Source organism: Eulemur rufifrons, chromosome 2 (assembly GCF_041146395.1).
Source record: "Eulemur rufifrons isolate Redbay chromosome 2, OSU_ERuf_1, whole genome shotgun sequence".
NCBI lineage: Eukaryota > Metazoa > Chordata > Mammalia > Primates > Lemuridae > Eulemur > Eulemur rufifrons.
Genome location: NC_090984.1, coordinates 27716666 through 27930444, shown reverse-complemented (window position 1 = coordinate 27930444; position 213779 = coordinate 27716666). Strand labels below are relative to the sequence as shown.

At 40.1% G+C, this 213779-nt stretch overlaps 3 protein-coding genes and 1 non-coding gene across 5 annotated transcripts; 1 reads left to right on the top strand and 3 right to left on the bottom strand.

The window, feature by feature from the left end:
• Nucleotides 1-1642: 1642 nt before the first annotated feature.
• Nucleotides 1643-139273, top strand: PIAS1 (protein inhibitor of activated STAT 1). Its single transcript, XM_069458389.1, has 14 exons — nucleotides 1643-1669; nucleotides 31038-31482; nucleotides 89532-89616; nucleotides 89880-89927; nucleotides 93538-93628; nucleotides 94313-94447; nucleotides 100634-100739; nucleotides 110872-110945; nucleotides 124897-125057; nucleotides 126822-126952; nucleotides 127674-127854; nucleotides 131694-131836; nucleotides 133452-133489; nucleotides 137049-139273. Exons 1-14 carry the CDS (start codon nucleotides 1646-1648, stop codon nucleotides 137340-137342), a joined length of 1956 nt encoding a protein of 651 aa, XP_069314490.1. The 5' UTR covers nucleotides 1643-1645; the 3' UTR covers nucleotides 137343-139273.
• A 4248-nt stretch (nucleotides 139274-143521) lies between these two features.
• On the bottom strand, nucleotides 143522-155267 carry CALML4 (calmodulin like 4). 2 transcript variants are annotated; one of them, XM_069458364.1, is made up of 5 exons: nucleotides 154525-155267; nucleotides 154412-154442; nucleotides 149151-149291; nucleotides 147160-147348; nucleotides 143522-143776 (listed from the first exon to the last, which is right to left on the bottom strand). In XM_069458364.1, exons 1-5 carry the CDS (start codon nucleotides 154525-154527, stop codon nucleotides 143679-143681), a joined length of 462 nt encoding a protein of 153 aa, XP_069314465.1. In that variant the 5' UTR covers nucleotides 154528-155267; the 3' UTR covers nucleotides 143522-143678. The 2 variants fall into 2 exon arrangements, with proteins under 2 accessions (XP_069314465.1, XP_069314476.1); XM_069458375.1 differs by lacking the exons at nucleotides 149151-149291; nucleotides 154412-154442; nucleotides 154525-155267 and adding an exon at nucleotides 148308-148552.
• A 3655-nt stretch (nucleotides 155268-158922) lies between these two features.
• On the bottom strand, nucleotides 158923-174222 carry CLN6 (CLN6 transmembrane ER protein). The gene is made up of 7 exons (XM_069458349.1): nucleotides 174071-174222; nucleotides 168656-168770; nucleotides 165124-165222; nucleotides 163569-163757; nucleotides 163184-163239; nucleotides 161777-161899; nucleotides 158923-160493 (listed from the first exon to the last, which is right to left on the bottom strand). Exons 1-7 carry the CDS (start codon nucleotides 174154-174156, stop codon nucleotides 160223-160225), a joined length of 939 nt encoding a protein of 312 aa, XP_069314450.1. The 5' UTR covers nucleotides 174157-174222; the 3' UTR covers nucleotides 158923-160222.
• Nucleotides 174223-180129: 5907 nt separating this feature from the next.
• On the bottom strand, nucleotides 180130-180236 carry LOC138381080 (U6 spliceosomal RNA). Its single transcript, XR_011233024.1, has one exon. It is a non-coding gene; the product is annotated as a U6 spliceosomal RNA (small nuclear RNA).
• Between the last annotated feature and the right edge of the window lie 33543 nt (nucleotides 180237-213779).

Sequence of the window (213779 nt, the reverse complement as noted above, 5' to 3'; positions counted from 1 at the left end):
ATCAGGACAATGTGATGTGAGGGAAGTTGGGGGCGGGGGAAGTGTTTCAAGAGGAAGAAAGAATGTCAATTGTTTGAAATTCTGCTCCGAGGTCAATTTAGATATGAATAGAGAATTGACAATTGGTTTTGGAAACAAGATTATTAATAATCTTGATAATTGATTATGATGATGGAAGCCAAAGCTGGATCAGGGTAAGTTGAGAAGTGAATGCGAAGTGACTAAGTGGGAACAAGCACTGCAGAGAGATCATGAAAAGCCTCTCTCTGAGAATGTATGCGGAGAAGATAGCAGAGAAATTAGGACAGTTGCTGGAAGTGATTTTGGAGCTGAGGGAGGTTTATTTTAAATGGGAGGAATTTCAGTATGTTCATATGCTGATAAGAGTAATTCAATTGAGAGGGAAAAAACAAGATGCTGGACGGGGAGGTACTTGTATTAATAGCAGTAAAATCCTTAGAAATGTGAGAGTGAAAGGAATCCAGATCACCAGTGGAGGGACTGGCCTTCATAGGCACAGGGACATCTCATTCACAGTAACTCAAATGTTGCTATACAGGTAAAAGTAATTTTGATGGTGAGAAGATAAGGGAATTCATGCCTGATATCTTTAATTTTTCCATGAGCTCTGGAGGCAAAGTTGATCAGCAAAACGTGGGGTTTGGGGAGCAGGTATAGGAGGCTTTTAATAGATAGGAAAAGGAATGAAATAATCCTTCCATCAAGTCTACTTAACATGAATTTAGTGGAGAAAACCCCCCTAGGATTAAGTACATCTCTCAAACCCTTTTCCTCTCTCACCAGACCTTTTGCTCCTTTCTGATACCCATTACCATATTACTGTATCTTTTTTAGTTCACTTGTCTGTTCCCCCATTAGAGAATGACAGGAGGGCAGGGACCTTGTCTAATTTCCCAATTTATATCTAGCCCATACATAGTGCAGAGCCCGCACATAGTCACTAAATAAATACTTGTTGAAACAAAACTGTTAATAGATGTCTTCAGAATTTTGTCTTAGGCCACCCTGTTAAGTACTTGTTTGGGCAAGTTACTTTTCCCGTCTGAGATTTCATTTCTGAATCTATACCATGGGAATTATAGTCTCTCTCTTGCCTACCTCACTGCGTTATCGTGAGGAGTATCTGAGCCAATAAACCTAGAAATGCTTCATCAAGTGCTCCTTAAATGTAACGGGTTGTTATTTTTAGCCCGCCCGTAGCATCGCACGTAGCAGGTGCTGAAAAAGTTGCTGACTGGGGGAGGGGACATATTGTTCCTGAGACTGTAAGCACCGAAGCTCGGCAGAAGTGTTCCGAGGACCGCGGAGGGGCGGGGCTCGGGCCAGCATCCTTCTTGCTCCGGCCCTTCGCTGGAGGCGCTAGCCGGGCGAGAATGGGGGGCAGGGAAGCCAAGGGGGGAGTAACTGTCAAAACTCGCCGCTTGGCGCCATTATTTAAATGGTACGTGCTTGTCTCGCTGCTGTGCGTGCCCGGGGCGGGGCTCCGAGCGGCTGGAGCGGGGCGGAGGCCGGGGCGGGCCGGGAAGGTGGAGGGGCGGGGCGGGGCGGAGCCAGGCCGGCCAGAGGGGAGGGTCTAGCGGCGGCCCCCGGCAAGGTTCAGTGCGCTTGCGCTGACAGACGCAAGATGGCGGACAGTGCGGAACTAAAGGTAAAGCGCAGCTCGAATTCACTTCTAATATTCGGCCGCGGAGACGGCGCCACTGGTGCCGGGGGGGATGGGTCCGACTCTGGGGGGCCGCTCGGGTCTGACTGCACCCGGGCCTGGAGTTGTAGGGAGAGAGGCCCGGCTGGCCTCAGCATAGGGGGCCCGGCTGCGGCGGGCCGCGGGCCCCGGGTGCCTCGGGGGCGCTGACGGGTCGTCCCCGGCGTGTTATTGTTGTGGGCGCCTCTGGCGGGGGTGGCGGGGGAAGAGATAGGGAGTCGGGAGGTAGGGGCTGCGGCTGTCCCCGGGGCTCGGCTGCCTCACCTTCCAGTCAGCCTCCCCGCCCCCCATGGGGAGCTGGGGCTGGGGGCAGGGTGTTCTTGTAGGGGGGATTGGGAAAGCTCCCCGTCGCTGCTTCCTCTTCCTCCTTTGCAGTCCCGGGCTCCTGTCAGGCGCTCTCCTCAGACCCCCGGGAACTTGGCTCCGGCCGCCCCGCCCCTCCGTGGATCCTTACCGCCCCCGCCCCGGACTCGGCTTTCCCCGGTTGCCCGCCTGTCAGGAGGCGCCCGGGGTACCCCGCTTGTGGGAGGCGCGATCCTGGGGCGATGGGGTGGGGATGTGGGGGAAAAGCTCCGGTAAAGTTTAGCAAGCCCCAGGCCGGCGTCGGGGTTCGGCCGAGGGGTAGCGGGAGAGGCTGTCTAGGCGGGACGTTACTCTTCCTCTCAGATTCCGGGGAGCCAGGGGGAGAAACCCCCTCGAAGAGTGTGTATTTGGAAGCAGTGGTGGGTGGTGAGATGCAGCTACCTCTCTCCCTTCTCTTGCTTTGGCTGGTGTGGAGGGTGAGAGGAGCCTTTGGGGGTCTCTGCACACACCATGATGGCGATGCTATAGCTGATGGAGGTGAATGGTTCGTGTTTATATCCCCCTGTTGCCTTTTGTTTGTAGGGACATCTTGCTGGCCATGTTGATTTGAACGAAATTCTCCCCTCATCCTACTCCAACCCCCAATAAATAGAACGTTCCTCCGTTCCTCTCAACTGTACCAATTACTCACGCCTCGCGAAATTAGATGAAAGGGTGCCTCCTTTTCCCCGCTTTTTCTCCCACCCCAATCTTTACCTGATGATGGCTTCTTTACCGAAGCAGATATACCACTACACAAGCAGTCGGGGGAGGGGGGGTGGAACCCTTGTGATTGGATTGTGACAAATGGGGCTCCGCTTGAATAATTTTGGTTTAGTAGCAAGCAGTTCTTAACTAACGCGTATTATTTCGAGCCTCTGAACGCGATATTCCCTTCTCTGGCTTCCTCTGTGTGTGAACCAAGCAGCTGGTTATATCTCGACCCAGAGAACTGACATCTCTATCAGAGTGGAGATTGGGATATACAATTGTAAATCGTTTGTGACAGTCTTTTTATAATTAGTAAAAATTTAAATTTTTTCCCCCATTATAATGGAACCACAACTTCTAGCAACCAAGCGCCAGATTTGTTTCTGGAGAGTTTTTCCTATAGAAAAGCCTCACTGAAAGATCGTTTCTCCTAATAACTTCACAATGTTAACATTCCAAGATTTGTATGTTAAGGTATTGGTGTTGAGTGTTATTCTTTTTCGATTAACTTATAATTACAGATTTATTTAAGGGAAAGCAGATTTAGAATAGTGGTTTTTTTTTTTTTCCAGTTTCAAACTATTGACTGAAATGAGAAAGCCTCAGGAATATTTGAATATTTGGAGATAATTAGCCCTTGAAATAAAAAAGTACACAACTTTAAGATACATGTTTTCTATAATTTTTCTCTTAAAGTGTAGTCGCTATGTTGCTCTGATCTTTGCTTTTTAATATTTAATTTATCAGGAGTGCTTGTGAATGATAGCTAATCAGTTCTGTTATACATGCACCGTAGAGAGTAAAGCTGAAAAGCTTGTATGGACTATATTGTCACTCTTGATGCTGTCCGAAGAAACTAGTATGGAAAGCACATGCTGGGAGATTTCCTTCTTTGTTCTTTCCCATTTTAAGAAAATGCCTTTGGGGATAGATCAGATCCCTGGTGTGAGTCTTGTTGGATAAAGTTTCTCTTTACAAAAATGAGCAAATATCAGATAAACACCAAACACTAGGAAGAAATGTTATTTTTCTAAAATTGTTCTGCTTTTTTGCTTTTGCTAAAATCTACTTGACTTTTCCCAGAGGAGTTGTTTTCTACTTTTATGTTCCTGTTGTATAATTTTTCAAATTATAATAACTGTTTTGACATGTTGGTATGTCATGTGTGTGCCCGAGACTTTGAGGAGCTGTGATAAATTGCTTAGCTGGTGATAGCTGTGTTAAAAATTTTGTTAATACTTCATTGTGGTTAGATTTGCTGTTCTTTTTTGGGGGGTGGAGGAGGTGATTTCCGGAACGCCTACCATGGATATTTGAGAATGTGTATATATAATTTTCTATGCAGTAGGTTTGGAAGATTTTGGAAATGATGTTTTCTGAAGTTTTTTTTGTTTGTGATTTTTGGAGGTAAATATCATACATTCCTAATAAGATAGGAAAAATCAGAGTAAGAATTTAAAAAACCCTAGATTTCTTTGAAATTTTAAATGAAAATGTAATTCTTCCAACTATGAAGCTTTGAGTAAACAGTGACTTTTCCATTATCTTAGTTCACAGCCCACACTTCATTTTGCTGTGGATGGTATTCGTAGTTATTTTCCTCATAGCCCTTTTAGTGAGTCCTTTTAAATCTATAAGGAATCTACAAAGATCAGATGGGAAGAGCACATAGATCTGTATCCCCTCTAAGAATAGTGCAAACTGCAACACTTCAAGATATTGCCAATAAAAATTAGATTGTGAGTCATACATATCAAAATGAGTTCTCTGTGCATGTTTATGAAAAGTTTAATTTTTCATTAGAATACTCATAAATGATATTTTAAGAATGTGGAGAGAGAATATTTTATCATCTTTAGGAGCTTAAAAGCAGGAGGGTGTGATGGCCAGATGATCTTGGTAGTTAATAATCTGACAGCATCATGCAGCTCCTCTTAAAGTACTTTTTTTTTAAACAAATGTTTTTTGCATTAAAACTCAAACCAAGTTATATTGCCATTTTAACTTACTGGAGGAACAGTGGGAGGGAAGAAGTTCATCATCATTTTAGTGGAGTAAATAATGGAATTCAGTGGAAAGAGAAACTGTACTTTTAAAAGTATAAGTCTGTCAATAAATTCTGTTGTCATTTTCTGCTTATTTATTTTCAAGAAATAGTCACTCAATTTTGATCTTTGTGGTGTAATTTGCTTGCTATTATTTCAGATAAAGGCAAGTAAATCTGACAGTTTATTCATGGATTTGGTTTGAACTTGCTTTTGTCAAGTGCCACATTTAGATGGCTTTTGTTTTATGTCACCATTTTTATGAACAGTATTTAAAAACATTGTATAAAACACTACAGTATAGTTTTTAAGTATTTCATATAGTTGTTTTGAAATACTGCCTTCTTTTCTTCTGCTGTTTTCTCCTGGGTGATTTCATTGTCTTTCTCTTCAAAGAGTCTCTTGTAATCCCTGTTGATTGCAGTAGTGCTTAGTGGCTGGTCCGTAGCTGATTAACCTTGGGTTTCTCCTGTTGAACTCCATCAACATGCTGCTCCAGGGTTCTTGCTGAGGCTTTTGAGTTCTGTGTGATTTGTACTCTTTCTTGCTGGTAACTAGGGATAAGAAAACAAAATAGCTCATGGTTGTAGTGGGAACTGGGAAGAAGTATCTAAGTTTCAGAGAAACTGCTTATGATGAGATGTGGCCTTTAAAAACAACAAAACTGATTCATTACTTCATAGAATTGATTGTAGTGTTTTCTAAAGTATTTGGTTCTAGCATTAAGCGTCTTTTTTTTTTAAATGTTTAAGTAATAATATCTTACTGATATAGTACTTTGCAGTTCACAATGTATCACATTATCTCATTTCATCTTTTTAGTAGTTCTTTGATTTAGAAAAGGCAAGTAATAACTCCCTTTTATAGTTAGAGAAAGTGAGCCCCGAAAATGATAAGTGACTAGCTCAAGGTCATACAAATAAAAGTGGCAGGGCTTGAGTCTCCTTGAAGGTGCTATGACAGTTCTGGAGTCTTGTAGGGTACTCAGCTCACAAAAAATTCTAGTTATGTTGCTAATACTTTCCCTTTTGCTGTATGCCAGAGTATTTTTGGATATTCCTTGGGCATTTTGCAAGCTTCCTTACAAAAAGTTTGGAGTTTGTTAGTTGGAATTATACATGTTAATTTTTGCAAATAGCACTTTGCTTGGGAAATTTCAGAGAATACAGAAAAGTAAGCAGAAAAATAAACAGCACCTGTAATCTCAACACTCAGAAATATCATGGTTAACATCTGGGTATCTATCCATTTATACTTTCTCTTTGTGAGCATAAGTATATGTATATTCTTCACAAAAGAGATCATACTAGTTTTTTTTTGTTTATAATCTATTTTCATGGCTAGGTATCTTTCTAGGTTAGTAAATATAGGTTTGTATGACCATTTGAAAGGTTGCATTGTATTTTATTCAACTAATTCCTATCATTAGACAATTAGATTATTTCTGCCTCTTTGCTGTTTTAAACAATGCCGTGGCAAACAGCCTTATATAGAAGTTTATTTTATTTTAACTAAATATATTGATATGACAGACCTTTTTGGTGTTGTAGAGAGCACTGCAGATGGTTTTTTGATTAAACTGTTGCGAGTGAAAAAACTAATAGTTCTTGGTTTGTTCATTGTTACACCTTTATTGTTTCTGTTTCTATAAACATGTCAGATAAGATCATTAAATGATGGCAGATTGATTTTACAAAATGTAAGCAAACATTGCTTCTGAATCTGAGTGTTTGATACAGTATGAAATTGATTATGAAATAGTATGTATAATTTATTTCAAGAATGTTTAATTTTAGAAATTATATCACAATCAAATATTGCAAGTTTTTGTACTTATTTAGATGCTTATCAGTTTTTAACTGGCATTTTAAAACTCCTGAACATTAATATAGAGAGAGTAGAAATGAGAATTTGCTTTACTCATATTTTTAATCTTAAGGCAAAGTGTTGCTATAGTATTAAATTGATAGGCAACACTGTTTCGAGGAGCTGGTTATAGAAAGGTTACATAGGCAAAGAAAACAGTTTTCTATTTTAAGAAGGAAACTTTATGAGTTACATCAGTTAAATGTGTATGTGAATTAAGATAAGAATGCTTTGTGCAACATTTGAAAAGTACTGCACTGTAGAAGGAAAAGTTGATGAAATTAAGGGTATGAAATTGATCCTACTCTAAATTTGTCAGAATTTGGTCTTCACCTAAATCTACATTTATGTAGCAAATTTTATCATTAAGGTTTTTAAAAAAATAGGCAGTAGAGAAATTTTAAAGTATGTAGTTCTTGTTTATCAATTTCAGAAGTAGTGCTAATTGCCATTGTACTTTTTGCTGCTCTTACTGCTAGATGTTTGTGACTGTACCTCCTCTTACATGTTAAAAATTGTGGCACTCCCATTGCTTTGATTCCCTCTACTCTTGGTTTCAGTGGTGTCACATGAAAAGATAATTCCCCAGAATTGTCACCCCTTAGGACCCTCCCTTCAGAATTTTCTGATAAGCCTTCATTCTTTGCTGTAAACTTTTAAAGTTCATCACAACGAAGAAACCACCTTTTTCCCTCTTCTGCTTTTCCTCAGATCAAGCAAATAAAACAAACATAAACCCTTTGAACATTAACCAGCAACTGAAATATCAGTAACTCTCATAAGACTGTTGTAAACCTTCCTGTTATTGAAAACTTCATCTCTTTTACCTTTCCTGCTATTCTCTGCTTTCAATGCCCACCCCCTCTTTTGGTTACCAGGTTAGTTTCACCAAAACACTACTTTCATCCTGTCACTCCTGTCTATACAAACTTTGAACGGCTTTCCATCAAAAACTGGGTAAAGTTTTAGCTCTCAGTCTGGTATTCAAGATTTTCTATTGTCTGACCCATTCCGCTTTCTGTATGTGTTTTGTCTCCTTACTGTATAGCAAAAGTCCTTAACTTAAAGCTAGAGCTGTTAGTTTACTTTTTTTGCTGGCTAGTATTCTGTTTGTACACCACTCCATTCTCCTATGCCTACTCCTGTGGACACAGTAGGTGCTTTTAATATATATTTGTCAAATGAATAAATTATGTTCAAGATTTGTTTCTACAGGGATGGGGGCTGATGCTCTTGTCTATATGAGAGTCTAAATTGAAAATATTCTTAGGGTCATATCTTCACTCTTTTTTTCATGCTGGTTATTAAATGAACTTGAATAACATTAAATCCAGAAAAATTTATGAAGGACCGTTTTACATTTTACATTAAGTTACATAGATACTAAATGAATACATTTCTCATTGTAAGGATATGGCAGTAAATAGAGCAAAATTTGAAAGGCCTCAACATCTTCATTTTTCCCTAGAGTCAACTACGTTGGTAGGTATCTGTTCTTTTTTGGGTGGACAGGGGGAACATAACAGTTTTATTGAGATATAATTCATATACCCCATACAGTTCACCCATTTAAAGTGCACAATTAAATGGTTTTTGGTATATTCACAAAGTTGTGCAACCATTACCGTAATCAGTTCTAGAATTTTTTTTTTTTTTTACCTCAAAAAGAAACCTTGCATCCTTTAGCTATTACCGCCTCTCATAGCCCTAAGCAACCAATAATCTATTTTCTGTCCTGTAGATTTGCCTATTTTAGACATTTCGTATAAATGGAATCAAAATGTTAGGACATTAAATATGAAATGTCCAATTTCTAATCAAAAGTGTAGTTTATTACATCTTAAACAAGAAGCTGTACAGTTAATCAAATTATGTGCCTAAACTGTCAATATACTTTTGCCATCTTAATGGTGACTTGTTTATGCCAGCAGCAAAGAAGCCTGGAGAGTGAGTGATAATGAAATTGTAAAAGGCGTTTTCCACAGCTTGTTGAGAATTGAGTATTTTTCCTTGCAAGAAGTGGTCCAAAGCATGGAAGAAATGTAGTCAGTTGGTGCAAGGTCAGGTGAATACAGTGGATGACAGAGAGTTTCCAAGTCCAGCCTCTGTAGTTTGAGCTGTGTTTGTGTAACATGTGGTTGAGCATTGTCTTGCAAGAGGATTGGCCTGTCTCTGTTGACCAATCTTGGCTGCTTAATCGCGAACATCCTCATCATTTCGTACAGTTAGTTGCACTAAACATCCACTGTAATCAACTGACCAGGTTTCATGAAGCTGTAGTGAATAATACCAGTGCTGGACCACCAGATATCATTAGCTTTTTTTGATGAATATTCAGTTTTGGACTGTGCTTTGGCACTTCATCTTTATCTAACCATTGTGCTGAATGCTTGTGATTGTCAAAAAGAATCCATTTTTCATCGCATGTAACAATACAATGTAGAAATGGTTTGCCTTTATGTCATCATGACAACAAAGAAAGGCAAGCTTCGAGATGATTTCTCTTCTGATGCTTGTTTTTAATTCATGTGGTACCCATCTATCCAGTTTCTTTACCTTGCCGATTTGTTTCAAGTGGTCCAATATTGTTGGAATAGTAACATCAAACCTTGCTGCTAATTCACATGTAGGTTGAGATGGATTCGCTTCCACTACAGCTTTCAGCTCATCACTATCCGCCTCGGTCTCAGGTTACCCGTGTGGCTCATTTTCAAGTTAAAGTCACCAGAATGGAACTTCTCAAACCATCGACATACTGTGCATTCGTTAAACCACGTCCTTCCCAAACACTTCATTGATATTTCAAGCTGTCTGCGCTGCATTGTTTCCACAACAGAACTCACATTTGGAAATAACATGAATTTTTTACCTATCCATGGTTTCACAAAAATTGCTCTAAAAAAAATTTGAAAGATAATCACAAGCCAAACCATGCATTGAAAGAAGGAGCATGTACCTTCACAATAAAAATAAAACAAGAAGTGTCAAAGTTCTTCTTAGACATCAACTGTCAAACTTAGTACTTAAGGAAATCAACTGTCAAACTTAGTACTTAAGGAAATCAGAGGTTTCATACTTAATCACCTAATATGTAGCTTTTGGTGTCTGGCTTTCTATTCATTTTTTTTCAGCATGGGCATTTAAATATGTATGTCTGCATAATATTTGTAATTTATTGTGTGTATGTCTAGATTAGAACAAACCTAGGCACATAGAAGGAACTCAATAAATGCTAAGTTAATGTACATGTACATAAATATCTTTTCTAAAAACATAAATGGGATCATACTATACACATAATATCCTACAACTTGCTTTTTTTCAATTACAATATATATTGAAGATCTTTCCATGACATGTCCAAAAATGAGATGGTCTCATTCTTTTTAACAGTGCATAATATTTCATATGTATGTTTACAGAGATTTACCTTTTGAATTTCTCAGGGTATAGGTTAAAAGTTCTTAAGAACTTGTTTTGATGGTTTTGCTATTATATAGCACTTTTAAAAAAAAATTACCACATTTAATTTAACTTCTACAGTATTAATGTTGGAATTTCACTTAAAAATAGCCATGAAAAACATAACAGGGAGCCGGGCGTGGTGGCTTATGCCTGTAATCCTAGCACTCTTGGAGGCCGAGGCTGGAGGATCACTTCAATCCAGGAGTTTGAGACCAGTCTGAGCAAGAGTGAAACCCCATCTCTACTAAAAAAATAGAAACATTAGCCAAGCATGGTGGGGGTGCCTGTAGTCCTAGCTACTTGGGAGGCTGAGGCAGGAGGTTTGAGGTTACAGTGAGCTATGATAATGCTATTGCACTCTACCCAGGGCACACCACACTCTACCCAGGGCGACAGAGCAAGACTCTGTCTCGGGCGAAAAAAACAAAACAAAACACATAAACGTTGTTTGGCTTGAGGAGAAATGGAATGCAGGGTCTTTATGGGGTTCTGGCAGTGCACAGCCAAAGCAATTCATTTTGTATTTGGGTTTCTGAATGTGAGCAAGCCTGTTTTTTAAAAAGCTTCTTGGCATAGTGCTTAAAATAGAATTTAACATGCTATCTTGTGCTTTATGATGAATTTTAGGACTTTTTCTTGTAGTCATGCAAGTCTAATCTTAAAGATTGGAAGGATTTTAGAGTAAATATTTTTTCTCATATGTTAAAATCATTATTTTGGTCTATGGGCTTCTATAAGTTACCTAAGAAAGGGAATGTAGAGACACCTAGCTCGGTACCTGACTTATAGTAGGTACTTGGTAATTCAAAAATTATCTATCATTTCTGTCATTTATTATATGTTTGAGTGTCTATTGTGTGTGAAAAGTACCAGGCTATTGGTGGTTTTAGTATATTATCACTGTGTGTGTATTTATTTAAACACATATGTTATAATGGAATGTTTACAAAAAATCTGTTTTTTAATTGCACAAGTAATACGTCAGTTGTTACAGTGGTTCACCTCAAAGTCTGTTTCTCAGACCCCTGTTGGTTCCCTAGAATTTTTCTAGGGGTCCTCCAGGTCAAAACTATTTTCCTAATAATGGTAAGGCATTATTTGCTGTATTGACATTTGCAAAATCAATGGTGGCTAAAACTGCTGGCACTTTGGCACAAATTAAGGCAGTGACACTACAGTGTGCTAGTAGTTGTATTCTTCATTGCTATGCACTTAGAATTAAAAAATAACTGCCAGTTACACTTAATGTCCTTGACGAAGTAATACAACTTATTAATCTTATTATATCTCAATCCTTGAATACATTTTAAAATGTATTTTGTATGATGAAATTAAAAGTACCTGTAAAACACTTTTATTGACTGTCAAATCTGGTGGTTAATTAAGGGAATTGTTTGACTTGCAAGCTTTTTAGACAGAATACCACTTTTACTTGAAAAAGTGGTTGGCAAAGTATGGTTATACAGTCTTGGGTACTTGGCATACATTTTCACAAAAATAAACAAAGTGAGCCTGTCACACTGCAAGGAAAACAACTAACAATATTTGTTACTAATGATAAAATTTAAGCTTTCAAATGAAAATAGAATTTCGGAGACGTGTATTTGCCACTGTGAACTCGACAGTTTCCCAATACTTGACTTTTTTGATAAAATCAGTGTGATATTAATGTATGTACTATGTTGAAGTTGCATAGTGAAATGTGTCAGCATTTGGAAGAAGAACTGCATAACTCAGTGAACTAATATTTCCCAAGTAACCAATGCATGATGTTACATGATTATGCATGGGTAAAAAGATCCATTGGAAATGAAAGAGAGACCAGTGAATTTCAATATATGAGTAGGAAATACTCATTGATAGGGTTTCAGATTCTGTATTGCAGCAGCCTTTAAGAAATTGCCATTTGTTGAGTTTTGGTGAAGGAGCAAAGAATATCCAAAGTATTCTGAAAAGGCTAAATAGAGTATTTTAATAAAAATACTCCATCTGTTTCCAACTATATTTGATAGCTGTGTGAGGCTGGATTTTCTTTATATTCAACCAAAAGAACCTAATACAGCAGATTGAATGGGGAAGTGGATGTGAGAATCAGGCTGTCTTTATAAAGCTAGACATTAAAGAGATTTGCAAAAATGTAAAACAATGGCAGTCTCCTCACTACTTTTTTTGAAAATAGCTTTTTAAATAAAATGTGTGATTTATATTAGGTGATGGATTTATTATGATTTTTAAATGACAGTGAATCTTTTTAAAAAATTTTAAATTTCTAATACAGTAAATATTGATAGGTTTAATCAACATAAAGTTTTTTTATTGGTGGGGGAATCCTTCATTTTCAAGAGTATAAATAAGAGTCCTTAGAGCAAAAACTTTGAAAACTTGAACTTTGTTTTAATTTAAAATTCACAGTATAGGAGTTTATAATTTAAAATGGGAATATTCCTTTTACCTCTCACCCGTGGTATTCAGTTCGCTTATAGATATAGTGATTCGTTAACAAGGCAGGTTTGCTAAGCAGAAGCTGCTTGATTAAATCCTACATCTTTGTAGTAAATGCTAAGGAGTAATAGCTTGTATTGTACCAAATGAATGTGCTTGAGGTACTTTTAATCAGTAATGGTGTGGGAACTATATAGCTTTTTATTTTTTTAAGGCTATATGTTCACTTGATTGCTTTTTTTCTGTAGTGAGGGATGGGAATCACATGAATAAATGAAAAATCCATGCAGATGCCCCTTAACTTAATTTTAGCCAATAATTTCCTCTCCAGCAGAGCTTTGCTCTTACCAGATATCTATGATTGATTTGCATTCTACCTATTTTGTTTTCTTCCTTTCCCTCTTATGGCATAAACGTGAAACAGGACCTAGAGGTTATAAGACTGAATTGTTTTCAGTTTCTTTCCACATTTCTTTAGAGTGGTGTGTGGAAAATCTCCAGCCTCTCTATTCCTTAAGCTTTTTTCCCCAGGGTGTCAAAGTAAGACTGGAAAAGGAACATTTTTGTGCCAGAAGTTATTCTTATATGTGATTTCAAAATCAAGTAGCATCTTAAAGGTGAAAGATGTTCAAAAAATAGTATTTTATGTTTAATTAAATCATGATTAGGGAAAAGAACATGGATTTTAGGATGCCATTAATCTTCATTCCTGAATTTAGATAGTCCCAGCAAAATAGTTCAGATTAATGCTTTTCCAAGCATGAGTAGGTCTTGGGCTGTCCATTTTTCCAGAGAGAAATTCTCTAATCTCTAGTTGAGGGTGCTTACCTGGCTGCTAATGTTTGGGGAACAAGGCTGGATAAAGGTGTCCCACTTATGGGTATGGAGACTTTGCTTAATTTCCACGTTTAGATTTGTGCCTCACCCTTGACTGTAGCCTTGTACAGGGTTCCTAAGCCTGGAGTCTCTCTGGTTCAATTGTTCCTGTAAACCTCTGGCCTCTTGTGTTAGCAGAGGATAAAGGGCATGTGGTTAGGGAAGTTGTCCACTGGGTGTTTAGATAGAGGAGACCTGACGGTCTAACCACCCTGTATGCAGATTTTCAAACAGCCCTCTAATTTTCAGCCTGGCACATTGCCCCTTTCTTCTTTAGGGGTGAATTTGCTTGCCTTTCTTTAGTAGTCCCCTCTCTAGATATTTGTAGGTTATAGTTTCCTCTGCTGATTTAATTATCACTTCATTGTCTGTTTTTCATCTTCAAAAAGTTTGTTGAAAGTGCTAGTTGGTTATTTTCTTCTTTTTGTCCTTGTTGATTAATTTTTCTTCTTTTATTCTTTTACTATCATTTTGTTTCCCTTCATGGAGGGAATATGATAGATGTTTGTGTGTGATAAATTCGTATTTAATTGGAGGTCATTGTGAATTTTCTGAAGTTCATAATACAAACTAATATTAATATATGATAATCATTCCTAAATAGTTGCCAATGGTGAATTAAGATATTATATTTATATTGAGTAGTAATAGAAATTCTGTTATTTTCTCAGAGAAAGCTAGGTTGCTTTTTAAAAAAAAATTAAAAGTATATATAGAATAGTATGTATAACCTTATAGGAGAATGTATAGCTTACAGACAAGTATAAAGCAAGTGTCAATGATAGAGCGTTCTAAAATTTTACGGCCTTCTTGTGTGCACCCTCATCCTGTCTCTTCCCCACTTCTTCCTCGGTAACTTGTATCGATAGGTTATTTTTAAAATAAAAACTTGTGGTGAAATGGTAGTTTTGTATATTTCTTATTTATAAAGTTGTTTTTAAGCCATTTCTTCTAATTAACCATTTAATTATATCATAGTCTTGTAAATTTCCAAATTGACTCTAGCATTCTTTGAAGAGGATTCCATAGGTGCAGGTGGAGAGGAAAGTTTTGGAGACTTCATTTTGAAAACATGCATAACTGTGGCAAATATACATGCCCATAGAATCCAGTAATTATGTCTGATGATGTTTGGGGAAGACGAAGGGACTTAACTTAATTGCCACAGCGATCTACACTTAGTTAAGTCTTGAAAAGTACTCAGATTTATATTTATCTGTGCTGTAATCCGTGAAGAAGTTGAATCATCAGAGTTATGAGAATAGTCTAGCTTTTTGGCAGACGCATAAACTATTAAATAAATGTCTGTGTTACATTTTATGTATTTTTGTCCATTACTTTGCTACATTTAAAAAACTTTTAGTAAAGTAAAAATAATTATTTCTTTACTGGGCTATAATCTTGCAAACAAATAACCATTCTCCCCTTCCTTCTCTCCCCTTCTCTCACTTTTTCTCCCCTTTCCTCCCCTCTCTTCTCTTTCCTTTTGCCTGTTTGCAAATTTGGCCTTTCATACCACATTTGCTTAAAGCAAGGTTCTTATTCATTCATTCCATCAATAAAAATGAGTGCTGATTTATATGCCAGATACCATGTTAGATGCTCAGTGGTTGGGATGAAATACAGTCTTTGCCCTTGTGAAACTTACACTCTAGTACTCCTATAAGTATATGAAAAATAGCTTGGTTCTCTTGTACTTTTCCATATTTCAATTTTTATAAAGAACACTTATTTTTATAATTAGCAAAAACTTTGTTTTATTTTGGACAAGTTGTTTTTGAATATCAAATAACAATGTTAAATGCATCATTAAAGAAAGTTGAATAGTCATTTGTTTTATATATGCTTCCTAAAGGTAGTTTTTGGAGGAAGGAGATGTGGGAAGAGTGAGGAAAAGATATGAAATAGTTATTGTGGGAAGTTTGATTGCTGGTTCACTGGAAAATTTAGTCAGATGCTCATGCCCGTTGAGATTGGTGATTATGGACACCAGATAACATCTGTCCACCCGAGTGCATGCATTCTTTTCTCCTTCAAAGTGGGAGCCCATTGAATGTGCCAGGCTTAGAGGACCAAGGGAATTTTGCAAAGGAATGTTTAGTGCTGGACTTTGGAATCTTACTAAACTTAGACCTAAAGGGGGCTGATGGCTAGAGAATGATAGATAGCATGAATGAATTAGATCTTTATGAGGTTGAGTTATTACAGTGAAGCAGGTAAGAAAAAGAGGTTGTAGTTAGAAAATGGAGTATTTGAATTAGTGATTTTGAAGGTGTGCAGGTTCTGGAGGGGGGAAAGGTCTAGGATGTGGCCATAGGGCGTGGGTGGCTGAGTGGAGACCAATGACGAAAAGTTAAGTTGGAGCCTGGATGACCAAGGCGGGTGCTAAAACTTACTTCAGTGAATGACAGGAATGTTCTAGAGCTGCACTGTCCAGTAGTCATATGTGGCTAGTCCTAATTGAGATTTGTTGTAAGTGTAAAATATACACTAGATTTCGAAGACATAGTACAAAAGAAAGAATGGAAAGGATCTCGTTAATAATTATTTTATATTGATTACATGTTGAAATAATATTTTGGGTTTATTGCATTGAGTAAAATATATCATTGAAATTAACTTCACGTGTTTCTTTTTACTTTTTAAAATGTGGCTAGTGGAAAATTTAAAATTACATATTTGGCCCACATTTGCAGCTTACATTATATTTCCTTTGGACAGCACTTTTTCTAGAGATACTACTATCCATAAGTAGCATGGGGATTAGAAGGACAACAACATCTGTAGGGGTCTGTAGAACCCAGTATAAGAATCCTTTGGGAGAGGGAGTGGACATTTCTTAGACGATTTTCATTGAGTTCTCTGGTGCTTTCTCTTCTGCTGTTCTTTGTGCTTAGAATTAATTCTCTTCTCTTCAGCTTCTCCATACCTTTCTCTCTTCCCTCTGCCCTGTGGCTAACCTTAAGGGGTTTGCTTTGTTATTGTGGAGGAGAGAAATGTGTAAACAACTGTAATAGAAAGCAATAAAAAGAATAATCATGTAAATGGTTACCAATGTATTCTTAAGAGGAAGAGGTCACTTCTGGCTAAGCTTATTTCACACTGGGCCCTACTAAAGAGAAGACTTTTGAAAGTGATTATGGGGAGGTTCTTTCAAGCAGAGGGAACAGCATGAACAAAGGTATTGAAGAGAGAAAACACTGAGGTATGTTTATGGAACACCTATTAGATGCATGTTCAGAAATCTATGTAAGAGAATAATGAGAGTTCTGGGAAGTTGGGGCCAGATTGTAATCAGAACTTTCCACATTGAAACTATGAGAGTCTGAAACTATGCTAAGTGCTATAAAGGAAAAGAACAGAATTCTGTAATAACATTCATAAGGAAACCTAACTTTGTGTGCTTGAGGAAGTCTTCTGAACCATCTGAACTACAGACTTCCTCTACATCCGAGTCTTGTCACATCTTTATGCTTTCCTTTCCTTCTCAACCACCACCCTCACTATTTCAAACTCTCATAGTTTCATATTGGTATTAATGCAAGAACCTCTAAATTGATCTCATAAATCTTAATTTCCCTTTTTAATTTATTTACTCTTTAGTCAGATTGATTTTTTTGGTTATATGTCAGTCTCCTCCCCACCCTTCATTTCCTGCTATTGAAAATGTTTTTGTAACTTCTCATTCTTTGTAGGATTAAGTATAAACTTCTTTAATTTAGCCCTCCAAACTAAGAAAATTATTGTTTGGATACCAGTTACTGAGTTTGGATGCTAGTACGCCAAGTAAGCACTGGGCACGTTTACAGTATATAATGTCCTTATTTGTGGGAGGTAATATACATTATTTCTAATAAGTTTGCGCTACCAGTGTGGTTCATAATAATTGGGACAGATGCCAGCCCATTGTTACTCACACTTATTGATGATAAATAAGACAATCTCTATAGACAGAGCATATAATTTGGTAGAGAATGGGTAAGTAAACAGGACCTCTCCACATACAGCATAGGAGCTATATTCGGTTAAACAGGGGAGCACATAGGAAGGTTTACAAATCTTGGGGGTGGTGTAAGTCACATATTCCAAAGATGATGACATCTGTTTTGAGAATGGAATGAGTTGGGGTTAGCTAGAGAAAGATTGGGATGGAAGAAGGAGAAGAGTTTCTCCTTGAAAGAACAGCATGTATATATGAAAGTCCTGGAGAATAGAGAGTTGGTTAAGGGGTTGGTTGCAATGGCCGAGACTGGATCATGAAGTATATCTTAGGCCAGCCTAAGAGGTTTAGGCCTTTATCCTGAGCACAGTGAGTGATCATTGGAAAGTTTAAGCACAAGTGTGACATGAACTGACTTGTATTTTAGAAAAATCAGTGACAACAGTGAGAAGAATGACTTGGAGAGGAGAGTATTAGAGGCAGGGAGGAGAGTCTCTTGCAGACATGTAGGGAAGAGATCACGGTAGTCTGAATTAAAGTGGTAATAGGGACAGACTAACACATTTTAAGGTGTTAGAATTGATAGGACTTGGTAAATAGTTAGATGTGGGAGTGAAGGAGAAGGTGGTATAGAAACTTCTGGCTTGGACAGCTAGTGGTGGATGGGATGTTTGGAGAAAGTTGATATGTTAGGTTTGAACACGTTGAGTTGAGTACTTCTGGCACATAAAGGAGAGAGAACTGTTAAGCAGATATGGATTTAGAGTTTAGGAGATAATGGCTGGAAATAAAGATTTCAAAATTATTAACTTGGAGATGGCATTTTGAAGTCATGAGATGGATGAGGTCACCCAGGAAGACTGGGCCGAGTGAAAGTAGGGTCAAAAATTCTGAGGCACTCTTACAGATAAGGCCTGGAATGATATTTAAAAATATCTTTTAAAACTTTAAACATCTTCTTTTATGGGCTACTTTAGTTTTTTCAAGAGTTTTCCTTTTCTTACAACTAGATATAACAGACTATTTTTAATTAAGCAATTATAGTTTTTCTTCACTGTCTAAAGCTGTTTGGTTCATGAGTTCAAATAGTGAGAGTTCAGTAGTCCAATGTTTTGAAAATACATATACAAGTGCCAGTGGAGAATTCTTTCAGAAATTTGAGAAAAGGGATTGAGATTAATCATACACCTAACATTTTAACTGAATGCAGTAACATAGGCATGTTAACTTGATGTTTGGTAAAGGTAGTTCACACATTTGATAATATGTTTTTCACCCTTGTATTAATTCTAGGGTGATCATAATTGATTATCCAAACAGGAACACTTTTAAGAGTAGAAGGGGGTGCTTTAAATAATTTTGCTAGAATAACAGGCATAAAGTGGAACTCTTGGAAAACTTGAAGTTCTCATAATTTTTTCAAGAATTCTTCTGTGAAGTGCTAAGAAATGAGATGATAATAGATTAAACAATGATAATAATAATGAGTTTTGTGGCTAAATAGATTTAAATGATGTTGGATTAACATATTTCTTTCTACTGGATTTCTTGGGACCTTTAATGTATTAATATGATTTGAGAAGGGAAGACATGATTAGGAACTATAGATAAGTTTTATTTTGGGGTTGTTGTTGATGGTATCTAGGTAGCTAACTATTAAAGTAAGTAAATTTTGAAGTTTAAAAATATAACTGCAGTTACATTGTCTTGAAAAATACTGCAGTTTTGTTTCTAGGAGAATTTGAGGATTAAATATTAATTTATTGAGCAGAATTGGAAAAGGCTTACTAAGGATTATTTCTTTGAAGAAACATATGCCTCCATTTGTTTCTTCCTTTTTAATCATTAAAAATTTTCTTTTCCTTTTTAATCATTTTAGATTTAGGATTCAATGATAAGTATTGTTTTTCTTCTGTCACAGAGTTTCTTTCTTATGTTTTTGATCTTCAAATAGAAAATTATGCTTTCTAGATTATGAAATAAAGGAAGTTTTGAACTTTTAAGAACATTGGCTACATTGACTATTTGGAGAAATGCTCTGGAATTTGCTTAGTTGTATGTATGAGGAATGGCATTAAGAATGAGTTTCCACTAATTGTTCTTTTTGATTGACTATGATAAACTCATATTTTATTTCACTTTCTAATGACTACAAAAGATAAAAGGCTTTTTCTTTTCTTTTCTTTCTTTCTTTTTTTTTTTACCATAACTGTAGATCATTTCTTTCTTTTGTTGGATAGTTTATGAATTGTCCTTTAGACACAACAGTTAATCATTTCTTTTCCTATTTTTGTGTTTTACTTTTTTTTTAATTACTCTTTCCTTATCTGTAAATTTAACATTGCTTGGTTTTTTTTGCTTTTGGTTTTGGGTTTTTTTCCTTCTTTTTTTTGGTTAATTTTCTGGATGTGTTCAAATGGATGCTAAAAAGTATAGTCTGTTAGGGCTTTTGGCCTCAGAATGAGTAGCTTATCTTCCTTCTCTTCCATAAATTTTTGAGAAGAGTGTGTAATATGTTTTCATGATCCTCACCTTGAAATGTATTTTTATGTACATGAATGAAATTTCTGAAAAGAAAATATGAATATTTTCTTAAACTTGCTTTCACTACTTTCAGTAACTTTGCACGTAAATTTTAGTTGTAATAATCTGTTCTGAAGATAATCTGTAAGTTTTGCAGTCGGTTAGCAGTTTTACTTTATGTAGAATAAAGGATGTTTTTGTTGTGAAATTGTTTCTCGTACCTGTAACTAGTAGAATAACCAAATGAAAGTGTTCCATTCAGTGTAGAAAAGGAAGGGATATTATCATTAATAGGTTTCTGATGGGACTTAAAAAAATACATAGTCAAGTTGTCTAAAAAAATACTTGGGCAATGCCATCTCTAAGTTAATAATTCCCAAATCTTTAGGCGAACTGTCATTGTAAGATTTGAATAATTTTTCCTGTAGCCTATTTTGTTTTCTTTTTAATATTTTTCTGTCTAGTTTGTGAGGAATCATTCCTAGGGCCTTTAGGACATTTGAGTATATCTTTTTTAAAGCTTGCATTTCTCTAAAACTTAGAAATCAAGACTGAAATATGATAACCTTAATTATTTTTCTTGAGCACTGTGGGCGATGTTTATTGAATGATTCCCTTAAGATTGGTGAATCCTGGGGGAAAATAGTCATCTGAATCACAAGTAGTTGAATAATCTTATTTTTACCCTGAGGAGAATCTCTTGTGATATGCCACAGGGCTCTATAGAGTTGATCCTGTCATATCCCAAGTTCTAAAGGATAACCTGGGTGAATATTTAAGAGGCAAAATGCTCAGATTTTGTAGATGGCACAGACTGGGAAAAGTGTGTTAGATAACAGAATCAAGAGGAATTAGTTCATCATCACCATCATCTCTTGGGCACTTGCTCACTAGGTGTCATGAACTATACTTAGCATAGGGGATATGGAGATTAGTGCTTGTCCTTGAAAAGTTCAAAGTCTAGGGGAGAACATAAACTAGAAAATCAACAGTTTACCACACTGTGTGATAAGTGCACAATAGGTGTAGGGTACAATTTTTCAAAAGGATTTTGAAAGGCCAGAATGATGCACTGAAAAAAATGAAGTTTAATAGCACTAAATATTAAGTTCTCCTTTTAAATAAAAAAATATTGTATTAGAGGCTGAGGTGGCTTAACTTAATACTGTAGCAATTCATGTGAAGAAGATTGAATACAGGTTTTGGTTAACTTGAAGCTTAATATAAGCAACAGGATGATGTTGATGCAACCCCCCTCTGTGCTGAAACAAAAGAATAATACATACCATACACACACCCCTTTTGCCCAAATAAAACAATTCTACAAACCTAAAATGTGAATGCCTTATTAGGTTACATTGTTAGAAAATATCATGTTCATAATAAGAGGGATAGTAATGCTGTTGTATTTGAGACTAGTCAGACCATATCTGGATTATTTCATACACTCCTGAGTACTATGGAATGCAGAATGGTCAGAGAACGATGATCAGGAGTGGGAAGAGCCTACCAAGTTGAAGGAAAAGAGCCTTCTTAACACATTTTAAGAATAGACTAGGTGGGGCGCAGTGGCTGTTGTTTGTAATCAATCCTAGCACTTTGGGAAGCTGAGGCAGGAGGATTGCTTGAGGCTGGGAGTTCAAGATCAGCCTGAGCAACACAAACCCCTTCTCTACAAAAAATAAAAAATTAGCTTGGTATGCATCTGTTGTGTCAGCTACTTGGGGGGCTGAGTCAAGAGGATCACTCCTTGAGCCTAGGAGTGTTTGAGGTAGCAGTGAGCTATGATGAGGCCACTGTACTCTAGCCTGGGCAACAGAGCAAGACCCTGTCGGGGGGGGGGGGGGGAAGAATAGACTCTGGTATACTAAGAGGATGAAATTTTAGCACCATTGGGTGGAAGTTGAAGGAAAATTTCATTTCATAGAGCTTTTCAATAATGTGGGCTACTTTGAAAGTTTATGAACTCTTAAAAAGTGTTTTAGCAGAGGCTGAGAAATCATCAGCCAAGGTTACATTAAAATGTCATATATTAGGTGGAGGTTTGGACAAGAAGATCTTTAAAGTTCTATTTTATGTTATGATCCTATGTTGCTACTATATCCAAAAACATTATTTCAAATTACCTAATAGTATCTGTAGTTGTCAGTACTCTGCAACATTGTGTGGACTTTGGCATCTGACTTTTGGGTCTGAGCTCCACTACTTGCTACCTCTGTAACCTTGAGTAGGTTACACCTGTTACTTTGAAATATTTCTCTTGATACCATCTCTCTAGGACTTTACCTTAGTCTCTATTTTGGGACCGAGACCAAAAGCTATAGTTGAAAGCCTGTTTAGTTATAGAATGCATTCTTGTTCTCCCTTTTGTTTTGTTAATACTTGTCTCTTCCTCCTTTTAGGCTTTTCAACTTTCTCTCAGGGTATACTGTTTCTTTTGTTTCTTCTTTTCTGAAACTTAGATGAGATGATATCTCCAATTGCAAATGCAATGTTTAATTTGTTTTTGGTTGGCAGTAGTTAGGAAAGAATAGTCAATCTTTAAGAATTTGATAGGCTTAAAACCTCTTAAAATTTTGCTTGTTATTATTATGAGACAGGGGTCTTGGGGGGTCTTGCTATATTACCCAGGCTGGTTATGAACTCCTAGGCTCAAGCAATCCTCCCACCTCAGCCTTCTGAATAGCTGGGCAACAAGCATGTACCACCCACCCCACCGGCTAATTTTAAAAATTATTTTAGAGATGGGTCTCACTATGTTTCCTAGGCTGGTCTCAAACTCCTGGCCTCAGGCAATCCTCTTGTCTCAGCCACCTGAATAGCTGGGATTATAGGCACAAACCACCATGCTCAGCTTTATTATTTTTAAATTTTAGATTTTATTTGAAAATTGAATGATGGTTGTTCTCATGATGAGTACAGCACTAATTTTTAAAAGACCCACCTGTTCCTAGAATGTTGAACATGACCTGCAGTTTTTCTTTGCTATTTCTCATGGTCCTATCTCCTCTATTTCCACTGTCACAATTCTTTCTTACTTTACATGTAGATAAATAGTTCCTGTTTAATTGCTGTTTCTTGTCATGTCTTCTAGCTAGAAGTCTTATTTCTTAGCTTTTTTTTTGTTTCATCCATCCTGTTGGTAGTTACTTCAATAACTTCCTCAAGATTTTTGTCATATTTTTATTATCTCACAAATAGGCACTTATTTCACTGCCTGCTCACACTGTACAGTCTAAATTCCTTAACTGTCATTTAGTGTCCCCTGTTACCCATTTTCTACCTCTGTCTGAGTGTAACACACTCTCTGCCCTGGCTGAACTTTGTGATAAGACACTTATATTGGCTAGTAGTTATGAGCTCTGGAGTCAGGTCAGGTTTGCACCCTGCCCCCATCACTTATTTACTGTTTAACTTCAGCTTTAGCATCAGTTTTCTTATTTATACAGTAGGAATAATGATACTCTGTTTTATGGGTCCATGTGAGAGTTAAATAAGATAATCATATTAAGTATAATTAGTATGGAACTGGTACATTATAATCATTTAACATGTGTTAGGTTTTTATCATTTTTTACTCTTATCAACCCATATAAATGACACTTAAAATTATGATTGAAAAAAATGCTAATATAGAAAGATTTTACCAGCTATATTGAGTGTATTTCCTTAAGTATAGAAGAATGAGAAGAAAGATTTCATTTAATAGAGTTGTAGCATTATAGAATTTTGAAATTTTAAGGGGACCTCTAGTTAATCCCTCATTTTTTGAAGTGAGAAAACAGACCCTGTAAGATTGTAATTTGGGGCCGGGTGCGGTGGCTCACGCCTGTAATCCTAGCACTCTGGGAGGCCAAGGCGGGAGGATCGCAGGAGGTCAGGAGTTCAAGACCAGCCTGAGCAAGAGCAAGACCCCCGTCTCTACTAAAAATGGAAACAAATTATCTGGACAGCTAAAGATATATATTTAGAAAAAAAAAATTAGCTGGGCATGGTGGCACATGCCTGTAGTCCCAGCTACTCAGGAGGCTGAGGCAGAAGGATCGCTTGAGCCAGGGAGTTTGAGGTTGCTGTGAGCTAGGCTGATGCCACGGCACTCTAGCCTGGGCAACAGAGTGAGACTCTGTCTCAAAAAAAAAAAAAAAAAAGATTGTAATTTGGTAAATTAATGGCCAAGTCAGTACCAGAGTCAAAATTCTGTATATGCTGGTGCCATTATATTGCACATGTACCTAGCACGTAGTAGGTGTTCAGTAACTTTTGAAAATTGAGTTAGTATGATGATTATGTATGTCTCTGAAGACTAGCTTATCTCTATGTCATCATTGGTCCTATATTCTCTTGCTCTGTATACTCATTTAGGGCCTGTGCGTTGATCCAAAAAGCTTTTATTGAACATCTGTGTGCAGAGCAGCCTTTTACTTAAATAAGAGCCTGTTTTCTTGCCTCTGCATAAAAAGTTTGTCAATGTGTTAGAATTTTAAACTCCAAATTTTAAAATTAAACTAAACTTTTTCTTATTAGGAAAAATATTCAGATTTTAAAACATTCTAAATTGGATTTGTTATTTTTGGTATTCAAGTTATCATCTAGAAGGAGCTTTTTGAAGAACATACCTATATATTTCATGAAATGTGATAGCACATAAACGTGATGATGTTTAAATTATCTATCAAAAATTGAAGCATGGTACACCATTTCAACAGAATGTTAAGTTTATACTTTGTTTAAAGGAGAGTGGAATCTCCATTTATGTGTAATCGCAATATTTTGTCATTTTGTGGGAGCTCAGTGCAATCAATATAATGAAGTAGATAATCAGCAACAGGAGAAGTCAGTTTCCAGTTATCTTATATGTTGAGAAATAAAAGATGAGAAATTGGGTGGAACAAGATTATGGAGAAATATATAACCAACCTGATTTGCTGCTTTAAGTAGAAACTGTCTAACTAGGTTTTCTGGTTGAACTAGGTATTGCTGACAAATTGCTAGCAGCTGCTTATTAACTATTTCTAATGGGAAGGATTAGAAATTATCCAAAAGTCAGCCCTGTTGAATGAATCTGACTTCGAAAATAATGACTGAAATATTTTTGTTATACTGTGCAGGCTTTAATATATGCAACTATAGAGTTTTTTATTATTCATTTGCTTTTGTGGATAGGAAGCAAAAGTGTAATTGAAATACTATGACATTATTAAATGCCTATTTTATCTGTCTTCAGAATTCATTCTGGTTTACAATTGGTTATAAATCGATACCAGATAAAGACTCATAATTATATAGGGTAGGCTTTATGACTAATCCTGTAAACCACTGCAGTGGGATGTGTGAACAAGAGTAATTATGTTGTTCAACAGGAAGTACCTAATTCTTATCCACAATTTAGATATGACCTTTAATAATGTAAGGTCATGGCTAATGAGACAATAAAACTGGTGCTTTCTGTTTAATTGAAAAAAGCACTGTATGCTTACCGATGTTGCTTGAATATTGTCTGTATTTATCTTTCTCAGAATATGGTCCCTGCTTCTGTGTGATTGTGGTACTGTTCACATACATATATATGTATGTTTTTATAGAGTTTTACATATCTGAAAAGGAGATTGAGTGAAATGTCTTGTTACTGAATGGTGAGGACCTCCCCTTCCTCTCTCCCTATTCCCCCCTACTCTGCCTCGAAAATAGTGGAAGCCAACGTTATACCACCAAAGCAGATTGGAGTATTCCTCTCTGTCAAAAGTGATCTGATAAAAGGAAAAAAAGGGAATCCAAACAAAACAGCTAGGTTCCTGCCTGATCATTTGAGAATGAAGTACTCTGATCTATTCATTCATACAGATCTTCTAATTGTCTTTTTAATATCTTAAATATGAATGCGCAGCCAAGGATTCCCTCTGATTTAAGGAAAGCCTCAAGCATGAAAGGCAGAGACCAAAGCAAACAGCACAAAAGAACTCAGAGGTTAACAGAGACAATGAAGGGAGCGGAAGAAAACTTCACCACCCAGTTTATATTCTCAAAGAGAGAAGATACCGCATTCATGAAAAATAAGAGCAAAATGTAGGAGAAAGAGAAAAAAATATGCAGCAAATAGAAAAGAGCTCATGGAAATTAAATTTTTTAGTGGAAGAGTTAGAAGATAAAATTGAGGAAAATCACAGAAAATAGAGCTAAGAGACAAGAGATGTAAAAATGCAAGAAGAAAAAATAAAGGAAAATTAGGGAATCAGTCTGGAATGACCAGTATCTAAATAATAGGCATACAAGAAAGAACAGAAAGACATGACAGGAATATTATTGTAAGAAAACTAACTGTAGCTGAAGGATATGCATCTCTAAATTTAAAAGGCTCAGCAATTATCAGTTCATGTAATTAAAAACAAAGCAAAACAAAAAAAACCAAAAGACCATTCCCAAGGCACAACACTGTAAAATTTCAAAACACATAAAGAGAAGCTTCTGTAAGATTCCAGAAGGGTATATACATGTGGCTATGAATGATTAAGGGTCAGAATGATGCCAGGATTCTTAACACCAACACTGGAAGCCAGAAGACAATGAGGAATGACCTTCAAAGTCTTGACGTAACATGATTTCCTGCCTAGAATTCTATACTGAGCCAAACTCAGTAGTGTGGGTAAATGAAGATTTTAAAAGACAATGCAAGGAATAATAATAAAAAAAGTACCTTCTATATCTCCTTTCTCAGAAATCTACTGAAGGAAATACCCCACTAAAAAGAAAAAACCAAGAAAGAAGAAGTAGTAAGATAAGGAAACAGGGGATCCAATATAGAAGAGAGACAAGGGAATTCCCAGGATAAGTTAAAGGGAAATTCCATGACCATAATTGTGCACCATGTGTACGTAGAGAGCCTACAGTCCAAATTGGAACATGATGGACCACTACAGGAAGTATGTCCTTTAAGAAAGCAATTAAAGCAGATTTGCCTGATGTATTTGAATATATATCGAGAAGAAAATTAGACTTTTAGCAGAATTCACAGATGAGTTAGCAATAGGTACATAGAAAACGAAGCAAATGGAAAAATGGCACAGTTATTAACTATAAGGAAAGCAAAGTTATATATAAATAAAGAAGAGTAATCCTGATGTGCTTTTGGCTCAGCTATATTATTTACAGCCATAGTAATAATGTAAGTACTGACAATTGATTCACTAAAAATTATGATAGATGGGACAGAAGAGATATAACAGAGCTAAACCATTATCTTTTATAATGGGAAGTTAGTAGATTCCTAAAAGGAAAAAATAAGAAACAGCTGTATAGACCTACTATATGGAATATTGTGAAAAAAGCCAGAAGAAATAGCTAAAAAGACTTGAGGGTGATAAAAATTGGGTATGGACAAGGGACTGCTGTTTTTCTTGTAAAACTATTTGGCTTTTTAAATTGTGTGCATGTGTGTCAGATTAAAACATTAATTTTAAGAAGATGCCTTTCACAGAATGCTCTTTTATACAGAATATATACACTTCTCAGACATTCTAAATCCCCTAGGATTCTGAGAACTATGTCATTTGAGGTTGTAGAGTCAGCAGAATTGTATGAAAATATGCAGAAAGTAATGATTTCTGGTAGTAGTGGCTGATGTCATCCTTAGTTGTAAATATTAATTTTGTTTTAGTGCTAACAATTGGAGATTTTTAAACATACGACAGATTAAAATATATTTCATTTCACCATCAGTGTTTAGTTTTTGTTGATGTTGTCGGCACTTTTCATTGTGAATTGACTGCTCTATGTTTCTCTGCAGCTTTTCTGTTGATTGATGCTTCAGATGTTTCAGTGTTTCCCACCCCATTCTTACATTTCATTTTTTTAAATAATTGCATGCCTACTATGCAACAGCTGCTCCAATAATAGCAATAGATACCACCGGATCTTTCATTGTACCTGATTATGAGGTGCAATGGTTACTATGAATCTACATACATTCTTTTCTTATCTTAACCACCAGCTTTTTAAAAGCCAAAATGTTGAAGCTTGAAATAGATATCAGATGTTAAATACATTAATCTCCTAATAGATTTTTCTGTTTCCCAATTAAAAGGCATGTGGTTTGTTATTATACTGTGAAAGAAAGTACATTTGGAGTAGACATTCAACAAGTTTATTAACCTTACTAAGTTTGTTTCCCCATCCGAAAAATGAGGACAATATCTTCCTCCTATTTGTGGTAATTAATGATGAATCTTGTAAAAAAAAAAAAAAAACCAAAAAATTAAAAACTTTGGCTTGCTAATAGCAGCTACCATTTGAGTATCTACTATGTACCAAGTATTGTTATTGCTGCTGCTATTGCTTGTTTCAGAGACAGTCAAAAATATAATTGAGAGCTGTCAAATTTATTGTTGTGTCACTGACTTTCTTTGGACCATCAAACAAGATATTTTATTTTTTATGAATTGTCAATGTGTTCTTCCACAAAAATAGAATAATAATACATCTATGTTTTGTTTAAATCCTTGTACCTATAGAGTAAGGACAAAAGCTGTCATCGATGAAGAGTTATGGTAATCACTGAATTTTTATTGTTTTTGATTTAGGAGAATGGAGTTGAATTGAAATGGAAAAACAGTTTTCGCTAAAATTTATACTTGTTTTCTGTAAAATGAAGTATATTTGACCAATGCCAACTTAAATTTATTTTTAACCTCTAATGCTTGAAGTTTCATGTTATTTCTTTAAAAGTAGAATGTTTAAAGGGAACATTAAGAGTGCATTTCTATTTGAAGGCTCTGTTCGCTTTAAAATAAATAATAACCCTTAAAATTGTTTCGTACTCTTTAGGACATTTTGGTGAGTAGGGAGAAATTGACACCCTGCTGATATTATAGTTAGTAATTATTTACAATTTCTAATGACATCTAAAGGGAAACATTTACAGGATTTGGGATAGAATTTGTTTTTAACACATTGCCACAGTAGAAAATAAATTTTTCCTTGTTTTATTATGAAAATAGAATAAAAACATTGAAAACAAAAAATCCTTTCTAATTTAATGAAAAATTGTTTTTTATTGTTTTCTATGCGTGAGTAATATGCATATCCATAGAGCATAAGAGTTTGGGCATACATTTGGATAACATATCACTGTAGCTTTTACCTCCCATCCATTTTTCTGATATCCCTTTTTTTCATTCATTCATTCATTGTCCAGGCATTTGGTAAGTTTCTACTATTGTCAGGCCCTAGTCCTAGATGCTGAGGGTAACTTGGTTGTATGCCCTAGAGCAATGGTCTTCATCCTTTTTGGCACCAGGGGCTGGTTTCATAGAAGACAGTTTTTCTACAGATGGGGGGTAGGGTTTGGGGGTGGGTGGGAGAGAGTGTGTGTGTGTGTTGTAGCTCAGGCGGTGATGCGGGTGATGGGGAGGGGCTGTAAATACAGATGAAGATTTGCTTGCTCTCTGGCCTGCTGCTCACCTCCTATATGGCCTGGTTCCTAAGTTTCATGGAAGACAATTTTTCCACGGGGGAGGGAGGGGAGGAAAGGAGGGAGCGGAATGTGCAGTCTGGTTCCTAACATGTTGGGAACTGCAGCCCTAGAGAACCTCAGTCTAGTTATAGAATCACTTGTATAAATAGAAAATTATAATATAGTAGGATAAGTGCTACAATACAGATAAGAAAATGGCCAATAAAAATAGAGTAGAAATAGTTCTACCAGGTCTAATGGGCAAAGGCTCACAAAAGCTGGACTTTAAGGAAACAGAGAATTTTCCATGCCAGAGAAGTAGGGGAAAGGGCTCATATTTCTTTGATTAACCAGCTATATTGCTTATAAAGTTCTTCGTACATTTTTCTTCTCACTATTTTATTTTTTAGAAGAATATTTATTTAATTGTTTTGTTACCTGAAAAGAACTTCTAGAGGATTAGCTAGGGAAGGTAGCATAGATTTTGTGTATTGGTATTTGGTATGAGGTGAGGGAATCTGTTGAGGAAATAGAGAGCAAATGGTAAGCTTATACATGGGAAGACACGTCTTTCCATTGTAACATTACTCTGTCAGTGGTGGTGAAGTTGTTTAGGATTCTGCTGTTAATAGCTGTGTGATCTTGGGTAAGTCATTTCTTTGTATTCCATTTTCCGCCACTTTAAAATGAGAGTATTGGTATAGATGGGCATTTCCTGTTGGTAGCCTCTTAGTAGATGAGGGGAAAAGGAGAAACAGTGACCAGATAAGTTTGTGAACACAAGATTAAACAAAGTTAAATGCATTTCTTTACTGCAGCCTCACACAGTATGGCATGTGGATTGAATTCCTGGACTTTTAGCCTGCCTTGCAAGTGAACTGAGAGTAAGGAATATGTGTCCAGCTCTGTCTTTTTCCTCATGGTTTAGTGGATAGAGAATGGGCTTTAGAATCAGACATATCTGGGTTTGAATTCTGACTGTTATTTAGTAGCTATATGGCTTTAGGTAAGTTATTTGACCTTTCTGATCTCATTTCCTCATGTAAATCAGGAAGAATAACATTTTGTGAGTTGTAAAGATTCTGACAACCCATCAAAAAACATCAAATACAGTATCTGGTATATACTGGGTCAAAAAAGGTATAGTTTAAGTTCTACAAATTCCAGAGTTAATATAGAATGTAATACTTGATAATAGGTTATTGATATCCTGTCTACATCTGATGTTTGAGGTGGACTGGTTATTTGTTTCACATACACTTATAATTTTTCCCCAAGAAAACAATGTTCTTGAGGGCACAGTATTATCTTTTGCTATCCACATAGCACTTGGTAGCTCTTCTAGAGTCTCAGTAAGTGCTTGATAAATACCTGACAGCAGTTTCATCAAAACAGTGGAATAAAGTGAGATGTGGTTCTACCTGGTGTATACTTTATTGTGTATGTTTCATAACCCTGGGTAGAAGTCAATTAATTTATGAATACTACTTTTAAGTTTCTTTGGTTACTTAAATTTTAAGTTTGAAATAATTAGGATTGTAAATGAGCTGGCCTTTATTTAAGTAAACCATAAGGAGAGGGGTTATGATAAAATGTTGTTTAATATTATAAATTATATTATTAGAATACTAATGTTTTATATTTTGTTTTTTCTCTAAGCAAATGGTTATGAGCCTTAGAGTTTCTGAACTCCAAGTACTGTTGGGCTACGCTGGGAGAAACAAGCACGGACGCAAACACGAACTTCTCACAAAAGCCCTGCATTTGCTAAAGGCTGGCTGTAGTCCTGCTGTACAAATGAAAATTAAAGAACTCTATAGGCGGCGGTTCCCACAGAAAATCATGACGCCTGCAGACTTGTCCATCCCCAACGTACATTCAAGTCCTATGCCAGCAACTTTGTCCCCATCTACCATTCCACAACTCACTTATGATGGTCACCCTGCATCATCACCGTTACTCCCTGTTTCTCTTCTGGGACCTAAACATGAACTGGAACTCCCACATCTTACATCAGCTCTTCACCCGGTCCATCCGGATATAAAACTTCAAAAATTACCATTTTATGATTTACTGGATGAACTGATAAAACCCACCAGTCTAGGTAAGATTATTGTATAATGGTATCTGATTACTTTTGCAGGGTAAATTTTCATTTTAGACTTTTAATTTGACCCAGTTTATTATTCATAATGAAATTTCCATTTGGTAGTAACATCCAGATAATAATAAGGATCTTTTAAATTTGGATAAAATCAAATATATAAAAGCTATCATTTAGACAGGAGGAAAAAGGTGGTATGGTGATGGGTACTGATACAGTAGATATTAAAAAGTTTCAAGGATATAAACTTTTAAAGAGTAGTATTTTAGATTGTTGATTAATATTTTACAATAACTCTTATAAATTAAAAATTTTATTTTTTGAGACAGAGTTTCACTCTTTCGCCCTGGGAGGAGTGCCATGGCATGAGCCTAGCTCACAGCAACCTCAAACTCCTGGGTTCAAGCGATCCTCCTGCCTCAGCCTTCCAAGTAGCTGGGACTACAGGCGCACACCATCATGCCTGGCTAATTTTTTCTATTTTTAGTTGCCTGGCTAATTTTTTTTCTATTTTTTTAGTAGAGATGGGATCTCGCTCTTGCTCAGGCTGGTCTTGAACTGCTGACCTCAAGTGATCCTCCCACCTTGGCCTCCCTAAGTGCTAGTATTACAGGTGTGAGCCAGCATGCCTGGCCATAAATTAAAAAATTAAAACCAAATAAATCACTACCAGTTTTTGAATTCAGTTCTTAGTTTTCAGGGGTTGATGACAACCAAAACAAATGACTGACTGGTTTTGATTATTTAAATCAGTGAATGGTTTTAATTATCATGAAAGGAGATTTAAGCTTTGATGTGTAGTATTTAAATTTCAGCTGATTTTTTTCAAATGTGTTCTTTACAGGCACACCACTCACACACGTACACCCCTACATACACACGTGATCATGGTTATACGAGTGCTTGAAATTTCATTTATTGTGTTTTCTCATCATTTGATTAGTTTGTCTAGTATATGGAATTCAATATATTAATCAACTTGTAATTTTAATTGCTATAATGCCACTTTATTTATTTAATGTAGAATAAGACCATGTTGTGACCTCTGATGCCTTTGGTGCAATAATATATTTAAAATAGCAAACTTCTGAGAGGATGTGGTGGCTCACACCTGTAATCCTAGCACTTTGGGAGGCCAACGTGGGAAGATCACTTGAGGCGCCAGGAGTTTGAGACCAGACTGGGCGACATGGTGAGACACTGTCTACAAAAAATAGAAAACATTAGCCAGGTATGGTGGCACACATCTGTATTCCCAGCTACTCGGGAGGCTGAGGTGCCTTATTACCTGAGCCCAGGAGTTTGAGGTTACAGTGAGCTATGATTGGGCCACTGCACTCCAGCCTGGGTGACAAAGCAAGAACATGTCTCTAAAAAATAAATACAATATAATACAATGAAATAGCTGACTTCCAGATGCTGGTTTGTTGTTACAAATCAATGGTTGACAGACTGGCTGGCTAACAAAATCCAGCCTGTGGCCTGTTTTTGTGTGGCTCTGAGCTAAGACATTTAAAAAACATTCCTAAAGAGTTGTAAAAAAAAGAAAAAAGGAAAAACAAAAAGAATATGTAACAGAGACCATGTGTGCCTGCAAAGCCTAAAATATTTACCCTTATAGAAAAATCTTGTGAATCCCTGTTACAAATCATTAAACATTTCAGTTTTGGGGATTGACGAATGTTGAGGACATTTTAGGGGGAATTTTTAGAACATTTTGAGAACATTTACTGAAATTCTGTCTTTGAACTATGAAGTATTTGTTTTTGATTATATTTAGCAGAATTTACCTGAATAAATGAAGATTATGGAAGTCACTTTCAAACAATGTGAATTTTGTATCACATTATTTTTTTTATATGGCCATAACAAGAAAAGACAACACTTGTTGGGAACCTACTGTATACCTATAACCCTTACACATGCTCATTGTAAAATATGAAGTTGCTAACGTTCCTTCTTTGTTAGCTGTTTAATGTGTATGCATATACAAATATAAGCCATTTATGTTTCATATTTTTCACAGGAGTCATACATAGTATTGTGTAACTTGGCTTTTTTCCCTGTAATAATATATTATAAATATTGTTCATTGTCTGATGTATATCTATTTCCCATTTTAAATTAAAGACCATATGTAAATCCATCTAAATCTCTATATATGGTCTGTATGTGTACATATGTGTACATGTGTATATATATATATATATATATAGACAGAGTCTAGCTCATTTCTTATTAAAGACTGTATACTGTTCCATGATTTAAATGAGTCTTTTATTAAAAGACAAATTTTTCTAGTTTTTACTGTCAAATACATGCTGCAACGAATATTATCTGAAATTTAAAAGGAGAAAATGTTGGTGGCTTTTATTTTATGTGATTATAAGCTTTCAAATTTTCTCCTGGTCTTAATAATTTGCTGTTTTCATTTTCACTAATACAAATTTCAAGTGTCAGTGTGATTAAATGCTATTTATATACATACATGAATTTTGTCGTAGAGAGTAGAAATGCAAATTGGATACACATTTTGGCTATATTGGCTAATATTCAGAAAATTTTAACTTAAATTTTATTCTCATAAATTTCTTTGCTTGAATATGTGTGTCAGGTTTTCATTTCTAATTGTCTACACTGTTTTTTTATTGTTTCATGCCTGCATGGGCATTGTAGCTTAATGCAATATGTTGTAATTTTATTATCTTAATTGTTTTAATACTGCAGGGTACTTTTATCCTTTTGAACTTTTTAATGTATAATAGTAATGGGAAAACATAACTGATTTTTCCCTAAAAAGATAGTTAGAAGCAGATAGCTCATAAGAAATTATGTTAAGGCTACAAATAATTTTGATATCTTTCTGTAGTATTTTCTCCCTATGATACTTTTCAAAGGATGGGCAGTACATTTTAAATAAATTTTCCATCTTTACTCCTCCTCTTTGAAACTTTAGGCTGGGCACAGTGGTTCACACCTGTAATCCTAGCACTTTGGAAGGCTGAGGTGGGAGGATCACTTGAGGCCAGGAGTTTGAGACCAGCCTGTGCAGCAGTGAGACGCCCCCCCTACCAAAAAAAAAAAAAAAAAACCAGAAGAAGAAAACAAACAAAAAACCCCACAAAACTTTAGAAGAATGCTTTAATGGGATTTCTTGTGTGATGATTTTAAAAGCAATGCCATAAAGTTTTACCCATTCCTGATAACCAATATGTGTTGTAAACGTTCATGTTTATAAAATTCACTGGATTGAAGAACTAAAATATTTCCCATGAGATTTATTTAATTAGACTTTCCTTGCATAGTCAATCCTCATTAGTCACAGATACTGCATTTGTGAATTTGCCTGCTCACTGAAATTTATTTGTAACTTCCAAATCAGTACTAACGTTGCTTTCATTCATGGACATAGGCCAGAGTGGCAAAAAATTTTAGTTGCCTGGTGAGCATGGTCCCATTTGTGGTCCAACAAGGTGACACTCTGCCTTCTTGGTTTCAGCTCTCAAACTGTAAACAAGTGTCCTCCTTGTGGTCTATTTAGTGTAGTGTGCTTTTTGTGTATTTTTGTGCTTTTCCTTTTTTTGGTGATTTTGCTGTTTAAAATGGCCCCACTGAAATGTTGTCTTGTGTTCCTAAGTGCAAGAAGGCTGTGATGTACCTTACACACAAGGTGCGTGTGTTAGGTAAGCTTTGCTTAGGTATGAGTTATAGTGTTCTTAGCCCTGAGTTCAACGTTAATGAATCAACATTATATATTAAATAAGGTGCCTTTAAACAGAAACATCATAAAACAAGGTCATGTATTTTGATCAGTTCATGAAAATTTTATGACCAGAGACTTATAGGAACCTAACTCTATGTTTCTCCTAGTAGCAGTGATTCAGTATTCACTAATTTGGTGTTTGTGGTGAGTTTATAGAACATGACTGTCTCAACGATAAGTGACTACATTTAAAGTATAATTTCATTTGAATACCAGTTTTCATGAATGAATCTATTGTTTGTGATATATATTCACATAAAATCACCAAATGAATAGATGGCATAGAATTACTTGGTATGTAAATAGATTTCTGACGTCTCATTGTTATCACAGAATTTAAAATAAAAGCAAACCATTTTGATTATGCATAAAAAGATCTTACCAGAAAGTAATTTGTGGAAGTTCATTGACTCAGTGGATATTCATTGCAGGGGAATGCTTAGTGAATCTGCAAAATATTTTTATTTATTTATTTATTTATTTATTTTTTTGAGACAGAGTCCTACTCTGTCACCCTGGCTAGAGTGCCATGGTGTCAGCCTAGCTCACAGCAACCTCAAACTCCTGGGCTCAAGCAACCATTCTGCCTCAGCCTCCCGAGTAGCTGCAACTACAGGCATGTGCCACCATGCTCGGCTAATTTTTTCTATATATTTTTAGTTGTCCAGCTAATTTCTTTCTATTTTTTAGTAGAGACGGGGTCTTGTTCTTGCTCAGGCTGGTTTCGAACTTCTGACCACAAGTGATCCTCCTGCCTCAGCCTTCCAGAGTGCTGGGATTATAGGCGTGAGCCACCACGTCTGGCCGGGAAACATTTCTTAACTTTGCGAATCATTTTAATGCAATAGATGGAATCTTTTATTTCACTTTAATTGAGTGGATTTTATTTTATTTTATTTTTTTAATTAGTAGATTTTAATCATTTATCATCCAAACACAACTGAGGCATACTACGCTCTCCCATCATAGACAGTGGCTGTTTGGGGTGGGAAATCTGTATACTGTAGCGAAAAAGAGTATACTTTCTCTTAATGCCCCATCCCCTCTCTGATCTCTGTGGTTAATTGATGACTTTGAAATTTGATATACGCTATTTAAAAGAAAATTTCCTAATTATAAAAATATCACACTTAATGTGGAATCCATAGAAATTACTTGCTTGCTTTACAGAAAAACTTTTAAAATATTTCTATCATGCTCTTCCAGTCATGTCTGTATATGTGTGAGTGTGTGTATTTCTACTTTTTGTTTTAAAGGAGAAGAGAGCCTCAAATAGTAGCTGAAGTAACCCAACAGTCATATATATTATTGATCTATATAAATAATGGAGCACAAAAAACTTTAATCTTCATAATTTTGTTTGAAATGTCTTATTTGCATAGTGTGCCACTATTGATGTTGATGAGCTGTGGAATTTACATAATTATGAAAGTCAAGGCCAAGCATGATGGCTCATACCTGTAATCCTAGCACTTTGGGAGGCTGAGGCGGGAGGATTGCTTGAACTCAGGAGTTCGAGACCAGCCTGAGCAAGAATGAGACCCCATATCTACCAAAAATAGAAAAAATAACCCCAGGCATGGTGGTGCATGCCTGTAGTCCCCAGCTACTTGGGAGGCTGAGGCAAGAGGATTGCTTGAGCCCAGGGGTTTGAGGTTGCAGTGAGTTGTGATGACGCCACTGCCTCTTACCTTCTGCTTGGGGTGACAGAACGAGAGACTCTTGTCTCTGAAAAAAAAAAAAAAATTATGAAAATTGAAAGGCAAAATAATTGTGGATTAAAATATCTTGTTATGTCCATTCAGAGATAAGATAATTACTTGATACTTCTCCTCAATCCTTTAATATTATTTTGTTTAGAATAATACCTATATTCTAAATATTTTATATTATTGTTTATATTTATTGTTTAAATTGGCCTTGTTAAAGCATAATGGCAAAAACATCAAAAATATTTTTACAGTGACTAAAAGAATAATAATTCTTCAGGATGCAATATTTGATTTGATTCAGATTTCAGTAAACAAATCCATTAATACTCAGGTTTGTATTTGTTACTAATTTAGTTATTTATATCTTCTTTGACTCAGGTAAATTCTTAAATAGAAAATATATTTTTAACACAGTACTTTAAATATATATATGTGTGTATATATTTTTTTTTTTTTTTTTTTTAAGACAGAGTCTCACTCTGTTGCCCAGGCTAGAGTGCTGTGGTGTCAGCCTGGGCTCACAGCAACCTCAAACTCCTGGGCTTAAGTGATCCTACTGCCTCAGCCTCCCGAGTAGCTGGGATTACAGGCATGTGCCACTATGCCCAGCTAGTTTTTTCTGTATAGATTTTTAGTTGGCCAGATAATTTCTTTCTATTTTTAGTAGAGACGGGGTCTCACTCTTACTCAGGCTGGTCTCAAACTCCTGACCTCGAGCGACATTCCCCGCCCCCGTCAGCCTCCCAGAGTGCTAGGATTACAGGCATGAGCCACCACGCCCGGCCTTAAATATTTTTAATAGTTTTAATTATTTTGAAGGATAATGTGTAGAGAACAGACAGCTTTGCATTCATTTGGAGTACAGCTGCTCTTGTGATTATGTCATGATAAACCCATCATAAGTTGAAAACATCCTAAGTAAAAAATGCATTTAGTACACCTAACCTACCAAATATCATAGTTCAGCCTAACCTACCTTAAATATGCTTAGAACACATACATTAGCCTATATTTGGGCAAAATCATCTAACGCAAAGCCTATTTTATAATAAAATGTTGAATACCTCATGTAATTTATTGAATACTAACGTGAAAAACAGAGTGGTTGAATGGGTACTCGAAGTAAAGGGCCTCATTGATTGGTATGAAGCATCAATAACTGTTGACTTTTAGTGTTATTTCTAATGTTTGAATTGAATGCAGATTGCTTTCACACTATCATAAAGTTGAACCATTGCAAGTCAGGGACTGTCATCATATAAAAGTTCGATGACTCATCTTGTTTGCTTTATATCAGATTTAAGCCAAATTATGCCTTCTCAGGGGATGCCTTCCTTTTCAGGTATTTAAAGATCTTAGGCAATACATCTGAATAAAGTTCACACCGAGTGTCATTATGGATTAGAGATTTCCCATTGATTGGTATGAAGGATGATAATTGTTGATTTTGAGTGTTATTTCTAATGTTCAAATTCAGTATTCTTCTAGTTGGTTACTGAAGGATACAATATTCCCTTGTTATAGTCTGAATGTTTAGGTCATGAGGGTAGAGCCCTCAAGAATGGGATTAGTGTCTTTATGAAAGAGGCCCAAAGGAGCTTGTTTGCCCCTTTTACCACGTGAGGATATAGCTGGAAGGTGCCATCTATACAAGGAACACGTGGGCCCTCACCAGACATGAAATCTGATGGTGCCTTGATCTTGGGCTTCCCAGCTTCCAGAACTGTGAGAAATAAATTTCTGTTGTATATAAATCACCCAGTTTAAGGTATTTTGTTATAGCAGCCCAAGTGGACTGACACCCCTCTTAGCCAATCCAATTGGAACCAATGATTAATTGATAAAAGTGATGAGTGATAAAAAATATGTAGTAACTTAAACATCTTAATTTATATTTACTTGCCAATCTTTTTATGTAGGTGAAGGAATTTTGAGACTGCTTATTTTTCAGTTTTAGATTCTGTAAAGTAGCAAGAAAATTTAAAAACTTTTATGAAGCAATTTGAGTGTAGAATCTGTTGCAAATTGGGAAAAAAAATCTTGTATCAGATCTTTCCACAGCATTCCAGTTAGTTTTCATAAAAACAGCAGCTTTCTTTTTGTAGTTATATTTTAGAAGTTTTGTAGTATTTGAGTTTTGTAATTACAAGTGCAATTAGCATAAACAGCTTTGCGAATACACACCTCTGGTTCTTGGTAAGCACACCATGTGGTATGAGCAGAATTGTGCAGAAGCACTGGAGAGTTGTCTATCAGCCACAAGCAGTCACCTTACTAGGGCAACAGTCAGGATGTTTTATAGAGGAAATGGAGAGCATCAGTTAATCAGAATGTCAGTTAAGAGGGCTTCTATGAATTTCTTTTGCACCATTGTTAGTCTCCAAAGACAGTGAAATTAGAAGTTTTTTTGTTTTCTTGCCTTAGAATAATTTAAGTGATTTCTTTTTGAGGGGAATAACATGGATCATAATTATGGTTTAGTTTTTTTTAGAAATCTACTTTTATCTCCCTTTCACCCCTTTGAGGGGGTTATAATGGGGGGAAGGATTGGAAGAAGTAGGGAAGTAAGCAAGTTATGTTTTTTACCATACAGTTTGATGTTTGTAATCTTTCTTTTAGAATTCATTTCAGTTTAAACCTTCTCTCACTGAGGACAGTGACAGTAAATAATGAACATAAAAATGAAACACTATTATAGGCATTTTCTCTTGTCTCTACTTTTTCACCAAAAATTATCATTAAAAAATTGGATATTATCTGTGGAGATGATCTCCTTTTCTTGGTCCTCCTAAATTCTAAAAGTGTCCTAATGTTGTCTGAAAAGTATTTGGTTGCTACAGACTGAAGATTCTGAAACATGAAGCAACATTTTAATTGACCACATGGATATCATTCTTTGATTTGTGATTAAATAAGTCACTTATGTTTTATCTTATTTTTAAGCCTTGGAAGGCAGCTTTTATTTAAATTTTGATGTTTGTGAAAGAGTCTTATTCATTAAACACCAAGAATGTCTGTTTTCTGAATTATATATATATATTTGGATTTTCCTGAGCTCTGTTATAAGTATAGTAATTCTTACCTGATGTGGGACAGTATACCAGTACTGCCTAGAGAAGACCAATAACCTGGGTCAGTTTGTAGTCTCAGTATTTTACAAGGCTAGATTGGCCCCTTTTCCTTTTTAAGTATTAATAGAGTATTCCTATGTAGATACTAATATTTACAACTATTTGAGGTGTGGGAAGATATATGAATAATTTATATAAAAGGTTTGAATTTAAAAAATATATATGTATACATTTAGGTTTTGCTTTAGGAAAAAAGGCGGCAGATGCTTCAACACTCCTAAATAGTTAAAATGATCCATCTTGTTTTGTGCAGTGTGGGTAAGGTTTCTACTACATCTTAATAACATTGGTTACCAGTGTTTTCTGCCAAGGGCTCCTTTGGCATTGGATTATATTTCACAGTTTCCTTCTCCTCTCATTTTTTATAATTGAGTTTTCGTTCTTCCACATGCCTAATAGCCAGTGCCTGGAGATCAGGTGATGTAAATTCAAGGACACAGGCTCTGATAAGTATTAGAAAGGGTGTTCAAAGGTTTCATGATTTGCTCTACTCTGTTTTTAGACAATTCAGCACAAGCTGTGCTCTTTCTTCTATACTAGAATTTTGGGAAATCAAAAAGCTCTAATTTTTCTCTAGGTTAGTTTCTTCTCTAGAAACTTTTTTTCCTAATTTGGCAGCATGGGTTTCTGACTTTCAAAGCAGAATCTAAGATTTACCTTCTAAATCTTACATTCCTTTGTAGATAATATTCTGTCTTTTTGTCTGGTGATTTTAATTTATTTAGTATTTCTATTGGTGTTTGTATAGTTGTCCAGAAGCCCCAAGGCATCCTATTTTTAATAAATGGGTATCTGTGTACTTGAGTATAATCTTGGGAACTAAGAATAATTGACTTTGACTTTTTTGGGTTGGAAAGGAATCTTCTTGACAATCAGAATCAGTAAAAGACCCTCCATATAATTGTAAATATGAAATAAAAAATTTTAAAAGGAGATATTAATGAGCCAACAACTTAGGGTCAGAAGTAAGTATGGTTTAACAGGATCCTACTGGGTTGTAATTAAAAGATCAGACACCTAGTATACTGTATGGTGTTTGAAATGCAGCATCTTAGAATTTGCCACTGAGTTCTGCAGTGCCTTGGCCCAGCCTCATAAATTGGGTTAGTGTAAGAGTTGCAGAGCAGCCTGCTGAAGGATTTAGTTGTAGTAATCACGGGGCAGGTAGGATAGCGGGACAAAGGGAAAATCTAATTTTGGCAAATTAGTTTCTTTATTTCTTTTTTTTTTTTTTAAGACCTTTTATTGATAGATATCTGGGTGATTGGAAGATAATTTTGAGTCGTTCTCTTTCTTAAGCCATACTACTACTTCAGTCTTGACAGTGCTTGCAGATGACCCCAATAGTCTCGGGCAGAGATTAGAGATTGTTATTCTAATTATTGGTATTACTCTTGGCTAAATTTATTAAAACTGAAATGTAAATAAGCTTTAGATGTGCCAAAGCTGGGGATGTTGCAGTGCAAAATAAACTGGATGTTGAATGTTATATTAGAATTAAGTCACTTTAAAATAAGTAAAAATAAAAAGGCTGAATTGTTTGACAAAACAAAATTAGTTTATTATCTCTATATATCCTTTCAAGATAGCCTGCGGTTCCTAGAATTTTGTTTCAGTGTTTATTTTGAAGCTATATATAAAAAATTGAACTTACCTATCAATATGGGGGAGGGTACCAAGACTGTTAAGCAAAATTTATGAACATGTTAAGTCATTAAATGGGAAGTGCAGCTAGGAAACATAGAAGGATACTCAGTTTCACTAGTTATCAAAAGGAAATTCAAAATAAGTTAATAATGAGATTTCAAATCATATATATATATTTCTTTCTTTTTTTTTTTTTTTTTTTTTTTGAGACAGAGTCTTGCTCTGTTACTAGGGCTAGAGTGCTGTGGCATCAGCCTAGCTCACAGCAACCTCAAACTCCTGGGCTCAAGCGATCCTCCTGCCTCAGCCTCCTGAGTTGCTGGGGCTATAGGTAGGCACCACCACACCTGGATAACTTTTTCTATTTTTAGTTGCCCAGCTAATTTCTTTCTATTTTTAGTAGAGATGGGGTCTTGCTCTTGCTTAGGCCTGTCTTGAACTTCTGACCTCAAGTGATCCTCCTGCCTCAGCCTCCCAGAGTGCTAGGATTACAGGCGTGAGCCACCATACCTGGCCAAAAGTGAAAAGATTTTAAAAATTATTCTTAAAAATAGTTTAGTAATTTTATAATGTCTTTTGCTCTTTTATTTAGAAAAATCTCCCTGAATTTTTTCAATAGAAGTCATTGGAGAAAAATGGGATCAGTATGTTGAACTAATGAATGTCTTTTGTATTGCATACATACATTGAAAGAGGTTGTGTGGTTTTAATTTTACATAATGATCTTTACCAATGTGTGCTGTAAATGAAATGGTATTTAAACAGATCAATTTAGACCTGTGTGAAAGTCACAGTACAGATGAGTAATTCTGATTTATCATCTTTAGGTATCAGTCTCTAGATTAAAAGAAAAAGTATATTATGTTAAATAAGATATAGAGAGACTTTAAGATGAAGAATATTAGATGACTCAAAAACAGTGGGGAAAAAATAAGTAAATTTTAAAATTTTTTCTAAAATTACTTGAATAAAAGAGAAGTATTAAATGGAGTTATAGAAGATTCATGATTTATTATTTTCTTCTTTGCTTTTTTAAAAATTAATTTTTAACCTTTCCATATGGATATCTTATTTAAAGCATGTTTTCCTTTTTATGTAAATACCCATGGTCATGGAGGTAGAATCTTTTCCATCCTTTCCTCCCAAGAGATTGTGACTTTTAAAATTACATAAATATAAAAATATTTATTTTTGATTTTTAAAAAATTAATTCATCCAATTATTTGTTGAGTGCTTTCTTGTGCCAAGCACCATTCTAATTATTGGAAAAGAATAAAACATGGTTGAGCACTTTATGTTTTTTGTGGGAGGAAAAAAAAAGAATAAAACATGGTAATTTAAGGAGTTCTAGTAGAGGAATCATGCATTAGTTCCTCTTAGAAAACATGGGACAAACTAAGCTAAAAGGTATAGTCTAGTGATAAAAATTAAAGGGATTATATCTACTAGGGAACACAAATTTAACATTTTTGTCTTGTGGAGTAGTTGCATCAGAATTACCTGGGGTTCTTATTGAAAAAATAGAGATTTTCCACACCCCAGATCTTCTGAATTACATTTAATGTCATGGTATATTAAACACACATTCTCATGTAGATCACTTTATTTCTTTGAAGTCTTACAGAATGTATCATAGTATAATAAATTAACAGCTTTCTCCTTTCCATGAACATACAGGTTGTTTCCATTTTTTTGATATTATACCAGAGAATATCCCTATATATAAGAATATATATTTTTTGTGCTCGAGTATTTCTTTAAATCCTAACTGGTTTTGCTAGGTCAAAGGATATGCATGCTTCTAATTGGCTACTATCAAATTGTACCTTTCCCCCACTGTTTTTGTAGAAAAAAAGTCTATATTTCTATGAGAGTGCCTGTTACCCATAGTTTTATCATAATTTAAAAAAAAATTTTACAAACTGATAAAATGAAAACATCTTGTTTTAATTTGTATACTTTCACCTACTGCTGAAGTTGAACATTTTTATGATTATTAACCATTTATAGTTGGTGAATTGTTTATATTCTTTGCTCATTTTCCTATTGTTTTTTTCCTATTGATTTGTACTTTGTATACAGTGCACATTAGCCTGCCTTCTATTATATCTTGTAAATATTTTAACTTAGTTTGTTACTTAGTATGTAATTTGTAGTGTCTTTCATTGCACAGAAGTTGAAAAACAAGTTGTCAAATCTGTTACTACTTTTATGTTATTTGGATTTTTTAAAATATAACAGCTTCATTGGGGTATGATTCCGTTACTTTAAAGTTTATCTCATTAAAGTGAACACTTCAGTGGTTTTTAGTATACTCACAGAGTTATCCATCACCACTAATTCTAAAAATTTTCATTATTCCGAAAAGAAACCCTGTTCTGATCAGCAGTCACTCATTACCCCTTCCTCCCAGCCTGTGAAAAACCACTAATCTTTCTGTCTCTGAATTTGTCTGTTCTGGACATTTCATATAATATATGGCCTTTTGTGACTAGCTTCTTTGACTTAGCATGTTTTCAAGATTCATCCATGTTGTAGCTTGCACTGGTACTTTATCCCTTTTTGTTGTTGTTATGTAATTTTTGATGGGGTATGTCCAATTTCCTTTTAAAATTTTTTGATTGTGGTAAAAAATAACATTTTTAACCATTTTAAAATGTATAGTTCACTAGTGTTAAGTATATTCACATTGTTTTGCAACAGACCTCTAAAACTTCTTCATCTTGCAAAACTGAAACTCTGTACTCATTGAACAACTCCCCATTTCCCCCTTCCTTCATGCCCTGGTAACCACCATTCTACTTTCTGTTTCTGTGAATTTTAAATGCATCATATAAGTGGAATTATACAGTATTTGGGGTTTGTGTGTGTGCATGAGGTTAGCTGATTTCACTTAGCATAATGTCCTCAAGGTTCAGCCATGTTGTAGCATGTGACAGGATTTCCTTCCTTTTTAAGGCTGATTAATACTCTTTTGTATGTGTGTACCACACTTTGTTTATCCACTGGTCTGTAGATGAACGTTTGGGTTGCTTCTACCCCTTGGTTATTGTGAATAATGCTGCTATGAACATGAGTGTGTAAATATCTCTTTGAGATCCTGCTGTCAATTCTTTTGGATATTTACCCAGAAGTGGGATTATTGGATCATATAAATGACATGGAGAATCTTTTCATATGTTTCTTGGCCATTTGCATATATCTTCCTTGGGGAAATGTCTACTCAAGTCCTTTGCCCGTTTTAAAATTGGGTTATTTGGTTTTTTTGTTGTTGAGTTGTAGGAATTCTTTTATTTTTATTTATTTATTTATTTATTTATTTATTTTTGAGGCAGAATCTCACTCTGTTGTCTGGGCTAGAGTGCCGTGGTGTCAGCCTAGCTCACAGCAACCTCAAACTCCTGGGCTCAAGGGATCCTCCTGCCTCAGCCTCCCGAGTAGCTGGGACTACAGGCATGCGCCACCATGCCCGGCTAATTTTTTCTATATATATTTTTAGTTGTCCATATAATTTCTTTCTATTTTTAGTAGAGAACGGGGTCTCGCTCTTGTTCATGCTGGTCTCAAACTCCTGAGCTCAAAGGATCCACCCACCTCAGCCTCCCAGAGTGCTAGGATTACAGGCGTGAGCCACCGTGCCCGGCCAGGAGTTCTTTATATATTCTGGATATTAACCCCTTATCAGCTATATGATTTGCAGATATTTTCTCCCATTGTTTAGGTTGCCTTTTCACTCTGTTGGTTGTTTCCTTTGATTTGCAGGAGTTTTTAAGTTTGATATAGTCCCATTTGTCTATTTTTTACTTTTGTGGCCTGTGTTTTTGGTGTTACATCCAAAATATCATTGCCAAATCCAGTGTCAGGAAGTTTTACCCCTGTGCTTTTTTTCTGAGAGTTTTATAGTTTTAGGTCTTATGTTTAATCCATTTTGAGTAAATTTTTATGTACAGTGTAAGATAAAGGTCCAACTTCATTCTTTTGCTTGTGGATACCCAGTTGTCCCATTTGTTGAAGAGACTCTTCTTTCTCCATTGTGTAGTCTTGGCACTCTTGTTTTTTTTTTTTTTTGTTGAGACAGAGTCTCACTTTGTTGCCCAGGCTAGAGTGAGTGCCGTGGCGTCAGCTTAGCTCACAGCAACCTCAAACTCCTGGGCTCAAGCGATCCTACTGCCTCAGCCTCCCGAGTAGCTGGGACTACAGGCATGCGCCACTATGCCCGGCTAATTTTTTCTATATAGATTTTTAGGTGTCCATATAATGTCTTTCTATTTTTAGTAGAGACGGGGTCTCGCTCAGGCTGGTCTCGAACTCCTGACCTTGAGCAATCCACCCGCCTCGGCCTCCCAGAGTGCTAGGATTACAGGCGTGAGCCACCGCGCCCGGCCGGCACTCTTGTTGAAAATCATTTGACCATATGTGTAAGGATTTATTTCTGGGCTTTTTATTCTGTTCCCTTGGTTTATCTGTCTGTATGTCAGTACTACATTGTTTTGATTACTGTAGCATTGTAAAATGTTTTGAAATCAGGAAGTGTGAGGCTTCCAGTTTTGTTCTTTTACAAGATTGTTTTGGCTTTTTGGGGTCCCTTAAGATTTTATATGATTTTAGGATTTTTTTCCTATTTCTACAAAGAATACCACTGGGATTTTGATAGGAATTGCATTGAATCTGTAGATTGCTTTGGGTAGCATGGACATTTATACGATATTAAGTCTTCTAATCCATGAGCACTGTCCATATTTTGTGTCTTTTATTTCTTTCAGCAATGTTTCATAGTTTTCAGTGCATAAGTTTTTACCTCCTTGGTATTTTATTATTTTTTTTTTTGTTGTTGTTATTTTCTTTTCTTTTTTGGAAATCTAGGCCTAGAGAGACAAAGAAACTTGCCCAAGAGGCAGATCAGGGCTAGACATCAAACTTTTGATAATCTAAAGAATCCATCACATCTTCTTAGATTAAGGATTAGATGTTAAACAGTTCTTGTTTGTGATTCTTTCTTATCTGAAAGTGTTTTTTAGACTTTCCATACTAGCCAGTTGTGAACAATGACATGGTGCCCCTGCTTACACTGAAACTACAAATCAGAGGCTGATATGTAAGTGCCATGATACTGTGTATTTGAGGTGTTTCATTGTTTTTACTAATTTTGGGGATTGAATTCACAACCAGCCATGTAATGTGTATTAACTGAATACAATTTGGTTGACCAAATATATTTTAAAGACAGCTGGGTGGAGTTATAGGTGAACTTTTGAGCCATCTGCGGATATCGCCTACTACCATTCTGGGTTTATGTGCAAACCAGTGTATGGAAGGAAGTTAGAGTCAACTGTGTCTCCTGAAGCATCTCACATCCTGATAGCTGTATAATAAAACATGTGGTTTCCTCTGAGGAGCTGCAGAACCCCAGTGGCTGAGTGAAAAGAATGGATATGCTCTTTTCCTTTGCCCCTGCCAGCATTCAAACTGACCTGTTTTCCTGCTGGGAAACCCCATTCCATTCCACTTACCTGTTGTCTCCCTGGATTTCCTGACTCAATGGGCTTATTTTTTAACCTTCTCTTCCTTGAAAAACACCACCCCACTAACCCAGAATGTGGACTCCTCCCCTCTGGTCACTCTAACCATCCTATTCTCCTGGACTAACCACCCTCATTTCCCTCTAATAGCCCTGGAAAATTAGCAGCAAGAGGGGGTCTTCCAATTCCCTTATAGCCCCTTTCCTACTTTTAACTCTCCAAATCTATTAGCAGGGCAGAGAGAAGAGGGTGAAATGCCTTGCTTCTGAGCCGGTAATGTCTGGGCTGGGTGGAACTGGCACAATCTTATTAAATTCAACTGCCTGGAGTCATGAGGACCATTTCTGGTAACTTAGGCTCTGGGTTAGGAATGGCTTGAAGTCTAAGGCAGTAATTACTATCTTGGCCCCCAGCCAACATACACACCCTAGATCCTGGGAATCCCAGCCTTAACCTGGGGACAATCCCCAAACTCAAATAAGCAACCTACTGTAAGGCATTAAGAGCCCACCCAGCTTTATCACCCTTTCTCCTTGATCCTCTCCCCCACCAGTTACCTCAGTGGGTGAGACCCAGCACTAGCTCCACTACCCGCACCCAAACCCAGCCCTTAAGCATTTTATTCTTTTTGATAGTATTGAAAATAGAATTATTTTCTTAAATCCTCTTTAGGAGTTGTTAGTGTATATACATACAACTGATCTTTGTGTGTTGATTTTGTATCCTGCAACTTTCCTGAATTTGTTTATTAGGGTTTTTTTTGCATGAAATTTCTTAGGGTTTTCTACATATATGTCATAACATCTGTGAGCAGAGATAATTTTACTTCTTCCTTTCAACTTTGGATGCCTTTTATTTCTTTTTCTTGCCTAATTGCTCTGGTTAGGACTTCTAGTACTATGTTAATAGAAGGGATGAGAGTTGCTTTGTTCCTGATCTTAGAGGAAAAGCTTTCAGTGTTTTACCATTGAATGTGATGTTAACTGTGGATTTTTCATATATGCCTTTATTATTGTTGGTATAGTTTCCTTCCATTCCTAGTTTGTTGAGATTTTTTTTAATTATTATTATGAAAGGGTGTTGAATTGGTTAAATGTCTTCTACATCAGTTGAGATGATCATATGGTTGTTTTCATTCTGTTAATGTGATGTATTATAATACATTTATTGAATTTCATATACTGAACATCTTTGCATTCCAGCAATAAATCCCACTTGATCATGGTATATAATTTTTTTCATATGCTATTGAAGAGTGGACATTTTTGTCTTATTCCTCAGGGAAAGCATCTTGTCTTTCGTCATTAAGTATAATGTTACTGTGGATTTTTTCATAGATGCCCTTCTTGTTGAATTTTTTTATCATTAAAGTGCACTGTAATTTATTAAAAGCCTTTTCTGTATCAGTTGAGATGATTGTATGGTTTTGTCCATTATTGTACTAATATGGTATATTACATTGATTGTTTTTTGTATTGCTATATTAAACCAGTGGCTTTTGGATTTTATCTGATTTCAGATGACCTATCCTACCTCCTAGATGAGTAAGAACATTTTTCAATTTTGGCACTTATGGGTTTTTTGATTATTTTTATTTACAGGAGTATAAGGCTCTAATTTTATTTTTTCTAAAACTTTCTTTGAATGAGTATTTTTCTAGATTTTACTTTATTTCACTGGCCTATTTGTATATTTCTTCACTAACATGGAATTATTATATCGCTGACCCTTGAACAACATGAGGGTTGGGACCCGAAACCCCCACATAGTCATAAATTCATGTATAACCTTTGATTCCCCAAAACTTAACTACTAATAGCCTACTATTGACCAGAAGCCTTACCAATAACATAGTCAATTAACACATTTTATATATGTATTACATATTATATTCTCACAATAAAGTAAGCTAGAGAAAAATGTTATTAAGAAAACCATATGGGGCTGGGCGCGGTGGCTCACGCCTGTAATCCTAGCACTCTGGGAGGCCGAGGTGGGCGGATCCTTTGAGCTCAGGAGTTCGAGACCAGCCTGAGCAAGAGCGAGACCCCATCTCTACTAAAAATAGAAAGAAATTATATGAACAGCTAAAAATATATACAGAAAAAATTAGCTGGGCATGGTGGTGCATGCCTGTAGTCCCAACTACTCGGGAGGCTGAGACAAGAGGATCCCTTGAGCTCAGGAGTTTGAGGTTGCTGTGAGCTAGGCTGACGCCACGGCACTCACTCTAGCCTGGGCAACAAAGTGAGACTCTCTCTCAAATTTTATTTAAAAAAAAAAAGAAAACCATATGGAAGAGAAAATATATTTACTCTGCATTAAGAGGAAGTGGATAATCATAAAATTCTTCTTCCTCGTGTTCATCTTGCGGAGGAGAAGGCAGAGGGGTTGGTGGTTGGTCTTGCTTTCTCAGGGGTAGCAGAGGTAGAAGAAAATCTGTGTATAAGTGGGGCCGTGCAGTTTGAACCCGTGTTATTCCAGCAGCAACTATTCATTTTTTTGATTGTTCAAAAATTTTTGAGTAGGTAATACATTGACGTGGTACAAAAATCAAAAGTTACAGAAGGGTTTATCATGAAAAGGAAGTCCCTCTCCTACCGTTTTCTCAACCACAGGTGTTACTTTCAGTTCTTTTTATATCTTTCCTGAGGTAGCTCCTGCACTTGCAAAGGTATTTGCCTCATTCTTTTTTAGCAGCTACTTAGCATGCAATTAATTGATTGGATTGTGTGTCATTAAATATTCTCCTGTTGACTGACATTTATGTAGTTTCTTGCTATTATAATAAAACACAGGTAATATTCTCTGATACATATCAACGTGCATATGTCTAAATATAATTCCTAGAAGTAGAAATTGCATTTAAAATTTTTTTTTTTTTTTTTTTTTTTTGAGACAGAGTCTCGCTCTGTTGCCCAGGCTAGAGTGAGTGCCGTGGCGTCAGCCTAGCTCACAGCAACCTCAAACTCCTGAGCTCAAAGGATCCTCCTGTCTCAGCCTCCCGAGTAGCTGGGACTACAGGCATGCACCACCATGCCCGGCTAATTTTTTCTATATATGTTTTTAGCTGTCCATATAATTTCTTTCTATTTTTAGTAGAGATGGGGTCTCGCTCTTGCTCAGGCTGGTCTCGAACTCCTGAGCTCAAACGATCCGCCCACCTCGGCCTCCCAGAGTGCTAGGATTACAGGCGTGAGCCACCGCGCCCGGCCCTGCATTTAAAATTTTTGTAGACGTTGACAAATTTCCCTCCAGAGAAAGATTTGTGTGATTTATAATCCCATTGGTTATGCAAGAGATTGGTTTTTGTCCCATGCCTTCAGTAATACCATGTGTTATTAAACTTTGATCATTACAAATTAATAGGTGAAACTTTATAAGTCATTATAGTTTTAACTTGTATTTCATTTATGGGTGAGGGTGAAGTTTGTTTTTTAAGAAATAAATTTGTATTTCTTTTTCTTTTGAACTGTTGAAAGTTCTTTGAACTTGCCTATTTTAAAATTGAGTTGTTGAACTTTTTCCTCTGCTTTGTAGAATTAAGAGACTTAGCATTTTGATACAAATTGCAACTACTTTTCCATTGCCATTGTCTTTTGACTTTATGATTGATGTTGCAAATTTGCCATCAGTTTCTTCTTATTTCTAAAAAGAAGTATTCCATGGTATTAGATGTATCAGTTTCTCTAACTGTTCATCTATTTAAGAGCATTTTGGTTGTTTTCAGTTTTTGGCTATCACAAATAATGTTATTATGAGTATTCATGTACAAGTGTTTGTATGGGCATGAGTTTACTTTTTCTCTGAATGCATGCTCAGGAGTAGAATTGCTGGGTCATATGTGTAAGTGTAAATTGTTTTCCAGAGTGGCTGTACCATTTTCTGTTTGTACTGGCAAAGTATGAGAGGTCTGATTTTTCTGCATCCTTACCAGCATATTTGTTATTGTCACTATTTTTTTATTTTAGGTGTTTAAATAGATATGTAGTATTATCTCATTTTGGTTTCAATTTATATTTTTCTAATGGCTAATGATATTGAACATCTTTGCATGTGCTTATTTGCTATCTGTATATACTCTTTGGTGAAATGCCTATCTTCCATGTTTTTAATTGGATTATTTTATGTTGATGTTTGAGAGTTCTTTATATGTTCTCAATACTAGTTGTTAGTAAGATATGTAGTTGGCAAATATTTTCTCCCAGTCTGTAGCTTGTGTTCCTTTTTTTTTTTTTAGAAAAAAATGTTCAATTTTGAAATAATTATAGATTAATAGAAAATTGAAGAGAAATGTATAGGCACATCCTGTGTACTCTTCACCCAGCCTTCTCTATTGTTAACATCTTTCCTAGCTATAGTACAATATCAAAAGCAGGAAATCAACAGGGTACAATCCACAGAGCTTTTTAAAATTTTACTAGTTGTATATGCACTCATTTGTGTATGTGTAGCTCTGTACAGTTTTATCACGTCACCACCACCTCAATCAAGATATTTAACTGTACTATCACCACAGGACTCCTTGCTAATGCTTTTATAACCTCACCCACTCTCTTTCCTCATCCCTAGCCCCTGAGGTTCATCCAAGTTGTTGTGTATGTCACTAGTTTCTTCTTTTTTGTTTCTGAGAAGTTATTCCATCATATGAGGTATTTTCATTTACCCACTGAAGAACATTTGGATAGTTTTCTGTTTTGGCTGTTAACCAATAAAGTTGCTGTGAGTATTCATATACAAGTTTCTGTACAGAAATAAGTTTTCCTGTCTCTGGGGTAAATGCCCAAGAGTTACCAATTGCTGGGCTCTGTGGTAAGTTCTAGTTTTATAAGGAACTGCAAAATTATTTTCTAGAGTGACTATACAATTTTACATTCCTAGCAGCCATGTATGAGTAGTTTCTCTGCATCCTTGCCATTATTTGGTGTTATCACTATTTTTTATTTTAGCCATTCTGATAGGTATATAGTGCTATCTCATTGTGGTTTTAATTTGCATTTCTCTAATAGCTAATAATGTTGAACATCTTTTTATTTATTTATTTGCCATCTGAATACCCTTTTCAATGAAATTTCTCTTTATGTCTTTTGTCCATTTTCTAATTGGAATGTTTGGTTTTTGGTTTTTTTTTTTTTTTTACTAATGAGTTCTGAGAGTTCTTTTTGTATTGCAGATTCCAGTCCTTTGTTGGGCTTGTGGTTTGCAAATATTTTCTCCTACTCTGTAGCTTGTCTTTTTATCTTCTTTCTTTTTAAAAAAGAGGCGAGGTCTCAGTATGTTGCCCAGGCTACAGTGCCGTGGCTGATCACAGGTGCGATCATATAGTGCACTATATCCTTGAACTCCTGGGCTCAAGCAATCCTGCTTTAGCCTTCTGAGTAACTGGGACTTACAGGCATGTGCCACCACATGTAGCTTATCTAATAGGGTCTTGCACAAAGCAAAATTTTTAAATTTTTTTTTTTTAATTTTTTTTTTTTTTTTGAGACAGAGTCTCACTCTGTTGCCCAGGCTAGAGTGAGTGCCGTGGCGTTAGCCTAGCTCACAGTAACCTCAAACTCCTGAGCTCAAGTGATCCTCCTGTCTCAGCCTCCCGAGTAGCTGGGACTACAGGCATGCACCACCATGCCTGGCTAATTTTTTCTATATATATTTTTAGCTGTCCATATAATTTCTTTCTATTTTTAGTAGAGATGGGGGTCTCGCTCTTGCTCAGGCTGGTCTCGAACTCCTGAGCTCAAAGGATCCGCCCACCTCGGCCTCCCAGAGTGCTAGGATTACAGGCGTGAGCCACCGCGCCCGGCCAAAATTTTTAAATTTTGATGATGTCTGATTTATTGAAATTTTTTTCTTTTATAAATCATGTTTTGGTGTCAAGTCTAAGAACTCTTTGTTTGGCTCTAGATCTGGAAGATTTTATCCTATGCTTTTATTCCTAAAAGTTTTTATTTTTATGTTTTACATTTTAATCTATGATCCATTTTTGTTACTTTTTACATATAAGGTGTGAAATTTAGATTCAGGTTCATTTATGGAGATCTGATTCCTCCACATTTGTTTGGAAAGACTGTCCTTCCTCATTGAATTGCTTTTGCATCTTTATCAGAAATCATTGTTCATACCTCTGTGGGTCTCTTTCTGGGTCCTCTGTTCTGTTCCATTGATTGATGTTTCTGTCTCCCCCCAACATCACATGATCTTGATTGATCACTGTAGCTGTATAAGTAGTCATAAAATTGGGTAGAGTGATTTCTCTTACTTTATCTGTATGTTTAAATATTCTTCTGATTACTTTGAGTTTCCATACAAATTTTAGAATTATCTTGTCTGTCTCTGCAAAAAAGATCTTGCTGGGATTTTGATAGGAATTGCATTAAACCTGCATATCAATTTAGGGATGATTAATATTTTTTTCTATTTTGAGCCTTCCAACATACGAACCTGGATTTCTTGCCATTTTTTAAGATCTTTTTCAATTTCCTTCATCAGCATTTTGTAGTTTTCAGTAAACAAGTCCTGCACTTGTTTTGTTAGACCTGAACCTAAGTATTTTGCTTTTTTTTGAATGATTGTATCTTGTCACCTTGCTGAACTCACTTGTTGGTTCTAGGAAGTTTTTTGTAAATTTCTTGTGTTGTTTCTACGTAGACTATATGTCTTCTGCAAAGAGGAACAGTTTTATTTCTTCCTTTATCGTCTGTCTGCCTTTCATTTACTCACTTTGCCTAATTGCACTTACTGGGACCCTAATACAGTATTGAATGACAGTGGTTAGAGCAAACATCCTTTCTTTGATTTTGATCTTAGGGGGAAAGCCTCAAGATAAAGTGATAATTTTTTTTTTTTCTGTTTTAGGCTTTTTCCCTTGAAGTCTGCTTTGTTTTGTATTATTCTTTTTTAGCTTTCCTTTTATTAACATTTGTATGATATAAACTTTGTCCTTTTGTTTTCAGCAGCCTTTTGTGATATTTGTTTTAGGGTTTTTTTTAATAGCTTTATTGATATATAATTCATATACTATAAATCATCCTTTTAGAGTATATAATTCATTGGTTTTGGTATATTCATAGAGTTGTACAACCATGACAACTATCAATTTTAGAACATTTTTATCACTCTAAGAAGAAACCCTGAGCCCATTATCAGTCACTCCTGAGTTCCATCTCTCCCATCCCCTGGAATTTCTAATATAGTTTCTGTCTCTATAGATTTATCTATTCTGGACATTTCATGTAAATGGAATCATATAGTATCTGACCTTTTGTGACTGGCTTTTTTCACTTAGAATAATGTTTTCAAATTCATGCATGTTGTAGCATGTGTCAGGACTTCATTCCTTTTAATGATCAAGTAATATTCCATTAATGGATGCATTCTATTAGTACATTTTGTTTACACATTCATTGGTTGATGGGCATTTGGGTTGTATCCAAAATGGTTCCACTTTGGCTAATATGAATATTCATGTACAAATTTTTATGTGGATGTATGTCTTCAATTCTTTTGGTTATATGCCTAGAGGAAGAATTTCTGGCTCATGTGGTAACTTTGTTTAACATTTGAAGAACTGCCAGACTGTTTTCCAAAGCAGCTACCACATTTTACATTTCCACCAGTAATGTATGAAGGTTCCCGTTTCTCCACCTCCTTGCCAACACTTGTTATTGTATGTCTTTTTGACTTAGCCATCATAGTGGCTATGAAGTGCCATCTCAATGTGGCAGATTTCTCTTTTAAATAGCATGTAGCTGGCTCCTTTAAAACACAGTCTTAAAATTTAATTTATTCTCATTTTTATGCTAACCCTGTTATATTTGGTCTTTGTTCTGCCATCTTAATTTGTTATCTTTTTGTCATTTATTTTTCTTTTCTGACCTTGTGACATGAATCATGCTTTCTTTGTTTCTCTTCCATTTTCTAATGGTTTGGGAGTTCTGCTTCTATTTCTGTTTTATAAGTAGTTACTATTTAAGTTTTACCAAACACAGTTAAACTAAATTTTCCTACCATCATCAACTTTTTTTTTTTTTTTTTTTTTGAGACAGAGTGTCACTTTGTTGCCCTGGCTAGAGTGAGTGCCGTGGCATCAGCCTCGCTCACAGCAACCTCAAACTCCTGGGCTTAAGCGATCCTACTGCCTCAGCCTCCCGAGTAGCTGGGACTACAGGCATGCGCCACCATGCCCGGCTAATTTTTTATATTTTTTTTTAGTTGGCCAGATAATTTCTTTCTATTTTTAGTAGAGACGGGGTCTCGCTCTTGCTCAGGCTGGTCTCGAACTCCTGACCTTGAGCGATCCACCCGCCTCGGCCTCCCAGAGTGCTAGGATTACAGGCGTGAGCCACCGCGCCCGGCCCCATCATCAACTTTTAAGAGTAATCGCTGTGTCTTGCCTTGTTCTCCCCTTCACTGATTTATTCATTGATATATTCTATCAGAAATGTGCTGATAGCACTTACCTCAAAATTCATATTAACCACAGAAGGACAAATATTGCATGTTCCCATCATATGTGTGAGCTAAAAAAAATTGATCTCATGAAGAACTCACTATTCTTTTAGTGAGTAAAATAATAGTGGTTACCAGAGACTGGGAAGTGGTGGGGGAAGCATGAAGAGAGGTTGGCTAATGGGTACAAAAATATAGTTAGATAGAAGGAATAAGTTCTAGTGTTCAGTAGCATGGTAGGGAGATTATAGTAAACAGAATTTATTATGTATTTCAAAATAGCTAGAAGAAAAGATACGGAATGTTCCCAACAGAAAGAGACGATAAATGTTTGAGGTGATGGATATCCTAGTTACTCTAATTTGATCATTACACATTGTATGTATAAAAATATCACATGTACCCCATAAATATGTACAACTCTTATATATCAATAAAAATATTCATATTAACAATTAAAGTGTATATAATGGTCACTAACAGAAGAAAAATTTTCTCTCATTGTGTGGTGAGAGTCAAAATCATAAAAGGTTCAGTAGTTATAATTATGAAAGGATGGCTGTTGAATGGAGAAATAGTCATCTTTAGTGTTTTACTTCAGATTATTTTTCTTTTTTTCTTGTTTTTTTTTTTTCCTTCAACCACCTATCTTTGTAAATAATACTTCAGATTATTTTGAGAGGTCTTGTGTATAGCTTTCAAGAGCTAAGAAGCAATCATTCAATTCAGGGTAGGTGGGATGAGTTAAGAAAGTCTGATGAATACATTGAGAACTTTGTTAAAGCTCAGCCAAAAGAGCTGAGCTGTAGCAGTATTCAACATGCCAAATTGCAGTTTTACCCATCTAGCAGGTTGAGAAATTCAGATTTTCAGGTTCACACAGGATGTGAATTGTTAGCTTCCTCTTTACTAGAGATAATAAATTACTAAGTAAGATATAGTCTTGATATTATAATTCATATTTTTACTTAAGTTTCTCTAGAATTTATCTCATGGTTACTTTTAGATAAAATAAGTCAGGCCATATGTTTGTATTTATCATTTGTATATTTGTGCATAATTTTCTTATGCTGTATAGATCATAGAGTGCTTTTGAAGTCAACTTCAAGATTGTATTTATGTATTGATAATTTTTTTCGTATTATTTCTCACCTTCCCACTATATGATCTAGGTTTGCTAAATCAGAAGACCATTTGGAGGAGAATGACATTTAACTTAGTGTTTCTAGGATAAAAAACCTGGAGCTTTTATTACCTAATGAATAATCTATATTAGCTTTTCTAAATCTGCAGCTTCCTTTGACTTTGCTCCCCAATCTAGCATTTCACTCTAGTTTTACTCCAATGATGCTTTTAACATAACCTCTGAAATATGTGTAATCTGTAGAAAATGAAATTATGGTTTTTAATGGTAGAGATTTGTTATATCCCTTATTGCCCTTCATAGATGAGATTTTCTATATAAAATCAGAGGATAGACACTATTTCTTTCTTTTTTGATGCCTACGAAATTACCTCACATAGTTAAACACTTTACCATTTAAAACAAATGATAATTACCAGTCTATTTCAGTTCTTCAACTGAGGGTCATTGCAAACACACTTCTTTTGCCATAGCGCAAACTACATTTATAGATACTGATTCAATTAAAGGTGATATTTCCTTTTTCAGTTGATTTTTGTACTCTAAATGTAGGTATACTTACATTTTCATACATGAATATGTGTGTGTGAGAGACAGAGTGCATTCTTTTGCACTCACTCGGTTGGAGGAAAGAAAAGAAAGAAATGAAAATATGTATACTGAAGATACTAAAATTATTTGTATCACATCTCCCCATCAAGGCTAAAAATTGATGGTTAAATGGCTGTCTCTGTGCCCATGAGGAAAATAACCTTTGCTTCTAGACCTTCTAGATTTTCTGAATGGAGAGTTCTGTGGATTCAGAGGGGTGAAAGAGTAGGAGGAGGAAGAAAATATTCTCCTACCTCAGTGAAAAACTAGCCTGGGCCAAATTTCAACAGAAAGTGTCTTTGTCATTTTTGCAGTTGTCTTCATGCCTCTCCCACCATCTTCTGCCCCCTCCTTGGCTGTCTAGTGTCTTCAGCTCCTCACTGTGGCATTTTCCCCAGGCCTGCAGATGTACCTTTTGTTAAACCCCACAAAATCCCCTCCAGTTACCTTCTAATATTAGCTTTAAAGTAGAAGGAAACAATCTGATTTATAGTGTGCAGGGGGTTAGGTTCTAAAGTCAGTATATTAGCCCAACTGCTGAAAAGAAAGTCTCCATCAATTACAATAGTGTACCATATTTAAATAGATACAGCACATCAAGCTTTCCTCCAGCATTGGGTCAGATTGCTTTTTCTTGATTGAACACAGATGAAGGTGGCTTATATAAGTGGCCACATTGTGTGAAAAGTCATTACTGGATGTTTAAAAGACAGCATCATATTCAGCATGGCGAGAGTCTCTCATCAAGAGGGGTAAGGAGAAACAGAATGACAGAGGGAACCATACTCTTTCCTCTCCTCACTTGGGGACTGTGGTCAAGCAGAATGACTGGCATTATTTTTAGTTGGCACCATAGGGGAAAGATGATTTGGGCAAGTAGGTAAATCTAAGTTTACTTTTGCTTGAGCATTTTTCTGGATCAGCTCTGGTAAATTCATCTTGGTCTTCACAATATTTCTACTTCTCAACCTACGTGTTTTTTTACTTAGGGGTGGGAATCCAGGATAGTAGTAGCTATTTGTACATGCTTGCTTATTTGTAATTTAGTTGTTTGTCAGGGATTGTTCTTTAACTTACAGCTCTTTCCTCTGTGATCATTGTTCAAAGCAGGTATGCTTGGGAATGGGCTCACTTGGTACCACCTCTACCTAATGAGTCTTTTTAATCCTTATCAGAAGGAAATTCCATTTCTTCTGGGGGGGGGGGGAAGTAAACATGAGAGTTTGTAAGATTGAGTTATCTAAACCTGTATATTTCAGAAGTATATATCAATATTTACCCAAATGCCTGAAATTTCTAGTTTATCTGTTGTAAATGTAAAATCACATTTGTGGGCAAATGTTAAGTGTCTAATATTTACACTAGATATTTATAGTTTTTGGAGCCTTTCCTGGGTTCATGAGTTAATTAATTTTTAGAGAGACAGTCTTGCTCTGTCACCTAGGCTAGAGTGCAGTGGTGTGATGTGATCATAGCTCACTGCAGCCTTGCATTCCTGGGCTGAAGTGATCCTCCTGCCTTAGCCTCCTGAGTAGTTGGAACTACAGGCATGTGCCACCACACCTGGCTAATTTTTATTATCTTTTGTGGAGACAAGGTCTCACTATATTGCCCAGGCTGGTCTTGAACTCCTAACCTCAAGCAATCCTCCTGCCTCAGCCTCCCAAAGTGCTGAGCTTACAGGTGTGAGTCATCGTGCCCATCTTGGGCTCATGAATTTGGGCTGTTACTCAGTTTTTAAAATTTTCCCTGTATACTTACATTTAAAAAAGGATAGTGCAGAATAGATTTGAAATGGTTACTAGACTATGTCTAAAAGCAGTTATATAGCTAATAATAATATATGGTAAAAGATAGGTGGTCACCATTTATAAACAGGAATAAAGTTGGTGGTAAATACTTGTGCTTATGGTTAGCTAGAGAAAATACACATTTAACAAAAAAAAAAACTTAAATGCACAGTTATTTTGTTTCAATCTATACTACCAGCATTTATATAAATATACTACTGGTATCTATAGTATATAGTGAAAATCATTTTTTCTTCTAGTCTAGAATTGTAGTGTTGCCAGAAAATACTAACTCCTCTTGTATAAGAACTTTCTTACAAGAAAACTACTAGAAAATCAACAATGAGGAACTGTTAGAATGAATTAAAATGCACCTAGCATAAGCATCAAAGCTAATCCACTAATTTATATAACCAAAGAATAAGGAGCTTGATGCAGAGTTCAGTGAACATCACCATGATTCTTTCTTGACCTTCTGCTTCCCTTGCCAGCTTCTGTCTACCCCATTGCTTTGCTCCTCATTGTGGCAAAACTCTGTAATTGAGTCTTCTGTAGTTGCTGTCTCTAATTGCTTACCATTCATTCTCCTGTAAGTCCATTCTAGTCAGGCTTTTGTCCAGTCATTCCGCTGAAGCTTCCCTTATCGAGAAGATCTGTGATGCCAAACCCCGTGATCTGTTCTCCAGCTTACTTGATCTATTAGTATTTGACAGTTGATCAGATTCACCTACTTGTAGCATTTCCTCCCTTGACTTTCGGTATTCAGTACTCTCTTGATTTTCCTCCCATCTTGCTTGTCATTTCTTCTCATACTTTGCTTGTTCTTCCTCTTCTCTTTCCACACTCTCTCCCTTGGTGATTCTAGCCAAGACCTCACTCATGAGTTCTAGAGTTTCCTCCAACTGCCAGATTCAGATAGCTCTCTCAAACTTACCGTGTCTAAAACTAAACTTCTGTTCCTTTTTCCAAAATGAAGTCGGCCCTCAGTTTTCACCCTCTTGGTATAAGCTATCTTCATCCCTTTCATCACTCAGGTCAAAAACTAGATTTTTGAGACACAGTTTCCCTCTGTGGGCCGTGCATGCTAGAGTGCTGTGGTGTTAGTCTGGCTCACAGCAACGTCAAACTCCTGAGCTCAAGCAATCCTCCTGCCTTAGCCTCCGAAATAACTGGGACTACAGGCGCACGCCACCACCACACCCAGCTAACTTTTTCTATTTTTAGTAGGGACAGGGTCTCATTCTTGCTTGGGCTGGTCTCAAACTCCTGAACTCAAGCAAGTCCTCCTGCCTCAGCCTCCCAGAGTGCTAGGATTATAGGTGTGAGCCACCATGCCCAGCCTAAAAACTCTAGAGTTATTCTGACTCTTCTCTTTTGTTATGCCCTAAATCTAATTAGCTAGGAAATTCTGTTGGTTCTCTGTTTAAGTATATCCAGAATCTGACCATTTCTCTTGACCTTTATGGCTTTTGCCCTGATCTGAGCCACCATCATCTCTCACCTGGATTGTTACATTGATCTGTGCTTTTACCTTTGCCCTCTTTATAGTACTCTCAGTGTAGCACCCAGAGTGATCCTTTTAAATATAAGCTAATCATGGTACTCCTCTGTTTTAAATTCTCCATTGACTTCCCATCTGACTCAGAGTAAAATCCAGTGTTTTATGATCTGGCTGTCTGTTACCTATCTGATATCATCATCTACAACTGTTGTTTGTCCTGTTAACTTGACTTTAACCACAAGGGCCTCCTTGCTATTTCTCAAATACACTATATGCTCTTGTCTTGGGCCTTGGCATGGTGTTTTTTCTTTACCTTAACTACTTTTGCCATTTTCACATGGCTCTCTCCTTCAATTCCTTCTAGTCAAGGTATTAATATTTCTAATGAGACACCTATCCTGACAACTCTATTTAAAATTCCACTACATTCCTTCCAATCCCCATTACCCTGCCCTATTTTTTCCATAGTGTTTATCACTTTCTGACATATTTTATTATGTGTATTGTCTACTTTCTTTCTCTTCCCATTAGAATGTACATGTTATAAGGGCACTGGTTTGGGTCTTTTGTTTATTGATGTGTCCCAAGCACTTAGAATAATGTCTTATACATGTTAGGTGCTCAGTAAATACTAGTTGAATGAATATTTGTGGAACAAATCTGTTTCATGTTCTCCATTTTGTGGCAATGCTTCCTTGATGTTGATCCCATTTTTAGGCATTGTGGGGTTCCCAGCAGTTCCTGGAATCCTTCCAGATTCAAACCTAGACAAAAAGAGGAAAAATCTTTGTCCTGGCATTCCCAGGGAAAGACTTGAGGTTCACTATGATTAAACTGCTTTATTTATTATTATTTTTGTTTTAGCTACTTTAAATGTCATGTTCAGCTTTTGACCAGTCAGCCCTGGCCAGGAGAATGTAATGCACTTTCTGGCCTAGACTTGAAGTTGGTCATATGTTCCAACTCTGAAATTGGAGGTAAAGCTACAAACAAAAATATTTATTGGGGGAATAGAAGCTACTGAATAAAATAAATGTTTACTCCCTTATATACCACTATTTTACAAAATATGATCCTTGGATGCCAGCTCCATGGAGGTCAGTAGGTGCTTTTTGACCATGCCCCATTAAGTTTAGAAACTTAAATTTAAACAAATTTTATTCTCATAGAGTTTCTCAATTTTTAATGTAATAATGTATCCTGTGAATCTCTAAGCTGGAGATTCTTTTATGCAACAGCTTTCCAAAATTGTTTGGGCATGGAACCCTTTTCCTTCCAGAATATCTCAAGGTATATTCTCGTGGACCACACTATGAGAAACATTGGTATGTCTGCTAAAAACTAGTTAGAAAATTGAAGAAAAATTTCACGTAACAATAAAAAAGAAAACAGTAGGATATTTTTCAAATGTACAGGACCTATTTGAAGAAAAAAAATACTTACATGCCTCCAAAGACCTCTAATGTATAGAAAGACAGTCCTTTGAAAGATATTTATTCTCAATAAATTTAATGTAGATGTAATTAAAAATCTCGTAGAGAAGAAGATGAAGGGAAGAGGAGGGGAGAACTTTATCAAATGATTCTAAAGTTCCTTTGTGTTGTAGGCTTTTTTGATTGAAAGGAAGGATTTCCTCAGGTCACCTAAGAAAAGTTTATTGTAAGGGTATATATAGGAGTTAAAACCAATATCAGAAAGTTATTATTAACTTTCTGTGGCTGGTTATGTGCGTTCTCTCCCTTTATGGTATCTGTATATCTTTGTAATCATCTATTTTGTTTGCTTCTGGTTACTAGCTCTCAGAGATCCTCTGTGTTCCCATACTCCAAGTCCTGGAAGAAGCTGGTTTGGATTGATTTTAGTTAATAGTTAATGGATCCTTTCAGGCCTTGTCATTTTATTGGTTGCCCCAGGAGTCATTAGATAGGCTACCTCTGGGAAAATTATGTTCCCTGGTCCTATCAGTGGCTGCTCAGTGCAGAGAATAGCTTATAGCTACTTCTGTGGCCAGAGGGGAAAGCTGGGAAGATTTAAGTAGGAGTGAAAATTGAGTGTGTTAGGCACCATGACTAAAATGTCCAATATAATCCAGAAGAAAAAATAATAGCCAGAGGAAGTCTGGCTGTGTGCCATACCACTTATGAAATATATCTATGTGGCAAAGGTATGGTAATTGAAGCTGTGGAACTGATACCTGAATAAGCAGTTAATAAAGTAGAAATGTAATTTTAAAATAACATAAATGTGAAATTTCTAATTAGTGGTATGAATTGAATGTTAAATTATTCAACAGTACCTAATTGACCCCTAAAAAGTAAAATTCCTACCTTGCAACTTAACAGAGTAATATCAATATGGTTTACAGATTTAAATGCTTAAAATGAAACATAATATCCGAGGAAAATATAGGTTGCTTTTGAATAAATGCAGAGATGATATTTAAATAATATTGGAGTGAAGAAAGAATTTTCGCTAGGGTAAAATCACAGAGAAATCATGAAGATTTTATTGTGGGGACTTATTCTTTATTATCAAGGGCTGTTAGAAATAATTTGTGTTGGGGGGGTGGTACTTAATACTACCCAGCCATCATACAGTGTTACAGTTGTCCATACACTTTCCTACTCTCCTAGATGACTATTTCATACCTTATTCTCTCACTACACACTTCTAACAACTATTCTTGTGCTCTCTTTGGTGACTACTTTGCTTTTTATTTCTTCCTCACTGAAAAAAATGGAACCAATCAGAAGATACCTTATAAAGGCTCCCACTGCATACATACCTTTCACACACTTGCCTACATCTCTGCCCATATGCTGTATATGATTTCTTCTGTAACTGTGAATGAACTCAACTGTTCTCTGTGCTGAAGCCATTCACTAGACTTGTGCATTAGATCCTACTTGCTTGCTTACTCAAGGATATTGCCTAGTAATTCTTTTTCTGCTACATCATCAATTTTGCCTCTTTACTAGTTCAGTCCCATTAACATTCTTTTTTTTTTTTTTTTGAGACAGAGTCTCGCTTTGTTGCCCTGGCTAGAGTGAGTGCCGTGGCGTCAGCCTAGCTCACAGCAACCTCAAACTCCTGGACTTAAGCGATCCTACTGCCTCAGCCTCCCGAGTAGCTGGGACTACAGGCACGCGCCACCATGCCCGGCTAATTTTTTGTATATATATATATATTTTAGTTGTCCATATAATTTCTTTCTATTTTTAGTAGAGACGGGGTCTCACTCTTGCTCAGGCTGGCCATTAACATTCTTTGTGTTAATTTTCCCATCTTAAAAAAAACAAACTACTTTTCTCCTCATTTTTCTCCAGCAATATCCCCATTTTCTTTTCCTGCTACACAAAATTACTTTCCAGGGATGTCTCAATTCACCATCTTGTTTCTTCCCTTTTTCTCCTGAATCCTGTCTAAGTAGGTTTTCAACTATCCCATGCCAGAGAAACTGCTGTTATCTAGGTCATCAATAACTATTATATCACTAAAATCAATGGTCATTTCCCAGTTCGGAAGAATCAATTTTTTTAAAAATGTAAAGAATGGCTACTACAGCCTAATAAGGTGGTTCATGATACAAAAAAAAGGCCAATAGGATATGAAAAGTAGTCAATTTCTAGAAAGTAAAAAAAAAAAAAAATGCAAATTTAAGACATTTTTCATCCACTGTCCAGTATTGGCAAGGAAATCTAGAACTCTGAAATACCACTTGCTTATGCAAGTGAAAATTAGTACATTTCTGGAAGCAACTTGGCAACTTATATGAAAGCTTTAAAAATGTATATATCTTTTGACCTACCATTCCATTTCCAAGAGTGTGTCTTAAAGAAATAACATACAAATGCATGTACACACACACACACACACACACACACACAACCAGTAAGGGAAGGAGTCATCAAAGCATTGATTCTGGAAGGAAAAAAGTGAAAATGACCTATGTGTCTGGCAGTAGAAGAATGGTTTTTCAGCTACTGTGTCATCAAGTAGAATTTTAGATTTTTTTTTTAAACTTGGAATGCTTGTATTAACAACAAAACAAGAAAATGAAAAGAAATTTTTGCAAGAGAAAGAGAAGACTAATATCCCAATTATAGTCTACTTCCTTTTCTATTTTTGCATTCAAACATTGATCATTAATCTTGGTTCATAGCTGGCTGGCTTGGTCTGGCCCAATCCTGTTCCTTAACCCCACTGGACTTAAAATAGCCTGATAGTCTGCCAGCTGTGAGAGAATAGATAGGCCAGATAAAATATTTACCATGCTTTTAGCTCCAAAGCTGCCTAGGAGTCCATATAGCCCATTCAATTAGGTATGTCAGAAGGCCAGCTACTAACTCAGTAAACTAATTTAAGAAATAATATAAAGATAAAATAAATAGGACAGGTAGAATTAAACTCCAAAAGGAAAAGATGATGATGAAAAACATAGGCAAGCTTACTAAGATGGATTTATTAGAAACCTGCAATTAGGGTGTGATAAAATCAAAGGGTTTCATAGAGCTAAAATTTAATAGTATTGCATGTTACAATTGTTTTTGGTTTCTTAATTATTGTTTTGTGATTTCTGTTCTGTATGAGTGGAAAAACTCATGTAACTTTTGTTATGCCCCAAAGAACTTTAGCCAGATTTTATTATGAGATATTTGCCACCGTGAAAATTCAAAAATCCAGTAATAGGCTACCATGGCTGTATATATTTTACATATATATGTTATATACATACAAATATTGGTTTTGTACAAAATATAAAAAGCAAATTATTATAAAGGCAATATAAGATCAATATGAAGAATTTTAAAAATAGAAGTTACAAAGAAATCAATTTTTCCTGCCTTTTTTGATCTTTCAGTACATAATATGTAAATTTGCTTATGCTGTACACTTCTACACTTCAAGTTTATATTTTGCCTTTTTTCACTTAACATTTTATGACTATTCTCGTGTCATTATATATTCTTTTCTAAAAAAAATCCCATTTTAAAGATAAAGCATTGTGAATTTGTTAATGACTCAGTATATGCTATTTGTTGGAAGAAACAAATTTTCTGCAATCTTCTGTCTTAAGTTGGGTTGCAGCCTAGTGATGAAACTATGTCATTCCAACTATATTTTTAAAAACTACATAATTGTCAGGTTTTTGTTTCAGTAAACCAGAGTTCATTAAAGACTTTAAGGCTGATATTTGTAGATAGGAACTTTAGTTTCACTTTCCCCAAGACAGCAAGAAATATTCTATAACAGAAAGATGACTATTTTTAGCTTTTCTTTCTGCTGGTGAGGTAGAATAGCGAATATTTTTAGAGCAGTTGAAAGTACAGCCACTTAGATTAGCTCAGTGTTTCTATCATCAGAATCTCAATAACCTTGTTTATTTTATGTATCTAGGTTTTCAACCTTACAATGTTTTGAGTTTATGTAAATTGTAACGTGATTCTTCTGTTTATTTTTGATCTAGTTCATCTCTCTGTGGAAGAATATGTAAAAAAAAAAAAAAGGTTGAAATTTCTAAAACCTTAACTTTCTCTCTTCACATTTTGTGTATTTTGAATTATAATTATATCCTTCTGGTTATTGTGGGCAGTGCTTTTCTTTCTTCAAGATGAAAGTTTTATAATTAATACTTAGGGGGAGATGGTGTTGAAAATCTTCTCCCATAAATATAATAAGCCCTTAATATTCACAAGAGGTATCTCCCATGACCATTGTAAGTACCCTTAATTATGAACACTACTAGAACATTTTATCTTTCCCAAAATGGCTCCATAGGATAAGTGAAAATTTGAGTGACTTCTGTTTTTACCCTTAATGAGAGGTACTGAGGACAGGTACACAACATTTCAGGTCACACTGAAAGACTGAGTTATTAGCTGAGGCACATTCAGCCCACAGCCCCCAAACAGCTAATATTCAGACTCCTGTCTTAGCAAAATTTGAAATTTGAGGACCTTCAGGATTGGCGACAATTATTCAACACACTATGGTAGTTAATTCAAAAATCTGAGATATTACAATTTCCTATTACAGATATGAAAACAGAGATCTCATATTTAAATATTAAAGTCAGTGACTTAGTAAACCAGTCACACTGGAACCTGTAGCAGTCTTTATCTGTATCTACCATTACACTGAAACAGCTCCAGCCAGGATCACCATGACTTGCTAGTGGTTAAACCCAGTTATCAATTCTTAATCTTAGCTGTACTCTGCAGCATTTAACACTCTCCACACCTGCTTTGAAATTCTCTCTTCCTTTGGTATCAAGGACACCATTACCCCCTGCTTTTCCTTCTGTATTTCGGCTGTTTCTTCCTTGACTTGAGCCATAAATGTCTTTTCTAGTCTCCAGAGTTCTGTTGCCCATTCCCTTTCCCCCTACCTTTGTTGCTATTTGTCTTAGCCACTATTTTTTGAAACAGCTTTATAAAAATGTCCTTGACATACCATACACTGCACATACTTAAAGTATACAATTTGATAAATTTTGACATTATATGAAATCATTGCTATAATCAAGATAATGAATATATCCATCACCCCCAACATTTCCTCCTGCCTATTAGTAATCCCTCCCTCCTACTCCTTTCATTGCCTAGATTTGATGTGCTTTCTTCCACTATAGATTTTTTACATTTTCTAAAATTTTATATCATGAAATCATGAGAGTGTATACTCTTAGGTTGGGGGTGGGGTCTGGCTTCTTTCACTGAACATTATTATTTTCAGATTTATCTATGTTGTCTGTATCAATAGTTCATTCCTTTTTATTGTTGAACAGTATTTGATGTATGGGTATACCACAATTTGTTTAATTATTCACTTATTGACAGACGTGTGGGTTGTTTTCAGGTTTTGGCTATTAAAGCTGCTATGACAATTCAGGCCCAAACCTTTTTATGGTTATACGCTTGTATTTTTCTTGGGTAAATTACTTAAGAATGGAATAGGCAGGTCATATAATAAGTGTAGTTTTAACTTTTTAAGCATCTGCCAAAATGTTTTTTGAAAGTATTGGACCATTTTATATGGTCCAGCAGTCTCTGAGCGTTCCAGTTGCTCCACATTCTTAGCAACACTTGTTATTGTCATCTTTTTAATGTTAGACATTCTAATAGGTATTTAGTGGTATCTCATTGTGGTTTTAATTTGCATTTCCCACAGACTAAGGTTGTTGAATATTTTTTAATATGCTTTTTTTGCTATCCGTGTATCTCCTTTGTAAAATATCTGTTCAGATCTTTTGCCCATTTAAAATTTTTTTTAGATTATTTGCTTTCTTGTTAGTGACTTGTAAAGGTTTTCTATGAATTCTGGATACAAGTCCTTTAATGGATATGTGATTTCTAAATATTTTCTCCCAGTCTGTGGCTTCTCTTTTCATTCTTTTAACAGTATCTTTCTAGAAGCATATATTCTTAATTTGATGATTCATCAATTAAAAAAATGGATTGTCCTTTTGGGAGTGTATCTTTTTTTTTTTTTTTTTTTTTGAGACAGAGTCTCACTCTGTTGCCCAGGCTAGAGTGAGTGCCGTGGCATCAGCCTAGCTCACAGCAACCTCAGACTCCTGAGCTCAAGCAATCCTCCTGTCTCAGCCTCCCCAGTAGCTGGGACTACAGGCATGCGCCACCATGCCCGGCTAATTTTTTTTCTATATATATTTTTAGCTGTCCATATAATTTCTTTCTATTTTTAGTAGAGATGGGGTCTCGCTCTTGCTCAGGCTGGTCTCGAACTCCTGAGCTCAAACGATCCGCCCACCTCGGCCTCCCAGAGTGCTAGGATTACAGGCGTGAGCCACCGCGCCCGGCCGGGAGTGTATCTTAAAAAAATCTTTGCCTAACCAGGTCACAAACATTTTCTTTTATGTATTCTTCTCCAAGTTTTATAGTTTTAAGTTTTCTTTTGGGGTCTATGACCTATTTTATTAATTTTTATATTGTGGTTTTATATTTGTGGTTATATATATATATATAAAAACATAAATACAAATTGCCATTTTATCATTTCTAAGTGTAAAACTCAGTGGCATTAATTACATTCACACTGTTGTGCAACCATTACCACTATCTATTTCCAAAATTTTTACATCACCCGAAACAGTAATGTTGTACCTGTTAAGCAGTAATTCCCCATTCCTCCCTCTCCTCCAGCCCCTAGTAACCCCTACTTTGTCTCTCTAAGAATTTGCCTATTCTAGATATTTCATATAAGTGGAATCATCTATATGTCCTTTTGTGTCTGGCTTATTTTACTTAGCATAATGTTTTCCAGACTCATCCATACCGTAGTTTGTACCAGAACTTTATTTCTTTTTATGGCAAAATAATATTCTTTTGTGTGTATATGCCATGTTTTGTTTATCCACTCATCTGTTGATGGATACTTGGGTTTTTTCTACCTTTTGGTTATTGTGAATAAAGCTGCCATGAATATTGGCATACAAGTATCTGTTTGAGTCCCTGCTTTCAATTCTTTGGGGTAGTATATATAGTACTTAGGAGTAGAATTGCTAGGTTGTATGGTAATTCTATGTTTAACTTCTTGAGAAACCACCAAACTGTATTCCACAGTGGCTATGCTATTTTACATTCCCATGAGCCATGTACAAGGATTCCAATTTCTCCACATTCTTACCAACACTTATTTTCTGGTATTTGGTTTTTGTTCATTATAACCACCCAAGTAGGTGTGAAATGGTATCATGGTGGGTTTTTTTTTTTTTTTGAGACAGAGTCTCACTTTGTTGCCCAGGCTAGAGTGAGTACCATGGCATCAGCCTAGCTCACAGAACCCTCAACCTCAGCTTCCTGAGTAGCTGGGACTACAGGCGTGAGCCATCATGCCCAGCTAATTTTTTGTTTCTATTTTTAGCTGACTGGCTAATTTTTTTTTTCTATTTTTAGTAGAGACAGGGTCTTGCTCTTGCTCAGGCTGGTCTCGAACTCCTGACCTCAAGCGATCCTCCCCTCTTGGCCTCCCAGAGTGTTAGGATTACAGGTGTGAGGCACCGCGCCCAGCTTATTATGGTGGTTTTGATTTGTATTTCCCTAATGAATAATGATATTAAGCATCTTTTCATGTGGTTATCGGCCTTTCGTATGTATTATTTGGAGAAATGTCTGTTTAAGTCCTTTGCTCATCTTCAAATTGGATTGTTTGTCTTTTTGTTGTTGAGTTGTGGGAGTTCTTTATATATGTGTGTGTATATATATATATATATATATATTTTTTTTTTTTTTTTTTTTTTTTTTTTTGAGACAGAGTCTCACTCTGTTGCCCGGGCTAGAGTGAGTGCCGTGGCGTCAGCCTAGCTCACAGCAACCTCAAACTCCTGGGCTCAAGCGATCCTACTGCCTCAGCCTCCCGAGTAGCTGGGACTACAGGCATGCACCACCATGCCCGGCTAATTTTTTCTATATATATATTTTAGTTGGCCATATAATTTCTTTCTATTTTTAGTAGAGACGGGGTCTCGCTCTTGCTCAGGCTGGTCTCAAACTCCTGAGCTCGAGCGATCCACCTGCTTCGGCCTCCCAGAGTGCTAGGATTACAGGCGTGAGCCACCGCGCCCGGCCTATATATTTATATATATTAAACCCATATTACGTATATGATTGCAAATATTTTCTCCTGTGGCTTGTCTTTTCATTCTCTGTATAGTGTCCTTTGATGCACAGAAGTTTCAATTTTTTTTTTTTTTTTTTTTTTTTTTAAGAAACAAGATCTTGCTCTGTCTCACAGACTGGAGTGCAGTGGAACTGCAGCCTTGAATTCCTGAGCTCAAGTGATCCTCTTACCTCAGCCTCTTGAGTAGTGCCACGCCTGGCTAATTTTTAAATTTTTTTTAGAGATGGGGTCTTACTATATTGCCAGGTTGGTCTTGAACTCCTGGGCTCAAGTGATCTTCTCACCTTGGTCTCTCAAAGTGCTGGGATTACAGGCATGAGCCACTGCACCCAGCCAAAAGTTTTTAATTTTAATGAAGTCCAATTTATTTATTTATTTATTTATTTGCCTGAGCTTTTGGTGCCATATTTAAGAAACTATTACCAAATCCAAGGTCATGAAGATTGGTTCCTGTTTTCTTCTAAGGTTTTTATGTTTTAGCTCTTAAATTTAGTTTTTGACCCATTTTGAGTTACTTTTTGTAGATGATTTAAGGTAAGGGTCTAACTTCATTCTTTTGCCTATGGATAACCAGTTGTCTGAGAACCATTTGTTGAAGAAATACTTTTTTCCCCCCCATTGAATGGTCTGGGCATGCTTATTAAAAATCAATTGACCATAGATGTGAGGGTTTATTTCTGGGCTCTCAGTTCTATTCCATTGGTCTGTATGTCTATTCTTATGATTTTTTGTTGAGAACTGGACATTTTGAGTATTATAATGTGCTAAATGTGGAAATCAGATTCCCCTCTGCTCAGGGATTGCTTTTGTTACTTGTTGAGGGCTGCATCTGTCTACTTGTATAGTGACTTTTCCACACTATTTTTGCTAAATCTGTATGTCTTATTGTGTGTGGTCTGTGAAGTTTCTGTTCCATTACCTCAGTGGTCAGCCTATGAATTGACAGAGATTTCCTTTAATGTCTGGATTTTTAAAAAACGTATGTACATCTTTTTAAATCTTCTGATAAATGTTGTTGGGGAAGCTGCTATAGCCTGAGGGGGCCTTAAAACAAGGGCAAGTATTTTCAAAATGAACAACCCTAAATTTCTGGAGGACGAAGTACTTTATGTCCATATTGGTACAGCAGCTCTGGGAATGTAGACTGTGGTCCCCACAGCCTCAGTGGGGCTGAGGAGTGGGGGATAAGTGTGCTACAGATCACTCTTTCAGCTCTCTTAACTAATTTCAGCATCCTTTTCCATCATCAAGCACTCCCTTGGTTGCTCTAAGTATCTGATCAGGTTCTAGAGTTCTGAAATCATTGATCTTGATTGTTTTTTCCAACTTAATGGTTTTTTTGGTAGAGAGAACTTTCAGAGTTTCCTACTCTGCTGTTTTCTGTGATGTCACTTATGATTTTTTTTTTTTTTGAGACAGAGTCTCACTCTGTTGCCCAGGCTAGAGTGCCGTGGCGTCAGCCTAGCTCACTGCAACCTCAAACTCCTGGGCTCAAGTGATCCTCCTGCCTAAGCCTCCCGAGTAGCTGGGACTACAGGCATGCGCCACCATGCCCGGCTAAGTTTTTCTGTATATATTTTTAGTTGTCCATATAATTTCTTTCTAATTTAGTAGAAACGGGGTCTCACTCTTGCTCAGGCTGGTCTCAAGTTTCTGAGCTCAAACGATCCACCCGCCTTGGCCTCCCAGAGCACTAGGATTACAGCCATGAGCCACCACGCCCGGCCTTATGATCTATTTTGAGTTAATTTTTATATATGATGTACTATGTGAATTTTTTTCTTTCTGCAATTGGATGTGGGTATCCAATTGTTTCAGCACCATTTATTGAAAAGACTGGTTTTTTCCTACTAAATTTTCTTTGTACCTTTGTCAAAAATCAGTTGTCTGTATATGTGTGGGTCTGTTTTCAAACTCTGTTACATTCCATTGATCTGTTTTTCTGTCTTGACACCAACATCACACTGTCTTAATTACTGTAACTTTATAATAAGTCTTGAAATCAACTAGTGTTAGCCTCTAGCTTTGTTCTTCTTTTTCAAAGTTTTTTTTGGCGCTTCCAGGTTTTTTTCATTTCCATATGAATTTTAGCAGCACCTTGCCAGTTTCTACCAAAAAAGCTTACAAAGATTTTGATTAGATTGTACTGAATCTATAGGTCAGTTTGGAAATAACTGATATCTTAGCAGCATTGAGTCTACTGATCCATGAGTACTGTATCTCTTTATTTGTTTGGATTTAATTTCTCTCAGCAGTGTTTGACATTTTTCAATCTGATGATCTTGTACCTTTTTTGGTCAGATTTATCCCTGAGTATGTCATTTTGAGGGAAGGCTGTTGTAAATAGTGTTTTCTTTTTAATATAAACTTTATTTTTTACAGCAGTTCTAGGTTCACAGCAAAATTAAGCAGAAGTTACAGATGTTTTCCCATATACTCACCATCCCCAACACATGCACAATTCCGCCTGCTACCAGCATCCCCATCAGAGTGGTATGTTTTTATTACAGTTGATGAACCTACACTGACACATCATTATCACCCAAGGTGCATAATTTACATTAGGATTCTACTCTTGGTGTTGTATATTCTTTGGGTTTGGGCAAATTTATAATGACATGTACCATACAGAGTAGTTTCAGTGCCCTAAAAATTCTTTTGTGCTCCACTTATTCATTTCTCCCTCCTTCCTAACCCTAGCAACCACTGATCTTTTTACTGTCTCCATAATTTTGCCTTTTCCAGAATGTCATATAGTTGGAATCATATAATATATAACTTTTCAGATTGGCTTCTTTCATTTACTAATATGCATTTAAGTTTCCTCTATGTCTTTTCGTGGTTGGATAGCTCATTTCTTTTTAGCATTAAATCATATTCCATTGTCGGGATGTATTGCAGTTATTTATCCATTCGTTCACCTTCTGAAAGACACATCTTGGTTGCTTCCAGGTTTTGGAAAAATGTATAAAGCTGCTGTAAACATCCATGTGCAAGTTTTTATGTAGATGTAAGTTTTTAGCTCCTTTAGGTAAATACCAAGGAGTATGATTGCTGGACCATATGGTAAGAGTATGTTTAGCTTTGTAAGAAACTGCCAAACTGTCTTTCCAAGTACATGGTGCTGTGCTGTGAATAGTGCTTTTTAAAATGTGAATTTCTGATTGTTTGCTGCTAGTATGTAGAAATACAACTGATTTTCGTACATCATTTTTACCTTTTACTTATTCTAATAGCTTTTTTAAGATTCTGTTGGATTTTCCACATAGATCATTATGTTTCCTACGAATAGACAGTTTTATTTCTTTTCCAATCCTGATGCTTTTTCTTTCTTTTTCTTGCTGTATTGCACTGACAAGAACCTCCAGTATAATGCTGAATTTCTAGAAATGATGAGAGTAGATATCATTGCCTTGTTCCTAATTTTTGAAGGAAAACATTTAGTCTTTCACCCCTCAGTAAAATGTTAGCTGTAAGTTTTCACAGCTATCCATTATTGAAATGGGAGGTTTACTTCTATTTCTGGTTTGCTGAGAGTTTTTTTCCCTTCATTTCAAAAATTTTTTATTTCAGAATATTACAGGAGTACAGATGTTTTGGTTACATAAATTGCTTTAGTACCATTTGAGTCAAAGTTGTAAGTGTGTCCATCACCCAGATAGTGTGCATTGTATCCATTAGGTGTGAATTTACCCATCCTTTTCCCCCCTCCCCCCACCTGCTGGATTTCTGATGAATGTTATTTCCTGCTGAGAGTTTTTATTAGGGATGGATGTTGGGGTTTTGTTAAATGCATTTTCTGTACCTACTGAAATGATAATATTTATTTTTAATTTAATTCCACTGTGGTTAGACAATATACTTTGTATGATTTGAATCCTTTTACGTTCATTGAGTCTTGTTTTCTGGCTCAGAATATGGTCTCTCCTGGTAAGTGTTCTGTGTGCACTTGAAAAATATACATTCTGCTATTGTGGAGTGTTCTATAAATGTCAAAGATCACATTGGTTGGTAGTATTATTCCAAGTCTTCTGTATCCTTACTGATTTCCTGTCCAATTGTCTCACTTATTGAGAGAGGATTGTTGAAATTTTTGCTCATATTGCTTATTTTTTATTGTAGTTCTATCAATTTTTGCTTCATGTATTTGGAAGTTCTCTTAACCCCTTTGTCACTATACAGTAACCCTCTCTATCCCTGGTAATATTTTTTGTTCTGAAATCTACTTTGATAACATAACCATTCCAACTTTGTTTTGTGATCATGGTTTATCTTACCTATCTTTATTATCATGGATATCATGGTATATCTTTTCCATCCTTTTAACCTGTTTGTGTTTTTACATTTAAAGTGGATTTCTTATATACGGGTTACAGTTGCATCTTTTTTTAACCATATCTGATATCTGCCAGTCTGATAATATCAGCCTTTTAATTGGGTTATTTAGACCATTTACATTTCATGTTATTGTTGATATGGTTGGCTTAAAATCTATTAACTGAAGAAAATGACGAGGCTCATAAATTTGTAAAGGAAGGGTTTATTTCTCATAAAGGTTGTATCCTGTGGCTGGCCATTTTGACAGACTGGAAAGTAGAGCCCCGGCCATAAGCCAGGACATAGGCTTTGAGGCAGGGATAATGTGAACAGGAATTTACACTGACTGGATGACCAAATATACATATTTAACAAGCTATAGGAGGAGTCATGAATATTTATGAAAGAAACATGCACATGCATAATTGAGCTTTATGCTCCTTTATGGGGTCCATGTTCAGAAAATGGCAGCCCTCTGGTGTGAAAAGGTGAAGCAGAGGACATGAAAACCCTCTCTGCACATGCCCTGTAGACTGGTTAGAACCACTCCATGGTTGGTGGTTTCTTGTCAGGAAACAGTGCTGGTTAGTTGTAGCGCCGAAACTGCAAACAGGGAGGAATAGATCACAAAGCTGGTTTCAGTTTAGCCCTTAAAGAAAAAAGCCTGATGGCCATTAGTAAGGAAGCTGGTATGATGAGGCATGTCTGACTTCCCATTCTGTCATGGCTGAGAATTCAGTTTTAAGGTTTCTTTGGGGTCCCCTTGGCCAAGAGGGAGTCTGTTCACTCAACGGGGCTTAGGATTTTATTTTAGTTCACACTACCATCTTGGTATTTGTTTTCTTTTTGATTCATTTGTTCTTTATCGCTTTTTCCCTTTTTGGTATGCCTTCTCTCAGATTATTTTTTGATTCCATTTTTGTCTCCTGTTGGTTTATTAACTATAACTCTGTGGTGTTATTTTAGCAAATGCTTTAGGATTTGTAGTATACATTATTAATTCATCACAGTCCACCTTCAAGTGATATGTTACTTTACATGTATACTTAACCACAGTCTATTTTTATTTTCCCCCTCCTAGCCTTTGTGCTGTTCTTGTCATACATTTTACTTCTCCATAAGTTTCAAACTTCACAGTATTGTTACTAATTTTTGCTTTAAACAATCATTTGTCTTTTACAGATACTTAAATAAGAAAACAATTCTTTGTATTTACCTATGTTGTATCCTTTTTGGTGTTCCTCATCTCTTTGTGTACATCCAGATTTCAATCTAGTATTATTTTCCTTTTGCTTAAAGGACTTTCTTTACCATTTCTGTAAATATAAGGACTGCTGGTGAATTTTTTCACCTTTTATACATCTCAAACAGTTTTTATTTTGCCTTTGTTTTTGTAAGATATTTTTGCTGAGTAAAGAATTCACAATTGGTGTTTTTTTTTTTTTTCTTTTGGTACTTTAAAAATCTTTTAGTACTTCTTATTTTGTCTTCTAGCTTGCATTATTTTCCACAAGAAATCTGCTGTTGTTTCTCTATATATTTTTCTTCTGGCTGCTTTTTAAGATTTTTTTGTTATCACCGGCCCTAAGCAATTTGGTTATGATATACTTTGGTATTGCTTTCTTCTTTTTTTTTTAAGCCAGTCAAATTTAGCAGTGGGAGGTTGAATACCAACTTTAGTGACACTAATGTACTTCTTGTTTCTTGTACATGGGGTTTGTTGAGCTTTGTCAGGTGTCTTGGCTGAACACTCCTGTTTCTTTGAAATTCTGTATTCTCCTGCTTTTTTCTTCTGCATTTCTGGCCATTTCTTACTTTACTTGACCCTTTAATGTTGGTATTCCTGGGGATTTTGCTGTGTTTTGACTCCATAGGAGATTCCTTGGTGATCCCATCCGTTCCCATAACTTTATCTGCTTTCTATATGAGAGACTTCCTAATATGTTTTCTCCACCCAGACCTCTGCCTAAGCTCTGCCTAAGCTCCAGATTTGTATTCACTTGTAGCTATCCCTACTTAAATCTAAAGGAGCCATAATGAACTCATGTGAATGAATAGACCTGGAGGACAGACAGCTTGCTAAAAAAAACTCGAAGAGCAAAGAATAAAGCTCAAGTACGTGTGGGCAAGTTGCTACAAAGCAGGATTCTCAGGGGGAAGAATCAAAGGATTTAGAAAATGGCCAAGTTGGTGTGGTAGCTGACTTCACTGTAGTTTCACCAGAAAGACAGAAAAACCTTATCCTTGGCACACACTAGTAAAATAACCTGAATACTATAGTGAACTAGCAAGAGAAACTATAACTCCTGAGGGAGTTGGGCCCTAGAAGAATGACCTGTGAGCTACAAGGGAGAAGTGAGGACAAGGGAGTCCCAGACAGCAACTATTAGATGGTTTAAAGCTGTGCTGAGCTAAATGAATAATGTGAGACTTACCTGAACTCTGAAGTAAACTGTAATCCTAGAGGCTAGTGAGCTGCTGCTGGGAAATATCCTTTCACCGTGGTTCCGAAATGTTTTATAAGCCCATTTTAAAAAATTGATTATTTTATTTTGGTTGGTTTTATAGGGAAAAATGACATGATACTAGGTTAATTTGAATTCCACACTAAGATGAGTGGACTCTCTTCATGTAGTGGGGAACAAGTGAAAATCTTTGAAATAGGAGTGATATGATCAGCACTGTGCTTTATACCCAAAATACTTTTTTTGGAGGAGTAGTAGTCACTGTTTTTTCACAACTCAGCAATGTGATATCTGCACTGGTTCCCTTTCATTTAGTTTCTTACCCAACTAAATGAGCCAACTTGAAGAACTCTAAGAAAATAAAATTTTATTTTCTTTGATGCGAGGTATCTGTTAGACTTGAGAAGGTCAGAAATTTTCATATAATGTAGAAGTTAAATGTTTTTTAAAAAAAATTAAATTTCTAAATCTAAGAGCTTTTTAACATACAAAACTCTTATATAGAATTCTAATCCCTCCCTCCCCCAAAGTTATGAGTTTACTGTTAACTCAGGGGATTTTTTTTTTAAATATTAAAATTACAACTGCTATTTAATCTCATTTTCTTAAGTCTTGGCATATATTATGTATCTATTTTAGAAAAGTCATTTTAAAATTAGCAGATTAAGAAACACAACATGGTTGAAACTAAAAAATGCCTTTTATAGAAAATATCCTTTCATGGAATACCATGGAGAGTATCCTTCCATATGTTAAACAACATGGGGGTGTCTGCACTATAGGAACCAACTTAGAAATTGATTTAAAATAACTCAGAACCACTTCTAGAAATGTATCAAAATGAACTGACAGGAGTAGTACCCAATTAAGTATATTCTGTGATATTTATAGAAACCATGTTTATAAAAGGAAACTTGGATATTTGTGTCTTCAATGTTGATCTATATTTGTATCATGTCCTCACATATTTTTAACACATTAACTGCCATGTGAGATGTATTTAACTCATGCTAACTTTGAGCCCATGGCCTTGTGAAGCAAAACCTGGGCAAAACCCTGCAATTGGTTCGTGGAAATATTGTCGATGTACTTTTTGTTGCAATTAATATTGACAAATTAATTCTAAAAACATGGATTAAATGAATAGAAGTCAATAAATTTTGTTTTTCATTAAATTAGAAAGGATTGTTTTGTTTTTGAAGTTTTTATTCTATTTTTGTAATAAAACACTGGCTCCAAGGTAAAAAAAAAAACTTTTTTTCTAATGTGGCAGTCAATGTGTTAAGCAAAAAAACACAGATAACAAAGATGTAAACATAGTGTAAACCAGTTTTTTAAAACTATTAAATAAATGCACATACACATGTGCCGCACACACACAACATGCACATAGCTATACAAAAAGAGCTGAGAAAGTATATACCAATAACATGCATACTCAAAGATCCAGAAGGCCATATATGCATTTTTCAACTACTAATGGCTATACCATGTAAAGAAGTAAAATATTTCTTGAAAAGGCAAGCCAGAAGTTAGGAAGATCCCATATTTATCCTGTGGACATCCTGAGATTTCTTTTTTTGTGGGGGACCCACTTCCCACAGTTGTGACTTTTGCTATTTTCTTAGATTTTGTTCATTTGTTTTTTAATTCAAGCTTGTAAATGAACATAGTTTAAAGGGTCAAATAGGCTTGCTTAAAAATCAACACCCAAGCCAGGCAGGTGGCTCACACCTGTAATCTCAGCACTTTGGAGGGCCAAGGTGGGAGGCTGGCTTGAGGCCAGGTGTTTGAGACCAGTGCAATCAAACAGCAAGACCTCATCTCTACAAAAAGTATAAATTAAAAAATTGAAAAATTAGCCAGGCATGGTGGCATGCACCTATAGTCCCAGCTACTCGGAAGACTGAGGCAGGAGGATTGCTTGGGCCAGGAGTGTGAGGTTACAGCAAGCTATGATGACACCACTTCACTGTAATCCAGACAACAGAGACCCTGTCTCAAAAACAAACAAACAAACAAAAAATACACACACATCCTCTTTTTCTATCAATTCCCTCTTTCTATGGGCAGCTATTTTCACCTATTTAGCCTTTGTTTTTTTTTTTTAATCTATAAATAAAATGTTTGCATTGCAAATTCTTGGCATTTTCAGTTTTAGGCATTACATGTTGACTTGCCATCATGGAAAATAAGGATTTGGTCTATTTTCTACCCCTACCATGCTATCTGCTTGTCTCCCTCTCTTGATTATATTGTAATTTTATTTGTCATCCCATTTTTACTTTTTTATGACTATGTAAACACAATTTTTAGCTGAGTAATGTAGTAAGCTGTTTTTCCTTTCTTGAATACGTTTTTATTTTCCCTGTATTTATTGTTAATTTTTTCCCCTGGTGTACTCATATCTCATTCATTCCCCAATTTTTTTGCCACATGTGTAGATTTCCTCATAAGATGAATGTCTAAATTCATATGCATTAGGTAATTCTGTCAATTTCATCTTGTTTAAGAATCCTTTCCCTAAGTCTTCTGAGCTAATACTCTGCTAAACCTGTTTCACAACTGTCATCTTGAGGTTCTTTTATTATCGTCTTGGATAGTCTTTTGCCTCTTGCTTGTGTTAACCTCCTATTTCCTGTGCCCATGTCCTGTTCTTTCTTGGTTTTCTACCTCTTTTTAGTGTGGCATATCCCCTAGTATTTCATAGAGAAGGGCTGCATATTGATTTTTATATTGCCTTCTACTTACAGTGTTGTTGAAAAGTTTGAAACTATACAGATTTCTGATCTGTTTATATAAACCGTTCCTTCCTCACCTCTCCAGAAACATGTAGGATTCTTTTATCCCTAGTATTCTGAAATTTTTTTGCCATATGGGTTATTTTTAGCCATTATACTGGGAATACAGTGGTAATCTGGAAGCTTGTTCTTTACTCTTAAGAAATTTTCTTAAATTATTTCACTAATTATTTGCTATTTCCTTCCCTCCATTTTCTCTGTTTGCTCCCTTTGGGATTCCTATTCTCAGACTAACATTCTAATTTTCTTACCTATTTTCTTCTTTCTTGTCCTTTTGTTTTATTTTCTGAGAGATTTCCTCAACTTTATTGTGCAGCCTGTCTATTGAGCTTTCCTTTCTGTTACCATATTTTTATGTTCCAGGAACTTTTTTGTGTACCTTGCACACAAAATGCAGGTGTTTCTTTTTAAAACAATACCTGGTTGTCTTATAGTTGCAATCTCTTATGACTATGGATATGAGTGATAGTTTTTTTTAGGTTCTTTGGAAGTTTTTCTAATTCCTGTATAATCTCTGCTCCCAGCTACTTTCTTTTTCTTACTGTTATTTTGGTGTCTGTTATTCCACAGAAAGGGCTTCCCTTTTGTTTGTTTGTTTGTTTGTTTGTTTGCTTTTGAGACCCAGTCTTGCTCTTACCCCGGGTAGAGCGCAATGGTGTCATCATAGCTCACTACACACTGCAACCTCAAAGCCCTGGGCTTAAGTGATCCTCCTGCCTCAGCCTCCCGAGTAGCTGGATATTTGGTCATGTTGGTGTGTCTGTTGGTTTTTTAACCTGGCTATACTGTCAGGGTCCATGGACCCAGTTCTAGTTTTGAATTTCCTTTTTGAGCAGTTCTAAGTGACTTTTACAGGATGAAGAAGGGCAATTGTCTGGCTGCCTAGAGAGGAGAAAGGGACCTGGGGATCTGATTACTTCATAAACAGATTTTCAAGAAATTCTTTTATTTTATCCATCTTCTTTTAACCTCATTTCTAGAGGTATTTTACATTGTAAATTAGATCAGTTCTCATATTTCACTCAGATTCACTACTGGCTTAGGATGTATTTTCTTTGGTAACTTTTTTTTTTTAACCACTCATACATCTGCTTTCTATTTTCCATACTTTTGTTACTCTCCTGTCCCTTTCTCCCCATCCTGGTGGGTTTATTCTTTTGAAACACAACAGCAAAGCAAGCAAAAACCCTTTACTGACCCTTTATTGAAAGTTTGAGAGAGAGAGCAAAAGTAGATGTACGTGCCAAGCCAGCAATCTCCACCAAGACTGGTTTTTCCCCCCTTTAGATATTTTGTTAGGCAGTTCAATGTAGCAATCTAAGATGGGAATTTTCAACTATGCCTCACATTTAGAATCACTTGGAAAGCTTTTAAGAAAGACCAATACCTGAATCTCACAATTCGTGGGGTTGGTTGTCATTTAAGGTATGGTCTGTTTGTTTTTAGTTCTCCAAGTTATTCTAATGTATAGCCAGATTTGAGGATCCCAATCTGGAAAAAAGTCTTTTAGAAAGTGAGGAAAGGCAACAGATTCTAAATTATTACTGTCATTATCTAGTAAAACATTCTAAATTCTTCTAGAAGAAATAACTGTTCTTAACAATATTAGGAATTCTGGTCAGGTGAGAAGGCCCACACCTAATCCTAGCACTCTGGAAGGCCAAGGCTGGAGGATCGCTTTAGGTTAGGAGTTTGAGGCCAGCCTGAGCAAGAGTGAGACCCATCTCTACCAAACCCAGAAAAAGTTAGCCAGGTGTGGTGGCGCATGCCTGTAGTCTCAGCTACTAGGGAGGCCGAGGCAGGAGGATCACTTGAGCCCAGGAGTTTGGGGTTGCAGTGAGTGCAGGGAGCTATGATGATGCCACTGCGCTTTACCCAGGGTGACAGAGCAAGACTCTGTCTCAAAAACAAACAAAAATTGAGAATTCTGAATGAATTTCTCGCTAAGGTCTGTTCCTCTTTGCATTTCAACAAATAAGAATGTAGCAGCCAAAATTAAGTTTCTGTGGGAAGTGGGAAATAGATAATATTGTCGAAAATCAATTAGTGTTATAGAAGACAAACTTAAGAGTCACAGGATGTATAGTAAATAAATGCAGTTAGAAAAGATAAGAAAGATTGTTAGGTGAGAGATGTCCTGGCTCTTTGACTCCTTGCTTGGAAGAATCACAAGCAGGGCTGGTGCAATGGAGTGAGTAGCAATTCCACACAAGCAGCATTTATTGCAAAGCAAAAGTACGTCCCAGAGAGAGGAACAGGGTCAATCTCTGTAAGGGAGATGACCCCGATTATGGGTATCTTTGCCTTTTTATAGGAAAATAGGTCAGGAGATCCCTTGGTTTACTGGTTGAGGGTCTCTGATCTTTATCTGTGATTGACAAGCCCCTGTTATATGACAATTTTCTTTCTACACATGCTCCTTTCCCATAAGTCTCCTTGATTGCCCATGGGGTCTGGGAGCCCACAATGAAAATGAGGCCTTAGTGATATGGCCATGTCACTAGGTCACCTAAGGTCTCCCTTAATGTGCATGTGCAGTGTTGGGGACAGTCCTTTAACCATGAAATATGGTCATGGTCGTTTGAATTCTAGATGTTCATTGGCCTCCTTATATTTGCTCCCTCCTCTTTCCTGTGGTTAGCAACTGCCAACTTGTACCTGTCCCTAACAAGATCAGTAATGAAAATCTAAAACAGAAATAATAAATAACATTTGTAGGGAATATTTATGGTCATCAGACAGCTTCATATTTATTTTTATTACATATTAACAAATTATAGTTGTATATACTTATGGGACATAAAGTGATGTTAGATCGTTGAATACAATGGGAAAGGATTAAATCAAGCTACTTAACATATCCCTCACCTCAAATAATTAACTTTTTGTGATGAGAACACTTGAAATGTACTCTCCTAGTGATTTTGAAATGTACAGTACTCAGTTACTAGCTATGTTAACCACATTGTGCAATGGATTCCCACCCCCACCCCCACAAAAAAAATCAATCTTACACAACCTATCTAAGTGTATCCTTTGGCCGTCATTTCCCCATTTCCCCTATCCTTCAGCCTCTGGTAACAACAATTCTACTCTCTGTTTGAGTTCAATACCACGTGAGAGCATGTGGTATTTGTCTTTCTGTGTTTGACTTATTTTACTTAGAATAATATTCTCCAATTCCATTTGTAATTGTCACAAATGACAGAATTTCTTCCTTTTTTAAGGCTTAGTAGTATTACATTGTATATTTATACAGTACCACATTTTATTTCTTTCTTTGTTTTGAGACAGGAGCTTGCTCTGTTGCCTGGGCAGAGGGCAGTGTCATCATCATAGCTCACTGCAGCCTCAAACTCCTGGGCTCAAGCGATCCTCCTGCCTTGGTCTCCCAAAGTGCTAGGATTATAAGCATGAGCCACTGTGCCCGGCCAGGTTCTTAGTAATGGGTATGCATAGAATCATTCCCACAGGGGGATAAACTCCTAGGCATGTATATTTTGAAGTGGCTTTGCAGGTGATTGTGAAGAACTGTAATATTAAAGGTACATCAAATTTTAGGGCAAAACAAGTAATCCTGGAAGATTTGCAAACATTTGTTTGGATGTTCTAGCCTATATAATAAGACATGAATTAGAACTAGAGGTATAAATGTTAGAAGAAAGAGAAAATTTTCCTTACTCACAGTTAAAGGAAGACTTATCTATAAATCCTAAGGAATTGGCTATAAAATTTCAGTGTTATTTTAAGTTCAATTTGAGTGAGAAAATAGAGCTTAGTAGAACAAAAGTCAGTATTCCGTAATAACCACTTTTGAATAACAACCAAAATGAGACCCCATTCAAAATATCATAAATATTTAAAAAGTTAGAAATATTCATTTTTGCTTAATTTTATCTTTTGAATCTGATTTAAAAGTGAAAATTAACAGAAAACTATTCTGAAAGGTATACTGAAAAGTCTCACTTTTCTCCCTATTCCTTATCCCATTCCCTGCCTACCGTAGATAATCATTTTTAATTAATTTCAGTTTATCCTTCTGGTTTTCATTTTTTCAAAGAAGCCACTCGCTTTATGTATTCTTCGTCTCTTACACAAGAAGTAGCATACCATATTTTTCTTTATCTTGACTTTGTCAACTTTAATGATGTATCTTGAAGACATTACTCCCATACCAATAGGTAGAAATCATCTTTATTCTTTTTTTGGTTGCAGAGTATTCCATCATATGACCATTTATTATGTCATTGTTCTGTTGGTAGATATTTTGCATAAAAATGACATTAATGGTAACTGTGGGCTGGGAGAGGTGGCTAATCCCCCTGTGATCCTAGCACTCTGAGAGACCAAGGCGGGAGGAAGCTGGAGGGTCACTTGAAGTCAGGAGTTCAAGACCAGCCTGAGCAAGAGAGATACCCTGTCTCTACCAGAAATAGAAAAAAGTTAACCAGGTGTGGTGGTGTACACCTGTAGTCCCAGTTACTGGGGAGTCTGAGGCAGGAGGATCACTTGAGCCCAGGAATTTGAGGTTGTGGCGAGCAACAATGACACCACTGCACTCTACCCAGGGCGATAGAGCAAGACTCTGTCTCAAAAAAAAAAAAAAAAAGAAAAGAAAAGAAAAAAGATAACTATGTAACTAATCTATATGATGGAAATAAAACCTTGAGGATCTGAGTAAATGGATACCAGTATAGTACTCCAGGACATGAAGATTAAAAATGTAAAGATTTCAGCTCTCAAAATAATTCATAGGTTTACTGTAATTGTACTCAAAATACCACTGGGCTTAAAAACATCATAACAAAAGGATTTGGAAAAATTTGCTAGATAAATAAGTATTTAAGTCCATGTTAAAGTTCTGAAAAAAGAATGGATGGAGAAAAACCTAATTATAAGATGTTAAAACATAATGAAGCTCTAATAACTAAAAAAGTACTAGCACCAGGATAAAAATGACCATTGGGGAAATAATCTAGAAATGAAATATGTTGTATATAAGGATTTAATATATGATAAAAGAAGCACACATATCCATAGAGAAGATTTATTTAACAAATATAGGTAATTTGGGGTAACAGAAATTTAGATTTTTAAAATATCATACACTAAAATAAGTTCCAGATGGATTAAATAATTACATAGAAACAAGCCAAAAAATTTAATTGTGTGTTGATTGACATTAAGAATGGAAATAACTATCTGAGTTTAGAATTAGTAGAAGAATTTACAAAGGAGATAGTTGACAGAGTAGACTACATAAAAATTTAACTTTTATATCATCCAAAAATGCAGCCCAAATTAAAAAGTAAAAAAAAGCAGCAGACTGGGGGAAATATTTGTAGCAAATTTCCAATGTTTTAACGTTCTTATGTATGAAACCCTTATGCAAATATATGAATGGGCATAGGACAAGATTGGACAATTAACTAAATAGGAAATTCAACAAATAAACAAACATGGAAATATTTTAAATGCAAATTAAACTACTAAGGAGTTACCAGGATCCACCCCATTACATTAGCTACAACTCTCATGCAGGCCAGAGTAGGGTGTAATTACTAGATGCTAATGGTCTTATATATAAAGTAACCATTTGAAAAGTACTCTTATGATGTGTCAAGCTTCATAAAAATCTCCATACTTTTTGACCTGAAATCTCACATCTGGGAATTGATCCAAAGAAAATAATAACCACCCCCCTTCCAATAAACAAATCTGTAAACCCTAAGATGTTCACAGAGTTGTTTCAAACAGTGAAAAATTAGAAACAACCTAAATGACTAATCAGGGGAGTAATTAACATTTTCATATGCCCCTTGATAGAATATAACACAATAATTAAAATATGGTAATAGAGATTGCAGTTCAAAAATGTAATAAGGGTAAGTTTTAAATTAAAAAAATTAATACTCTCGTGCAAAGGGGGGGTCATTTTTTAAAAGTGAGCTTTCATATTGTAGATACAATTTGATATAAGAATGACTGGAAGGAAATACATAAAAATGATAAGCAGTTATGATAAGGAGATAGTAGGTAATTCTTTTCCTATTTTCTGTGATCCAATGTAATACAAGGCTGCATTGGATATAAGTACAGCACCTAGAGGAGGGGAGCTAATAAGCCTATGTTACGAGAAGAACATGGGCTTTGGAGACAGGAGACGTGCAAATCTGAGTTCCAATTTCTTCTACTTTCAAGTATGTAGAGTTGACAATGTAGTACCTACTCTGAACCTCAACTTCTTCATCTGAAAAAGGGGCTGATACCTTTTATTCATGATTGTTATATGCATTAGCAATACCTATATAGCACACTGGATAGGTCAGTACAGAATGGTAACACATTTTGAACATGCTTTGACAGAGTGTGTCCAGTTCTCGCTGTCCCCGACCACCGCCCGCCATTTTTTTTTTTTTTTTTTTTTAAAGAGACAGGGTCTTACACTGTCACCCAGCCTAAAGTGCAGTAGTGCAATCATAGCTTATTGCATCCTCAAACTCCTGGGCTGAAGGGATCCTTCTGCCTCAGCCTCCCAAGTAGCAAGGACTACAGGTGTGGGCCACCACACCCATCTATTTTTAAACTTTTATTATTATTTATTTTTTTTGTGGAGACAGTGTGTGGCTTTGTTACCTGGCTCTAAGTGATTCTGCTGTCTAGGCCTCTCAAAGTGCTAGGATTCCAGGTGTAAGCCACTGTGCCACCCTGGCTATTACTTTAATAAAAGTGTAACAACCTGGGGTGTATCCAGAGGAGGAAGATCAGGATAGTGAGTAATTCTGAAATCTTGCTTGAAATACGGTGGGAAGAGTCAATGGAAAGGGAGGGGCACATTAATGCTCTCTTCAGATATTCGAAGAATGGCTGTCACTGGAGAGGGATATTAGTTCAGTGCTATATGGTATCAATGGGTGGAAGTTACAGCATTATATATTTTGTTTCAGTGTAGTATCATAAGAAGAAAAGGGAACAGAAAAGGAAATTGTTTGTTGTTTTAAATGTGTTACTTCATTTATATTCTTAAAAAAAACTCTATGAGGGTGTGTTTGTGTGTGTATTTAAATATTGGAAGAAACAGTGGATAAGTACCCAAAGCCACAAGGCACATAAGTGGCAAAACCAGTTTAGTTTGGAATCCAGGTCTGTATAATCTCATCTTTTTTTACTACATTTTGCTACACTCTATTGGGCCGCAAGCTTTCTTATAATTAAACTGTTCATCACCAGCTATCTTCTGCCTAACAAAGTAATGGCCACTCCTCTCCCATCTCTAAAAGAGTTCAAACAGAGAATGAATGGAAAGGTTGAAAGGAAGGTTGGATTCTAAATCAATGGTCTGCAAATTTATTTGAACGCATGTACCTCTCAGCAAAATGCTTGTGCACACACTGCATATAAATATATATATATATATCTGTTATATATATGTAAACTATTGTACTGTGTGTGTTATAAAACATACGGGAAAAATCAGAATTTAAAAGGTTATGGTTTTACATAAAATTTTAGATTTTTTTGTAAATTAAATTTTAGGGTTAAGATAAAATCTCAACTTTATAAAACTTTTTTTTACAGATAGATTTTTTTTTTTTCTGTATCCCTGTGGATTGCCTTTTGTACCCAATAGAGATGCATCATACCCCCAACATTGGAGATCATTGTTTTGGATGATTGTGTAAGAGTCCTTTCAGTATGAAGATTCTATGATTCTATTTAATATTCGTCTTAAATTTTTCTGAAGGCGCTAATGATGGCTTAATTAACTTTCAGAAAGGTTTTTAGATAGTCTATCTAAAACCAAACTATAAAGACTTCCCTGGCATTTGTAGCAGCAATTAAGTCTGAAAACCACAGAGTGTGAAAGGTGCTTTCCAGATAAATGGTGGCAACCCCATGAGCATTATAATGTATACATAAAAGGGGATATAAATAGGGATTATCATTAAGTTAGATTTCCATTTGCAGCACAGGAAACAGCCTCATTGTTTTAGTCAAATCTTCCTAAGTCTATATGTGTCCAAAGCTTACTGTAGTCATATATTCTAAAATGAATCTGAAATTTTGTCTAGAGAGTAATATGAATGTTTGTACTTGGTAAATTATTTTAGCACTGTTTTAGAATGGAGCCAAAGGTTTAAATTAGGCCAAATCTACTGGACTAATATCTTTATAGAGATATAGATCCTTTAAGAAGCAAACAAGTTGGTTGCTTACATTGACAGGGAAATGTTTGCTGCTTTTGTACATTCTGGCTCTTAGATTGGCCACTGCCAGGTTGATGCTTCCCAATTAAGATGACTTTTTCTGATACTCACTGTTTCTTGGTGGTAGATTCTTTAAGAAAAAGCCCTCCCAAATCACATAAAGCAGAAACCAAATTTAACCTTTAAAAGATACTCTTGAGATGAAATTCTAGATCAGCAGTGCTCTTTGCCACTTTTTTTCATAGTGATACATTTGTACAGATTTTTTGACACGGCATACTACAATTTGGGTGGAAATTGTAAAGGAAGTGTTGATTGCAGGTAAGATCAAACTCGGTTTAAGCAAGAGATTGAAACAGCCAACTTCAGCTACTTTTTCAGTACAGGTCTTAAGTGGCCCACATACCAGAAGTTTATTGGTAATAACTCTTAGTGATTCTTTTGTTCTAGAAAATTACCCTGGAAGAGTACAGTTTAAACAGTTTAATCTGATGTTTCTTAAATTTTTGTATTCCTTTATTCATTCAACAGTCATTCAGTGCTTCTTTGTGCTAAGCCCTGAGGACTCATTAGTGAGCAAGTGGGATATTGATCACTGATTTTATATATATATATATATGTATATAAAACATGTACTAAAATCCAGTAGAACTAAAATCCAATGCTCACAACTTCATGCTTTAGGAATCCCTGCTTTAGTCTGACTGTACTTGCTTATCAGCTTGCTTACTCTCTTCTCTCTCCTTACCTCTCTTCCCCTCCCTCTCTTTATTTTATTCTCTTCCTTCCCTTCTTCTTAAACTGTTTCCTTCTTTGAGATAGGGACAATAAGCAAATTTTGAACTTAAGTCATCTAAGAATAGGAGAAACTATATATATTTATTGTATAAAACTTGCATGGTAGAGTTAAACAGGAGATGAAAAAATGTTTAGTTTGCCTTAAAAATCAGCTGCCATCTTCTCCTGCGCAGATTTCAAGGCAGGTATGTTTGTTACTTCTTTCAGAAACCATGTATCTTTAAATGGGTTTATATTATTCTATTTTAAGTAAAATTAGTATCAATAATACAAGTGTCCTTTTTAGATGTAAACATTTATATGATTAGATAATTTTTTATTAGTCTTTCTTTGATTACATATTCTCTGAATTTGAATCCTGATACGTTATTTCTGGAATTAGCTGTTTTTTTTTTTACCTATTTCTGTTTTTAATGTTACAATTAGCATATTTCTTATTTTTCAGTGCTTTCATTACCTTGTTATCTAAACTCCAGAATATATCCCAGTTAATTAAAGACGTGAATATGTTTTTTTGCTGTTGTCTTTATTGGTAAATTTAAAAGTAATTAAAAGTATCATTCTTGTCTTTTTTAGCATCAGACAACAGTCAGCGCTTTCGAGAAACCTGTTTTGCATTTGCCTTGACACCACAACAAGTGCAGCAAATCAGTAGTTCCATGTAAGTTGTTTTCAAGTGTAACTTGCAGTTTGGTCTTTGAATCCAGTACTGTCTATAATAAGTGATTTTAAAAAGCAGTGTATTGGTGAGTTCATGTTATTGCCATGAAAATATTAATATTGAAAATATTATGGTGTGTTAGTTACTCTAAGAACAGTTATATCTGATCATTTGAAAAACTTTTCTGGAATACCAGTGTCTTTGAATCAACTTTCATATACATATTTTAAAAATAATTATAACTCTACTTCTGTCTGTCCTAGGGATATTTCTGGGACCAAATGTGACTTCACGGTGCAGGTCCAGTTAAGGTACAGTTTTGACTACTGTTTATATTCAAAGTTTAAAAGATAATATTCCTTAAAGATTAATTAAAAATCTACCTTATTTTCAATAAGTGTATTGAAATTATTGGGTTTAGTTATTTGGGTAAGGGAAAACATTCTGTTATGAGATATCCTAATTTTTATCCAATTTAGATTTTAGTATAGCAAATCATGTGCCATATATCTAACCATATTTCTCTACTTTGGTTGCCCTTGGTTGAGAAGCTCCAGCTAGTGATATCTTTAAATATCATAGGGGTCAGCTCTTTAGAAATATCAGGTTTTATGGAAGCAAGGACCTTATCTCCGTAAGTGGCAAACTACTGTAGATAAGGAACTAATACTTAAGTCTACAGTATCTCATGGACTAACAAACACCAAAATATTCTAATTTGCTTTGTCCTGTATTTTAAACAATTGATTTAAATATGCTCTAATTTAGAATCTGTTTGAGACATCTCTTGAAAGTTTTCAAAGACAATGGAAAATTTTCCAATATAGATTCACAACTTCCCCTTATTAAGTTTCTTTCCTTAGCCTCCCCCCCCATTTCTTCTTAGAATATGTAAGAAATCTTTTGTATTAGTATGTCTCTTGCTTATATAAATCAATCTTATGCTCTTACTATTCAATGACTATCCATGTATGAACCTGTGTCCCACACTGTTCGTGTTGCAATAGGGATAGAAAAGAAAATATAAGACAGTTGTTTTCTTTAGTAGCTATTTTCCTTATATTGTGAGAAGGTTAAATCAAACAGATAGCCTGGTATCAATAATCATATACTAAGTTGTATGTACAAATTAAAAATCTACTAGGAGGTCAGAAAAGAGATTATTCTAAAACACCTGCTCAATGCTTCATGGAGCAATGTAAAAAATCTCATCTAGGCTTTTAAATAGTAAGGTGAAAACAGTGAAAAAACAGAGGAGAGGTTGAGCTGAAGACTGTAAACAGGATATGACTATATTTGTTGGCATTTATACTGTAAAACAACATGACAGAACTTTATCCCAGTAGACTAATAATGATCGAAGTCTTGGTTTTGGAAGGTATTGACAAAGGTGATTCTGTGTAAAAGGTGTACTTTATCTGTCAGGGGCAGACTGTGATAAAATGACTGAATAAATTAAGGGATGAAAGTATGATATCTTCATAATTACATATTGCTGTAGTCTTCTTTACTTCCTTCCTCAACAGTTTGCTTTACATTTTAATCATACTGATTGTTGACATTGTCCTTTAAAATAGTCATTTCAAAGTGTTGCATGGAGCCATTCTTAGGGGTCCACACTCTTGCTACCATTCTCCTTATCCTCTTCCCCCGACCCCAACACATACATGTACATGTTCCTGCACCAAAGTACTGCTGCCTTTATCTTTTTTATATGTTTTGCATGTTTGACTTCTGGGTTAGTTTTTGCTTGAAGAAAGGGTCCCAAGACCAAAATAAAGTTTAAAAACCATAGCTCTAGAATGAAAGATCTAGTTACTTTTAGTATTTTATATTAATATATATACATTCTTGAAAGCAGCAACAGTTATGGTTCACATATCTTTTTAAGATATATCAGTTATCTAATTCAGAGATTCCAAGGGAATTTTGATGTTAAAAATTGTTTAGCCATTTTTTATTTTATTTTATTTTATTTTTTCGAGACAGAGCCTTGCTCTATCACCCCAGGTAGAGTGCAGTGGCATCATCATAGCTCACTGCAACCTCCCACTCCTGGGCTCAAGCTGTCCTCCTGCCTCAGCCTCCTGAGTAGCTAGGATTACAGGCGTGAGCCACTGCACCCCGCCTAAAAATGGTTTAGCCATTTTAAATTCAACTCTATCCCCAGAACTTGAGGAAAAAAATTTGTTACATTTGATAATTATTAGTTGGTTCTTTGTGTTTTAATAAAATGGTTCTTCATCTCCCTAACTGCCCCCATTACTAAGTCTGCAACCCTAATGTATTATTTAAGTTAAGAGATTATGCCTATCTGCTATCTTAATTATAAATGTTTATCTAAAGCATGAAAATAATTTGGTCAGAATTAGGATCAGTGCTTTCTCTATTAGACACCTAGTCTATTTTCATTTATGTTATCTGTTACCCCTCTCCTATTTACTCCTCCCCCCCCACCCCCATGAACTACGTCACAGAAACTTTTTTGCTATTGTTCCCTTTTTTCCTTTTTTCCCTTCTATTCATTAGGGTAGTTTAGGTTTTCACTTTTTATTTAGTTGAATAGAAGTCGACTTGGCATATGAACTATTCTTTTCCTGTAGCTCTAAGCAGCTACAGGAAAAGGGTCCATGTTTTAAATTTATTATTGCATTGGAATAATTGATTAAAAACTGTGACATCGTCTTACTGTATTATAAAGAATTAGCCTGTAAATGGAAGGTCCTGCTAAGGTTAGAGATGGTCATGTGAACTTTGATATCTGTTTGCTAAGTATATTTCAATAAAATCTTTGTAGATCAGTAATTTTTAACTTTTTTATGGATCACTCATCCCTTTGAGAATTTAGTGGAAGGTATGGATTGTCTTCCTGTAAAAATGAACATATATTAATATGTGTACTCATAAAATTTTACATATAAAATTGTCCCATTTTGTGGACCATCCCCATATTCACATTCTGTGGCCGGCAGGTTCAGATGCTGCACCACAGGTGTTGAGAGAAAATGTTTGCACATGATGAATATTTCACAGAATTCAGAGACAGAGTTCTTCTTACCATGTAACTCAAGGGTGTTGTGAACATTCTGTAAAGGTGGAATGAACCTTGGGAATAGGAACTAATAAAGAATAGATGTCTTAAATAGCAGATTAATAATTTATTTTATGTAAGAGTGAATAGAGTGAAAATTTATAAATTTCTTAGCTATCCTTGGTTTTTCCAAAAGATTATGCATTTAATTTAGAAATAAATGTTTCTGGAGTTTCTAAAATAATATTCTAAATTCATGTGGATATAACACAAATAATGTGTTGGCTTACTGGAGGCCCTTGTTGTTCTAGGGATGACCTCAAAAGCATTTTCCTAGGGATGAACTTTTTCCTAGGGATGAACTTGTCCTAGGGATGGCCTCAAAGCATTTTCAATATTTTCTGCTGAGAACCATAAAAAATGTTTCTTAGACAAATAAATTTGGGAAATACTTTGTATAGGTACTATGTCTTCCTCTTAGACATTTATAATACATATTAACATATTAAAAGCCTTGAGAAGCTCTGTAATTTAATTGCTTGGATTCAGAATTTCTTAAATTTATTTAACTACAGAGCCTTTTTCTTCCTTTTAACACTTGTTACTATCCAGGGAAGCTAGTGCTTCTCAGAAAATGCTTAAACAAATAATTGGCAATATCATGTAGTCAACTATATGTTGGTAGTCATGATTGCTGAAACTTAACATCGATAGAAATATTTTAAGCTTAATATATATGCTTTAATATATATTTAATCATCAAATGAAATGTCTAGTTTTTATAGTTTTCCCTTTTTTGTTTTTAAGTTGACTATCTTTTAAATTAGCTATTGAACAAAATACTGATGTGGTCATCCTTTGATAACTTAAACTTGTCCTTTGTTATTTAGGTTTTGTTTATCAGAAACCAGTTGTCCACAAGAAGATCACTTTCCACCCAATCTTTGTGTGAAAGTGAATACAAAACCTTGCAGCCTTCCAGTAAGTCCTAAAAGCTATGTTTTTAAATGCATTGGCAGCATAACTATCCAATAAATCATCACAGCTGTTGTTAATCATAGCTTTTCTTTAAGAAAACATTTTTATTTTGGATATATATTCATGGGACTGGGTTAAACACTGGTATCAACTATGTACAGTTGGCAGGTGTGACATTAGCTGTGGGAGGGCTTTTAGTCCACTTGAAAATACTCCTTATATATCTGTCTAAGCTATTTATAAATTTGGAAAATACTATATACAGATACTAAATCTTCCTCTTAGAGGTTTATATTTAATAATACATACTAGCATATTAAAAGCCCTGAGACATTCTTAATTTTGATTTTTAAATTTATTTAACTACAGAATCTTTTTAACACTTGTTAATATCCAAGGAAGCTAGTGCTTCTCAAAACATGCTTAAACAAATAATTGGCAATATCATGAAGACAACTATAGGTTGTCTTCCTGATTCTTAAATTTAAGAGATTTTGGATTCCTTTCACTAATATTTTTCTTGGGTTTAGTATAACGAAACTGTAACGTAAATGTTTACTTCTCTACTCTTTAATGAAGACATTCAATTTTTCTTGGATGTCATTTGTAGGGCTTTTTCTTTAAAGGGATGGAAATTGAAATGATTGTGAAAATAATAAGTAGAAATAAATTATATTTCATTCTTAGGGTTACCTTCCACCTACTAAAAATGGTGTGGAACCAAAGCGACCCAGCCGACCAATTAATATCACCTCACTTGTCCGATTGTCCACAACAGTACCAAACACCATTGTTGTTTCTTGGACTGCAGAAATTGGAAGAGTAAGTACATTTTTGTTTCTGCGATTTTTTTTGTATTATAAGGAAGGGTTTATCACCATGGCTACCTGAGCTTATACGTAAATGATATTGTAAAGTGAGTTACAAAAGGATTTGTTTTTGTTTTACAATGAATTTTCAACATGTTCCCATTTTTCAAATGGGATCATGCAATATCCAGTGTTTTATAACCTGATTCTTTTACTCAGCAATTTATCATAAACATCTTTCTGTGTCATTGCATGTTCTTCTGCATTATTTTAAATGGTTACATTATATTCCAATATGAATATGCTATAATTTAGCCTGTTTCCTACTGTTGATTACTTAATTTATTGATTGATTCATTCATTGCTATTTCAAAGAACATGTTGAAGACCGTCCCAGGATCTATAGCTTTGCATATGTACATGATAATTGCTTTATAGTAAATTCTCCAAAGCGGAATTACTGAGTCAAAGAACATGCAGAATTTTAAGAAATTTTGTGTATGTTGACAGATTGCCTTCCCAAAAGATGTATGAATTTGTTCTCTTTCAGTATTTATTCACATGCCTGTCAACACTTACTATTATCTTCCTTAAAATCTTTACCAATTTTATTAGCTAAATAATGGCACCACTTTGCTTTAATTAGTCCCCCTTTTCTTATTACTGAGGTTGAATGTTTTATGTTTGTGATTATTTACATTTTAAAATTTTATCCCCATGTCTATTTCTCTGTTTCTGTTTTTCTTATTGATTTATGAATTTTTCATAGAGTGACTTAACCCTCTGTCACATGCTGCAAATATTTGTTTTTAGTTTGTTTGCCTTTTGTTTTTATTTATGTGATTATTTAACATGTAGAAGATTTAAATTATTATGGAGCCAAATTTTAACCTTTTTTTTGCTTAATAGTCTTTTCTCCCTCCCCATCATGCTTTGTCTATCTGCCCTTCCCAAACTTATGTAAATATTTGTTTATATTTTCTTCTAGACTTCATATTTTACCTTTAAATATTTATTTAATCCATATTACATTTATGTGTGGTATAAGATAAAAATTGCTTTCATTTTTTAAATAGCCAGTTCTAGCACCATTAACTAAATAAATGTTGATTCTGAAGCACCCACTGTTATATATTTAATTTTTACGTATCCTGGGTGTGTTTCTGAACTACTTCTATATTGTTTATTAATCTAGCATTCTTTCTCTGGGACAATTTTTTAAAAAATTACAATTTTTAAATTATTATAGCTTTGAAATAATCTGAGTTCATATTTATTCACTAATTTATTTGAAATTTATTGAATGCTTACTGTGTGCCATGCACTACACTCAAAATTGGCAGTACCATAGGGAGAAAAAACTCTCGTGGGACATGAGACTTAGGGGCCAGCTGGTCACACACACAAAAAACTATGTGCATTTATTTATTATAAGTACTATAACGGAGAGGTATGTGGTGATATCAGAGTGTATGAAAGGGCACTTTAAACGAGAGAGAGAGAAAGAGAGAAAAAGTCAGGGAGGGCTTCCCTGAGGAAGTAGTGACTGAGCCAAGAGCTGAGAGAAGGGTAGGAATCAAGTTAGGTGAAAGGTTCAAGGGCAGGGGTGAGCCTAGATTTTTTCAAGTGGCTGAAAGGGAGCACTGTGAGTGGAGTACAGAGAATGGGGAAGAGTAATATATGAGATGGGGCTGGAGAGGTAAGATAGGGCCAGATCACGCAGGGTCTTGTAGGTAATGTTAAAGTTAAGGATTTTCTTTTTTTAAGCAGAACGTTTACAGGGCTGTATTTCTGTTGAGAGAATGTCACTCTTCAGAGTGGTAAAATGTTTAAATGGAGGCCAGAATCATGCAGAGAGGCCACCTCTTTGGAGCTGGCTATTGCAGAAGTATTGGTGAGAGAGCTTCTTAGCCTAGAGCAGAGGCAGTGGGCGTGGAGATAATGGAGATGAGCAGGGGATCTGCAGGACCAAGTAATGGATTGGAAGTAGGGGCTAAGAGAAGGGGAGATGGCACAGATGACTCCTTGGTTTCTGACTTGGGTACCTAGGTGAATGATATTACTGCTCAGTTAGAGGAAACACTGAAAAAGGACTGAGTTTAGGTGTGTTGTTTTGTTTTACTTTGAGGAAGGGGTGTTGGAGGACTAGAGGGAAAAAATCATGAGATCAGTTTTGAAACTTTTGAGTTTGAGATGCCTTTGAGACATCCTGAATAGGCAATTCAGCAGATAGGCTCAGAGGTTAAGTTTGGGTTAGAGAAAAAAAAACCTGTGAGTCATCTGCATATTGTTGGTTATTGAAGCCACAGGGGCAGGGCTGACATTGATTAGGTGTAATGAATCAAGTAGGAAGAGAGGAGTGCCTAAGACCTATCCTTGAAGAGCTATATAACATTTAATGGTGGGAAGAAGAGAATGAGCCTTCTAGAGGATATGGAGAAACAGTGGCAGAGAGGTGGGGCGGGGGTGTTGGGTATGAGAAACTAAGAGAAGAGTTTCAGAAAGGAAGGAGATGGTAAGCAGTATTGAACAGGTGTTGAGAGGTCAAGTATGTTAAAGTCTAAAAAAATACCCTTTGAGGCCGGGCGCAGTGGCTCACGCCTGTAATCCTAGCACTCTGGGAGGCCGAGGTGGGCGGATCGTTTGAGCTCAGGAGTTCAAGACCAGCCTGAGCAAGAGCGAGACCCCATCTCTACTAAAAATAGAAAGAAATTATATGGACAGCTAAAAATATATATAGAAAAAAAAAATTTTTGGTTAATTCTTGTGTGGGTAATTATTATTATTGCTATTATAAGTAGGTCTTTTTTCTATTATATTTTCTAATGAATTTATTTATTGTTGATTCAGTTAAAAGCTAGTTATTTTTGAATATTTACTTCATAGCTAGATTCATATATTGGTTCCAATAGCTTTTTAGATGATTTCTTGGTATTTCCAGGTGGGCAGTTTTGAATTTGAGATATATCATACAGATTATGATAATCCTAATATTCATGCCATTATTTCTTGTTCTTATACTATTGGATAGAGCTTTGCAAACAGTGTTAAATAACACGGGCGCTAGTGGACATATTTGACTTGTTCTTTACATTAATGAGAATACTGCTACTGTTATAACATTAAGTATTATATAGTGGCTCTTAATTTTGACAGAACTTAATTATATCAATGATGTATTCCTATGTTCCTCTTTTACTGGATATCTTTGTTAGAAATGGATGTTGAGTGTTATCAGAATCCTTTTTGACACCTATCAGGGTTATATTTTTTTCCTTTGACTAATTAATATGTCATCATTAGGTTCATAAAATCCTTTTAAATGTTTTATTTCTGGTATGTCCTTTTCCCCCTCATTTTGAATAAAGTGTTGAAAACGTTTTGTTTTGTTTCTGTGTGAAAAGGATAGCCTACCAAGGAAGAAGGAGAGTGTTTTTGGTGAAATATGAAAAAAGTCTGAAACTGCAGGAGAGAAGGGGAATATGGTTGCTCACATATAGCACTAGAGGAAAAGTGGAGATACTTTTCCATGAAAAGCTTCCAAACCACAGAGATTTGAAGGTCTATAAGTTGGATACCTTTTTTTTTTTTTTTGAAGTAAAATATTGAAAGAAAATTATTCTTTTCCAAAGCCCAGAAAGATAACTTACTAGATTGTTTTTAACTAGATTGTTTTTAAAACACTATTTTAATTCAACATGTGAAGATACTGTGAATAGTTCGTGTAGAATCTCTTACTATTTTGCAGATAAGTTTTGTATGATTGGTTGCCATTGAGGAATGTTATAAAAATGTCTTTTCCAGTGAAATAAATAAGAGAGCTAGGATAGTGCCTAAAGGAAGTAAGTGATATAACTTACCCTACTTATCTGACCTCACTGCATTTAGCATTTCTTAAATTCTCATTATTTGTAGATAAATTATTTAAATACAGGTTGAGTATCCCTAATCTGAAATCCAAAATGCTGTAAAATCCAAAACATGACATTTAAAGAAAATATTCATTGGAGCATTTTAGATTTCGGGTTTTTGGATTAGGGGATGCTCAATGAGTAACTATAATGCAAATATTCAAAAATCTGAAAAAATCTAAAACACAAAACACCTACAGTCCCAAGCATTTCGGATAAGGGATACTCAATTTATACTGGTGTGAAGGGCATATAATAAGTAGATTATATTTCAATTATGAAGAAAGTATCTTGTGAACTTGATAAAGAATTTTGAAGACTTTCAAAAAAGCACAAAAACAAAAATATCAATGTAATACAATATATATATCAATAGTTGGAATTAGGTAGTACTTTGAAAGGTTAGCAGGAACAATATAATATCATCTAGAAGAGATACTATGCTACTGTTAAGTTTTGGAGCTTTTTGCTGTACAACCTCTTTCAGATGATGTAAATTTTAATTTTTTATTATTAGTACAAGTGGCATTTGTTAATACCTGACATTCTTTGTGTTGCTTTTTTTTTCTATTTGGTTACATGTTTCAACTAGAGTGAACATACCTTTTCATTGAACTTCTTGTTGTGGTTTCTACTTGATCTCTTCTTAAATATTTATATAAAGCCTTAGGGTAATTCCAGGTTCTGAAGATTCAAGCTGTCAGTACATAATTTCACAGTGTTAATTAGCATTTCTCCAGTTTTTATCATACTTGAAGCATTAAGCAAATTATTAATAATGGTGAATAAGGCATTTTGTTCTAAAAGAAGCTTTTCAGTTCTATGTTAGATTAGTATGTTGTATGCTCTGAAATTGAGGAAAATTTTAAGGTGATTTGTTCTTCGTTAATATATTGTGAAACTTATTAATGAAAATAAATTAGCTTTTTGGACACTTCATTTTTGTTTTCCCCAGAAAATGTGTAGCATGTGAACATGGATAGGTTTCTGAACTTTAAATGAAAATTTGACCTTCCAGAGGGTACTGTAGGATATTTTCTACCAAAAGAGGGGAATGCATTTTCAAAAGTGTGAAAGTTGGATGGTGCATTGGACTAGATTAGGAGGTTCAAAGGAAGTAGGGTATGTGAAAGCAAGAACTATAGAGAACTACGCTAGCCTCGATCATTAAATCCCTTCTCCTGATATTCCTACTCTTTCCTTTTGGTTTCTAGTGCCTGCTCTGTCACCAAGCAGTTGCATGATCCTGAGCAGATTATATAATCTTTTTGTGCCACAGTTTCATCAACCCTTCATTTAGAAAAATACCTATCCTACCTATCTTTTATAGGCCTTCTGCAAAGTTTAAATGAAATAGACAGTGTATGTTAATTGTGTCTTGAAAAATGTATGTAGCTGTAAAGTATAATGATGGCAGCAGTTATTTTTCCTTTTGCTTCTTTTCAAGTCTCTTAATCTTACTCTTGATCCCAGCACCAAATGGAAAGTGGTCTTTCTCATTTAGATCTCTCTCCTACCCTTCATAAACCTCAGCCCTCTTTTCTTCCTCTTAACTAACCATGTGCCCTTCACTCAGTCTTGGCTTATTGATTAACTTTCTTCTTTGCCCCTTCTCTCACTATTATCTCTGGGTAGCCCCTCTGCTAGCAGTGGATATTCATCTATTCTTTTGCCAAACTAGTAGCTTCTCTTTGAAAACCTTTTTAAATAATCCCTCTGCTTGTTGTGATAATGGCACAAATAGGGTCTTTTCAAGAGCTAGTTGAAGGCAATAGAAAGAGGTTAAAAGGTGTAGCCTAGGAAGCCAACCTTACTTGTAATTAAAAAAAATAGCTACTATTTTAGATATATCTGTTACCTACTAAATATGATTTATGATAACTTTGACATCTTATTGCCCTGGCTTATATTTAGTCTTAACAGTTCTTTCTTGTAAATGCCTTAAGTTCATTAGCTTCAAGTATACGTAGTTAAGTAACATAGGAGCATGACAGACCTGGGTTTAAAATCTGGGTTTGTCACTTGAAAATTGCAAAATTAGGCCACGTTCTTTTAATTCTCCATGCTTTAATTTCCTCATCCATGAAAAGAGGTTTTATGCTCACCTTAGCAGCCTTTTGGTCAGGATTAAATCAATTACTGTTCATGAAAACACCTAAGACAGTGCTTGACACACAGCAGGTGTTTTAAGAAGTGTTAGTTTTCTTTCCCTATCACTGTGGGATTAAATAGATGTACTATTTACTTACATATGTTGTTTGTTTTCTACATCTTTTTTTTTTTTCCAGAACTATTCCATGGCAGTATATCTTGTAAAACAGTTGTCCTCAACAGTTCTTCTTCAGAGGTTACGAGCAAAGGGAATAAGGAACCCGGATCATTCTAGAGCTTTAAGTACGTATGATAAACTTATTTCATTTATGCAGCTGAACTGTTTTGTCAAAGATTAGAGTAGTAGTTTCTCAACTCAAGAAATTTTAGGTTTTTTTTTTTTTTTGTTAGAGCCTGTTGTAGAGGATTAAAAACACTGAGAACCTTGTTTTGTGAGCTTGTAAAAATAAGACCTAAGAATGGTTTTAATATTCTTGTCATAAACTATATTTTATAATCTATATTTTTCTGATCTGAAAATTAACTTTGTAAAGTCAGTGCATGTACGTGGAAGAGTATTTTGTTCCAGCTTCATAAAATAAATCAATGTTTAAGAAATTCTAGGAAATGGGAAGGAAATCTTGGCATAAATTTCAAGAAAATTATTTTAGATTGGAGGTTTACCCAGGAAACATGTATAGGGTTATATTATGGCTATACCCCCTGCATTAACAAAATAAAAAGAGTTAGTGGGGTTAATAGTGATGTGGGTTCTGCCATTAATCAATATGTGGCCTTGGACAAGTCATCCTACTCCTGAGTCTCGTATTTCCCATCTGTAACAAGGTGTTTGTACCATGTGGTTTCTAAAGCCTCTCTAATATCTGGGTTCGTAGATGTGAATTCCTGGATGGTTCATTTTGATGTGTTGAATTTGAGATGTAAGGTCTGCTAATGTGCTATTCTGGCCTCAGTTTTTAAGGGTTAAGGCCAGAGGTCAGGTAAACTAAGTCTTTCCTTTATTCTCTTCTTTGTGAGAGAGAGGTAGATTCTTCATAACACTCTGGTGGAAAGAACTAAGATAGCAGGTCCAACTTTTCCTCTCACTTCCTTTTGTAGCTTAGATTTTATCCTTTTCTCTAACCCATTTCTATGCCAGATAAAAGATCCCACTACCCCTGAATATCAATATGCCCTTAATAATTCGTGGAAGGATTTTTCTGTATTAAAATGGCCCCTTAAAAAATGCAGGTAATCCTGAGCCAGAGGAAGCACACTTTTGGCTAATGCCTCTGTGTACATGCATTGACAGACGATGGAGAGCTGGAATGACAGCACTGGTTTGGGGTATGCAGGAGTGGAAGCACCATTTGGCTGGGATAAGAAGATAGTAGGGATCCTGAAAGAAGAGAAGGGACAGACATCTGCCTTGAAGGAGAGTGCAAGAGAACTTTTCTTTTTTCACAATCTTGCTCAAGTTATTCCTGGTCATTCCATTGAGAATCTTTCTATTTGCCTCACAGTGTTAGAATCTCAGCCAGTCAGAAAGCATTATGGAATTATGTGAGCCTGTGTGGAAAAGGGAATACCAAGAAGTAAGGCAGATAAAGCTGTTATATTTAGTAACAACAACAAGGCAAGCTGTCTTTGCTCAAGCTGTTAACTCTTCTCTACTTTTAGCTATAGCACCACCTGGAGGAAGAGTGGGAACGTGTGCCTGGAATTATTTTCTCCAAGGAACCACACTGTTAGCTACTATTAAGCAGCTTTTACTTAGTAGTATTTAGTTCAACTATTTATAGCTGTTTATTTCAAAAGCTGCTTATTTCAACTCTCCAATCTTGGATGTGGAGAGGAATTGCATATTGGATGAGATTTTTGTGGCAATTTATGTCTTATCTTACTGGCCAAGGGAACCAATGGAATATTAATTTGCATCCCACCAGTAAGAACTTTATTGTAATGGACTAAATAACAAGTTATTTACCTTTATCTGTCTGTAAAAAAACTTTTCTAAGAAATTAATTATGTAATTAAAATATTGTTTAAAATAACTTGAAATGGCTGGGCACAGTGGCTTATGTGCCTGTAATCCCAGCACTTTGGGAGGCTGAGGCGGGAGGATCACTTGAGACCAGCCTAGGCAATATAGCGAGTCCCTGTCTCTACAAAAAATTTAAAACTTAGCTAGGTGTGGTGGTGTATGCCTGTAGGCCTAGCTACTCAGGAGGCTGAGGCAGGAGGATCGCGTAAGCCCACTTGTTCGAGGCTGTAGTGAGCTGTGATCGCCCCACTGCACTTCAGCCTGAGCAACAGAGCAAGACCCTGTTTCCAAAACAAACAAACAAACAAACAAACAAACCCAAATAAACAAAAAAACTTGATAAAAGGAAATGTTAATTATCTCAGATATTTTTAAAGAATCAAATTACTTTCAAATATGTTCTTTGTAAGTCATTCTTTAGTAGTTGAGTCAAATAATATATTATGTTCCTGAAAGGTTAAAGTTGGTAGTATTTAGACTTTTCACAGAGAAATCCATTCCCTGATTCGCATGACTTAATAGGTTTTTGTCTTGTGGTTTCCACCTTTGTGTGAAATGATCCCCTTACAACTATCACAAAAACAGTCTTTTACTAACTCTAGGTCAAGTTCCTCGCTCTTCTCCCTTCTCCTTTCAGCATTTACTTCAAACCTTAGCCATAATCTATTCAAACACTGTCCCCCCCTCTCTCAGCACTCTGCCAGTGCAAGAAAGTCGGGGCTATAAGATTTGAATTCTCTAAACTGCCTATTTTTTCCTTAGTCTTAGTGCCACCATAATTATTATTTAACTTATCTAAATTTGTACGTATCCCACTTTATATCCTTCAGTGTCAGGAGGAAATGTCCCTTTTCCTCCTCATGATTCATCTTTTATTCATTTATTCTTCTCATTTAAGAAATTATATTAAAAGTACTGTGTTCCTGGCATGGGAGACTATAGCTTTAAACATACACACACTGTCTCTGCAAATCCAGAAGTTTGCAGTCTGGTGGGAAAGACAGACATTAAATAATTGCACAAGTCATTAATGAGTTACAGTTGTGACATGTGCCTTGAAGAAGATAGACAGGGAACTCTATAGAGGTACAACAGGGGAACGTAGTCCTCTTTGGTGTTGTGATGCTTCAGACAAGATTATAAGGATGAGAAGGAGTTGAGCACCAAGATGGGAAGGGAACATGCCAAGAGAAACGTCCAGTAGAGCTGGAGTAGAGAGAGCAAAGGGGGAGAGTGGTCAGAGAGATAGACAGGTGTAAGTGCATATAGATGATAGAAAGATAAATGATAGAAAGCCATTAAAAGATTTTTAAGTGGAGAAATTACATGATCAGATTTGGGCAATCTGATCCTCACTTTGAGGACTGAATCAAAGTGGGGCAAGGCTGATGACAGTGAGGCCAGTTAGGAACCTTATGCAGTAGTGCACATAAGAGATGATGGTGCCTTGAACTAAGGTGATGCTGATAGAAATAGAAGTGGACAGTTTGAGAAGAACTGAAGAGTAGAAATTGTATTGATATGTGACATAGTGAGGGGTCAAGGATGAGTGCTAGGCTTCTTACGTAAGCACCAGGTAACATGGTAGTGCCACTTGCTGAAATGGAAAACAGTGTTGAAAAGATGATGAGGCTGCAAGGGGAAGATCAGAGTGCATTCTCAGACTTGGGTTTGCGATGATGAGACATCCAGGTGGAGATGCTCAGTAACAGTATTAGGAGTCCTGGCTCCCTCATTTATCTGCTCTTTGTCCTGTGTTTTCAGCTTCTCCCTCTTGCAGGCTCTTCCTGTCACCCTTCCCTGTCACATCTCTTTCATTAAAAAAAAAAGGAAAACAAGGTCCCCACTAGGTAAAGCTCTGTGTTCCTCTTATTGTTCTTATTTTAATTTCATCAAAGAATAGACTATGTTTGTTCTTTTTACCTCCTCGCTGCAACTCATTATGGTCTTTTAACCCCTCATCATTTCATTGAAACTGCTCTTTCACTTGTCACAAGTGACAATCTGATTGCCAAATTGAAATTACATCTTTTCAGTTTTCACCTTTGATACTTCTGCATTTGATACCAACCGCTTTCTCCTTGAAATTCTCTTCTCCCTCTTCTCTGACCACTTCTTCTTAATCACTTGCCCTCAGTAAATTCCCTGAAGGGAAACATCCTAAATGTTGTTCTCTGGACTTTCATCCTTGGCCCATTTTCTACGTATTCTTGTGGTTTGAACTAGCACCCACCCCCAAATACATATCTTGATCTCAGACCTCTCCCCTGAATTTTGGACTTGTATCGCTGACTTACTTCACCTTTAAACATTCCATTGGTTCCTCAGATTCAAGTGTTTAAAACTGAACACATTGAGTCCTATCAAACTTACACCCTAAGTATTTCTCAAATGTGTCTTCTCTCTATCCCCCACCATTATTGCCCTTGTTAAAGCTCTCACATCCCACCTTTATTTTAAAAACATGTTCTTAAATAACATATTCCTCTTCTTTCTTGCCCTCTCTTCATGTCTTTCCTCTGCTAGCAACCTATGTGATTTATACAGATCTAATCTTACCATTCCCTTGTATTCCATGGCTTCTTAACACCAATGGAATAAAAAGTCCCAACTTCGTTAGCATGACATATACAGCTTTCTATGACGTGGCACCTGCTTACTACTTCCCAAAGTCATCTCTATTCACTCTTCTCATACTTTACACTGCAAAAATATGGAATTCTGCCATTTCCTCAGTGCTTTAGTATTGTTCTCTAAGCCTCAGAACTACCCTCCTTTGCCTAACGTTAGTATCCTTTATGCTTCACTTTTTCCAGGAGGCATCTCAGAACTCCTAAAATAGATGAGTTGACTTGCAGTTAGCTTCCTGAACATAATTCCTTCACAGAACATTAGAGATGATCTCACTGAGCATCTCTACCCTCTATTATACTATGAGTTCCTTTGAGCAGGAATTTAATCTTATTTTTCTTTGAAATCCTATTGTTTATGGCAATGCGTAACACATAGTAGATCCTCAAATTTTTATTGACGTAAACTGATGAAAAGAGATCTAGAGTAAAAATCAGGTCTCAGTGCCATTGTGTCTTTGCCTATAAAATGAAATATTGGGCTTAATATGTTTGGTTGTTTTTAGCCTTAAAATTCTAAAAGGCTGAATTAAAATAATCAGATATTAATAAAGATAGAAATTATTTTAAAACAGTAACAACCCTATTGGAACAGCACTATCTAATAGAACAATCGATTATGATGAAATGTTCTATATCCCGTGCTATCCATATGGTAGCCACCAGCAACATGTGGCTGTTGAGCACTTAAACTGTGGCTAGTGCAACTGAGGAACTGAATTTTAAATTTTATTAAATTTAAGTACAATCTTATGTGACTAGTTGCTAACTCTTATAGGTCAATGCCAACAAGGATTTTAAAAAGATTAATTAATTGATTGATTTTCCAAACCCACTTCTTGGGAAAAACAAGATTATTTTTTTAATTTAATTAATGTGATTAGCTGTAACTTTATTATAGGTTGTGTAATAAAATACTATTACCACTGTAGACCACTATGTCGCAAAAAAATTTAAACTCCCAGATGACTTCCTACATATTTACTGATTACAGTAGGATATATATGTCTTATTTTATTTTTTTTACTCCCTTGCTCGCAAAGAAGTACCTTTATTTCACTTACTTTATTTTTCCTTCATACTTTCTTGTAGTTAAATTTAACATAGTGCTTTCCCCCCCTCCTCTTCTGTTTCTTCTTTCTTTCTTTTGCTAAAGTTCATTGAAGTATAATTTATAGGCAGTAAAAATTCATTTGACAGGTATATGCAATCATGAACCACTGCCACAATCAAAACATAGAACATCCTTAAACCCAGGAAGTTCCCTTGTGGCCCTTGGCAATCCATCCCATCCCCTTACCATTGATGTGATTTCTGCTCTGTAGTTTTGTCTTTTCCAGAATGTCAGATGAATGCAATCCTACAGTATGTAGCCTTTTGTGACTGGCTTCTCTCACTTTGTATAATGCTGTTAAGGTTCATTCATGTTGTTAGTTCTTTATTACTAAGTAGCATTCCATTTATGTACCGTAATTTGTTTATATATTTATCAGTTGATGGACATTTGGATTGTTTCCAGTTTTGCACTATTATGAATGAAGCTGCTATAAACATTTATATTTTGCATATGGATACCTCAGTTTTGTGGGCATATGTTTTCATTTCTCTTGGGTAAATACCTAGAAGTGGGATTGTTGGGTCATCTGGTAAGTATATGGGCAACAGTTTGGCGATTTCTTATGAAGTGGATATACCCTTTTTGCATTCCCACTAACAATATATGAGATTTCAGGTGGCTCTACATCCTCCCCAGCATGTGATCTTGTCAGGCTATGTTTTAATTTTAGCCATGTAGTCAGTGTGTAGTGATACTGCATTGTGCATCTTCCTAATGACTGATGTTGTTAAGCATCGTTTCATGTGCTTATTTGCCATTCTTACATCTTCTTTGATGAAGCATCTGTTCAGATCTTTTGCCCATTTTTTTTATAGGTCATGCTTTTTGTATACTATGAAATCTTTGCCTAAACCAAAGTCACAAACATTTTCTTCTGTTTTTCTTCTAGAAGTTTTATTGTTTTAGCTTTTAGAGTTAGGTCTACGATTTATTTTGAGTTGATTTTTATATATGGTGCTGGATAAGAGTAGAGGTTTGTTTTTACCCCCACATAGATATTCAGATGTTCCAACGTTTGTTGGAAAGACTGTCTCCCCCCACCCACCTCATTTAATTACCTTGGTACCTTTGTCAAAATCCAGTTGACTGTAGATGTATAAATCTTTTTCTGGACTTTATTCTTTTCCATTGAACTGTTTGTCTGTCCTATGCCTAATTATAGTCTTAATCACTGTAACTTGATAGTAAGTCTTAAAATCAAGGTAGAGGTCTACAGCTTTGTTTTTCTTTTTCAGAATTGTTTCAACTATTAAGTCCAGTATGTAAAATGACAATACATAGTGATCAAGTAGCGTTTATTTCAGGAATACTAGGTTATTTTCAGGATTCAAAACTCAGTCAATATAATTCACCTTCTCAACAAACTAAAAAAGAAAAATCATATGATCATCTCCAGAGAAGCAGAAAAAACATTTGGCCAAATTCAACATGTGTTCTTGACAAAACTCTCAGCAAAATAGAAACAGAAGGAAACTGCCTGTGTAATAAAGAATATTTACAAAAAGCCTATAGGTAATACCATCATTCATGGGAAAAAACTTGAATGCTTCTTCACTCCTAAGATTGAGAACAAAGCAAAGGTATATCTTTTCAGTGTTGCCAGCACAACAAGGCAAGGAAGAAACCCATACAGATTAGAAATGAAGAAATAATTGCCTTTATTTGCAGATGACTTTATTGTCTGTGTAGGAAAAAAATCTCAAAGACTCTCCCAAAAAGCTACTAGAAATATTATGTGAATTTAGTAAGGTTGGAGAAGGCCTGGTCATTATACAAAAATGAGTTGTATTTCTATTAGTAACAAACGATTAAAAATTAAAATTCAAAAAATAAGAGTTTACAATAACATCCAAAATATGAAATACTTAGGTATACATTGTACAAAATATATGTAAGATTTGTATGCTAAAAACTATAAAATATTGCTGAGAAAAATTAAAAGAGCTGAATCCATGGACAGATACACTATGCTAACAGATCAGAAGACTCAGTATTGTTGCATGTCAGTTCTCCGAATTGATCTATAGATTCAGTCCAATCAAGATCCTCATAGGATCTTTAAAAGTATCTTTACAAGAAAGAATTGACTGAGATTGGGTCTATGATGGCAAAGAAAAAGGCAAAAGTTTAAAAAAAAGAAAGAAAAGAAATTGGTGAACATTTTAAAATAATTCCAAGCTAGGTGCAGTGGCTCACATCTATAATCCCAGCAACTCAGGAGGCTGAGATAGGAGGGTCCCTTGTGCCCAGGAGTTCAACACCAGCTTGCGTAACATAGTGAGACCTTGTCTCTTAAAACAATAAATTAGAAAATTCTTACACCTCTGAGAGAATCACATATTATTTTAAGTAGCAATATCTAATATTTATCAAGTATTAAGTTATTTTAAAACATTTTACATGTATTAACTAAACTCATTTAATCTTTAAAACAATGCTGTGAGGTACTGTTATTGTTCCCATTTACCTTATGATGAAACTGAGGCCTAGAGAGGTTAAGTGACTTAACTAAGGCTGAATTCTAACCTAGGCTGTCTCTAGGTCCTGTGCTCTTTACTACTTCATGTACTTCTCCAGTATCAATTTCTAAACTGAGGCTTGTTTTATATAAGGCTGATATGATATATGGTCTGCAAGCTGGCAAACCAGGATTAACAGCATAGTGTTATGGTAACTATATTTTCTAAACTAAAAACCAGGGGTTTTATGCCTTATATGTGAGAGTCAGCCTATAAAATACATTAAGACTTTGAAAATTTTCAGTTTCCAGGCCATGAAATGACTTTTTCGTCTGATGTCAGAATCACATCTGGAGCTATTTTAAAACTACTTATTGGTATCCCTCTTCCCATTCTGTTTGAGAAAGCTCTATAGGTAGTTCTGATGTGTATCTTAGTTGACATCCACTAATTTATGGGAACAATTGGATAGGATATCCAGGATTTAGACCATCTCAGAAATTCCAGACAATGTGGTCACCATGTTTAATAAAGGCAGGATTCTTAGTTCTCATAAATAATTATCAGCACAACTGACATCTACTCTGAAATTCTTCCTTGTCTGATTATTTTTCCCTCTCTCCATTTTCTTTATGTTATCTGTCTGGTCACAGTTGTGCCACAGCTTTGAAATTCTGTGATTGAAATAATTACATGGTAAAAAGACAATTGTACTTTTTTCTTTTTATAATTTGAAATTAGAATTAATATGTTTTATTATAAGTATTTTGTTTATATGAGCTTTCAGAAAATTTATAAATATTACTTTTATTAGTTATTAATTTTCTTTAAAATAGAAGAGTCCAAGTAATATTAGTCATAGTTTAAACAAAACCACTCCACTTAGAGCCCCCTTATACAATATAGATGTTAAAGTTATTATGGAACAATTTCTAAAATTATTGAAATATTACATTTATGCATTTCCTGTCTCACTTATAATTTGTTGTTGTTGATTGAGATTTTCAGAGATAACAGATACCTCTGGTATCCAGATGAGAAGTATAAAGGGTCATTTCTTAATATGAAATGACAAATAACTGAAAGAGAGTAAAAGAATAGCCATGGAAAAGTAAAATTATTGGTGCTTCCTGTCTTAAGAACCATAAGAAGTTTGAACTGAAAAGACTTAGAGATTATCTAGTGTGGATTCTAATTTTACTATAAGTAAAATTAAGCTGAAAAAGGAGGATTGATTTGCCTAAGATAACACAACTAGTTTATAGAAAAATACGTGTAAAACTGAAATAATTATATGGTAAAAAGACAATTGGACTCTTTTCTTTTCACAATTTGAAATTAGAATTAGTATGTTTTACAGTAAGTATTTTGTTTATCTGAGCTTTCAAAAAATTTATAAATATTACTTTTATTAATTACTAATTTTCTTTAAAATAGAAGAGTCCAAATAATATTAGTTATAGTTTAAAAGAAAGAAAATTGGCCAAGCACAGTGGCTTTCACCTGTAATCCCAGCACTTTGGGAGGCCAAAGTGGGAGGATCACTTGAGACCAGGAGTTCGAGACCAGCCTAGGTAACATAGCCAGACCCTGTATGCACAAAAAAAAATTTTTTTATTTAGCCAGCTGTGGTAGCACATTCCTGTAGTTCTATCTTGGGAAGCTGAGGTGGGAGGATTGCTCAAACCCAGGAGTTTAAGGCTGCAGTGAGCTATAATCATACCACTGCACTCCAGCCTGGGTGACAGAGCAAGACTCCATCTCTAAAAATAAATTAATAGGTAGATAGATAGAAAGAAAGAGAAAAATCTTTATTTAGTATCTTAGAGTTATAAAAGAAAAAGGGTCTGCCATAAGTTGAATATGTCAACCTTCTATAGAAATTTCCTTTATGTTACTGCAAGTTTTTGTTCCGTGGGTGAGAAATAAAAAATTTATAGGAAATGTAGTCAGTCTACAGATATACAATTGTTTTGCATCCTTTGCTTATTATAGAAATTATAAGCCATATAATTGTTTTATCTTTGTATTTAATTGATTGAGAAATAATTGAACAGATTATTTTTGAGTTCTTTTTTTTAAAGGTTCCTATTTTAAGTTTCTTATTTTCTTTTTAGTAATGCATCAGTAATATATCTTTAATAAACTTGTTCTATTTGTTTGTTTTCTCTTCAATGAATGTCAGTTAAAGAGAAATTGACTGCGGATCCAGACAGTGAAATAGCTACAACCAGTCTACGGGTTTCTCTGCTATGTCCAGTAAGTGTTAACTCATAATTAAACCTTCCAGAAGGTTGAACATACATTTCGTCCTTTTATTAAGTATTTCTAATATTTAAGAAATTCTGTTTACTTTTAAAATATGCCCAACTTTTTTACAGTGTATTAGAAGTAGACAGACATTTAGGCACTGGATTTGGGATATAAACAAGTCTAAAAAATTCTCTACTCTTAGTCAGACATATCTAAATATTGCCTGAAATTAATGAGGCTCTCTGAAGCTCAAGTGTAAAATATCAAACTAAGGAAATATTTATTGTCTCAGTATATTTATAAAAATTTTACTTTTTATAATAGTATTTTCTGAATAAAAATCTAACCATGATTACCCACATATCAGATTTAACCATTTTGCCAGCAGTGACTACATTATAAGAATCCACCAATTATAAACTATTCTATTCAGCCTAAATAATTGAACTTGTTATATGTATAAAAATTACCTAGAGATATTTTTGAGCCAGAAAATTTGGTCAAAATCAATCATTTTATGAAATAAATATATAGTCCCAAGACTTAACCAGATTATCAAACCTATGTCGGAAAAAGTCTAAAAAAATGTGTTTGTTTTCTAAAGTCTAAAAAAAATTTGTTTGTTTAGGGTTTGTTTTCTTTCTTTTTTTTTTTTTTGAGAGAGTCTAGCTCTGTCCTTCGGGCTAAAGTGCCATGGTGTCAGCCTAGCTCATAGCAACCTCAAACTCCTGGGCTTAAGAGATCCTCCTGCCTCAGCCTCCCAAGTTGCTGGGACTACAGGCGTGTTCTACCACCATGCCCAGCTAATTTTTCTATTTTTAGTAGAGATGGAGTCTCGCTCTTGCTCAGGCTGATCTCGAACTCCTGAGCTCAAGTGATCCTCCTGCCTCAGCCTCCCAGAGTGCTAGGATTATAGGCGTGAGCCACTGCACCTGGCCCAGGGTTTATTTCTTGACTAATTTAATGTTAGTTCCATTAGTAGAGATGGTAGTTGAATATGGCTTTCATACAAAAATATGTGAAAAATTAAAAGTAAATTACTTGACATTTTGATTACCTTTTGTTCTCTATTTTATCAAATTAATCATACTTAAACTGGGGAGAAAGTATAAAGAATGACAGGACTCATCAATTTCCTGATTTGCCTGGATGGTTCAGGTGGCCCTGATACTGAAATCCTCCTAATCAAAGATGACAGTGAAATTACTGAATTCGTAAAGAAACAAAGAATTTAAACAGAAATTAAATGTTATTTGTCCTACATTTTAGTCTTTTGTAATTTATAAAACTTCAACCACAGTATGAAAATATTAGTTTTTTTAATTAGTTTTTGTAAGTTATAGAAAAAATACAGTGACATTAATAAAAACCAACAAATCCTATCATTTTTGTATATATCCTTCTATTCTCCCTATAACTTTTCATTCATTCTTATAGCCAATCTTTCTCTTAGGGAAAATATTTTGACTCCAGGCTTTTTATATTTTTGCTAAAAATTCTTTAATTAAGTAACCAGATAAATATTATAACAGCCTGTGTTGTAAAGGAAACTGATTTTTTTGGTTTGTTTTAGTTTCTTTTACCTTTTTAAAAAAATTTTTTTGTAGAGACAGGGTTTGGCTATGTTGTCCAGGCTTGTCTCAAACTCCTGGCCTCAAGCAATCCTCCTGCCTCAGCCTCCCAAAGTGCTTGGGTTATAGGTATGAGCCATCATGCTCAGCTTGATTTTTTTTTTTTTTTTTTTAACATTTAGGGAAATGATTCACAGACTAGGGAAGTAGAAGGTGGAATGAAGGCAAAGTTTTGTTTGTTTGTTTGTTTGTTTGTTTTTTGAGACAGAGTCTCACTCTGTTGCCCAGGCTAGAGTGTTGTGGTGTCAGCCTAGCTCACAGCAACCTCTAACTCCTGGGCTCAAGCAATCCTCCTGCCTCAGCCTCCCGAGTAGCTGGGACTACAGGCATGAGCCACCATGCTTGGCTAATTTTTTCTATATATTTTTAGTTGTCCCGCTTATTTCTTTCTATTTTTAGTAGAGACCCAACAACAGATTTTTTAAATAAGAAAATAAAAATATATATACTTATCCAAGCCTTTCTCCCAAATTCTGATTTATCTACTCCCTTCTCCATGGTTCCTTGCCACCCTCTTTCATTATAAAACACCAATTCAGAGAATGTAATAAATTTAGTAAAGTACATAAGCCTCACTTTCCTGTTTGGGTGTGATAGCTCACCCCTATAATCCTAGCACTCTGGGAGGCTGAGGCGGGAGGATCGCTTGAGGTCAGGAGTTGGATACCAGCCTGAGCAAGAGTAAGACCCCATCTCTACCAAAAATAGAAAATTTAGCCCGGCATGGTGGTGCACGCCTGTAGTCCCAGCAACTCTGGAGGCTGAGGCAGGAGGATTGCTTAAGTGCAGGAGTTTGAGGTTGCTGTGAGCTATGATGACACCACTGCACTCTAGCCAGGGCAACAGAGCAAGACTCTGTCTCAAAAAATAAACCTTCATTTTACATTTTAATCATTGGAAAAAGTATTGTTTTTCTGTAATCTCACTTTAAAAGTATTTATAGTTATGCTAATATATATGTAATGTATATGTTTAACATTTAACTTACATTAATATGAATCATTTATTCATATAAATAAGCATCCCAGTATAAATCTATTTGTAGAACTACTTTTAAATTTTATACTTCAGGTGCTTGTCTTTATATTATTAGAAAATGTCAATCACGTTTTCTCTTTGTACCTCTTCATTTAGTGGGCCAAGTTGTAATTTTTCTTTCCATGTCCCCCCTGCTCCTCCCTCTTTAGTCTAACAGTTTTAGCAGTTCATTTTAAATTGACATCTGCTTTCATGATTCAGATTATAGGAAAAAAAACACTATAGGTACATAATACTTTCCAGGGGTCTATTTGGCTAAAAGGATAATCCCTGTACAGTGTTTCTGGAAGAGTAAGATCATATATTTTAGGTATGTTTTTACTCAAAAATAAAATTTAGTAATGACAACTCATCTATATATCAAATTTATAGAATAATAAAAGAGATTTGTTCCCTTTGAAATATGTAAATATGATGTCTCAGTGTGCGTTTGAATTGCCCTGGTTGTGATGTACAGAGCTGAAAATAAATGAGTTTCTGTTTTTCGTATGCCATTTAGCTAAAGGCAACAAAAATAATTAAAAATGACTTTGCTCTTTAGGAATTTTTTGGTTCTGATTTATTCAAAAAGAGCTGGAAGAATCTTTGAGGACCCGCTTAGTGAAATACTCCTCAGACGTTTAAACCCAAATACAAATGACTTGGAGTTGATAGAAGAAAAAAAATAAACTCTTTGGAAATTTATTTATGGAATATTTATTATTATGAAAAATTTGTGAAATTATTCTTAATTCATACTTCTTGCTTTTTTGCAAGGAAAAGCATATATTTTATTGACATTTTTAGAACCCTTTTGATATAAGTTGGCTTAAACTTACATCTATAGTGTTTTCTTTTATAGCATCATCAGTTACTAATATAACACTATTTTATTATAATAACGTTAGTGGCATTAGAAAACACATTTGGGAGTTATTTTCAAAATGATTATTTGGAAATGATGCAGATATCATTCGTGGCCTATAAAGGGGGAATTTGTAATCATGAGATAAAGAAATTCAAAGCTAAGCTTCTTTTCTGATACCAAGTTAAAGAAAAATGGTGTCTGTCAGATAAATATTTAGAATTTAGTTATTTTTTTAAAAAATCAGGAATATGAGAATGATCACATAACAGCTATTTTATGATGTTTTGAGCAGGGCATTTGTGTGACAGCTAATAAACAATGCACTTGAGAGTGAACTTTTGCTTTCCTGTACCCATTTATAAATGTCCTTCCTGCACCATTCATGTGTCCGTGTTCCTTAAAAACTCTGTAGGACAACTTGTCAGTGTAGCTGATCATAAAGGCCTGAGAGTTGCTCTCTTGCCTAAAAAATATGAACTGACAGCTGGGGTTTATGGGGATAAAGGTATGTGAGATAAAAGCTTTTGGAGAATAACTGCTTTTCAGTGTAAGTTCCTGCAGCCTATGGCTTAGATTCTGAAACCATCTTTATCTTTTATCATCTCATTCATTATTTTCATAAGTCATCAGAAGTAGCCTTATAGTTCTGCAGTTCATGAACCTTGTATATTATTACTGGATTTGTCTAGAGTTTTTAGTCTATGATTTCTCTACTTAGTATTAAGTCAATAGCAAAAATACCTACTCAGCAGAAATTTGTACTTCACAAGTAAGTTAAGATCTGACTTAAGATACAAAAATTTAACTTGGTACCACCAACCAGATGGTTATTTGGAAAATGTTTCTGGACCAATGCAATCTATCTTACTTAATGGTAATTTTTCTGTTACAAGAGCTAGTTTATTCTTTTGGCCTTTTTATCAGGTACTTATGTAAATCAAATCATAAAAATTAGATAGAAGTGCAGTAAGGGAGTAATGAAGCTGTTTAAGGCTATGTGAACACAGAATAGAAGAATGACTTAACCTGAGGTTTGGGTGGTTCTTCTGGCATACAAAGTAACTTAAAGCAAATATGTTTCTCTAATTAATTAATCATAGTGCCATTTATTGAAAACTTACTGTGTCAGGCACTGTGCAATAAACTTAATTTGATCCCCATAATCTTATCCTATAGATGCTCTTTTTATCCCCATTTTATAAAACTGAGACTCTGAGTGATAAAATAATATCAGGATTTACAAAGTATTAATAAGCAGTGGGGCCAGAATTTGGTCTACCTCCAGAACTCATACTTAGAGCTGCATATCATAAAGTACTACATACAATGTGCATACCCTCCATGAATGGTGTCTCCTAGAACCATTTAACATGCACAACTGAAGTTTTATTAGTACATAGTACATAGGACTGTCCCCCTTCTGTAGCACAGGTACATTTCCAAGTATTGGGAACAAGGAGATTAGTCCCTTCTCTTTCTAGTAGGAGGAGATAAACACATAAAAAAATAATATACAGTCATGTGTTGCTTAATGATGGGGATGCATTCTGAGAAATGCGTTGTTATGTGATTTTTGTCGTACAAATATCTTAGAGTGTGCTTGCACAAACCTAGATAGTATAGCCCACTACTTACACACCTGGGCTACAGACCTATGCAGCATGTTGTACTGAATGCTGTAGACAGTTGTACAATGCTAAGTATTTGTGTATATAAATATATCTAAACATAGAAAAGGTACACCTGTATAGGGCACTTACTATGAACGGAGCTTGCAGGACTGGAAGTTGTGATGGGTGAGTCGGTGAGTGAGTGGAGAGAATGTGAAGGCCTAGGATGTTACTGTAAACTACTGTAGGCTTTATAAACACTATACACCTAATCTATACTAAATTTACTTTTTGAAAATTTCTTTCTTCAGTGATAAATTAACCTTAGTTTACTATAACTTTTTTCCTTTTAAACTTTTAAAGTTTTTTAACTTTCTGACTTTTGTAATAACACTTGGCTTTAAACACACATTGTACAGCTGTATAAAAAGATTTTCTTTATATCCTTATTCTATAAGTTTTTCCTGTTCTTTTTTTATTTTTTACTTTTTAACTTTTTTGTTAAAAACTAAGATACAAACACGCACATTGGCCTAGGCCTACACAGGGTCAGTGTCATCAATATCACTATCTGCCACCTCCACATCTTATCCCACTGGGAAGTCTTCAGGGGCAATAACACACATTGAGCTGTCGTCTTCTGTGATAATAATGCCACCTTCTAGAATGCCTCCTGAAGGACCTGCCTGAGGCTTTGTTACAGTTGACTTTTTTTAAAAATAAGTAGAAGGAGTAGAATGGTGGGAGGGAGGCAGGGAAAAAAAGAAAAAGAAAAAAATAAGTAGAAAGAGTACATTCTAAAGCAGCGGTCCCCAGCCTTTTTGGCACCAGGGACCAGTTTCATGGAAAATAATTTTTCCATGGACCGGGAGTGGGAGGGCAGGGATGGTTTTGGGATGATTCAAGTGCATTACATTTATTGTGCAGTCAAACCTCCCTGCTAATGATAATCTGTATTTGCAGCCGCTCCCCAGCACTAACATCACCTCCTCAGCTCCACCTCAGATACATCAGGCATTAGATTCTCATAAGGAGCTCACAACCTAGATCCCTTATGTACGCAGTTTACAGTGGGGTTCATGCTCCTAGGAGAAGCTAATGCCGCCGCTGATCTGACAGGAGTGGAGCTTATATGGTGATGCAAGCGATGGGGAGCAGCTGTAAATACAAATGAAGCTTCGCTCACTGGCCTGCCGTTCACATCCCAGTTCCTAACAGGCAAGGAGCAGTACCAGTCTGCGGCCCCGGGGGTTAGGGAACATAGCTCTAAAGTAATGATAAAAAGTATAGTATAAGGCCGGGCGCGGTGGCTCACGCCTGTAATCCTAGCACTCTGGGAGGCCGAGGCGGGTGGATCGCTTGAGGTCAGGAGTTCAAGACCAGCCTGAGCAAGAGCGAGACCCTGTCTCTACTAAAAATAGAAATTATATGGCCAACTAAAAATCTAGAAAAAATTAGCCGGGCATGGTGGCGCATGCCTGTAGTCCCAGCTACTCGGGAGGCTGAGGCAGTAGGATCGCTTGAGCCCAGGAGTTTGAGGTTGCTGTGAGCTAGGCTGACACCACGGCACTCACTCTAGCCAGGGCAACAAAGCGACACTCTGTCTCAAAAAAAAAAAAAAAAGTATAGTATAGTAAATACATAAACCAGTAACATTGTTTACTATCATCATCAAGTATTATGTTACTGTGCATAATTGTATGTGCTATACTTTTATACTAGCAGCACAGTAGGTTTGTTTCCACCAGCATTGCCACAGAAATGACCAATGTCACTAGGTGATAGGAATTTTTCAGTTCCTTTATAATTCTTATGGGACCTCCTTCCTATATGCAGTCCATTGTTGACCAAAACATCATGTGGCGCATAATTGTAATCAGGGGTAGAGTTAGGAGCACAGAGAAGGGAACTGTCAGCATTGCTGTCTTCTCATAAGTTTGTAGCATGTTCAGGGTTCTTTTTTAATTCATCATGACTACATCTGGTTGAAGTAAAGAGGAAACTGTAAGGTTTTACGACTGGAGTCCACAGGAGGGGGGCGGCGCAGCTGAAAGTTAAAGTACCCTCCCGGGTTTCAGCACCAAATGTAAGGTTTTTTTGGAGTGGCCAGTGCCAGAGAAAGAAAGATGAGCAGAGTTGAAAGGGATAAGTAAAGAGGCTTTATTGGGATGCTCCCGGGTGGGGCTAACGGGTCCCAAGAGAGGGGCCCGGGCGAGCGTCCTGGTCCCACGAATGGAACCAGAGAAGCCACCCCGCCCAGAAATCTGGGTGGGCTTATATACGTTTTTTAGCGGTGGGGGATGGGAGTTTCTCTGGAGGGAAGGTTTTGGCGGGAAGAGTGAGGAATTTCTTTGTTTCAGCTTTAGGGCAGGTATGGAGGAGAGGAGAGTCTTCTTCTTTTTTCATTAGGGAGGGGAGGGGTCCCTGCCACCACCTTTATATTCCGGCCTTTTAGTGATAATAGGGTGCTGCGGTCTTTCTAGCTACTTCCTGCTTTTTAGGGGCGTAGTGGGGGCTCTGGGCCAGAGTTGGCTGGTGGAGGGGTGACTGGAAGAGGAGCGTAGGGATGAAGAAGCATCTGATTTACTGTCACTCTGGATAATTCCTGCAGGCGGCGTTGGAAAAACAAGTCTCCGGGCTGTCACGAAGAAGTTGCCTGAGGAGAGAAAGATATGGGAAATAGGTGGCCAAATGTTGGGGATGGGCTGGAAGATAATGGTCAGTGAGAAAAGGCCAGCCGTACACGAGTTTGAAATGTCTGTGAGGTGGCATATGAGTGAAATCGACCTGCCAGTCTTGTCCGGGGAGGGAACCACACATCTGGTGGGTGGACACAGGGGGTTTCAGGCCCCCTTGAGGGTTAACAGAGGCACAAATATCACAGTCCGAGCAAACAGTTTTGATGAGAGAATATAGGGAAGAGTGTGAAAATAGAGGCTATAAGAAGTGGGAGAGGCCCTTAGTGCCGATATGAAGTGAGGAGTGGACCTGGCCAACGAGTTCCAGGGCCTGTACCTTAGGGAGAGCCAGCCTGCTGTCCTTAGGAAGGACCCACCCTTCAGTGGTGGTTGATCCCCCTTGGGTGAGAAGGCTGTCATGCTCCTCTGGAACGTAGTGAGGTTGGAGGGAAGGAATGGAAAGGAAAAGAAAAGGAGCCGGACTAGGGTGTTTTGGGGATGTTAGGCTGTGGGCGATAGTATCAGCATAGTTGTTTCCCTTAGTGACAAGGGACCGGTCCGACTGGTGTCCCTTGCAGTGTATGATAGCTAATTGGGTGGGAAACTGAAGGGACTCGAGCAGAGGAGACGGGAGATAAGGGTGGTGTTAATAACAGGGGAGCCCTTGGTGGAGAGAAAGCCCCATTCTCTCCATATGGCAGCATGGCAGTGAGCTATCATAAACGCATACTTGGAGTCCGTGTAAATATTTACAATCTTGCCTTTGGCTAGGTGTAAGGCTTGGGTGAGAGCAATGAGTTCTGCCTTTTGGGAGGTGGTGCCCTCCAGAAGACGCAAGGCTTTTATTACCTGAGAGGCAGAGACAATGGCATAGGCCACCCGGCATTTGCCGTCCTCACCTGTGACCGAGTTGCCATCAACAAAGAAAGTTAAGTCCGCTGTAGGGAGTGGCTTGTCTGACAGATCGGGTCTAGGGGTAGTGGAGGTTTCAACCATTTCTGAGCAGGAGTGTGAGGACAGGGATAGGCAGGGAATGGGGAGCACAGTGGCAGGGTTTAGAGTTGGGGATTGAGATAAAGTAATGGTGGGATTCTTAATAAACAAGAGATGGAATTCCTGTAGTCTAGACGGAGTGAGGAGGGCTAAAGAGCGATGAGTTAGAAGGTCCTGTAAACGGTGGGTGGAGAAGACATGTAAGTTCTGTCCCAGGGAGAGTTTCAGGGCCTCCCTGGTGAGAGTAGCGGCCGCGGCTAAGACGCGGAGACAGGGGGGCCAGCCATGGACCGTGGTGTCCAGCTGTTTGGATAAGTAGGCCACTGGGGTGGAAATGGGAGTAGGTTCCAGAGGTTGGGTGAGGACACCGAGGGCCAGGCCCTGGCGCTCATCCATGTAGAGATAAAAGGGTTTTTCAGGATGAGGGCGTCTTAGAGGGGGTGCTTGTAAGAGAGAGTCTCCAAGTTTTAGGAATGCGCGGTAGACAGCCTGAGGGTTTAACAGAGGGCCAGTGGAGGCATCACGTGCTGCCTCATAGAGGGATTTGGCAAGGAGAGAAAAGTTGGGGATCCAGTGTTGGAAGAAACCAACAAACCCGAGGAAGGATAGAATTTGTTCAGCAGTGGTGGGAGGCTGGAGGTCACAAAGAGCCTGCTGGCGATCAACAGTGTGATGACAGGAAGTGGGGGTGAGACTAAGTCCAAGGTAAGTGACAGTAGGCTTAGACAGCTGAACTTTGGAGGGGGCCTGTCATTGACATAGTAGCAGCATTCCTCCTGAAGGAAAATGCAGGTCCCTCCTTTTTCGGCTGTCAGTAGATCTAGAATCAAAACACTTCTGCGGTTTCATTAAGAGCAAACCAGTATTTCAAGAATACCTTGTGATTTTAACCAAACCTTTCTTTCTTTAATTATAGCTGACTCAACCATACACAAAATTCTTTTGTAAATTCCTTCTATGAACTCCATCACAACCTACCCAGACCATCTACGACATACATGGGCTTTCTTTTTTATCCTAAATTTCCTCTTTCTCAAATAACCAGCCATTTTGTTCCAGGACAAAAAGTCACTACACAAGATCCTTCTCCACACAAATTATTCTCTCGCTGATTTTTCTTAACAAAAATACATTTCCATGTTCATAGCCTTTCTACATCTCTTTTTTACCTTACTAGTTACCTTCTATCTTGGTTTTATTTTTCCCTCCAAATCAGGCTTTGAATCAATTTCTAAACAACCTCTGAATTAGACAAAATTACATACATAATTTCTTTAATGTAAACTGTGGGGTCTACCAGTTCAGACGGGAGAGGGTATGTAGGGCTTGGTAAGGTGGGAGAGGCTGTGGGCGGAGCTGAGGAATCTGGAGAGAGATAGAGGAAGAAGGGCGGAGGCCCCAGAGCAAAAGTGGAGGGTGGAGTTCAGTTTGGTTAATAGGTCCTTTCCCAATAGCGGAGCAGGACAGGAGGGCATGATAAGGAAGGAATGGGTGATGGGATGGTCACCTATCAGGCAGGTTAGGGGACCGGTGGTGGAGGGTCGGAGGGATTGCTGTCAATACCCATGACCGACACCTGCGAAGGATAAGTAGGGCCTGAAAAGGAAGGCAGGACAGAGTAGGTAGCCCCCATGTCAACCAGAAAGGACACTGCCTTACCCACTACCTTGATTGTTACCCTGGGCCCGGTGAGGGCGATCGGGGTCGTCGAGTCGGGGCCTCTTCATTCTTCAGCAGCCAGACCCAAAACCGCCATCGGCAGGTCTAGGGATGGAAGGACTGGCCCTCCAGACTTCTGTCCCAAAGGGCAGTCACTTTTCCAGTGTCCCTCTTGACCACAGCTGGGCAAGGCGTGGTGGGTGGAAGTGGCTGCGGGCACCACTTGGCCCAGTGGCCTTCCTTACCGCACTTGAAGCAGGTGCCTGGTGGAGCGTGGCTGGTCACCTTAGATGAGGTCAATGGTTTCACGGGTCCTGCCGGCCTCAGGGCTGCAAGGCTTGGGCCTGCAGGCGTGCCTTTTGGCGGACACGGGCCTCCTTTTGGGCCTCTGCCTGTTTATCTCGGGAGTTAAAGATTTTAAATGCCATATTCACCAGGTCTCGGATAGGGGTCTGAGAGCCCCCCTCTGCCTTTTTGAGTTTCTTTCTGATGTCAGGAGAGAACTGAGTAATAAAGTAAGTTGCAAGGACACTAGTCCCCGCGGGGGAGGTAGGATCTAGGCGGGTATATTGGATAAGGGCATGGCATTTTTATCTGCCTGTTGAGTGATCTAAGTTTGTCATAATTTTCAGCGCAGTGGGTGGTGGCCTGGAGGCCAGCAAGGACACACTGCAACATGTAGTCCCGCCGTTTCCTGCCTTTCCTGTGTTAAGTAGCGGAACTCTTTGGTATAGGCTGTAGGGTCATTAGAAAATGAACCTAGGCACTTTTCAATCTGAGAAAGGTCAGAAAGGGAGAAAGGAACATGCACCCGTAAGACACCCTCGCGTCCCGCCACTTCCCGTAACAGACAGAGGAGAGACTAATTGGAGGGGTTTACACGAGAGCGAGTGTGATGGCTGACGGGAGACGTCGGTGGCGAGCGGCTGGGTGGCGCTGAAGGGTGAGGGGGTGCATCCGGCTATAGTGGAGGGAGAGCTGAGCGAGTCAGGTGGATCGGAGAAAGCAGAAGAGGCATCTGATGAGACGCCCAGTGGAGAGTTAGAGGGAGAAGAGGCGGAGGGCGGTGGAGGACCCTGCGCAAGGAGGACTTGTGTGGGGTGGCAGGTCAGACAGAGAGAAGGACGGGAGCGCAAACAGAAAAAGGCTTGGACATATGGGATCTCCGACCATTTGCCGTTCCTGTGACAAAAATTATCAAGATCTTGCAGAATATTGAATCCGAAAGTCCCATTTTCAGGCCATTGGGAGCCATTGTCCAATTTATACATTGGCCAGGCAGTATTACAGTAAAGAACGAGGTGCTTGGGCCAGATATCTAAATCCAGGGCCTTCAGATTGGCCAGCAGACACCCCAGGGGCATCTCTCGGGGAATTTTGGAATTTTGGTTACCCATGTCACTTCAACCCGGATGGGGAAACAGCCAGGAACAGCTTCCTGGCTATGGAGGCTGCAAAAGTCTGGGGGGACGTCTCCGCCCGAGACTAGAGTGCCGGCACGGAAAGGGGTGAGAGGAATTCAGGCGTCCCTGAGTAGCCTCAGCCCCTGGAACAGGGGAGCCTCCGACGTGGGCCCACGGTTTAACGGACAGGGAACAGCTTGCCGGAGGGAACGGAGGCTCCTGGGGGATCTGGGTTGGGATAACACGGGGTGACTCACCCCAGGCCGAGGTAGTCAGGGACTCGAAGGCAGTCAGCAGAGGTCCCGGTCCGGAATGCAGGAGTTTGCGGAGGGGGTGGTGCAGTCAAAGCCCCAGAGCGGGCCTGCACAGCCAAAAGCCTCTCCCTGGTCTCGGCACCAAATGTAAGGTTTTTTGGAGTGGCCAGTGCCAGAGAAAGAAAGATGAGCAGAGTTGAAAGGGATAAGTAAAGAGGCTTTATTGGGGCGCTCCCAGGTGGGGGTAACGGGTCCCAAGAGAGGGGCCCGGGCGAGCCTCCTGGTCCCACAAGTGGAGCCAGAGAAGCCGCCCCACCCAGAAGTCTGGGTGGGCTTATATATATTTTTTAGGGGTGGGGGATGGGAGTTTCTCTGGAGGGAAGGTTTTGGCGGGAAGAGTGAGGAATTTCTTTGTTTCAGCTTTAGGGCAGGTATGGAGGAATAGGAGGGGCTTCTTTTTCCATTAGGGAGGGGAGGGGTGCCCGCCACCAGCCTTACAGAAACAATGTTACTTTAGAGATAGAAAAAGAGGCCCAGAAAGGTTACTAAGAGGCGCGGTAAATCATTGCTACCAGAACAATAATTTAGGTCCCAAAATGACAGTTAATTTCCTTGGTAGACTAGGAAATTGCACATTTCCCTGAAATAATTCTAAGCAAGAATCTTTTCCTTATTTAAGTCATATCCTTTTCAAGCCTTCATGTTTCTCAAGCTCACAAACATGTGGAAACTCTTTTCCTGGTACTTGGCAAATAATGGGGTTATTGAAAGTAGATAACTGCTCTACTGTATGGCCATTGTGGGCTCTGGGGCCCCTACAGTGGTATGAGCTATCCTCCAGGAAAGGGGACAGTAATATGGCAGCTCCCTGTACAGATCTCTGGGCAGCTTGTCTGCCTTGGGCCAAAGCTAGTAGATCAGGGACCAGATGAAGCAGATTTCCTCTTTCATGGGATAGACTCAATCTGTGTTACCTCAAGCAACATTTACAAGGAGAGAAGAGAAGTCTCCTAACATGCTGGAGATGCTAGAGGTCCAGGGTTGTTTACTAAATTACCTGTGACGGTGCTCAGTGAGGGAAGAAATACAGAGTGCATGCACCCAGCTTCCTGCTCGGAGTTGCCACTTGGCAATTATGGGGAATGATCACTGTTGATTCAGTTTTGTCCTGTGAACTACTCTCGTTCATAGATAAGACTAATAGTAAATATATTGTATCTTTGTATCCTGCCATATTTAATAAGGCATTCTTTTTTCCTTTCCTATCCCTAGTTAAGTAGGTCTTAGCCTTTTGGGGGCCAAGGACTGCTTTAAGAATTTGGTGAAAGCCAGTGTGGTGGTACCTGCTTATAGTCCTAGCTACTCAAGAGCCTGAGGCAAGGAGGTCACTTGATCCCAGGAGTTCAAAGCTGTAGTGTGGAATGATTGCACCTGTGAATAGCCACTGCACTCTCTCCCGGGGAACACATTGAGACCTCGTCTCTTTGGGGTGGGGGGGGGAAAGCTTTGATAAAAGCACTCTCTAAAAATGCACACACTTATAAAATTTTGCTTATAATTTTAAGGGGGTCATGACCCTCCCCACCAAAAGCTGATCTGTGAGTTGTAGACTGGAGTAAATAACCTTGACTGTCCATAATCATTTTGTTTGTTATCCAAAGAAATACTATAATTTTTTTAACCTGTAGATGTTTCACAGAAAATGTGTTTAATGTTCTTCTGCATTGAGTAGACACAGTATGCTTTAGATCAGAACACGTACACATTATGTTTCAGAAAATTTTTACCAAAGCTTAAATTTTGAGCAACAGTTGTCTAATATTTACTTTTATCCCCTTTTAAAGCTTGGCAAAATGCGGCTGACAATTCCATGCCGGGCCCTTACGTGTTCTCATCTGCAGTGTTTTGACGCAACTCTTTATATTCAGATGAATGAGAAAAAGCCAACCTGGGTTTGTCCTGTCTGTGATAAGAAGGCTCCATATGAACATCTTATTATTGATGGGTATGTCACTTTAAAGATTTCCTTTGTACCGTGAAATGACATGTCTTATCTGGGTTTGTTACCTATCGGGTTTGGGATAAAAATTCTATAGGTAGTGGTTTCTGAGTTACATATTTGTAGGATTTTTATGATTCTACAAATCAGTATTTCAAAGTAATTAATTTCAAATTAATGTTACAAATATTTTCCCTTTTTAACTTGATATCCCCTTATTTTGAAAATGCATGCTTTACTGTCAGTGCCTTCTGACATTTGTCTTTTAAATGGTTCTAAGCAAGGTATGCTTATTACCTTTTCCTAATATGAGTCCATCTATCCCTAGATGTGCAGGCCATATTGGAGAAGGAATGAAAGAACTGTGAAATTCTGATTAACTCAAGCTCATGAAAAATTGGGCTTTTTAGTAGAAGTTAGCCTGTTTCTGGAGATTAGGTCAAGCTTCAGTCATGGTTCGCCATGCTGCCTCTCCCACTGTGAGGGCTCCTAAAACTGATCAATTCACGAATAGCAGCTTCCTGTGCTTTTCTGTTTCTTCTAAAATACTTGTCTTTTTTTTCTTCTTCTTCTTCTTTTCGTTTTCACCTGCAGCATCATAATAAGTAGTTATTTTTCTTCACACTCCTATTTTTAATCTATCCTACCAGACATCTTGGAATGTTCCTCTAAATTTTCCCCTATTCTGTGGCCTCCTTTTTTTTTTTCTTTTTGCCACTGAAAAAAAAATAAACTGTGAGAAGGAGCATATCTACTTAATATTTCCTGTACTTTCCAGCAAAATAGTATTTGAAAAAACATAGGAGTCTGAAGGTGGTAATATAAGAAATGGAATATATTTAGCAATACAAGTATAACCTAGAGCTTGAAAGATGTCAGACCAGGCATGGGGAAAGAATAAACTCGGAACTTAAATGTTTTATATTTAATTTTTTAGAAATGACAGTGATCACTAATAAATCTGAATTGAATAGCTCTTCATGCTACATGGCTACAGCTCTTCATGTTACATAGCTTTACAAAGGGTTCTCCCATTTCTTGTTAATGAAATCCATAAACACAGCCTTTTACAGAACATTAGAAAATAAAAAGCTTTTGTTGGTGTATAATTTTCTGGGTCTTGTTTTTACATAATTGTTATTATGCATTGTTAATAATTTTTATCATTTGGTTTCATTTAATATTATAACCTAAAGATTTGACCATCTTTTGCATTTGACCAATGCATAATTTTATGCATTCTTTGCAAATATTTTTAAATATCTGTATAATATTTTATCAAAGAGCCTTAACCTTTGGTTACATATTTTTATATGTATTGCTTCAGTTTATCAAATAAGACATATTTATTGTAGGCAATTTGGAATATGCAAAAAAGTTTAAGGAAGAAAAATAAATACCCACGAAGTCACCACCCAGAGATAACTGCTATTTATATCCTATTCACACACACAATTTTATTTTTGAAATATAGTTTTCTTTTGTTGGCCTTTTCTCACTTTTTGTGAACATTTTCTCATGTTATTAAAAATATTTGAAAATGTAATTTTTTGTGATTATATATTTTCTTACATAAATGTACCATAATTTAGGTAACTATTTTCCTACTTAGCACTAGCTTTTGAGAACAAATATAACTTATTTCTACTTTCTTTTTTCTCATTTATACTTCTATAAAACATAGAAGCTCTGAATGTTTTTTGAATAGTAATATTTTAAATTTATTTTCCTCTAAAATGTGATATTCCAAGGGTGAATTGTTTTTTATAGCTTGTTTATGGAAATTCTAAAGTACTGTACAGACTGTGACGAAATACAGTTTAAGGAGGATGGCTCTTGGGCACCAATGAGATCGAAAAAGGAAGTACAGGAAGTTTCTGCCTCTTACAATGGAGTTGATGGTGAGTGGTAGTTTTTCACAAGGGTGGGGCAGTTTCCCCTGCTGCTGTAAGCCTTGGTTTTCACTATTAAAATGCATGTATTTTTAAAAAACACTGAGAAGTTTTTGGATAACTTAATAATTCTTATTAAATTATTGATTAAATGTTCAGAAGTAATAGAACTCCTTTTAAATTCACTTTTTTCCCAGCTTTTAAAATTTTCTGCTATAAGATTTCAAAGTAATGTAATTTAATAAGTCATTTGTACAGTCATGATTTTGAAACCATATCCTTTTCAAATTTTTAACAGATTCGGTACAGAGTAGTGAATTTTCCTTTTTCGTTTACATTTTTTTCCTGGCTTTTAATATGTTTTTGCTGGAAGGAGATGGTGAGGTTTTTTTAAATGTTACCATAATATTTCTTAAGTATGTCAGGTACTGTACAGATGAACATTTATAATATACAGTCTCTGCTCTCAAATTACTTTTATTTTGAAGTAGACATAAGACATACATTTTGATTTGCTCTAATTCAGAATTATTTTTTTAAATAATCCTTTAACAGTCGATAATAAATTATAGTTTTAAACTTAGTGGAACAGAGCCACTGTTGGTTTTCCACTCTCTAGCCCCAGCAATATTGTGTCTACACTGTAACTGATAAATTAAAAAGGACACTGACAAAAGAAGAGAGATGTCATAGGTCTTCTTTGCGTTGAATTTTAATTATTCCCACACAGGATGCTTGAGCTCCACATTGGAACATCAGGTGGCTTCTCACCACCAGTCCTCAAATAAAAACAAGAAAGTAGAGGTGATTGACCTAACCATAGATAGTTCATCTGATGAAGAGGAGGAGGAACCATCTGCCAAGAGGACTTGTCCTTCCCTATCTCCTACATCACCACTAAATAATAAAGGGTAAGTGCTGAGAACTTTAAAAAAAAAAATTGTTGTGAAAGTTAATTTGGTAAATAGGGATTAAAGACCTGCCAAATATTAATAAAATGATTGTGCTTGATTGTAAAACTTAACCTAGCAATCAAAGGATAGGCTGAATTTTTCCCAGGTTGTGATATTCTTGAGGGATTGGGGTAATGCATCAAAAGGGTCACTTGGATATGATAGTCATCGTATCAAAAGATAATTCTAGTGCAGTGGTTCTCAAACTGTAGTATATGTACATCAGAATCACCTGAGAGCTTATTAAAATGCACACATTGATCCCCCATGTCTGAGTTAGGGACTGAGAAAATTTGTATTTATAATAAGTTCTGAGGTGATCCTGAAACTGCATATTCAAACTGGAAAATGTATGCTGTAACGGTAACCCCAAGTTGACTGTTTAAAGTAGAAAGCAGAGGGAGACCAGGTGATTTAAACCTGCCTCCAAATGTGTGTGAGGCTGGCAGTGAAGGAAGGCATAGATGACTTCAGTTGTAGTACACAGTATATTCTATTTTGTAGACTTCCCCCCTTATTTTCCATTAGTCTTACATCAGTAATAATGTACCTTGGTTATGCTTCAGTTCATCTCATAAAACACCGTTATCTACTTTGTGTAAAACACTGTGTGCTAAACATGGATGACAATAAAATGAATAAGTATAGTCCTCACCTTAAAGAGCTTAACAATTTCTAGGGGGTAGTAAAACAAGAAGTACACTCCAGCTGTACTCTCAACACACTTTTATTCCCATAGACACATCAGGGATTCTCAGCAAAAAGATTTCATATTTTGCTGAAGCACAATTTTAGCACACTAATAGTAAATCTAGAAATAGATGTGCCCCTTTTTAGGTGTATATCAGGATCACGTGGCCTGTAATAACTGAATAGGAGCTATTCAAAAAATCTTCCAACAGCAGTGGTGCCTGAAGAAAGACTGTAAGAGAGTAGGACAGTCCATAGATGGAATTGTTATAGATTGCAAGGTCAAGAGGGAAAGTTGACACCAGACCAAGAGCAGGCATTTGGTGCACGGAGTCAAATCATTTTCAGGTTTGATGTTGTATGGTAAAATTAAAAGGTTTCAATCAAACATTACACAGGTTGATATTTTCATTCAGGAGTAGCTTATCTCAGCATATAGACAGACAGAAACAAAGACATTAAAAGCAGTATCATTATTCTAAACAAAATTAGTATTTAAATACTAATTCTACTCTATGAACGTTAGTTACCTCTGATGAAAGCCTACCTTGATGGCTGTTACCCAGCAAGCCTCACCTTGTTATTATACCAACTTAGTTTATAACTCTGAGTAGGAGAAAAGGTCAGATTACCTGAAGCTAGCATAGTTAGAACACATATCTGTAGAATTTTGATTCTAAGATATTTTATAAATATCAAGCCATAGTATGAGCAAATACATATTGTCATATGATTAAAAAAAATTTTTTTTGTAGAAATGGGAGTCTCACTATGTTGCCCAGGCTCTTCTTGAACTCCTGGCCTCAGGTGATCCTCCTACCTCAGCCTCTGAAAGTGGTGGGATTACAGCTGTGAGCTACTGTGCCAGACATCATATGATTTTCGTAATGCCATTAATTGCAACATTAACAGATATTTCAGGCCGGGCGCAGTGGCTCACACCTGTAATCCTAGCACTCTGGGAAGCCGAGGCGGGTAGACCGTTTGAACTCAAGTGTTCCAGACCAGCCTGAGCAAGAGTGAGACCCTGTCTCTATTAAAAAAAAAAAAGAAAATTAGCTGAACAACTAAAAATATATAGAAAAAATTAGCCAGACATGGTGGTACATGCCTGTAGTCCCAGCTGCTCGGGAGGCTGAGGCAGAAGGATTGCTTGAGCTCAGGGGTTGGAGGCTGCTGTGAGCTAGGCTGATGCCATGACACTCTAGCCTGGACAACAGAGTGAGACTCTGTCTCAAAAAAAAAAAAAAAAAAAATTTCATAAACCTCTGGGCGTATAAATACTTTTGGGTTAAATGAATCATTATATATGTTACTTCTGCTCTTTAGAATATTAATAATACTCATGTATTTTTGTAAACTATGCAATTGTTTTACTGTGTATTTTTTCCTTAAAACTTTTGTATGTTTAGAAATCTAATATTTCTTCTTTGGATATTTATTTTGCTGTTTCTCCAAAAATAGCTCTGTTTATTGTGTTTGGAATATTACATTAGATGCATTAACTACTTCCTGAGCTTTCCAGTGACTAATTGAACCCAGATACTCCAGTAACTTGCAAATGCCAGACCTTTCTCTCTCTATTTTCAGATTAAAAACAAGAAACCTGAAAGTTTACAACATCTTTAGAAGGAGAATAACGCCATAGTTAGCACTAGTAGCCATTTTATGATAATGACTAGCCAGTAACTAGAAACCTAATCCTAGCATGTCGTGTTTGTTACTGTGCAGTATAAAGGTGGGAATGTACTTCAAAACATTATCACAAAATTGAAAGAAAAGCAGCCAGCAGGAATCAGAAAGGGGCAAACATCACTAAATGTAAAACACTTTGTTGTCTTCAGCCAGAGTGTTTAGTATTCATCCAGAAATTTTCTGTACTGTTGGTATACTGAGATGATTTGAAAGACTAGCATTTCAGCTGCTTTATTCTCTCTTGTAATCCCTTAGACTTTGTCAGAGGACACAGCTAATGGAAAATGGTACTTTTTATAGATGTAAGAGGTTTAATGAAGTTTCCATTAGATGAAACATTTTTATGAGGCGGATGAGAGTGTGTGTTATGCTTCATATCCCATTCATAAAAATGTGGTAGATGGTCATAACTAGAACTCTATTCCTGGAATTCCAACCTTGGAATCTTTTGAAATATTCTATACCATTGAAATTGCATCCCCACATCGAAAGCACTTCACATGAAGGATTAAAAGCAAAAGACAGCCTCTTCCTTGCTTCCTTCCTTTCTATTTCCCATAACTTATATACCTTTTACCTCTTGTACGGGGTAACATAACCCTTATGCTTCCTTCCAGGACTATTAGAATTCTTTCTTTTTGTTTTTTAAAATCAGTTAAATTCTTCCTTTTCTTTTTTTCATCCTCCTTTTCACTTTTTCCGTAATTTCTGGTTAAAAAAATTTTGGGCTACTTTTCTGTTTTCCTACATTCCCTCTTTTTTTCTTATTTGTTTTTCCAATTATATTATTTTCTCCTTCAAAACTCCATCACCTATTCATTATGAAACATTTCTTCTTGTCTTGTTGCTTTTGTTGGATTCAGCAGTACTTAAATGCAAATGGTATGCTGATAACTACTCTGGGCATTGGGTGTACCAAGAGAAACACTACCCAGTTTTTGTTCTCATAAAGTTTAGGAGGCTAAGGGGCCACCTGGTAACTCTCAACTGCTCAAATTGCTGCATTCTCCCAGTGTTGGCCGTATGTGTTTTATTTGCTAGGACATACCTATACTTCTTGCTAGTGAATGCATCAGTATAAGTATCTTTCACTCATATCCTAGTAAAGTGACTCAGCTGTGCCTTTCCTCTGCATTCTGAAAGTATAGGTGGTAATATTCTAAAGACAGTGTGTGGTTTCTGAATGTTGCATCCATCTATTTCTCCCTATAACCTCTGCAAAAATGCTATTTAAGCATACAAATTATTTTATAATAATTGTAGATGGTCTAAATTATATATTGCTGTTCTTGTCTTTTGTTTTTATCTCCAGCACAAAAGCTAGGGTTTATTGTGAGATGCAGCCCCCCTTCTTTTTAAACATAAAAGTTTAACTGACTCATGAAAATTAACCAGACCTTTCCTTCTTACAGCATTTTAAGTCTTCCACATCAAGCATCTCCAGTATCCCGCACCCCAAGCCTTCCAGCTGTAGACACAAGCTACATTAACACCTCCCTCATCCAAGACTATAGGCATCCTTTCCACATGACACCCATGCCTTATGACTTACAAGGTGAGTCACCGGTTCTTCTGTGTTGTCATATAGCATTATGAATGCCTTTGATCTATATCGTCCTCTTCTGGGTGAGTCTAAGGAAGACTTGTAAGATCGGGAGTACAGAGCCTGTGACCCAGGGAACTGAGAGAAATAATATACTGCAGCCGTAAATACTGGCCTGCTTCCTTGATTGCACCTTTACTAATAGCCAGTGTTTTACTCCCAGTGGTAAAACTAATACAATGATCTTTAGGTTTTGTGAGCTTCAAAGTACTCTGTAAATTGTTTTTAGATGACGTCCAGTATGTGGCTTTAAATTTTGATATTTATGAGCATTATATTTTGTTCCCTAATTTTAGTTGTAATGCAGCAGGCATTGTGCGTAACTGTGTTGCATTATCTTTTAGATAACGCTGAATCGAGACATTTGAAAGTTTTTAATTTTTATTCCAGTAAACCTGATCCTTCTTTTCAAAAGCAGTTTGAAATCAGTATACTCATTTGTGTAATATGTGAGTTCATAATAATCATTTATATTACCAAAAAGAATTATTAGTTCTCATATATTTTGTAATTTAATAATTTGTATATTAGTCATGTAACCTAACAAAATTTTTCTCTTTTATTACAAAAAGCCTTATGTGTAGGAAATTCAGTACAAAAACATAAAATGAAAGTTTCCCTCCACCTGTCCCCCAAGCCCACTCCCTAGAAGTTACAGCTAGTCTTAACAGTTGTATAACTTGCCATACCATTTTTCCACACATATGAAACATACTATCACTATCAAGAACCACAGTGCTGTGCACTTTGTAAGTCCTCAGACTGTAATCTATTCTAGTGTAGATAGTGGGTAGATCCTTAGTGTATTTGTATTATTGCCATATTTTTATCTACATCTGCTTGTTGTGCTTTTCCCCAAGTTTAGATATTTAGATATCACAATGAGGCATTTCATTTGTGTCGGTTTCCTTGCTCTTCGTCGCGTTACATGATGGTGGTGGAGATGAGACTGTGAGCTGGAAGAGGTCTGCTTGTGGTGAATCCTGGGCAGCCAGCGGTCAGGCCTGGTCCTTCTGTATGTAACAGGCACGCAGATCTCTAACCCCCTCATGCCAGTGCGCATCTCTCAGTTAGAATGTGGTACAGGTGGGAACAAGTGAGCAAATTTGAGAAAGATAAAGCAAATCTGTACTACAATTTGCTTAATCTCTTTCAACTTCAAACTTTCTTGTCTGCAAAATGAGGCCAAAAATAATTACCTTATGAGATGCTTGTGAGGAGCAGCTTAGAGTAGATTGGAAGGTTACTAAAAAGGAGTGTGGGAGAGCATTTGTAAAAGGTGCTGTGCCAGTTTAGGGATGCATGTTAGATCTAATAGGGTAGCATGGCCCAAGTCCCTTACGTGGAGTTACAGGGAGGACAACTCATGGCTGAAGCTTGATCTTCATTCACCCTTAATCATCTAGAGATGGGAGAGACATAAAACATTTAGCTCAACTCTTCATGTTTAAATAAAATTTTAAATGATGTAGCATTTAAGACTTATATTTGTTTTTGACGTATTGGGACATTTCGAGGGGGTTGTTTGTTTTTTTTTCCAAAACTAAAATAATTTTTTCTCCCACAGGATTAGATTTCTTTCCTTTCTTATCAGGAGACAATCAGGTATGTTGTTTTTTTTTAAAAAAATACTGTTATTTTAATTGTACAATAAAAATACAGTCATGCGCCGCATAATGACGTTTTGGTCAACAGTAGACCACGTGTACAGCGGTGGTCCGTCCCGTAAGATTATAATGGAGCTGAAAAATTCCTGTTGCCTACTGGTGTCAGTCACAGTGCAGGGCATTACTCACGTGTTTGTGGTGATGCTGGTATAAACAAACCTACTGCGCTGCCAGCCAAATAAAGTATAGCACATACAATTATGTACAGTACATAACACTTGATATTAAATGACTGCGTTACTGGTTTATGTATTTACTATACCATACTTTTTATCATTATCATAGAGTGTACTCCTGCTACTTATTCTAAAAAAAACAGAAGAGTTTACCGTAAAACAGTTTGGTGTGTTATGGCCACACAGCCTCACACATCTTGTGTTTGCCACATCTCTTGATCGCATAATTTTCTCTCGTGTTTGATTTAATCTCCTGTTTTGTTCATCATGGCCACTAAGCATACAAATGCCCCATCTAATGTTGCCAGTAAGGGGCCATGTCGAGTGAATGACCTAGAAACGAAATTAAACATGATGAAGGATTATGAAAGTGGAAAACCAGTGATGGTTATGGCTCACCAGTCCGGCGTGTCCCATTCCACAATAGCTGCCGTCTTAGAGAACAGGAACAAAGTAGTGGAAGCTGTTAAAGGGTCTGCTTCACTGAAGCAACAAGATTAACAAACATTCGAGACGGGCCTTTATCAGATATGGAGAAACTTCTAATGATCTGGATTGAAGACCAGACACAGAAACAGATCCCTCTCAACACCATGATGATCATGGCCACAGCAAAAAGTTTGTTTGTGATGTTGAAAGAAAAGGCTGGACCCGACTATGATGTTGAATTTACTGCTAGCTCTGGTTTGAACAATTCAAGAATCATTATTCATTACATAATATGAAAGTGAGTGGTGAGTCTGTGAGTGCTGATGTGAAGGCAGCTGAAGAATTTTTGGAAACTCTAGATAAGCTAATTGTAGAAGAAAATTACCTGCCAGAGCAAATCTTCAGTGTGGATGAAACCTCCCTATCTGGAAAGGGATGTCTGAAAGGAGGCCAAGTCATTGCCAGGTTTCAAGGCTTTTAAGGCCTGAATAACAGTCTTGCTTGGGGGCATTGTTGCAGGCTACAAATTGAAACCTTTTGTGATCTGGCACAGTGAGAACCACAAGGCCTTCAAGCATATCAATGAGCACACAGTGCCAGTGTGCTACAGGAGCAATAAGAAGTTAAGGATGACCCAGCTCCTCTTCCAAGGTGCCCTCCTGAATTGCTGTGCCATGAAATGGAGAAGTGCTGTTTGGAGAACAACACGCCATTCAAGATTTTGCTGCTTGTTGATAATGCTCCCGCATATCCTCCTGTTATTGGTGATCTTCATCCCAGTGTCAAAGTGGTGTTTCTCCCTCCAAATACTACCTCTTTGATCCCACCAATGAATCAAGGCGTTATAGCAGCTTTTACGGCCCATGACCTGAGGAGGACCTTTGCCCAGGTGATTGCTGGAACTGAGGAAGATGCTGAGGAGACACTGGTGCAATTCTGGAAGGATTACAGCAGCTATGATTGCATCAAGAACCTTGCCTGGGCTGGGCTGATGTCACCAAGGAGTGTGTGAATGGCATCTGGAAGAAGACACTCAGGAGGTTTGTCCATGACTTCAAAGGATTTGCCAAGAATGAGGTTGCAAAAGTCAACAAGGCTGTAGTTGAGATGGCAGACGACTTTAACCTGGGTGTGGATGAAGACAACATTGAGGAGCTCCTAGAAGTGGTTCCTGAGGAATTGACTAATGAGGAGTTGTTCATACTGGAACAGGAATGCATAGCTGAAGAAGAGGGAAGAGAAAAGGAAACTGCAGGTGAAGAAAAAGAAGAATCCCCAAGAAAATTCACAGTGAAGCGTTTAGCAGAAGCTTTTGCAGACCTCAGCAAGCTCCTTAAAAAGTTTGAAAACATGCACCCCAGCATTGAAAGGTTTTCATTAATAGAGAGGAATGTTTGTGCTGCACTGTCTGCTTATAAGCAAATCTATGATGAAAAAAAGAAACCAAGCAAACCACCATGGACATATTTCTGAAAAGAGTGACACTTCCTCAAGAAGAGCCTCAGGCAGGTCCTTCAAGAGGTATCCAGGAGAAGGCATTGTTATCGTAGGAGGTGACAACTCCATGTGTGTTACTGCCCCTGAAGACCTTCTAGTGGGACAGGATGTGGAGGTGGAAGACAGTGATATTGAAGATCCTGACCCAGCATAGGCCTGGGCTAATGTGTGTGTTTCTTAGTTTTTAACAAAGAAATTAAGTAAAAAAATAAAAATAGAAAAAAGCTTATAGAATAAGGATATAAAGAAAGAAAATATTTTTGTATAGCTGCATAGTGTCTGTTTTAAGTTGTTATTAAAAGTCAACAAGTTAAAAAATTCATAAAGTAAAAAAGTTACAGTAAGCTTAGTTTATTATTAAAGAAAGAAATTGAAATTTTTAAAATAAATTTAGTGTAGCTTAAGTGTTTATAAAATCTTCAGTAGTGTACAGTAATGTCCTAGGCCTTCACATACACTCACCACTCACTCACCCAGAGCAACTTCCAGTCCTGCAAGCTTCATTTATGGTAAGTACCCAATACTGGTGTCCTTTTTTTTTTTTTTATCTTTTATACTGTATTTTTACTGTACCTTTTCTATGTTTAGGTATTTTTATATACACAAATACCTAGCATTGTATTACGAATGCCTGTAGTATTCAGTACAGTAACATGCTGTACAGGTTCATAGCTTAGGAGCAATAGGCTATACCATATAGCCTAGGTGTGTAGTAGGCTATACCATCTCGGCTTGTATAAGTGCACTCTGACGTTTGCACAACAGTGAAATTGCCTAGCATTTGTCAGAATGTATCCCCATCGTTAAGCGACGCATGACTGTATTTAAAAGTATGATACATAGCCAAGAGAAAGAATAAATTCACTTGGAAAATTTAGAGTGATCATATCTATTATTGTTATGGCTTTAAGAATTTAAATAAAAATCCTTAGCTTCAGCAGTGCCTGCGTGTACCATAAGAACGGTGTCTAATTGTTGGTTTCCAGTACTGTTTTCTAAAGGAACAGAGGGCAGTAAGTCAGATTGACTGGTAGATTTCTTGGCTAAATATCTTCTTAAGAGGAGGTGGGTCACTGTCCTCTTTCCTGCTGCTTCTGAGCACATGCTTATTGGGAAATAGAATTTCAAGAATTGCTTGCAATGCTAATTAAAACAAAGAACAATACAAATTTTGGTTTGTATTTTCCCCCAGTTTCAGATATAAAAATGTCTCTCAAGATCAGGGCTCCAGCCATTACATAAGGCCATTTGATTTTGCAAAATGTCTTACTAAATGTTTCAGAAATATCATATAACTCAGGATATATTAAATTTAGGACTTTGTTCTTCTGAGAAGAAAATGTATTAATTTATAAGTACAATTAACATGCTTTTGTCTTTGTTTCCCCTCCCTAGCATTATAACACCTCCTTGCTTGCCGCTGCAGCAGCAGCAGTTTCAGATGATCAAGACCTCCTACACTCGTCTCGGTTTTTTCCGTATACCTCCTCGCAGATGTTTCTCGATCAGTTAAGTGCAGGCGGCAGTACTTCTCTGCCAACCACCAACGGAAGCAGCAGTGGCAGCAACAGCAGCCTCGTGTCCTCCAACAGCTTAAGGGAGAGCCACAGCCACACTGTCACAAACAGGAGCGGCACGGACACGGCGTCCATCTTTGGCATCATCCCAGACATTATCTCATTGGATTGATTCCCTGGCCCCTGCCGCTCCCATCCCCATCCCAGATTAAATGAACTTGGCAGAAAGAAGAGAACTTTGTGCTCTGTTTTACCTTATTCTGTTTAGAAAAGTACACAAGCGTGTTTTTTTTTCCTTTTTTTAGGGAAAAAAATTAAAAGAAATGTACAGAGAACAAAACTATATTTTCAGTTTTACTTTTGTATATAAATCTAAGACTGCCTGTCTGATAAAACACTTGTTTAAAAAAAAAAAAGGAAAGAAAAGAAAAAAGAAAAAACAAGCACCCACAAACCACCTTCAGTTCATTTTTTCTGGATTCTGAAGATTTTTCATCATTTGTCCTATGGTTTTGGTTTTATTTTACTTCAATGGCATTATTTTATTTGCAATAACAGAAAAGGAATTGCATGTATGAAGTTTTAAATTGTGGGTTTTTCTTTGTTGTGGGGAGGGGGTTGGGGGGGATAGTTTGATTTCCATTTTCTAAAAATGACAGACTTGGATTCTGTTTGTGTGTGTGTGCATATTTTATCCAGCCTTAAGTTATAAAGCTCATCTGTCCCACTGCATTCCCTATGTATTCAGGACATGGCTCGTGGGGGTGTGTGTTCAATGTGTGTGTCTGTGTGTATTTTTCTGTCATTACTGTTCCCTTTCCTCCCAAGTGTGCGTTCAGTTAATATAATCAGTTGCTTGCTTTTCTCAAAGTGCTTTGAAGGTCTTGAACTCACGTGTGAGCATCTTTATCAACTATCCCAATTGCATGTTCTCCATCACATATTCTCTCTTATTTGCTATATACCCCCTGAGAATATGTTTTAGAGATATTGGAATAAAGCTGTCTGGGTAAGAAGTAGGCTTAGCAGACCTGTGAATAATACACTTTAGTCTAGTTCTTTATTCTAAATCTGGATTGCCAGTATTGTGTATCTAAACCAAGTCTGTGAGTACCTGCTTTTTTTGGCCACAGAGTAACAAGTTTTCATGTAAGATCTTCGTACCAAAGTAGGAAGTAAAAATAGCTTAGAAAGCCTTGTTGGGTGTCTTTTGCAGCTGACAGAAGTAAGGTTTCATCACCTCAAAAAGAAAGATACACACTCAATTATCCTAAAAGTACATTCAGTTTGGAAAATACAATGCACCACACATGTCAATCTGTAGAAATCTATTTGATAAACAGTTGAAATTCAAAATGTGTTTGATCCTTAGTCATTTTTACTCTCTGGTTCTGAGTGTACCTATTTTCTTAGGCTATTTACCTTGTTTATTTTTTTCTTCACGTTTTTTAACAAGTAAGAAAGACATAGGAAAGTCATTTTTTTTAGAATTCGTGGATCAGTCTAATCTCTTATTAATAATGGAACATGTAAATATATTGAAAACTGTTTTTCAGGAGATGAATATGGGTTGGAGGAAAGGAAAAGTGGTTCTACTTATGTTCTGAAATCCTCATCAGAGAAGGTATGATGTTCTCAGGTGTGGAAAATATCTTTAGTTGATTGGGAATGCAAGTTTAACAGAAAAGATAAAGAAGGGGCATAATGATTGCCGGTTTTCCAGACTGGATTTTTCTATCACAACTGTTAATGTTCTCAAAGCTGATGAAGGACCACCTTTGTGTATAAACTTGTAGTTTTAAACTTTGCATTGGTAACAAAATGATCTCCTTTAATCCAGGTAGAATTCAAGATGGCTGTACTTCATTTGTATGATAAAATTAATGGTTCACATGACTGTGTGGCATCTAAAAATAATAATCTGTTTTTACAGCATCTCTCTGCCACTAAATTGTTGACTTGAATTTTGAAAACAAAAAAGTTGGTGTTGATATGTATATGTGTGCGTGTATATATGTATTTATAAACAAGTGTGTGTGAGTAACAAGTGAGTTACATAGTCTTCCCCTACGCATGTGTATTCCACACATAAATGGCTGAGTTATAGTCACAAAACAATTTGCAATAATAATAAAAAAAAAAAAACCCAGAGTCATTGTCAGTTAAAACAGGAAATAGTTAAGTTTTTAAATGAATCTGGTGTGGTGAGCGAACACTTTAAGACTCTCATTGCCATATTAATTTAATCTAATTTCTAATAGTATCATAATTTGTGTCTAAATTTGTATTGGGGTAGAAATTAACTAAAATTGTGAAGAGTTATTTCTGATTTTACGTGGCAATAGGAAACATATTTCTGTTAATTCAGCTGCCTATGGTAAAATGAATAGTTTTCTTTATTCCTATTTTTGTTTTTGTTTTTCTGTCATTGTTGTCAGTGGTCTCAAAAATTCTGACCTATAACTTTGTATATGATGCTGAATTACAAACTCTTTGAATGATCCAGTTGAAAACCCATCCCTCTACATTCTTCAGCCCAGTTTTGGAGGGGGTTGATTTCCTTGTGTCCTACATTATACCAACCTAAGGGAAGAACAGGTAATAGGGAGAAATAAATGTCTGATCAGTGGCTTTTGTCTCCATGTGAGAAACTAACCATTCAGCTGTCTTTATTTTTAGTTCATTACACTCTGTGGGGAGTTAGTTTCCTTCAGTTGTTGACTTTACCAAATGTTGCATTAAGTAATAGTTATCACTCTTGGTTGCATGGTCAGTATCAGTCAATCGGATTTTCATGCACTACGTCTTTATCTCCTAAGTTAAAAAAAAAAAAAAAAGTACATAGTCACTTCATCTCTTTTTTTTTCCCTTAGCCCACCCTGACTCCCCAACCCATGCCAACATGGACATGCTGTCTGTGGATAAATAGCAATTCTCAGAATCTTTAGTCAAGTTGCCACCATCCCCCTTGCCTTGGTCTTTCATAACAGGTGTGCATATGTTCATACTGTGTGTGCATGTGTGTATATACATCTGTATGCACACATCTTTGATAAAGTAGCTGTTTGACTAGCAGAGTTGAAGTGGCTTTTAATTACTTTGTGGGCATTATTGGACACATCTTTTTTAAAAAAACAATCTGACCTTTAACCATGCCACACTTGGTTGACTAACTTGTTTTGAGCATTAAAATTTTTTCTATTGTTAATGTAGACATCACAATTCTATATCATTACTGACTTAGGAAAGATTCACTTAAGCTTCTGAAAAATGTGATTTCTCAACAGATTTTCCTTTGAGTCAAGTGTTGAAACTGAATGAAAATATATCATATTTGTAAATTAATGTGGAAAAAACATTGTTTTTAAAATAATTTCAATTTTAAATACATACGACTTAAAAGATCTTCAAGACTTTTTAAAGCACATTTGAAATTATTTTAGTAAGAGTTTTGTTTTATCAGTACATGTTGAATTCTGTTTTTTAATTAAACACAAAGCTTAGATTTCAGAAAGAGGGAAGGAGAATAGCTGGTGGTCCCAGAGTGTGCTGCTGTTGTTTAATTAACAAAGGGGAAAATGTATATAAGCAGATATAAAAGTTACCATAAATTCCATGAACTTAAATCTGTGATTCATTGCCTTAAAACTTTCTCTCTTAGAATTTCCATACCGCATGCCAAACCAGTAAAATGGCTTTTAAAAATGTATAGTAGACCAATGTCAGTTTGTATAAAAGTACCAAGTGAAAATATTTATTACATGCATTGGAAAAAAAAATTGTTTACCTATTGAATGTTACCTGTTTATGTAGAGCTCTTTAGATGTAATAAAAGAAAAGCCTTCAGTTAATTTGTCTTCTGTAAAATAATACTGCTGGGTATAAAAGGGGACAATTCCTATAACACAAGTGATAATGGTTTGTGCTTCCAAAGGACATTTCATGCAGAGATTTCAAAGCATGACAATAACTTACTCTCTTGCAACGTGCTTTGAGGTAAGTAATGAATATACAGCCATCATTTACCTTTTTTATTGAAATATGGCTAACTCTGTAATGAACCATAGCATCTGTTTGGTTAAAAATCTATTTAATATCTGCAGTTTGAGTGCTACCATGGCCTTTTTTGTAAAAAAACACTGGTTGCTAGGTAAACCAACTGCAGTTTCAGGAATGAGCGTGAAACCAGGACAGGAGTAATGTGAAAGCCTTTCCTCTGGTTGAGGTTTAAATCAGAACCCTTCACAGGATCTTAGGCTCTGGACCACTGAACCCCCTTCATTAAGAATAGTGAGTCAGAGGAGAGGAGCCCCAGGTTCTAATGACCACTCCACACCAGCACATGGTTTTGGCAAGCTATACTTCAGATTCCTGTTAGGCAAATGAGATTCATAAAACTTGCTTTAAAACCATACTGGGACCATTTCAGTTTTCTGGACATAAATGAGCTTTGAGGGAAAGTACCCTCTTTTATTATTATAGTCCAGAAATTCCTCTTCCTGTCCATCTTAATCATCAGTATCAATCTCCCATCTAATCCTTGGTATTCCAGATTGGCTGTGCGGGATTTGCTTCCTAATGTCCATGACTGGAGTTCAAAACAGGTGTGGGTCTGGGATCCTCGAGCCCTGCCTGAAAGGTGAAATACAGCAGTTCTCTCTGGGGGGCCAAGGTCCAACCAGCCCTCTGGTGGATTTACCAGGAGGTAATTAAGGCTAAGCACCAGGGCCCTCACTTGCTCTGGCCTCTTCCAGGGTCCTGGGAGCAGCCCCAGAAATTCTGCATTTCTATGTTTGTATTCTTAAAGTAGGCTGCCAAATCATATAAACCCCAGACCCCACAAAACCCACATCTGCTCCTGTACCATGTGGACCTGGGCTCCCCAGCCTGATGATCACAACTTTACCTAATTGGTATTTGACCTATTTACTGCCTGCCCCTCCCCCTCCCCCCCCACCCCGACCCCCAAAACCCTTCTCTACAGCTCCTGGGAATTCCTGCTCACTCCCGTTGGCAATTACACTTAGAAAAACGAGAGAGTCACCTTTCTCAGGACCTTGGTTTGGTCTGAAGCTATACAATATCGGTGAGATAGTTGCCCTAAGACTGACTGTTTTGTCCCCTGAAGTTTTCCCAGTGCCCAGTAAAAGATTGTGTCTTGTATAACCTCCCAGAAGACATACCCCCTTCTTGACTTGGTTTTCTTCTGCTTTAGCCACTAAAGAACCGTTAGACAAAACCACAGTCCAGAGAGCCCAATTGTGATACATATATCATGAAAATCGTTGTATACTTAGAGCACCGTACCTCACCCCATCGCCACCTGTGCTAGTGTGGTACTCCAGCCCTTTTTTAGGGGTGTGCTGACCCTACCAATGGATCCATAGATTTGACAAGTGCACAGGCAACTCTGAATCCCTGGTAGCACCAGCCTGGCACCTCCTGGCTGTGTAACTCAAAGCCACTTGAGCTGGAAGGGCTCCTGAAGGCCCGGTGCCCCTGCTACAGTTTTCCAGGGCTCTTGTATCGTGGCCGTGGCCTGTTACTCCCCGTAATTCTCTCCCTTAGTCCTGGGGAAGTGGCCATGATCAGTCTGGGCCACTTGAGCAGAACATTCTGGAACCTCTCTGCCTAACAGCAGAGCCCAGGGGACAGCTCACAATTCTGACAGGAGCATTGGAAAGGGTCTTCTCAAGGGCCGCAAGGCCTCAGTGGATGCAAACTCACATCCTCTGCTTTCATCTGGGGTGGCATATAGAGTTAGACGGCTTCCCACTGCTCAGCGATGCTGCCTCACTTTAGCGGGTGTGTTTTCCCTCTCTGTTCCGGTATGAAGATCCTGAGCTATGTCACTGTCTGTTGAGATGGAAATGAGACTCTGTAGGTGGGCTGTGGTGCTGCAAGAAATGTCACCCTAAGTATTTGTTTTAGCTCTTGGTTGCTACTTCTCAGCTAGCACTGGCTTTAGCTTGGAAATGTGGACGATGGCTCCAGCACTCAAATGCAGAATAGGGTCTTTTGGTAGATTGCCCAGGGAGAAGCACTGCCCTGGAAACTCAGGCTTCCACCATGCTCTGCAGGTCACCAAGGCATTTTCGAGTCATTACCTTGGTCCTTCCGCAATGGGCTCCCTGAGGTAGGAAGTAGGAATTCAGCTTTAGTGAGGGATCCTGAAACTTCAGGAAAGGATTTACCCAAAGTCACACAGCTGGGAAGTGGCAGAGCCAGAACTGAACCCAGGCCCGGCTCCAAACCACAGGCTCTTTCCCTGCTGTAAAGGGCCCGACTAATGGTAGTTACTAAAATCAATACAAATGTTTTATTAAAGACATGCTAATACCGTGGCTGACATCATTTATTATTGCTAGTTATCCTCCGCTACAGTTGGGTAATGTCATCTTGCCGCTGTGTCTGCCATCTCCCTAGAGTGAAAAGAACACTTTTCTTTTTAAAAATTAATCAGTCCAAGTTTTCAGGCCCAGGGGAGGCTCTCTCGTGTTCTCCTCATTCAGTAGTCCTGCACAGGAAGGGTGATCTTGTGGATAAATTCATCATACTTCACTTTGCCATTTGGTTCGATGTTTGCTTGCCTGAAAAGATCGTCCACTGCAATAAATCACATTAATTTTTCAGTTTGGCTTTAGTGTTATGTTATAAAACAGCGAGTTCTTTGGGGGTTGGGGCTCCCCACGGGGCCTTCCCTGAGTGTTCAATTGACTGTTCCCATAGACCAGAAAGTAACTGAGTGAACAGAAAGGGACAACCCACTCCTTACCCTCTGGAGACCACTGATTCAATTTTGAGCTAATCGGGTTTTCTGCAAGGGCAGGGAGTAGGGAGGTATACTGGTGAGGACTCGGTCGCTGAAGCCACCCTGTGTTTTATTTATTTATTTTTTTTAAAGAAAATATGTGACCCCTGTGCCTGTATTTCTATTTCTAGAAACCTCTGGCCTGGATTTTCTACCTTCCACAGCCCCCCTCCCCCAGCCTCCCAGCAGAACAGACATCCCGGCAGCTCCTTCCTGGGCCTTGGCAGCCCGGGCTGTGGCCCGCCCCCCACTTGCCTGCCTTGTCTTCCAAACCGGCATTCCTCACCGCCCTGCCCCCTCACCGAGGACTTAGTGACAAGCGGTGTCTGCTCCCATTACCTCCTTTAAAAAAGTGCACTTTGGGGGTGGGGGTTTTATGAGAGAAAAATAAATCCAACTGTGCTGAAAGCTCAAAGCATACAAAACTGCCATTGTTCTACACTGCTCGGAAAAAAAAAAAAAATCATTTCATTTGCTTGTTTCTTCTGGTTCTAGATTCCTGAGACAAAATACTAGTTTGTCCCAAGCGCTGGCAAGAAGAGCCATTTCTGCTTATATTCCATGGTGGCCTCTGGGGGCCAGATTACCTTTGGCGGCTCTTTGGACCATCCTCACCCTCCTGCAAAAACTGTGGCACTGCCCTGTGTCAGCTTGCTGGCCCTAGACACCCTCCACACGTGATTCTCAACAGTTAGGAAATACCCCATGATTTTCTGCTTAGCCATCTTCGAAAGTATAATTACCAAGCTCTGTACTGTGAACTAAAATAAAATTTTAAGGCTCACCCCCCACTAGCTGACTGCATGGACCCCCTTGTGGCCAAAGGAATATCCTAAACCGAAATTGCCTGCCAGGAGGGAGGTCAGACATGCCTCATCGTGCCCCCTCCCTTCTTGAGGACATTCTTTGTAACCCATTAACAAGCCTAAGGGTATGCAAGACACACCTACAGGCCCTCAATTTACACAACAAATCTATGTCCGGTTGCTTATCTCTGATAAACAGCAACTATGTTAAAACATTCCAAGCCCTTAGACAAAGCTTCATGTCTTTAACCCATTACAAGCCAAAGAATCTTTAAACCCACCTATAACCTACAAGCCTCCCCTCACCACCCTGCTTCGAGATGGCCCACCTTTTCGGGCCAAACCAATGTATGAGTCCCACATATGGATTTATGACTTTACCTGTAACCCCTGTCTCCCTGAAATGTATAAAACCAAACTATAACCCAGCCACAGCGAGTCCACTTGCTCAAGGCCTCTTGGGTGTGGCTCCGGGTTATGATCCTCAAATTTGGCTCAGAATAAATCTCTTTAAAATTATTTTACAGAGTTTGGTTTTTTTCCGTTGATAGTACCTAAGCTGATGGTAGTTTCGAATATTTTGGAGAATTCAGCCCATTTCATGGAGAAGCCGCTACCGTCCCAGGGAACAGGCCCAACATCAGCTCCAGGGCCAAGGGCTGGGAGAGGTGAGGGCAGCCCGGCGGGGCGGCGCTGAGTGTGAGCATGCCGCCTGGGTAGGCCGGCCACCGTGCCTCACTTCCAAGACCCATAAAAAGCCTGGTGCTGAAGTCAGCCGGTCCCCAGCCTCGGAAGGGAGGCCCCCTGGCCGCCTTCTCCAGCTGCTCCAAGGATGCTTCTTAATAAAACTGGAAATTGCCTTTTAGTCATCCAGGGTAAAGGCTTCCTACTTCTGCTATCATCCTTCCTGTCTCCACAGCAAGGAGGGAAATCGGTCTCCCTGCTTGTCTGGCACACAAACCAGTTTCTTTGAAATGTTCCTTTGCTGGTTAAAGAAACGACGTGTGTGAGTGTGGGGGCCACGATGTGGCTTTAGACCGGAATTATTAACCATAGAATAAGGCCCTGCTCCCTCTCTGCTAACACTCCACCGAGTCCCTAAGGGGCCCAGCAGTGTCCTCGGAGCCTGAGAGGGAAGGACAGCCAGTGTCGTCCCCGTTCACACGAAAACGGCCACAGTAAGAGGCGAGATCCTGATGGGGGCAAGCCCGAAAACGTGGGGGAAGGTGACTCTGCCTGCTGTAGCGCTATTTTTAAATGCTCTGAGCTGTGCCTTTGTGACAGCTGATAAAAAATCTGAGCAGACTGGTTTATAGAATGGTAGCTCTTGGAGAGACCTGAGGAATTGCCTCCTGAGACCTCATTTCCAGCGAGGAAGCTGACTAGGGGGAGAGAGGTTAAGAAACTCATCTGAGGTCCCCTGGAAAGGGGGAGCCAGGATTCAAACCTAATTTAAACCATAACCTTAGAACCCCTCCAGGGGTTTGTTGTGATGTGAGCAGAGGCTAAAGGCCAGTAGTTACTGAAGCCTTTTTCCTGCACCCTACTGTGGCCAAGCCCAGCCCTCCCCTCCCAACCACCATCCCAACCACGGGGAAGCAGGGCAGGCTAACTAGAAACTTCAGGCTCCGTGGGTGGGAGACATGGCCTCTGTGGGCAGAGCGGGGCTGGAAACTGCAAATGGCCCAGCGCTGGGGTCCCCTTTACAGCGTGCAAAGGGCGTTCCCAGGAAAGCCAGCAGGGCGTGCTGGGCTGCTGGAAGGTGTGCAAAGACCCCCTTATAGGGTCAGTGACCAGGAATGCCTCTCCAGCTGTCCCAGCAAAGGCCCCCACGACGCCACCTTCTGGAAGAGCTCTTAATGCTGCCCAGGTCAGGAGGAAAGGGAGCAAATGTGGAAACCCTTGACCTCCGAGGCAACTTCAGAGACCACTGTGGTGGGAGGAACGCGCCTGAGTCGGGGCGGGGGCTTGTCTAGGAGACCTGCCTGCGCGACTCCCAGCTCTGCTGAGCTGAAGCCACTCACCGCACCTGTTCATCAGTAGAAGGGGGCACGAGTGCTCCTGGGGTGTCAAACGCACTAAATGACCCACAGTGAGAGCATAAACACAGGGTAAGGCCGAGTCATGCCCTAGCTGGACTTTCCCCCAGCTGTCCCTTCACCTGGCCGACTTCACCCCTCTCCCATTCGGGCCTCTGGTTCCTCCCTGGGCTCTGGTCCAGCGCTCACCTGGCAGGACATCTGCTCACAGTCTTCTGGGCCCACATTGACTGTGGGGCCTGCACAATCCTGGGGGCACCAACTGGGCTTTGGTGTCCTCCCCCACCTCCCTGCCCCCCTCCTACTGTTGGGAGACAGGCCCCAGGCTGTTACCTTCCTTGTGGGTGAGCTTCTCCCCCAGTCTCATGAGTTTTGACCGCAGCTCGGACGCCATAATGTAACCTTTCTTCTCCTTGTCCGCCATTAACATGGCCAGTAGAATTTCTTTCTTTGGGTCCTCTTGCTTTATTTGCATGTGCATAATGGTCAGGAAAGTGGAGAAATCCAGCTCTCCATTTCTGTCTGGAAGCCCCCAAACACAGCAGAGTGAGCAAGGGGGAAATGGCTCTTCTTGGGGAAGCCACCTGGCCTCCTGCCCAGTCTGCAGGGCTGTCTCAAGGGCACCTAAGTCACAGAGCACCAGGTTGGGGCAGTGGTTGTGCTAAAGAGGACACAGCCCCTCGGGGCCACTCACTGGCCTGGACATTCCTCATTTCAGCAACATTCCCAGTGACCGAGGTCATTGTCACCCCGCTTTGCCTACTGAGGAGACAGAAGCTCAGGGTGTGCCATCACATCACGGAGCAGGGCAGGACCACGACGTCCCTCCTGGCCCGTGCCGGAGGGAAACAGGCTCACGTGTCCACCCTCCTGGGCTGCCACCACCAGGATGGACGGGTGACCCCACTTGGCCTCAAGCCCTAGCCTGGGCACTCACCTCACCAGGGCCTCCACCCTCACCCTCCTGGCCCAAGCCCTGGCCTAATGGCAGAAACCAACTGTCCACAACTTCCTGTTTAGAGGAGAGAGAAATCAAGGAAACCACCCCCTTTTGGAGCTGAAAATGGGTGATCTCGGGTATCAGACCACTGAGCGTCCCGTCACCAGGCTCCAGGCCTTCAGAGCCACCTGGGCCCAGCCTGGCCTGGCCCAGGACAGCTTCCAGCACCGCTGCAGGCACGCTCTGATGGGACCTCTGGTAACCCCGGTGGATGCTGGTGACCCATATGAGGGGTGAGGGAGCTGAGGGCCAGAACTGAGAAGTGGCCTGTGGGCTCTGGGTCAAGTGCTCTTCCCAGGACCCCCCCCTCCTCTGGGCCCGTCCCTCCTCCCCGAGTGTCCAGCCCCCAGTACAAACAGCCACCTCAGCCCCTCAACCAGTCTCTTTTTTTCCTTAAAAAAAACAAACAAAAACCCAAAATGCAAAACTTGTTTTGTTTCTGATTATAAAAGTCCTATATGTTCCCATTGTTGAAAATCACCCATAATCCCAGCAGCAGAGAGAACACATGGTAACGTTTTGGGTGGGTTTCTTCCAGTCTTTTCTCTAGCAGCATGGCATCGTTTTCAGGTCTTTGAAATCAGAAGAATTGGGTTCCAATCTTGATTCCAGCACTGGCTCAAGAACTTGTGCAAGTTACTTACTGGCCGTGGACCTTGATCTTGGCTTGTAAAATGGGACTGGAGAGTGCCCGTGTCACAGCTAAGCACACGGCACACACACAACAAAGGGAAATTTTTCTATAGAAACAACATTGGGGCCGGGCGCGGTGGCTCACGCCTGTAATCCTAGCACTCTGGGAGGCCGAGGCGGGTGGATCGCTCAAGGTCAGGAGTTCGAGACCAGCCTGAGCAAGAGCGAGACCCCGTCTCTACTAAAAATAGAAAAAAATTATATGGACAACTAAAAATATATATAGAAAAAATTAGCTGGGCATGGTGGCGCATGCCTGTAGTCCCAGCTACTCGGGAGGCTGAGGCAGGAGGATCGCTTGAGCCCAGGAGTTTGAGGTTGCTGTGAGCTAGGCTGACGCCACGGCACTCACTCTAGCCTGGGCAACAAAGTGAGACTCTGTCTCAAAAAAAAAAAAGAAACAACATTGGGATCACTGTAGGCACTGTGACAGTTTGTGACAAACTTGTTGGAATGCCTGGATCTTGGGGTCTTCTGTGAAGTGGGGTGTCACCTGCTGTTGTGACAATTCAAGGAAGCGGAGTGAGGCATGGAGCACCTGCCAGTCCTGGAGATAACTCGCTGCCACCTGCCCCTCAAACTTATCTGCGCCCACCTGCTGGGCCCCTCCCCGAGCCCCCAGCTCACTCACCTATCCCATGGGTCTGCAGGTGCCGCTGCACCTCCCCTGGCGTCGGGCTGGCCCCCAGGCACCTCATGGCCACCATGAGGTCAGTGGCTTTTATCTTCCCCCTCTGCTGCTTGTCATACAGGGAGAAGCATTCCTTGTACTCTGTGCACAGCCCAAAAGCGAGAGTCAGTCACGTTCTGTCATTCTGCACACCATGCCCCTCCCTGTCCTCTCCCTTGCTGTCCCCTGCCCAGCTCCTCCGTCCTCTCCCGTTCCTCCCCCACCCCACTTCGGTTGCCAGCTATAGCAAATGAAAATACAGAATTGCCAAGGAAAACTGAATTCAGATAAATGATGAATAAATTTTCAGTATAAGTATGTCCCAAGTTTTGCATGGGCCATACTTACACTAAAAAATATTTGTTGTTGGTCTGAAATGTGAATTTAACCGAGTGCCCTGTATTTTCCCTGGCTCCCCTTCCTCTCCTCCTGCCCGCCCCCTTCCTTCTCCTCTTCCCCACTGCCCCTGCTCCCCCACAGCTGAGGAGGCAGCAGGACATCCAGACCCCCAGGGGACCTTTGCAAACACAACTTCTCTGGGAGTGGGGTTAGTAATGCCTCGGGGTTGCCGAGAGCACCAGAAACCCCTCCAGGAAGGCCTGGCGGAAGAGAGGCATTTCCATGCATTCCCATGCGGTGACTTATCATCATCATCATCATCATCATCATCACAGCTGGGGGCACTTGAGAGTTCACTGCCCTGCCCCCAGCCTCCAGGCTACTGAATGAGCTGTCTCCTGACACCGGTCCCAGTCCTGCTCTTAACGACTTCAGGGTCCTGTGGGGAAGTTCTCCCAGGGTCTGAGCTTCTCCCGTGGTACTTGGTGGAGGTGAAACGGCTGCTGGAGCTAAGCCTCCTCTAAAGCCACCGTCTCCCAGCCCAGAAGAGCGATGGCACCGGCCCCAAGCCTTGGAGGCACAGGAAAGCCGGCCCGGGGCTCAGCAAAGGTCCCTGGGCCCCACTGACTGAGTCTGGTTCAGGATCAGGGCTGCCATCAGGCGAGGTGATTCCATCCAGTCCCGTTTGTTTTCCAGATGAGGCAACTGAGCCCCATGGTGGGAACCCAGTGGCCCTCACTGGCCCTGCCCACCGCAGGCCCAGGTATCTGTTCTCTCTCCTGCTTCTCATGCCACCCAGAGGGTCCTCAGAGGCCTGGACCTGGGCTCCTTAGTTGATGTGGCACCATTATTATCCCCAATGGGCAGATGCGGCAACCAAGGCCGGAGTGGCTGAGCGCCTCGCCCTGGGCAGCTTGGCCCCTGGAGTGGAGCTCCGGCCACCAGGCCACACTGCCCTCGGTGCCAGTGCAGCGGGGTGGGAGGGAGGCAGGAGGACACCCCTCCATCCCTAGCCCAGACCTGGGGCCCCTTCATGTCCCTCATTAAGGCATGCAGGCTTCCCGGATAGCCTTCCTTGTCTAGGATTTCGGGGGGGGGCGGGGGAGGGCTCACTGAAGGCAGACCAGCTGGGTGGGGTTGAGAGAAACTGGTAGCCTTTGTGAAGAGGCTGAAGGGGAACTACACCCCGCCCCCCAACACACACACATACACTTGCCCTTTCAGAACTTTCTAGAGCCTGAGCTTCCGGAGAGCAGGAGCTGGAGAGGCCCAGGGGAATCAGGGCCAGAGCCTGGCCTAAGACCCCAGCCTTGGTTCCTGTAAAACCGAATTGCCTACCCGAAGGCCCAGGGCCGGAGGCGGATAGAGGGAAGCTTGCCCCATGTACAGAACTTAAGCCCAGCCCCACCCCCTAGTGCTGCCCTGGGGACTCTGACGGCCACCCCCACCTTGTCATTCTGTCTGGGTTTGCCCACAGGCGAAGGTGGGAGGGCGGCCCTCGGCTCCCCTGCAACCTCATCCCATGACTGTTGTCCCCACCTGACCAGTGCTGGAAGGTGGTCATCACACCCTTGGGGCCTAGAACCAGCCTGGCTCTACGGTGGCACACTGCCCCCGCCCCACACCCACCCTGCAACAGTACTGCGGGGCCAGTGCCCCCCCTCCCCCCACCCCTGCAACATGGGCAAGGCCAGGGCTTGAAGGGAGGCCACCTCCCAACACACTGTTACATCCTCTGACCTCGACAAATTTACCTGGAAGGCCAGACCTGAACTTGAAATCCCTCACTGGAACAAGCCAACAGAGCCCACTGGGAGAACCAGTCCTGGCTCCCTGCCAGCTCCTCTCCCTCCAGCACCTCTGCACCCCTTACCCTCCACCCCTCCCCCTAGTTTAGCCATGGAACATACTGCTGTGTCCACGTCACTATTTCCTGTGTCGTCCTCCCCTGTCTCGATTGCGACCCCTATGAGGGCAGGCCAGGGGTTCACGGCTGTATCTCTAACGCCTACAACGGGGCTGGCACAGAGAAAGGGCTCAGAAACACTTGGGGGATGAAGAATGAATTTGGTTGAATGAACTGGATTAAAAATCCCCTGTAGGTTTTCCCTTTGATAATGCAAATCCCCAGGGTCAAGAAAGAGACCTCCCCAAGGCCTAGGATGGCACCCATTGTGTGCTGAAGGTTTAATTGGCTCTGATGACATGACATGTATGTTTATTATACACTTTACAGACATAAAGAATGTATAGCACACAACTTACAAACAATAAAATAGGCAATATTTTTATTATAAATTTCATCTAGCCAATTGATTAACACAAATGAGTTTTGCCAACTCATATTCATTGCAACCTAGAGTTGCGACTCAACCATGGCTTGACAAATGAAGTTGCATGCCAATGAATACAGTTCTTTTTCCAATGCATGTATTGTCATTAAATCTGATAAGTGATCTACTGGTAAACTATTCCTCACCCTTGTACCAATTATTTTTATTATTATTTTATTTTATTTTGTTTTACTTTAGAGACAGGGTCTTGTTCTGTCGCCCAGAATGGAATGCAGTGACGTCATGATAGCTCACTGCAGCCTCGAACTCTTGAGCTCAAGCAACCCTCCTGCCTCAGCATCTTGGGTAGCTGGGACTACAGGTGTATACCACCACATCCCGCTAATTGTTTAAAATTTTTTTTTTTTTTTTTTTTTTTTTTTTTTTGAGACAGAGTCTCACTCTGTTGCCCAGGCTAGAGTGAGTGCCGTGGCGTTAGCCTAGCTCACAGCAACCTCAAACTCCTGAGCTCAAGCGATCCTCCTGTCTCAGCCTCCCGAGTAGCTGGGACTACAGGCATGCACCACCATGCCCGGCTAATTTTTTCTATATATATATTTTTAGCTGTCCATATAATTTCTTTCTATTTTTAGTAGAGATGGGGTCTCGCTCTTGCTCAGGCTGGTCTCGAACTCCTGAGCTCAAACGATCCGCCCACCTCGGCCTCCCAGAGTGCTAGGATTACAGGCGTGAGCCACCGCGCCCGGCCTTAAAATTTTTTTGTAGAGACAAGGTCTCACTGTGTTGCCTAAGCTGGTCTCGAACTCCTAGCCTCAAGTGATCCTCCTGCCCAAATGCTGGGATTGTAGGCATGAGCCACCTCACCTGGTCCCTTGTACCAATTATATTCATTAAACTGAAATTTCTTTCAAATAACCAGCACTACTGGTTGCAATAGTTCTGTCTTTTAAACTTTGTGTATAGACGTTGGGATGGGAACATTGTTTGATCCTACATTATTTCATAATGGCTGGCTTGCAAAACTCCTAAAAATGTGGGTCCCATTAGCTGGAGCAAACCAGCCCTGGCACACATATGGGTGACACCTGGACTGTGCCTGGCCCAATGTCGAGCATGTAACTGACATTATCCCCTCTTTCCCCAACTCATAGCAGCCTGGTGAGTTGGTATCATTATCCCTACTTCACAGATGAGAAAACTGAGGCTCAGAGGCCAACGGTCCCAAGATCTGCTCCCTCCAAAGCCCCTGCTCTTCCCACTTCACTAGGCCACCCCATCCAGTCTTTCATTCATTCATTCAACATTGGTGGCCACTTTCGTGATGTCAGACACTGGGATACAAAGAGAAATTACTTTCTTTCCTTCTGGGAGCTGTGAAGGCCTCAGGACGGAGGGTCATTGAGACTCAAAACCAGGTGTGGGTTGGGGGGGCACAGAGGCTGAGAGCTGGACTCCAGTCCTGCGTCCGCCGCCTTTAGACCTGGGCAAGAGGGGCCCCCACCCTGGTCCTTGTACTTTAAAAGTCCTCGCTCTGCTCTCCTCTGGCCTTAGCCCTCCTCGGGGGATAAGGAGTTCAAGGGGTCCATGGGAAGGTGCCCACCTGGAGCCCACAACTCCTCCCCAGCTCTAGACCAAATTCTGGATACCCAGCACTCTGGAACCCCTGCCCAGGTAACCCTAAGCCCACTTAGGGCTCTCAGGACCCTGCCCTGGTTTCAAAGGCACCCAGGGCCCAAGGTGCCTGTGATTTCATCTCCAGTGCTCAGAGAGGGACTCACTGAGCAGGTAACATTTCAGCAGAGACCTGGAGTAACGGGACACCCAGGGGTGGGCTGCCAGGCCCATTGCTGTCCGCTTTGGGACAGGTTCAGGGGCACAGCCTCAAGAAGCAGCTGGTTGTGTCACCTGCCAGGGGCTGGGGGGGTGGGGTGGTCTGCAGCCACAAGGCTTCCCTGGCCCAGGTCCGGGCCCCGAGTTCTCTGTAACCCAACCCTTTCCTCTTGGCCTTGTGGAAACAGAGCTCTGCGCTGGATGAAACTGAAGCCCGGCTGGGGGCCAGCAGATTGGGGACCCATGGCATAAAGTGCCCCACCAAAACTAGGCGTGATGCCAGGGCAGAAGGGACTTCAGCTGACCCCTGTTTTACAAATGGGGAGACTGAGGCCGAGAGTAGAAGCGTCCTGCCTGAGGGTGCAGAACCCTCCCTTTCCTCCCTCAGGCAATTACAGAGCCCCTCCTTTTTCCCTGCCCTCAGCCATGAAGTTAATGGTCTCTCTCTCCCTCCCATCCCCTCCTCCCCCAAACCCTGCCCCCTCCTCCCCCAAATCCAACTGTCGGGAGGGAACCCTAGTGAGCTCTCTCCTGTCACCGCAGCTCCTGAACCTCACTCACAAACATGAAGCCACATGGCCACCTTTGAGGCTCCCCCAACCCACCCGCAGCGCCCCTGCCCACCGGCCCTTGCCCGTGGGTGGGCCCAGCTCCCCCGCCGGCCGCTTCCTTCCCGGCGGCAAAACATGAGCAGAGCGAATCGCCTAATGAGACCCATATTTTGCTGTGAGTCGCTAATTAAAGAACAAACCAACCTACCATTAATTTGGTCCTGGGAAAGAAACTTGGCCTGCGGCAGAGAGAGGAAAACAGTCAGGGAGGGACAAGCTCGCAGCCCTCCCCAGGCCCGGCCCCGGCCCCGACCCCCTCACCATCGCGCCGCGCCGCGGGTCCCCTCGCGCCCTCTCCTCCGGCTCCGGGGCCAAAGTCCGCCCCGGGTGGAGGCCGGTAGTAAACCCTCGGCTGCCTGGAGGCCGGCCGCCGCCTCGGCTCAGATTCCGGCCCCGCCGCGCAGGTGCATGGACAGGAAACGGCGGCGGAGGGGCTGTCCCGGGACTGGGGCCCCTGCCCCCAGAGGCCGGCGCCCTGCAACTGAGGGACAAATGCCCACGCCCCCTCTGGGGAGCCCTGCCCTGCGAGAAGGGGTCAGTGAACTCAGAAGGGGGGCCCGGGTGGGGCTGCCCCTGGGCCACAGCCTTGTGTCCCCGGGCCTCCCGCCGGGAGTCGGGCACTCTTCAGCCTGTCTTACTGCAGGCTGGTTGCTGCTCTTAGGAAGACGGGAACCCGTCCAGGACATGCGGCTCAGGGACAGGTCCCCCTGCCCCAGCCCCGGGCACGGCACTGCAGAAGGAACACAGGCTTCCGTGCTCTCAGGCTGGGATCCAGTCCTTCCCTGCCTGCTGATCTGCTTACTGACCCGCGAGTCCTCTGCCTTCCTGTGCCTCAGTTTCCTCGCTGGGCTGAAGTACGGGTCCGTTGGAAGAATCAAGTGGCCAGCACAGTTGGGTCTCAGTCTGTGCCAGTAGTCCTCCCTCCTTCCGGGACTCTGGGGCTGGGGGTGGGTGCCTGGGCTGGGTCTCCACCACCCCTGTGGCTACTTGGGGCTGGGGGTGAAGCTTCCTTTTCTTCCCCTCCTCCACCCCCCCAGTCCCCACCCCTTCCAGCAGAAGCTGCTGACACTCCCAGTGTCCCCAGTGGTTTCTGCAGCTCCCCTCCCCCCACGAAGGCAATGGGGCAGGGTGTGGCCCTGGGAACTGCCCTGCTGGACACCACTGGGGTCCCCTCTTGTCTCGAGACCCAGTTTCCCTGTTGCAGGGTGCGAGGCTCTTGTCCACAGCTGGGCTCTGGCCTGTCTGTGGGGTTCTCAATCCAGGGTCCATCCCACTTTGTCAGGGCCATCAGGTGTGGCCGCACAGGTCGTGCCCTACACAAGGGCTGCCAGCCTAGGGTACGAGTGGCTGCTGGTGCGGGGCTGCACGTGCCCAGAGGAAGGGGGACCTTTTGCCAATCTATACAAAGGCACAGGGACAGGTGGGGACTGCCTTTGGTCCATTCTCCCTCCCTCCCTCCTTTCCTGACCACCTCCATGTAGAACGTTCTTTTCCCCCTTGTGTGTCTCCTGAGGTTTTATTTTATTTTATTTTTTTGAGACAGAGTCTTGTTCTGTCACCCATGCCACCGTGCCCGGCTAGTTTTTCTATTTTTAGCAGAGATGGAGTCTCGCTTTTGCTCAAGCTGGTCTCGAACTCCTAAGCTCGAGCGATCCTCCTGCCTCAGCCTCCCAGAGCGCTAGGATTACAGGCGTGAGCCACCTCGCCGGGCCCTGAGTTACCTCTTTACACCTGTTCCAGATCCAGAGCAGTGTAGCCTGAGGATTCTGACTGCTCTGCTGGGGCTGAGAAGAGGAAAGCTTGCCTGCAGGGCCGAAGGAAGGCGGGAGAGAAGGCAGTTAGGGGAAGTCTGTCGGGGCTGCGGGAGGGTGCGGAGGCCGGGGAAGGGCTCCAGGAGAGAAAAGACATTTCCTTGGGTTTAGGTCAGCATGTGCTGGGGTGTGAGCTATGTCCCCCAAGGCATCCTACCCGACACCCTTGCCAGCTCCCTCCTTACAGTTTTAGGTGCCTCCAGGGAGGTGCCTCACAGATGATCAAAAACACCTGCCCTGGGGCAGTGTCTACATGACGCCCTGATACACAAATTCAGCAAGCTGTAAGTGTGTATGCTACACCTCCCTGCAAAGTGGGGGAAAAAAAACCAGAAAAGAGCTCCAATACCACCTGGGGACTGTGATTTTGTTTACTTTATTCTTGAACCCTGGTCCTCCTTGGGGGTTGACACATCCCCTGGGCACCCCCATGACTTCCCTTCCCTCCTGCCCCCACTCTCTGGATCCTGGCAGGAGGGATTCTAGACAGAAGGAAGCTCCTCCTCCCTTCAGCCCCTCCCTCGCCCCCCCCCCCCTTATTCTGCCTCAGAGGGTCCCAAGCAGAATCTTCGGGCCCCAACACTGTATAAAGAAATGTTTTGATGATCTTGGCTTTTGCTCATGGCATTTCCGCCAACCAAGCCCTTTCCCCAGGAATGCAGGCACACGCCTCCTTCCTCCCTGCCATCCTGTAAGGTGTTCCTGGGCCACGCTCATCCCTTGGGGCACACTCTCCTCATGAGGGGCCCCCCACTCCCACAATCAGGGCTAACGGGGCAGCCCCGTGGGCCCCCAAGGAGTCCAAGCCCTTTGGCATGTTTCGAGTGCGCCTGCCGGGTGAAGTCACAGAGGGGGCTTTGCTCCTCCCACTCTGTGTGCCCCAGAACAGAGGACTTGGGAAGCCTAGGCTTCAGGCCTGTACTGGATTGAAAAGTCCCCCCAAAACTCATGTCCACCAGGAACCTGTGCCTGTGTCCTTACTTGGAAATAGGTCCTTGCAGATGCATTCGGATGGAGTCACTCTGGAGTAGGGTGAGTCCTAATCCGGTGATGGGAACTTGAACACGCAGAGACACACAGAGAGCGAGCAGTGAAGCGGAGACTGGAGAGCCACGTCCACAGGCCAGGGAGCGCCAAGAATGGCCTGCGTGCCACCAGAGCCCGGCGCTGCCAGCACCTTGATTTTGGACTCCTGGCCTCCAGGTCTGAGGACAAATTCCTGTCATTTTAAGCCACTAAGTTCGTGGTGCTTTGTTGTGTCTGTCCTAGCAAACTGACACAAGTCCCTGCCCTGGCCCCTGGGAGTGCCAGGCACTGAGGCGGCTGTGGACGGAACTGCCCAGGCCTCACACACAACCCGCTTCAGCGCACACCGGGGAAGGCCGGCGGGGCGAGATGCTGAGTTCCTCATGGGCCCTCAGGGGAGGCTGACACTGCAGGTCGGGGGACCACACTTGGAGTAGCCAGGGCCTAGAATGGTGGTCCCCAAACTTGGGTCCACATCAGGACCACCTGCAGGGCCCTGTCCTCAAGTTCGATTCATGGTTTGGGGAGGTCAAGAATTTGCGTTTTCCTCTACAATCCTGACACTGCTCCACGGAGCCACACTTGGAGACACATCGGCTTACGGCTTGCCAGCTGGAGGGAAGCCCCGTTGCAGTCAAGAATATTTCTAGGGGTTGGGCGCGGTGGCTCACACCTGTAATCCTAGCACTCTGGGAGGCTGAGGCGGGTGGATCGCTCAAGATCACAAGTTCAAGACCAGCCTGAGCAAGAGTGAGACCCCGTCTCTACTAAAAATAGAAAGAAATTATATAGACAACTAAAAAATATATATATATATATATAAAATTATCCGGGCATGGTGGCGCATGCCTGTAGTCCCAGCTACTCGGGAGGCTGAGGCAGGAGGATTGCTTGAGCCCAGGAGTTTGAGGTTGCTGTGAGCTAGGCTGATGCCACGGCACTCTAGCCTGGGCAACAGAGCAAGACTCTGTCTCAAAAAAAAAAAAAAAAAAACTATTTCTAGGGAAACACTTGGCTGCCTGAAGAGCTCTGTCAGGACAGATGAGTCTCCAGGCCTCCGATAACTCGCTGTGATTTCTTTTCCTTTCTAAATATTCACTGTCATGTCTAATTTTTATCTGCTTTCTTTCTGTTACTGTTTTCTTATCTTGGGCCCCAAAGCATATAAGCTCCAAGCCCCACGCGGTCAGACCTGCCCCTGCTCATGAAATTAAGTCCTTCTGTGGGGAACAGCCCTGGATGAGGGGCTGAAGGAGCAGTGTCCTTGAGGTACGGATGGAAGCAAATGCGTTTGCCGGTCAGGTGGGGGGACAGGACGCGTGACTTGAGCCATCTCCCACCCTGTGCTGCGCCTCCTCTGTGTTGTCTGATGACACAAGCCCCAGTAAGTCTCTGGTCATGGTGTGGTGAGGCTGAGACCCCAAGAGGTCAAGTGACCTGCCCAAGGCCAAGCGCCAACCTCCCACCTACCAGCCTCCCGCCTTCCCCCAAAGGGCAGCCTCTGTCTCAGGCTCTGGAACAGGCTGGGAGGCCCGAAGGGACAGCCCTGAGGGCAAGGACTGGAGATGCCCTCCCAGCCCCACCCCCATAGCCCCCAGCCCCCTCTGGGTCAGCTGGGACTGACTGGAGGAAGAGGCCCACCCTGCCCTCACCCCCAAGAGCCTGTGGAGTGGCCGAGGCCAGTGGGCGTGGGAGGGCTGCCCAGGGCTGCTGCTGGGCCCCTGGGCCCCAGAGCGGCCAGCCTCTCCTCCACTCCAGGGAACTCCCTCCTGCCTCCCCAACTCATACCCAGGCAAGAAACAGGCGCCAGCCAGGCTTGGCCCCACACCGGCTTTTATTCACACCTACCCCCAATGCTGCCAGCAGACAGGGACTGACCCAAGGGCTGGGGGACCCTAACATGAAAGGAGCATCTGAGGTACGGGGCTCCCTGAGAGCACAGGAGAGGAGGCTGGGCCCAGGTAAGGTAAGGCTGGCCCCCCGAGACCCACAAGCACACGTGGGCCAGCACTAGCTAAAAATGAGGCTATGGGGCCTTTTGGTACGAGGGGACCTGGACCCAATGCCTGGAAGAAGGCGGGCAGGCTGGGAGGTGGGGCAGGGAGGCCCACCATGCTGAGAAGGAGGCCTCCCGATTCTGGGAGCAGGGCCACTGGCAGCAGGCGTGGGACTCAGGCTGAGACAGGCTGACTGGAGAGAGCCTCAAGGTGTCCCGACCCCTACAATGGGGCTCGGGGAGCAGTGCCAGTGTTTGAGAACCCTGCCTTCAGGGGCAGCTCAGAAACCTGCGGTCAGGGCGCCATCATTCTTCTGAGCGGGTGCAGGCAGAGGGAGGGGCAGAGGGCTGGAGAGCTGGCACTGCCACACCCCAGGCTCAGGCTGGCGCAGTCAGGGCGGTGAGCTGGGCCTCTGCCTCCCTGGGGCCAGGGTGGGTGAGGGTCAGGGGTGCATATACCCTCCCAGGCTGGGAGAGGGTAGTGACAGGGCATAGAGCCCCTTGTCTATCCCCAGGCTGCCCTGCAGGGAGTCCGCAGCCCCAGCCCACTGACCCGCTTTGGGACCACGGGCCCATCTAGTGCAAATGAGGCCCTGAGAGGGTAAGTGCTTTGTGCAACAATGCACAGCAAGTTGACACAACCCATGTAACCTAATGGCCAGGGTCAGGGCAGGCCTGAGCCATGAGCCAGGCAGGGGGTGGGTGAAATGACAAGTCCCCTCCTGGCCTCTGCCCCACTCAGGCCTCTCCTGCACAGCTACCCAAAGACATCCCAGGAAGAGCAGACCAGCCCTGAGGAGGGCCCCGCCAGCAACGTCAGGTGCAGAGGAGGGCAGGGGCCCAGATCCCGGCCTAAACACGCTCCCTAAAACTAAATCCGATCCTAAAAAGATCCAAATCAAACAGAAACTTGACAAAAATAGTCAAGTCTTACAATGACGCACTCTGCACACACATACACAACAGGCGCGTGTGCACACACGCCCCTGTCCCTGCGCACGAGGCACACTCCGCCCGTGTTCTCAGCACTGGCTGCACACCCACGCCCACCACGTCCACACCCGCACACACCCCGTGCTCAGACGCCCTCTGGGGCCCACCTCCCACCCAGCGGAGTGCCAGGGTCTCAGTGATGACTGCTGACATGGAGGGTGTAGAAAGCCCAGGGCTCCGGGACATAGATGACACCCGGGTACTTCTTTCTGAGTACAGGGTCATTCCACAGCCAGACCACCCAGAGTGCCACCAGCAAGAGGGTGAGGGCGAAGGAGGAGAAGAGGAAGAGGCCGTTGCTGTCGAGGAAGAGGTGCTTGCGTTTCTGGTGCAGGACGAGGGCCAGCATGGCGAAGAAGGTGAAGATGAAGAGGATGAAGATCTGGCCCTCGGTGACCAGGTACCTGGAGAGGCCGGTGGAGAGGCAAGGTGGCTGCCACGGCAACTGCGTCCTGCCTGGCATCTCTCCCCGTACTGGGGCCCAGCCTGCCCTCCCGAGCAGTCAGAACAGCCCTCTGGTGAGAGGGCTCAGTGAACCAGGCCAGGCTAAGCCACACCCGCATGCAGAATATTGAGTTGGCTTGTAGAGTTACTATTAATGTTGTTTGTTGCCAATATTTAAATAATGGAATACCTGAAAATGGATTTCTGGCTGCTCCGGTCACATCAGGCTTTATTTCCACATGATAAAAACTGACTGGAGGAGAAAGTAGCTACCCCCTTTAGAGAAAGCATTGCTCTACAGTTTGCCACAGTCCTCACCATTCCCTATTGCCTCACTTGCTGCCCACTTGATGTATTTCTGTTACCTGCTTGGTTCCTGCAGGTATTTGAGTTTGGAATATAGCAGCAATTTACGGAAGTTGTAATTATTGTCTCCTTGAAGGCTGAGACATGGTCTCAGATCACCCAGGGTTCCTGCGATGCCCAAGACAGTACCTAGCACATGGCCAGGAGCTCAATAGCACTTATTGGAGGTCCACTCCCCCGCCTCTAGGGAGAACCGTAATGCTGACCCCTTACCCTCAAGGAACTACAGCTCTGCAACTCAGTGGCTGTGTGACCTTGCAGAATTCCTATGACATCTTGGAGCTTCTGTTTCCTCACTTACGAAGGGGGCATAAATGGCCGTACCTCTCAAAGTTACTGACAAGAGCTCTGTACATCTCTCACTTGGAAAAGCAATTGTTCAACCTATGACTGCAGCTACTACTGTAGCTATCACTGTACCAACACGCTATGGAAGAGAACTAGGCAGGTTGGTACCGGTTATCAAAAGAGAAAAAAGAAAAAAAAATACTAGGCAGGAAGCTCTTTCCCTCTTGCCGTAGTTGCCACCCATTCCTTTTAATTCTGTCCTCAGGGAATACACAGGTTAGCCCAGGTGGGCCCTCTCAGCCAGGCAGGGGACAAGCCCTAGAGATGGGCTGGAGCTTGCCCCGGGAAAGGAAGTCCTTTTCATTTTCAAGGAGGCCTCCCATCAGGTAAGAGCCCAGGCCTGTCCCAGGTCCTTCCTCCGATACCTGCAATCCCCGGGGGACCTGTGGTAGCAAAGAGGCTACCATAAGGCACTGTCACAGTCCCTAGTAGATAAAGGAGGAAGCAGGGCCCTGAGAGGGCCAGTGTCACCTGGGGCCACATAGCAGGTCTGTGGTTCAGTCAGTGCCCCTCCCCCGTGAACACTCACCAGTAGTACAGGCCGCTGGGCACCACCAGCAGCAGGGCAGACCGTGGCATCAAGCTCTCAGCTTTAGAGGCAGTAAAACAGCCACTGAAGTACATGAAGAGGATGAGGAAGAAGGGGATGTACCTGCGACAGGGAGGCCAGTGCCTGAGAGGGCTGTGGGGTGGCCCTGGCCACCACCTCCAGCCAGGTCTTCCTCCCTGCTGCCTTTCACTGGCTCCTTGCACCATCCCATGGAGTGTGGGCCCATGGAGCTGCCGCATGGTTTACAAAACACCTGGCTTAGGTGAGCAGTGCTCCACCCCACCCAGCCTTTCCCGTGCTGGGGGTAACGGTGGGACGCGAACAGAGCAGGGAAGGCAAGGCACGTGCACACCAGAGGCCCATGGCTACAGGCATGGGCACCTTCCACCCCGCCCTGGCCACCGCTCACTCCACAGGGGTGGGGTGGTCTCTGTCCCACCCCCAGACACTGCAGCCCCAACCCCATACTGGCCTGGAGACAGGTGTACCCAGTGGGCTGAAGATGGAGAGGGTAGGGGTCCTGGTTAATAAACAAGACCATGAGAACAGCACCTCCCACGGGGGGAGGGTGGGCAAGAGCTCTGTGGGGCCCCTCACTAAGCTCAGCTCACAGCCTCACCCCGAAACATCTTGCCCCAAAGTACCACCTCCCCCTTCTGAGCAAATAGGTCCCCTCTGCCATCTGCGCTCTCACACCCCCCTCTTCTCTCCTGCGGGTCCACCCCCATCTCCTTACCCCCCACCCCATCACCCCACTCCCAGAGCGCTGCTACCGCCTCTGCTCCCCCTCCTGCCCCAGCCTCCCACTGGGCAGGGCTTGGAGGCCGGGGAGAGCTGGCGGGAGGCCTGGCCAGACGCCAAGGACCTGGAAAAACCCGGGGGGAGTTGGGAGGAGGGGAGCCCAAACAGCACTGTCCTTCCCCCCACTGCCCACCACTCCTGTCCAGCTGGCTCTCCTCAGCTTCCTCCACTGCCACAGAGCAGGCCTGACACGGTGGGGGACCCTCCTGCGCCCCGCCCCCACGGCACCATCTGGGGGGTTGTTTATCAGGGCTGCGTCCTCCTCTCCCCCACCTCTGGGCTTGGCGAGGGAGGGACGACGGCCGCCCGCTGCCCTCTGGTGGCTGCCGCGGGCATTGCGGGCTGGGAGGCGGCGGAGGGCGGGCGGCCGGGCGCAGGGCCAGGCAGGGCGGCTGGGTGGCTGGGTCTCCCGGGCAACCTCTCAGGAGGCCGAGCTCAGGCGCCTTCCAGGGAAAGAGGAGTCATTCCAGATGCTCCGCTCAACACACGGAGACCTAGGGCCCAGTTAGTCTCGTCCAGTGTGTCCCCCAGCCAGTGGGATAGACCACCGGGTCTCTGGCACAGACCAGCGGGCCCATCACTCACCACATGGAGTGGCCCAGGTACTCGTCGTAGTAGTAAAGCAGCTCAAAGGAGTCGATCTGAGGGATAGAGGGGCACGTCGGTCCAGGGACCCCAAGCAACCTCTCTGGCCACCCTCCTCCCACCCCAGGCCTCCCCCCAACTGCCCTCACTCCCTACCCAGGGCCTTGCCTTCCCTTAGAGGGGGCCCAGGTGGGAGCCCCTCAATGTGCCACTTCCTAAAATGCGTGTGCATGCTAGCTTGGCCCGGGTGACAGTGCCCTCACGTAGTAGCAGTATGCCTTTACTAGAAGGACAAGGGCAGTGATGGGTTGGGGCGATTCCTTTGGCCCTTGAGGACAGACTGTGCCCACAGGGCTTACATGTGGGGGGCGGGAGGTGGCCTCACCAGTGTCTCGGGCTTGAGATTCTTGATGATGGGGTTCTCACGCACGGACAGGTGGTGCTGGTAGCCACTGAAGAGCAGGCGGTGGTTGACGGAGTCACCCACCAGGTGGATGCTGGCGCCCATGATGAAGGTGATGATGCTGACGTAGGTGATCGAGCGCGGCAGGGTGCGGGGGGACCGCTCGATGAGCTGGGGTTCAGAGTGAGGCCAAGAGCATGACCCTGTCTCTGCCTCCCTATGACACCTTCTGCTTCCCTCCCTCACACCTGGGCTAGGCTGGATGCTACCACCTGGAAAGTCACTCCAAAAGTGGGGGGTCCCTTCAGCAGGCCAGCCCAGCCTCCAGATTCTCACACGATCCCCGTGAACCCAGCAGGGGCCAGGAACAGCACCCCCTTTTCCTAGGGAGGAAACAGACTCAGAGGGCACAACTCATTGTCCAGGGTAACATCAGAGCCACGTGCTGGACATGACAACCAGGCCTTTGATGTAGGAGTCCAGGCTCCCAGCCCAGCCCTCCCACGGGCCCCAGCTGTGCCCCTGGGAAGCTGGGCTGGCCTGCTGAAGGGACCCCGATTTCTGGGTGACTGGATCATGGCAAACATGAAGAAATGTCAGGACTGGGAGCAGGTGCTTCTGACATGACATTATTTAACTGAAAACACACCTGAGTTCTGAGATTATACCCTTCCTACTTGTGGAGATTTGAACTGTCTTTCCTCATAACAAAATGACGGGGACAGTAGATGGCGATACTGGTTGAGTATCCCTTTTCAGAAATGCTAGGGACCAGAAGTGTTTTGCATTCTGTATTTTTTTCAGATTTTGGAATATTTGCACATATATAATGAGATATCTTGGAGGTGGAACACGAGTCTAAACATGAAATTCACTTATGTTTTATACATACCTTATGCAGAGAGTGTGAAGGTAATTTTATACAATATTTTAAATAATTTTGTGCATGAAACAAAGTTTGTGTTAAGTACTTATGTGTGGAGTTTTCCAATTGTGGCATCATATTGGTGCTCAAAAAGTTTCAGATTTTGGAGCATTTCAGATTTTGGATTAGGGCTGCTCAATGGGTAGCAATTTTAAGAGCCCTTATTTGGCAAAGTGCAAAGCTGGCAGCAGCCCCTGCTCTGGGCTCCCAGTGACATTTCGAAGTCAGGACTCCCTAGGCCAGAGGACAGAGTTCAGCCACCGCTGCTGCCTTTTCTTCTGCCCAGCCCCCACCTACCTTCCCAATTGGTCCCTGACCTCTCTCTTGACCACCCCCCCCCCAATCACTTCTGTCTCAGCCTCCCAGAATGTTTTCTGATTTTCCAAGCACACCTAGTCCTTCTGCCTGAACCTCTCCCACTTCACCTGCTGCCACACCAGGCTGAGGCCCACATCAAATGTCCCTCCTTGTGGGGGCCTTCTCCATCCCTCCGGCTCTGCCTTCCCTGGGCCCCCGCAGTAGGCAGGGAAATGCCCGAGCCAGGGCACAGGCCTTGGCACCAGGTAGTGGGAGGAATGAGGCCGGGGGGCGGGGGGAGGATCTGGACTGTACCTTGAGCAGGAGAAAGGGCGTGATGACGTTGTAGGCCATGTGGAAATAGTCCCCCACGCTGGGCTTGTTGAGCGGAAACCATTCGAGAGGGAACACCAGCTGGGGAGCAAGGAGAAGACCGGGCTCACCCGGGCACAGCCCGTGAGGGCCCTGGGACCCTGCCCCACCCCCATCGCGTACACGCAGTTCTTGCTGTGATCTCTAGGGACCCTCTTGGCAGCCCTGGGATGAAGTATTCACAGACAGGGAAACTGAGTCCCAGAAAGGCAAGCAGACTTGTCCCCCAGTTACACAGGTCCTGGATGTAAATCCAGGACCTGACCCTGTGTCCCCTTGCCCAGTGGAACCTCCCTGGATACCAGCCTGGGAGTCGGCAGCCTCCTTTGGGACTTGGTTGTGCCACCAACTTCCTGGGTGACCCTGGGCTAGTCCTTTCCCTCTCTGGGCCTCAGTTTCCCCATCTGTAACACAAGAGAGATGGCCCAGGTAGTCTACTTGGACCCTGAGGGCTCTGGCACTCCAAGGGTCTACCGTGATGACAGTGTCTCCTGACCGCTAGGCTGGGTGGGGAAAATGTGCTATCCACTGAGTGGACGGACTGCTTCCCAATCCAGTCAAGGGTACGTTAGGAAACAAAGTAGAAAATAAGTACTTTCTACAAAGTAGCTGCAATTCTTCCTTCCCCACCTTCCCTGACAGAGGAAGGGGGGTGGGGCCGTTTCTCCTGTCTGTAATGCCCTCTCCCCGCCTCCCGCTCTACCGCGGCGTCCTGGCCTTGTCCAGGACAGTGTTAAAACCCCTGTGCAAGGTCCAAACATTTTACCAAATTGTGCTCCTAGTATCTGTTGATTGAAAACATATGCAATGACCAAAAGTGTCCATCAAATATTTAAACGGTTGTCTCTTTTAACTCAGAAATCCCATATTGGATAAAACAAACCTGCAGAAAAAAGACTCAGGACACAGAAATCTCGCTCTCTCTCTCTCTCTCACTCAATGTGTGTGTGTGTGTGTGCATATCTGTATCCTTGCTTATATCAAGACATATTAATATATGTTTGCTGAAACACTGTGATGGCAAAATCCCAGAAATAGGCTGACTCTTCAATAAAACAGGACTAGTTGAATACGTTATAGTACTTCTTTACTATGGAAGGTTAAGTAGCCATTAACAGAAATGACATTTTGTATTCTTTTTTTATTTTTATTTTTTAGAGACAGGATCTCACGATGTTGCCCAGGCTGGACTTGAACTCCCAGGCTCAAGTGATCCTCCTGCCTCAGCCTCCTGAGTAGCTGGGACTACAGGCATATTCCATTGCACCCAGCTCATGATATATTCTAAAGTAAAATAAGCAAGCTGGAGAATAACATATAAAGTCTCATTGTGGTTAGAAAAAAAGAAAAAGGATGTATATATGTGTTTGTATGAGCAGAGAAAGGAGTGGAAGGATGTTCCCCGAACTGTCAACAGTGAGAGTGGAAAGGGCTAGGGAGAGTCTAACTTTACTTCTTTATGTTATAACTACAACATGTTACTTTTATAACTTGTAAAAGTTTTTATTTTTAGTTATTACAAATCTTGGGACTATAATGCATACATTTGAAAAGCTCCAGTGTATACATGAGCTTTTCAAACATACACTCTCCCAATGAGTCCCACGTAGGGTCGTAGTGGCCACAGCAGTTCTGGGAAGGACGGGGGAAGTGATGTGCCCAATAGGAGATCCTGTTAGGCCAGTGGAGGCTGAGCCCTCAGTGAGTGAGGAGAGCCACCAGCCCAGCCCTGGCCTTTCTCCCTCTCCCCAGAGGACCAGTTTGACAGAAGCTCTGGCCCCCAATATATGGGACCTTCATGCTGCAAGAGGGCTCAGAGCAGCCAGTCCTCTTGGAGATGAGAAAAATGAAACCCAGAGGACAGGGAGTCGCCCAGGGTTACCCACAACCCACAAACCTGACCAGATGTCCTGACTCCTGGCTCAATCCCTCTTCTTTTTCCCACATCTGGACAGTGACATGTCAACCTTTGTAAGAGTCAGACATGAATGACAAGAAAAGCCATCATCCACCGTAACTCCCTTCCCACTGCCAGGACAGCTTTCCTTTGTCCCCATCGAGTCTTTGACCCCAGGCAGACGAGACTGCTACTGACTTGCCATCAGTCTACAGGCCTTGCAGGCACCTTTTTTCTCCTTAAGTTTTCCAGGTTGCTCTATAGTATCCGTAATTTCTGTTTAACGGCCAGGAAACATTCTCTGTAATGGATACAGCAAAGCTGATTTACCCAGTCCCTACTGCCGGACACCGCAGTCACTTCCAAGATCTGGCTATTATGAGCAACACTGCAGTGAACATCTTTGGGTGGAGAAGCCGTTGTTTCTTGCTGATGACATCCTCAGGGCACATTCTTGGAAGGGACATTACTGGGTCAGGATGTGAGGATTCTGGATACTTCTATGACGGAGAGTTGAACTTTGTCGGGAAGGGGGTGGGCTCTGGGGCCAGAGTGCCTGGTGCAGAGAGGCTGGCTCCTCCGCTTGCCACTCGGGTGACCCTGAGCCAGTTACTCTCTAACCTCAAGTTTCCTCATCTATAAAACCGGGATTAATAATAGTGTTGATGTGGGAATTAAATTTAAACATGTAGAGAGCTCAGAACAGAGTAAGTATTCAATGTATGTTAGCTGCCATTTTTATCTTGCTGTAATTATTATATTTCATTCAATAAAAATACCTTGAGCACTTATCGTGTTAGGTACTAGTCCAAGCACTAGTTATCACCTTGCTAACCTGCTTTCCAGAGGGCTCTGCTAACGTGCATTACCACCAGCATGTATGGGGGACCAGTTTCAGCGCTGGATATTGTTATTTTTATACCTCCCAACCCCCCCCCCCAATAACAACATGGTACATGGTGGTACCTCACTCAATTTTTTCACACTCTGTTGTCCATCTGTCTGTCTATCCATCCATCCATCTATTACAAGTGAGGGGCTTTGGTGCTTCCAGTATTAATCTCTTGTGTGGAGGCCACCACTGTACACTGATGTACGAAGCAGCCTAGGAGGGAAGGGGGTGGTTTCCCCAGACGGCACTAAAAACCACCTGAGGCCCAGAGCATCTATAACATGCAGAATCAGCCTGTGCTCTTCACCTCCAGAAGAATGCTGCGGCCCACGGCAGTGGGGAAGGACGGCGGGCACTCCTTCCTTCCAGGGGGCTCTTGTCAGGCTGATGATCTGGGTAACCTGGTTCACCTGCTTCGAGACCAGGGCTACAGGCGGTTACAGTGTGACTGCTCAGAGTCGGGCACAGTGTGACTAGCCAGGCTTCCCACCCCGTGCCCGCACTTGCAGGCAGTAGCCTGACCTACCCCAGGCACAGAGCTAAGGGACAGGACGGCCGCCAGGCTGTTCTCTTCACTTCACTGGGAGATAAAGGAGAAGTGACTTGTCTACGGTCACTCAGCGAACCCAGGTCACACTAAGCCTCCCCAGCACTGGTCAGGGCTCCGTCCCCAGCCTCACACTCACCATGGCAATGGGGCGGCCAAAGTCCAGAACCCAGTTCTGCAGCGTGAAGTAGAACCAGAGGTCGAGGTGGAAGGGCGCTGTGCCGGCAGCCTGGTCAGCGCTGACGGAGCCGTGCCTGGGAGAAGCAGACGGGAGGGTCAGTCCTTCCCTCCTCCTGGCAGAATCTTCCCCTGAGTTGAGCCACAGAAGGGGCTGGGGACTCGAGGGCAGCAGGAGACACTCACGACTGAGTTCTAGGGGAAGGGTTTTGCCGGAAACACTGGGGTCGGGCCCTGTGGTCGTGGGGAAGGGGGACTGCAGCTGGCCTGACCGCAGCTTCCCTGTGGGCGAGGAAGGAAGCTCCCAAACCGGGATGGTAAGAGTTGGGTGTTCTCCCCTAAAGAATAATGGGGGAAATCAAATAAGGCAAAAGATGTAAACGCGGCTAAAAAACGTGAAACATGATGAAGGACAGCAGCAGCTACACTTTACTGCGTGCTTACATGTTCCGGGCACTGTTGTTAGCTGCTTGCACGTATTATCTCATTTAACTCACTTAGTCCTCCCAGAAACCCTTTGAGGCTGGAATATTACCCCCATTTTACAAGCGAAAAGTTGAAGCCCAAGAGGTTAAGTAACTTGTCCAAGGTCACACAGCCAAGGTGATGACCCCAAATGATTGGGCCCCAGCGCTTATACTTTTAACCTCCATCCCATAGTCGTATCCATAGTGATGGCCTATGGGAAGGGCATGTGACCTGCGCTGGAGCAACCAGAGCCCTCCAGTGAAACTGCCTTAGAGAGACTGAGAGGGACAGGGCCTCCGCGCCGCAGGCTCCTGAACTGTGAGGGGTGAGCTTGGGCTGCTGGTGTTCCTCCTCGCCCCAGGCCACAGTGGCAGCTGAGAGGGAAGCCTGCAGGGACACGCAGATGTGGGAGACACGGCAAGCAGCGGAATACCACCTCAACACACCTTTGGGCGCCTGTGCCTCCCACAGAGCAGTCAGTCATCTGCTGTCTGCAGGCGCGCTAAAGTTCAAGGGTCAGTGCCACCTCCTCCGGGAAGGCTTCCTTGAGGAAGCTTTCCCCAAAGTCCCGCCAGCCCACTCCAGGGGGACACTTCCTCGCTAGCTCGGTCTGGCCATGCCACAATGGGGCTGGAGCGTGCTCTCCCTTCTCAACCCTCAAGAAAAGTGGTGCTCTTTAAGGTTCTCCCAACTCAGCCGCCTGCCTATCAGCATCCAAATCCCCTTTACAGCGTCCCTGCTGTTACTTGCACCCCTCCAGTGACAAGCAGCCCACTGCCTCCTAAGATGACTGAGGTGTGAGTTTCATTGTCCCTTTTGTGCCAAGGACAGGTGCTGTGGGACACGGATCTGTATTCTCCAGCATCCTCAGCTCAGTGACTGGCGGATGTAGAACACTCACATTTATCAGTTACTGCTTTTCTAGGGGCAAACATGAGCTTAGGGGCACCAAGACTTCCCTCTGTCAATGCCGCTGTTGCTTCCGTAATTTTCCAGGACCCTTTTCAACCAATCCCAGGGACGACCTGCACCAGGCTGGCAGAGCAACCCAGGACAGGGAGGCAAGCTCTTGGGGATCTCAGCATCTTCTGATGGCAAGCAAGACAGGTGGAATGGGCCTTCCCTGGGTCAACTAAGTCTTCCTGTCTCCTCTGCTCAGGGCCCCCACCCGCCACTTAATGAGCACCCGCTGTGTGCCATGCTGGGCGCTTTACCCACACTGCCTCATCTGGTCCTTGCAGTAACACTGGGAGGCAGGAGCTGTTACCCTCCTGCTTTACAGATGAGGATGCTGACGCTTGGAGGGGTTACGTGCTTAGCCCAGGTCACCCACATAGTGAGGAGCTGCAGCAACTAGGCTTGTCTGCCTGTTTCCTACCTGCTGCTGCTTCTGGTGAGAGATGATGTTTCCTTGGCCACAGGGAGGGCCGGTGACCCAGGTTGGCCCAGTGGGACTTTTATTAAAACTAGAGTTGGGGGAAAGAGCTCCTTCCTTCCTGGTGCTGGGGCTCTAAGGATGCAAGCCCAGGGCTGCCTGCAGCCAAGGTTCCACCCTCAAGAACAGCCAGGTGAGAACGTAGCACCCTGCAGAGAGGATCAGGGAAATGAGGGAGAAGAGGCCCCGGTAGTGTTCGTGTTCCCAGTTCCAGGCATCTGCAGGCAAGTGCTGCAGTTCACACTGGCTTTCTGTTACTTGCAACCCAGGAGTCCTGAACAGCACAGAATTCAAAACTGCATTCGTGATATGAACGCAAGACATGTGCCCTCAACAGCTTGCTATTCTGTTTTTGATTACTATAGTAAGCCATGTGGCTTATTAGGAGATCAAGTTGGAAAGAGATTGGCGCGGAGTGGAGCTGTATGCAAAGCCTGCATGAAGGAAGGGAGCCTCCATGAACCGACAGGTGGATTTAACTAGACAGAAAGCAGCAGGCAGGCAGGGTCAAAGGCCTGGAGGTGGAAGTGAGAGAAAGGCTCTGCGAGGAGTTGAGGAGCCTGGCTTGCTGGAGGCAGAGAAAGAGGCGGGGGGGGGGGGGGGGGGGTGGCTGGGTCTTCAGAACGGGCAGATATTCAGAAAGTAACTGTGAGGACATCCCAGGGGTCTGAGACGAGTGACCAGCATCGAGGCCCCACCTGGCCCCTTCCTCTAGTGACCATCAGGGCAAAGCCTCAAAAAGCAGACAGGGATAACCTCCAGGCCTGAAGAATTGGGACAGAGGAGGATAAGAGCCCTCAGTGTTTTGCTCTGGAACCTCCCAACTGGGCGGAGTTTAGTACAAGGAAGAAAGGGATTCTGGAAGCCGGGGGAAGCACTTAGGTGTGTGTCTCTTGAAGCTATGGGTGTACACACTAGGGACTCAGGAACTACTTCTTCCTCAGGGAGCACCTCAGTCAATGGGAATCCTTGTCATTAGTCTAGCCCAGCTTAGTAGGGCAGCGGGTGGGGGGGAAAAAGGCAAACACAGGGGCAGACACCCAGCCTGGGAATGAAGATTGATCAGCACCCAACTGGTTTTCTTCTACGGGGACTCTGACCACAGGAGACAAATCGTGGAGGGTAAAGGCATCCTCTCCCCCAGCCCCTGTCCTGGGGATGAGAAAACCTGTCCCAAGATCCTGACTCCACAGACTTCACACCCTGAGCCCCCAGCCTGTGCCAGCCCTAGGTCTCAACCACCAGCAACTGCTGCTGGGAACAATGGTGAAAGCACAAAGGCCGGTAACCTGAAACAAGGTGATCTTTTCTCTCCTCCACAGTGTGACATACCTACCATATGGGGAAACTGACACCATGACAGCTGAGGAGTGCACACCATACGGTTAAAAGTCAGCAGCATGTGTGGGACTGCCTAGCAGGAAAGGAACGGTCTCACCCTGAAGAAGTCAAGCAGTGATCCATGAATGGGGACTACAGATGGGTTGCTTTGGGTTCTATATAAAAAATGGTGAAATACCAGACATGATGGAAAGTTTGAACAACAAAATGAGGAAATGAAGGCAAATACTAAGAGAGACAGAAAAAAAAGGCAATTCGAAACTCCAGGAAAAACAAAAGCAATATAAGAGAGCAAATGTAATTGTTGAACATTACTTGGCTCTGTAGGAAACAATATTTACATGCTTAAATAATGTAAACATTATATATTGATTTTCAATGTTTATAATCAATCCACAGACAAAACACGGAAGATAATTATGGTTAAAAAAACAGCAGGTAAATATAATCAACCTTGACAATATGAAAGTAAAACTACAGATGACAAGAATTGGGGGAAAGGGTGAGGAAAGCTATAGGGGACTAATATCCTCTTTTTAAAAAAGGAAGTCAAGAGATACTGCCTATGGCTGACCAAAAAAAGAAATAATGTTATATGCATATCCCCTAAAAGGCTACAAAGGTAACAATAGAAAAACCTAAAAATAGTGATAAAGAATCATCTTAGGAAGATGAAGGAGACGTAAGTGGGACTTAGAAGAGTTAACAGGTCTACACTAAGTATACTCAGTAAACTGTATCTAAATGAAAAAGGAAATACAGTCTGCAGTTCCTTAGTCCACATGCCCCTTAGTAGCAGGAGAAAGAGCCCAGGCTCTCAGACATTTCCCATCACTCCAAATCACACCACAGAATTCCTAAAATCAACTCTGAGCACACAGGTACTCAAAAACCTTCCATGGCTCCCGAGTGCCTATGGAACAAAGACTGTATCCTTAACCTGTCATTTAGGACAGTAACTAGGGTGACGCAAGTGAGGCACCTATGGCCCAACATTTGAGTAGGCACTCACTCCCGGGGTCATGCCCTACTCCAAAAGCAAGTGCCCCTAAGTTTTGCACTGTAGGCCCTCACTCTAGTCCCAGCCCTGCTGCCACTAAAGGTTTTTCACAGTCTGCATCCTCCTGTCACTTCCTTTTACACCAGGGAAGCCCCAGCACCACTGCACTCCTTGTGGTTCCCTACACCCTTTCCCCAGCTGGAACAGCCTTTCTTCCCTGCATCCCCTTCCTGAGTCCTCTGAGACTCAGCTCAAGTGCCACTTCCTCCACGAAGCCCTCCAAGTGATCTTTCATCCCCCCCTCCCCCCCTTGGGCTCTGTCCCTCCTGGCCCCTACTGGACTATCAGCCTCTCCTAGCTTCACCTTGCCCACCCCTTAGTGCCTGACATAGCGCTGGGCACACCAGAGGTGCTTAATGAATGCCTGCTGAACGCAATGAATGTTTCTGGTGAGCAAACCAGGAAGAAGGCAGAATGGAGCTCTGCCTGGTCTCAACTAGATAAACCCAAACTTCTCCCTTTTGGTGAGAGAAAGGTTCCTCATTCATCCATCCAGAGATGGGAGCCGCCACACTTCTCTGATGTCTCTTCCATAACATTCTCACCTGCTTGGGTTCCCCAGCGCAAGGGATGAGCCTCCTGATTAACAGCAGAATCTAAGTCCTATTCAGGGCTGGGGGACCCCGAGAACGTGGAGGTGGCACCCGAAACCTGCAGATGAGTTGCAGGCCCGAATGAGCTAATGTGTGTCCTGCCACCCCCACCCAAGTCCCCCGACCCCTGGAGCTCTCCCCAGATGCGCGACTGTCCTAGCACTGGCCGGGTCGTGAGGGTTTGCGCCGGGAGAAGGAAAACCTCAAACTCCGGACGGGGGCTCCTGCCAACGAGCGACACTGGAGCTGGGGGCGCTGAGCCTCGCTGGGCCCGGGGCTCCCCAGGAAGAGAAGGGACCGCGGAGGCGGGGCTCGGGCGAGCAGCCGCGAGGGCACTGCGTCCCCAAGCCCCCAGGCTCCGCTCCCCCGGCCCGCGCAGCAGAGGAAAGTCTGTCCCCGGCCGCCCCCACCGCATCACGTGGCGGGGACGTGGGGCCAGGCGCCGAGCCCGCCCGCTCCACCCGGCCGGCGCTCGCCCACCTGGCCTGCAGGAAGGAGGCGCCCGGCTGAGCGCCCGGGCCCCCCGCCGCTCCCGGGTGCTGCCGCCTCCGCGCCGCCGCCTCCATGGCTGCCGGCCCTCGGCCCTGCCTTCCCGGGGAACAGTCGGGCTCGGCTCGCCAGGCGGAGGCCACTGCAAGCACCGAGCGCGGGGGCGGGCCGGGCCGGCGGGAGGGCGCGGGGCCGGCGGGGGCGGGGACAGCGGGGCCCGGGGGCGGGAGCGGGAAGGAGGGAGGGAGGAAGGAAGAGGAGAAGGGAGGAAGGGAGGGAGGGAGGCGGGGCGAGCCCCGCGAGGGGAAGGAGGGGCGCGGCGAGGGCGGCGTCCAATGCGCGCAGCGGGGTGGCGGGCCTGCTTGCGCGGAGCGCGTGACCGGATGGAGGCTGGGATTTGTTGGGGTCCTCTGCGTTGCGGGGGACGGGAATCTGCCTAGGCTGGCTGAGGCCCGCATACGGGGCAGGGGTGGGGTCAGGACCTGGGAAGAGACTGAGATGACTCGAATGCTCCGCTGGGCAGGAAGCGAGGCAGAATTTCTTGGGGGACAGGAAGGCAGGGGGTTTCATGTACTTGCAAGCTGTACTAGGCGCCTTCCTTCTTCCCATGAAAGATGTGTCGTCTTAAAAATGTCAACCCTGTGACTCTTGATGTTAGGAGCTAAGTAATCGGTGGGTTAGGAGGGTAGGACGCAAGGGAAGCAGCGAAATCTCTCCAAGGTGGGGTGGGGTGGTCCAGATTCCAGTCGTGGCTTTGTCACTGCCTTAGATTTTGTGGCTTTGGAAAAGTCTCTTCTGCTCTCTCTGGTTCAAACTCGTGCTAACTCCCTGCTGTGCGCAGCGCTCTGTGCTGGGAGGAGCAGATAAACCCTGCTCCACTCGTGCTCACATTCGGGTTTCTTGGTAAGTCGAGCCAGGGGGAAGTATCGTGAGGGCTGAGACATGGAGGTTGTGGGGTCACACAGGGTCTCAGGAGGACGGACATCCTAGCTGTGACTTGGACTTCCGAGCTGACAATGAAGTGTGGGCAGGAGCTGGCCAAACACTCAGGAGGTGGGGACCAGTGTTCTGGGTGAGGGAACAGCCTGCCGGGAGGCCCAGTGTCTGGAGAGAGGCTGGTGTTTGTGGAGGAATGGAAAGTTCAGTGGCAGCAGCAGAGAGCGGGGAGGAAGAGCAGCAGTTCTCTGGGAGAGGAACAAGTGCAGGCTGGGGTCCTTTATCTTGAGAGCAATGGGGAGCAATGCAGGGTATCGCGCAGGGGAGTGGTACATCACATTTGCATTCTAGTACCTCCCATCCACAGTGTAGGAGTGGATGAAAGGAGGCAGGACTGGAGACTTGCACTTGTGGCACCTGGTGCAGCACGTGGGTTACAGTTGTTCTAGAGAGGGGCCTAGACTGCTAACAGTGACAGTGGGAAGGAGAGAGTTTATGACATCAAGAGTCACGTGGGGCCGGGTGCGGTGGCTCATGCCTGTAATCCTAGCACTCTGGGAGGCCGAGGTGGGAGGATTGCTTGAGCTCAGGAGTTCGAGACCAGCCTGAACAAGAGCCAGACTCTGTCTCTACTAAAAATAGAAAGCAATTATCTGGACAGCTAAAAATATATATAGAAAAAAATTAGCCGGGCATGGTGGCGCATGCCTGTAGTCCCAGCTACTCGGGAGGCTGAGACAGGAGGATCGCTTGAGCCCAGGAGTTTGAGGTTGCTGTGAGCTAGGCTGACGCCATGGCACTCTAGCCCGGGCAACAGAGCGAGACTCTGTCTCAAAAAAATAAAAAGAGTCACGTGGGAGGTCCTGTGGCTGGGACTCAGTGCTTGGATGTGGGGGGTGAGGTGAGAAGAGTTCGGGCAGTGGCCAGGGTTTTGCATCTGGGTGGAAGGTGAAGGCCCCCCCTGGGAAGTGGGTTGGAGCAGGTTTAGGGTAAATGAAGATTCAACCTTGGGCACATTAAGCTGGAAGTGGGTCAGGAAGGCTGTTGGACCCATGGTCTGAAGCTTAAGTGAGACCTGGGAGCCGAGGGACAGACTTGTGAGTTGTGGGAATATAGATGACAACCAGAACCTAAGGAGGAGCATCCCCATGGACAAAGAGAACAAAGGACCAAACCTGAGAACCATCTGCAGGGCAGATTGCCTGGACTTCAGTCCTGTGCCACTGCAAACTTGCTGTGACACAGGTAAATTGCTCAACCCCTCTCAGCCTCAGTTTACTCACCTGTAACAAGAAGTGGCCTATTGCGCCTACTGGCTTGGGGTTGTGATGAGTAAATGAAGTAATGCACGAGAAACCCTTAGCCAAGGGCCCAGCACTGGTAGACTAGTCATTTATAATAGTCTCTCTCTAGACCTCACATTTTCCTCCATGATGTGAGGGATTGAGCTATGCCTGTTTCCATTCTATTTTCTTTCCTGTATTCTTTCTTGGGAGAGTTTTATTGAGCTTATTCCTTTCCCCTTTGGTCAGAACCTGCATGTCCTGTCTGGGCTGGAGTTGCATGGCTCAAGGTCATTTTCCATCAGCCCCATTCTGGGCTCCAGCAGCCCACAGGCCACACCTGAGTCCCCACCCCAGCTCCCTGAAGCGCGCATTTGCTTTGTAGCTTTCTTTCTCTCCTTTGATCCTCACTATGTCATAAGCTGAGCAGGTGATGTACCTATTGTGCAGCGGAGAACACCAAAGTCCTGAAGTAGTGTGCTCAAGGTCAGCTATTGACAATGCTCAGGCTGGGTGCCATGTTTAATTTGGATGAATCTGGTCCACAGATTAATCTAGATATACACCATAGAAGAAAGATTGAGGCTTCCCGCTCTGACCGCAATCTCTCGTCCTTTGCAGACTTGCAAACCTGCTGGGCTCTGGAGGGAGGGGGACGAGGTGCCCAAAATGCAATCATCAATTTAATATGCGGTGGGCTTCCGGCCATCTGTGCAAAGGAAGCCTCTCTGGGCCCATTTAATCCTCCAATCCCTTAAAGACCAACAAATCTGCCTTTTGCCTTCTGCCTGCAGCCGGCAGCTGCCCTCTGAGTAGAGGGGAGTATAAGCTGGCAGGGGGGCTGGGCCTTCCTGAATGAACAAGATGAGAATTCCCCCAGCCTGGTGGGATTATCAGCCCCTCTCCTTCCCATTCCACCAGGACACTTTAAAAACATCGTATTCATTAGCTCTTAAAGTGCATGGAAATTTGAATAGAGGGATAAAGTTGGTGCCAACTCTTGGGCACCGGGGGATACGATTTTTAGGATCTTGTTTGCGCCTCTCTGGGGACGTGGTCCCTGCACACCAGAAAGGCAACTGGTCTCAGCTCTCTGAGCTGCACTTTCAGTGACCAGCATCGAGAAAATCTTTCAGATTTCTCTGAGAAGGTCCTTTGGGATTATCCAGCTCAGTGCTTTTGACTTTTATTTTCTAGTGGAGGCTCTCACTCCTTTTCAATTATAGCTGTATCAGATCCTTTGAAATGCACTACCTAAGACCCTCTCAGCCACACCAGGTCTTTGCCACTTGTTTTATTCCAGCTGCTGCGGCAGCTGAACCCCCTCCCCTTGATCCCACACCTTTGGCCTCAGAAGTGCAGGAATGTCGGACTCTCTGTGGGGTGAATGTTTGACATTCCGCAGACTGATTCTATTGGTGTGGAAAACACCACCCATAGGTCTGGATTTAGAAGCCTCACAGCACCCTTTTCTACCATACGATCAGAAGCCTTGGGATTCTTCTGGGGTCACCGGCCTGCCTGAAAGGTGAGTCCAAGAATGGACTCAAGTAAACTTCTCTAGTCTTGGGTTTATTGAGAGATAAACGTAATAACTTTGCCACACCTTTTTTTTTTTGTTTTTTTTTTCCCAAGACGGTCTTGCTCTGTCACCTGGGCTAGAGCAGAGTGTCATCATCATCATAGCTCACAGCAACCTCAAACTCCTGGGCTCAAGCAATCCTGCTGCCTCAAGCCTCCTGAGTAGCTGGGACTACAGGCACAGACCACCACCATGCCCGGCTAATTTTTCTATTTTTCCTGGAGACAGGGTCTCGGGTCTCGCTCTTGCTCAGGCTGGTCTCAAACTCCTGAGCTCAAGTGATCCTCCCGCCTCGGCCTCCCAAAGTGATAGGATGAGAAGTGTGAGCCACCGCACTTGGCCACATCATTTTTTTTTTTAAATCAACTTTACTGAGGTATAATTTACACACGATAAAATTCTTTAATCTTCAGTACAATTCGGTGAGTTTTGGTAAAAGTATATTCTCACAGAACCACCACCACAGTCACGATACAGAATAATTCTAATGCCTCAAAATATTCCCTGTGCCCCCTGTAGTCACTCCCCTCTACCACCGCCAGCTACCGGCCACCACAGATCTTTCCGTCATACAGTCTCACGTTTCATATAAATGGAGTCATGCAGCTTTTTCTGCCGGGATGCTCTCACTGAGCGTGCTGTTTTTGAGACTCGTTTGTGTTGTAGTATGTGTTAAGAGCTCAGTTCTTTTTATAACTGCATAGAATTCTGTTGTCTGTATGTACCCAGCTATTAATCCATGCACCAGTGAAGGACGTTTGGGTTGTTTCCAGTTTGGGGCTGTTACGGTAAAGCTGCTAGGAACATACCAGGTACCGGTGTTTGTGTGGACAGAGGTTTCCTTTCTCTTGGGTAAACACCTAGAAGTGGGATTGCTGGGTCATACGGTAAGTATACGTTTAACTTTATAAGATACTGCAAATTGTCTTTCAAAGTAGCTATATACCATGTCAAGTGATCTTTAATCTTAAAAACCTCAAATACTCTGCCGGTACTGGCAGTCAAGAGAGATTGCTTTCTAGGCTTAGAGCGTGGGTAGCCACAGCTGCGTCCTCCTGATGGCAAATCAAGTTGAGCGTTTAACTCCCCTGCCCTGGAGGTTCCTCATCCCTGCAATGGAAGAGGGAAACTCTAAACTGGGTCCTCCACCCCGATCCTATCTCTCATGCTCCGTTGCCCTTCCGTGATCTTCCTGTGTTGGTCCCTGACCTGAGTGCCAAGAGCAGAATCTATACATAATATATGGATTGTCTGGGAATTAAGTTTCCACCTGAAGCAAAAAGCCCTAGTTGTCTCACTTTAAATTAACTATTCATTTGTTTGGCCACAGGATCCCCCATCAAACCATGGGCCAGTCATAATTCTAAATGGCCCCGCAGAGAAGCATTTGCTACACTGCACCAGGATAAGGCCCACGCAGAACCAATATTTCTTGCAACCTTACTGTGCTAGCCTGACCACTCTGTGCATATTGTCATTTCTCCTTGACAGATGATTAAACAGAAACATGGAGCTGTGAACTAACTCGTTCAAGGCACCCCGCAGAGGCCAGAGTGGACGCCCAGGTCTTCCTTCTGTGCGGTTCCTTCCCCAGTGAACCAGATCTAACAGGCATGAAACAAGGCAGTCCAGTTTTTGCCCAGCGCATTCCTGAAAACAGTTGAAAACACTGACCCCGGCATAAAACCGTGCTCTCTCTGTAAGAACGTTGCTTCGTTTGGGAGTTTGTTCCTGATTAAGGTATTGACACAGTGATGAAAATCTCACATAAGCAAAGTTACTACAAATAGAAACCCTTATAATAATTTGTTAGTAAAACTATGCTATGCTCAGTGTTTATGAGATAGATGTGAAGGTATTAATTACACAAGGGGGCCTATTCCGCTGCAAATTTTTTGTGCAATGTGACGAACTTTACTATGTCTTTAATATAATTTAAAACCAGTATGCTAACAAGAGTGAACAGTGAACACTTAATTAGAAATGCTTTTGTGTGTGTTTAGAAAAGCACTGGGAGAAAAATTCTGATGGTTTTGGTCTAAAGAGACATAAACGCTGAGGTTTTGTATGTGACTTCTTATTTCATTTTGATTAGGTTCTTACTCTCCATGAACAGGGTCCACAGATGGACGTCAGGGATCTTTGAACCGCCTGAAATTGTATGCAACATGTTTTGAGGATATATATTTTTTCTGGAATCCCTAGCTTTCATCAGATTCTCAAAGGCCTCTGTGATACAGTTACAAGTTTGAATCATTTATCTCTTCAGTTTTTTTCTTTCTTTTTTTTCCCATTGGCCATGCTAATCTTCTCTGTATCGTTCCAATTTTAGTAAATGTGCTGCCCAAGCGAGCACATCTTCAGTTTCTTTCTGCTGCTGCAGTGGGAATCAAAATTATTCCACTGACTTTAGAGGAGTGTTCCAAGTTGGAATCATTTTTTTAAAAAGTGGCCTGGATCTTCTGCTTTTGGCAGTGTGATTGGATTAGAATCTCTGAAGGGCGTCCTCTTTATAAAACAGCTAGATCTTGGGGGTGGGGGAAATGCTTTTAATGCATTGCTGGATATGCAATGAAGTAAGGAAAATCGCCAAGGATCCCCCCACTAAAATCAAACACACAAAAACCATAGAGCTGAGGCTTGGAGCAGGGAGCAACGGAGAGCAAAGGACGGGCTGGCTGCCCGGTGGGCAAACGCCCAGACACCTGCCCTGGCTTCCCAAGACCCCACACTCACTTAGGTATCTCTAAGGGATTGTGTATTGTCAGAGCCTGTCCCTTCTGAAGTCTCCTCTGCATCACAGAGGAGAAGCCAGGAACTGCATTTTCTGGACCCCTCTGCCGCGTGGGGCTGCAGCTGAGCCTGCAGATGAGAGGCTCTTGTGAGAGATTTGGAATGCAAGTGGAAGGCAGAGGACTCAACTTTCCAAAGCTAGCCTTCACTCTAAGAGGAAAGAAAAAACCTAATAGAATAAGCCCAGAAAAAGTATAAGGAAAGAGATAATAAAGATAAAGACAAAAATGAATGAAACATAAAACAAACATACAACAGAGATTATCAACAAGCCAAGACCAGATAAAATAGATAAATCTTTGGCAAAATTCATTTTAAAAGAGGATAGTAGCACTCACAAATAAGCAATATTAGGAATGAAGAACAGAAGAAACCTGCAAATATGGAAGGGAATAAAAGATAAGATGAGCATAGCATGAATAATATTATGCCAATAAATTTGAAAACTTATTAGAAAAAGAAACATTTATAGAAAACTATAACTTACCAAAGCTGTATCCAGAAAGCCTGGAGATTCCTGCCAGTTCTAAAATGGCAATGTAGAAGCAATCTTTCTTCCCTCCCCCACCAATAGAATACAAAAACCAAATATACACCACTGAGATTATCATCAGCAATATTCCAGAAATCAAATATGAGGATGAGGCAGTTCCCAGGGCCACAGAGAAGTAATAAAACTTCAGGCAGACAGTAAAAGAACCAGATTTCCATATCTGTGATAGCCTTTTCCCTAGTCTGGTTGGCACCAAGTGCAGGAAAATTTCCCTCTACTCAGGTTTTCTTCACTGGAAAAAGTGAGATTGCAGTGGACAGCCAGCTTCCCCACCATCTTGGGTTTCCTGGCAGGAGACCTGTCCCTGCATCACAAGTGCCTGAAAGGAGAAATATCACTGTGGACAGCCAGAGACAAAGGGTGGAGGCAGGATTACCATCCCCAGGCCTGGAAACACTGTTCTGTAACTTGGCCAAAGGAGACACCAAATCAGAGTGGCTGTTCAACAGCACCATGATGTAGGGGGTACATTCCACAGGTCCCCTGGGTACCAACCTCTAGCCATGAACTTCCTACCCTGTCAGGATAGCCCCTTTGGGACCTTCCCCATTTGGGGTAGGCAGCATTCTCATTTTTTGCTAGAGCCAAGGTAAACCTGGGCTTAAGGTGTTATCTACTGCCAAAAAGTAGGCAGTAATCTAGCAGAAAAAAAAAAAAAAAAAGGAAATTCAGTAGGTGAATTGCAAAGAATCTCTTAGCAAACATACTCAATAAAAACCAAAACAAGGGCCATGCGCGGTGGCTCACGCCTGTCATCCTAGCACTCTGGGAGGCCGAGGTGGGAGGATTGCTCGAGGTCAGGAGTTCAAGACCAGCCTGAGCAAGAGCGAGATCCCGACTCTACTAAAAATAGAAAGAAATGATTTGGAAAGCTAAAAATATATATAGAAAAAATTAGCTGGGCATGATGGCACATGCCTGTAGTCTCAGCTACTCGGGAGGCTGAGGCAGGATTGCTTAAGCCCAGGAGTTTGAGGTTGCTGTGAGCTAGGCTGATGCCATGGCACTCTAGCCTGGGCAACAGAGCAAGACTCTGTCTAAAAAAACCCCAAAACAAGCCATACTGAGAAGATCAGAATAAAATCCACTGGCAAAATTAAGTACCAAGTACAAAGACAACACCACAGTACTACAATACTGGATTGTGGTGTACAATTCACTCATAACTCTAGTATGAAGCCTAAAAGACAAATCTATCAAAAATAATATTAGCTACAGCAACCTGTTAGAAGATAGACAACATAAAGTACGTAAATTGAGACAAGAAGTAAAAATGTGGAGGGGGAGGGAATGGAGGTAAAGTATACAGTTTTTTAGTTTTTTTCTTTGTTTCTATTCTGTGTGTGTGTGTGTGTGTGTGTGTGTGTGATCTAAGATAAGTTGTCATCTCTTTAAAATAACTTGTTATATCTTAAGATTTTTTTTGTAAGCCTCATGGACACCACAATGCAAAAACCTATAATGATACATTAAAAATAAAAAGCAACAAATTAAAACATACTACCAGAGAAAAATCACTTAACCATAAAGGAAGAAAAGAACTAAGGAAAAAAGGAAGAGAAGAGTTACAAAACAACCAGAAAACAAGCAACAAAATGGCAGTAGTAAGTCCTTACTGTTCAATAACACTGAATGTAAATGGACTCAATTCTCCAATTTAAAGACACAGACTGGCTGAATGAATAAAGAAACAAGACCCACCTATATGCTGCCTGTAAGAAACCCACCTGACCTGTGAAGACACACATAGACCGAAAGTGAAGGATAGAAAAAGATATTCCATGCAAGCAGAAACCAAAAAAGATCAGGAGTAGCTATAGTTTTATCAGGTAAAGTAGATAACAAGTCAAAGACTGTAAAAAGAGACAAAGAAAGTTTCTATATGATAATAAAGGGGTCAATTCAGCAAGAAGATATAACAACTATAAATATCTATGGACCCAATGCTGGAGCACCCAAGTATATAAAGCAAACATTAACATATCTAAAAGGAGAGCTAGACTGTAATGCAGTAATAGTAGGGGACTTCAACACCTCACTCTCAGTAATGGACAGATCACCAGGCAGAAAATCAACAAAGAAACATCAGAGTTAAGTTAATACATATCAAACCAAATAGGCCTAACTGACATTTACAGAACATTTCACCCAAATGCTGCAGAGTACATATTCTTTTCATCAGCATATGGAACATTCTCCAAAATAGACCACATCTTAGGCCACAAAACCAGTCTGAAAAAATTCAAAAAAGTAGAAATCTTATCAAGTATCTTTTATGACCACAATGGAATAAAACTATTACAGAAATCAATAATGAGAGGAACCTTGGAAGATACACAGACACATGGAAATTGAAGAACATGCTCCTGAATGATCAATGACTCAATGAAGAAATTAAGAAGGAAATTTAAAAATTTCTTGAAACAAATAAAAATGAAAATACAACATATCAAAATCTATGGGATACAGCAAAAGCAGTACTAAGAGCGAAGTTCATAGCAATAAGCACCTACATCAAAAAAAGCAGAAAGACCTCAAATAAACAACCTAATGATGCACTTCAAAGAACTAGAAAAGCAAGATCAAACTAAATCCAAAATTAGTAGAAGGAAAGAAATAATAAAAATCAGAGCAGAAATAAATAAAATTGAGACTAAAAAGATACAGAAGATCAAAAAAATGGAAAGCTGATTTTTGAAAAGATAAACAAAACTGACAAACTTTTAGCTAGACTAAGAAAAAAAGAGAAGACCCAAATAAATAAAATATGAAACAAGAAAGGAGACATAACAACCGAGACCACAGAAATACAAAGAATCTTTAGAGACTATTATGAACAACTATACACCAACAAATTCTATATGAAAACCTAGAAGAAATGGATAAATTCTTTGACACACACAACCTACCAAGACTGAACAATAAAGAAATAGAAAGCCAAAACAAACCAATAACAAGTTAAGAGATCAAAGCTGTAATAAAAGTCTCCCATCAAAGAAAAGCCCAGGACCTGATGGCTTCACTGCTGAATTCTTCCAAAATTTAAAGAATGAATGCCAATTCTACTAAAACTCTCAAAAAAATTGAACAGGAGAGAATACTTCCAAACTCATTCTATAAGGTCAGCATTACCCTGATACCAAAACCAGACAAAGACACCACAACAACAAAAGACAACTACAGGCCAATATCACTGATGAACATAGATGCAAAAATCCTCAGTGAAATACTATCAAACAGAATTCAACAGCACATTAAAAAGCTCATTTATCAGGATCAAGTGGGACTCATCCCAGGGATGCAAGGATCATTCAACATAAGCAAATCAATAAATATGGTGCATCACACTGACAGAACCAAAAACAAAAACCATATGATCATTTCAATGTATGCTGAAGAAACATTCAATAAAATTCAACATCCCTCTATGATAGAAACCCTCAATAAACTCAGTATAGGAAGAACATACCCCAAAATAATAAAGGCCATATATTACAAATCCACAGCCAACATCACACTGAATGGGAAAAAATTGAAAACCTTTCCTCTAACATCTGGAACAAAGCAAGGATGCCCACTTTCACCACTTTTAATAATCGTAATACTAGAAGGCCTAGCTGTAGCAATTAGGTAAGAGAAAGAAATAAAGGGCATCTAAACCAGAAATCAGGAAGTCAAAATTAGCCTTGGATGTAGATGACATGATCTCATATTTAGAAAAACCTAAAGACTCCACCAAAAATCCATTAGAGCTGATAAACAGATTCAGTAAAGTTGCAGGATACAAAATCAGCATACAAAAATCAGTAGCATTTTTATATATCAACAGTGAACAATCTGAAATAAAAATCAAGAAAGCAATCCCATTGACCATAGCTACAAAGAACATAAAAACTTAGGAATCAATTTCACCAAAGAGGTCAAAGATCTATACAAGGAAAACTATAAAACACAAGGAAAACTATAAAACACTGATGAAAGAAATTGAAGAGGACAAAGAAATGCAAAGATATTCCATGCTCATGAACTGGAAGAATTAATACTTTTAAAATGACAGTACTACACAAAGCAATTTATAGATTCAATACAATCCCTATCAAGATACCAATGACATTCTTCAGAGAAATAGAAAAAACAATCTATATAGAACCACAAACTACTCCAAATAGCCAAAGCAATTCTGAGCAAAAAGAACAAAGCTGGAGGCATCACACTACCTGACTTTAAAATATACTACAAAGCTATAGTAACCAAATCAGCATGGTACGGCATACAGACACATAGATCAATGGAACAGAATAGAGAACCCAGATATAAATCCATGCATTTACAGCCAACTCATTTTTATCAAAGGTGCCGAGAACATACAATAGGGAAAGGACAGATTCTTCAATAAATGGTGTTGGGAAAACTGGATAACTATATGCAGAAGAAGGAAACTGTATCTATTTCTCACCATATACAAAAATAAAATCAAAATGAACTCAAGACTTAAATCTAAGACCTGAAAGTATGAAACTATTAAAAGAAAACATTGGGGAAATGCTCCGGGACATTGGTCTGGGTAAAGATTTTCTTGTTAAGACCTCAAAAGCACAGACAACAAAAGCAAAAATAGACAAATGCAGTTACATCAGGCTAAAAAGCTGCTACACAGCTAAGGCAACAATCAACAAATTGAAGAGACAATTCACAGACTGGGAGAAAATATTTTTAAATTATCCATCTGACAAAAGATTAATAACCAAAATATATAGGGAGCTCAAATACCTTGATAGGAAAAAATCAAATAATCCAATTTAAAAATGGGCAAAAGATCTGAATAGACATATCTCAAAAGAAAACATACAAATGGCCAACAGGTATATGAAAAAATTCTCAGCATCACTAATCATCAGAGAAATGCAAATCAAAACCATAATGACATATCATCTTACCCAGTTAAAGTGGCCTTTGTAAAAAAGACAGGAAATAACTGATGCCGGTGAGGATGTGGAGAAAGGGGAACCCTTGCCCATTGTTGGTGGGAATGTAAATTAGTGCAGCCATTGTGGAGAATATTATGAAGGTTCCTTAAAAAACTAAAAATAGAACTACTATTCCAACAAATTCCACTACTGGGTATATATCCAAAAGAAAGGAAATCAATTTATCAATATATCTGCACTCCTATGTTTATTGCAGCACTATTCATAATAGCCAAAATACAGAGTCAACCTCAGTGCTCACTGATGGATAAAGGGCTAAAGAAAATGTGGAGTACACACACACACACACACACACACACACACAGTGGAATATTATTTAGCCCTCAAAAAGAATGAAATCCTGTTATTTGAAGCAGCATGAATGGAAGTGGAGGTCATTATGTTAAGTGAAATAAGCCAAATGCAGAAAGACAAATATCAAATGTTCTCACTCACATGTGGGAGCTAAAAAAGTGGATCTCACGAAGATAGAGAGTAGAATGGTAATTATCGAAGGCCAGGAATGGGAGGGGGAGTGGGGATGAAGAGAGAGCTTGATTAATGGGTTCAAATATGCAGGTAGATGGAAGAAAAAAGACCTTGTGTTCCACAGATCAGTAGGGTGACCATTGTTCACATTAATCTATTGCACATTTTAAAACAGTTAGAAGAGAATAATTCCAATATTCGTAGCATAAAAAAGATAAATATTTAAGGTAATGGGTATCCCAATTACCCTGATTCGATTATATGAATGTATCAAATTATCATATGTACCCTGAAAATATGTACATCTATTATGTATCAGTGAAAAATTAAAAATTAGGCCGGGCACGGTGGCTCACGCCTGTAATCCTAGCACTCTGGGAGGCCGAGGGGGGTGGATCGCTCCAGGTCAGGAGTTCGAGACCAGCCTGAGCAAGAGTGAGAGCCCGTCTCTACTAAAAATAGAAAGAAATTATCTGGCCAACTAAAATATATATAGAAAAATTAGCCAGGCATGGTGGCTCATGCCTGTAGTCCCAGCTACTCGGGAGGCTGAGGCAGCAGGATCGCTTAAGCCCAGGAGTTTGAGGTTGCTGTGAGCTAGGCTGATGCCACAGCACTCACTCTAGCCCGGGCAATAAAGCAAGACTCTGTCTCAAAAAAAAAAAAAAAAAAAAAAAAGAGAAAAATTAAAAATTAAAATACTTGATAAAAAATAAAGTACAAGAAAGCCTGAGTAGTCCAATAGCTATTGAAGAAATTGGACCACTAACTTAAAAAAATCAAGCTTAGATGGTTTTCAGGTAATTCCCAGCAGATTTTCAGGGAACAAATTACAGATTCACCTTGACTTATGATGGAGTTACGTCTTGAAAACCCCATTATAAATTGAAAATATTGTTAAGTTGAAAATGCATTTAATATACCTAACCTACCAAACATCATAGTTTATCCTAGCCTACCTTAAACATGCTCAGAATACTCACTTTAGCCTACAGTTGGGAAAAGATTTAAATTCAAAATTTGAAGTATAGTTTCTACTGAATACAAATCTCTGTCGCACAATCATAAAGTAAAAAACATATTATGTTGAGGACCATCTGTATTCTAATTTTATACAAACTTACAAAAAATATCAGAAGATGCAATACTCCCCAATTCTATATGAGGTTAGTATAAATTTGATAAAAAACTAGTCAAAGACTATATGAAAATGAAAATAACAGACAAGAATCTCTCATGAACATGGATGGAAATACTATAAACAAAATATTAGCAAACTGAATCCAACAGTATACAATAAAGACAATTTATCATGACTAACCTGGATTTATCCCAAGAATATCAGGATGGTTTAACATAAAAATCCATAACTTTAATTGATCACATTAATGAATTAAAGGAGAAAATTTATATGATTATCTCAATAGATGTAGTGAAGGCATTTGGTAAAAGTCAACATCTCTTCATGATAAAATCTCTTAGTAAAGCTGAAATAAAATGAAACTTTCTAATGTTAAAAGGTTATTTTCTGAAGGCCTACAAGTAGTCATCATTCTTAATGATAAATCATTGTTAAGTATTGTTCCTTTAAGAGCAGAGTAAGACAAAGACATATGTTATCACCCCTTCTGTTTAATAGGACAAAGGTAGGACAGATATAAGAAGAAAAAAAGAAACAACATTGTCATTATTTGCCATTTATATAATTGTATATATACAAAACCCCAAAATAATCTACAGACAAATTATTAGAATTAATGAGTCCAGCAAGGTTGTTAACTACAAAAATATAAAAATAGGAAGAAGGTATTTATCGCATATATAACTGACAAAAATTAATATCCAGCATATGGGTGTATATCTTAAAATAAGAAAAACACAAACCAGTAGAAAAATGGACAAATGACATGAATGGGCACTTCACACAAAAAGGAAACATAAATTACCATGAAACATGAAAAGATGCTCAACTCCATCGACAATCAGGTAAATATAAATCAATGCCACAATAAGGTACCATTTTATGCCAACTCTATTCACAAAAATTAAGAAATGTACTAACACCAAATGCTGGTGAAGATGTGGCTCAGTGGAACCTCTCATATACCACAGGTGTAAATTGGCACAACTCTGAAAAACACTTTGGCAATATTTTGTAAAATTGAACTAGATATATTGCAGGGAAATTCTTGCACATGCATAAGAATATTCATTGCAGTACTATTTACAAAAAATTGGAGGCTACCAAGTGTCCACCGATAGAAAACTGGAAAAGTAGTATTACTATATTCATAGAGTGAATGTACTACAGTTACATACATCAACCTGGTCAAATATGATGTATGAAAAAGGAAAGCTGCAGAAAACTAAAGTCAAACTTTTATAAAGCTCAAAAAAGTCAACTAAATATTTTGTTTAGTGATACAGATGTATGTGATAAAATGACATATTTTTAAAATAGCTGAGTGTGGTGGCATGCACCTGTAGTTCCAGCTACTCAGGAGGCTGGGGTGGGAGGATCGCTTGAGCTCAGGAATTCGAAATTGCAGTGCCCTGTGATCACTGCTATGTGACTAGCCACTGCACTTCAGCTTGGGCAATATAGTAAGACACTATCTCTATAAAAAAAAAAAAAAAAAAAAAAAAAGGAAAAGAAAAAAAATCAAGAAAATGGTCCAGATGAAATTCAAGCTAGTATTACCTCTGGTAAGGAGGAAAGGTAAGACAGGAAAGGGACATACAGGTGCATGCATCAATAGGCAATGCTCTAGTTCTTAAGTGGGATGGTGGGTTTCGAATGTTCACTTTATGTTACATTTGTTCTTTTGATGTATCACATACTATCTATTAATATTAAAAATTTTTAAGGGGCCTGTAGTTTCTCTCTTTCACCACTACGTGGCAGGCTAGCACGTTAGTAAAATAAGTCCTGCTTGGGAAAGGCTGGTGAAAATGCAAATATACCTAATGGCAGAATTCCAGTAGCATCCTTATTTCCCCATAGGAGCATATATAAATAGGGCTTTATGTTCTCAGCGTGTTTACGTGCACAGCAGCTCAGGCGTACGGTACCGGGATCTTGTAGCCATTTGCCCGGCGCTTGTTTTTTCTTTCCTTTTGCCTGGTTATGTAACCATTTTGTGAACTTAGAAGTGTATCTGTTTGCATGTTGATTCTTATCTCAGAATTGTCCCGTATTTCCCAAGGTGTTCATTCCTAAATTAATAACAGGAAGCACGAGGGCTGTCCTTCATGGCCCTTTTATGGCTATGGATTTGGGGCTATTTTTCACCACTAGCGTTAGAACTACCGATTAATGAATGTCTGGATGACATCGTTGTAATATATAAAAGAACATTTAAAATTTGGTAACAACCAATGTTAAAAAAGCAACACAACAGTCATCAAATTCGCTCATAGAATGTCTGGTGCCAAATAGCTTGTTCACATGACGTGATCGATGTGACGCTGACAAATGTTGGCAGGTATTTTTGTTTTAGCAGCCAATGTTATGCCACCAGGTGGCAACAGCACAAACAGTTCCCCAGCCACCCACTTGAGGTCTCACTCTCTAGACCTGCCCTGCCGGCTACACGTGTGGCAATTGAGCACTTGAAATAAGTTGTGCTGTAAGCGAAAGACACACATGGATTTTGAAGACTTGTCTTTGAAGATGAAAAAAACTCAAATATCTCTTAATGATTTTTAATATTGATTACACGCTGAAATGTTTTAGATTCGTTGGATTAAATAAAATATTTTATTAAAATTCATTTCACAGCCTGGGCAACACAGTGAGACCCAGTTTCTAAAAAAAAAAAAAAAAAAAAAATTAGCTGAGCGTGGTAGCGCACACCGCCTGTAGTCCCGGCTATTTCGAGGCTGGGGCAGGAGGCTCGCGTCAGCCCAGGAGTTCGAGGCTGCAATGAGCTGTGATCTGCCACCGCACTCCAGACTGGGCGACAGAGCAAGAGGCTGTGTCAAAAAAGAAAAACAAAAATCATTTCACCTATTTCTTTTTACCTTTTTAAAAATGTGGCTACTAGAAAACGAAACTACATAAGTGGTTCATCCTATATTTCTTTTTTAAAATTATTTCAGCATATTATGGGGATACAAAAGTTTAGGTTATGTATATTGCCCTTGCTCCCCCCCCTCATCAGAGCTTCAAGTGTGTCCATCCCTTAGACGGTGCGCATCGCACTCATTATGTATGTATACACCCATCCCCTCCCCCACCCACATCTGCCTGACACCTGATTAATGTTATTCCTAAATGTGCTCTTAGGTGATGATCAGTGAAACCAATTTGATGGTGAGTACATGTGGTGCTTATTTTTCCATTCTTGGGATACTTCACTTAGTAGAATGGGTTCCACCTCTATCCAGGAAAATACAAGAGGTGCTATATCACCATTGTTTCTTATAGCTGAGTAGTACTGCATGTTATACATATACCACATTTTATTAATCCACTCGTGTATTGATGGGCACTTGGGTTGTTTCCACATCTTTGCAATTGTGAATTGGGTTCGCACTATATTTCTACTGGACAGCAGTGCCTTAGACGTTATTACCAATCGGGTATTTGTGTATTGCAGTATTAGTTATTACGATACTGCACCTGTGATCCCTGCACACGCGGCTGGCTTCAGGGTGTGTCCAGCTCAGGAGGGCCTCGCATGTGGTTTAATACTCTGTCATTGCCTGGAAAACTTTAATTCTATCTTTGAATTCGTTTTCTAAGCGAAGCCTCGTAAGACAATGGAGCACGTTCCAGGGGCTTGAAGCCTTGGTTCCTCCGCTGTCCCGCCTCCCTCCACCCCCCGGGGGTGGCTCCCCTGCCTCCCGGAGCTCGGGCCCTGGCCTGCTCTCCCCCCGCCCCCAGCTCCTGTCGGGAGACTGCTGCGGCTTCCCGCCCCGGCAGCGGGCCTGGGGAGCTCGGGGTGCGCGCCCGACGTGGGGCGGGGTGTGGTGGCGGCCATTCCCGCTTCCCGGGGCTGGCGGGGCAGGAGCGGGTCTCTGGCACACCCGATCTAGGGCCTGGAAGCGGCCGGCTCGGAGGTCGCAATACCGGCGTGGGTTGCATTCTGCCATGGGTTTGGGCAGCGGGCCCACGGCAAGGCGAGACGCGTGGCCTGACTGTTTCAGAGGCCTCCCGCCAGGGAGCGCACGGTGGCGGCGGCCAGGGGCCTGCGGGAGCTGCAAGGCCAGCTCCCAGCGAGAGAGATCAGCCCCCGGCGCCGCTGAGGGTCTGCGCCTGCCCGGAGAGTGTCCGCGTGCCCGGGGAGCGCGCCGAGTCTGACTCCGGCCTTGGGAGGGGCCGGCAGGGGAGAGGGATCCTCTCTTCCTCCTTCCAACCTTCCTCAGCCTTTCTAGTGTTTGTCTCTTCTGGGCAGTTCAAGGCATCCTCTGGAGAGGAGCTATAACAAATGAATTGGGTAATTCGGTAATGCCACGTGCGGGTTAAATGCTATGGTATCTGCATTTAAAACTGGCATTGCACAATATGAAGATGAATGGTAAAACTCTTGCTAATAACTTAAAATTTTAATTTTTCTGTACTTAGTAAGTAGCAAATAATAATACTGCCTTCTGACAGTAAGTCAATAGAGAGATGGGTGGAAGAAAGGACAAAGCTTTCTGCTGCCTTTTGAACAAGGGACCCTGCATCTTCATTTTGCACTGGGCCCACCAGTTATGTAGCCAGTCCTACCTCCACCGTCTGCGTTTCCAGCGTTCCGGGCTGTGAGCACTTCTCTAGTCGTCCAGCTCGCTACATCCATCACTCCAAGTGCAGCAACTCTTTGATTCCAGTGAGACCTACAACTAATTGATCTTGCCACCTTTTCTCTGTCTTTCAACTCCTTCCCATATCTATCCTGTCTTCCTTACCCAGCTTAAATTTCATCGTCCACTATTACGGTCCCTCCTGGGAATACATCCTGAACTCCCTTGCTTCCTCTCCCTTCCAATCTTTATCTGGCCAACCCCAGTAAAACCCAACTCTCTGCTCTGTGTGGTCTCTCATTCCCCACCGGGCAGCTCTGGGTTCTTCACGTGGCACTCTCCGGGTTCCAAAGGGCAGCGAGAGAGTAAGCCCCAACCTGCGGGAACTTTCCATGCCTCTGCTTTAGTCATAGTCACTAAGTCCCATTGGCCAGAGCAAGTCACCTGGCCAACCCCAGCCTCAAAGGGTGGAGAAATAGAGTCCATCTCTTGATGGAAGAAGCTACCAAGTCACATTGCAGAGGGGCTCATGTACGGAGATGGGGGAAATTTGTGGCCATTTTTTCAATCTGCCACAAACTTTAAAAGGAAAGTAAATCTTAACCTTGCTCCTCCTGGGAGGTATCTTAGTTTCTGCAAATATGACTATTCTCACCAGGAATCTGGGTTCTTGAGATAATAGGAAGGAGAGGAACAACTTTGTCAAGTCATTGAATTCTCCAGAATTCTCCAGAATTATGATGATCTGGTCACCATACACAAGGTGACTGCTACTTAAAAAACACACACACACAACTTTTAAACATCTATTGAGTACATTGTGTTTTGCATGGATTATAATACTTGTTCTCCATAACATTATGAGGTAGGTAGCATTATTAAGCCCCTTTTATAGGTGAGGAAACAGAGACAAGTAATTGAAATATGTGCATGAAGTCACACCGGTAGGAAGTGGCAGAATCCAGATTTGAGTCCCAGTCTGTCTCAAGCCAGAGCTTGTAACCATTATGCTATGCTGTCTCTTAAAGTGGTTCTTTCTCTAAAATAAGGAAGATCTGCTTCAGGTGGCATAAGCGTAACTATAGAAGGTCCCTGATTTAGGATGTTTTGACAATGAGCGATTTTTCAACTTTATGATGGTACAAAAGCAATACACATTCAGTAGACATCGTACATTGAATTTTGAATTTTGATCTTTTCCCGAGCTAGTGATACGCAGTACTATACTCTCTCGCTATGCTGGGCAGCAGCAAGCTGCAGACCCCAGTTGGCCATGCACCCAGGAGGGTCATGGCTGACACCCTGCAGTGGACTGTGTTGCCAGATGACTTTGCACAGCTGTAGGCTAATGTAAGTGTTCTGAGCATGTGTAAAGTAGGCTAGAGTAAGCTATCATGTTCAGTAGGTTAGGTGTCTTCAATGTATCTTCGACTTGCAATATTTTCAACTTACAGTGTAACCCTAACCTAAGTTGAGGAGCATTTGTACTGTTTTTCGAGACATTTTCATTCTATAACTTTATTACTTGTCAACTACGTACTAAATTACCTTTAACAGATTGGGTAAAATAATTTTATGTTTTAATCCCATTGAGTCAGACGCAGAGAAATGCCATATAATAACATAATGTTAGACCCCATATTAGATTGTAAAGGTCATAAATTTGTATATCACTATTTAAGTTACTTTTTTAAATTCTTTTTTCCTCTTTTTTGCCCCACTCCCTTTTAGTTTACTTTTTAATCTTCAAAGATTGTTCTAAAATTCAAAGAAAGATTTATTCTAAAATTTATTTTGAATAGGTAGACACAACACAGTCGTCCCCCCTTATCCAAGGTTTTGCTTTCCGTGGTTTCAGTTACCTGCCGTGAGGTGCTGTCCAAAAATATTAAAGGGGAAATTCCAGAAATAATTCCTACATCACGCCATTCGGATAGCGTGATGAAATCTCTTGCTGTCCTGCTCTGTCCACCTGGGATGTGAATCATCCCTTTGTCCAGCGTATCCACCTTGTATACACAACCCACCTGATGTTCACTTAGTAGCCCTCTCAGTTTTCAGATGAAAAAACACACTATATAGAGAGTTCAGTATAGTCCATGGTTTCAGGCATACAGTGGGGGTCTTGAAACACTGATCGGGGGGACTACTATACATAATTTAAAAAGTACACAACAGTGGAAAACAGTTTGGTGGTTTTCCACAAGTTAAACAGCAAATTACCATATGACTCACAAATTTCACTCCTAGGTATATGCCCAAAATAATTAAAAACAGGTTCAAATAACGATTTGAACACAAATGCTCAGAGTAGCTTTACTCACAATAGGTCAAAGGTGGAAAAAACCCAAATATTCATCAATAGATGAATGGATCAGCAATCAAATGTGGCATAGCCATAAATGGAATATTATTAAGCTATAAAAAGTAATGACGTATTGATCTATGGATGAATACATTATGCTAAATGAAAGAAGCGAGATACAAAAGATCCCATATTGTGTGATTCCATTCATATGCAATATCCAGAACAGACAAATCACAGAGACATAAAGCAGATTAGTGGTTTCCAGTGGCTGGGGGGGTAGGATTGCTTTATGGGTACAGAGTTTCTGTTTGGAGTGACGAAAAAGTTCTGGAACCAGACAATGGTGATAGTCACACAACATCGTAAATGTACTTAATGCCACTGAATGGTATACTTTAAAATCATTACAGTGGTACATTTTATGTTACATGTGTTTTACCACCACCACCAAAAAAAAAAGCCCCAAAAGGGTACACAAGAATATAGAGTGAAATTAGGTCCTCTTCACATCCTTGTCTTTTAACACCCAATTTCTTTCCCCAGAAGTCACTACTGCCGTTAGAGTCTCCTATGTTTGTACTGACAAAAATTTGGTGTATCTACTAACATATATATTTATATGTAGTTGAATAATACTTTTACATAATTGTAAAATACTATTGCAAAATATACCTACTGTTTTGGTTTTTTGCTCTCCCTGCTGCCCTCAGTTAGAGATTGTTCCATATTACTACCAATAAAGAGCTATTTAATGTTCTTTTGCTTGAAAGTTTTTAAATTTGTTTATCCCCTTTTGATAGAAATTTAGGTAGTTTCCAGTCTTTTGTTTTCTTTTACTTTACAAATATCCTGTGAACAGTTATCCTAAATCAGGGGTTAACAAACTACAACCCATGAGCCAAATCCACCACCTTTTTCATATGACCTGTAAGTTAAGAATCATTTTTCATTTTTGAAAAGCATTTTTTAAAATTTGTAATTGTAAAATAAACATAACAGAATTTGCCATCTTAACCATCCATTTTTAAGTGTACAGTTCAGTAGTATTAAGTATATTCACATTGTTGTGCAGCCAATCTCCAGAATTTTTTCAACTTGCAAAACAGAAACTCTGTACCCATTAAACAATTCCCCATTTCTTCCTTCCCATAGTCTCTGGCAACCACCATTCTACTTTCTTTTTTTTTTTTTTTTTTTGAGACAGAGTCTTACTCTGTTGTCCAGGTTAGAGTGCAGTGGTATCAGCCTAGCTCACAGCAACCTCAAACTCCTGGGCTCAAGGAATCCTTCTGCCTCAGCCTCCCGAGTATCTGGGACTGCAGGCATGCGCCACCATGCCCAGCTAATTTTTTCTATATATTTTTAGTTGTCCAGCTAATTTCTTTCTATTTTTAGTAGAGATGGGGTCTCGCTTTTGCTCATGCTGTTCTCGAACTCCTGAGCTCAAACGATCCGCCCACCTCGGCCTCCCAGAGTGCTAGGATTACAGGCGTGAGCCACTGAGCCCAGCTCCATTCAATTTCTACATGGCCTTTCTGTTTCTATGAGTTTGACTACTCTAGATACTTTATATAAGTGAAATCATACAGTATTTATCTTTTTGTAGCTAGCTTATTTCATTTAGCATAATGTTTTCAAGGTTCATCCATGTTGTAGCATGTATCAGAATTTTCTTCCTTTCTAAGTCTAAATAATATTCCATTGTATTGTATATATCACATTGTGTTTATCTATTCATCAGTCAATAGACCTTTGGGTTGCTTCCACCTTTTGGCAATTGTGAATAATTCTATTATGAACATGGATGTACAAATACCTGTTACCAATCTTTTGCTATCTTTCTCCACAGGCTGGAGTGCAGTGGCATGATCATAGCTCACTGCAGCCTTGAACTCCTGGGTTCAAGTGATCCTCCTGCCTCAGCCTCCCAAGTAGCTGGGACTACAGGAGCATGCTACAATGCCCGGTTAATTTTTCTATTTTTATTTTATTTTTTATTTTATTTTATTTATTTATTTATTTATTTATTTTGAGACAGAGTGTCGCTTTGTTGCCCAGGCTAGAGTGAGTGCCGTGGCGTCAGCCTAGCTCACAGCAACCTCAAATGCCTGGGCTTAAGCAATCCTACTGCCTCAGCCTCCCGAGTAGCTGGGACTACAGGCATGCACCACCATGCCCGGCTAATTTTTTTTTTTTTCTATATATATTTTAGTTGGCCAGATAATTTCTTTCTATTTTTAGTAGAGACGAGGTCTCGCTCATTGCTCAGGCTGGTCTCGAACTCCTGACCTTGAGCGATCCACCCACCTCGGCCTCCCAGAGTGCTAGGATTACAGGCGTGAACCACCGCGCCCGGCCAATTTTTCTATTTTTAGTAGAGACAAGGTCTCACTCTTGCTCAGGCTGGTCTCGAACTCCTGAGCTCAAGCAGTCCTCTTCCCTTGGCCTCCCAGCGTTCTAGGAGTACAGGCATGAGCCGCCACACCCGACCTGTTTCCAAACCTTTAGATCTTCCACAATGTGGCAGATTAAAAAAGTGGTGTTTACAAACAAAATGGTATTTCCATCAGTAAGAATGGATTGAAACGTGAAATATATTTAAATCCATGAGTTTGTAGTGATAAAAAAAAAAAAAAAAAAAAACAAACACCAACAAAACCCCAGATACCTCACTGTTTTTATCTGGAATATGCAGGGAAACAATTCACTATTTTGAAAACAAACAAACTGGAAAGCAAAAGAAAAGAATCAAGTAGGATCTGCCTTTTCTATGTAAACAGTGTCTCAGGATAGCCAAAAAATTGATGCAAGACAGTTGCTCTTTATTTAAATATTTCAGTTATTCAATAAAGAAGAAATAATGCCACCCTTAAGGATATCCATGGATGTAGGCAATGATCATCAATGGTTGCAAAAAAGATGGAGACAAAGTGAGAAAGAGACAACGAGATGTCCTTATGCTTTCTAACGGGAGAACATGGCACTATTTCTGAACTATCTTGCCTAAGCACCGAACCTGATCAAGTCACTAAATCTAACTACCACTTACCAACTTCCAGAAAATATAGGACTAAGAAGAACATGTGCAATGGCATACAAGAGGATGCAGTCAGCAAAACCCAGACTGTAGGAAACAGTCTCTACTGGACAAGTGATCTAGTTTCTCCAATAAATAAATTTATTTATTTATTTATTTTTGTGTGTTAATATGCAAAGTTATATTTTTTTCTTATATATATATTTTTTAATTTCATCTTATTGTTATGGGGGATACAGAATTGCAGGTTACATACGTTGTCCATGTACCGCCTTTCCCCCCAAGTCAGAGCTCCAGGCGTGTCTGTTCCCCAGGTCTACGCGTTGCACCCATCATGTAGGTATATGTCCCTCCCTTCCCCACCCCCACTTCCCGAGTCAGCACCTTCAAGTGTTACCATTCCCCAAACGGTGCACAATGCACTCATTGTGTAGGCATACCCCCATCCCCTCCCCCACCCCCCACCTCAGTCTGATATCTGATTGGTGTCGTTCCCAGATGTGTATTTAGGTGATGATCAGGGAAACCAATTTTCTGGTGAGTACATGTGATGCTTGTTTTTCCATTCTTGGGATACTTCACTTAATATAATGGGTTCCAACTCTCTCCAGGAGAACCATAGAGATGTCATATCTTCATCATTCCTTATAGCTGAGTAATATTCCATGGTATACATATACCACAGCTTACTAATCCAATCATGTATTGATGGGCATTTGGGTTGTTTCCACATCTTTGCTATTGTGAATTGTGCTGCTATAAACATTCGGGTACATGTGTCTTTGTTACAGAATGACCTTTTTTCCTTTGGGTATATGCCCAGTAATGGGATTGCTGGGTCAAATGGCAGGTCTACTTGAATCTGTTTAAGATACCTCCATAATGCTTTCCACAGGGGTTGCACTAGTTTGCAGTCCCACCAGTAGTGTATGAGTGTTCCTGTCTCTCCACACCCACGCCAACATGTGTTGTTTTGGGTTTTTTTGATAAAGGCCATTCTCACTGGGGTTAAGTGATATCTCATTGTGGTTTTGATTTGCATTTCTCTGATGATTAGGGATGTTGAGCATTTTTTCATATGTTTGTTCGCCATTCTTATATCTTCTTTTGAGAAGTTTCTATTCATGTCATTTGGCCACTTTTTGATAGGGTTGTTTGATTTTTTCTTGCTGATTTTCCTGAGTTCTAAATAGATTCTTGTTATCAGTTCTTTATCTGATGTGTAGTATGCAAAAATTTTTTCCCATTTTGTAGGTGGTCTGTTTATTCTCATGACTGTTTCTTTGGCTGTGCAGAAGCCTTTTAATTTAATCATGTCCCATTCATTTATTTTTGTTGCTGCTGTGATTGAATAAATAAATTTTTAAAAAAAGAGAGAAAGGGCCGGGCGCGGTGGCTCACGCCTGTAATCCTAGCACTCTGGGAGGCCGAGGTGGGCGGATCGTTAGAGCTCAGGAGTTCGAGACCAGCCTGAGCAAGAGCGAGACCCCATCTCTACTAAAAATAGAAAGAAATTATATGGACAGCTAAAAATATATATAGAAAAAATTAGCCAGGCATGGTGGCACATGCCTGTAGTCCCAGCTACTCGGGAGGCTGAGACAGGAGGATCGCTTGAGCTCAGGAGTTTGAGGTTGCTGTGAGCTAGGCTAACGCCACGGCACTCACTCTAGCTGGGGCAACAGAGTGAGACTCTGTCTCAAAAAAAAAAAAAAAAAAAGAGAGAAAGGAGAAGGAATCCCTAAATTAGAACAAATTTAGGGACATAGCAAACAAATTCATTGTATAGATCTTATTTAGATCCTGATTTAAACAAAAATAGCATGAACTATAATTTATGAAACATTTGGAAATTTGAGGCGATTGGATGTTTAAGGATATTAAGGAATTATTATTAATTTTTTAGAGATAATGATGGTATTTTACTTAGATATAATGATATTTTGATTATATGTCATTGAAAGATATATACTAAAATAGTTATTGGTGAAATGATGCAATGACTGGGATTTCCTTCCAAGTAATACAATGGGATTGTATGTGGGATGGGGTATGGATGAACCATGATTGACTATGAGTTTATGACTGTTGGATCTGGGTGATGTGTATTCTATAATTCTTTCGACTTTGTATGTGTTTGAAACTTTCCAAATAAAAAAAGCTCATTCCAAAAAAAAAAAAAAAAAAAGTGAAGTGAATGAGAGGAGAGTAATTGGAAACAACGTCTTTGGACATTTCTTTTTAGGAATTTTGATTTTTTAAAAAAGCCAATAGCTAGCAGGGTCAATAGAAGGGTACATTTTAAAAGGAAATTTAATTATTCAAGTATTGCATACAGATGGAAAAGTGCAAAGCGCAATGAATCATCACTAAGTGAACATCCCCACATACGAAAACAAAAAGGTATCTTACTGATTTTTTTGGTAAACATTTTTGTAGCAGTGTAACTTACATATAGTAAACTGCATAAGCATTAAGTATACTAAACCTGATGGATGTTATAAATGAGTTGTCCCCATGTAACCAACAACCTAAGTCAAGAATAGAACATTTTCAGGATGCTAGAAACTTCTTCCTTGTCTCCTCTCCATCACTACTGCAAAAGATAACCTCTCTTATGACTTTCATCACCAAAGCTTAGTTTTGCCTTCTATATATTTATTAAAAAATCAAGTTAAGAAATTGCATCAGCTTCCTTAAAACACTATTTCTTAGCAAATATAATATACCAAGATGATGCAGATCTTGCATATATGTCAAGCCACATGTTTCTTTGCTTTTGTGTTTATTTAGTTTAAAATATGTTATTGTTGTTCTGTCCCTTATTTCTGTCTTCATAAGTGGTTTTTCTCTTACCTGTCTTTTAATTTTGCTAAGTTTGATGACTTAGGGAATCGAAAAAGGACTTAGACAAGAACAAATAAAATCATGAGCCAAACAATTTCAAAGCAACAAATTTACATTTGAGTACCTCTACTTACAATGATCCTACAAGTTCTGGTGTGTTGTGTTTTCATTATTATTCAGTTCAAAATATTTCCTAATTCTCACTGGAATTTATTTTGGACACAGGAATTATTTAGAAGTATTACCTAATTTCAAAGCAGTTGGGGGTTATATTAGTATCTATGATAGATGTCTGGTTTAATTCCACAGTTGAAGAACACAATCTGTAGGATTTCATTCCTTTGAAATTTGTTAGGTTTGATTATGGATCAGCAGGTGGTTTATTTGGGGGAAATGTTCAATGTGTATTCAAAAAGAATGTGTTTTCTATAGTTGTTGGGTACCGTGGGTTTTTTTGCTCGTTTTTTTGAGACAGAGTCTTGCCCTGTTGCCCTGGCTAGGGTACAGTGGCATCATCAGAGCTCACTGCAGCATCAGCTCCTGGACTCAAGTGATGTTCCTGCCTCAGACTCCCAAGTAGCTGGGACTACAGGCATGCACCACCATGCCTGACTAATTTTTCTATTTTTTGTAGAGACAGGGTCTTGCTCTTGTTCATGCTGGTCTTGAACTCCTCACCCTCAAGCGATCTTCCCACCTTGGCCTCCCAGAGTGCTAGAATTACAGATGTGAGCCACCATGCCCAGCCTGGGTATAGTGTTTTAATTTTTTCAGTTAGGTCAATTTTGTTAAGCCTATTCCTCAAATATTTTATATATTCATTGATTTTTTTTTTCTGTTTATATTGCCAGTTACTGACAAAGGTAAAATTTTCAACCATGATTGTGGGTTTGTCTATTTTCTTTATTATTTTGGTCTATTTTTACATGATACATTTTAAGGCTATGTTATTACATCATACAAAATTGTGATTATATCTTCTCATTGAAATTAACCATTTATTAATATTATTAGAAGTATTCCTCTTTATCTCTATTAATATTTATTCCTGTAAAGTTTACTTTGTTTTACATTCATAAAGCTACATCAGTGTCCTTCAGGTAAGTGTCTTTTATATTCTTTTAGTTTCAAACTTTCTGAAACTTTAAATTTAAAATGTATCTTTTGTAGGCAGAATATACTTGCTTAAAAAATCCACTGTGGCAATTTTAGCCTTTGAATTGGACTATTTAGTCCATTTATATTTAATGTAATTACTGATACAATTTGGCTTAAAGCTGCCATTTTATTATTTGTCTCGTATGTTCTTTGTTCCTTTTTCCCTTCTTTTGTATTAATTAATTGTCTACTCTTCATTAGCATGCTTGTCACGAATTCTATCCACAAAGATTTTCCTTCTCCCTGAGAACTCTTTTTGGTATTTATTTTACTGCAGGTGTGTTATTCATAAATGCTTTTTTTTCCTTGGTCTGAAATTTCTCCAAGTTTTTGTTTGTCTGAAATATTTTTATTGTGCTTCCATTTTTGAAGGCTATTTGTATGGGTATAGAATTCTAGGTTGGCCTTGATTTCTGCTTGGTTTGTCAGCCTTGTCCCACATAGTAAGGCTTAGACAAAGGCAAATTGCACACAAATTTAGGCTTTCTTCTCTGTGGCTTCTGCCTTTTTTGGATCTTAGCCCTTAACATGACCACTGCCTTGGTAGCCCCATATGCAAACATCTCTCTTCCCCAGCCATCAAGTGCTGCTAAACCACACTTTCCCAGCTTAAGGAATCAGAAAATACCCCTAGAGAAAAAAGTGTAAGTCAGTATGGAAATTCTTTAGTGAGGGCCACATCTTGGCCTCTGAAGTCCTATCTGCTTTGGTTGCTCTGTGAACTTTTCAGGGTTTTTGTTTTTGTTTTTGTTTTTGTTTTCAATTCCATTTTTATTGTTGCTCTCAGCAGTAGGGTTAATTTGATATATTCCAGTCTGTCATGGGTGTCGTAAGACATACTATTAATACAAAGCCATAGAAACAAAAACTGTGCAATAATGACACAGGAACAGACACACCAATGAACAGATAAGAGAGCTCAGAAATAAAACCATGTGTTGATAAAGGTGGCATCAGAAATCCATGGAGAATGATGGATTTCTTACAGATAATTTTAGGAAAACTAGCTTATTATATGGAGAAAAATAAAAACAGATCCTTGTCTCATACTATATTTGAAATGTGAAAAAAAGAATTGATAAGAGAAGACAATATAGATTACCTTTGTACCCTAAAAATAGGGAACTACCTCAAATAAAAGCCCAAGAAAAAATCGTAGGCTCATAATTTGATGGATTTGATTACATCATAGTTAAGCATTTCTGTTCAAGCCAGGTGTGAAGGTTCACACCTATAATTCTAGCACTTTGAAAGGCTGAGGGAGGAAGATTGCAGGAGTTCGAGACCAGCTCGAACAACATAGGGAGATCCTGTCTCTACAAAAAAATAAAAAAAATAAGCCAGGTATAGTGGTGCATACCTGTAGTCCTAGTGCTACTTAGAAGGCTGAGGTGGCAAGATTGCTTGAGCTTGGGAGTTTGAAGTTACAGTGAGCTATGATTTTACCACTGCACTCCAGCCTGGGTGACAGAGTGAGACCCTGTTTCTAAAACAAAACAAGACAAAATAAAAAGAGAGCCATTGTACCAACCTGTGAAGACAATACACTATGAACTGAGGAGTGTGATTAACTGAGTTCCAATTTTAAAAAAGAAAATAAAACAAATAATTTTAAAAATTAAATAGAGCTAGCAAATTTATGGAAAAAAAAGAAAATAAATATATGAAAAAATTCAGAATATTTTTAGGAATCAAATATACATCCATATAACAGTGAGATATCAGTTGCATTATCAAATTAGCAAGCATTTAAAAAATTAGTATTATAGAGAGTTTGGTTAAATAGGGTTCCTCATATGTGGCTGGAAGGTATGTAAATTGGTAAAATTATTTGGGAATGCAACTGGTTATGCTTATTACTGTCTTAAAAAGATTTATACTTTCTGTCTCAGTAATTCCATTTCTTGGAATCTAGCTAATGATATAATCTCAACAACTCAACAACCTCAATAATAGAACCATCAAAATGGTTTTTATAAAGATTGCATAATACAGTGGGAAAATGCTTATGACACAATATTGAGGTTTTAAAAAGCAGAAAATGAAAGCGAATATTATATTAATAAATAATGAGTATCACACATGTGGCCACAAATATGAAAAAAATAAACAAACCCCACATAAAAGCAGGCCTCATAAAAGTAGGCCTCCAGTTTTATGATAAAGGGGATTAGGGGATTTTAGAGTAAGAAGCTGGTCTTGTTGAATGATAACGGCGACCATGCTGGTTAAGACGACACAACTCTTCCAGGAAATTCTTGCCCAGGAAGATAATGTGGTTAACAAATAAATAGATTTATTGTTTGCTTCAATAACTTAACATATCTGAGCAAATAGTTTGCTCATCTGGCTCTTCTGTTGGGATAATAGACTGCTCATGTAGACAAATAACTCAATTATATGACAGTTTGTTTATCCAAGCTTGCTTGGAGACCTTTGCTTCTCTGTGACTACTAATTCTAAACTCTCCTAAATATTATTGATATAAACTGTGCTCAATCCCTACCAGTTTCTTGCTTTGTAAAACCACCTTAAACCACTTGAGCCCAGACCCCCAAATCCTATATCCTTCTTTGAAATCTCCCTCTGACATACTACAAATTCTCTATCAAGGTGTTGTTCTCCCTTTCTGTAGTAAATCTAAAATGAATTATGCCCTACCCGCTTATTTTAAAATAAATACTAAAATAAGTACTTAGACTTACTTCGCTTGATCAACAAGTTTTTCTGGTATTCTTTTCAAGAGCTGGCAGTAGACAAGAGTGCTCACAAAATCTGTGAACTTGAGTGACAAAAAATATACATTTATTTTCATAGACCTTTAAGTTAAATTTATCATTTCCTTTAATTATGAATGTAAGCAACTGGTGACTTTGTTGCCTGTAAAAATTATAGGTATTTTTAGTCTGCATTAGAGTTGTTGCATATATCTCAAAATATCATTTATGCTCACCACTGTTACGGCAAGTGTTACAGCCAGTGGTCCCGAGGACAAACCGAGCGGCATACGGAGAGTCGGAGAATCAAGGTTTATTCGCCGGCGGGCTCAGAGGGGTCTCACCACCAAATTATGAGCCCCGTCTACCTAATTTTTCCCATTTTTATTAAGTTGGGGTGATCCAAAGGGAGGGGGGTCTCAGGAGACAATGCCCGCCAGATAATAAATTTAGTGTCTGCACCAGGCAATAGGATTAGTGTTAAGCTGATGTGCCAAATGTTAGGTTAGTGATAAGTTAATGTACCAGGTGTTAGGTTAGCGATATGCTAATGTGGGTCCTCCGTGAGGGGTGGGGGTCTCAGGCGGCTGCTGTGCCAAGTAATAGATGGGAGTTTTCCTTATCACCACTACTTTGAGATCACTGTAGGGTTGGAACTGTGAAGCCACTGAGATTTTGTTCTGGCCGCAGTTTCATGGATAATGACGGAAGACACGAAACTCCTGCATCAAAGATGAAAGACTTTATTAGAGCAAAAGCAGTAGCCAGAGTGTCAGTGTATTTGTGCCATTTCTCCAAGCTGTAATTCCCACAGGCAACATGGAGAGCCAGGTGACACAAACACATGAAGTAACTAGATCGTGTCACAAGAGAGGAATTTAGGGCCAAGGGCCCAGCACTTTTTGAGTAAGTAGCAATGTAGCAAGCAGCAAACAAGCCGGTCTGGTTGCCTAAGTGATTAGCTATAGAAACTGCTCAGTATCACGCCATGGATAAGTCTTGTAGTGTAGTGCACTCAGCAAGAATGTTCGGGGACCCTCAGGACCCATGGGGGAACTGACTCTCAACATGTATTACTAGACCTTGTTATTCAATGCATTTATAAAGGAGAGCATGTATGACTATATCATTTTGCTTTTATATTTTGATATACTTGGTTTCCTATATATTTTATTATATTTATATAAATACATTGTTCTGAGAAGGTGTTGGTTGGCTTAACCAGACTGCCAAAGGGGTCTATGGCACAAATAAGGTCAAGAAACTGAAGATTTTGAAAAACATTTTCATCAATAAATATTAATATGAAAAAGGGTATACAGAGCTCTCCTTGTCTGGAAGGCAGAGTGGGTAGGGCCCTGAGACCAACTCCAGGAGGCCAGAGTTTGGGTCTCAGTTGTAAGAACCCGATCTATTTATTTAACCTCTTTGTGTCTAATTTTCCTCATCAGCAACATGAGATGCCTGTTACCTAACTCACTGGCTCACAGGCTCCAAACGTAGAGGACAGGCAGGTTCTCACACATTGCCAGCAGGAGAGTAAACTGTAAGGTTTTTTGGATTGGCCGGCGCCAGAGAAAGAAAGACGAGCAGAGTTGAAAGGGATAAGTAAAGAGGCTTTATTGGGGCGCTCCTGGGTGAGGGTAACAAGTCCCAAGAGAGGGACCCAGGTGAGATTTTTGGGTCCCAGGAGAGAGAGAGAGAGAGAGAGACCCAAAAAGTCACATCGTCCAGAAGTCTGAGTGGGTTTATATATGTTTTTAGGGATGGGGGTAGGGGTTTCTTTGGCAGGAAGATTTATGGTGGGGAGAACAAGGAATTGTCCCTTGCAGTTTTAGGGTGGATATTGAGAAATAGGAGGGGCCTGTGGTATGTGTGGACTCTAGGAACCGAGACTCTTATCAGGGTAACCATCCAGGTGTGGTCATCCTTTAACTTAGCGGGGCCTTGCAGGCATTGTCCTTGGCAGGTCGTGGGCTGCTTCTTTTTCCATTAGGGAGGGGAGGGGTGCCCGCCACCAGGCTTACCTAAACTAAATATATTTTTTGGAGAGTAATTTGGCTATATATATATATAAATATTCAAGCCCTTCAAATCAGTAATTCCATCACTAAAAATTTATTATTGAGACATACAGACAAAAATGTAAGTAAGAAGATGTTTATGGCAGTGTTATTTATAATAGTAATATTTTTGTAAACATCTCGAATGTCCAACAATCAGGGCATGGGTACAGAGATTGCAACACATCTATTCAGATAAATGCAGCTATTATGAATTGTTATAGCAGAATGTTTGGTAACACCGGAAAATGCCTTTGATTTTATGTTGGGAGTGGGGGGAGATACGGAACTCTTTATGTGGTATGGTTCCAGTTTTGTTTAATGAACTATATATGTTTACGGGCTTAGAAAAAAAGACTAGTTGGAAATTTACTGAAAATCTTATTGCTAGTGGTATGATTCTATATATATACTTGAAATTTTAAAATTCACATTTGAAAATTTTTCCCAGTATTGCTCAATAAGCATGTGTTGCTTTCTAGTAAGAGAAGAAAATTATTTTAAAGAAAAAACTGAAAATTAAAGTTATTTGTGGGAAAGTGCTTTGAAAATCATTGTGCTGCACCAACGTGAGATGTTGCTGGTGTGTTTCTGGGGCTTCAGAAGCACAGCTGGATTCGCGTTTGAATCAATCAGTTTGACTGAAACTGGAGGAGGATGAGCGGGCGAGCCGGGCGCTGGCTGCGGCGCAGGCGGCCCCTCTGCAGGCTCCGCGCCCGCCCCCCGCGGCGCCGCAGCTGCGAGGCCCGCCCAGCTCTAACCTCTGCTTGTTTTTCTTCTCGCCCGGGATCCACTGCCCGGCCCGCCTTCCTCCAGGACGAACGAGTCTGTCTGGTCTTGTCTGCTGCATGAATCATGCCTCAGAAATGGAAAAAGCCTCAAGGCCAGGGCCTGTCTCCGTGCAAGAGCTGGGCCCAGCCTCGAGTGTGACATCAGCGTGCGTGATGAGGGCTTTGCGGCAGCTTCCCGGCTGCAGGGCGGGCGTGGGTGTTGCCATGTTTCTGGGCTTCTTGGCCCAGGCCCTGACGGAATGCTGAAGCGCTGCGGCCACACACAGGTGAGGCAGAAAAGGCTCTCCGGTGGTGTGATGTGAGCGCATCCTGTGTTGGCCCGAGGACTCTGGTGCTGACTCACCCTCCTTCCCTCCTGGTAGCTCCACTGTCAGAAAAACTCCTTTGCCAGGGAAGACGACTGAAAGGAGCGGACGCGAGGCTCCTGCTAGAATGTTCGTGGCTCATAGGGGTCAGCAACATACCTCATTTTAGGACTGAGCCTCCAGAATCAGCCAAACTTAGGTTTGGATCCCAACTCCACTACTGCTCCAGGACGTCACTTGATTTCTCTGAGCGTGGGTCTCCTCATGCGTAAACTATGACAAAAAGCATTTGCATATACCAAGCATAGGCCAGGTACAATTCTAGGTGCCTTCTATGAACTCACTCAATGTACACAACAACCTTGTAGGCAGTTACTGTCATCATCATACCTATCATACCGATGAGGAAACTGAGACATAGGGTGGTTAATTAACTTGCTCAAGGTCCCACAGGATCAGCGCTAGGATGAACCCATACCTAGTGTGGCTCCAGAGTCTATGCTTTTACTGACCATGTTTGGGAGCCTTATCTTTACAAGCTGGGATAACAACAGTCACTACAATTCATTAGGAGCTTTCCCAGTGCCAGGCACTGTGCTAAATGCTATAGAGAAATTTTCTCATTTGCCTATCCCAATGCCTGGATGAGGCAAGGACTATTGCTACGTGGTAACATCGACCTGGCAGGACAGCCAGCTGTATGCAAGGCCCTGTATTAAGGGCTGGGTCTTTAGGAGATTGCTACAGCACAAAGAGCTAAGATGTGTCCATAAATAACTGTGATTCATGGTAGAATCATAGCTTGATGGAGCCGAAAGAGAGCTGAGAGGTCATCTGGTTTAAAGTCGTTTTTACTGATGACAAGAACTGACTTGCTTTGTTTATTGCCACAGAATTTCGGGAGAAGATTCAGTGAGATAATGATAAAAATAGCCAACACTTTCAGGGTTTGGGTGCTGTGTGTGTATGTGTGTGTGTGTATCTCTCAACTCTCTAATCAGACAGGAGCGGCGCTATTATCCACATTTCACAGATAGGAAAACTGAGATGTTGAAAGTAACTTGCCCAGCGCCACACAGCTAGCAAGAAGTGGACCTGGGATGCTGCCAGTGCGCATTCCGGAGCTTGTGAGCTGAACCCTGTGCTCTGTGTCACCGCAGTTACAGAAAGTGGTTAAAAGGCCTGGGAAGAAGGAGCTGGATTAGGTGAAGAGGAAAGTGCTTTGCAGACTATGAAGTGCAGTACGGACATGAGGTATCAGAAAGAGGTAAGTGTCCCAAGACAGGTATAAAGTGGTATAGACCTCAAGGCAAAATCAAGGAAGATCTCCAGGATGAGATGGCATTTGCTTTGGATTTGGACCTGTGTTCCTGGAGAAGGAATGAGGAATTTCCAGAGTGTTTGTGTGGGTTGGTCTCTATACCTTCCCCATTACACAGGATGACTCATTAAGTTAGCTAATTGGCACCCTGGCCCAGGTGAAGTGATCAGGACTACAGAAAGCCTTGGCTACCTAAAGTTGGGGTCCCAGCTGCAGAAAGCAGTTGGGCAGGTGCAACTGAGAGAGAGAGTAAAGGAAGGCACAGGTTAGTAGCAGGGGCAGAGGGGTCAGACAGCCTGAGTTCAAATCTTGGTGTTCTACCACACTCTAATTATGAGGCCATGGCCAAGCTGTTCAACATCTGTCTGTCTCAGTTTCATCATCTGAAGAATGGGAATGATAATGATGGTGGCTTGTGTAAATTTAACATGTTAATCTGTGTTAAGTGTTTACTATGATGCCTGGCACAGATAAGCACTCAATAAGAGCTATTGTTATTTCTGTCATAATCCCAGGATACCTGATTGGTCCCACTATCCAGGGAAGAACAGGGTCAGGACAAAGCAGACACACACGCCTACTTCAATCTACTTTCCAGGCAAACCTAAATCTGGCAGGGGTGAGTTGGTTTGCCCAATAACCCAGACAGGCTGCCCCCTCTCCTCCACCATTGGTTTTGTTTTTGCCTGTCATTAGATTTGCTTTTCAGGGAAAGGCAAGGGGCCTGGGAGGCAGAAGAGATAGAAGCCGGTGGCTGCCAGTCCTGTGCAACTGAGCTAACAGACTGGTCATCAGTGCTTTCTTGGTTGTCACACTGATCACTGATTTCTGGCCACTTCCTTGTGTAGCTCCCTTGGAATTTCTGAACTCTTGTTAATTAGCCTCCCTGGTCCCTTGTGTACTGTGGATTTACTCTCCATCCTCAGGGGCAGACACATTCCTGCAGAGAAAAAGCAGACAGGGAGGAAGTCCTTTCTTGAGCAGGTTAATGGCCCAATAGAAGGGTGACTACTGGGGTGGGAGTTATGGGGAAGGGAAATATGGGGCAGGGAAATATGTCCTGGGGCACCCCTTCATAGGACCAGGCTTAGTGAAGGAGCTAGCATGTCCCCATCACCTCAGTCCTGTGAGGAAAAGATTTATTAACTCCATCGTACAGATGAAGAAACTTGCCCAGAGCCACGGCTAGCCCAGAGATACGGGAATCCCATCCAAATCTATCCAACACTGAGTCACCCTATTCCTTTTTAGTACGTAGGAGGGTTATAGGACAGAAACAAGCTGTCTTTACTGGTGCTTGAAAATTGACATTTTGCATGCACTTTGAGAAACTCCATTGACTCTGTGCTGTAGGCTGGGCCAACCTGCCTTGGAAAAAGGAATGCTCCATGGAAAATATAGCCAGTTCTGCTCACAGCCCACCATAATCCCTAGGAAGCAAAGTGCTGGAAAAGTTCAGCCCTGCCTTTTGTCCAGGTAGAAGGCTGTACTTTGTTGTCATCAGCAAATCAAGTTCCATCAGGATATAGCTACTTACCAGTTATATTTTACTATTGCTCATTGGCTCGGTGGCTTTCTGTCCAGGGAGTGGGGAATAGGTCAGAAGCACAAGGAACTATTTCTGGGCTCTGGCCTTTGGGAAAGCAGCCTGTCCTGTTTACACATCCTCTCTCCAGATTTGCACAACCTGACCACAGAAATGTCATCCTCCAAGCTCAGGTAAACAGAGGCAACCAAAGTCTCCAGTCAGCCAGTGGCTATTGAGCAACCAAGGGGGCCCAGAACCCTGTACTAAGCAACTGTGATAAATATAGAAGAAAACAGCAGCCCAAGGTTAGGAAGCAGAGGTGTATTCCTGTTGGGGGTGGAGGCCACATAGTGCAAGTTCTGAGCCCCTTTCTGTCATGACTCTTGGGCCAGTCACCCCTCCTAGCACCCATCCAGTTACACCACCAAACTGAGGTGGGGAAGGCAAGAAGAGGTTGAGGGAAGCCTCTAATTCAGCAAGTAATGTCTGGATGAATCAGATCTCCTTTAGAAAACAAAACTGGAAGAAAGGGCCTGTGTGGGGAGTTAGCTACGCTCCCAGCAAAAGTTTGGGTCCCTCAGACAGGGGCCGTCGCAAAGGATGAAAAAATAGTAGGAAACAGAAATAAAAATAATATATAGAGCCAAAGATATAGTTTATAAGGTAAAGATTTATGAAGATAGACATAGTAGCGTGTCCGGAAGGTTACATCTCTTTCTGGGGAAATGTAACCCAGACTGAAGTTTTACACAGATACTTACAGTTTTTTGGTTGCCAAGGGTAACAGGATTTACATAATAACAGGTAGTTTCATTTAGGGTCCAAGTCTTCTAAAAGGCTACTACAGATTTTTTAACTAACTCTATTTAGGTGAACAATGAGTTATAAAATCTTTTTAGGGCAAACTTCTAAGTTTTATGATAAGGCTATTATTTTAGTAAAAACAGAGACATCATGGCTCTCGTTATTGTGTATTAGAACAGAGATTTTAGAAGTCAAACATGAGCTGTCCCTTATGTTATTTACTTTAACTGCATGGTTCCGTCTGGGCCCGGCTTGGGCAGCATCTCTGTTTGATCAGCTCTCATCTCTGGTGGCCTGTCTTTGTTGATCAGTTCCAGCATCCTGTGGCTGTAGGCAAGACCTACTTTGTCTTTCAAAACAGGTGAGAGCCATAGGCCCAGGATAGCAGTGGTTGCCTTGGAAAGCAGCTGCTACTAACCACTGAGATACGCTCCTGAGGCGAGGCAGCTTTTGATATGCGAACTAACACGTTTACATTTTCCTTTAGGGCAAAGTCTTGTAAGACTTCTGAAATCATATCTGTCTCTAAGAATATATGGGGCATTTCTATAAACCAATATTTCTTAGGCTCAACAGGCCTGTGTCTGGACTTTTAAATCACCTTCTTCAAAAAGTCAGGTGCAAAAAGAATGATGCAGAAATAGAGCAAAAGTCTGTGGGGCAGAGGTTTTTCTAAAGAGGCAGGCACTCCTTTGTGGCTGTCAGCTTGTGCCCAGGTAATCTAAGTGTAGGGGAAAGGAAGAGGGAGAGCAGGAGAGAGATAGAGATAGAGATGGATAGATATGGAGAGAGAGAGAAAAATAAAGAGGTGGTGGACAAGGGGCCTGGTTGCTCTACAGAGAGAGAGAGGACATCAGCAGACAGCCCCAAGTTACACATCTGAATGTATCACTGCCATGTTCCCAGAGGCCAAAAAGCCTGGATCAGGCTGTTAAAAACTGGGTTTTCTTACAACCCCGAAGCCCCAGAATGAAACCCACCAGCTTCTCCCTCTTTTCCATCAGAGACACTACCAATAGAATGTCATTTTCAGCCCTTGTTGCCAATGCTGTTTTTGTTTGATACAGTAAAGGAAAAAACAAAAAACAACAAATCCAATGTTTTTGTATGGAGTTGCAGATGGGTAAAGTTGTACTGTAGAATGAACGAGAGTATTTGAGAAGTGGCCCAAAACCCCCACCAATAGCTCTGCAACTGAGGTGAGGCTTTCACTTCCTAGATTGGAATGGCAGGGTCCAAATAAAATAATTGATGTGAACTTTTTGAGCCCAGCCCCACCCCTGGGAGCCAAATACATGTATCTGTTCTTTCTCTAAGGTAGATACTGTCTTTTGGGGTATGAGGAAAGGGAGAGGAAGAAACTTTCATCCTGAGCTTTTTGCTACTGCTGCAGGGGCTTCATCACTTCCATTCCTACTATCCTAATCGAAGACCTCTCCTCCTAACTGGCCTCCCTGCTTCTACTCTTGCCTCCTCAAGTTTATTCTCCACACAGCAGCCAGAGTGATCTTTTTAAGAAAATACATAAATAGCATCTTGTCACTTCCCTGGTTAAAACTCTTCAAATGCCCCCATCACAGAGTAGAATTTAAACCCTTTGCTATGGACTATCAGGCCTAATATAACGTGCATCCTCTGACTTCATCTCCTATCCTTCTTCCTGTGGCCCACTCTGCTCCACTGACTTTCTGTTCCTGAGCTCCCCAGACTGTTCCCTCCTAAGGGCCTTTCCCCCCCCGAGACACAGTCTCACTCTGTTGCCTGGGGCTAGAGTGCTGTGGCGTCAGCCTAGCTCACAGCAACCTCAAACTCCTGGGCTTAAACAATCCTCCTGCCTCAGCCTCCCGAGTAGCTGGGACTACAGGCGCACGCCACCATGCCCGGCTAATTTTTTCTATATATTTTTAGTTGTTTGGCTAATTTCTTTCTATTTTTAGTGGAGACAGGATCTCGCTCTTGCTCAGGCTGGTCTCGAACTCCTGAGCTCAAACAATCCGCCTGCCTCGGCCTCCCAGAGTGCTAGGATTACAGGCATGAGCCAGCGCGCCTGGCCTCCTAAGGGCTTTTGTATAGCTATCCCCTCTGCCTAGAATATCTGCTGTTCTTGTCACCTGTCATGAAGGTCTTGTCTGACCACCCAAACTAAATTAGTCGCCCCCCCATCACTCCATTTCATTTGCTTCATAGCAAATAGTAATGATACTAGCCCAACCCATCTTTGTCTATCATTTTACTTGTTTATTGTCTGTTTCCCCCACAACAACACAAGCCCCTGGAGAAAGGACTGGTCCATCACTGAATCCCTGGTGCTAAGCAGAGCCTGGCACACAGCAGACTTCTAGTATTCGTTGGATAAATGATCTTTGCAAATCCTAACAACAATTTTGTGAGGTCTGTGAGAGGAGAGGTCCTGCCGGCTCAGGATTAGATTCCTGCACGGTCTGAACACGGAACTCGCCGTCCTTCCCAGGAGACCTCGCCCCTTTGC

Bases quoted from the DNA above. Each gene is read 5' to 3' on its own strand.
- PIAS1 (XM_069458389.1), top strand. From the start codon at position 1,646: ATGGCGGACAGTGCGGAACTAAAG. The intron at 31,483-89,531 runs GTAAGATTATTG...TGTCTTTTTTAG, and splicing joins GATAAAACCCACCAGTCTAG to CATCAGACAACAGTCAGCGC. The intron at 133,490-137,048 runs GTATGTTGTTTT...TCCCCTCCCTAG, and splicing joins TCTTATCAGGAGACAATCAG to CATTATAACACCTCCTTGCT.
- CALML4 (XM_069458364.1), bottom strand. The intron at 147,349-149,150 runs GTGAGTGAGCTG...GGGGGCTTCCAG, and splicing joins CCTGCAGACCCATGGGATAG to ACAGAAATGGAGAGCTGGAT. The intron at 143,777-147,159 runs GTAACAGCCTGG...GATTTATTGCAG, and splicing joins GAAGCTCACCCACAAGGAAG to TGGACGATCTTTTCAGGCAA.
- CLN6 (XM_069458349.1), bottom strand. From the start codon at position 174,156: ATGGAGGCGGCGGCGCGGAGGCGGCAGCACCCGGGAGCGGCGGGGGGC. The intron at 168,771-174,070 runs GTGGGCGAGCGC...TGCTTCTCCCAG, and splicing joins GCCTCCTTCCTGCAGGCCAG to GCACGGCTCCGTCAGCGCTG. The intron at 165,223-168,655 runs GTGAGTGTGAGG...CTTGCTCCCCAG, and splicing joins TTGGCCGCCCCATTGCCATG to CTGGTGTTCCCTCTCGAATG.